Source organism: Ranitomeya imitator, chromosome 6 (genome assembly GCF_032444005.1).
Source record: "Ranitomeya imitator isolate aRanImi1 chromosome 6, aRanImi1.pri, whole genome shotgun sequence".
Taxonomy (NCBI): Eukaryota; Metazoa; Chordata; class Amphibia; order Anura; family Dendrobatidae; genus Ranitomeya; species Ranitomeya imitator.
In genome coordinates, this window is record NC_091287.1 from 179445161 (window position 1) to 179733518 (window position 288358).

Below are 288358 nucleotides of genomic sequence, written 5' to 3' on the forward strand. Positions count from 1 at the left end.
CCTCCTAGCTTCAGGTGTTTTAATTATAGTAGGTCCAATACCCCTCCACAGTGAGAGAGAATTTTAGTCCAAGAGGAGGTTTCACGTGTACCCATTCAGATGGAGACGTTTATTCTCAGCGAGGTAGGTCAAGCGTAGGACCTCGTATAAGAGAGATGCCGTAAAGTGGCTACGAGGTACACATAAAATTGGCCATTTTTTATGCGCTAAAAGCTCTCATTTTTCATATTTCTAGTGCAGTAATGCAGTTCAAATTTCGTGTTTTCAAGTTTGCATGTTTTGGCCCTGCAGTGTGCTGCCCTGTTTACTTAACTATATACGAGTTGGCGACTCTGGGTTCAGCACCTGTTCACACTCGGTCTGTGTTTGGATGTGCAGGTCAGGTTTTTGAAATGTATTCTCTAGCCTTCTGATCGTGCACTCCCCGCCTCCTAGCTTCAGGTGTTTTATTTATAGTAGGTCCAATACCCCTCCACAGTGAGAGAGAATTTTAGTCCAAGAAGAGGTTTCACATGTACCCATTCAGATGGAGACGTTTATTCTCAGCGAGGTAGGTCAAGCGTAGGACCTCGTATAAGAGAGATGCCGTAAAGTGGCTACGAGGTACACATAAAATTGGCCATTTTTTATGCGCTAAAAGCTCTCATTTTTCATATTTCTAGTGCAGTAATGCAGTTCAAATTTCGTGTTTTCAAGTTTGCATGTTTTGGCCCTGCAGTGTGCTGCCCTGTTTACTTAACTATATACGAGTTGGCGACTCTGGGTTCAGCACCTGTTCACACTCGGTCTGTGTTTGGATGTGCAGGTCAGGTTTTTGAAATGTATTCTCTAGCCTTCTGATCGTGCACTCCCCGCCTCCTAGCTTCAGGTGTTTTAATTATAGTAGGTCCAATACCCCTCCACAGTGAGAGAGAATTTTAGTCCAAGAAGAGGTTTCACATGTACCCATTCAGATGGAGACGTTTATTCTCAGCGAGGTAGGTCAAGCGTAGGACCTCGTATAAGAGAGATGCCGTAAAGTGGCTACGAGGTACACATAAAATTGGCCATTTTTTATGCGCTAAAAGCTCTCATTTTTCATATTTCTAGTGCAGTAATGCAGTTCAAATTTCGTGTTTTCAAGTTTGCATGTTTTGGCCCTGCAGTGTGCTGCCCTGTTTACTTAACTATATACGAGCTGGCGGCTCTGGGTTCAGCACCTGTTCACACTCGGTCTGTGTTTGGATGTGCAGGTCAGGTTTTTGAAATGTATTCTCTAGCCTTCTGATCGTGCACTCCCCGCCTCCTAGCTTCAGGTGTTTTAATTATGGTAGGTCCAATACCCCTCCACAGTGAGAGAGAATTTTAGTCCAAGAAGAGGTTTCACATGTACCCATTCAGATGGAGACGTTTATTCTCAGCGAGGTAGGTCAAGCGTAGGACCTCGTATAAGAGAGATGCCGTAAAGTGGCTACGAGGTACACATAAAATTGGCCATTTTTTATGCGCTAAAAGCTCTCATTTTTCATATTTCTAGTGCAGTAATGCAGTTCAAATTTCGTGTTTTCAAGTTTGCATGTTTTGGCCCTGCAGTGTGCTGCCCTGTTTACTTAACTATATACGAGTTGGCGACTCTGGGTTCAGCACCTGTTCACACTCGGTCTGTGTTTGGATGTGCAGGTCAGGTTTTTGAAATGTCCTAGCAATATGCTATCATTTTCTGTGAGTGGAAAGTGCTTTTAATGTTTATAGGAAAGTCATAAAAATTAGTCATTATTAAATTGGTACTTGGTTACAATAAATTGTCCAGGTTAAATAAAAGCTGCCAACAAGCAGCAATACAGCTAAATTAAGTAAATAAAATATACTCACCAATTTCATCTCTGCCGTTACAGCACTACAGTCCCTACTGTAATTCTCACTGCTGATCTTCTGTTTTCATTGGTTTCAGTTGTCATAGCCCCTTTTGATCCCCGAAGCCAGTCACTGGCCTCAATGTTATATGGCACAATACCGCTGAGTTCAGAGATTGACTGCAGTGCCACATGCTACATAATTGTTTTTCAGAGACCAAAGATTGATATTAACAGAGAAAGCCATGTAATGTCAAAGGGCCATACTTCACAGTTTGCTTACAGTTTTGGATAAGGTACTCAGTTATCCCCAAGATTTTGATCCCTTAATCTAGTCTTGTTTATTTTCCTGGATGTCTAGATTGGGTAAAACCAGAATACAAATGATGGGCGTTAGAGTAAAACAGTTAGGCTAACTGAGGTAAGAAACCTGTAGACAGAACCGGTACGTGGGAGGCTGGTGGGGGCCAATCATAATGATTGTGGCTGGTGGGGTTCAATTATATTGTTTCGTGGTCGGTGGGGGCAGTAATAATGAGTGAGTTGTTGGTGGGGGCCATAATACTGAGTGGTCGACTGGTAGGGGCCATAGTACTAACTGGGTGGCTGCTCTTGGCCAGAATACTGAGTAGGGGGCTGGTGGAGGCCATAACACTGAATGGAGCTGGTGCGCATCATTATGCTGAATGGAAGGATGTTGGGGGCTGTTATACTGAAGAAGGGGCTATGGGGCCATAATACTGTGTGACGGGTTATGGTGGACTGTGAGAGCCATCATATTGTGTTGGAGACTGTGAAGGCCACCATACTTAGTTGGGATCCTAATACTGTGTGTGTTGTGGAGGGCGTGTTGTTTGGGTCCTCATTGTGTGTGTCCTCATTTTTTGTGGTGGCAGTGGCGCCCCCAATACTGTGTGATGTGTTGTGGGGGCCATTATTCTGAGTGGGTGTGTGTGGAGGGTTTCATAAAGGGAGGAACTCCCATACTAAGTTGAAGCCCCCATACTGAGTGTGGTCCTTCATTCTGTTGGGGGACTCTGGGGTCTTTCATTACGTGTAGGGAGCGGTGTCACTTCCCCTGACGAAGCTGTCTTGAACAGCAATACGCGTTGGGATCTCCCTCCATTGCCCTTCACTTGCTGGCTGCCCAGTCCTTGCTATAGTGTCTCTATATTTTGTGAGCCTTCTGTCTGGATCACCTTCTAGCTGCCGCAGCATGTTCCCCTCTTTTGCTCAGGACGGGTGACAGCAGTGCTCCTTTTTCCTATTTGGGGTAATTATTTGGCCGTATTTGCATGTGCCCTACTCATTACATACCAGGAGGACTATTTGCTGTGGGTAAGCTGCAGCCTGACAGGGTTTTGCTATTGCCAGATATATCTTTTGCTGATCAGGACAGGGCGGCTTTGCCAGTAATTATTTATGTGTATACTATTTGATTATCTGCCATATTTGATGCATGTTTTCCACTACTATATGGAAGTATTGTGTATTGGGCAGTGTTGGGCACACGTATATGGAGGGAGTTTTGTGTGTATGGTTTTAATTGTTTTTATATGTTACCAATAAAGCTTGTGTGACTTATTATAACTTTTGGTGGTGTGCATACATTATAGTGGCTTTTCTTTTCTTGTTTATTATCTGCTCTGTGTATTAGCCATTGTTTTGCACCCCCAATATATATTTATTTGATATCATTGTGGTGCGCCAACTAATTTTTCTATGATGAGGGAGCTGTGAGGGCCCTCATTCTGCATCGTGGGTTGGGGTGCCCTCATTCTGTGTGGGGGACTATGCGGCCCTCATTCTGTGTGGGGGTGTGGAGTCATTCATACTGAGTGGGGGCATCATACTGACAGGTACTACACTGTATGTTTGCTGTGAAACTCTGGGGGGAATTCACAGTGGGATACCATACTCAGTGTGCTCATTTTTTTCTCATTAATGTACACTCTGCACCCCATCTTGACTGAAAAAAAACAAATGTAGACATTTTTGCAAATTTATTAAAAAAGAAAAACCGAAAAATAACATGGTCATAAGAATTCAGACCCATAGCTTAGACACTCATATTTAAGTCAAATGCTGTCCATTTCCTTGTGATCCTCCTTGAGATGGTTCTACTCTTTCATTGGAGTCCAGCTGTGTTTAATGAAACTGATAGGACTTGATTTGGAAAGGCACACACCTGTCTATATAAGACCTCACAGCTCACAGTGCATGTCAGACCAAATGAGAATAATGAGGTCAAAGGAACTGGCCAAAAAGCTCAGATACATAATTGTGGCAAGGCACAGATCTGGCCAAGGTTACAAAAGAATTTCTGCAGTACTTAAGGCTCCATAAATGCACAGAGGCCTCCATAATCCTTAAATGGAAGAAGTTTGGGACCACCAGAAGTCTTCCTAGACCTGGCCATCCAGCCAGACTGAGCATTCGTGGGAGAAGAGCCTTGGTGAGAGAGGTAAAGAAGAACCCCAAGATCACCGTGGCTGAGCTCCAGAGATGCAGTAGGGAGATGGGAGAAAGTTCCACAAAGTCAACTATCACTGCAGCCCTCCACCAGTTGGGCCTTTATGGCAGAATGGCACTACAGAAGCCTCTCCTCAGTACAAGACATATGAACATCCGCATAGAGTTTGCTAAAAAACACATGAAGGACTCCCAGACTATGAGAAATAAGATTCTGTGGTCTGATGAGACGAAGATAGACCTTTCTGGTGATAATTCAGGATCCAGGAGTCTGATCCAGACTCTAGTCTGATTCATGTAACTTTTAAATTCCAGCTTTCAAATTACATATTTCTAATTAGTTTGAATTAGACTGAATTCTAGAATGCATTTGGTCACTCATCACTCCTACAGATTTATCATCATCATCATCGTCACCATCTGTACCATCTAATCAAGCTGTTTTCCTCATTCCACAGGTATGCACTAAATGTTCCTACCTTTCCCAGCTCCTGAATGTCTATGTGAACTGCATTTAGTTTTCTCTGGTATGCACTGAATGTTCCTACTTTTCCCGGCTCCTGCATGTTCATGTGAACTGCATTTAGTTTTCTCTGGTGTGCACTGCCACCCTTCACTTTGGATCCATAATGTATTTCACTTCTCTGGTGTTTACCATGCATACCTCTGAGCAGTTAATCTAACCCCTCCCCACCCTTTTGTTTAACTCTGAACATGTGTTCTGGCCACACTCCCCCACATCCACTCACAGCTGAGTCCTCTTAGTAGCAGATATATTCAGATCCAGGAGTCTGACCCAGCCTCTAGTCTGATCCATGTATCTTTTAAATTACATATTTCAAATTACATATTTCTAATTACTTTGAATTAGACTGAATTGGACTGGAATTGACTGGAAGGTAACAGAATATCAAACCACTACAATGTTTCGGTTTCTTTTCTCTTTCACCCCATACTACTTTCCTCCTTACAATCTCATGCAATCCCTCCACCCAGTAAAGAACTACTCATTTCTCCCTCCATACTCCCCATCCATCTCACCTTCTCAGAAATGTTCCTCCACATGCAATCCTTTTTTCCAGACACACACGGCCACAGCATATCCTATCCTGCTCCCACCTTCTAATGCTCTATCTGCTACTCATTGCTGGTGACGTATTCCCAAATCCTGGCCCTCCTCAACACAGCCCCACACTTATTTCTAACCCCCTGCCATGATCCTCTACTCGTTTTCCCAACCATGATAACCTTATACCCATTCATCCAGCCCCCACTCCCCTGATCCCCTTACCTGGAGCACTATGGAACGCATGCTCTATCTGCAACAAACTGCCATTTATCCATGACCTCTTCATCACCAACAAACTCTCCTTCCTTGGCATCACTGAAACCAGGCTCACCCCCTCTGACTTGGCCTCTCCAGCTGCACTTTCCTATGGCGGATTCCACCTTTCACACACCTCACCCCAGCAACAAACGTGGTGGACGAGTTGGCTTGCTCCTGTCCAACACCTGCTTCTTTGATGTGCACTCCGTCCACATCTATTCCCCCTCCAACCTCCAGCTGGCTGTCATCTACCACCCCCCAGAACTAGCCATCTCCACCTTTATTGACCACTTCACCACCTGGCTCCTTCATTTCCTCTCTGCTGAGAGCCCCACTATCATCATGGGTGACTTCAATATCCACATTGATACTTCCACCTCAGCTGCCTCTAAACTTTTATCTGACTGCCTCCTTCGGCCTCACTCAATGGTCCTCTGAGGCCATTCACAAAGATGCCATACGCTGGATCCCATCTTCACCCGCCTCTGCTCCCTTGCTAATCTCACTAACTCACCCCTCCCCCTGTCTGACCACAACCTACTGACATTCTCTTCCCTCTCCTCTCCTAGTGTGCAACCCTGTTATGACCTGGTGGTCAGGACAATAATGAACCTGGTGGTTAAGAGCACACGGAATGACCTGATAGTTACTGATAATAAAGGACGAGCTCTGGGACGTGGGAACTCTGCTGACCGCAATCCCTAATCCTATCACACACACTAGAAATAGCCGTGGATTGCTCCTAACACTCCCTATGCAACTCGGCACAGCCTAAGGAACTAGCTAGCCCTGAAGATAGAAAAATAAAGCCTACCTTGCCTCAGAGAAATTCCCCAAAGGAAAAGGCAGCCCCCCACATATAATGACTGTGAGTAAAGATGAAAATACAAACACAGAGATGAAATAGATTTAGCAAAGTGAAGCCCGACTTACTGAACAGACTGAGGATAGGAAAGGTTGCTTTGCGGTCAGCACAAAAACCTACAAAAAGACCACGCAGAGGGCGCAAAAAGACCCTCCGCACCGACTCACGGTGCGGAGGCGCTCCCTCTGCGTCCCAGAACTTCCATCAAGCAAGACAACAATAAAAATAGCAAGCTGGACAGAAAAATAGCAAACCAAAGAAAAACAAGCAGGAACTTAGCTTCTGCTGGGAAGACAGGTCACAAGAACGATCCAGGAGTGAACTAGACCAATACTGGAACATTGACAGGTGGCATGGAGCAAAGATCTAAGTGGAGTTAAATAGAGCAGCCAGCTAACGAATTAACCTCATCACCTGTGGAAGGAAACTCAGAAACACCCACCAGAGGAAGTCCATGGACAGAACCAGCTGAAGTACCATTCATGACCACAGGAGGGAGCCCGACAACAGAATTCACAACAGTACCCCCCCTTGAGGAGGGGTCACCGAACCCTCACCAGAGCCCCCAGGCCAACCAGGATGAGCCAAATGAAAGGCATGAACCAGATCGGCAGCATGAACATCAGAGGCAAAAACCCAGGAATTATCTTCCTGACCATAACCCTTCCACTTGACCAGGTACTGGAGTTTCCGTCTCGAAATACGAGAATCCAAAATCTTCTCCACCACATACTCCAACTCCCCCTCAACCAACACTGGGGCAGGAGGATCAACGGATGGAACCACAGGCGCCACGTATCTCCGCAATAACGACCTATGGAACACATTATGGATGGCAAAAGAAGCAGGAAGGGCCAAACAAAATGACACAGGATTGATAACCTCAGAAATCTTATACGGACCAATGAAACGAGGCTTAAACTTCGGAGAGGAAACCTTCATAGGAACATAACGAGACGACAACCAAACCAAATCCCCAACACGAAGTCGGGGACCTACACAGCGCCGGCGGTTAGCGAAACGTTGAGCCTTCTCCTGGGACAATGTGAAATTGTCCACCACATGAGTCCAAATCTGCTGCAACCTATCCACCACAGTATCTACACCAGGACAGTCCGAAGACTCAACCTGCCCTGAAGAGAAACGATGATGGAAACCAGAATTGCAGAAAAACGGCGAAACCAAAGTAGCCGAGCTGGCCCGATTATTAAGGGCGAACTCAGCCAACGGCAAAAAGGACACCCAATCATCCTGATCAGCAGAAACAAAGCATCCCAGATATGTTTCCAAAGTTTGATTAGTTCATTCGGTTTGGCCATTTGTCTGAGGATGGAAAGCCGAGGAAAAAGACAAATCAATGCCCATCCTAGCACAAAATGATCGCCAAAACCTCGAAACAAACTGGGGACCTCTGTCAGAAAGGATGTTCTCGGGGATACCATGTAAACGAACCACATGCTGGAAAAATAATGGCACCAAATCAGAGGAGGAAGGCAATTTAGACAAAGGTACCAAATTGACCATCTTAGAAAAGCGATCACAAACCACCCAAATGACCGACATCTTTTGAGAGACGGGGAGATCCGAAATAAAATTCATAGAAATATGCGTCCAGGGCCTCTTCGGGACCGGCAAGGGCAAAAGCAACCCACTGGCACGAGAACAGCAGGGCTTAGCCCGAGCACAAGTCCCACAGGACTGCACAAAAGAACGCACATCCCGTGACAAAGACGGCCACCAAAAGGATCTAGCCACCAAATCTCTGGTACCAAAGATTCCAGGATGCCCAGCCAACACTGAACAATGAATCTCCGAGATAACTCTACTAGTCCATCTATCAGGGACAAACAGTTTCTCCGCTGGGCAACGGTCAGGTCTATCAGCCTGAAATTTTTGCAGCACCCACCGCAAATCAGGGGAGATGGCAGACAAAATTACCCCCTCTTTGAGAATACCCGCCGGCTCAGGAACACCCGGAGAGTCAGGCACAAAACTCCTTGACAGGGCATCAGCCTTCACATTCTTAGAGCCCGGAGGGTACGAAACCACAAAATCAAAACGGGAGAAAAATAACGACCATCGAGCCTGTCTCGGATTCAACCGCTTGGCAGACTCAAGATAAGTCAAATTCTTGTGATCTGTCAAGACCACCACGCGATGCTTGGCTCCTTCAAGCCAATGACGCCACTCCTCGAATGCCCACTTCATGGCCAACAACTCTCGATTACCAACATCATAATTACGCTAAGCAGGCGAAAACTTTCTAGAAAAGAAAGCACATGGCTTCATCACCGAGCCATCAGAACTTCTTTGTGACAAAACAGCCCCTGCTCCAATCTCAAAAGCATCAACCTCAACCTGAAACGGGAGCGAAACATCTGGCTGGCACAACACAGGGGCAGAAGAAAAACGATGCTTCAACTCCTGAAAAGCCTCTACAGCTGCAGAAGACCAATTGACCACATCAGCACCCTTCTTGGTCAAATCAGTCAACGGTTTAGCAACACTAGAAAAATTAGCGATGAAGCGCCGATAAAAATTAGCAAAGCCCAGGAACTTTTGCAGGCTCTTCACAGATGTCGGCTGAGTCCAATCGTAAATGGCCTGAACCTTAACAGGGTCCATCTCGATAGTAGAAGGGGAAAAAATGAACTCCAAAAATGAAACCTTCTGAACTCCAAAGAGACACTTTGACCCCTTCACAAACAAGGAATTCGCACGAAGGACCTGGAACACCATTCTGACCTGCTTCACATGAGACTCCCAATCATCCGAAAAGACCAAAATATCATCCAAATACACAATCAGGAATTTATCCAGGTACTCTCAGAAGATGTCATGCATAAAGGACTGAAATACTGATGGAGCATTGGAAAGCCCAAATGGCATAACCAGGTACTCAAAATGGCCCTCGGGCGTATTAAATGCTGTTTTCCATTCATCGCCTTGTTTAATACGCACAAGATTATACGCCCCTCGAAGATCTATCTTGGTGAACCAACTAGCCCCTTTAATACGAGCAAACAAATCAGACAGCAATGGCAAAGGATACTGAAATTTGACTGTCATTTTATTAAGAAGGCGGTAATCAATACAAGGTCTCAAAGAACCATCCTTCTTGGCCACAAAAAAAGAACCCTGCTCCTAACGGTGATGACGACGGGCGAATATGGCCTTTCTCCAAGGATTCCTTTATATAACTCCGCATAGCAGCGTGTTCTGGCACAGATATATTGAACAATCGGCCCTTAGGAAACTTTCTACCAGGAATCAAATTAATTGCACAATCGCAATCCCTATGAGGAGGTAGGGCACTGGCTTTGGGCTCATCAAATACATCCCGATAATCCGACAAAAACTCTGGAACTTCAGAAGGAGTGGAAGACGAAATAGACAAAAAGGGAACATCACCATGTACCCCCTGGCAACCCCAGCTGGACACAGACATAGATTTCCAGTCCAATACTGGATTATGAACCTGTAGCCATGGCAACCCCAAAACGACCACATCATGCAGATTATGCAACACCAGAAAGCGGATATCCTCCTGATGTGCAGGAGCCATGCACATGGTCAATTGGGTCCAGTACTGAGGCTTATTCTTGGCCAAAGGCGTAGCATCAATTCCTCTCAATGGAATAGGATACTGCAAGGGCTCCAAGAAAAAACCACAGCGCCTAGCATACTCCAAGTCCATCAAATTCAGGGCAGCGCCTGAATCCACAAATGCCATAACAGAATAGGATGACAAAGAGCAAATCAGAGTAACGGACAATAGAAATTTAGACTGTACCGTACCAATGGTGGCAGACCTAGCAAACCGCTTAGTGCGCTTAGGACAATCGGAGATAGCATGAGTGGAATCACCACAGTAAAAACATAGCCCATTCCGACGTCTGTGTTCTTGCCATTCAGCTCTGGTCAAAGTCCTATCACATTGCATAGGCTCAGGCCCATGCTCAGATAGTACTGCCAAATGGTGCACAGCTTTACGCTCACGCAAGCGTCGATCGATCTGAATGGCCAAAGACATAGACTCATTCAGACCAGCAGGCATGGGAAATCCCACCATGACATCCTTAAGGGCTTCAGAGAGACCCTTTCTGAAGATTGCTGCCAGGGCACATTCATTCCACTGAGTGAGCACAGACCACTTTCAAAACTTCTGACAATATATCTCCTCTTCATCCTGACCCTGACACAGAGCCAGCAAGATTTTCTCTGCCTGATCCACTGAATTAGGTTCGTCATAAAGCAATCCAAGCGCCAGGAAAAATGCATCAACATCACGCAATGCCGGATCTCCTGGCGCAAGGGAAAATGCCCAGTCTTGAGGGTCACCACGTAACAAAGAAATAATGATCTTTACTTGTTGAACAGGGTCACCTGAGGAGCAAGGTTTCAAGGCAAGAAACAATTTACAATTATTTTTGAAATTCAAGAACTTGGATCTATCACCAAAAAACAAATCAGGAATTGGAATCCTAGGCTCTGACATCGGATTCTGAACCACAAAATCTTGAATGTTTTGTACCCTTGTAGTGAGATTATCCATCCAAGAGGACAGACTTTGAATGTCCATGTTTACACCTGTGTCCTGAACCACCCAGAGGTAAAGGGGGAAAGAGAGACAAAACACACTGCAAAGAAAAAAAAATGGTCTCAGGACTTCTCTTATCCCTCTATTGAGATGCATTAGTACTTTGGGCCACCTGTACTGTTATGACCTGGTGGTCAGGACAATAATGGACCTGGTGGTTAAGAGCACACGGAATGACCTGATAGTTACTGATAATAAAGGACGAGCTCTGGGACGTGGGAACTCTGCTGACCGCAATCCCTAATCCTATCACACACTAGAAATAGCCGTGGATTGCTCCTAACGCTCCCTATGCAACTCGGCACAGCCTAAGGAACTAGCTAGCCCTGAAGATAGAAAAATAAAGCCTACCTTGCCTCAGAGAAATTCCCCAAAGGAAAAGGCAGCCCCCCACATATAATGACTGTGAGTAAAGATGAAAATACAAACACAGAGATGAAATAGATTTAGCAAAGTGAGGCCCGACTTACTGAACAGACTGAGGATAGGAAAGGTTGCTTTGCGGTCAGCACAAAAACCTACAAAAAGACCACGCAGAGGGCGCAAAAAGACCCTCCGCACCGACTCACGGTGCGGAGGCGCTCCCTCTGCGTCCCAGAGCTTCCAGCAAGCAAGACAACAATAAAAATAGCAAGCTGGACAGAAAAATAGCAAACCAAAGAAAAACAAGCAGGAACTTAGCTTCTGCTGGGAAGACAGGTCACAAGAACGATCCAGGAGTGAACTAGACCAATACTGGAACATTGACAGGTGGCATGGAGCAAAGATCTAAGTGGAGTTAAATAGAGCAGCCAGCTAACGAATTAACCTCGTCACCTGTGGAAGGAAACTCAGAAACACCCACCAGAGGAAGTCCATGGACAGAACCAGCTGAAGTACCATTCATGACCACAGGAGGGAGCCCGACAACAGAATTCACAACACAACCCCCACTTCACAAACTCACTCACCCTCGCAGAAATCTCAAACACCTCAATTTACACTCTCTGAGTCTCTTCTCCCTATTACAGCTTCCCTTAATGACACAGATGCTGCTGCCACTTTTTATAACAACACAATAACAGCAAAACTCGATTTGGCCGCCCCGCTCATGCATAGCAAAACTCGGACAATCAACAGGCAGCCCTGGCTGACCAGCCTGATCAAAGAACGGAAACGGGCTTCCAGGGTCACTGAGCAGAGATGGAAGCGATTCCGCTCTGCCCACCACTTCACTGCATACAAGCAGTCCCTCGCCAGCTTCAAGTCCATGCTCACTGCCGCAAAACAAACTTACTTCTCAGCTCTCATATCCTCCTTGTCTCACAACCCTAAACAGCTTTTCAAAACTTTCAATTCGCTACTCCATCCCCCTGCACCTCCTCCCTCCCCTCTCATTTCTGCTGAAGACTTTGCCTCTTTCTTTAAACAAAAGATCAATACGATCAGAGGAAGCTTTGGCCCAGAGCGCCCAATGCCCCTTTTAGCTGCTCAACCCTGTTCCTCCAAAACCAGCTTCTCCACCATGACAGATCAGCTCTCCACCTTCCTGTCAAGATCACACCTCACCACTTGCCCGCTTGACCCGCTCCCGTCCCACCTCATTCCTAACCTTGCCACGGTCTTCATCCCAACCCCAACACACCTCTTCAACCTCTCACAGCAGGCATCTTCCCCTCATCCTTCAAACATGCCAAGATCACACCCATCCTCTGTGTCTAGCTATCGCCCAATATCTCTTCTACCTTATGCCTCAAAACTACTGGAACTACTACTGTCCATCTTGAACTGTCCTCCCACCTCTCCTCCTGCTCCCTCTGACCGGTTACAATCTGGCTTCCGACCCCATCACTCAACTGAAACTGCTATAACTAAAGTCACCAATGACCTACTAACTGCCAAGAGCAAGTGACACTACTCTTGTCCTCCTTCTTCTGAACCTGTCTTCTGCCTTTCACACTGTAGAACACTCCCTTCTGCTACAGATCCTCTCATCTCTTTGCATCACAGTCTTGGCCCTATCTTAGATCTCGTCATATCTAACAGACCGAACATTCAGTGTCTCCTTCTCCCACACTACCTCCTCACTTTGCCCCTTGTCTGTTGGTGTTCCTCAAGGCTCTGTTCTAGGACCCCTACTCTTCTCCATCTACACCTTCGGCCTGGGACAGCTCATAGAATCCCACGGTATGCAGTATCATCTCTACACCAATGACACGCAGATCTACCTATCTGGACCTGACCTCACCTCCTTACTCACCAAAATCCCACACTGCTATCTCGGCCTTCTTTTCTGCTCGCTTTCTAAAACTGAACATGGGCAAAACAGAATTCATCATCTTTCCCCCATCTCACTCTACCCCTCCACCAGACCTATCCTTCAATGTCAATGGCTGCTCACTTTCCCCAGTCCTGCATGCTAGGTGCCTCGGGGTGATCCTCAACTCTGCCCTCTCTTTCAAGCCACATATCCAAGCCCTTGCCTCCTCCTGCTGTCTCAAATTTAAAAATATTTCCCAGATCCATGCATTCCTTGACCACGAAACCACAAAAACTCTAGTGCCCGCCCTTATCTTCTCCCACCTTGAATACTGCAACCTCCTACTCTCTGGCCTCCCCACTAGCAGTTTGGCACCACTCCAATCCATCCTACAATCTGCTGCCCGACTAATATACCTGTCTCCTCGCTATTCCCCATCCTCTCCTCTATGCCAATACCTTCACTGGCTTCTTATCATCCAGAGACTCCAGTTCAAAACCCTTACTATGATATACAAAGCCATCCACACCAATGTCTCCTCCATACATCTGTGACATGGTCTCCCGGTACTTACCCACATGCAACCTTTGATCCTCTCAACATCTCCTTCTCTACTCCCTTCTCATCTGTTCTTCCCACAACCGCATCCAAGACTTCTCCCGTGCTTCTCCCATACTCTGGAACTCTCTACCCAACACATCAGACTCTCCCCTACCATAGAAAGCTTCAAAAAGAACCTGAACACTCACCTCTTCCGACAAGCCTACAGCCTGCAGTGATCCTCAACCTACTGAACCACAGCACAACCAGCTCTACCCTCTCCTAGTGTATCTTCACCCATCCCCTGCAGACTGTGGGCAGGGTCCTCCATCCTTCTGTACCTGTTAGTGCCTTGTTTTTTGCTCATGTTTATTGTATTTGCCTATATTTGCCCCCTTTTTGCATGTAAAGCACCATGGAATAAATGGCGCTATAAAAAAAATGTATAATAATAATAATAATAAATAATTCTAAGCGGTATGTGTGGAGAAAACCAGGCACTGCTCATCACCTGCCCAATACAATCCCAACAGTGAAACATGGTGGTGGCAGCATCATGCTATGGGGGTGTTTTTCAGCTGCAGGGACAGGACAACTGGTTGTAATTGAAAGAAACATGAATGCGGCCAAGTACAGAGATATCCTGGATGAAAACCTCTTCCAGAGTTCTCTGAACCTCAGACTTGGCCGAAGGTTCACCTTCCAACAAGACAATGACCCTAAGCACACAGCTAAAATAACAAAGTAGTGGCTATAGAACAACTCTGTGACCATTCTTGACTGGCCCAGCCAGAGCCCTGACCTAAATCCAATTGAGCATCTCTGGAGAGACCTGATAATGGCTGTCCACCATCCAACCTGACGGAACTGGAGAGGCTCTGCAAGGAAGAAGGGCAGAGCATCCCCAAATCCATGTTTGGAAAACTTGTTGCATCATTCCCAAGAAGACTCATGGCTGTACTAGCTCAAAAGGGTGCTTCTACTCAGTACCTCATGAGCAAAGGGTCTGAATACTTATGACCATGTGATATTCCAGTTATTCATTTTTAATAATTTTACAAAAATGTCTACATTTGTTTTTTTTCAGTCAAGATGGGGTGCATAATGTACATTAATGAGAAAAAAATGAACTTTTTTGAATTTACTAAATGGCTGCAATGAAACAAAGAGTGAAAAATTTAAAGTGGTTAGCACTGCAGCCATGCAGCGCTGTAGTCCTGGGTTCAAATTCCACCAAGGACAACATCTGCAAGGAGTACTCCGGTTTCTTCCCACATTCCAAAAACATACAGATAGGGAATTTAGATTGTGAGCCCCATCGGGGACAGCGATGATAATGTCTGTAAAGCGCTGTGGAATGTTAGCGCTATATAAAAATAAAGATTAGTAATAAAGGGGTCTGAATACTTTTCGTACCCACTGTATATAGTTTTAGCAGCAAAATGGAAAAATCTAGCATCCGCAGGAAATGAGGTAAGTATATTAAAACATTGCTTTATTACCAACATAGTTAAAAAATGGGAGCTATGCAGATGAGAGAGCCTGACAGACTACGGCCATTTCGCGCTTGCTTAGCACTTCTACGGGCCCCCTGCTACCTGTACTCCGCACTTTAATATGCTTTGATATCACATTTTACCATGGAATAAAATTGCACATCAAGAAGGATCTGGTTGAGTGCTCCAATTATTTCAATTTTTATGATTTACCATCATGTTAGAATCGCATTGCACACGGATTGCATTCGCATGTCATTCGGATGTCAATTGGATGCTAGGTTCTAAAAATCAGATTGTACTCACATGAAAATCGCATGACACGTGCATAATACTCATCAGACTTCTCAGGAACAATTGGACTGATTTTTTTATGGTAATGGTTATGAACCCTAAAAAGGTATATCTCATATACTGATTCTCACAACTAGACAGGGATGGGAAGATATGCTATAAACTAACACAGCAGATACAATGTAAATACAGTATACACTTGGAAATACATCAGCTGAACTCATGAACAGACAGCTGATCAGGAGGCAAGTTTAAAATGTCACATGTGACACAATGGGGAAATGCTTAAAACTCACACGATTTCTTTAAATTACTGTACAAGTCTATTTAGTCTGTATGGAAGTCTTGCCTGTATTGAGCCTGAAGGTTAAAAGTAGAGGAAAGAAGAAGTGAAAATGTCATATCCATTCAGAACTCACAGGTTTTAAAATTATCCCTTGCTATGCAAATTTCCTAACCAAGTGGCTGGTTCCCAGTTATGCTTGGGGAGAAGCTGCAGTCACATCTGCTTCCCGTTTTGCCATCTGTTTGGCCTCATCCAAAGCAGCTTGCTTTTTACTGATTAAGCTGTCTTACTCAGCCATTAAGACGTACACCCACTCTGCTGGTCGGCTGATTGGGGACACATTCATAACTGCTAAGCCTATACTCATTTCACTCCCAAGAGAAAAGGCGTTGGCTACAGTGCACCCACCGCATAGTACTTTTGACTCAAATAGTGTCTCTCTTGATTAGCATCACAGTTCAATATATATGTAACACATTATATGTTCCACTTAAGGTGACATTTCATCATGAATGTTACAAAAACAAGATATTGGGCTTCTATGGCCTTTTTATCCAATATTATTATTATCTGACTTTTTAAACTTTTGCTAGGATTTCCAATAATGCCATTAATCATAACCATTTCTGTTGTACTTTTGCATTGTTAATTACGTTAAAAAACACTGAAAATGTCTGTCTTTATTAGGCTTCCTGACATCAAAGTGCTCCCATCACACAGTTTCCTGCTGTATATTGATCAGTGGTAAACTGTTGGACTGCCCAAAGCAGCTTTATAGCTGTGGTTTGGTTGTTACATGTGTGAACAGGAACTGGCAGTTTTGGATTCTATTTAAAATTCCACTTGGACTGAGCCATATAATGCATTAGAGTTAAAACTAGCAAAAACTTACATACCCACATTTCATATCCATTCCCTGGCTAAAGGTTCTGTGATCCCAAGCCATTGATCATTTACTAGGCCACAATAGTTACTTGTCGTACTCATAATTCCACTTAATTGCATCAGTCTTTGTTGTCGACTATTTAAAATTTTGAGTATGTGTTTATTTGTCAATCTTACCTTTGCAAAGTTTGGAAAAAGGTGAAACAAACTTTTAAAGCCACTGACCCTTATAAACTTGATTTCATTTATTTAAAATACTAAAACTGTAATGTACAAACATCTATTTAATGTTCATAGTTACTTATTTATCAAGAATGTTAATGCAATGTATGCAAAAGTAATAGTGGCTCATGAAACGGAAGCAATTTCTGGGACAAATAATCAATTTATTTAGATATTTTAAAGGTATAAAATAGAAAGGTGATCACATACATTAAAAAAAAGTCGACACTGTTTGTACACTTTGATGTAGCAACGAGTTCTAAATACAACCCAGCAGTGAAAGTGTTAATTCCAAACTGCACGTTAAAGTGAATCTGTCAGCAGAATTTCTCCATCAAAACGATTTCTACATGCAAGCAGCTATTTCAAAGACAAGTCCATGCAATAACTTTACATGGCCAGTCCATTTCTCTGTTATTCAGATATCAGCATCTTAAATGATATACAAATGAAACCTAAAGGCTATGGTAGATCTGAAGCCTCCGTTACTCCCGCTTTATTCATTGCCCAGCGCTGAATCCTCCTGCTTGACTGACAGTGAACAGTTGTGTAACTTCATGCAAAGGAGCCAATAGTCAGACATGACAAGGAGGCACTGGATGGGGAATAGAGCTGGAGTGACAGAGGCATCTTATATACAGTCTCATTTGTGTATCAATTAAAATGCTGATTTCTCAGTAACAGAGGAATGGACTGGCCATGTAAAGGTATTGCTGGACTTGTCTTTGAAACCTCTACATGCTCATTTATGTAGTTTGGGGGAGGGGGTAGTCCTGTTGACAGATTCCTTTGTAGGGGCTATGAGGATTAGGAAAGGAGAGTATTTTTTTTTCTAGAAACAACTTAATTCTTGCTCAAGAGGTATGTCTGGAACTGCAGTGGAGCTGTGGCAGTCCTTGGACTAAAGTTCTGCTGTTTTTAGAAAAAAAAGAACATACTCTGTTCTAATCACAGATATCCCTTGTAAACAATTTAGTCACCAATAGTGACTCATTTTGTATATATACATAAAGAATGTCTATAAAAGTGGTACAAATATCTGATCTGCAGCAAATAAATAACCTTTTAGAAACAGCTTCCTTTCCAGCATTTTCAGAAGTGAAGATTGTAACATCTTACAACCTACAGTATGTTATAGGTCTGATTTCATTCTTAGAAATGTGTGCATGACTATAGGAGGTCACAATACATGAAAACAGCTAACATCACTGATATATTAGTCTTGGCTTCCATAACTCTGAATTTTTCAGTCAGATAATTTATGGTAAGAGACATGCACGTTGAAATAGAAAGTGGTGAAATATAACATGAAAAATGTGGACTGAATGTAGAACAGCTTTGAAAGCAATTTATGTTATGATCACGTTTACTTGAGCAAGAAAACAACGACATACACAGGTAAGATACGTGGTCACAAAGGAAATGCAGAGCACATGTGCTCCTGTACAAATGTCAGACAGTTGCCCTTTTGAGACATTGCTACAGGTGCTGCTGATGCATGTCTACTAGCGATGAGCGAGAGTACTCGTTGCTAGGGTGTTCCCGAGCACGCTCGGGTGGTCTCCGAGTATTTGTGAATGCTCGCAGATTTAGTTTTCATCGCCACAGCTGAATGATCTACAGCTGACAGACAGCTTGATTACATGTGAGGATTCCCTAGAAACCAGGCAACCCCCACATGTATTCAGCCTGGCTAATAGCTGTAAATCATTCATCTGAGGCAATGAAAACTTAATCTCCGAACACTAACAAATACTTGGAGACCACCCGAGCAACGAGTACACTCGCTCATCACTAATGTCTACCTCTACCATACACTGCATGGAGTCATGGAAACACCTGCATTTACAGTCAGGAGTCATTTTGTCTAATATTGTGATATGGGTCACAACTGAGTGCACAAAGATGCATATATACAAATGTTCAACTCCAAATTATCGGCTTATGGCTGCCGTCACACTAGCAGTATTTGGTCAGTATTTTACATCAGTATTTGTAGCCAAAACCAGGAGTGGGTGATAGAAACATATGCACCACTTCTGTATATATTATACTTTTCCTCTTAATTGTTCCACTCCTGGTTTTGGCTACAAATACTGATGTAAAATACTGAACAAATACTGCTAGTGTGACGGCAGCCTATGGGTGTAGTAGGAGAGTTGGAGCAGATATAAGTTCATGTAGATTTCTTGTCTGCAATTGAGAAGTTTAGGGAATTCTAAAATTCTGCTTTACAAAGTTTGTGTCACAAGTGGACATAAGTCATATTATTTATTGAAAAAAACAAAGAATTCGATGCGAGTAACAACTTGGGAATTCATAATTCATAATTTTTGTTGATTTGGGCAATTTTTTGCTTTGAGTTATTGACATTTTGAAAAGTCATGAATGATTCTCCTGCTATGCCAACTGGATCTCCTAAAAATGGTAGCACACACTGTACTGCAAGCCAACTTATCTTGTGGGGAGACAGGAGTACAGGGGAGAGTGACCGCATATAGTTCCACTGTCACTGCCTGCTCTCCCAGCATTATGCCTCAAGGCCTTCATTAAGGTACCGTCACACTTAGCGACGCTGCAGCGATACCGACAACGATCCGGATCGCTGCAGCGTCGCTGTTTGGTCGCTGGAGAGCTGTCACACAGACAGCTCTCCAGCGACCAACGATCCCGAGGTCCCCGGTAACCAGGGTAAACATCGGGTAACTAAGCGCAGGGCCGCGCTTAGTAACCCGATATTTACCCTGGTTACCAGCGTAAAAAAACAAACAGTACATACTTACATTCAGCTGTCTGTCCCTTGCCGTCTGGTTCCTGCACTGACTGCTGGCCGTAAAGTGAAAGTGAAAGCACAGCACAGCGGTGAGTCACACAGCGGTGACTCACCGCTGTGGCTGTGCTCTGCTTTCACTTTACGGCCAGCAGTCAGTGCAGGAACCAGACGGCAAGGGACAGACAGCTGAATGTAAGTATGTACTGTTTGTTTTTTTACGCTGGTAACCAGGGTAAACATCGGGTTACTAAGCGCGGCCCTGCGCTTAGTTACCCGATGTTTACCCTGGTTACCAGTGAAGACATCGCTGAATCGGTGTCACACACGCCGATTCAGCGATGTCTACGGGGAGTCCAGCGACGAAATAAAGTTCTGGACTTTCTTCCCCGACCAGCGATCTCCCAGCAGGGGCCTGATCGCTGCTGCCTGTCACACTGGACGATATCGCTAGCGAGGACGCTGCAACGTCACGGATCGCTAGCGATATCGTCTAGTGTGACAGTACCTTAAGTGTACAGTCTAATCTGTATTGTCAATTTAAAGGGATCTTATCACCATGAAATGCCATCTCATCTGCAGCCACCACGCTATAGAGCAGGAGGAGCTGAACAGAATGGTATGTAATTCTGTGAGAAAAAATGTCAGCATAACCCAGGTTTTAATCATTTAGTGGCCGGTCCTATCAGTGACTGACAGCCTTGCATGTATAAGTGTGCATACAGAGATAGCTGTCAGTCACAGAACGGACCGCCCACTGGGCCAAAAATTACAAAAACAGCAGAGGTTTAAATGATTAAAACCCAGGTTATACTGAAACTTTTCTCACAAATGTACATATTAATCTAATCGGCTCCTCCTGCTCGATAACAGTCTACACATGTCTCCATGCTCTAATTTCATGGTGAGTTTCTCTTTAATAATGTAGTATTAAATCATAGTCCACATTTTAACTTTTAGCAATCTAGTAAAATCTAAATTATTCTTACCTTCTGCGACATAGTGCTTAACACAAATCTGTAATAAATAGCTCTGGCACACGGAAAACCAATTTTAAAATAATGACAAACACTTTGGCTTTTAAATAAAGTAAAACACTAGCGCCTATACATTTGCATACTTCAGTTATTCAGTTATATATATATAACAAACAGAAAACTTTAGTTACATTAAAAAGCTTAGCTGACTCTTCAACAAGTTGGGGCATGTGAATACTGACATATACCAAACATACTGTATGTCAAAACGTCATCCTTTTTTAATACATTTGTTCTTAAAGGCTTCTCTTTATGAGTGCAAGACTCCCCAGCCTCCTGATTTTCTTGTTGCTGGGGAGCAGGCGCACCCCAAGTGACAGTTCTGATTGAACAGTATGGTCTTTCTGAACTCAATGTGCTAATGTGACTGTGACTGGCAGTGCTTGTTCTAAAGTCTGCACTGTTATGTGTACATTTACATGTAGAAATAACAGTGTCTGTAAACAAGCACAGGGCTCAGCTGCTCATGGAGAAAGTGAGCAATGAAGCAACCCATGGTTTGGCCACAGGCTTGTGATTTTGAAGGACTGATAACAACAGCTCTAGATCAGGATCTGACTAGGAGGGGGAGGTGAGCAGCACTGTCAAATTGTCCTGTAAACATTGGAGAGAGAGAGGTGACTGGGATCTCAGGAGTTAACTGTCAGATCCCAGCCTTAAATGTATTGTAGCTACTGCACTTGTTCCCCTATCCCCTGATGTTTGGTCTGCTTAGTAATGAGCTCTAGACAATGTAAGACAAAACCTGTTATAGCAGGAGAATGAAAGCACGTAGACAAAGCATTTCAAGGGCAAACTTGCTTATTTTCATGCTTGCTATCTATATCAATTTAATATAATGGGAATAATCCTTTAGTACAGCACAGATGTGTGTCTGGTCTGTAAGGGATGTTTGTGTTTTTTATTTTTAACTAGTCTTCTAATTCCTTGCCTGATGCAGGGTTCCTCCATCTTAGGTTCTTCCAAAGCATGTTGAAGAAGACAATACATCAAAACACAGTGTCAGGCAAGGAACTTGACTTGCTCCATTATGTTAGTATGATATGCAGAAAATATTTTAACACTTGAAAATGTATGTATATAAACTGCTTTATTGTATATACAAACCTAATTCTTGCACAAATTCAGATGGAAAAAAATGTTGAAATGAATTAATGTATAAAAGTCATCAGCTGAGTGTGGTGATGCAGGATGCTTTATCTGATTAAAAATAACATTTATTTCAAGACTGCAAAAGGTCTTAATTCGGCATTTAGAAAAAGGAAAGCATAATGACTGCAATGACAACACTGCTAGAGGGTTAAAACCCATATTTTTGATCAAACAAATGCTCCAACACCATTCATCTGCTCTAGATTTCTTCAGCTATTTTGGGGTTACCATTTTTCCCATTGTTTTGAACATTATTATAAGAGGCAAATTTGGAACTGCCTGGACTGGCTATGGCTGCTGGCAACTTCATTTGATACGCCCTCACTGAACAGATCATCCATGCAGTGCATTCTAGTTATGCCTAGTGTTGCACCAAGCCTCAGGTGAGAACACCGCCCATTACTACTGGTATGGTCCTGCCCTCACATACTCAATCTAAACAAACTGCATGTTATACAGCGCTCTGCTCCCCTCTTCTTTTCCCCCCACAAATTATAGATCCAGTTTTCTTCAGATTGCAATGTTATGTGATATATGCTTCTGTTATTTTCGAGTGTAAATTAATGTGAATACTTTTATGCCCAATGACGACAAAAGTATTCTCGGAGTGATACCTTTATAGTGCAAATTAGAATACGATATCACAATTGCTGCAATGACAATGAAAACACTTCATTTTGCATTTGCTTTCATAGACGACTCAGTATGGGTTTATGAGGGATTGGTCCTGGCTAGTGATGAGCGAGTATACTCGTTGCTCGGGTTTTCATGAGCACACTCAGGTCTCCAAGTATTTGTGACTGCTTGGAGATTTAGATTTCTTCGCTGCAGCTGCATGATTTACGGCCGTTAGATAGCTTGATTACATGTGGGGATTCCCCAACAACCAGGCAACCCCCACATGTACTCAGGCTGGCTAGCAGCCGTTAATCATGCAGCTGAGTCAACAAAAACTAAATCTCCGAGCAGTCACAAATACTCGGAGACCACCCGAGCAATGAGTACTCTCGCTCATCACGAGTCCTGGCAAACTAATCAGATACGTTTGTATGCGGAGATAAGTTCCAGAATGGAGCAGGTAGGTTGTATATCTGGAACGGTTGGTATATTAAATGAGAAAGATGAGATATTGGGAAAATATGTGTCATTGGGTTAACAACTGGCTGCATGATAGGAAACAGTGTATTAATTAATGGAACATGCTGTTATTGGGTCACAGTTAAAAGTGGAGTCCCACAGCAGTCATTATTAGGCCCTTTTTCTTTTTAACCTATTTATTAATGACCTTGTAGTGGGCATACAAAGTAAAAATATCAATATTTGCTAATTTTACAAAACTCTGCAAGGTAATTAACATGGGGATACTTTAATATTACAGAGGGATTTATGTAGGCTGGAGGTTTGTGATGAGAAATAGCAATTTAATTTTAATTTAGATAACTGTAAAGTCATGCACTTGGGCAGAGAAAATAAAATGAACAATTATGCACTAAATGCTAAAACACTGGGTAAAATGTTCTCTGAAGAAGACTTGAAGACTTAGGTATAGGGTGGACAGCAAAGAGTGGACCAGTGCGAGGCAACTGTTGCCAAGGCAAATAAAATCATGAAAATCATTTGCTGTCCTTGTGCACCACAAAATAATCTAATAACAGTCCAAACAACTGGCACTCACATCTTCAAAAAAGTGCTTTATTAATCCTCTTTATGACCTATGACGTATAGGTATGTCATAGATCATGTTCCTGCATTCCATGCAGGCTCCGGCACTGAGCCAGCATGTTTTCCTGCACATAGCAGCTAGTCTCATCAGCTGTCACGTGTCTCTAACAGCCGTGGGTAAAATTGCGACCACCTGTGACTGTTAACATGTTTAATGCCGCTGTCAATCTCCAACAGCGGCATTAAACATGGCTGCATCGGAAGCACGTTACTAATCCCGCCCATGGGTTGGAATGACAACTCGGAGTCTGCAGGAGATTCCTGTGGTTGTCATTTCTGGAATGCTATGAGCGCTGCCCGGTTGCCAACGCTCATAGCAGGTGATCATTTTAGCTACACCCGGCAGGGCTGCAGCCCTGCTCTGTGTAGCACAGGTGATCGGATGATCGCAGCTTCTAGTCTGCCATGAAGACTATTGAAGCATGTTAAAAGTAAAAAAAAGTTAAAAAAAAAAATAATATATATATATATATATATATATATATATATATATATATAAAGTTTAAATCACAATCTAATACACATATTTGGCATCACCACATTCAGAAACATCCGATCTATCAATATATAAAAAGTTAATCCGATTGGTAAACGGTCTAACGAAAAAAAAAAATCAAAACTCCAGAATTACGTTTTTTGGTCGCCACAACATTGCAATAATGTGCAATAACAGGCGATAAAAACATCGTATCTATCCCAAATTAGTATAGATAAAAACATCAGCTTGTCATGCAAAAAATAAGCCCTCATCCGGCCCAGATCCCAAAAAATTGAGACGTTACGGGTCTCTGAGATTGGCAAATTTTTTTGTGTGCAAACTTTGGATTTTTTTCACCACTTAAATAAAAAAAACCTGCACATGTTTGGTATCTGCAAACTCAGAATGACCTAGGAAATTATAATAACATGTCAGTTTTAGCATTTAGTGAACATGGTAAAAAAAAATAATCGTGGAATTGCAGTTTTTTTGCAATTTTACTGCACTTTGAATTTATTTCACGTTTTCCAGTATACAATATGGTAGAACCAATGGAGTCGTTCAAAAGTACAACTCGTCCTGCAAAAAACAAGCCATCACATGGAAAAATAAAAACGTTATGGCTCTGCGAAGAAGGAGAGCAAAAATCGCAACTGCAAAAACCCAAGGCCGTGAATTGTTACTGCGGTTTTGAATTTGGATTTAACAAACAACTTTTTGATGAAAAGAATATCCCGGGATGCATTATCAGAAGCATAAATGCTCAACACAAGAACATAGTTTTGTTTCTATACAGTCACTAGTGCGGCCACATTTAGAATACTGTGTATTATTTTGGGCTCCTGTGTATAAAACATACAGAGAACTATGAAAGGCATAGGGACAATGTTATTACACTGTACAAATATATGAATGGATAGTACCAAGATCTTTCCAACTATGACAAAAGGTCATATTATATCTAGAAGAAAGAAGGTTTATCCATCACAGATCGTGATTCCTTACAATAACAGCAGTGAGATTATGGAACTACTTGCCACTAATACACTAATAAAAAGTTCAAGGAGGGTCTGGCTGCCTTTCTTGATAAATATACTATTAGAGGTTAAGAATACTATACTCTGTATGGAACATTCATCCAGGGAACTAGTCTGATTGTCATATACGGAGTTGGGAAGGATTTATTCCCTTAATATGGGGCAAACAGCATCTACTTCATGGAGTTTTTGGCTTCCACTGGATCTTCATTTTAGGTTATAGATTGAATCTTAAACATATGACCAACAGTGGATATAAAAAGTCTACATACCTGTTAAAATACAAGGTTTTTGCCAAGTAACATACCATGCCATGAAGAATCATTTCTGTACTTCTGACCTTTAATGTCACCCATAATGTGCACAGATTGATTGAGAAACAAATAATTTTGCGGGGGGGGGGGGGGTTAAAAATAATACATTTAAAATAATGAGGTTGCATAAGTGTGAACACTCTCTGATTGGGGATGTGGTTGTGTTCAGAATTAGCTATTCACACTTAAACTCATGTTAAATAGTAGTGAATACACACGCCAAGAGGCCTACAGCAATATTAAAGGAGTTAAGTGAATCTATAGCAAGTACTGGTTGGGTACCACATGTGACAACAATATCCCATATATAGAGATATAAAAGACAGCACCTCACATGTTGGTGAAATAGATCACAATTTATTCTGCCTTCTGTGGCGACGTTTCGATCCCAAATTTCTTTTTCAAGCACTTTTTTGGATCGTTTTGGGATCGAAACTTCGCCACAAAAGGCAGAATAAATTGTGATCTATTTCACCAACATGTGAGGCTCTGTCTTTTATATCTCTATACATTGGACTACATACCAAGAAGGACTCCTTGGCTGAGACGTGTGCTCTTTATATGGGTAATGTTGACCCTGCTTTTCCCATGAGGTGCTGTTTTCCACTGATTAAACAATATCCCATAGTCTTCGTATTGGCAGACATGTTCTTCATGTGTCTGTAATGTAGGGTAGCCTGGCAAGACAGGAGTCTTTTTTTTTTTTACAAAGAAAAACATCCAAGGCCAACCATGTTTTGCCAAAACCTACATCAAGGCTTCCTAAAAGCATGTTGAAAAACATGCCAGATGAGGCAAAGGTTGAAATTTTTGGTCATAAAAACTCTTTGTCAGGCAACTGCTGCCAAGGCAAATAAAATAATTGTATTTATGAAAAAGCGCACAGATGCTCATGGCAAGAACATAGTTTTGCCTCTATTCAATCAATAGTGCGACTACATTTAGAATACTGTGTACAATTTTGGGCTTCAGTGTATAAGTAAGATATAGCTGAACTTCAGTGGGTGCAGAGTACAGTGACCAAGGTTATTAAGGGAATGGGTAACTGCAATACCAATACAGGCTTACTGAACCAGGGGTTATTCAGTTTGCAAAAACAAAGGCTTATGAGAAATCTTATTACAATGTACAAATGTTTGAAGGGACAGTTCAGAGATCTTTCTAATGATCTTTTTACATTTATGCCTGTGATGGTGATAAGGGAGCATCCTCTACATCTAGAGGCTAGAAGGTTTATTCATAATCAAAGGTGATGTTTCTTTACTGTAAGAGCAGTGAGATTATGGAACTCTCTACCACATGATGTTGTAATGGTTGAAGTACTACAAAAGTTAAAGGTGGCCCCGGATGCCTGCCTTTATAAACATAGTATTACAGGTTAAAAAGTACTAGATTTTGTGATGGGATGTTGATCTAAGGAACTATTCTGATCGCTGTATGTGGAGTCAGAAAGGAATTTTTCCTCTAATATGGAGGATATTAGCATCTGCCTCATGAGGTTTTTGCCTTCCTCTGGATCAACATGTTAGGCTAAAGGTTGAAATTGATGGAATGGATTTAAGTTTACCTTCAACCTTAAAAACTATGAATCTATAATTCTAAAATTTCATAGTTCCAAAAATTATGTTATGTGCAAAGCCAACACAGTGCATCACCAAAAGAACACCATACCTACAGTGAAGCATGGTGGAGGCAGCATTATGCTTTGGGGCTGTTTCTCAGCAGCTAGAACTGCTGGAATTCCCTCCATCATAATTAAAGGTGGAGGGGATTATGAACAGTTGGGAATAGCAATCAATTCTGCAACAAAACCTTCAGATCTCTGCTAAAACTCTAAAGATGAAGAGGAATTTCACCTTCCAGCAAAACAGAGTGACTAAGCATACCTCCAAATCAACAAAAGAATGGCAAAAAATAGCAAAGTTTTGGAATGGCACAACCAGATCCCAGTCCTGAGTATCAATTGAAAATCTGTGGGTGACCTGAATGAAGCTGTAAACAAGACATGTCATCACAGTATAACAGATTTGGATGGCTACTGCAAGGAAGAGTGGGCAACAATTGACAATTCTAGATATATTTGTCTAAGGGTATGCTTATTTATGCAATCACATTAATTTAGCTTTTTATTTTTGTAATTCCACCTAAAAAGATTTCAGTTTATTTTTCAATTGAATTGTGCAGATAATGGCTGACATTAACAGTGGAAAAATTTCTGAAATTATTCTAATTAGTATGATTTTTTAAAATGACAACAACCTGCCATTTTATTAGGGGTGTGTAGACTATAGCAATAATATATTCATGATATAGTTGCATTAGGAAAATGTATCAAATACTGACAAGGAAAAAGTGGAACAGCTGTACATAGCAAACAATCATGCTACAGTTTGTTTTGAAAGGTCAAAATACAATGTTTGGTTGTGATATAACATTTTCACTTTTCCTTGCATCAATATTAGTTAAACTTCTTCACAGAGTTTAGGATAAGTTCATAATTTTCATGACTACAAATTTTTTTTTGACAAATTCAGCAATGTGTCTTGGTTTCACATGCAAATGTGAACAGAGCCTCAGAATAACTCAGAATTACTCAGAAGTAATTGTAACGTTTATTATTTAGATGGAAGTGTAATTTTCATATCCCATATGTTGTATTATTAATCTTGGTAAAATAATTACCGTATTTAAATTTGTTAAGTGTTGAAATATATCCAAGACATACCCTAATGGATGTCCAAGCTCCTCATGCTCAAAAATGATGTAAGGATTTTTTGTGAATATGTACAAGACTGTAGTTATAAAACTCCACTGTTGGTCGGCAGAATTTTAGAAGCAAAAGAAATGGCAATAAAACCCCTCAAAAATAATGTTGACACCAGAAGCTATAAATAAGCCAATATTTTACAATTATGTAGTATGATACTGTCAGTTTTATAAAGAAATGCATTCATCAATAACCCTATAGATAATGTAATATATTGTATTTCACTTTAAATGTATATTAACATGGGAACTATTGTCATGAACAATATCCATGCCGCTATGCTATAGCATAAAGCTTAGCATTAATCATATACTTCCAGAATTTGTTTGAAGACTAACATTTGCAAAAATATCAATAAGGACTCTTTATGCTGCTTACAAATGGCCAGTAACTCTGAAGTTCCATATATATATTATTATAGAAGCGTACAACGGACAGATGGTAGCAATACACATGTATGCAGGTTCTAGGCTTCTTAATACAAACACTTTTCAAAAGATTTCCAAAATCATGATGCTTAAAAATGAGGCATCATGTCACTGTAACAATAAAAATCTTATAAAAAGCATGCTGTCTTAATGAAAAGTAGTCATATTGTTAACTGTAGTTAGTGGGAGCTCTTGGTACGCATCGTTGGGTTCATAGATGCGTCTTCAAAATTTTCACCTTGAAAAATGTTTGTGCTTTTTTTCTGAGGAACATTAAATATACGGCAGAGAGGAGGTTAGATCAACCCATATTGAAACGGTGTTCACCTCGGGTAATATGTGATGAAAACTCATATCTATCTTGGCTCTGGTATCCACACATGTTGCACTCAAATGGATCACGAAAACCATGACAGCCCATGTGGATTGTGTACATCACGTGATCCAAGAAGAGAACTCGACAGTGCTCGCACTTGTGGACTTTTATTGACTCTCCGTTACCACTGAGGACTTTGAAAGCATCTTGAGAATTGTCATTGGCAGCTCTATACACATCAAATTGCTTGTTTTCTTTTATAGACATCCCATTTCTAGTATGGGGCGGTATGTGACTGGTCAGATATATAAGTCCTCCCCTTTCCTCATTGTTGCTCTCGGTATCAGTGGAATCTTGACAGCTGTTACTTGGAGAAACTTCTTTCTCTGAAGCAATGGATTTAACTTGGGAGAGTAACAGCAGGTTCTCCACTGCACTTTCATGTGCTGCCTGGTTGGTGTGAGACACAACATCTGCGTGAGGTTTATGTAGGGCATACATTGGGTTAATAACGGGCACCACGTCAGGGCCACCTGGTGGTGTCTGAACCAATGGGCGCAAGGATTCAGCACCTAAATATGTAATTGCATTATTGATGGCCTGATCCATAACGTGTGTCTGCATAATTTCATTCTCCTTCTCAAAATGGCTGTTGGGATCATATGGCAGGTCTGACAGGTGTTTCTCACCTAAAGAAAAGAGCATAGAACTCGTTATGTATATATATTATATTTAATGTGATTTTGCAAAACTTAGGAATACAGCGCCTTCAAGTTTTTTTTCATAATGCTCACAAAATTTCTAATACATAATTGAAGAGCAACTGTACTTGTGTCATGTGGTTTAATATGAGCATGTTATACAGTTAGGGCCAGAAATATTTGGACAGTGACACAAGTTTTGTTATTTTAGCTGTTTACAAAAACATGTTCAGAAATACAATTATATATATAATATGGGCTGAAAGTGCACACTCCCAGCTGCAATATGATAGTTTCCACATCCAAATCGGAGAAAGGGTTTAGGAATCATAGCTCTGTAATGCATAGCGTCCTCTTTTTCAAGGGACCAAAAGTAATTGGACAATGGACTCTAAGGGCTGCAATTAACTCTGAAGGCGTCTCCCTCGTTAACCTGTAATCAATGAAGTAGTTAAAAGGTCAGGGGTGGATTCCAGGTGTGTGGTTTTGCATTTGGAAGCTGTTGCTGTGAGCAGACAACATGCGGTCAAAGGAACTCTCAATTGAGGTGAAGCAGAACATCCTGAGGCTGAAAAAAATAAAAAATCAATCAGAGAGATAGCAGACATGCTTGGAGTAGCAAAATCAACAGTTGGGTACATTCTGAGAAAAAAGGAATTGACTGGTGAGCTTGGGAACTCAAAAAGGCCTGGGCGTCCACGGATGACAACAGTGGTGGATGAACGCCGCATACTTAATTTGGTGAAGAAGAACCCGTTCACAACATCAACTGAAGTCCAGAACACTCTCAGTGAAGTAGGTGTATCTGTCTCTAAGTCAACAGTAAAGAGAAGACTCCATGACAGTAAATACAAAGGGTTCACATCTAGATGCAAACCATTCATCAATACCAAAAATAGACAGGCCAGAGTTAAATTTGCAGAAAAACACCTCAAGAAGCCAGCTCAGTTCTGGAAAAGTATTCTATGGACAGATGAGACAAAGATCAACCTGTACCAGAATGATGGGAAGAAAAAAGTTTGGAGAAGAAAGGGAACGGCACATGATCCAAGGCATACCACATCCTCTGTAAAACATGGTGGAGGCAACGTGATGGCATGGGCATGCATGGCTTTCAATGGCACTGGGTCACTTGTGTTTATTGATGACATAAGAGCAGACAAGAGTAGCCGGATGAATTCTGAAGTGTACCGGGATATACTTTCAGCCCAGATTCAGCCAAATGCTGCAAAGTTGATTGGACGGCGCTTCATAGTACAGATGGACAATGACCCCAAGCATACATCCAAAGCTACCCAGGAGTTCATGAGTGCCAAAAAGTGGAACATTCTGCAATGGCCAAGTCAATCTCCAGATCTAAACCCAATTGAGCATGCATTTCACTTGCTCAAATCCAGACTTAAGACGGAAAGACCCACAAACAAGCAAGACCTGAATGCTGCGGCTGTAAAGGCCTGGCAAAGCATTAAGAAGGAGGAAACCCAGCGTTTGGTGATGTCCATGGGTTCCAGACTTAAGGCAGTGATTGCCTCCAAAGGATTTGCAACAAAATATTGAAAATAAAAATATTTTGTTTGGGTTATGTTTATTTGTCCAATTACTTTTGACCTCCTAAAATGTGGAGTGTTTGTAAAGAAATGTGTACAATTCCTACATTTTCTATCAGATATTTTTGTTCAACCCTTCAAATTAAACGTTACAATCTGCACTTGAATTCTGTTGTAGAGGTTTCATTTCAAATCCAATGTGGTGGCATGCAGAGCCCAACTCGCGAAAATTGTGTCACTGTCCAAATATTTCTGGCCCTAACTGTATATATATATATACATATATATATATATATATATATATACACACACACAGGGTGGTCCAAAAGAAGATGGACAGTATGTGTGATAGGGTTATGAAGGGGGAGATTTATCAAACATGGTGTAAAGTGAAACTGACTCAGTTGCCCTTAGCAACCAATCAGACTCCACTTTTCATTTTTCAAAGAGTCTGTGAAGAATGAGAAGTGGAATCTGATTGGTTGCTAAGGGCAACTGAGTCAGTTTCACTTTACACCATGTTTGATAAATCTCCCCCTTCATAACCCTATTACACATACTGTCTATTACCCACTTTTGGACCACCCTGTATAAATATATACCGTATACACAAAAAACAAATTCTTCATAAGACCTATCATATATCTTTCTTAAATAAATGAAAAAAACAGCATGATGTAGGGGCAAATACCCTGATTCTAGCAATGTATTGCTCACTGTAATATATAAGTTACATCATTAATATAAAACATATATCACTTACTATATTGCTTACTATATCCTCACCCCCACCACTGATTGGCAGCTTTCTAAATATACTTTGCATAGGCAGAAAGATACCAATCATTGGTGGGGATGGGGTTATTCAGAGCCCATGAATATGGAGGACTAAATTGCAACATGTCTACTAGTCATCTTGTGATAATCTTCTGCTCATAAAACAAAGAAGTTATCAAAACTACAGCAAGCAGTTTAGTAAGTGACACATCACTAGAATCAGGGTGTCTGTTTCTACATTATGCTGCTCTTTGTTTAGGTACAAGTTTCCCTTTAATATTGATGACCTATCAGGTTTGATAGGTGGAGGTCCAACTTCCTGAGATCAGCAAAGTGAAGAAGTCATTGCTCAATGTCCTCTGTATTGTTTACACAGGCACAGCAGCTTGTCTCTACAGGTGATTGTGCCTGGTCCTGCTCCTCATCCCTGTGAGCCCCATTGAAGTGAATAGGATAAGCTGTAATGTCAAGTAGAGCTATGCTAGCCGATCCTGATATTATGCTCTCCAATATCAGAGGCTCCAAACAAAGAGAGGCCATTAATGTTTAACTCAAGCATCACCTCTTTGACCATAAATAGTTCAAAAAACAAAAAACTTAATCTGGAATGACACATTCTGATATTGATTCAGGTTGAGTGGCCGATTTCCAAGCTGTTTTTCTAAGTCAAAGCCAGAAGTGGATTGAAAAGGAATGGGAAATACAATGAGGGAGTTATACTTTTCTTTCAGCTGGATTCTCTTCTGGCTCTAAAAATAGCAATAAAAGCCATGCCTCAAACAGTATCAATACCAGCAGGTCTGTGTCCATGTTTAGCCATTCTTTACACTTCTCCCCCATTCAAGATTCTGCTACAAATACAAAAAGAGTGCACCAAAAGCTGCACCCACAACAGTCCTCTGTCCAGTTGCGTTACTATGTGACTAATACTGTTATAGTAGTAACATCTTTTTAAAACAACATACAATATCGTTTTTCCAGTTTGCTTTAAGGCAATGTGTTAGAAGGGAGAATATGACACATTTAAGTGTTTAAATTCATTGCACTTCATTACTTGTGTAGCTTCCTAAACTGTGCTTGTTCGGCAGAGGGGCTGTACTACACATAACCAGACCAGTAAAATTAGACAAGACAGGAAACACTTGGGCTCGTGTGTTCTGGAAAATACTGGGCTGGTTATGTGGTTACTAAGGCTGAGTGTAAACCGCTAACTGAGCACAGCTAGAAAGGCTAGGGAGTTGCTTTACGTATATCTAGGTATAATCTTTACATCTCTGCTCTTGGATCTTTTTTCTTTCAAAAGTTCACGCATGTGACAAAAGATATTTTCGAGAAAGTTTCCTTTGTTTTTAGGCTTTGTGTTCATTCTACTTCAAAACTATTATATCATGTAAACCTACAAGCAGCAATTATTAGAATTATATGTTGACATGGAGCTTCATATAAGGGTAAGTTCACACAAGTGTTTAGAGTTTCATCCAGAACGTGGGGTGACTTTTCTCAATTATCATCAATATAAAATCCGTTTTTTTACAGTGGCAGCGATTAATCATTTACAGGAACATTTACAATTTCCCATGTTACAGACTTGTAACGTATCCGTGAAAATCCGCTGTTATACTGTAGTCCATATGGCAGATATTTCATACACCCATAGACTTGAAAGGGTGAGCCTCATCTGACTACAGATGACACTAGTGCATGCTGCGATGAATTTTTTTCACACACAGATTTGGTCAATGAAAAAAAAAAACTCATTGCTCTGAGTGTTTTTTTTTCACGGACAGCAAAAATACAGTCTTGTAAACAAGCTTTTTTGAAAAGAGCCGAACAGACCGAATCTTGTTCTGTAGGTTAGGAAGGCTTTACAATGGCTATGCACAGGGCATGAGGCTGCGTTTGTTCATACGTTGCAGCTGCAACTTTTTTTTTTGCCAGTGATAAAATCACAGTAGTTATGCCTTCATGTTAGAAAATCAGTGAAAAAAACCCATATGTGAATGCAGAATTAGGCTACTTATACATGACACGTGTCAATTTTTGTATCTATTTAAAGGGCTGGTTTTGTCTTAAAAATTCTCAGGCAAAATGCAGACCTAAAAATTGCAGTAAAAATGGCCTAAGGGTATGTGTCCACGTTCAGGCTTGCTTCAGGATTTGGTCAGGATTTTATGCAGGTAAAATCCTGACCAAATCTGCACCTGAGGTCACTGGCAGGTCACCTGCGGTGTTCTTGCGTGTTTTGCTCATTGTAAACAGACATGCTTCGTTCTGAAAAGACGCGCCGCATGTGCATTTTCTCGGCTATGCCGCATGCGTTTTTTTACTGCATAGTGGAGACGGGATTTCATTAAATCCCCTCCACTATGCTGTAACATCTGGACACTGCGTTTTTGACGCTGCGGCTCAACGCAGCGTCAAAAACACAGCGTTTCCTGAACGTGGAAACAAACCCTAACTCCTAGGTTAGGCTGGGTATTAGGGCAGTCCCACACGTCCAGATAATTCCGGTACCGGAAAAATTCGGTACCGGAATTATCCGTGTCCGTGTGCCCCTCCGTTTCTGTGGCACATCAGTGTGGCACACGTGCGGCACACGTGTGCCACCCGTGTGCCCACTGGGTACCACACGGAGCGTGCAGGAGCCCCTCTGCCCCCCCCCGCTGTTCTGAAAATACTCACCGAGCTCCCTCGTTGGCTGTCGCTGCTTCCTGTCCTGGCCGCACCTTCTACTGTATGCGGTCACGTGGGGCCACCGATTACAGTCATGAATATGCGGCTCCACCTCCCATAGGGGTGGAGCCGCATATTCATGACTGTAAATGAGCGGCCCCACGTGACCGCATACAGTAGAAGGTGTATAAGCCGAATCTTTCAGCACATTTTTTGTGCTGAAAATGCCCTCTTGGCTTATACAGGAGTCATTGTCCCAGATGACGGCGGGGGAGGGGGAGCAGCTGAGCAGGGGGTGACAAGAAGCAGAAGACGGCTGCTGCGGCTACAGCCTGTGCCCTCTGCTAAAAAGAAATAACTATTCACTGCGCTGGCAATGAACATTCATTTCTCTTATAGCGCGCACCTATAGGTGTGGAGAGAGGTGACTGTCCATTACCTTAATGAGCAGTGACATGTGATCGCTCGGACGCAGGAGCTGCTGGCACCGGAAACAGATGCTGCCAGGGCATGCAGGGAAGGTAAGTAGGTTGTAGGAGCCATGCATACAAGGATGGGAATAAGGAGCCATGCATACAAGGATGGGGATGAAAAGCCATGCATACAAGGATGGGGATGAAGAGCCATGCATACAAGGATGGGGATGAAGAGGCATGCATACAAGGATGGGGATGAGGAACCATGCATACAAGGATGAGGATAAGGAGCCATACATACCAGGATAGAGGATGCATACATGGCTTATACTTCAGTCAATAATTTTCCCAGTTTTTCGAGGCAAAATTAGGTGCCTCGGCATATACTCGGGTTGGCTATACACGAGTATATACGGTAATTGGTTTCATTTTAGGGTACATACTACATTTGAATCAATGAATCAATTTTTGTATGAGTGACGTGGAGACCAAAATATCATTTTTTTTTATCTGAGAAAAACTGATGAAACTTTGATGGTGAAAACTGACACACTGAGCAGACTCTGATGGCACTGTTCAAAAACACTGATGAAACTCGGGACGTTTTTAGCGTACAAGAAAAATTATTGACGTCTGAAGCCATAAGGTTGTGGTCACAGGACTGCGCTTTTGCATCACGTTGAAAGTTGCAGATTTTTTCAAGATTAGAAAGAACAGCACATTTAGCACAGGATGCAACAGGACTGCTCACAGCACAGGATCTGATCTTGTCTTTTACATTGAAAATACTAGTCTGACTTTAATTTTGTCTTTGAACAAGAAGTTAAAGTAATATATTTTTGTTATATGTCGCAAATATAAAACTTAGCTATGATCTTGTTAAAATAAAGCTTACATAGAAGTTGCTTTTTTATCTCATCTACGTTCTGCATGCAAAAACTGCACTTTGAAAGGAAGGTGTCAGTTGACAGAATACAGAAAAGTGGAGCAAGCAAACATTAGCGGAGACTATGGTCAGAATTTGTAGTTGTGATGTCACTGGAGCCATGTCAAGGAGGGCCAGGGCCATTAGAAGCAGCATGGCAAGGGGTAACTGCAGCTGATTTTGTTATTTTTCCCCCCTTTAGCCATGCCATTTTCCTAATGAGATCTGAAGTGGTATGTACCATGGTGGATTTTGCGGCAACACTTCCAGTGTAAAAAAATCACTGTCATTTAAATAGCCTAAAAACAAGACAAAGTCTTTTGAAATGCCATCCTCTGTTCTTCTGTGCATGTCAGGCATTAATGTGAGACTTGATCAAACAATCTATAGATCTATCAGATCACCTTAATGTAGACAAGAACCAGAGAGGATTGACAATCTGTCCACTTGTTTTTTTTCATCTATTTATTTAAGTGACTAAAAAATTATAAACATGTAAAGAAAACTGTTTGTGTTGCTATCTTCTGAGATCTGTAATCTTTCTATTTTTCTATTGCAGGACTTGTTTTTTTCTGTTACAAGCTAACATTTCTATTCACACAATTTTGGGGTACATTACATATCACGTTATGATTACTTTTTGTTGCATTCTGTTAAGGAGGTGTAACAACTAAAAAAACCAGCATTTGTTTTGATTTGTTTTTCCTTATTTTTAAAGTGTTTACTGTATGTGTAAATTACTTAGATCTTTTAATGGATCAAACTTGTATGAGTGCGGCATTTTAAAATGTCTATTTTTAATCTTGGAAAACAGACACGATTCAAGCTTTTATGCATATGTATATTTTGTTTGTACATTTTTAAAACCTTTTTTTGAATCTTAAACTTTTTTTTAGTACTTTGAAGGAACGTGAACCTACAATCATTTCATTGCTTGATCCATCTGTATTGTGGTAGCTAGGCAAAATGACATTCTCCTATGAAGCCTCACCACAATCAGTGCTAAGATGGCAGCCATGGTGTGGTGGGGAGTCGAAAGTAGCCAGAAATAGCTTATTTTAAAATTGCTATTCATTGTATATTCATACTGTTATTATGCTTCAAATATCATGTGCAAGGTTGCTGACAAAGTTTAGTGATTTAATATAGAAAGAAAAGATAAACCTAAAAAAATAACAGATTAAAGGGTCATGCCAAAAACACCTTGAACATTTTTGATAATTTAATCAATTTTTTAATATTTAAAAAAAAAAAGGTTTTAACTTCTGATTCATTTTCATCTAAACTAACAAATCAAATAATTAGGTGTGTGGTTTGGGTATTACATTAAAACAAATGGAGGCTACGAACTCTTACCAACAAATTTCTGAGGCATACAGCTCTTACGTTTGGCAACATTACTTGCAAGTCTGTCCAAAACAAGAGATCTTTCAGACCCAAGCTTAGATAGGTCTTCTGCCAGTTCAGCATGATTGCTCTCTTCTTTTATTGCTACAATAAAAGGAAATACAGGATGTCAAAAAATATAACTCTTAAAGTGGTTTTCCTTTTTGAACTTTTTTTTTTTCTTTACCAATGTGTCGTGGCCAACTTAAACATAATCAAATCAACGGTTACGTATTCTCTCCAGGTTCACTCCATTGCCACTGTGATTGTGTGCAGGCTGCAGAGGTGACATGAAATCAATAGTGCTGCAGCCAATGCCTGGGCTCTGTCGATGCAGATCGCATGAACCGCTGAGTCCAGTGAATGGCTGTAGTGTTGAAACATAATGTTACCACTGCAGCCTGTACACAATCACTAGAATAGAACGGAGTCCAGTCCTAGACACAGAGAGAGTAAGTAACAGATGATTTGAATCCATTTAGAATGGCAGTGACAGTTTAGTGATAAAGAGTTGAAAGGGGAAAACCACTTTAAGTAAAGCACAAGTCAGTGACATGAAATATTTAAGGAGCTGCAAATAAACGATCGAGATGGGTGAGAATTATTAATCTGGGATACTTCATCATTGTGGATGTTAAGGGTTGCAACTAGGATCAGAAATTTCCCATTAAAAATACTGATTGGAGATCACAAAAGCAAAAATAGAGGCACAACAGGTAAACTTTACTGTGTGTTTGTTATAAACAGACGTTAGGATAAAATGTCATAGTGTTTTCATCTACTCATGCAAACCGTAGAGAGAGTAACACTAAAACAAAGAAAGCCTACTTGACAAAGTACAGATTCTGATACTTTTAGACATGCATCTGCCAAGTTTCAGTGGTATTCATCAGTTCTACATAGAGAATGGAAAAGAAACTGTTTCATGAGATCACACACTCTTATATTCATCCTGAGGAAATGTAACTTGCGGAAATGTATTTATTTGAATATATCAGCCTTTGCAGATAGTAGCAGAAGTATAAATTCTAGGACACTGCTACTAAAAGCTGCCTACAAATGGTGATATCTAATACACGTAAATATTCCAATTCTATGTTGCAGGATACTGCTATGTTTGGTGACAACACATGAGCTGGATTATACGCATGGCATAGAGGCATTGGGATTCAAGAAAACCTGAAAAGAAAGCAGCCAAAGCAGAGGTAGCAGAGATCTTGCACGGATTAGTTATTCCCCCAGAGATCACCCTAAATTGAATACAATACAGTGGAAGATGTAATGCTATTGCATAATGTCTAAAGGTAAACCAAAAGGACAATATTTTGACATATGTTGGGGTCATTAGACCCTTTGGACATATTTAGAATAGATGATGCATTTCTAGACTGATACCCTGAACGTGCAGAAACACAAGGTGTGAACATAGTCTCGCAGTTTTACAGTTGTGACATATTGATTGTTTCATTTACAACATTATTGATGAAATGTCAATGCATCGCTTTTATTCCCTGAGATCATACTTGGTGTTATTTCTAGTCTATCCGTAATGACACAGTTTGCAAAGTAAATTACCTGAGTAAATGTTATTCTGCAGGCCCATGCTTTGCAAATAGTTATGGCATCTCTCTTTATGTTCTTCCAAAGAGCTGCGCTGTTTGTAACTGCGGCCACAATAGCCACATTTATGTGGTTTACCCACTGCAAATAAATAATAAGTAAAATACTGCGTTCAGTGCTGTTATATACCACATAACCCATGTAAAAACAGAAAATATGGATACTTACTTATGCGAGGAACACTCACATGATCAAAAATTAAATACCATAATACTTTTCTGATTAAAAAAAGATAAATAAAAATATTTTAGGCTAGAATTATTTTTTATTTTAAGCAGACCGTTAATATTCCTGAAGATATTTCTCCAAGGTCTTCTGAATGTTTTGAATGTCTCGTACACTTCAGATCTGGATAATGCTTTATTCAAAGAGTTTAACTTTACTGAATTAATTATGTTGAAAGCCATAACTGTTCATATAGGATGACTCTTGTTCCTCTTTTCATGTTCATCATGTTACAGTAGTCTCTTTGGGGCTGATGACTTCTTTTGCATTTAGCAGGGTATATTACTAAAATAAGACTTCATGCAGCTTTTCCTTTCCATATCTATTAAGTCTCTACCCAAACAATACAACTTTTCTTGTACAGATGAATTGTCCTTTTAAAAATGAGTGGATCAAGCAAAAGTCTAATTCACCTGTTTGCCTGATTTTCCCACGAAATTTAATTCACTAACAATTCTCTGCAAATGTAATATTCTTTATTATGTGCTAGGGTCTCTGTCCAGACCCCAAAGCATATCAAACGCAATGTGTGAAAAATAAGAAAAATCCTTATACTCCCCTTACCACTCACCACTCCTGCAGCTTCCGCTGCTCACGATCACCAGTTTGGTATTGCCACATCTTCAGATTGCCGCCACTGCTCTACATATATGTGAGCAATGTAATGGTGCATGCCTTAACATAATGATGATGTAACATTTCGCATGCTCCAGAAGTCTAAGCCCAGCGTGAGAGGCCCAGGGATTTCAGCATGAATGATGGCAATCTGAAGATGCTGCAAGGAGCGGATGGATGACACTGAAGGGTCGAAGAGGTGAACAGTTAAGGTGAGAACAAGGATTTTATTTTTTAACATTCTGATGACCGTTTACAGTTTGGTAAAATAGCAACCAACAGTCGCCATTTTGTTGAATTAGCACAGAAGCAAATTACAAAAAAATACACAGTTTGGAGAGCGTGGATTTTTGTAAAATTCAAGTAGCATTCTAGCCCACTCAAAGTTTATTGCTCATCTCTACTTCCTTTCCTTTTAATATGAACAGTAAGAGCAGCCATTTGTACTTTGGAGGTGTTCTTCCTACTATATTTATGGACAAAATACTGCAACCATACTAAGTTAATCATTTAATTTTTGTGGAACGGAGTCCTCTGCTTTTCGGCAATTGACCTTCATATAACTATACAAATGCTGTTACCTGCTGTCTCATCCCTCCTTTAACTATCGGGCTCACTTACCAGAATGCGTCCTGAGATGACCAGTGAGTGCATCTCTGCGTCTGCATGCATAGTTACACAAGTGACACTTAAAGGGCTTTTCACCAGAGTGTAATTTGATGTGGCGGAGGAGATTGCCTTTCTGGGTAAATGAGGCACCACATTGGTTGCACTGAAAAGGCCGTTCTCCTGGGATAAGAAAAACAATTAAAAAAAAAAATTATATACAGGACAATTAGCTATAATAGTGTAAAATAATAAAGATCTACAATATATGGCACAATTGATCTATCTATCATCTACTTATTATCTATAGTTATCATGTACTGTATGTACTTATGTGAGAACAAAAATGTTACACAGTTACAAGAGGAAAATTTCAACAAGAAAGTTGTTTTCTCACTAGCACTGTATGACTTCCGTCGTCTGCAGGTTTGATAGAACATGAGGCTTTTAGACTAGACCTGCCAGTTCCTTAACGCTTCACTGGCTGGGTCAATTTGATCTGAAAATCTAATTTTTTTTTCTAAATCAGAATGGCACATCACAATGCAAATTCAACCTCATTTAAATAAAGTGACTGCAACATTTTTGTGTTGAAGAGCCACTCTTCCTGATCAGCAGTTTTGGAATAAACCAATATCCAATTTTGTATGTTGTGGCATTTGGTGTTTTTTTTTTTTTTAATGTAGCTTTTTTTTTTTTCAAAGGGTCTTTAAAATATGCTACTGAAGCAGCAAAAATAAAAAGGGAACTCATTAAAAATGCATTTCAGGATCACAAGTTCATTTCAGCGTTACATTCTTATATTTAAATGAAAGGCACTTCATTATAGCAGTTATAATAACTTCTTTTCATTTACATTTTCCCATGTATTTTCCCTTTCAATTTCTTCTCCATTACCTGTCTGTCCCTTAAGCGGCCAAATCAGGGAGGAGATTGAGAGGGTGAAATAAAAATGAACAGGCAACACTGCGCTGAGGGACATTATCCATTATCCTTGCAGGATATTATCATGGGGTTTTGAATTAATAGTCTCAAGAGCTCACAAAACTCATAGCCCATGACTGTATGTTTAGAAAAGTAAAAGCCTTCCCAAGGAGTATCAGCAGTGAATTAGCACTACTACAGTCTTCCTCTTACAAGTTTCATCAGTTAGAGCTACACATTCTATACCTACAGTATTCTGGAATTGCATGTATTCTACGGGCAAAAAGTTTTTAATGTGCCACCTTCCAAAAAAAGGTTTGAAGTCACTCTATTATGTAATTCGTTTAATTTTTCTTTCGAGTTAATGATCATGGTACAATAATTGATGTGGAAATAGATAGCATGGAAAAATAAGAAGCGCTTCCAAACTTCTAGAACTGTCATTGAAGTGTGTGTGTCTAGGAGGATTTATATGTTCTTGGTGCTTACAGGGTCCAAATATGTGCTGAGAGGGGGGTGGCTTTATTACTGAAATAGTCCTGTCACCCAGCTCCCTTGGCAAGCAGCACTGATCACATGCTGTCAAAGCAAAAGTAAAGTTTCCGGTACTCGATGATAACTGAGATAGGGAAATCGTTTTTAGTTCAGTTCTAAAAGTAAATTTTATATATTTTTATTTTAGACTAAGCTACACAGATTTTTCAAATTAAGACAATCCCTTTTGGATGCATAATATAACTCGATAAACTACAGTGTTCAAAAAAATAAAGGGAACACTGAAATCCCACATCCTAGATATCACTGAATGAAATATTCCAGTTGTAAATCTTTATTCATTACATAGTGGAATGTGTTGGAACAATAAAATCTAAAAATGCTCAATCTAAATGACAACTAATATCCCATGGATTTCTGGAGTTGGAATGATGCTCAAAATCAAAGTGGAAAATGAAGTTACAGGCTGATCCAACTTCAGTGGAAATACCTCAAGACAAGGAAATATTGCTCAGCAGTGTGTGTGGCCTCCATGTGCCTGTATGACCTTCCTGCAACGCCTGGGCATGCTCCTGATGAGGCGGCGGATGGTCTCCTGAGGGATCTCCTCCCAGACCTGGACTGAAGCATCGAACTCCTCAACAGTCTGTGGTGCATCGTGACGTTGTTGGATGGTGCGAGACAGGATGTCCCAGATGTGTTCAAACAGAGTCAGGTCTGGGGAATGGGCGGGCCAGTCCATAGCTTCAATGCCTTCATCACACTCCAGCCACATGAGGTCTGGCATTGTCATGCATTAGGAGGAACCCAGGGCCAACCGCACCAGCATATGGTTCCACAAGATGTCTGGGTCTGAGGATCTCCACTGGGTCTGAGAAATGCCTCCCCACACCATTACTGACCCACTGCCAAACCGGTCATGCTGAAGGATGTTGCAGGCAGCAGATCGCTCTCCACAACATCTACAGACTCTGTCACATGTGCTCAGTGTGAACCTGCTTTCATTTGTGAAGAGCACAGGGCGCCAGTGGCGAATTTGCCAGTCCTGGTGTTCTGTGGCAAGTGCCAAGAGTCCTGCATGTTGTTGGGCTGTGAGCACAACCCCCATCTGTGAACGTCGGGCACCCAGACTATCCTCATGGAGTCGGTTTCTAACCGTTTGTGCAGACACATGCACATTTGTGGCCTGCTGGAGGTCATTTTGCAGGCTCTGGCAGTGCTCCTCCTGTTCCTCCTTGCACAAAGGCTGAGGTAGCGGTCCTGCTGCTGGGTTGTTGCCCTCCTACGGCCCCCTCCACATCTCCTGGTGTACTGGCCTGTCTCCTTGTAGCACATCCAGCCTCTGGACACTATGCTGACAGACACAGCAAACCTTGCCACAGCTCGCACTGATGTGACATCCTGGATGAGCTCTACTGTGTGTGGGTTGTACAGTATGTCTCATGCTACCACGAGTGTGAAAGCACAACCAACATTCAAAAGTGACCAAAACATCAGCCAGGAAGCATTGGCACTGAGATGTGGTCTGTGGTCTCCACCCGCAGAACCACTCCTTTATTGAGTGTGTCTTAATAATTGCCAATAATTTCCATCTGTTGTCTATTCCATTTGCACAACAGCATGTGAAATTGATTGTCAAACAGTGTTGCTTCCTAAGTGGACAGTTTGATTTCACAGAAGTTTGATTTACTTGGGAGTTATATTCTGTTGTTTAAGTGTTCCCTTTATTTTTTGAGCAGTGTATATTGTACCAAGCTTTTTCCATATAAAATCTCTGGAAATTACAAAAAAATTGCAGAAAATCAGCTGATTAGCCACTTCAGGAACTAGTTTTAGCAGGAACAGTTGGTGACTTACCCCCTTGATGACCAGAGGTATTTTTGGTTTTGCATTTTCATTTTTTGCTCTTCTCTCCTTGGTCAAAATGGCCATGTGAGGGCTTATTTTTTGCGGGTACTTTTGAATGACACCATTGGTTTACCATGCTGTGAACTAGAAAATGGGAAAAAAATTCCAAGTGCGGCAAAATAGGAAAAAAAGTGCAATCCCACACTTGTTTTTTGCTTGACTTTTTTTTACTAGGTTCGCTAAATGCTAACACTGACCTGCCGATATGATTCTCCAGATCATTATGAGTTTATAGACACCAAACATGTCTAGGTTCTTTTTTATCTAAGTGGTGAAAAAAAAATCTAAACTTTATTCTAAAAAAATTTGCACCATTTTCCAGTACATGTAGCGTCTCCAATTTTCGTTATCTCGGGTTGGGTGAGGGCTTATTTTTTGCCTGCCGAGCTGATGATTTTAACGATACCATTTTGATGGAGATCCGATCTTTTGAGTACCCGTTATTGCATTTTAATGCAATGTCGCGGCAACCAAAAAAAGGTAATTCTGGCATGTTGACTTTTTTTCTTGCTTAGCAATTCTGAACACACTGCTACCAAATATGTGTATGTTTGATTTTTTTTATTGTTTTATTTTGAATAACGTGAAAGGGGGGTGATTTGAACTTTTATATATTTTTTATATTTTTAATTTTTTTTTTAACTTTTGGCATGCTTCAATAGTCTCCATGGGAGACTAGAAGCTCCCACAACCTGATCGGATGTGCTACATAGAGGCAATGATCAGATCGCCTCTATGTAGTAAAATTACTCACTTGGTATTAGCGCCGGCCACAGGCGGCGCTCACAGCAAGCCTGCAGTGACAACCATAGAGGTCTCCAGGAGACCTCTGGTTGTCATGCCAACGAACCGGTGACCTGGGATAACGTGACGGGGTCACCGGTGGGCGGATTTACGGTTCGATGACCGGAAGCGCGAGTTACATATTCCGCTGTCAGCATTTGACAGCGGCATTTAATAGTCGTGGGTGGATCGAGATTCCATTTGCGGCTGTTCTGGGCACATGTCAGCTGTTCAAAACAGATGAAATGTATCGGGACAGATGTGAGCCCATGTCATAAGGAGGGAATCTGACATCGGCGTAAATGTATGCCCAATGTCGGAAATGGGTTAAAGAAAAAGTCTTAGACTAAGTTTACACTAGGCATTTTTGCTGAATTTTTTTTTTTGCACTCTTACAGAAAAGAAGCAGCATCAAAAATTTCACGTTTGGGTGCGTTTGTGGTGCGGTTTTTGGTGCATTTTTCAGGATCCCAAAATTCAGCTTTGCTTCCACTACAGAACCATGAACACAGGTCACCAAAACAAGACATATGTTCTGAGGGAGGTGAATTGATATGGAATAATTTACCCAAGACACTGGCAGTGCATTGAGTTTATAGGACACTAGTTAACTTTCGCACTTTGGACTGCCATTGATTTGCTCACGTATTGTGCAATCTCACACCTCGGTCAGCCACAGGCATTGTTCAATCTCACACTGTAAACTGTACTAATCCAAATGGCCATCATAGGTGACCTAAACAAGATGGTAAACCTGGAAAAATCCCCCAAATAAATGGATTTCATATATTGTCGTTCTTCCTTTTTTTTATCACCCTTTCATTGCAATGAGTGAAAAACACTGAAAGAAGTAACATGCTCTATGTCCAAAAAACCATGCAAAGCACAAAATACCGTCAACAAAAAATCAATGTGTGGGCATGAGATTTCTGAAGTCTCATAGGTTTTGCTGGTACTGAAAAATGCAGCTGAAAATCAGCATAAAAAAGTATAAAAAACACGCAGCAAAAAGCCTAGAGTGAACTTAGCCTTAGATAAGTTTTTGTTAATTCATTCTGAATGTCACCTTCGATCAGAAAGGAAATTTTAACTTTGATTTCCACTGGATAAAATGGAGAACACTTAGGCCCAATTCATCATTTGCAAAATTTTTTGGTCTTTCTTTTTTGTCTTCAGGTATTCGTTGTCATTTTTTCACTAAATTATTCAAAATTGTGCACACAGATCATGAATATTGCACCAACAAAAAAATGTATTTTTCCTATCTTTAACTGTTTTTGCGACTTTTTAGAGAAGTCACATATTTTGCAAAATTACAAATTTTAGTATGTATTTCAGTGGTCCTTTGTGGTCTTAAAAATGTGAAAATTAGACACTTTTCCCACCGATATTGCCTGACATCAGCAAAAAATAACAGTGAGTATGAAAATAACATAAAAATTAAGCTCCATCTATAATAAGATACTAATTTTTTTTAATAAATATCTAAACAAGAAAAAATGTGCCTGGTCAGGAATGGGTTTAAATGGTCTGGTCCTGAACTAGTTAATGAATCTGCTATAAAAGGGTACTGTCTACGCCACACCAAAATAGAGTTGAGGAACAATTGGAGATGATCCTCCAGGATTTGGACTCCCTTTGGCATATCTATCATGGTCAACAATAGAATCGATCAAAGCATTAATACCCAGCTGTCAAGCAAAGCTTGGAAAGTAGAATTTAAAAAGAAAAAACTTTTTTTGTAATTTTCCATAGAGCTTCATTTAGGCCTCAAATTCTACTAGAGTACAGAATCTCCTTAAAGGGAACCTGTCACCCCCAAAATCGACAATGAGCTAAACCCACCAGCATCAGGAGCTTACCGTATTTTTCAGACTATAAGACGACACCGGACCATAAGACACACCCACAAATTTGGTGAAGAAAAAGAGAAAAAAATATTTTTTTTATGTTAAATGGGGGTCTGTCTTATAATACCAGTGTCCGTCTTACAAATCATATGTCCCTCACCCTAGTATCTATATAACCCCCATCCTTGTGCTGGCACATGCCCCCCTGTGCTGCTGTCAGGCACATGCCCCCTGTGCTGCTGGCAGAAACATGCCCTCCCCCGGGTCACTATATGCCCCCTTGTGCTGTTGGCAGGTACATGCCCCCGGGTCACTATATGCTCCCCCTGTGATGGCAGGCACATGCCCCCCTGGTCACAATATGTCCCCATGTGCTGCTGGCAGGGACATGCCCCCCGGTTACAATATGTCCCCCAGTGCTGCTGGCAGGTACAGGCCCCCAGGTCACTATATGCCCCCCTGTGCTGCTGGAAGACACATGCCCCCAGTGCTGCTGGCAGACACATGCCCCCGCTGAGCTGCTGGAAGACACATGCCCCCCCCTGTGCTGCTGGAAGACACATCTCCACCCTGTGCTGCTGGAAGACACATACCCCCCCTGTACTGCTGGCAGACACATGCCCCCCCGTGCTGCTGGCAGACACATGCCCCCCCTGTGCTGCTGGCAGACACATGCCCCCCCTGTGCTGCTGGCAGACACATACCCCAATTGTGCTGCTGGAAGACACATGCCCCCCTGTGCTGCTGGAAGACACATGCCCCCCTGTGCTGCTGGAAGACACATGCCCCCCCTGTGATGCTGGAAGACACATACCCCAATTGTGCTGCTGGAAGACACATGCCCCCCTGTGCTGCTGGAAGACACATGCCCCCCTGTGATGCTGGAAGACATGCCCCCTCCTGTGCTGCTGGAAGACACATGCCCCTTCCTGTGCTGCTGGAAGACATGCCCCCTCCTGTGCTGCTGGAAGACAGATGCCCCTTCCTGTGCTGCTGGAAGACATGCCCCCCCTGTGCTGCTGGAAGACACATGCCCCCCTGTGCTGCTGGAAGACACATGCCCCCCCTGTGCTGCTGGAAGACACATGCCCCCCTCCGTGCTGCTGGAAGACACATGCCCCCCTGTGCTGCTGGAAGACACATGCCCCCTCCTGTGCTGCTGGAAGACACATGCCCCCTCCTGTGCTGCTGGAAGACACATGCCCCCCTGCCCCCCGTGCTGCTAGAAGACACATGCCCCCCTGTGCTGCTGGAAGACACATGCCCCCTCCTGTGCTGCTGGAAGACACATGCCCCCCTGTGCTGCTGGAAGACACATGCCCCCCCTGTGATGCTGGAAGACACATACCCCAATTGTGCTGCTGGAAGACACATGCCCCCCTGTGCTGCTGGAAGACACATGCCCCCCCTGTGATGCTGGAAGACATGCCCCCTCCTGTGCTGCTGGAAGACACATGCCCCTTCCTGTGCTGCTGGAAGACATGCCCCCTCCTGTGCTGCTGGAAGACAGATGCCCCTTCCTGTGCTGCTGGAAGACATGCCCCCCCTGTGCTGCTGGAAGACACATGCGCCCCCCCTGTGCTGCTGGAAGACACATGCCCCCCTGTGCTGCTGGAAGACACATGCCCCCCTCCGTGCTGCTGGAAGACACATGCCCCCCTGTGCTGCTGGAAGACACATGCCCCCTCCTGTTCTGCTGGAAGACACATGCCCCCTCCTGTGCTGCTGGAAGACACATGCCCCCCTGCCCCCCGTGCTGCTAGAAGACACATGCCCCCCTGTGCTGCTGGAAGACACATGCCCCCTGTGCTGCTGGAAGACACATGTCCCCCCTGTGCTGCTGGCAGACACATGATAAAATAACAAACACTTAACTCACCTTCAGATGATGGCTCCGTGCTCACAGCTCCTCGGTTGTGTTTCCTGTTTCCCAGGCATCGGATCATGTGACCTGGGCACACAGTGATGTCATCAATGTGCTGTGCCGATCACATGATCAGATGTCCGCACAGACACAGGAAGCACAACCAAGGAGGTGAGTTAAGTGTTACTTTATCATGTGCCTGCCAGCAGCACAGGGGGGGTCATGTGCCTGCCAGCAGCACAGGGGGGGCATATAAGAGTGACGGGGCCATATCCATGATGGGAGGGGGGAGATGCAGGCACATGTAATATTCGCTGCTTCCCTGTGAATCAACTTGGGCAGCTTCAGCACCGAGGTGATGGACAGCAGGTGCAGTGAATATTACATGAGGCTAATGAGCGGGAGCACAGGATCTTCTGCTGTCTCGGCAGCCAGCCCACTCCAGCCCCCTGACACCACTCCAGAGCTGCTCCCCCTCCTCTACAGCACAGCACACAGATTCGGATTATAAGACGCAACCCCCCACTTTCCCACAAAATTTGGGGGAACAAAAATGCGTCTTAAAGACAGAAAAATAGGGTATCTACAGCATTCTGGAATGTTGTAGATAAGCCCCAAATGTATCATGAAAGATAAGATAAAGAGGTTAGATTATACTCACCCAGGGTCGGTCCCGCTGCGGTCCAGTCCGATAGGCGTCGCGATCCGGTCCGGGGCCTCCCATCTTCTTACAGTGACGTCCTCTTCTTGTCTTGAGGCTGCAGCTCTGGCGCAGGCGTACTTTGTCTGCCCTGTTGAGGGCGGAGCAAAGTACTGCAGTGCTCAGGCGCGGGAAAAGGTCAGAGAGGCCGGCACCTGCGCACTGCAGTACTTTGCTCTGCCCTCAACAGGGTAGACAGAGTATGCCTGCGCCGGAGGGTGAAGACAAGAAGAGGACGCCATCGTAAGAAGATGGGAGGCTCCAGACCGGACCGCGAAGCTCACCGCAGCGGGAACGCCCCTGGGTGAGTATAATCTAACCTCTTTTTCTTATCTTTCATGATACATCGGGGGCTTATCTACAGCATTCCAGAATGGAGTAGATAAGCCCCTGATGCTGGTGGGCTTGATTTTGGGGGTGACAGGTTTCCTTTAATTTGGCAATTTTAGTGAAGCATGCCCCAATTTATTTTATCTCAAACACCAAATGGATTTTAATGCTTCTTTATAAACTTGAGGCACACAGTGGCACACTAGGGCCCTATCAGCACCTTACTATGGTAACGGTAGAGAATTAGCTCTTTGGCAGTCTGCAGCATTCACACAGGCACACAATTTCTTGGCTCAAAAAGTAAAGTTTATTAAAACTTCATAAACTTCAAGCCCAAAATGAAAAAAAAAACTTTTCCTTTAGCATAAAGACAAACCGAACAAAACAGGAGAAAAGAGTCAGTTCATGAAATAACAGTTGGGGTTCACCCACTTAACAGTACAGTCCAATCTCAGTCTCTCAGGTGCTGTCGGAGAGACCACATCTCACAAATACAATTCCCAAAGTTGTTTCCACCTCTACACCCAGACATTTGTGAGCAGCTCAGCTGCCTTTTTAAAGTCATCTGCAAATGTCAGAATGCACTAACTGTTATGGAGCCGTCTTTCCAGGTTTCAAATCTGAGGCCAGGCACCTCAATGACACATACACTACATGCAGAATAAACATGGTATTTTATGGAATATACCAAAGAAGGAAACACTACATGTAGAACTCGTCCAGATGCAACCTTCCATATGCCTCCGCCTAAAGCTGGGGGCTGGGCACATTCTGCAAACCAACAAAGGCATCCACATTCCCTGGATGGTGAACTCTATAGTAGCCCTCACTGACCCTTTCCACCCCTTTATAGGGCCCATGCCACTTAGCGATGAACTTACCCTCCACTCTGGGTACCAACTCTCGCACCTGATTCCCAGGTTCAAACTGGTTCACTTGAGTGAACCGACTATCGCCCCTGAATTATGCCTCTTGTGCACTTAGAAGGTGCTCTTCCCAGCCCCTCACCTTTATACCCCGACACAGCCAAGCCTTATGCTTACCATGATTATCAGCACCCACCTCCTGAAGAACACCATTTAGCATTAAGTCCCTGTGTTGGGCAGTTTCAACATTTCCTTTGAACAACTCTAGCACAGGGACATTGCTTACAGGGCATGCTTCCTCATCCCCATTGCCAATGAGCCCAGAAAATGGAAACTTGCAGGCCGTGGACTCTGATGAGGTTTCTATAAACGGGACCTGGTTGCCAGCGGAATCACCCAATAATACCACTTCAAACAAATGTCTCAAAATAAAGGAAAGTCTCCTCCGGTAATCACTAGTTGTACTAAGTCCTTGACCACTCCCACTTCATAGGACATGGATCCAAAGTCTGTGTCTATATCGAACCAGGCCACAGAAAAGTTCTTGGTGTCTCCATGGATATACCTGATGCCCACCACCTTCCGGTGACTGTCAGATGTAGAAGCATGGCCCTTACCAGGATTACCAAACTCTCAGCATCCAGGAATCCAGTCACTTGTACCCCATTTACCAACACTTGGCATGCTTGAGGCCCTTTGCCAGGATGAACTGCAGCACTACATGCAGGGTAGGCAAAATGGGAGCAGCACCAACCTAGCCTGGAGTACATGGGCTTGGAGGTCATGGGACAACGGGCAGCTATATGACCAGGGGCATGACACCTCCAACAGATAACATCCCGAGATGTACCCCTTGAACCCGGCTCTGAACCCTGCTGGAACTTTGGAGGCCCCTAAGGTGAATTTTTAGTCTCATTCTTTTGGGCGTCAACCTCCTTTGGAAACCCCAATAAGGTGACCTTAAACCCCCTTGATTCCCCAGGGAATTTTTGACCGCCAGATACCTGTCCACCAGTCCATTACAACTTGCTCCATTATCTGTACTAGGGAACAAGTCTCAGGCTGCAGTCATTTTTGCACCAAGTGCAGGAGGTGTCCTATAGGGTCAAATCATAATATGCCTTCTGTGGTTCCTCAGAAAGAACCTCCACCTATTGCACCAGAGGCTATTTCTCCTGGTCTGCCACCCTCTTGAACAACATCATCATCTTTGCAATGCCCCTCTTATCATTTTCCGTAGTTGTAGCTGCAGCTAAAATTGCTGCACCAAGAGTTTGTTGGTCTCCAACTGGGTCTGTTGTCGCTGCTGCTGGATATTGGCTTGGACCAGCTGTTTAACACGTGCCTCCATTTTGTCCAACAATGCTTGCAGCACTGCAGCTGCCTTCTTCCAGGACATACAGTCTTTGAATCCTTGGGATTCACTTCTCACAATCCAAGCACCAATTGTAGAGAATCAGCTCTTTGACAGTTGGTAGCGATCACACAGGCACGCGGTTTCTTGGCTCAAAAAGAAAAATTTATTAAAACTTCATAAACTTTCAGCCCAAAATGAAAAAAACAAAGAAGCTTTTCCTTCAGCATAAAGGTAAACAGAACCAAATAGAAGAAAATAGGCAGTTCATGTAATATCAGTACGGTTTCACCTGTTTAACAGTACAGTGAAGTCTCAGTCTCTCAGGTCCTGTCAGAGAGACCAACATCAAAAGATTTTACCACTTTTCACTCACAGATACAATTCTTAGAGGTGTTTCCACCTCTACACAAAAATACTTGTGAGCATCTCACCTGCCTTTTTAAAAGAGCTGCACCTGTTAGATTGGGGCATAGGAATGACTGGTCCAACCTATCTGTACCAGCCATTCCTGAAACCTGGACCCATGCTGTACCATTAAACAAATGTTAAGATTGTCTAGCAACTCACTTGGGAAAATGGGTAACACACTACAAACTGCAACTGACCCTGCCGGTTCCTGTGCAGATGAAAGATCTTGACCCCGAAGTCCATAGTGATTAATACGTGAGCTGAAATAGCCCTAACCACAGACTACATGATGGCAACTCAGACCTTTGCTGCCTGAAAAGTCGTAAAATGTGGCACCCCTAGGGGTATTTGCCACAAAAATAGTTACTGACAGTAAGTACAAATACTAAAATAGCAAGACTGCACTACCACCTCCGGCCAGAAGGGGGAGCTCCAGAGACTCCCCTTGATCCATTCTGGTCTGAGAGAAGAAATGGCAGTTGGGCCAAGGAGCTGATAGTGAGAGGTCATACAGTTGAATCTCTAACAGCCCTGTGACTGTTACCAGGCCTAAATCACCGGCCTGAGGAGAAGAGGGATAGAGAAAAAGGACATTGTGAGAACCGGGTAGCATTAATCACTACCCAGAACAGGCGCAAAGACGGATACCGGATCCGTGGCTGTATTCATTATATATAATACAGCAACCGGAAAAACGTGAGGTGATATCAGCTTCACTAGGGTCGGATGCAGCAACAGACACAGAGTTCAGCGGTACTCCCAGAGGGGGTAAACCGATAAAAGGACTCGGGTTGCCCGTCGAACCAGGACCCAGAGGGGACAGATTGGGCCGGCAGTCAGTTCACATACAGCAGCAGGGCCACACAGAAATTGCGCACAATAAGAGGCGAAGACCCCGGCAGGGTCAAAGTAACTCAGAGTTCCCATACAGACTCCGGTGACAGGACTGGTTGTAAATCCTTTTATGTTAAAGTAAACTGGTTAAACGTTTCAGTGCCTCAGTCTTTCATTTGGACAATAGCCATCTATCCAGGATCGAGATCGTCACCGCTGGGAGAACCTGCTGCTGATCAAGTAAGTGCCTGTCCCCTCATGATACCCCTACACTGTGCATTGCCTGAGGCCACAGCACCGGGTCAAGCCACCCGTGACATCCCCCTCAAGAGACAGACTCCATTGGTCCGGTGCTGGGTATCCCGGTCTCCTGGGCGTCACAATTGGCGTCACGAACAGGATCTAGCCAGCCCGTATACCGGGTATTGTGTGCCGTGATTGGAGCCCAAAACTGTGAAAACTGGGATGAAAAATCTTGAAAATTGACTTTATTAAAGAAAAATCCATTCCCCATTGAAAACTATTGAAAGTGACTTTTCCCCATTGGTTATAATGGAGTAAAGATGGCCGCCATCCCCTGAGGTAATCACTTCATAACCGTTAGGCACGAGACTGTTAATTGAGCTACGCCATCACCTGAGCCCCAGTCTAACTGAAAAACTTCAGAATCCGCCATTACAGAGCGCGGTGGGTGGGAGCAGCAGGGGGCGTGTCATTGTGGGCGGCACCAAGCTGAGCGCTCTGACATCAGAGCAAGGGGAAAATCGATCCTGCTGCACAGCGGAACGAATCTACACTATCCCGACGGAAGCGGAGGACCGGAAGGGTCCGGATTAACTAAGGGGGCACAGTATGTCGCAGCACGGAGACGCCGCAGCACTCGGCAACGCTAATGCAGCTGAAAGACAGAGTGTCAATAGAGAGTCCGGCAGCGCAGCGGTGCAAGGAGTGGCGCCCATCATGCCGGTGCTGATGCCATATACCCCGGGTGGCCCATGGCTTCCAATGTATGAAGGTGAGCCTAATACCCTTGACGATTTCAGAGAAAAGATGCTGGCCCATTTTGACATGTTCCCTGTGGGTGAAGTTCAGCGTGTTAGTCTCCTGATGATGCAGTTAAGTGGCCATGCTAAGCGAGAAGTCACAGCATGGGCAGCTGATCTAAAAGGCACTGTTGAACGCATATTTGCTGGATTAAAAGCTACATTTGAAACCACGGCCAGCAGCAAAGCTAAAATACGATTCTTTAGTTGCAAACAAAAAGCTAATGAGGGCGTGAGAGACTTTGCCTTAAACCTGCAGGAAGCCCTTAAATCACTTACACTGGCTGAACCCATTTTTAACACCGGAGCAGATAAACTGCTAAGAGATCAATTTATTGAGGGACTCTACACCCCTTCTCACCGGGGGCATGTGAGCATGCTTGTTTTTAAGAACCCTGAATTGACATTTGCCCAATTAAAGGAGAGCGCTATACGTCTCCAGCTGGCAGAGGCACCTCGGGATCAGGATCCTGCGCAACCCATGGCAGAGGCACCTCAACAACAGGGAGTGCCAGTGACATCAGCTATGTCTGGGGCCATTGCTAAGCCCCTGGGGCCCAGTACTAATGAGGCTCTTCAACAAAAGCTTGACTCTTTAGCTGATGTTGTTGCTTCAATGGCTAAAACCATGCAGGAGATGAGAGGACACAAGATGGAGTTGGCAAACTGTAGAGAGGATGTTCCATGGATGAGACCCCGGAGATACCCGACATGGAGAGGACGACCCCGCGACCGCTACCAACCGGATGGACAGCCCATTTGCCGCCATTGCCAGCAGCCGGGCCACTTTGCACGAGATTGTGATTTAAACGGGAATCCCCTGGGAATGCGGGCCGCTTCGCAGGAATGAACTTTCAAGGCCCAACACCCTGGCACGACAGGTACATCGGAGGACGACCCATTATCCCTATCGTGCTGGACGGAATTCCCCTCAACGCTTTGCTGGACACAGGTTCCCAGATTTCATCTATACCGTATATCCTTTATAAGAGGTACTGGGCTGATACAGATATTGATAAAGGGCCCTCTGATGTTGAACTAGATATATGGGCCAGTAATGGTAAGTTGGTACCGAAACTAGGATTCAGGGAGATGACCATAAAGATTGGTAAAGTAGAACTGAAGAAACAAGGTATAATTGTTGTTGATGTTGACCGGCGGAACTGTGAACCAACTGTATTGATAGGAATGAATGTGTTAGAGAACTGCTTTTCCGAAGTCATTTCTGTCTTACAGCAAATTGCTGAAACTGCCCAATCCTGCCAGCAGAGAGTTCTCCGGAGGGAAATAAAAGTATTGATGTTAAGGCAACAGGTAGAAGTTGCAGGTGGAGAAATCGGCAGTGTGAGGGTAAGTGATCCAACGTCTATTGTAATCCCACCAAAAACAGAAATGCTGGTATGGTGTAGAGCAGCCATTGGTACTAAGGGAAGAGATTATCAAGCCTTAATAGAACCAGTGTACACCGACAGCAGGCCCACTATACTCACAGCACGAGGGATAGTCGAGGTACACCGGGGACGAGTGCCGGTACGACTTTTGAACTGTGGAGAGGAAGAGGTCACTTTGCCAAGGTATGCTACAATGGCAAAGCTATATACTGTTGACAACAATGCCATCACAACCATTGAGCCCTTAGAACCAACCTGTCAGGTGGAAGGCAATGGCTCAGATGGAGAAATGGAGGATTGGTGCCAACAGCTACACGTGGGCATAAATTCAACACCTACCCATCAAAAACAAGGGGTGTATAGGCTAGTGATGGAATATGAACAAGTCTTCAGTAAACACCCATTGGACTTCGGACGGATAGAAGGGGTAGAACACACAATCCCCACAGGTGACCATCCCCCAATAAAAGAAAGATATAGACCCATACCGCCCGCTCACTATCAATGTGCAAAAGATATGCTGAGGGAAATGAAACAGGCCGGGGTAATAAGAGACAGCTGTAGCCCCTGGGCGGCCCCTCTAGTGATTGTCAAAAAAAAGGACGGAACCATGAGAATGTGCGTAGACTACCGGAAGATTAATAACATCACCCATAAAGATGCCTACCCCTTGCCTAGGATAGAAGAGTCCTTAACTGCTTTGAAATCTGCTAATTATTTTTCCACCTTAGACTTAACAAGCGGGTATTGGCAAGTCCCTGTGGCTGAGAGAGATAAGGAAAAGACGGCATTCACCACACCAATGGGTCTATGTGAATTTAATCGCATGCCGTTCGGACTCTGCAACGCATCCGGTACCTTCCAGCGGCTGATGGAATGCTGCCTCGGACACAAGAACTTCGAGACCGTCCTCCTGTACCTAGATGATGTGATCGTCTACTCAAAGACTTACGAACAACACTTAATAGACCTGGCAGAAGTGTTCGAAGCCTTATCCAGGTATGGCATGAAAGTCAAGCCATCCAAATGTCACCTTCTCAAGCCAAAGGTACAGTACCTGGGACACATCGTGAGTTCGGAGGGAGTAGCACCAGATCCCGAGAAAATAAGCGCCATAAGGGATTGGCCAAGACCTACCAGCGCAAAAGAAGTGAGACAATTCCTGGGATTGGTGGGTTACTATCGCAGATTTATAAAAGGATTTACCAAGTTGGCAGCACCCTTGCAAGACACCTTGGTAGGGCAGACGAAGAAACCTTCAAACAGAAACCCTCCTTTTCAGTGGAACGACGAAAGGGAAGACTCCTTTGAACAACTAAAGAAGGCACTAACCGGAGAAGAGGTTCTGGCATACCCAGATTACCATAAACCTTTCATCCTCTACACCGATGCCAGTAATGTGGGACTAGGAGCGGTGCTGTCACAAAAGCAAGAAGGTTGGGAGAAAGTCATCGCCTTTGCAAGTAGAAAGCTCCGGCCTACTGAAAGAAATTCAGAAAATTACAGCTCCTTCAAATTGGAACTACTGGCAGTAGTTTGGGCTGTGACGGAGCGTTTCAAACACTATCTGGCCGCCGCAGAATTTATTGTCTATGCTGACAACAATCCGTTGACCCACCTGGACACAGCCAAATTAGGTGCGTTAGAACAGCGATGGATAGCCCGGTTATCTAATTACAACTTCATAATCAAGTATCGAGCAGGTCGCAAGAATGGAAATGCCGATGCCCTATCCCGGATGCCACACTTGAAAGATGTAGAAGAAGAAACGGGGAAGCTTGAAGAAATTGAACTACCAGCCTTCCATCGTCCCAAGGCAAAACATCATCAGTCAAGTACCTATCAGAAACAACAAGAGGTGAATTTTAATCCGTTAGCACACCATAGATGGGCTGACACCCAAGACAGCAATCCGGCTGTGAAGTTGGTGAAGGAACTGTTGACTGAGCAAAGTGCATATCCCTATGAGGATGCCCCAGAAGAGACGCATCAACTCTGGAAAGAGAGAGGCAAAATGTTCCTGTATCAAGGGAAGCTCTGTAGAAGATACACCAATCCGAAAACACATGAATTGGTTTGGCAGATTATTGTGCCTAAACAAGATGTGAAGATGGTCCTCGAAGCTTACCATAATGGTGCTGGTCACTTCGGTTGGAAAAAGTTAGAAGTACTTCTAAGAGAAAGATTTTATTGGGTCGGGATGAGAAAATCAATCGAACAGTGGTGCAGAAATTGTGGCCCGTGCAACCTCAGAAGAAACGATCAAAAGAACCAAAGAGCACCACTGCAGCCCATAATCACCAAACAACCACTTGAACTTGTAGCCATGGACCACGTGAAGTTGACACCAAGCCGGTCCGGCTATGTCTATGCCTTGACCATCGTGGACCATTATTCACGTTTCTTGGTAGTAGTACCCGTAAAAGATCTGACAGCAAAAACAGCAGCCAAAGCGTTCCAAACGTACTTTTGTAGACCCCATGGATATCCGGAACAGGTTCTCACCGACCAAGGTACAGCCTTTGAATCAGAGATCTTCAGAGAATTCTGTAATATGTATGGTTGCAAAAAGATCCGGACGACGGCCTATCATCCACAAACAAACGGCTTATGCGAGAAGATGAACCATATTGTAATAGACCTACTAAAGACTTTACCTGAGACAGAAAGGAATCAATGGCCAGAGAAATTGCCTGACTTGGTGGATCTGTATAATCATGTCCCGGTGAGCTCCACCAACTGCACCCCAGCTTACCTTATGCGTGCAAGACCCGGCCAATTACCAATCGATCTAGAAATGGGAATTCTGAAACCAGACGCAGAAGTTCAAGACTCCAATTGGGATATCATACGGCAAAAGCAGTATCGCCAAGTGCAAGAGAGTGTGGAAAGAAGCCTTCAGCAAACTAGAGAAAGACAAGAGCGAACTTTCAACCAGAATGCTCTAGCGACCCCATTAAGACCGGGTGACCAAGTGCTCAAGAGAAATCGTCGAACCAATAAACTGGACAATCAGTGGGAAGCCGTACCCTACACAGTTTTACCAACAAGAGTGGATAATCCTAAAATGTGTCTCATTAGCAAAAACGGAGGCTTAACATCTGTACTAGTGTCAAGAGACAATCTTAAATTATGTCCGGAAGCATTGAAAGAGCCAGACGTTGTCCAGCCAGAACCAGAAGTTATTCAACCCATACAGGTTCAACCAGTAAAGGAAAAAGAAGAGGAAGTGTATCACACCTGTATAGGAGACTTTCCCAAAACCCTACTAACATACCATGGTGCAGTAGTGGTTCCCATGGTGGCCTTTTACCCAACACCGAACCCAATACCAGAAGTCCCAAGACAGGAAGAGGCTGACCCCGTACTACAGGAGGTTCCAGGCCAGGAAGAACAGATTCCTGGTCAGAGTAATCCCATTCACGGTGGACTTGCCAACTCCATAGTCGTGGAATTATCTTTAGCAGAGCGGGCAGATACTACATCCGCAGTAGACAGTAGTACACCACATGAAGAGACACCGCTATTACGTAGATCACAGCGTAGTACCCAGGGTCAATTACCGGCCAGGTATGCAGATTACCAACTATAAAGCTCATAATGTGAATTGTATATATGTTATGCCGTATATAGTTAAACAGAAAATGTAGTATAGTCATTGCTATCAGTCTGCAACGTTTAAGCCCAGTGCCTACAGAGACTTGTCTGTATGAACTTATTGCATATTCTTGAACTTTTTATCAGCCCGGAGGCACTAAATCAAAGCTCCGGAAAGACTGCTTTTTGAACGTTGCTTTTTGCTCTTTTTGAACTTTCTTTAGACTTTATATTGATAACTCCGTTGGAAAAATGGAACTAAATTCCTGGACACTAAGTACAGTGCCGTTCCTAATACCTTCAAGGATAGAACTGTATTAATGGACGCTATTTGAAGTGACTTTTTACAGAACTCTATTTTTGTTTCCTTGAGTGGTTTTTGTAACTTTTCATTTTTAAGACTCTGTACATATTAATTGTTATTTCAAAATGTTATTGTCCCACAGTCCCGGAGTACTGTTCTTAACTAAGGGGGAATGTGGCACCCCTAGGGGTATTTGCCACAAAAATAGTTACTGACAGTAAGTACAAATACTAAAATAGCAAGACTGCACTACCACCTCCGGCCAGAAGGGGGAGCTCCAGAGACTCCCCTTGATCCATTCTGGTCTGAGAGAAGAAATGGCAGTTGGGCCAAGGAGCTGATAGTGAGAGGTCATACAGTTGAATCTCTAACAGCCCTGTGACTGTTACCAGGCCTAAATCACCGGCCTGAGGAGAAGAGGGATAGAGAAAAAGGACATTGTGAGAACCGGGTAGCATTAATCACTACCCAGAACAGGCGCAAAGACGGATACCGGATCCGTGGCTGTATTCATTATATATAATACAGCAACCGGAAAAACGTGAGGTGATATCAGCTTCACTAGGGTCGGATGCAGCAACAGACACAGAGTTCAGCGGTACTCCCAGAGGGGGTAAACCGATAAAAGGACTCGGGTTGCCCGTCGAACCAGGACCCGGAGGGGACAGATTGGGCCGGCAGTCAGTTCACATACAGAGCAGGGCCACACAGAAATTGCGCACAATAAGAGGCGAAGACCCCGGCAGGGTCAAAGTAACTCAGAGTTCCCATACAGACTCCAGTGACAGGACTGGTTGTAAATCCTTTTATGTTAAAGTAAACTGGTTAAACGTTTCAGTGCCTCAGTCTTTCATTTGGACAATAGCCATCTATCCAGGATCGAGATCGTCACCGCTGGGAGAACCTGCTGCTGATCAAGTAAGTGCCTGTCCCCTCATGATACCCCTTACACTGTGCATTGCCTGAGGCCACAGCACCGGGTCAAGCCACCCGTGACATCCCCCTCAAGAGACAGACTCCATTGGTCCGGTGCTGGGTATCCCGGTCTCCTGGGCGTCACATAAAGCATTTTACATTTCTCCTAAAGAACCGGAGGGCAAAGCAAAGTGTAAATTACCTACAAAAGGGAAAGTGTGCTGAAATAGAAAGAGATCCCAGAGTGAGTAAAACAAACAATGAAATACAAAATAAAGGATTAAGTACAAAATGTTAGAAAATATGTTGCCTACTTCCTAAAAAGAAACAGAAGATAGAAACAGGGAAAAGAACAAAAACTGCAAAGAGATAAACCCTAGCTTGTCTTTCGCTGACTGGCTTAAACTACAGCACTATGGCTGGACATCCAATTGAGACTATCATCAGCAGGAAATACCAGCAGGGGGAGTATAGAAGCAGAATTTGAAAGGTGAGATGGCAGACAAATGAGTTAATGAAAGCATATGTTACCTGTTGTGAATTCTGCTCTTGGGCTCCCTCCGGTGGTTTTAAGTGGAATGGCTGCTCCTTGGATTTAGCAGTCTGCAGCTTCTTCCACTGATTGTCTTTCTGCTCGGCTATTTATGCCTGGCTTTCCCTTCAGCCAGTGCCACTTGTCAATGGTTCCTGGTTGGATTCACATCTCTCTTGGATTTCCCTGATATCCTGACCAGTTCAGCAAAGTTAAGTCCTTGCTTGCTCTTTTCTGCCCACATGTTGTGGACTTATTCGTTCTGTGCATTCTATGTTTTGTCCAGCTTGTCAGTATGGATTAATTCAGTTAAGCTGGAAGCTCTGGGAAGCAGATTTACCCTCCACACCTGACTAAAGATTTTTGTAAACTCTGTGTGGATTTTTGTAGTTTTTATACTGACCGCACAGTATTCTATCCTGTCCTATCTATTTAGCTAGACTGGCCTCCTGTGCTACATCCTGGTTTCATTCTGTGTATGTCTTATCCCTCTCCACTCACTGTCATTACTTGTGGGGGGCTATCTATCCTTTGGGGATTTTCTCTGAGGCAAGATAGTTTTCCTGTTTCTATCTTTAGGGGTAGTTAGCTCTCAGGCTGTGACGAGGTGCCTAGGGAGTGACAGGAGCATCCCACGGCTACTTCTAGTGTTATGTTGAGCTTAGGGACTACGGTCAGTAGAGGTACCACCTCCTTCAGAGCTCGTCCCATGTTGCTCCTAAACCACCAGTTCATAACAGTACAAGTGGCCAAAAATGAATTAAATGCATCTCAAAAGAAGGAAAAAAAATTCTGAGCCTTTTTTTTCTGTGCTCTGTTTTGTCTTTTTTTTCCTCTTGATCTCTGGGTGGTTCAGGATTTATGCTCTGGCATGGATGTTCAGGGTTTGTTTTCTCGTGTGGATCAACTTGCTGCAAGAGTACATAGTATCCAAGATTATGTTGTCCAGACTCCGGCTTTGGAGCCTAAAATTCCTACTTCTGAACTTTAAAAATGACTGCAAATTGTTTTTTGCTTTGAAACCCCGTTCTTCTGGTGATCCCATTCAGCAACTTAAAAATCATCATATCCTTGCTGCGTGGTGACCCTCAGGACTGGGCATTCTCCATTGAATTGCCGGGGATCCGGCATTGCTGAATGTAGACGCATTTTTTCAAGCGCTTGGATTATTGTATGACAAACCTAATTCTGTGGATCATGCAGAAAAAACCCTGTTGGCCCTGTGTCAAGGTCAGGAAGCGGCAGAATTATACTGCCAGAAATTTAGGAAATGGTCTGTGCTCACTAAATGGAATGAGGATGCTCTGGCTGCTATTTTCAGAAAAGGTCTTTCTGAAGCCCTTAAAGATGATATGGTCGGCTTCCCTACGCCTGCTGGTTTGAGCGAATCTATGTCTCTAGCCATTCAGATTGATCGGCGTCTGCGCGAGCGCAAAGCTGTGCACCATATGGCAGTGTCCTCTGAGCAGAGTCCTGAGCCTATGCAATGTCCTCCACATAGGGACTGTGATTGTGCTATTAACTTGATTCCAGGTTGTAAGTTCCCTAAGGGCTGACTTTTCAATCTGTCTGTGCCTGAACATGCCGCCATGCGGAGTTATGTTAAGGAATCTTTGGAGAAGGGGCATATTTGGCCGTCTTCGTCACCATTGGGAGCGGGTTTCTTTTTTGTTGCTAAGAAGGATGGCTCCTTGAGACCCTGTATAGATTATCGTCTTCTTAATAAGATCACGGTCAAATTCCAATACCCCTTGCCTTTGCTTTCTGATTTGTTTGCTCAGATTAAGGGGGCTAGTTGATTTACTAAGATTGACCTTCGAGGGGCATATAATCTTGTTCGTATTAAACAGGGTGACGAATGGAAGACTGCATTTAATACGCCCGAAGGCCATTTTGAATACCTCGTGATGCCATTCGGGCTCTCTAATGCTCCATCTGTGTTCCAATCTTTCATGCATGATATTTTCCGCAATTATCTTGATAAATTCATGGTTGTATATTTGGATGATATTTTGATTTTTTCCGATGATTGGGAGTCTCGTGTGAAGCAGGTCAGGATGGTATTCCAGATCCTTCATGATAATGCTTTATTTGTGAAGGGGTCTCAGTGCCTATTCGGAGTTCAGAAGGTCTCTTTTTTGGGTTTTAATTTTTCTCCCTCGTCTATGGAAATGGATCCTGTTAAGGTCCAAGCTATTCATGACTGGATTCAACCCACATCTGTGAAGAGCCTTCAAAAATTTTTGGGCTTTGCTAATTTCTATCGCCGTTTCATTGCCAACTTTTCCAGTGTGGTTAAGCCCCTTACTGATTTGACAAAGAAAGGCGCTGATGTGACGAATTGGTCCTCTGCTGCTGTTGAGGCCTATCGGGAGCTTAAACGCCGATTTACTTCTGCCCCTGTGTTGCGTCAGCTGGATGTTTCTCTTCCTTTTCAGGTTGAGGTTGACGCTTCTGAGATTGGGGCAGGGGCCGTTTTGTCTCAGAGGGATTCTGATGGCTCTTTGATGAAACCGTGTGCTTTTTTTTCCAGAAAGTTTTCGCCTGCGGAACGCAATTATGATGTCGGCAATCGGGAGTTGTTGGCTATGAAGTGGGCGTTTGAGGAGTGGCGACATTGGCTTGAGGGAGCTAAGCACCGCGTTGTGGTCTTGACTGATCATAAGAATCTGATTTACCTCGAGTCGGCCAAGCGGCTGAATCCTAGACAGGCTCGATGGTCCCTGTTTTTCTCCCGTTTTGATTTTGTGGTCTCGTATCTTCCGGGATCTAAGAATGTTAAGGCTGATGCCCTCTCTAGGAGTTTTTTGCCTGATTCTCCTGGAGTCCTTGAGCCGGTTGGCATTCTTAAGGAAGGGGTGATTCTTTCTGCCATCTCCCCTGATTTGCGGCGGGTGCTTTGGGAATTTCAGGCTGATAAGCCTGACCGCTGTCCAGTGGGGAAGCTGTTTGTTCCTGATAGATGGACAAGTAAGGTAATTTCTGAGGTTCATTGTTCAGTGTTGGCTGGTCATCCTGGGATTTTTGGTACCAGAGATCTGGTTGCTAGGTCCTTTAGGTGGCCTTCCTTGTCGCGCGATGTGTGTGCTTTTGTGCAGTCCTGTGGGACTTGCGCCCGGGCCAAGCCTTGCTGTTCCCGCGCTAGTGGGTTGCTTTTGCCTTTGCCGGTCCCTGAGAGGCCCTGGACGCATATTTCCATGGATTTTATTTCGGATCTTCCTGTTTCCCAGAAGATGTCTGTTATCTGGGTTGTTTGTGACCGGTTCTCTAAAATGGTCCATCTGGTACCTTTGCCTAAGTTGCCTTCCTCCTCAGATTTGGTTCCATTGTTTTTTCAGCATGTGGTTCGTTTGCATGGCATTCCGGAGAACATTGTGTCTGACAGAGGTTCTCAGTTTGTCTCTAGGTTTTGGCGGGCCTTTTGTGCTAGGATGGGCATTGATTTGTCTTTTTCTTCGGCGTTTCATCCTCAGACTAATGGCCAAACTGAGCGAACTAATCAGACCTTGGAAACCTATTTGAGATGCTTTGTGTCTGCTGATCAGGATGATTGGGTGGCTTTCTTGCCGTTGGCCGAGTTTGCCCTTAATAATAGGGTTAGTTCGGCTACTTTGGTTTCACCTTTCTTTTGTAATTTTGGTTTTCATCCTCGTTTTTCTTCGGGGCAGGTTGAGCCTTCTGATTGTCCTGGTGTGGATTCTGTGGTGGACAGGCTGCAGCAGATTTTGACTCATGTGGTGGACAATTTGACGTTGTCTCAGGAAAAGACTCAACGTTTTGCTAACCGCCGTCGTTGTGTTGGTCCCCGGCTTCGTGTGGGGGATTTGCTTTGGTTGTCTTCTCGTCATGTTCCTATGAAGGTTTCTTCCCCTAAGTTTAAGCCTCGGTTTATTGGTCCTTATAAGATTTCTGAAATTATCAATCCGGTGTCTTTTCGTTTGGCTCTTCCAGCCTCTTTTGCCATTCATAATGTTTTCCATAGATCTTTGTTGCGGAGATATGTGGTGCCCGTTGTTCCCTCGGTTGATCCTCCTGCTCCGGTGTTGGTTGAGGGAGAGTTGGAATATGAGGTTGAGAAAATTTTGGATTCTCGTTTTTCGAGGCGGAGGCTTCAGTATCTTGTCAAGTGGAAGGGTTATGGCCAGGAGGATAATTCTTGGGTTGTTGCCTCCGATGTCCATGCCGCCAATTTGGTTCGTGCTTTTCACTTGGCTCGTCCTGATCGGCCTGGGGGCTCTGGTGAGGGTTCGGTGACCCCTCCTCAAGGGGGGGTACTGTTGTGAATTCCGCTCTTGGGCTCCCTCCGGTGGTTGTAAGTGGCACTTTTGTGAGTTCTGCTCTTGGGCTCCCTCCGGTGGTTTTAAGTGGAATGGCTGCTCCTTGGGTTTAGCAGTCTGCAGCTGCTTCCACTGATTGTCTTTTTGCTCGGCTATTTATGCCTGGCTTTCCCTTCAGCCAGTGCCACTTGTCAATGGTTCCTGGTTGGATTCACATCTCTCTTGGATTTCCCTGATATCCTGACCAGTTCAGCAAAGTTAAGTCCTTGCTTGCTCTTTTCTGTCCACATGTTGTGGACTTATTCGTTCTGTGCATTTTATGTTTTGTCCAGCTTGTCAGTATGGATTAATTCAGTTAAGCTGGAAGCTCTGGGAAGCAGATTTACCCTCCACACCTTTAGTCAGGTGTGGAGATTTTTGTAAACTGTGTGGATTTTTGTAGTTTTTATACTGACCGCACAGTATTCTATCCTGTCCTATCTATTTAGCTAGACTGGCCTCCTGTGCTACATCCTGGTTTCATTCTGTGTATGTCTTTTCCCTCTCCACTCACCATCATTACTTGTGGGGGGCTATCTATCCTTTGGGGATTTTCTCTGAGGCAAGATAGTTTTCCTGTTTCTATCTTTAGGGGTAGTTAGTTCTCAGGCTGTGACGAGGTGCCTAGGGAGTGACAGGAGCATCCCACGGCTACTTCTAGTGTTGTGTTGAGCTTAGGGACTGCGGTCAGTACAGGTACCACCTCCTTCAGAGCTCGTCCCATGTTGCTCCTAAACCACCAGTTCATAACAGTTACCCTAAAAAGACTGAAACAAATATAACAGAAACTAAACACCCAGAAAAAGGTGTATCTGGTGTGGCTCGGCGGACAGAGAAGCAGACCACAAGGCACAGGCTCAAGGGTTCGAAAACAGGCGCATTACAGCAAACCTTTCAGCACTATCTGTGCTGGAGTCGGCTTTTCAGTTTTCATATCACAAGGCCAGCACCTTGGTGACACACACTCCATGTAGGACTCATCCAGATGCAACCTTACACACTATATAACTAAGAGCCTTAACTAGCATGAGCCAAAATACAGCTAATTGCATGAGACCTTGGGGGTCTAAAAAGTCTGGGCAGTAATCATCTTTTTCTATACATGTTCAACAAGGGTTAACTTCTCTATATGTTGGGCAAGTTTACACCAAACTTATATTGATTAGTAATCTGTAAAGCTGCCAGGCTCTCAATCTCCACCCCAAAAAATTTCTTGGATCAGGCCATAAGGTCCATGAGACTAATAACTTTACCTAACATAACATGATATAAAACATAACAAAAACATACTTCTAACTAGATACTAATTAGCTAGATGTCTTATTTAATTATAAAGGTATTAATGTTTAAATTTGGTTTTGTTTTTAGTAATACAATACTACTACTAATGCCACTGTCATACAACATTGTTATTGGAATGACAATAAAAGCAGATTTCTTTGAACATACAGTTATGTGTGGCATAGTGAAAGGCTGGCAGAAATGACTATCCATTGATCTTATAAGAAGTAAAATAAAAATTTCCTGTAACATTACACATATTTTCTTTGCCTACCAAAACTTTTGAAAAAATGTATATATGTAATATAAAAGCCTTGTCTAGTCCTGTTGTCTACGGTTAGATGATTATGTTGATAATCTACTTGGGAAACATTTGCATCCAGTCTCCTTTTTATTCATATTTATCAGATCTGAAGAATTAATCAATATTAATGAGATCAAAAAGAAGTCTAACATGAAGGCCCTAGAAGGAAACTTGTGATTTTACAAGTGGTTAGCAGTACATAAAACTTCATTTTTTATCCTTATCATGCTTCCAATAACATTTTTAATCCAGAATTATTTTATAACTTAGATACTAAAACAAATTGAGAAACATGTCCATCTGTTGTCAATGATGGACTTGATCATGATAAGAATTCATTGCATTACTCTTCTGTAATTTTATTATTTATAAAATACATACATATTAATTAATCTTGTTGACTGGCCTTTGTTTGCTTATGTACTTTACTTGAAAACTAATGCATTTTGCAATATAACAGAGGTAAGAAATAAAATAATTAAAGAGCCAGATAATAAATCCCCTTCTAGGGGGCTACTATTTATGGGGGGCTACTAATTATAACGGGCTACTATTTATACAAAAGTAGTATCACTGCAAGCAATACTTGTTTTTTTGCAAGCTTTGTCCCCAATGTTTGAAGGGCAATTTAAAGATTATTCCCATTGTCATAGATGGATATTGTCAGGTAGTGCTTGTAAAAACAAGCACTTGTGCAATTAAGGCTATGTTCACATTTGCGGCTTTGGACGCAGCGTCGTGGACGCAACGCACGACGCACGAAAGACGCAAGTAGAACGCATGCATTTTTGACGCATGCGTTCAACCCTTTTTTACTATATAGGGTCTTTTCATTATTTATTTTTTTTAAAGTAAAGAACGCATGCATCCTACAACGCACAACAACGCAAGTACTTGCGTCTTCTGCGTTGCCAATACACTTCAATTTGCTTCGACGACGCAAATACAACGCAAGTGCGACGCAAGCGTTTTTTAAAAATTTTGGACACAGAAAAAATGCAACATGTTGCGTTTGCAACGCACTGCCAGGTGCGTCGAAAGGACGCATGCATCGCAAAACGCACCGAAACGCATGAAAACGAACGCACATGCGTCCCCAATGTTAAAGATAGGGAAGCATGATGCGTGCGTTGTTTTGCGGCGACGCCGCTGTGTCCAAAGCCGCAAATGTGAACGTAGCCTTACTGCTTCTTAAATCTTAAAGTTCTTGAGATATTAACCCTTTACCTTAGTTTAAAGCTCGTTGGCTAGAAGACTGATGACCGCTACAGTCTAGCTAGTGAGCATTCCTCTGAAGCGGATTAGGAGGCAACAACGCAATGTCCATGTTTAGGAGGTAACAACGCAATGTCCGGGATTAGGAGGTAACGACGCAATGTCCGGGATTAGGAGGTAACAACACAATGCGCTCCAGCGATCCCGGCATGTTTTAAAACAATGCTTACAAGCTCAGCAGATAAGAGCATGTAAGAATTGCGTAAGTTCTATTGTAAAGCAGAGGTGGTCGGTCTTCAAGTCAATAAACTGGGAGAAAAGAAAAGTGTTAATATCAGAAGAACGGCTAAAAATTGTAATAATCCGTAAACTGCAAAATTACTTGTAGTTACAAGCACTATCTGACAATACCCATATATTAACCCATTATCTACCAATGTCCTTTTTTGGGACGCCTAATCTTTTGCTTCTAGCAACTAAGATTTTATAATTTTTATAATTAGGTCCAATTTTTTGTGTTGTGTTTGTAAAATGAATGTTTTCAAAATAGGAAAACTGCAGTTGGAGCACAAACGATGCAGTTACACAATTTCAAATTTAGATACCACTGAACTCAGATACATGACAACCAACCCTGTTGTATGTCGTAGAAATCATCATCTTAAATGAACGCCAGCTACGGGACGGTGTTCATAGCAGACCAGCAATGACAAGCACGGGATTCTTTTGCAGAAACCCGGTTGGTATGACAATCCATTTGTCAAGTATGGATCTTTTGCTGATAAAGACCCTTGGTGATGGTCAAAGTCTCACATCTTTTGTTCTATGGAGGTCTAAAGTCAGTACTGTTTTTGGACTGCTCTTCCACATAATACACCCATTCTCAGTGCAGCCACCAATAATTGTACCATGAGAAAGTTCCTAGAAAGTATGATAACAAGAAAGCATACATTTCATAATAGGTCAGACAACTGAAAAGAACACAATATACTGAATAGTTATTCAGAAAACTTTGTATGCAACCATGCAAAAACAAATACACGCAATGATGGCTACCACACTACAAATAATAGCATGCAACAGAGATGCAGATGGGTTTGTGTTTCAACGTACATGATTCTCCAGTGTTTAAAGGGACACTGTCACCTGAATTTGGAGGGAACAATCTTCAGCCATGGAGGCGGGGTTTTGGGGTTTTTGATTCACCCTTTCCTTACTCGCTGGCTGCATGCTGGCTGCAATATTGGATTGAAGTTCATTCTCTGTCCTCCGTAGTACATGCCTGCACAAGACAGAGGACAGAGAATGAACTTCAATCCAATATTGCAGCCAGCATGCAGCCAGCGTGTAAGGAAAGGGTGAATCAAAAACCCCAAAACCCCGCCTCCATGGCTGAAGATTGTTCCCTCCAAATTCAGGTGACAGTGTCCCTTTAAACATGTATGAATTACTAGTGTTTAGGCATAGATGATTCTCTTGAGTGGAATTCCCAACACCTTCCATATAGATATTTTAGGAATCCTGATAATACACTGTACTGCACAGCCGTATGACCTTTCTTTCTTATTTGTGTGGCCATTTATCTAATCAAAGTATTTTGAAAGAAAATATGGTAGCAACTTTGTCAAAACAGTGGTAAAATAGTGTAGTGAAGTAGTTCTGTGCCTTTTTGAAAGACCACCCCTTAAAATGTGAATTTGGTCTATAAATGTTCTCTGTAGCTGCAATTACTAGTGTTAAAATATTAGTTATGGCTTTCCCTCAGTTGTTAGCTGATCTGTGGTGGTGTCGGTGTAGTAATGTCAACTTGCGTTTATGGTCCTCTCCTCATAGTGGTTTATTGGATATTCATGTTAGAAACCCGCTCACCCTATTGTCTTAATTTAAGACAAGATTTCATCTTACAATACTGAGTATGTCTATTTCTGATTTATTTTTGTCATTTTGCTGTTTTTATTCCTGGTACATTCTTTTATTTTAACCTTCACACTAATGACACCTTCTGACTAATTATATTGTGTAGGGAAACGCCCTTAAATCACTCTTAAATATATAAGAGACTGATTGCCAACCAGAAAGTCAGCACATGAATAAGACGCAAGTTGAAACACGTAGGTCCTGCGATTAATATCTTATCTGCAGTACGGACAATGCTATATTTGAAGCTTCTTTTAAATGACCTATTAAATGATATGCTTTATATGTGAAATTGATAACCTCGTCTTTGCTGGATCGTACCCTCCATGTATTGCTTTAGCTACAGCTGCTCTAACTTGATCAATGGAAACTGCAAATTCTCTACATCCAGTTTGGTGAGCTAACTACTCTTTTTTTTATTTCTGGTGATATCCTCATTCCAATCCAGCTTGATCCTGACATTTTTCTCATCTGTTATCCCTTCAGACTTTGACCCCGACCTGTGGGCACAACTGTTGTTTGAGAGCATAAAAGATGTGGCACTCACCCCAAGATTGCTAAAAAAACAATGTCCTTTATTTCGCTTTATGCGGCTTTAGACATCTGTGGAGAGGCGGCAGGTAAAAGTGAGGGATGCGGGGACAGGAGAACGGACGATGGCCGTTTCACACAAATGTGCTTCCACGGGTCCAGGTCAACAACTGTTGTTTCTCTGGGACTGCTAGATGCAGTGGCTATTCCCTAGTAAGTCGGAGATAGTTTTTTGATGTGTAGGACTCTTCCAGACTTCACAATATGTAATTAAATTGATGTTTTTTTTGTTCAGTTATTTAATGCTAAGTGCACATTGCATTTTCATGCACTTAGCCTAAAGTATATGTCAGAAGTATACTTTAATGTTCCTATAAGCTGTCACTTACTTCTGTATGGCTGGTATGCACCTGAAATGGCACCTCCTACATTCAAAACATCAGGCACAGATGACAACTGTTGTAGATGCTGCGAACACGTTGTCTACAGCACTGCTCCAGGTGTGCTCAATATGGCTGAACATCCATGTAGAAAATCACTTTTGGCAGAAGACTTTTTCCATTAACTGCTTATGCTCAAAACAGCTAAATTTGCCATTTATCTGGCCAAACAAGCCTACTTAATCACTCTCTTCACCTCACTAAGGCTATGTGCACATGTCAGGATTTCTTGCAGAAATTTCCTGACAAAAACCGGACATTTCTGCCAGAAATCCGCATGCGTGTTTTTGCAGTTTTTATGCGTTTTTTGCGTGTTTTTTTTGTGCGTTTTTTCCCAATGCATAGAATAGCGCGAAAAACCGCGAAAAATCTGCAAAATTAATGAACATGCTGTTTTTTTTTTACCACGATGCGTTTTTTTCGCAGAAAAAACGCATCATGTGCACAAAAATTGCAGAATGCATTCTAAATGAAAGGATGTATATGTATGGGTTTTTATCGCGAAAAAACCTGAACGGGTGCACATACCCTCACAGTCAAAAACTATTCTTTGAAAAATGTACTTTTTCCTGAAGGAGCATATCACCACCATCAGCACTGACAATAAGGCCACAGAAATTTTTTTCCCATTCTGAAAAGTATGGATCCTCATCTCTACTGCACTACATCAATTTCTCATCCTGTCTTTAAACTGGTCACGGCAGAAGAAGTTACCAGTCTCCTTGCTCAATCTATTCCATCACACCTTCTTTATCCCCTCTCTCTGGCTGTCACTACCCACTTAACTAAAATGTTAACTTCTCACTTTCATCTGGGATCATTCACTTCTCCTTTAAAGGGAATCTGTCACCCCAAAAAAGGCCTATAAACTAAGGCCACCGGCATCAGAGGCTTATCTACAACATTCTGTAATGCTGTAGATAAGCCCCCGATGTATCCTGAAAGATAAGAAAAACAGGTTATATTATACTTACCCAGGGGTGGTCCCCTGCGGTCTGGGTCCGACGGGCGTCGCGGTCCGGGTCCGACGCCTCCCATCTTCATAAGATCATGTCCTCTTCTTGTCTTCTTGCCACAGCTCCTGCGCAGGCGTACTTTGTCTGCGCAAAGTACTGCAGTGCGCAGGCGCCAGACCTCTCTGACGCCTGTGCAATGCAGTACTTTGCTCTGCCCTCAACAGGGCAGACAAAGTACACCTGCGCAGGAGCCATGGCAAGCAGACAAGAAGAGGATGACATTGTATGAAGATGGGAGGCGCCGGACCCGGACCGCGACGCCCATCGGACCGCAGCGGGACTGCCCCTAGGTGAGTATAATATAACCTGTTTTTCTTATCTTTCGGGATACATAGGGGGCTTATCTACAGCATTACAGAATGCTGTAGATAAGCCCATGATGCCGGTGGCCTTAGTTTATAGGCCATTTTTAGGGTGACAGATTCCCTTTAAATAAGCCATCATAACCCCTTTCCAAAAAAAAACATGTCTTGACTAGAACTGCTCTGCTAACTAAAGACCCTTCTCTGATCTCGCCTTCATCTCTAAACTCTTGATAACTCTCTTCTTGATGCTTTAAAATCTGGATACCACTTTTTACATTCTACAGAAACTGACGTTACGTACTTATGTCTTTAATGATCTACTATCAGCTAAATGTAATGATCATTACTCCCTTCTGATTCTCCAGGTTCTTTCTGCAGCATTTGTCACTATGGATCAACAACTCCTCTTCACTATGCTCAGCTCCATTGGTCTCAAGCATACTGCCAGCACCCCGTGCCGGTCATTACATTATTTGCCCTTCCATTAGAGTACAATTTAAACGCATTACTCTCACGCAGAGCTCTCCACAGTTCTGCACTGGCCACAATCGCCCTTATTTATATATACCACCCTATCCATGATCTCTGTGCTGCTAATGATCAAAGACTAAAGGTACCGTCACATTAAGCGACGCTGCAGCGATCCAGACAACGATCCCAATCGCTGCAGCGTCGCTGTTTGGTCGCTGGAGAGCTGTCACACAGACAGCTCTCCAGCGACCAATGATGCCGCTTCCCTGGTAACCAGGGTAAACATCGGGTTACTAAGCGCAGGGCCACGCTTAGTAACCCGATGTTTACCCTGGTTACCAGCGTAAATGTAAAAAAAACAACATCTAAATCTCCCATCTACTAGACATCTACTGTGCTGCACAGTTCTTTGGAATGCACTACCCCAGACAATCTGATAATTCCTCAACTCACTAACTAAATTATTCCCTATTCTCCTTTTCTAATTTGTAATTAGAATCTTGTCTTTTCTATCATCTGTTTCACCCTCCATGCACTCAACAGAACTTTGTATCTGGACATATACACATAATGGCTGATGATTGGTTAATGCAGCTTTACTTTAACATCCTTTTTTATCATAATGATTACTGAACCTTACACTACAAGCACTTTTTACCTTTTGTGTCATTCCTTATATATTGTAAGCTTGTGAGCAGGGCCCTCACTCCTCTTCGCAATTATTGAGTTATGTATTACTCTGAAATGTTTTTTTTTTCTGTATACTGTATATCCTCTTTTATTTGAAAAGTGCTCAGAATATGTTGGTGCTATAGAAATAAAGATTATTTTTATTTAACTGTATAGGAAAGCACAGCAGACTGTACGCTCTTAGAGAAGACTTTGCAGAACATTGTTTTCTTTTGCAAAGGTTCTCTATGTATAAGCATCCGTGCAGACTAACCCACTTTGATGTGTATACCTTTTGAGTTTATGAACACGAGCAGATCCAATCGCAGTCAGCACCTAGCTTAATTCTATTTATTCTAACATATTTTCTATACAAGTCTTTATCCTGGATTATAGGCACACCCCAGAGCATCTTTTTTATTTTAAATATGTGAATACATGTATATTTATGAAGTTATACAAAGCAGAATTTTGTTTATTACACATGAAAGTGATTTTGGTAAGTGCTGAAATATATGTAAGGCCCACAATGGTTACACAGTGTATACTCGGCTCCAAAACAGAAGTGGCATGAACAATGTTGTAAAACAATGCTACAAGGAGATCAATGTGCATTTCTTATACTATGCTATTTAGTTTAAATGCAATTACGGTATTATTATTATTTTTTTAAGCAATTATATTTAACATAATGAGGTATTACTTGGATATAGAAAAATTAAGTGGTGAAAAAGTTTTACCAATTGCCTATTAATCAGTATCAAGCTGTTGATATGATCACATGATCACAAGTTTGCGATTTGAATACATGCATTCACATGATAACTAGATGTACAAGGCCTTGCTCAATACAAGTGTATTGAGCGAGGTCGGACACATCTATTTGGAATGATGCTTTACGAATGCAAATTGCAAACTTACGGTTACATGACTGTCTGCTCCCAGCGACGACGAGTATCCTCACAGCACGCAGTATGCTCAATGGGAGGATTAACAAGTCTGCAGTCACATACAGTGACTGCAAACCTGTAGTCTATGGACAGACAACCGCTTTAAGATTAGACCACAGGAATGATCCTAATTATGACAGTAAGCCTGTTGGTTAATTAAGCCTGACTCCGGGCAGTAGCTGATGTGTTAGCTTTTTCCCCTATTAACTTTTAAATGTATGTTAATAGTCTATCAGGCTATTCAAATCTCCAATACTTTTGACTATCCCTTTCACAACCACAAACTTTGGAGGTAGCTTTGGGATGCAACACAATAAATAAACTATTGTTAAATAGACTGAAAGCGCTTCAGGGGAGAATATCACAGAGCAAACTAAGTGGGTCCAATAAACAAAGAATATATAGAGACTGGTAGCCGTCCAGTAAGACAGATACTAGCCCCAGATGGCACTCCAAGAGAGAATAAAAAAAAAAAAAAAAGCTAAGTAGATTTGATGAACAAAAAATGTATATAGTAATCTAGTAGCTGTCCAGTAAACAAATAAATAAATAAATAGATAACTAGCCCCAGATGGTGACAACACTATTAGCACACACTATTAGCTCCTCAGGGACCCTGAGGAAGAAGGCAGCTCTGCCTCTGAAACATGTTGGTCAGTTTCCTGGCTCTTGTGCTGCCCCATAGTTAGTGTGACCTCACATGCTCAGGGAGCTTGCTGGTTTTACTTTCACTTTCACAGACATCCAGGGAAAAGCTGCTGGCTGGAGCTTAAAGGGACACTGTCACCTGAATTTGGAGGGAACAATCTTCAGCCATGGAGGCGGGGTTTTGGGGTTTTTGATTCACCCTTTCCTTACCCGCTGGCTGCATGCTGGCTGCAATATTGGATTGAAGTTCATTCTCTGTCCTCCATAGTACACGCCTGCGCAAGGCAAGATTGCCTACCTGTCTTATTATAAAGGGGATTTGTGTGCTAATAGTGTTGTCACCATCTGGGGCTAGTTATCTATTTATTTATTTGTTTACTGGACGGCTACTAGATTACTATATACATTTTTTTGTTTATCGAATCTACTTAACTTTTTTTTTTCTATTCTCTTGGAGTGCCATCTGGGGCTAGTATTTAACTTATTGGACGGTTACCAGTCTCTATATATCCTTTGTTTATTGGACCCACTTAGTTTGCTCTATGATATTCTCCCCTGAAGGGCGGTCAGTCTATTTAACAATTGTCTATTTTTCTATTAGGATGACACCTACCCCTTATTGACCTTAGCAGCTGAGGGGATTCTAGTGGTGGCTTTCTGCTGCATGGTCAGGTAGCACTTGTGTGTTTTTGTATTTTCACAATAAATAAACTGTTTTTAGTTTTTTTGGGGGGGCTTTAGTTTTAAAGTGTGATTTATATGAAGGATGTAGGTATAACTATTGTATAAAATACAAAACTGCAGTGAATACTATGAAGAAGCACTGCTGTTATGATACTTCACATACACTATGTAATGAATAAGAAAAGAAGCTATGCCACTCTGATGCTTCACAGACAATATGAGTGTTTTCAGAAGGTACACTAGCTGAATAATGTATTGTCAATGTTGATGTCACAGCTAGTTTGGAACCGTAAAGTTTACATTGTGTTAGAGGCCAATTATCTTTTATGAAGCCACATGATCACTACACTTGTAGCATGCCATGACGCATTACTTTTTTCGGCCTTTAATGAAAGAACTATGCCAGGCCTTACCAGTGTGGCTTCTTTTGTGTACCATGAGCACATTTGGGCCGATGCATATTATCCCACAGATATCACATTTTAGTTTTCCGTTAGGAAGTCGAATACCTCCAACTCCGGTTAAGGCTTTGGTGCCTTGTCCGTTCAGTGAGCCATTCATTTTCTCCCCAGCAACATCAATCATTCGTAAATCTTCTGCACAGTCTTCTCCAATCATTTCACAGGTACGTCCGTTCTCCTCATCACTATGGGTCTCTACTTTTATATTGCCAGCTAAATGAGACAAAAACAGGTACAAAAAATCTCACTACCGCTTAGAAGCATTTTCAAAGTCAACATTTACATGTATTATTTTTCAATATAATAATTACATTGATAAAATGAAACAGCTTTTCATATAAAATAACTTATATGAAACATATTATGCAACATTAATTTAATTTCAAATGACTGCACAACACAAATGATGATTTGTTTCAATACAAATATGACAAGGGAGTTTAAGGGAAACTGTCAACAGATTCATTCTGTCCAAACCACTTCTATCATGGGAGAGACCTTTCAATCAACTGGAATGGGGTGGGGAGAAAACAGATATGGACCTCATTAGAGAAGCCAAGTCTCCCCTACACTCCCCGGCTGGCTATTCTATGTATGTTTACTCTGAGACTCCGCAGCATTTAACACGGTTTGGGCAGAATAAATTTGAGGACAGGTTCACTTTAAATATTATATAAAAGAAGTAATTTTATTAGTGCGTGATTGGCCATTGGGGTTGGTTCACACTTTATTTTCAGTCTGAGTGCGGTCCATAAAAAAACATACAGCACTTTGACCAATATTATTAATTCAATGAGGCAATGCAGATGAACAATTTATTTATTTTTTTCACTGACCGAATCTAATCGCAGCATGCACTAGTTGATGAGACTCACCCATTCATTTCTATGGTTGCGCAAAAAAGGATGGAATGCCATACTGAACCACAGTATTCCTTAACCTAGTAAACTGTAAATGGTCTTGTAAATTATTATGCTGGAAAAAAATGGATTGTATACCGATGACAAATAAGAATACAAAATTGTCCAAGTTTTCTAGATGAAACGGACGATTTATTATACAGTTTTGTGAACCTAGCTTTTTAGACCATTCTCGAGAAGAGACCAGGAAGTAGGATTGGGATTGGAGTTGCAGAGGATTGGTGAGGGTGAATTTTACTTCTTTTATTGTTTAGTCTGAGCTTTTCTTAAAAAAAACGTTTCCCCATAGATAACTCCTTTAAAGAGTAACTGTCATTTTAATTTTTATTTCATATATCAACAGTGCTCATCAAGATAAGAAATATTATAATATATCACATGAAAGTAATCTGCTTCATTCTTCGCCAGGACTATTCATTCATTTTCAAAATTCCCAATTCACTGGTAAAATCTGTATTCAGTGAAGACAGACTGTTACAATACTGAGATGGCAGCAGGTGCTAATAAGATTCTAAGTAGAAAAAGGGGTAGGAGAAGGTAGGAGCTCTGCCCTCTCCTGTATATAAAATCTTAGTAGTAACCGCCATCTCCTCTCTCCGTAATGTAACAATCTGTCTTCACTGAATACTGATTTTACCTGTGAATTGGGAATTTTGAAAATGATTATTCAGTCCTGGCGGTGAAAAGAGCAGATTTCTCTAATAAGATATATTACACAGTTTCTTATTTTCAAGTGTACTATTGATTTCTGGAACAAAAATTAGAACAATAGCCTCTCTTTAATGGTTTTCTATTGAGATACAGTACAACAATGCTTCACATTAACAGTTTTTGTTTGTTTGCTTCACAGACATGTTTTTATTATACATGCAAAAGGAGTAAACAGTTAAAAGCAGCATGATGATGACGCCTATCCATACATAACAAAAATCAATACCAAGCTAAATTCAGAAGAAATAAATATATATACGGCAGCGCATGCAAAACCTTACCGCAAAGTGCACACACACTCACTGTGCAGGAAATACTGCATGCTTACAGAATGTTAACCACGCCATGGTACGATGAAAATATACTTACGGGAAAATGATTTGAAAATGATAGCGTGTAAATCCCTAAACCGCTCAGCCTCACGTACAGCTGCAATAAAGAAGGCAAACAGGATGCTGGGTTGAACACGCCACAGTCAATACTTCATTGAAGTGGTGATACTGTTTGTCACAGTTAAAATGCCCTTAAAATATCGAGGTTGGGAAGACACAAATCGCTTATTCTAATATATTATGATATTTGTCTTATGTATATTATCACAAGATAAATGAGAAATCATAGTTCTTTCTAATCGGGACAAAGCTCGGCTAGGTAACCAGGGAAACACATATCATCAGTCTTTTGTCACAACATAGAAAAAATGCATCTCACCTTTTAGATTTCACTTAAAATACAAGGAAGTTTGTTCAAGCCTACGATTACTACACAAATATATTTTTACATAATTTTAAGGATATTCTTACTTTTTTGGTATGTAATTTCAATGTAGATTCATGATAAAGAAGGATAAGTAATACCTTAAAACTAAGAAGTTTTATATTATACAAGGGTAATAACACGGATAGCAATTACAAATAAGATAATGCTGGACCCTTGTATAGAGAATGTGGTTGTGCATGTAGCAATTCACACTATTCATACAGTATGTCAGCCTGTCGGACGCTCACCCCATTCACTCATGACGTCTTTTAGTAACGACTTGTACGCCACATAAAATAACAGTTTTGGATCATCAGTTTTTTGTAACACGGCACTGTGCTTCTGTTCCTGTCTGTTATTCCTCCAAGCTGATATGAAGAAATAGACAACTAGGTGTTACCATTCGTCTTGCTAAAGAGGTATATGCCTAGGCCATCTAACAGTATCAGCACCGCTTGAACGCTGTAAGGGGACACAGTCCCAACTAGTAGCTCTTTTTTGTCAATTTATTCGATGATTAGGAGGAAACAATGGAAGAACTGAACAAATAAGTAATAAGTAATAAGAAAAACATGATATCAAAAATACAATTATTTACTAAAACAAACATATCAGATGTGCTATCATTTCCTCTCCTTGCTGGAAGCTCCCCATAAATCTTTCAAAAGTGTTCCATCTCTCCCCCTCCCTTGATTTAAATGGCATGAATAACTCCAGGTCAAAAAAGATCAGTGTTTGCTCTTACTTTATTCCTAATGCTCCCCTAATGTTCTTTTTTTCTTTTTTTAACTCTGACATATGGTTCCAGAGATATAGGCATTTTATGGTCTTTAACAAGAGGGCTTTGCTCCCAGGGTAATAGTGCATAGCAGCCTGAAGACGCGCCCCCAGAGTATCCTGTGAGCCCCCTTGGCAGAGACCATAAAGTTCAACAGTAAATAAAAATTCACATATCTCTGGAACCGTATGCCGGATTAAAGAAAAAAAAAGCAGGAAACTCAGGAACAGCGGAATTAAAATAAGAGCAAATACAGGCTATTTTTGTCCTAGTTACAGATCCTCTTTAACCCCTTTACCCCCAAGGGTGGTTTGCACGTCAATGACCAGGCCAATTTTTACAATTCTGACCACTGTCCCTTTATGAGGTTATAACTCCGAAACGCTTCAACGGATCCTGGTGATTCTGACATTGTTTTCTCATGACATATTGTACTTCATGATAGTGGTAAAATTTCTTTGATAGTACCTGCGTTTATTTGTGAAAAAAACGGAAATTTGGCGAAAATTTTGAAAATTTCGCAATTTTCAAACTTTGAATTTTTATGCAATTAAATCACAGAGATATGTCACACAAAATACTTAATAAGTAACATTTCCCACATGTCTCCTTTACATCAGCATAATTTTGGAACCAATTTTTTTTTTTGTTAGGGAGTTATAAGGGTTAAAAGTTGACCAGCAATTTCTCATTTTTACAACACCATTTTTTTTTTAGGGACCACGTCTCATTTGAAGTCATTTTGAGGGGTCTATATGATAGAAAATGCCCAAGTGTGACACCATTCTAAAAACTGCACCACTCAAGGTGTTCAAAACCACATTCAAGAAGTTTATTAACCCTTCAGGTGTTTAATAGGAATTTTTGGAATGTTTAAATAAAAATGAACATTTAACTTTTTTACACAAAAAATTTACTTCAGCTCCAATTTGTTTTATTTTACCAAGGGTAACAGGAGAAATTGGACCCAAAAAGTTGTTGTCCAATTTGTCCTGAGTACGCTGATACCCCATATGTGGCAGTAAACCACTGTTTGGGCGCATGGGAGAGCTCGGAAGGGAAGGAGCGCTATTTGACTTTTCAATGCAAAATTGACAGGAATTGAGATGGGACGCCATGTTGCGTTTGGAGAGCCACTGATGTGCCTAAACATTGAAACCCCCCACAAGTGACACCATTTTGGAAAGTAGACCCCCTAAGGAACTTATCTGGATGTGTGGTGAGCACTTTGACCCACCAAGTGCTTCACAGAAGTTTATAATGCAGAACCGTAAAAATAAAAAATCATATTTTTTCACAAAAATTATATTTTTGCCCCCAATTTTTTATTTTTCCAAGGGTAAGAGAAGAAATTGGACCTCAAAAGTTGTTGTCCAATTTGTCCTGAGTACGCTGATACCCCATATGTGGCAGTAAACCACTGTTTGGGCGCATGGGAGAGCTCGGAAGGGAAGGAGCGCAGTTTGACTTTTCAATGCAAAATTGACAGAAATTGAGATGGGACGCCATGTTGCGTTTGGAGAGCCACTGATGTGCCTAAACATTGAAACCCCCCACAAGTGACACCATTTTGGAAAGTAGACCCCCTAAGGAACTTATCTAGAGGTATGGTGAGCACTTTGACCCACCAAGTGCTTCACAGAAGTTTATAATGCAGAACCGTAAAAATAAAAAATCATATTTTTTCACAAAAATTATATTTTTGCCCCCAATTTTTTATTTTTCCAAGGGTAAGAGAAGAAATTGGACCTCAAAAGTTGTTGTCCAATTTGTCCTGAGTACGCTGATACCCCATATGTGGCAGTAAACCACTGTTTGGGCGCATGGGAGAGCTCGGAAGGGAAGGAGCGCAGTTTGACTTTTCAATGCAAAATTGACAGAAATTGAGATGGGACGCCATGTTGCGTTTGGAGAGCCACTGATGTGCCTAAACATTGAAACCCCCCACAAGTGACACCATTTTGGAAAGTAGACCCCCTAAGGAACTTATCTAGAGGTATGGTGAGCACTTTGACCCACCAAGGGCTTCACAGAAGTTTATAATGCAAAGCCATAAAAATAAAACAAAATTTTTTTCCCACAAAAATTATTTTTTAGCCCCCAGTTTTGTATTTTCCCTAGGGTAACAGGAGAAATTGGACCCCAAAAGTTGTTGTCCAATTTGTCCTGAGTACGCTGATACCCCATATGTGGGGGGGAAGCACCGTTTGGGCGCATGGGAGGGTTCGGAAGGGAAGGAGCGCCATTTGGAATGCAGACTTAGATGGAATGGTCTGCAGGTGTCACATTGCGTTTGCAGAGCCCCTAATGTACCTAAACAGTAGAAACCCCCCACAAGTGACACCATTTTGGAAAGTAGACCCCCTAAGGAACTCATCTTGATGTGTTGTGAGAGCTTTGAACCCCCAAGTATTTCACTACAGTTTATAACGCAGAGCCATGCAAATAAAAAATATTTTTTTTTCCACAAAAATTATATTTTAGCTCCCAGTTTTGTATTTTTCCAAGGTTAGCAGGAGAAATTGGACCCTAAATGTGGTTGTCCAATTTGTCCTGAGTACGCTGATACCCCATATGTGGGGGGGAAGCACCGTTTGGGCGCATGGGAGGGTTCGGAAGGGAAGGAGCGCCATTTGGAATGCAGACTTAGATGGAATGGTCTGCAGGTGTCACATTGCGTTTGCAGAGCCCCTAATGTACCTAAACAGTAGAAACCCCCCACAAGTGACCCCATATTGGAAACTAGACCCCTCAATGAACTTATCTAGATGTGTTGTGAGAACTTTGAACCCCCAAGTGTTTCACTACAGTTTATAACGCAGAGCCGTGAAAATAAAAAATCTTTTTGTTTTCCCACAAAAATTATTTTTTAGCCCCCAGTTTTGTATTTTCCCAAGGGTAACAGGAGAAATTGGTCCACAAAAGTTGTTGTCCAATTTGTCCTGAGTACGCTGATACCCCATATGTTGGGGTAAACCCCTGTTTGGGCACACAGGAGAGCTCGGAAGGGAAGGAGCACTGTTTTACTTTTTCAACGCAGAATTGGCTGGAATTGAGATCGGACGCCATGTCGTGTTTGGAGAGCCCCTGATGTGCCGAAACAGTGGAAACCCCCCAATTATAACTGAAACCCTAATCTAAACACACCCCTAACCCTAATTCCAACGGTAACCCTAACCACACCTCTAACCCTGACACACCCCTAACCCTAATCCCAACCCTATTCCCAACTGTAAATGTAATCAAACCCTAACCCTAACTTTAGCCCCAACCCTAACTGTAGCCCCAACCCTAACCCTAACCCTAGCCCTAACCCTAGCCCTAACCCTAGCCCTAACCCTAACCCTAGCCCTAACCCTAGCCCTAACCCTAGCCCTAACCCTAGCCCTAGCCCTAGCCCTAACCCTAGCCCTAACCCTAGCCCTAGCCCTAGCCCTAACCCTAACCCTAGCCCTAGCCCTAACCCTAGCCCTAACCCTAGCCCTAACCCTAGCCCTAGCCCTAACCCTAGCCCTAACCCTAGCCCTAATGGGAAAATGGAAATAAATACATTTTTTTTTATTTTTCCCTAACTAAGGGGGTGATGAAGGGGGGTTTGATTTACTTTTATAGCGAGTTTTTTAGCGGATTTTTATGATTGGCAGCCGTCACACACTGAAAGACCCTTTTTATTGCAAAAAATATTTTTTGCAATACCACATTTTGAGAGCTATAATTTTTCCATATTTTGGTCCACAGAGTCATGTGAGGTCTTGTTTTTTGCGGGACGAGTTGACGTTTTTATTGAAAACATTTTTGGTCACGTGACATTTTTTGATCGCTTTTTATTCCGATTTTTGTGAGGAAGAATGACCAAAAGCCAGCTATTCATGAATTTCTATTGGGGGAGGCGTTTATACCGTTCCGCGTTTGGTAAAATTGATAAATCAGTTTTATTCTTCGGGTCAGTACGATTACAGCGATACCTCATTTATATCATTTTTTTATGGTTTGGCGCTTTTATACGATAAAAACTATTTTACAGAAAAAATAATTATTTTTGCATCGCTTTATTCTCAGGACTATAACTTTTTTATTTTTTTGCTGATGATGCTGTATGGCGGCTCTTTTTTTGCGGGACAATATGACGCTTTCAGCGGTACCATGGTTATTTATATCTGTCCTTTTGATCGCGTGTTATTCCACTTTTTGTTCGGCGGTATGATAATAAAGCGTTGTTTTTTGCCTCGTTTTTTTTTTTTTTTCTTACGGTGTTTACTGAAGGGGTTAACTAGTGGGACAGTTTTATAGGTCGGGTCGTTACGGACGCGGCGATACTAAATATGTGTACTTTTATTGGTTTTTTTTTATTTAGATGAAGAAATGTATTTATGGGAATAATATTTTTTTTTTTTTTTACATTATTTTGGAATATTTTTTTTTATTTTTTTTACACATTTGGAAAATTTTTTTTTTACTTTTTTACTTTGTCCCAGGGGGGGACATCACAGATCAGTGATCTGACAGTTTGCACAGCACTCTGTCAGATCACTGATCTGACTAGCAGCGCTGCAGGCTTCACAGTGCCTGCTCTGAGCAGGCTCTGTGAAGCCACCTCCCTCCCTGCAGGACCCGGATCCACGGCCATCTTGGATCCGGGGCTGGAGGGAGCAGGGAGGGAGGTGAGACCCTCGCAGCAACGCGATCACATCGCGTTGCTCCGGGGGTCTCAGGGAAGCCCGCAGGGAGCCCCCTCCCTGCGCGGTGCTTCCCTGCACCGCCGGCACATCGCGATCATCTTTGATCGCGGTGTGCCAGGGGTTAATGTGCCGGGGGCGGTCCGTGACCGCTCCTGGCACATAGTGCCGGATGTCAGCTGCGATAAGCAGCTGACACCCGGCCGCGATCGGCCGCGCTCCCCCCGTGAGCGCGGCCGATCGGCTATGACGTACTATCCCGTCCAGGGTCAGATAAGCCCAGGGCACCTCGACGGGATAGTACGTCTAAGGTCACAGAGGGGTTAAAAGTTAGTGTTTTTAACCCTTACTTGACTGATCGATTTTCAATTTTTGCGCTGTAAATACTTCTTCCCCTTTTTTCAAGAGGCATAACTTTTTTTGTTGAAATAGCAATATGATTGCTTGTTTTTTTACAGTTGTACTTTTGAATGACTGCATACGTTTTATTATATGATAAGCTGGAAAGTGCAAAAAACCCATAATTTTGCAATTGTTTTTCAAAGGTTTGCTTTTATTGCATTTATTATAAGGTACAATTGAATTGGATGTCGGATTCTCCAGGTCAGTACAATTATAGTGATATCAAACATGCATACTATCTTTTTTAATGAAGGGTCAAAAAAAAAATTGGAAGTTCATAAAAAAAAAAATTAACTTGCGTTGTCATTTTCCTAGACAACACCTTCAATTTTCAATTAATGGAGCTGTGGGAGCTTATTTTAACACCCTGAGTTGAAGTTTTTATTGATATCATTTTGGAGTAGATATGACGCTTTATTTGGTTCTTATTGCCTTTTTTGTGCTGATGCATTCCAACGCTAATAGATTGGGTCAATTTGAGTCCTCAACTTACGTACGAACGCTAGTTATAAATGTCACATGTGCAAAAAAAAGAAAAAAATTAACATACAGTTGGTACGGAAAAGTTTCAGACCCCTTTAAACTTTTCACTCTTTGTTTCATTGCAGCCATTTGGTAAATTCAAAAAAGTTCTTTTTTCTTCTCATTAATGTACCCTCTGCACCCCATCTTGACTGGAAAAAAAACGGAAATGTAGAAATTTTTGCAAATTTATTAAAAAATAAAAACTGAAATATCGCATGGTCATAAGTATTCAGACCCTTTGCTCAATATTGAGTAGAATATTGAGTAGAAGCACTCTTTTGAGTTAGTACGACCATGAGTATTCTTGGGAATGATGCAGCGAGTTTTTCACACTTGGATTTCTGCCATTCTTCCTTGCACATCCTCTCTAGTTCCGTCAGGTTGGATGGTGAACATTAGTGGACAGCCATTTTCAGGTCTCTCCAGAGATGCTCAATTGGGTTTAGGTCTGGGCTCTGGCTGGGCCAGTCAAGAATGGTCACAGCGTTGTTCTGAAGCCATTGTCTTGTTGGAAGGTGAACATTCGGCCAAGGTTGAGGTCCAGAGCACTCTTTAAGAGGTTTTTATCCAGGATATCTCTGTACTTGGCGCATTCATGTTTCCTTCAATGGCAACCAGTCATCCTGTCCCTGCAGCTGAAAAACACCCCCATAGCATGACGCTGCCACCACGTTTCATTGTTGGGATTGTATTGGGCAGCTGATGAGCAGTGCCTGGTTTTCTCCACACAAACCGCTTAGAATTATCACCAAAAAGGTCTATCTTCGTCTCATCAGACCAGAGAATCCTATTTCTCATAGTCATGTGTTGTTTTTTTAGCAAATTCTATGAGGGCTTTCATATGGTTTGCACTGAGGAGACGCCTCCGTCGGGTCATTGCCATAAAGGCCCGACTGGTGGAGGGCTGCAGTGATAGTTGACTTTGTGGAACTTTCTCCCATCTCCCTACTGCATCTCTGGAGCTCAGCCACAGTGATCTTGGGGTTCTTTTTTACCTCTCTCACCAAGGCTCTACTCCCATGATTGCTCAGATTGGCTGGTAGGCCAGGTCTAGGAAGACTTCTGGAGGTCCCAAACTTCTTCCATTAAAGGATTATGGAGGCCACTGTGTTTTTAAGAACCTTGAGTACTGCAGAAATTCTGTTGTAACCTTGGCCAGATCTATGCCTTGCCAGAATTCTGTCTCTGAGCTCCTTGTCCAGTTCCTTTTGATCTCATGATTCTCATTTGGTCTGACATGCACTGTGAGCTGTGAGGTCTTATATAGACAGGTGTGTGCCTTTCCAAATCAAGTCCTATCAGTTTAATTAAACACAGCTGGACTTCAATGAAGAAGTAGAACCATCTCAAGGAGGATTACAAGGGAATGGACAGCATGTGACTTAAATATGAGTGTCTGAGCAAAGGGTCTGAATACTTATGACCATGTGATATTTCAACTTTTCTTTTGGACTAAATTTGCAAACATTTCTGTTTTTTTCAGTTAAGATAAGGTGCAGAGTGTACATTAATGAGAAAAAAATGAACTTTTTTTGAATTCACCAAATGGCTGCAATGAAACAAAGAGTGAAAAATTGAAAGGGGTCTGAATACTTTCCATACCCACTGTCCCTCACCACTGAACTCTCTGTCCAGTATTCTTTCCGCCATCGCGCACCGCGTTTATGGCCTATTTAATATATACCAGGCTCTGGCCGCATCCAGGCTGGAGTTCATTGTGTATCATAAGGTTGTGTCATCATCACAACCTTATGATGCAAAGTAAGCTCCGGCATGGGCACAGCTAGAAGTCCTGGCTTATAGTGAAGAGGCTGGTGATGAGTCTTGCAATGGCGAAAGAAGAGGATCAGGATGGCGAGGTGAGTATTCTTTAGAAAGAAAATGAATACCTCTCCGACCTTTGTCTTTCCCCTATTGAATCATGACTTCTGGCTACATGTAAGATCCAGAGGTCACTGCATGTCATAAACACCTCTTATGATGCACAGTAATCTCAGAGGCCTCAATGTGGCTGTAAGTCCTGGCCTAGTGAAAGGCAGGAGGTGCAGCGTGCCCAATGACAGAAAGAAGAGAACCCGATGGCAAGCTGGTCACCATCTGGTCATGGTCATGGTCGGCATCTAGCATTTCCTGGCCCTGAGGTCACTTTGTGTCATAAGGCCGCAAAACTGACACCGCAATCTTATAATGCGCTGTAACCTCTGAGGCCTTGAATGCAGCTGCAAGTCCTGGTCAAAAAGGCCAGGAGACGCAGTGAGCCCAATGACAGAAAGAAAGAGGACCATATTGCGGGCAGCTAGCAGCCAGAGCTGTCATTGGTGAGATATTTTTTTATCCTGACCCTGTTCGATCTTGCATACGTATCCAAACAAACCTATAGCATGTATTTAGTTCTTAACCCGGGTACTGTCTGTAATTAATTTTATATTTTGACAGATTGGACGTTTACAGATGCAGCGATACCACAAATGTGTATTTTTTTATTATTTATTTTTTATTCATACCACCTTGGACTACATAACATTTTTTTGTGCCTTGAAAACTATTCATACCCTGTGAACTTTTCCACATTTTTTCAAATTACTCCCACAAATTTAAATGTACTTTATTGGGATTTTATGTACCGTAATATACCAACAGAAAGTAACAAGTAGTTGTGAAGTGTAAAGGAAATTATACATGGTTTTATAAACATTAAAAAAGTATAAATATGAAAATTGTAACGTTCATTTGTTTTCAGCCCCCAAATTAATCATTTGTAGCACCACCATTCACTGCAATTACTGGTGCAAGTCTTTTGAGGTATGTCTCTACCAGCTTTGCACTTTTAAAGACTGAAATATTTGCCCATTCTTCTTCGCACACTAGCTGAGTGAGATTGCATGGAGCGTCTGTGAGTAATTTTCAAGTACTGCCACAGATTCTCAATTGGATTTAGGTCTGGACTGCAACTGGGCCATGTAAACACATGAGTATGCTTTGATCTAAACCATCCATTGTAGCTCTGGCAGTATGATTAAGGTCGTTGTCTTGCTGCAAGGTGAACCTATGTCCCAGTAGACTGAGGACGCCATGTCGCATTTAAAGAGCCCCCAAAACAGCAGAAACCACCCACAAATTACCCTATTTTGTTAACTATACCCCTCAAGGAAATTACGTTTTCCCCCCTAAAATGTTAATTTAGCACCCAAATTTTTACCAGGAGAAAATGGACTACCCAATTTGTTGTGCAATTTCTCTTTAGCTTTCCGATGTCCATATGTGGGGGAAAAACACTGTTCACGCATACTGTTGAGAACAAAAAAAAAGAAGTGCTGTTTTACAAGGCAGACTTTGCTCGTATGGTTTTTGGGCACAATGCCGCATTTGTAGAGGCTTTGTATTGCCAGAAAACTAGTAACCCCCACCAATGACTCCATTTTGGAAACCATGCCTCTCAAGGAATTCATCTAGGGATGTGATGAGCATATCGAACCAGCTGGTGCTTCACATAATTTTTTTTAACATTGGTACGTGAAAATGGAAAATTACATTTTTAGCAGTATACGTATAGCCTAAGTGATGTACGAGCTACATACAGCAACACTGTACATTGTTTGGTGGCCGCTAAGTGAATACTGCAGAACATTCACTTCAATAGGATATAAAGCTCCAAATTCATCCACTAAAAAATGTATGAGGTTGCTGTGTTCCACTCATACATCACTTAGGTCCAGCCACTGCTGGAGCAGTTTTCAGTTGATAGGTGGGTGTACTGGTATTGAAACGCCAAAGGTCTCATATTGAAGAAGTATTCAGAAGATAATCAATGATTAGACCTGGAGAACGCCGTAGTGCATACTCCCGTCAGTAGCAGTGCCATACATGTTGACATTAGGTGTGGTTTAGGCACACTGAGGGGTTCAGAATTGGGGGTCATTTGGCTTTCTGAGCCTGAATTTTTTTGGAATTTATTATATATACTACTGGGAACATGGACAACTAATATTTTTCTGTTGACAAATGAAAAAATTACAGCAGGGCCCACCGTAGATTTTTGGCAGGATGATATGAAGTTTTTAGTGGTGCCATTTCAGAGTACATAACATTTTTTATTTGCTTTGTATTCCAAATTTAGAGAAACACAATGAACAAATAAAAAGCAATTCAGGATTTTTTTCTTTTTGTCTTTACCACATGAAAACAATTTTTATGGTAAAATACTGATGTACAGAAAAATTATTTTATTCCATCACCATATTCTGATAGATATAACTTTTTATTTTTCTGCTGAAAAAGCTGCCTCTGGGCTTGTTTTGTGCAAGATTTGTTGAAGATTTTGTTAGTACCATTTTGGACTACATAACATTTTTGGTTCGCTTTTTTCAATTTTTGGGTGGCAGATTGACCAAAAGCAGCAATGCATAAATGGGTTTATTTTATTTTGCGGTAAAAGTGCCATTATGATCACAGCAATCTTTACTTGCAATACATTTTCTTTGCGCTTTCTCTTTTATGTTTTAGATTTTTACAAACTTTGACTTATTTTTTACTTAGTCCCGACATGGGACATCAACTTTTTCTGCTCTGAACGCTGTACTAATATATAGCATTGCGTTTGCTTTGCAGGTTATTAGATCTGTCAATCACACACAGACAGGAGGTGTGTCAGGTCCTGCTCAAGGCAGGACATTACAGACCACCGTATTTGGATGACCCCGAGGCCACTATTTGGCCTGGGGTCATCATGAAGACTATGGGCACAATGTGATCGATATGTGATGATCGGAGGAAAGAGGGAGCCACCTTCCTCTGCTAAAGAAGATCAAAGCCGCTGTCACTATTCACAGTGCCATCAGACAGGTTAACAGGAGCTAGCACCACAGTTGTTATTGCAGGGTGTCAGCAACGATATATAGCTGGCACCCGCTGATGATATGTCTGACTGTATATTGTGCCTTTTGTCGATTGCATATTTTCATGTGCAGAAAAACACAGTTTATTTCACTTCCAGCAAAATGGATGAGATTTACGTACATCTCATAACAACTGTGATTTTTTAACACTGAGGAAATTGAACTGCCATACATTTTTTTAAAGCTGCAACATGTCAAGTTCTCTTTCAAATATGATGCACTTAATTTGCTGATTTTTTTGTTTTTTAGATTTTTTCTCATAGACGTGAATTGGATGCAGAAAATTTGAATATAAAAAAATCTGCAACATCAAAATCTCACCAAATACTCATTGCGGGAATGTAGCTTTAGAGAAAGACATCAATGAAATTGTAAGCTAACGAGTCTCATGTGCAGCAGGGTGGGAAATTGCACTTGCAACTCTGCTGCTTCTCTCCGTATTAGCTATCCGCTGCCTGCCTTCTGTGCCTGACTGACAGGTCTCAACTAGTGAAGAGTGAACGTGCATGGATAAGGTGTTATTGGAGCATGCTTGTGTGTTAACCGAGTGACTTCCGCATGCTCGAATAATAAGTTCAGGTCCCCACACCTACATTTCTCGAGGCTGTTCGACAGCCGCAACACATGCAGGGATTGCCTAACAAACAGATAATCCCTGCATGTCTTGCGGCTGTCGATCAGCTGTGAGACATGCAGCCATGGAGACTCAAACAAATTTTTCAAACACATCGAAGTCACTCGGTTAGCACATGAGCATGCTCGGATAACACCTTATCCATGCATGTTCGCTCATCACTAGAGATGAGCGAATATGTTTGGATAACGATCGCCAAACATAAATTCGGCACAAATATGGTACATTCGAATTCGTGATCAGTAACACAAGCATTTTTCTTAAAATCGGAAAAAGTAAGTAACATTCAGTAAAAGTGCAGGAAAATAATTGTGTTGCCACTAAAGTAAATAAAGAAATTAAAGTATTTTAAAGTAGATGATAGATAGATAGATAGATAGATAGATAGATAGATAGATAGATAGATAGATAGATAGATAGATAGATAGATAGACAGAAGCTGGCAATTGATGTGCTGCTTACAGTATAATCACAGCCCGACAGGTTAGAATTGGATTAGATTGGATAGATATATACACATAGGATACATACATATATAGATGTCAGTGATAAACACACACACATATATATACAGTACAGACCAAAAGTTTGGACACACCTCATTTAAAGATTTTTATGTATTTTCATGACTATGAAAATTGTACATTCACACTGAAGGCATCAAAACTATGAATTAACACATGTGGAATTTTATACTTAACAAAAAAGTGTGAAACTACTGAAATTATGTCTTATATTCTAGGTTCTTCAAAGTAGCCGCCTTTTGCTTTGATGACTGCTTTGCACACTCTTGGCATTCTCTTGATGAGCTTCAAGAGGTAGTCACCGGGAATGGTCTTCCAACAATCTTGAAGGAGTTCCCAGAGATGCTTAGCACTTGTTGGCCCTTTTGCCTTCACTCTGCAGTCCAGCTCACCCCAAACCATCTCAATTGGGTTCAGGTCTGGTGACTGTGGAGGCCAGGTCATTTGGCGTAGCACCCCATCACTCTTCTTTTTGGTCAAATAGCCCTTACACAGCCTGGAGGTGTGTTTGGGGACATTGTCCTGTTGAAAAATAAATAATGGTCCAACTAAACGCAAACTAGATGGAATAGCATGCCGCTGCAAGATGCTGTAGTAGCCATGCTGGTTCAGTATGCCTTCAATTTTGAATAAATCCCCAACAGTATCACCAGCAAAGCACCCCCACACCATCACACCTCCTCCTCCATGCTTCACGGTGGGAACCAGGCATGTAGAGTCCATCCGTTTACCTTTTCTGCATTGCACAAAGACACGGTGGTTGGAACAAAAGATCTCAAATTTGGACTCATCAGACCAAAGCACAGATTTCCACTGGTCTAAAGTCCATTCCTTGTGTTCTTTAGCCCAAACAAGTCTCTTCTGCTTGTTGCCTGTCCTTAGCAGTGGTTTCCTATCAGCTATTTTACCATGAAGGCCTGCTGCACAAAGTCTCCTCTTAACAGTTGTTGTAGAGATGTGTCTGCTGCTAGAACTCTGTGTGGCATTGACCTGGTCTCTAATCGGAGCTGCTGTTAACCTGCGATTTCTGAGGCTGGTGACTGGGATACACTTATCCTCAGAAGCAGAGGTGACTCTTAGTCTTCCTTTCCTGTGGAGGTCCTCATGTGAGCCAGATTTTTTGCAGCTCTTGATGGTTTTTGCCACTGCACTTGGGGACACTCTCAAAGTTTTCCCAATTTTTAGGACTGACTGACCTTTATTTCTTAAAGTAATGATGGCCACTCGTTTTTCTTTACTTAGAATTTGTATTATGGCAATAAAAAAGCAGCTAACAGTCTATTCAGTAGGACTATCAGAGGTATCCACCAGACTTCTGCACAACACAACTGATTGTTCCAACACCATCTATAAGGCAAGAAATCCTACTTATTAAACTTGACAGGGCACACCTGTGAAGTGAAAACCATTCCCGGTGACTACCTCTTGAAGCTCATTAAGAGAATGCCAAGAGTGTGCAAAGCAGTCATCAAAACAAAAGTTGGCTACTTTGAAGAACCTAGAATATAAGACATAATTTCAGTTGTTTCACACTTTTTTGTTAAGTATATAATTCCACATGTGTTAATTCATAGTTTTGATGCCATTACTGTAAAAGTACAATTTACATAGTCATGAAAATACAGAAAAATCTTGAAATGAGGTGTGTCCAAACTTTTGGTCTGTACTTTATGCCATTTAAAAAAAATCCTTTTTTACAGTGTTATTCTCTTCCTTTTTAGAAGTTATATATATACCGTATTTTCCGGCGTATAAGACGACTGGGCGTATAAGACGATCCCCAACTTTTCCAGTTAAAATATAAAATCTTCTCAAAAGTCGGGGGTTGTCTTATATGCCGGGTGTCGTCTTATAGGGTGGGTGCGGAGCAATCTGCGGTCGAAGTATATAGTGGGGGGGAGTGGTCCCGATGACGAGGTGAGGGAGCGCCTCACCAGGAAGGTGTAAGTGAAGCAAAATGTCAGCGTCTGGGATGCCAGGGGCATGCAAAAAAAGAGAGAGAGTGGTGCTGTGCCTAGAAAAACACTCCTCTTTCACTCATCTGGCTCGCCCTTGTATCCTATTATCTCCTTCTCTGCCTCTGCTTCACTTACACCTTCCCGGTGAGGCGCCCCCTCACCTCGTCATTGGGACCGCTCCCCCCACAATATGCGGCGACCGCAGATTACTCCGCATCTGCCCTATAAGACGACACCTGGCGTATAAGACGACACCCGACCTTTGAGAGAATTTTCAGGGGTTAAAAAGTAGTCTTCTACTCCAGAAAATACAGTATATATTGTTTTTGAATGTTACATTTTTTGGGGGGCACCTATTTGTTGTTTATAGTTCTCTTTTATACTTGCACATATTATTGTCACTTTTTTTACACTGTTGATTCTAAAGGGTTCTTAACACAGCAAAAAACAGGCTATTTATATATGATTTACTGTGCTTTTATTGGGATACATATGTATTCTCCTGGACATGCGTCCCTATTTTTGACCTGGTCTCTAATATGAGCTGCTGTTAACCTGCGATTTCTGAGGCTGGTGACTCGGATAAACTTATCCTCAGAAGCAGAGGTGACTCTTGGTCTTCCTTTCCTGGGGAGGTCCTCATGTGGGCCAGTTTCTTTGTAGCGCTTGATGGTTTTTGCCACTGCACTTGGGGACACTTTCAAAGTTTTCTCAATTTTTCGGACTGACTGAAATTTCTTAACCCCTTCATGACCGTGGGATTTTTCGTCTTTCCGTGTTCGTTTTTCACTCCCCTCCTTCCCAGAGCCACAACTTTTTTATTTTTCCGTCAATTTGGCCATGTGAGGGCTTATTTTTTGCGGGACGAGTTGTACTTTTGAACGACATCATTGGTTTTAGCATGTCGTGTACTAGAAAACGGGGAAAAAATTCCAAGTGCGGTGAAATTGCAAAAAAAGTGCAGTCCCACACTTGTTTTTTGTTTGGCTTTTTTGCTAGGTTCACTAAATGCTAAAACTGACTTGACACTATGATTCTCCAGGTCAGTACGAGTTCGTAGACACCTAACATGACTAGGTTATTTTTTATCTAAGTGGTGAAAAAAAATTCCAAACTTTGCTAAAAAAAAAAAAAAATTGCGCCATTTTCCGATACTCGTAGCGTCTCCATTTTTCGTGATCTGGGGTCGGTTGAGGGCTTATTTTTTTGCGTGCCGAGATGACGTTTTTAATGATAGCATTTCGGTGCAGATACGTTCTTTTGATCGCCCATTATTGTATTTTAATGCAATCCCAGCATTTGGCACGTGATGAGGGTACTTTTTTAAAAGTCCAAGTGGGTGTTATCAGTCAATTGTCAATTTTATAGGGGCTTGTACTTCTGCTCCATTTATGATGCTGACTAGTGATGAGCGAGTATACTCGTTGTTCGGGTGTCCTCAGAGTATTTTGGCATGCTCAAAGATTTAGTTTTCGTCGCCTCAGCTGCATGATTTGCGACTGCTAGACAGGCTGAATTTGGTAGGGAATTCCCACATGTATTCAACCTGTCTAGCAGTCGAAAATCATACAGCTGAGGCGAGGAAAACTAAATCTCCGAGGATGCCAAAATACTCGGAGACCACCCGAGCAACGAGTATACTCGCTCATCACTAATGCTGACCAATCATATCCAGAGAGCAACAACAGAAATAAAACACTCAAATACCGAGATTGCTAATATCTCCAGAACAGAGTGCCAAAATAAAGAAAAACAAAACATTTTATTCTGCTCTGAAATCACTAGGACATCCGCAGTGGATTGACAGCTGCAAATTTGCACCAGTTTTCCCTGAGTTTACAGTTCCATGTAAACTTATGGAAAAGAAAATCCGCAGTGCACATGCTGCGGAAAAAAATGCGCAGAAACGTAGCGTTGTTTATTCCGCAGCATGTCAATTCTTTGTGCGGATTCGGCAGCGGTTTACACCTGCTCCATAATAGGAATACGCAGGTGTAGAACCGCAGGTGGGATCCGCACAAAATCCGCAAAAAAATTGTGCTAAATCCGCGGCAATTCTGTAGCAAATCCACAGTGCGGTTTACTTGCGGATTTACCAAAACCAGTCTGGAAAAATCTGCAGAGTAATCCGCGGCGTGTGTACATACCCTAAGGCTTCAGTCAGCTGTCAGTATTTTTCACGTATGAGAAAAAAAACAATGATTTTGATCAGAGTTTGATCACAGTATGCGCCAAGTGTATCCTGCTTTTTTCGTACGAGGAAACAAATAAAAAAATGTGTTTACTTTCTCCATTCTGACAGTCCGTGATGTTATCTGAGGGTGGTCTGATTTCTTCATAGACCCACATTGCTGATTATGATTCAACACTGGGATCAAAATTGAACAAATCTCTGATTTTGCGCGGACTGCTGGATCCACAAAAAATGGACATATGAATGGCCCCATAGACTATCATAAGTCCAAGTGCTATCTGTAAAAACCACGGACAGCACTCGTTCAAGAACAGCGGATGTCTGAATGAAGCCTAAACAGGCTGTGTTCGTCTACATCAGTATTTCCCAAACTCCAGTCCTGACGGACCCCAACAGATCATGTTTTCAGGATTTCCACACTGCTGCACAAGTGAGAGAACTCCTGATACTTCCATCACCTGTGCAATACTAAGGAAATCCTGAAAACATGACCTGTTGGGCAGGGCTGTGGAGTCGGAGTTAGTTTTGGTTGGAGTCGGAGTCGGTAGAAATGTACCGACTCCAGCTTTAAAAAAAAATGTATTAATATTTCATAATTGAACTTTCATATGAATTTTATAAATGTTACTCAAATATATATGTTCTATCAAACAATGAACAGCAGTGATAAGCAGTTCTGCTGGAGATAGAGACATTTCTTACTTCTTGTGTGTCACTGTTCTCCACTGCCCTTATCTAATCTTATACTTGGTTAACCTCATACTGCCCCAACCCCCTACTTACAATGTATGAAACTGAAAGTGAAAATGTGTTGCAAATTCTTAGTAGTAAAGCTCCTCCTCTAGACTAGATGTTTGGTGTGCGTCTTCCAAGCATCTCACAGCTGCTACTCAGAAGAGGAAGACTATAAGAAGTATTATCCTTTCAACAAACTTTGCATCAGTTAACTGTGAGTACATGAGGAATAACAGTATTACTGACCACTACATCAGTTGTATGACCTGGCAATAATTTTGTACAATTGTTTTTAGGAAAAACAATTGTCATTTGGATTGTGAATGCAGAATTAAAAACCTGAGAATGTCAAAGAAGCGTCACATTAAATCAGCTGTATTTGAACATTTCACCATCACTCAAGATAGAAAACAAATGATCCAGACAAAAACAAATGCTGTGAAGCCAAGATCAGTGCATATTCAGGCAAAGATAAAAATGCTCCTACCAGAACTTCTAATCTAAAGAGACATTTACAGCGCTTTCATCCAGAAGTACTGAAAGCAGTGGTGAGAAAGACTGCATCCAAACCAATGAACCAGTGCCCAGCTCTTCCAGCCAAACAAAGGAGCAGAGAACTTTGCAACCATCAGTTGCAAGATATTTTGTCAGTGACAAAGTTACTATGACAATGACAGTAGATACATTTAAAAAAACAGATCACAGAGCTTGTTGTAAAGGATAGTGTGCCTATTTAATTATTTTCACGACCAGCTTTTATGTGTCTGAATGGAGAAATAGCCTGCAAGCTTGGTGTTTCTCTGGAGAAAGAGAGTATTAGAAAATTAGAAATCGAAGAAGCTTTTAAACAAAAGGAAGAACTTAAAAAAAATCTCAAGGGACACTTTCTGTTTCTTAAAATGGATGCTTGCACACGTCCAGAGTGAACTATTTTGCCATCAATGTCCGATTTGTTTGTGACAAAAATGAAATAGTTACCAAGACATTGGCAGTAAAAGACACTAAAGCTCATCACACCAGTGAGTTTCTCCAGGTCTTGGTGGAAAAGGTTCTGTTTTAAAAAAGAGCAAGTTCTTTCTGTCGTAACTGACAATGCTTAAAATATGATAAGTACTATTAGGCTAATGAATGAGAGCAATGATGGTGACCAGCAGCTAGAAGAACATTCTGGGTCCACAGACACAGAAGTGTTTGAAATAGAGGAACACAGTATTGTAACTGAGGAGCAAACTGAAGTTGCTTCAGATGAACAGCAACATGATAGTTTAGATGATCTTGTTGAAACTGTGTCAATACATTCTTTCATTCACCACATGCGTTGTGTTGTGCATACGCTACAGCTGGCTATAAGAGACAGTCTGCAAGAAGGACATGCTGCTGTACTGATTGGCAAAGTGAGAAAATTGACTACTGTTGCCAGAACCCCTAAAGTTGACTCAATTTTGAAGAGACGTGCTGGAAAAGGGGCAATTATTGATCAAGCCACATGATGGGGCAGTACTTACTTAATGAGTCAGCGCTTAGTTGAACTGAAAACCTTTCTTGTAGACATGGCTAACCCTCAACTGACGCTAAATGAAAGTCCGTGGAATCAGGTGACTGAGCTGGAAAAATTGCTAGAGCACCCATTTACAGTGACTAAAACATTACAAGCAGAGTACTTAACTCCAGGTATTTTCTTAAAGGAGTGGAAGAACCTGATGTTTCGCCTGTCCCAAAGAGGAGGGTTAATTGCAAGTGGCATTGCTACATCAATGAAATGGAGAGAGGAGCTACTATTACAAAATAACATTATTTTGGCAGCTGTTTATGTAGACCCAATGCATCAGATTCTTCTAGATGATCAACAGCTAACTAAAGGAAAAGAAGCTCTGTTTGAAATAGCAGTAAGGATGAAAGAGTTGCAGAACAGTCAGGAGGAACAAGAAGAATTTGGTCGTCCTGCCACATCATCACCCTCATCAACTGATGAAGAATTTAATTTTGAAAAATATTTGGATCACAAGCACTGTGCAAAGTGTTCCCACATAGAAGAGTCATCCCCATCAAAGAACACAGCCAGTACATTTCAGCAGAATTTTTCATGTGCACTAAAAGAAATTGAGACATTTGACCATTCATCAAAAATAACAGTGCAACAAGCGATTCCTCTGTATCCTGACATTGTCAGAGATGTTGCCCGAGTGGTTACTGCTTTGCCACCAACCCAAGTTAGTGTAGAGAGGTTGTGCTCTGCTCTCAAAATAATTAGATCAAATTTGAGGGCATCCATGAAGGAGGATCTGACAGAGGCAATACTTTTTCTGAGGACAAATTTATAGATTTCTTCTTATTAACTGCATAACAGTGTTTATTGCATATTTACTTACAAGAGTTTAGAAAAGTTTAGAAAAGTTATTTGTTATATTCTAATTGTATTCTAATAAATATAGTTTTCGCTCTAAGTGGTCTGATTACTTATATGATGGTGAGAAACTGAATAAGCACGATGCTAATATTTGACAACAGTAAATTTATTGTTACAAATTGGCCATTTATGAAGGCGTCGGAGCCGGAGTCGTAGTCGGAGCCGGAGTCTGATAAAATCCAGGAGTCGGAGTCGCAACTGTGGCTTACCGACTCCACAGCCCTGCTGTTGGGGTCTGTGAGGACTGGAGTTTGGGAAACACTGGTCTACATTCTCAATGGAGAGCAGCTCTTGGCAGAGCGCTTCTTCTACAGTACATCCGTTTTGGCAATTGGTGGAGTTCTTATCAAAACTTCTAATATGTCTCTATGTTTTCTGAAAGTGCAGTTACACTTAAATTGTGTAAATAATAATCTATAATGATCTCTATATACAGCCAACACCAGGAGGCCTTTTGCAGTCATCTGGAAAACTGTGAAATTTAATGCATTATTGTTTTGAAATATAATGTATTACATTAGCTTTTGATTACATATGCTGCAGATTTTATTCATTTATATTCAATCTATCCTGTGTTATGGGACAGTAAAATGGAAATACTTTCACGTTGGTGTTTTCTAAACACTACCCTGACAGAAAATTGATGATTCTTCCAGACATTTATCCTGCAAGATCCTAGCTGGGCAGGCAACCTCAGTGAGGTGATGATAAGCTATCTCCCATGGGACAAACATTCACCATGACCACACCCAGAGGGCTGATGAACCAAGATTTCCTCGAAAAACACGATACTTTTGCAGTAGATATCTCTTAATTAATCCTGAATTTACAAACTAATTTACAAACTAAATGTGGAGTACTGTATGTGCAGAATGATTTCACATTGCCACACAAAGTTACAGAATGGAAAAGTATAGAACTGTCACAGTAAATCTTCTCTACTTAATAGCCAATAGACATAGGACAGAGTCTGGATGAACACATACAAGTATGGATGCAAAATTATTTAGTTTACAGCCATATTATCCAAGTAAAAAGTAATCTTCTTACAGTTGGCACTGCTCCTTAAAATATACATTCTGATTACTATTGTGCATAAGGTGCAATAAAAGATACATTTGTCCAATGCTTTTTTATAGATCTGTATCTAAAATGGAAAAATACAAACTATTTTAAATAATCATTATTTACACTTGACACATTTTACTGCAATATTAAAGGGATTCCAATCCCTGAGGGCTGCACTGTTAAAGGAGTTGTCTGCTATTTGGAAAACCACTTCTCAAATGTTGTATTCCCTCTTTTAGGGCTCTTTTCCATTTGCGAGAAACACGTCCGTGTCTCGCATGTGAAAACGCGAAAGAAGAAGGCACATGCGGCCGAAACGCACGTAGGGGCTCTGGCTCCATCAGACCTGAGGTAATGTAGTGCGTGACTTACTGTGTATGTCTTTTTATGCCACATTTGTGATAGTGAACTATGGGATATAAGGTTATCTTGCCTTGCGCAGGCGTGTACTACGGAGGACAGAGAATGAACTTCAATCCAATACTGCGGCCGGCATGCAGCCAGCGGGTAAGGAAAGGGTGAATCAAACACCCGAAAACTCCGCCCATATGACCAAAAACCAGTCCCGCCAAATTCAGGTGACAGGTTCCCTTTAAGGGTTTGTCCAAGCAGTGGACGGACGCTTTAAGTTCTGTTTCAGAAATTCAGGTTGAAGCTGCTGCAAACTCTTACACAGCTCCATTGACTCATAGACAGATAGTTAGATATATTATGCACAGAATTTGGGTACCATTTGTCAAAATTTGACTAATATCAACACATCCTGAAAGACAATTAAAAAAAATCCCAAAGAACTGAAAATATGCCAGATATTGCAAGAAAACAATTTGAAACACACTTCGGCCTCATTCAGACATCCGTGTTTCACGTACATGTTTGATTTGGGATTTTCACAGACAGAACACTTACCCATTATAGGCTATAGGGCTGTCCACACATCTGTGCTTTTTCTATGTTTCCATGCAGAAATCACATAGACATGTCTGTTTTTTTCCATGATCATGGATGATAAGAAGCACTACAAGTTTACCCTTGAAATAATAGACAGCACACAGGTGGCATTAGTATGCAGTCCTTGTGCTATTTGTGATTAACATTGCACTGGACATAGGGGGAGCTTTGTAATTTATCCAATCATGTGAAAAACACTGATGCTAAAAACTGACATACTGATCAAAAACTGCTGAAACGCAGATACAAATGTGAACAAGCATGGACATTTGAATTGAGGCCTTAACCCCCTCTTGACATTGGACACGTGGATACATCGTATCTTTAACATAGCACCGTGACTGCAGTTGTGGTGATCGTATTAAGCTGTCTGCTGATTCTCACAGCAAGGTACCTGGAGACGTTCCTGATCTTTCCTAATCCACCACTCCCCCCCTTTCACCACCTTACGCACCCTCCACACTTCCTCCTTCTGCCACCATGTGCTGATCAGTACTTTGTCACTCGTTTCTTTTGTGCGTCCTGCAGCTGCTGAGCACTGATCAGAGATGCAAATCACTGATCTGCGCAAATGCTCACTGTTTTCCACAACTTTTCTCCATCTATTTTTACTCCCCCCTTTGCAGCACCTCCGTGCGTCTGTCCTGCAGGATCATTGACAGAAAATCACTGTTCCACACTTGTGCTCACTGTTTTCCATGATTTTTTTGTCTGTCTACTTTTTCTTCCCTCCTCCTTTGCACCACTCTATGTGTGAGTCCTACAGCCGATGAGCGCTAATCATTAATAATAATAATAATAATAATTTTATTTATATAGCGCCAACATATTCCGCAGCGCTTTACAAATTATAAACATTGAAACAAATCACTGATCAGCACTTGTGCTCGCTGTTTTCCAGGACTTTTTTTGTCCCTGTCTATTTTTCTCCCCTCCTCCTTTGCACCATCTCCGTGTGTGATTTCCACCAGTCACAGATCAGCACTCATGCTCACTGTTTTCCAGGACTTTTTTTGTACCTGTCTATTAGCACCTCCCTTCATGTGTGCGCTCTACAGCCACCGAGCTGCTGATCAGACAGATGCACATCACTGATTAATGTCCGTGCTTTTGGTACAGACTTTTTTTTCTGGTCTTTTTTTTAATCTCCTTTTTTAACCACATTCGATCAGGCATCCTACAGCCCTCAAGCACTGATCACTGATGCACATCTCTGATCGGCCTCCGTTTTTTGGGGGGACTTTGTAAGGGCATGTAACAGTGTGCCAATAGATGCCAATTGGACAGATTAAAGTATATAGGATTATAAAGTAAGGTTTGTAATTGGATAGAAAACAAGCTGAAAGATCCCGGAGAGTTGTGTTAAATGGCTGCTACTCTCAATGTTCTATAGTTATAAGTTGTGTACCCAAGGTTCAGTGCTAGGTTCAGTATTATTCGGCTATGTGCACACGTTGCGGATTAGGCTTAGGAATTTCTGGTGCAGATTCTGCCTCTCCTGGCAGAAAACGCACCTGCGGATTTGAAACATTTTTTTTGTGCGGTTCCGCAGCGTTTGTGTGTTTTTGCTGCGGCTTTCTTGCAGATTTGCTGCGTTTTTTACCCCTGCGGTTTTCTATAATGGAATGGGTAGAAAAACGCTGCAGATTCACAAAAAAGAAGTGACATGCTACTTCTTTTAAACCGTAGCGTTTCCGCAGCGGATTTTCCGCAAAGTGTGCACAGCATTTTTTTTCTCATTGATTTACATTGTACTGTAAATCAATTGTGGATCTGCAGCGTTTCTGCACCGCAAAAAACGCTGCGGATCCGCAGAGAATCCGCAACGTGTGCCCATACCCTTTAACTAATTTTACACTGTGTGCATAGTTATTACGCAACTTGTATTTTTCATGATAAATTTTATTATTGAACAACTATAGTGCTGCTAATCAATTCAAAAGATTAATAAACATTAATAATGTAAAAGTAAGGTTTTGTCTTTATTAGAATAGCTCTTTATGCAGTATTATTGGGCAACTATTATTGTGCAGAATTATAATTTAACTACTTGAACACGTAAATTTTCCCATCTCAATTGTTTATTTTTATCTGTTATTATTATTATTATTTATTTATATAGCACCATTGATTCCATGGTGCTGTACATGTGTACGTGAGAAGGGGTTACATACAAATTGCAAATATCACTTACAGTAAGCAAGCTAACAATTACAGACTGATACAGAGGGGCGCAGACCCTGCCCTTGCGGCCTTACATTCTACAGGATTGTGGGGATGAGACAATAGGTTGAGGGTTGCAGGAGCTCCGGTGTTGGTGAGGCGGTAGCTTCGGTAGTTCGGTAGTGGTGAAGAGGCAGCAGAGTCAGTGCAGGCTGTAAGCTTTCCTGAAGAGGTGGATTTGCAGGTTCCGTCTGAAGGATCCGAATGTGGTTGATAGTCGGATGTGTTGTGGGAATAATATCCAACAACTCATAATGTACAAATATTTAGAATTGAGAGTCCTCAATTTTAAATATTTTTCTATCTACTGGCTAACACGGTACAAAGATCTTATATATACTAATGTATATATGTATATATGTATATATATATATATATATATATATATATATATATATATATATATATATATATATATACACACATACACATATATATCTTTCCTGTATCAAAATGTACAAATATACATTTCTGACATGAAAAAAATATATATCAGTCACTAATATAGCCACCCTTCTTTTTAATAACACTCATAAGCCTTTCATTCATGGAGTACGTCAGTTTCCTAATTTGTTGATGATCAACTTTTTGGCAGCACAAACCACAGCCTCCCAAACACAGGTCAGAGAGGTATGATGTGTGCTGTTTTCCTTCATTGTAAATCTCCCACTTAAGAAGGGCCAACAAGTTGCCAATAGGGCTTAGTTCAGGTGGAGATTTTGGCCAGATCATTATTATTTCACCTTTAAGTCCTTTACTAGCTAGCCAAGTCCTACTGCTTAGAGAAAATGTCTTCTATAAACTGTTTTGGAGTTGATTTTCAGTCCATATTCAACCTGAAAAGGTTCAACTAGCTCATCTTTAATAATACCAGCCCATAGCAGTACACAACCTCCACCTTGCTGGCATCTGCGTCGAAATGGATGTCTGCGGATGTTACTGATCCAGCCATGAGACCATCCATCTGTTCCATCACTCTTATCTCATCAGTCGATAAAACCTTTGAAAAATCTGTCTTCTTCAGATATTTCTTGACACAGTCATGATGTTTTACATTGTGAGTCTTGTTCAGTGGTAGTCAGGATTCAGCCAACCTGACCTTGGCCACGTCTCTGAGCACTGAACATTTTGTACTACTGCTCACTGCTGGAAGGTTGCAGTTCTGGAAAATAACTGCATTTGATTCTTCTCAAATCTTTGGCAGTTAATGTCTCTTTTCTTCTTAACATGTTTTTTGTGACCCTGTTGACTATTTGCAACAAAACTTTTGGTGATTCTGTGATCTCACCCCAATATCTTAGAAACTTAAAGACTGACGCAGACTTTTAACAATTTTTGACTTTTCAGAGTCAGTTAAATCTTTTTTTAGCTCATCTTGCCTTAGCTGCCTAATAATTCTGCACACCTTCATAAAGGGTCTTGATATCCTTAGGCCACACCTTCCCTTCACTACACAAATACACATTACCTGATCTGCTGTTTCTAATAAGCATTCAAGTTTATACATCTAAGGCTACTTTCACACTTCTGTTTTGTGGGGTCCATCGTTGGGCAGCAAAAATGACGTATCGATGGACGTCATGAAAATAGGTAAAAATGTGTGACGGATGTGAGAGAAAGAGAAAGAGAGAGAGAGACTTTTTCCCAGACTACAAAATCCTTCTGGGCATGCTCAGCAGGGAAAAACTGGATCCGTCGCTGGATTCCAGTGTGTGACGGTCAGCGACGGATCCTGCGTCCATAGGCTTCCATTGTAGGCGACGACGGGCAGCGCAGGATGCGTTGCTGAGAGAGAGAAACATTACAATGAATGTTTTCTCTGCACGACGGAACGCTATTTTACGACGGATCTAGTGCACGATGGATGAAACGGATGGCCAGCCATCATAATCCGTCGCTAATACAAGTCTATGGGAAAATGCAGGATCCTGCAAATTTTTTCTGCATTCTCAAAAATCGACGGATTTTGACGGATCTGAAAAGACGGAAGTGTGAAAGCAGCCTTAGAGTTGCAAAATTTTTAAAAATTATGATATGATCAAAATATTCACTTGCTTAATAACTGTGCACACTGTTTATTTTTAATACAGAAGATAGGATTTAGGCTGGTTTCACATTTGCGTTTTTTTTTTGCGTTTTTGCGCTAAAAAACGCAAAAAAGCATGCGTTTTTCCCCTATACTTAACATTAAAAACGCATGCGTTTTTTTCATGCGTTTTGACGCGTTTTTTCTCTGCATGCGTTTTTTCTCTGCATGCGTTGTAATGCAGAAATGCAACATGTAGTAATTTTAGCTGCGTTTTTTTGCCGCAAAAAAACACATGCGTTTTTTTGCGGCAAAAAAAGTATTGATGCGTTTTTAATCACATGCGTTTGCATGCGTTTTTATAGAAAAACACAAGAATGCACACTGATAAGCCACCCCCAAACCCTAACCCTAAGGGATCCTAACCCTAAGGGTTAGGGTTAGGGTCCCTAGGGTTAGAGTTTGGGTTAGGGTTACAGTTTGTGTTACGGCTAGGGTTAGAATTTGTGTTTTAGGGTTAGAGTTTGTGTTAGAGTTTGTTAGAGTTAGGGTTAGAGTTTGTGTTTTAGGGTTTGTGTTAGAGTTTGTGTTAGGGTTAGAGTTTGTGTATTAGGGTTAGGGTTAGGATCCCTAGGGTTACTAGGGATCCTAACCCTAACCCTAGGTATTTCTCTTTATAGTGGGTTTTCTAGTTGATTTTGATGATTGGCAGCTGTCACACACTTCTCATCATGCGTTTCAAAAACGCAAACGCAGGAAAAAACGCTTGTAAACGCGTCAAAACGCCGTGTTTGCGTTAAAACATGCAAAAATGCATGCGCCTAAAAAACGCAGTGTTTAAACGCGTTTTTGCACCAAATGCGTTTGCGTTTAAAACGCTGCAGATCAAAACACAAGTGTGAAACCAGCCTAATATTGTTGTCTCTATTTTTGCAGATTACACCATGCTATGTTGTATAGTGGGGGAAATAAGTATTTGATTCCTTGCCGATTTTATAAGTTTTCCAACTGACAAAAGACATGAACAGTCTATAATTTTAAGGGTAGGTTAATTTTAACATTGAGAGATAAAATATCAAAAATAAAATCTAGAAAATCAGATTGCATGAATTATATACATTTATTTGCATTTCTTAGTAAGAAATATTTGATCCCTCTGGCAAACAAGACTTATTACTTGGTGGCAAAACCCTTGTTGGCAAGCACAGCAGTCAGACATTTTTTGTAGTTGATGATGAGGTTTGCGCACATGTCAGGAGAAATTTTGGTCCACTCCTCATTGAGGATCATATTTAAATCATTAAGATTTTGAGGCTGTCGCTTGGCAATTCGGAGCTTCAACTCCCTCCATACGTTTTCTATGGGCTTAAGGTCTGGAGACTAGCTAGGCCACTCCATGACTTAATGTGCTTCTTTTTGAGCCACTCCTTTGTTGCCTTGGCTGTAAGTTCTGGGTCATTGTCTTGCTGGAAGACTAAGCCATGACTTATTTCTAATGTCCTGGAAGGAGGTTGTCACTCAGGATTTTATGGTACATGACTCCATCCATTCTCCCACTGATGCGGTGAAGTAGTCCTGTACCCTTAGCAGAGAAACATCCCCCAAAACATAATGTTTCCACCTCCATGCTTGACAGTTGGGACAGTGTTCTTTGGGTTATAGGCAGCATTTCTCTTCCAGGGTGAGTTGAGTTAATGCCAAAGACCTCAATTTTTGTCTCATCTGACCACAGCACCTTCTCCCAATCACTCACAGAATCATCCAGGTGTTCATTGGAAAAACTTCAGACGGGTCTGAACATGTGCCTTCTTGAGCAAGGGGACCTTGCGGGCACTACAGGATTTTAAACCTTTACGGCGTAATGTGTTACCAATGGTTTTCTTGGTGACTGTGGTCCCAGCTGCCTTGAGATTATTAACAAGTTCCCCCCGTGTAGTTTTAGGCTGATCTCTCACTTTCCTCATGATCAAGGATACCCCACGAGGTGAGATTTTGCGTAGTGCCCCAGATCGATGTCGATTGACAGTCATTTTGTATTTCTTCCATTTTCTTACTATTGCACCAATAGTTGTCTCTTTCTAACCCAGTGTTTTGCTTATGGTTTTGTAGCCCATTCCAGCTTTGTGCAGGTCTATGATTTTGTCCCTGACATCCTTATAAAGCTCTTTGGTCTTGCCCATGTTGTAGAGGTTAGATTATGACTGATTAATTGAGTCTGTGGACAGGAGTCTTTTATAAAGGTGACTGTAAGACAGCCATCTTTAATGCAGGTAATGAGTTGATTAGGAGCGTCAAACTGGTCTGTAGGAGCCAGAACTCTTAATGGTTGGTAGAGGATCAAATACTTATTTCTCACTGCAAAATGCAAATAAATTTATATAATTTATACAATGTGATTTTCTGGAATTTATTTTTGATATTCTATCTCTTAATGTTAAAATTAATCTACCCTTAAGATTATAGAACTGTTCATGTCTTTGCCAGTGGGCAAACTTACAAAATCAGAAAGGGATTAAATACTTATTTCACCCACTTTATATTGTTGAAGATACCTGGGTGCTAATAATACGTGTGCATCATTTTCTAGGGGGAGTAAAACTAGGAGAGTCATTGATACATGCATTATGGTCCTACATATACCTCTTCCCTACATCTTCTCCCATCCCTCAGCTGAATATGATTGACATGTATGTTTTTCAAACTCTACTTTGTAACTATGTATTTTACTACGTTACCATTGTATTATATATTTATAGCTTTTCAACATAGTATTCATTACTAGCAATCCAATAGAAGTATGCACAGAAAATAAGCAGCAGTTAAGGCCACTTGCATGATGAACACAGTTTCTCAATTCTTGCAAAAGCCAGCACTCTCCTTGTTTGTATAGTTTCCACTTCCTCACTCTGTCCTAATATATTCCTATTTTCACAATAGTTACGTCAGAACAAGAACCATGAAAGAGAAGTATATATTTCTGGTTAAATGCAGGGAATAGGGGAAAATTGTTTTCGGTTGCTGCTTAATCCTTCTCATGCCTCTGCATGTGAGACAAACGTTTGCTCCCTGCCATATGCAGTGAAAGATAAGCGGCTTCTACTTTTACTCAATACTATTTATCCTTAGTCTGCAATAGTTAATGTGTTTTTCCAAAATCATTTAGCTTGATTTCAATGAGATAGCATAGAAGTAAAATAAAGAAACTAACATTATGGGATCCTCACAGTGCAAACATGGACCTGATGCCAACTGGGTTACTTACTTTAAAAAGCATAGTGGCTGCATAGGTACAGAGTTAAATGTCACACTGGATATGTACACATGCTACCTACATAAAAATACATTTCCTGGGCTTAATAGTTCCTAGATGGAGCTCCGTGAAGATCGGATCTTCTGTCATACATTTGAAACCACTTATAGAGGTTGCTAGGGATAAATTTCTATTTGGGCATATGCTTAAAAACATAGAAAGCAACAAAAACACCAATATTCGCCTTTTTCAGGTCCATTGCTGCCTCTCCACAGTGACCTGCTCCAGCAGCAATGTCATGATTACAACGCACAACACCGCTGCAGCAAATCATCGGGCTCAGCGGCTCTGCTGGTGTATAAATGGCATGAAATGGCATAGCTTCATATAATCTGTCAGGAGGCCTAAAAGTGTCTAGGTTCCAAATTCCCAAGCTGTGGTACATGTGTTTCAACAGAATAGTAGCAGGTCCTCAAATTGTAGTTGTACTCTGCTGCACACTGTACAATTAGATCTTTCGGGGAACTTTAAGAGACCCATCTGCCTGAATGATAGCCAAACAGGCAAATATTCATTCTAATTCAGTTAAACAAATTATGGAGTAAAAAAAACACACAAATGGGAATAAGAAATGAAGAGCCCTATATTTCATAGCATGCCTTGCTTCCCTTCCCCTGCCAAGAAAAAAGAAACTATGAAACACTGTGGTTTGCATGTTGTCCTGTAACTGGGTTTCTACATCACTGGCCTATTGTATAAACAGATGAAGAGGAACAAGCACAAATAATGAAATATAGGATATGGGAAAAAGAGGAAGCTGAAGTCGCTTAGACTGCCCAACTGAAATGCAGAGTTATGGAGAAGTGACAGAACAGGAAGCACACACAAGGAATAGCTCTGGTGGCTTTCTATAGGATGTCTGCTTTCAGTTCTTTGCTTTTTCTTATTCCGAAATCAACTTATCTGGCTCCTCTGTATCCATTTAGCTGGGCAAAAGTAAGAACAGGAGGAATATAATAATCATATTCACATATTTCAATGCTGAGGAGTGAGTGCAGATAAAATAATATTCAGTATCACCATATCCATAAAGTCCAATCTTTCAAAATGTAAAGTGATTTAACCTAGTTAAATAATTATTTATACAGTAAACTTTGTAAAGTAAAATAGAGATGCCAGAATTACCAGTTAGGCAAAGTGCACACATTGAATACTCGGTGAGTTTTTTACATCAGTATTTGTAAGCCAAAACCAGGAGTGGGCGATAAATACAGAAAAGGTGACGTGTTTCTATTATAAGTTTACTCTGATTGTTCAACTCCTGGTTTTGGCCTATAAATACGAAGGTAAAAATTTCATCAAATACTGAACGTGTGCACATGGTTTTAAGGGTCTCAGAAAATAGCAACAAAAAACAATAATTTTAAAACACAGATTTCAAGATTTTTGTCATCCAGTAGCATAATAAAAAAGATTGTTTTGACATAATACAACCAATCTGAAGATGTACGGCATATAGGTAGGTCATTTTTATGGAACAATGAATGCTGCAAAAAACAAAAACCCCCCAAAATAATAAAAGTTATGACTTTGTCAATTTTAGGTTTGTGTTTTAATTTTTTGCAACGGCGAGAACGGGTTCACAGTAAAAAAATCAGAGGATAAGAGAATAAGAGGATTAAAAGTGATAGTGTTAACCCCTTCAAAAATTAGCTGGGGATTTGCTAATTCTATAATATGTATGGCCTCTAACCTGGGTAATTAGTGGAAAAGGATGAGGGTTAAAGACTTTCAATACAAAGGTAAAATAACAAGACGATCTTATCCATTTTATGTGGAACTACCCAAAGTTAAAGCCAACGGAGGACAAAGTAATTGATTTCTTAAATGGAATTGATAAAAACGATAATTATAATGAGGCAATTCACTTAATCCCAGCCTCCCATGTGATGTCAGGTAAATTGGAAAATGGGAAGTGATCATAAAACCTCGCTGGCCCTTACTTACTTTATTACTAGGAAAATTATTCTGAGACACTGGATGAGGAATATAAATTATTAATCCAGATATGAACAGCATGAACAGTAAATACAAATACTGTATACTGTTTATGTTTTTTTTCCTTACTATTTAGTTTATTTTTTTGTATTTTTTTTCTCTTCTACACATCCTTTATAAGGCTGGAGTCACACACAACGTATAAAAATACGGTCCGTTTTTGATGGCCGAGATACGCAGAAAATTTCCTGAACAGTGATCCGCATTCAATGCGAGGATGCGATTTTTTCTCAAAAAATTATCCGTGTGTCATCCGCCGGCTTGCAAGATGGATATAGAATGGATCCATGGCCTCAAATATTCGTAAAAACATATATATATATATATATATATATATATATATATATATATATATATATATATATATCTGTGACACACATGCATATACATATATTTATATTTCATATAGCGCTAGATAGCAGAAAAGCCGGAAATTCAATCGCCGGCTTTTGCTATCTCCTTCCGAAACCCGCCATGATATGAAACATGGTTTACATACAGTAAACAATTTCATATCCCTTATTTTTTTACATATTCCTCACTAGTAATGTTAGAAGTGTATGTGTGCAAAATTCGGGGGATCTAGCTATTAAAATAAAGAGTTAAATCACGGAAAAAACTGTCGTGGGCTCCCGCACAATTTTCTCCACCAGGGTGGGAAAGCCAGTGACTGAGGGCAGATATTAATAGCCTGGAGAGGGTCCATGGTTATTGGTTTCCCCCTGGCTAAAAACATCTGCCCCCAGCGACCCCAGAAAAGGCACATCTGCAAGATGCGCCTATTCTGGCACTTGGCCACTCTCTTCCCACTCCCCTGTAGCGGTGGGATATGGGGTAATAAAGGGTTAATGTCACCTTGCTATTGTAAGGTGACATTAAGCCAGGTTAATAATGGAGAGGTGTCAATATTCTGAAAAATTCCCATGCTCGAGTTCAGATGAGTTTATACCAGCAGGGGGCGCAGTACCGCAAGTCTAGGTAGCTACAGTCCCCTGCATTCTATTAATTCCCCACTTTTTACAGGCAGGTGCACAGCTGCATTAGCAGGCTTCTACTTGTAAAATTATTTAACCCCTTCAGATGGATTTACAGCGTGGGACTTGACTGTAACGCCGGATAGGTATGGGATATTGTTGTTTTTTTATTTTAACTTTGTTTCAGGTGACAAGGGTCTTCAATTGGATTGAGCGTTTAATAAACTATTACAACACCCTGTGTCTTTATTTTATTAAAATACTTTTTTCCTAAAGTGTGTGCGTTTTTTAACCCTTTATAAACATAGGATTAATAATGGAGAGGTGTCTTATTGACACCTCTCCATTATTAACCTGGCTTAATATCACCTTACAATAGCAAGGTGGCATTAACTCTTTATTACCCCATATCCCACCACTAGTCGGGAGTGGGAAGAGAGTGGCCAAGTGCCAGAATAGGCGCATATTACAGATGTGCCTTTTCTGGGGTGGCTGGGGGCAGATCTCTAAGCTATTAATATCTGCCCTCAGTCACTGGCTTTCCCACTCTGGCGGAGCAAATTGTGCGGGAGCCCACGCCAGTTTTTTCCGTGATTTAACCTTTTATTTTAACAGCTTGAGCCCCCAAATTTTGCACACATACACTTCTAACATTACTAGTCAGGAATATGTAAAAAAAAAATAAGGAATATGAAATGGTTTACTGTATGTAAACCATGTCTCATATCCTGTCAGGAAGGAGATAGCAAAAGGCGGCAATTGAATTATCGGCTTTTATGCTATCTAGCGCTGTATGAAATATAAATATATGTTTGTCACTGACATATATATATATATATATATATATATATATATATATATATATATATATATACCTATACTACGTGTAGACATTAATTTTATCTGTTCTATTCTAACCTGTCAGTGTGATTTTACTGTACACTGCACTGAACTGCCGGCTTTTCTATAGAACACCGATGCGTATTTCTCACATGTCACACTGATGGTCCTTGTGTAATCCGTTTTTTTCTCGTACCCATATACTTGCATTGGCGATTCTCAGCCGAGATACGCTGACAATCGCAGCATGCTGCGATTTTACTCGGATCCTGAATACGCCCGAGAAAACAACGGATAATAGAAGCTGAACCATAGATTAACATTGGGCCGAGTGCTATGCGATTTTTTATCGCATTGCACTCGTCCGTATTACGGTCTAGTGTGACTCCGGCCTAAGCGATGGTTACTGGGGTAGGGATGCTTGGGAACATGCAGTGGATATAAAAAGTCAACACACCCCTATATGTCAGGTTAAAACAGCAGGTTTTTATAAAATAAAAAAATACCTATATGCCATACAAATCCATTGAGAAGCAAACTGAAATCATTTTGTGGGGAAATATAAAAATAACATAACTTAAATATTTTGACTATAATTGGTTAATTCTGAACAGAACTACATACCCAATCATGTTTAACCCCTTAATCCCATATGACGTACTATCCCATCGTGGTGACCTGGGACTTAATTCCCAGTGACAGGATAGTACATCATATGCGATCGGAAGCGCTCACGTGGGGAGCGCGGCTGATCGCCGCCGGGTGTCTGCTGACTATCGCAGCTGACATCCGGCACTATGTGCCAGGAGCAGTCACACAGCTCCCTGCGTGCTTCCCTGAGACCCTCCGAGCAACGCGATGTGATCGCATTGCTCGGAGGGTCTCCCACCTTCTTCTCCCTGCAGGCCCCGCACCCAAAATGGCTGTGGGGCTGCATCCGGGTCCTGAAGGGAGGTGGCTTACCAGCGCCTGCTCAGAGCAAGCGCTGGTAAGCCTGCAGCCCTGCATGTCAGATCGCTGATCTGACACAGAGCTCTGCAAAGTATAACATGATGCCCCTGCTCCCCCCCCTGGGGCAATGTTGTAAAGTAAAAAAAAAAAATTACTAAAGACAAAAAAATATTGTTCCCATAAATAAATTTCTTTATCTAAATAATAAAAAAACAATAAAAGTGCACATATTTAGTATCACCACGTCCGTAACGACCCCACCTATAAAACTGTACTGCTAGTTAACCCCTTCAGTGAACGCGGTAAAAAAAAAAAACGAGGGAAAAAACAACGCTTTATTATCATACCGCCGAACAAAAAGTGGAATAACACGCGATCAAAAAGACGGATATAAATAACCATGGTACCACTGAAAATGTCATCTTGTGGTACCATACAGCATCATCAGCGAAAAAATAAAAAAGTTATAGTCCTCAGAATAAAGAGATGCAAAAATAATTTTTCTTCTATAAAAGTTTTTATCGTATAAAAGCGCCAAAACATAAAAAAAGTGAGTATACATAGCATAAGTGAGGTATCGCTATAATCGTACTGACCCGAACAATGGTATAAATGCCCCACCCAAAAGTAATTCATGAATAGCTGGTTTTTGGTCATTCTGCCTCACAAAAATCAGAATAAAAAGCAATACAAAAAGTCACATGCCCGAAAATGTTACCAATAAAAAATGTCAACTTGTCCCGCAAAAAACAAGACCTCACATGACTCTGTGGACCAAAATATGGAAAAATTATAGCTCTCAAAATGTGGAGACGCAAAAACTATTTTTTGCAATAAAAAGCGTCTTTTAGTCGGTGACGGCTGTCAATCATAAAAATCCGCTAAAAAAGCGCTATAAAAGTAAATCAAACCCCCCTTTATCACCCCCTTAGTTAGGGAAAAAATAATAAAATTAGAAAAATGTATTTATGTCCATTTTCCCATTAGGGTTAGGGCTAGGGTTAGGATTAGGGCTAGGGTTAGGAGTTAAGACTAGGGTTAGGGCTGGGGCTAGGGTTTCAGTTAAAATTGGGGGTTTCCACTGTTTAGGCACATCAGGGGGTTCTCCAAACACGACACGGCGTCCGATCTCAATTGCAGCCAATTCTGCGTTGAAAAAGTAAAACAGTGCTCCTTCCCTTCCGAGCTCTCCCGTGCACCCAAACAGGGGTTTACTCCAACATATGGGGTATCAGCGTACTCAGGACATATTGGACAACAACTTTTGAGGTCCAATTTCTCCTGTTACCCTTGGGAAAATACAAAACTGGGGGCTAAAAAATAATTTTTGTGGAAAAAAAAAGATTTTTTATTTTCACAGCTCTGCGTTATAAATTGTAGTTAAGCACTTGGGGGTTCAAGTTTCACAACACATCTAGATAAGTTCCCTGGGAAAGTCCAGTTTCAAATATGGGGTCACTTGGGGGGGGTTACTAATGTTTAGGTACATTAGGGGCTCTGCAAACGCAATGTGACGCCTGCAGCCCATTCCATCTAAGTCTGCATTCCAAATGGCGCTCCTTCCCTTCCGAGCTCTGCCATGCGCCCAAACGGTGGTTCCCCCCCACATATGGGGCACCAGCGTACTCAGGACAAATTGGACAACTTTTGAAGTCCAATTTCTCCTGTTACCCTTGGGAAAATATAAAACTGGGGGCAAAAAATAATTTTGTGGGGAAAATTTTTTTTTATTTTCAGGGCTCTGCGTTATAAACTGAAGTGAAACACTTGGTGGGGGTTCAAAGATCTCACAACACATCTAGATAAGTTCCTTAGGGGGTCTAGTTTCCAAAATGGTGTCACTTTTGGGGGGTTTCAATGTTTAGGCACATCAGTGGCTCTCCAAACGCAACATGGCGTCCCATCTCAATTCCAGTCAATTTTGCATTGAAAAGTCAAATGGCGCTCCTTCCCTTCCATGCTCTGCCATACGTCCAAACAGTGGCTTACCCCCACATTTGGGATATCAGCGTACTCAGGACAAATTGCACAAACAACTTTTGGGGTCCAATTTCTTCTCTTACCCTTGGGAAAATAAAAAATTGGGGGCGAAAAGATCATTTTTGTGAAAAAATATGATTTTTTATTTTTAGGGCTCTGCATTATAAACTTCTGTGAAGCACTTGGTGGGTCAAAGTGCTCACCACACATCTAGATAAGTTTCTTAGGGGGTCTACTTTGCAAAATGGTGTCACTTGTGGGGGGTTTCAATGTATAGGCACATCAGGGGCTCTCCAAACGCAACATGGCTTCCCATCTCAATTCCAGTCAATTTTGCATTGAAAAGTCAAATAGCGCTCCTTGCCTTCCAAGCTCTGCCATGCTCCCCACATATGGGGTATCGGCATACTCAGAACAAATTGTACAACAACTTTTGGGGTCCATTTTCTCTTGTTACGCTTGGTAAAATAAATGAAATTGGGGCTGAAGTAAATTTTGTGTGAAAAAAAGTTAAATGTTCATTGTTATTTAAACATTCCAAAAATTCCTGTGAAACACCGGAAGGGTTATTAAACTTCTTGAATGTGGTTTTGAGCACCTTGAGGGGTGCAGTTTTTAGAATGGTGTCACGCTTGGTTATTTTCTATCATATAGACCCCTCAAAATGACTTCAAATGAGATGTGGTCCCTAAAAAAAAATGGTGTTGTAAAAGTGAGAAATTCCTGGTCAACTTTTCACCCTTATGACTCCCTAACAAAAAAAAAAATTTTGGTTCCAAAATTGTGCTGATGTAAAGTAGACATGTGGGAAATGTTACTTATTAAGTATTTTGTGTGACATATCTCTGTGATTTTAAGGGCATAAAAATTCAAAGTTGGAAAAGTGCAAATTTTTCGCCAAATTTCCATTTTTTTCACAAATAAACGCAAGTCTTATCGAAGAAATTTTACCACTATCATGAAGTAAAATATGTCATGAGAAAACATTGTCAGAATCATCAGGATCCATTGAAGCATTTCAGAGTTATAACCTCATACAGGGACAGTGGTCAGAATTGTAAAAATTGGCCTAGTCATTAACGTGCAAACCACCCTTGGGGCTTAAGGGGTTAAATTCATATTAAATAGTATTCAGTACACAGTTGCTCTCTTTTTAAAGTGATTCCGATAAAACGCATATAAAGTTTCTCTGTTCTAGTAGGGGTTTCCTGACATTTTCTTTGTTGCATTTTACAGCAAAAGCCATGGTTCGTAATCAGCTTATGACACAGCAAAGGGATCTTATTATTGAAAGCCATCAGTCAGGAGAAGGGTGCAACAAAAAATGTCCAATGCATTGGGTATAGAACTGGACATTCTGAAGACGGTCATCAAGAAGTATCTTAAATTTGGCACAACACTGATATTACCTAGAACTGAATATCCCTTCAGGGTATGTGCACACGTCAGGTTTTTTTCCTGACAAAATCCGGAGAATTCTGGCAGAAAATCGCGTTTTTTTCCGCGCGGATTTGTCGCGGTTTTTGCGCGTTTTTTTTGCTGATTTTTTTTTTCCTGAAAGTCATTTTGGCTTAGAAATCCGCAAAAAATCCGCAAAAAGAATGAGCATGTCCTTTTTTTTTGCGGAATGCGTTTTTTTTGCGGTAAAAAACGCATCCATCTGAACAAAAAATCCGGAATGCATTCTAAATGACAGGATGCATATTTTTAGCGTTTTTGATGCGGAATTATAGCGTTTTTATAGCGAAATTCCGCAAAAAAAACGCTAAAAATCCGGACGTGTGCACATACCCTAAAAATTGACGGAAAGACAAGAAGAACATTTGTCCAGGAGGTTTCCAAGAGACCTATACCAACATTAACCCCTTCACGACCTTGGACGTATAAGTATGTCCTAGATCGTGTCCCTGCCTGTGATGAGGGCTCCGACCCTGAGCCAGCATCTTTCCTCGCACATCTGATCAGCTGTCATGTGCCTCTAAAAGTTAGATGTAGTTATTAATCACGGACAGTACCATTAAACACCATTTAACATGCACCGTCCGGAAGCGCGTCACAAGTCCTACCCATCAGCGCCCCTGTCACATGATCTTCGATGGGCTATCATGACAGTCAGGGGTCTGCAGAAGACCCCAAACCTGTCACTGTGAATCTTCTATGAACAACAGCTAGTGGCCAGCATTCATTGGACATCGTGATTTTTCCTATTGCGATCAGATGAGTGCAGCTGCAGGTCTCCTAAGTAAACAAATGTTTGTAATTGCACGTTTTTGCAATTTCACTACACTTGGAATTTTTTTTCCCGTTTTCCAGTACACTATATGGTAAAATCAATGGTGTTATTCAAAAGTACAACTCGACCCGCAAAAAAAAAAAAAAGCCATCATACGGCATTATTGACAGAAAAATAAAAAAGCTTTGGGAAGAAGGGGAGCAAAAAATAAAAGTGCAAAAATAGAAAATCGCTAGGTAGTGAAGGGGTTAAGGGAGCTGTAGGAATTTCTGACAAGTACTGCATGTGACAACAATCTCCTGCAAAACCAATACTGCACATCACAAAAAGAACACTATGCTCACAGTCAATCATGGTGGAGGCAACATTGTGCTTTTTGCCTGTTTTTTTGGCAACTGGGACTTTTACTCAAAGTGGAGAGAATTACAAACAGTTCCATATTTCAGTCAATTTTGCAACAGAACCTTCAGGCCTCTGTTAAAAAGCTGAAGATTAACTTAATCTTTCAGGAGGACATTAACCCTAAGTATAACTCCAAATAAACAAAAGAATGGCTTCATCAGGAAATCAGTTTTGGAATGATGGCCTAGCCAGAGCCCAGACCTGAATCCAATTGAAAATCTGTGGGCAACCTGAAGAAGCCTGTACACAGGAGATGCACTTGCAATCTGACATATTTGTAATGCTACTGCAAGGAAGAGTGGGCAATGAATGACAATTCTAGATGTGCCAGGCTGATAGATTCCTACTGAAATGACTGAATGTTGTCTTAAATTCAAAAGATATTTTTAAAAAAATATTAGGTCGAATGGGCTGACAGATTCCCTTTAAACTATCTTAACTATTAATATAGGCATACAGGCTATTCACTGTTGAAAAAGTAATCTCTCTACTGTATGTCTCAGATTAGATGCCTTATTGCTGATAATCTTTTGTCACTTTATGTAAATTACCTCTTCTAGGCTCTGGGGAGGACACTGCCTGGAAGATAACACTGCCTCCAGAACTTATTATACAGGTCCTTCTCAAAAAATTAGCATATAGTGTAAAATTTCATTCTTTACCATAATGTAATGATTACAATTAAACTTTCATATATTATAGAATCATTATCCACCAACTGAAATTTGTCAGGTCTTTTATTGTTTTAATACTGATGATTTTGGCATACAACTCCTGATAACCCAAAAAACCTGTCTCAATAAATTAGCATATCAAGAAAAGGTTCTCTAAACGACCTATTACCCTAATCTTCTGAATCAACTAATTAACTCTAAACACATGCAAAAGATACCTGAGGCTTTTATAAACTCCCTGCCTGGTTCATTACTCAAAACCCCCATCATGGGTAAGACTAGCGACCTGACAGATGTCAAGAAGGCCATCATTGACACCCTCAAGCAAGAGGGTAAGACCCAGAAAGAAATTTCTCAACAAATAGGCTGTTCCCAGAGTGCTGTATCAAGGCACCTCAATGGTAAGTCTGTTGGAAGGAAACAATGTGGCAGAAAACGCTGTACAACGAGAAGAGGAGACCGGACCCTGAGGAAGATTGTGGAGAAGGACCGATTCCAGACCTTGGGGAACCTGAGGAAGCAGTGGACTGAGTCTGGTGTGGAAACATCCATAGCCACCGTGCACAGGCGTGTGCAGGAAATGGGCTACAGGTGCCGCATTCCCCAAGTAAAGCCACTTTTGAACCATAAACAGCGGCAGAGGCGCCTGACCTGGGCTACAGAGAAGCAGCACTGGACTGTTGCTAAGTGGTCCCAAGTACTTTTTTCTGATGAAAGCAAATTTTGCATGTCATTCGGAAATCAAGGTGCCAGAGTCTGGAGGAAGACTGGGGAGAAGGAAATGCCAAAATGCCTGAAGTCCAGTGTCAAGTACCCACAATTAGTGATGGTGTTGGTCCACTGTGTTTCATCAAAGGCAGGGTCAATGCAGCTAGCTATCAGGAGATTTTGGAGCACTTCATGCTTCCATCGGCTGAAATGCTTTATGGAGATGAAGATTTCATTTTTCAGCACGACCTGGCACCTGCTCACAGTGCCAAAACCACTGGTAAATGGTTTACTGACCATGGTATTACTGTGCTCAATTGGCCTGCCAACTCTCCTGACCTGAACCCCATAGAGAATCTGTGGGATATTGTGAAGAGAAAGTTGAGAGACGCAAGACCCAACACTCTGGATGAGCTTAAGGCCGCTATTGAAGCATCCTGGGCCTCCATAACATCTCAGCAGTGTCACAGGCTGATTGCCTCCATGCCACGCCGCATTGAAGCAGTCATTTCTGCCAAAGGATTCCCGACCAAGTATTGAGTGCATAACTGAACATTATTATTTGATGGTTTTTTTGTTTGTTATTAAAAAACACTTTTATTTGATTGGATGGGTGAAATATGCTAATTTATTGAGACAGGTTTTTTGGGTTATCAGGAGTTGTATGCCAAAATCATCAGTATTAAAACAATAAAAGACCTGACAAATTTCAGTTGGTGGATAATGAATCTATAATATATGAAAGTTTAATTGTAATCATTACATTATGGTAAATAATGAAATTTTACACTATATGCTAATTTTTTGAGAAGGACCTGTACATGAAGGGGCTGCTACCAGTGTGCTGTGTGAAGGCTGCCCTCTCCTCTCCTGATCTCACTGCAGAGCTGGGTGTGATTATAACTGACATATCTGCAGTTTTCTCTCAGCCTCAGCTTCCAGCTCACAGCAGATGGGGCTGTAATATTGTTACAATACAGCGGAGCTCAGAGAGAAACAGAAAATGTGTTTTCCAGGAGACAAATTTAATTGCTCCTGTTCTGTGTTAGTTACTTGTCTCACACTGGTAACTCTACCTTTTATTTAATATACGCTCTGGTGGCAGAGTTATCTGCCAAGCAGAGTCCTCCCCATAACTTGGAAAAAGTAATTTACATAAAGTGATAAAAAATGATTTCCCAACAGCAAAACATCTGATAGGAGGCATACAGGTATGACATTTTTCAGCATTGTACGGCCTGTATGCCGATATTAATAGTTTAGATTGGTCAAATGTTGTGACAGATTCCCTATTTGCATATTAATGCACTCACATTATTTTAGTTCATTATTTTTCTTTTTTCCACCCAAAAATATTTCAGTTTATTTTTCACCTTAATTGCACAGATCATTGGTGACATTAGAAGTAGAAACAGTTCTGAAAATATTATTCTTGGTATGATTTTTTTAACTGTAGATCTTATTTGGATAAAGAAATTTTACTAAAAAATGTCTTTAGATTATTTACACAGGAAACATGCCATTTTTAGGCATACCATAAACCTCTTTAACCCTTGTCAGGCTGCATAATTTTACAACCTTAACAGGCTGCATAGGTACAATTGTACCTTCACATATACCTCCACTGTGGGAAGACTTTACTTGGTTTCAGAAACTAAAGTTCATTCAGCTACAAATGTTATGCTGATATCTATTGTTCAGTGTTGTTACTGGTCACTTATGTTGCTGTCAATTAAGTTAATTCAAACTGGGAGTGGCTTCTACTTGTCTTCCTGCCTCCCTCCTCTCATTAGCCATTTTGCTGTTCATCTCATTGCTGTGAGCACACATTTCTAGGCTTGTGAAGTCTTCAATTTCTTGGAAACGAAGGTAGGAAAGTCTCACAGCATCTAACAGCCAGTTATACCTTTATTCTCATTATGTGGGGACAGAACAGTCAAATTGTCTTTCAGCCTGGACTTGGCTTACATATATTTTGTATGAAACTTATCACTATAGGTATAATTTTTATACGAAAAATGGATAATAATTAGTATCTACATATTGTTTTACGATGTTTTATTTATATTCAGCACAAAATACGAAGCCAAAATTCATCTAGCAAGTCATCATGAGTGATAGTAATGCTGGATCTAGTTTCCGCCATAATCCAAGAAAACGTGTTTGCAGGTTAGTATAATTTTGTGAAAAGCCAATAATGTAGTATTTCGGAAAATTATTTATTTTACATTTTTTCATATTTACAGATTTACGTCTGACGAAATAATGCGAATGCTAGAAGAATCTGATTCTGAGCATGAGGATGAACCATATGTTCCATCTGATGATGAAAACTATGTACCACAAGTGGATGTTACTGAAGAAGATTCAGACATTGAACAAGAAATGGTCATAGAGCATGAAAATGAATACGAATCAGACGAAAGTGTTGAGGATGATTCTGTGCCTCAAAGTGCAGGCGACATTTGGACTGCTAAGGATGAAACTCAATGGTGCAGTAATCCACTGCCAAATGCACAAACAAAATCTCGTAATGTCCTACGACAAAGAGGTGGCCCTGCAGCAATCAGCAACCTATATACAGCAAAAGAGCTATTCAAGTCCATCATGACTCCCGAGATGTGTGACATCATATTACGGGAAACGAATCGAAAGGCCAAGAGAGTTTGTGATGCTTACAACAACGAACTGGTACAACGTTTTCCTGATTCTTCCAAACGGCCACCACAAAAAACATTCAAGCAATTTACTGAAACTGAACTTCATGCATTTTTGGGCATACTGATTGCTGCTGGTGTGCACAGAGCCAACAAAGAGAATCTGGAGGAAATGTGGAATGTTGCTGCTCTGCCTCTTATACGTGCAGCCATGTCTCGTGACCGCTTCAAGATGATACTCAGATTTATCAGGTTTGACAACGAAAATACACGTGCAGAACGTGTGCAAACAGATAAAGCTGCACCAATACGGGACATCTGGACAATGCTGAACAGTAATCTGGAGAGAGCCTACAAGCCATATCATTGTATCACCGTCGACGAGCAATTATTTCCATTTAGAGGTCATACTAAATTTACCCAGTATATACCTTCAAAACCAGCTAAATATGGCATAAAGATTTTCTGGGCTTGTGACTCATCAAATGCCTACCCTTTACAAGGTCAGCTCTACACTGGGAAACCAACTGATGGTCCTCGACAAGTAAACATTGGAGAACGAACAGTATTGGACCTAGTGAGCTCGTATAAAGGCTCTGGAAGAAATGTCACCACCGATAACTTCTTTACAACCATGGAACTAGCTAAGGTATTGAACTCCTGGAACATGACACTAGTTGGTACAGTGAGAAAAAACAAAAGGTTCCTACCTAACAACATGCAGCCTGCCAAAGAAAGGCCTGTATACTCGACAAATTTTGCCTACAATCATGATGCAACAGTCTGTTCATATGTACCAAAGAAGAACAAATCAGTCGTGCTTCTATCATCTATGCACATGACGGGAGAAGTTGAAGAGACACTAGCAGCCAAGCCAGAGATAATAAAATACTACAACATAACAAAAGGTGGCGTTGATGTTATGGATAAAATGTTGGGAGAGTACACTGTGAAACGACGAACATCACGTTGGACTTTGGCATTTTTCTACAATATGATTGATGTCAGTGGGTTAGCATCCTACATCATCTACAGAGAACACAATCCAAGCTTCAGGGCAAAGGATCAACGAAGAAAGTTCCTGAAAGATCTCGCAAATCAGCGGTGTATGATTGCAATTGAAGATCGTAGTACAAACAAAATGATAATGAGAAACCATTTTCTTCGAGGTGCAGTAGAAATGGTGCTTGGACGATGCATTGTGGTAGCATCGCAGCCAGCAGCTGGCCCCAAAATACCTCATGGTAGTCGTGGACCCTCCCCTGTTGTTGGTAGTTGCTATGTCTGCAGAGACCTGAGGCGAAAACAACGCAAGACTAGAAAGTCTTGTGTGGTTTGTGTGAAACCCATTTGCGATGAACACTCTGTAGCAAAGCCAACATGCATTACTTGCAAAGAAAATCAATAAAAAAAAGTTTCTTACATTTTCTTTTATAATGTAAATGAACAGTTTTTTACTTGTTTATAATAGTTAAATAGCATTATCATTAAAAAAAAAATTATGCTTTTTCCCTTGCATTATCTTCATTCAAAATATATGAGGTACATTTGTACCTATGCAGCTTGTTATGGATGCAAAAAGATCTCGACCCCTTATCTCGGAAGCGGGTGGAGATATTTTATTGAAATTTGGCCAATATATTCTGGACCAAAAATGTAGAGATGTCACGAAATTTCAGCCCTCTACGTCTTTTCAAAAAAAAGTTATTGCAATTTTAAAACGGAATAGTTACAATTGTACCTATTCAGCCGGATAAGGGTTAACTCCCAAGGTGGTTTGCACATTAATGACCAGGCCAATTTTTACAATTCTGACCAGTGTCACTTTATGAGGTCATAAGTCTGGAACACTTCAATGGATCCCACTGATTCTGAGACTGTTTTTTGGTAAAATACTGTATTCATAATAATGGTAAAAATTCTTCTATATGAATCGCGTTTATTTGTGAAAAAAAACGAAAATTGTCAAACTTTGACTTCTTATGCTCTTAACAAATAACATATCCCACATGGCTACTTTACATCAGCACTATATTTGAAACAAAAAATTATTTTGTTAGTAAGTTAAAAGGGATAAAATTAGGATAGAGATTTCTCATTTTTCCAACAAAATTTACAAAACCATTTTTTTAGCGACCACATAACATTTGAAGTGACTTTGAGGGGTCTGTATGATAGAAAATACCCCAAAGTGACACCATTCTAAAAACTTCACCCCTCAAGGTGCTCAAAACTAGAGTTGAGTTAATATGTTCGGATTCGGTCATCGAATATGAATTTGCCATATTCGTGCCATATTGCTACCCCATTCGTGCTGAATTTATGTTTCATGATCGGTTCCGAATATATTCGGCATTTCTACTCCCATGAACTCAAATGACGTTTGGCTGTGAAACTGTCCCACTAATTAAACCCTTTAGTGAACACCACAAAAAATTTTAAATAAGGCAAAACACAATGCTTTATCATCATACTGCCAAACAAAAAGTGGAATAAAACGTGTAAAAGCGCCAAAAAATGAAAAGACGATATGGCTAGGTTCACATTGCGTTAATGGGACTGCGCTAACGAACAGCGTTGCACGGCGAAATTAACGCCGTGCAACGCGTCCATTAGCGCACGCATTGGCAGCAATGGGAACGCGCATCGCTAGCGCGTGCCATTTTCGGCACGCGCTAGCGATGTGCCGGTGTTTCGTGACGCGCCTCGGACGCTGCTTGCAGCGTCCGCGGCGCGCCCGAGGTCCGTTCCCCGCTCTCGCAGATCGGGGATCTGCGAGAGCGGGGACGTTAAACGCGACCCCGAAAAAGACATTGCGTTAGCGCAATCTGCTAGCACTTAGCGCTAAACGGATTGCCCTAACGCAATCTGAACCTAGAGCGATGCAAAATAATTATTTTATCTATAAAAGTTTTTATTGTGTAAAAGCGTCAAAAAATGAAGACGATGTAACTGTGGTATCGCTGCAATCATACTGGCCCAAATAATAAAGCTACCTTATCAATTTTACCACCCGTGAAAAGACAACCCCTGGTTTTTGCTCATTCTGTTTCGCAAAAATCAGAATATAAAGCGATCAAAAAATGTCATGTGTCTGAAAATGGTACCAATAAAAACGCCAACTCGTCCCGCAAACAACAAGCCCTCACATGACTCTGCCAATTACAACTGTCAAAATATCATGATGCAAAAACTATTTTTTGCAATAAAGAGCGTCTTTTAGTGCCAAACACAAAAAAAACTTTATAAATTTGATATCACTGTATTCGCACCGACCTGAAAAATAAAGTCGCCATATCACTTACACCTCATGAGGAACGGCGTAAAAAATAAATAAAACCAATTCTTCACCTGCTGTTTTGTTCCTTCTGCCACCCAAAGATCGTGGTAAAGATCGGTGCACATTTATACCGCGCTCTGCGCTGAGCGCTAACACCAGAGTTCCGTGTAAATCTCTGAAATAAACAATTCAGAGGGAACCTCCAGTGGAAGATTCCCTATAATGAAGCAGATGGAGAAACTGTGGACACCATAGGACCCGTGATCGGTGGTGTCCGTCTTTTTAGGATTGCATAAAAATGCCATCAGCCATAATTTTCTGCACCTTTGAAAAAAAGGACACCGCTGAACAGAGGCCAGATGGTGTCCAGAGTAACTCTGCTGCCTCACTATAGTGAATGGATCCCTCTGGGGTTTCCTCTGAATCACGTCACTCTGAGATTTAGATGGAAACCTCAAAGTAAGTGCTCAGTGTAGAGCACCGGATGAATGATACTAAATGCAATGTAAAATGTTCCTAACAAAAGCTTCAACTCAATCCACAAAAAAAGCAAGTCCCCATTCAGGATCATCATCTGTCAATGGAAATATAGGGGGCTCCACATTCCTGGTAGCACAAAGCCTCTGGAAAACCAAAATGGCTCCTTGCCCCTCATAATAAATTCAGCAAATTCTGCACTCCTAAATCCAAATACCATTGTCACAACCCACAAGGGTCGGTCCAGCGGCAGCACAACAAACACCAACAATGGGGATGGAAAAAGGGAGAGGAAGGCCCTAACATTAGGGAACGAGGGATGGAGCACCTCCTAACACAGCTTGTGCCTATCTCTAAGCTCCCCTAACGCCCTATGTTGGTCCTTCCCTCCACTGCCGTCACGTGCCTAGTCCCTGGCTGTCACCTCACTATACCCTGGCTAGTGCACTGGCTGGCAAGGATGCTTGCCTCACCACTGCAGATGGTGTAAACACAGCGGGCAGTAACAAGCAAGGAGAGAGACAAAGACAGAGAATAAGAAAACTTAGCTTTCAAGCTTCTGCGCAAGCAACACACAGAGGAAGATATAGAACCAGGTCCTCAAGCAGCTGATACATGATGGCACCAGAGAGCTCCCAACTCCTGGTCTCTAGAGAAAAACTCTATCACCAACAGTTAGCTGATGCATCAGGTGATTATTTAAAGGATGGTGGAAGTGGTCACCACCCACATCAGCTTACCAGCAACACAGCAGCTGCCAGCAAGGAAACTGACATTAACCCTTGCTGGCCTGAAAGGAAAAAAAAACTACATTTAAACTATAGCGGAACCAGAGCTGCCACAAATCAAAACATGAATCATGGCAGCCACATATAGCATTTACGTTTGGCATTTCTGTAGTGATGAGAGCCACCCAACTTACGCGTGCATGTCTCCAGAAGCATGAGCTGGGCATAACGTACTAGACACTACAATGTACTGATCACTAAAATGGCAGTGTGCAATTTTCACTCGGCAGCATCCACTGCTGCTTGTTTCTGGAAAACACCCATGGAGTCAAAATTATCACTACACCTGTAGATAAATTCCCAAAGGAGTATAATTTCCGAAATGGAGTCACTTGAGGGGGGATTTTGCTCGTCTGGCAATTAGGGGCACTGTATATGGAGTACCAAACTATTGTAGTAAAATCTGCGCTTCAGGAGGCAAATGGCGCTCTGTCCATCCTGAGGCAGTACTGTACAGCCACATGTGGAGTATTGTCACATTCAGTAGAAATTATGGGACAAATTATGGAGCCATTTTTACCCACTTCTTGTGTGAAAATGTAAAATCTGGGGCTAAAACAAAATTTTAATGGTAAAAATAGTTATTTTTTGCTTCTTCACAGCCCAAAGGTATAAAATTCTGTGACACACCTGTGGTGTCAATATGATCACTGCACCCCTAAATTAATTCGTTGAGAGGTGTAGTTTGTAAAATGGCGTAAATTATGGGGATTCTGCTCTCTGGCAGCTCAGGAACTCTGCCAGTGTGTCATGGCACCCGCAAACCTTAACAGTAAAATCTGCACTATAGTATGTTGCTACTTTCATTCTGAGCTTTTCACTGTGCCTGAAAAATATTTCCAGATTACATGCAGGGTATTGGCGCACTCAGGAAAAAATTGGACTTCAGTTTGTTGTACAAAAAATGTCCTATTAGACCTTAGAAAAATAAAAAATTTGGGGCTAAGACAACATTTTAGTGGTAAAAATGTAATTTATTCTTTCTTCACCGCTCAATGGTATAACATTCTGTGAGGCACATGTGTTGTCAATATGATCACTGCACCCCTAGATTAATTCATTGGGGAGTGTAGTTTGCAAAATGAGTTCACATATGGGGATTTCTGTTGTTTTGGCACTGCAGGGGCTCTGCCAATGTGACATGGCACCATCAAACCACTCCCGCAAAATCTGAACTCCAATGTGGCGCCTCTTCCCTTCTGAGTTTTGCACTGTGCCTCAAAAGTAGTATTCCCCCACATAACGAGGTATCGACGTACTCAGGAGAAATTTCACAACAAATTGTATGGAGCAATTTCTCTTGCTACCCTTATGAAAATGCAAAATTTGGAATTACAATAACATTTTTGTGGGGAAAATGTGATTTTTTCTATTTTCACCGCTCAAATTTGTAAACTTCTGATCAGTTCCCTGAGGGGTCTAGTTTCCAAAATAATGTCACTTGTGGGGAATTTTCGCTGTTTAGGCACATCTGGGGCTCTCCAAATGCAACATGGCATCTGCTAATTGTTCCAGCAAATTGTGCATTCAAGAAGTCAAATGGAGCTCATTCCCTCCCGAACTTTGCCGTTCGCTCAAACAGTGGTTTTCCCACACTTATGGGGTATCTGCATGCTCAAGAGAAATTGCGCAACACATTTTGGGATACATTTTTTCCTGCTACCCTTGTGAAAATAAAAAAATTTGATCTAAAGTAAGGTTTTTTTGTGAAAAAAAGTTAAATGTTCATTTTTTTTTCCACATTCCAAAAATTCCTGCGAAGCACCAGAAGGGTTAATAAACTTTTTGAATGTGGTTTTGAGCAGCTTGAGGGGTGCAGTTTTTCAGAATGGTGTCACTTTTGGGTGTTTTCTATTATACAGACTCCTCAAAGTCACTTCAAATGTTAGGTGGTCCTTAAAAAAATGGTTTTGTAAATTTTGTTGGAAAAAGGAGAAATCTCTGGTTGACTTTTAACCCTTATAACTTCCTAGAAAAAAAAGTTTCAAAAATTGTACTGATGTGAAGTACACATGTGGGAAATTTTATTTATTACCGTATTTTTCGGACTATAAGATGCACCGGACCATCAGATACACATAGGTTTTAGAGGAGAAATTTAGGGAAAACAAATTGAAGCAAAAAATTAATTTGTACTTAATATCCCCATCTTGGTATATATGGTCTCCTCAACCCTATCCTGATAGACAAGGCCCCCTCATTCCTACCCTGGTATGCATGGCCCCTTCAACCCTATCCTGGTATGTAGGGCCCTCATTTCATCCCAGTATGCATAGCCCATCCCTAACCGGGTATGCAGAACCCCCATCTCGTCCTAGTATGCATGGCTCCATCCCTATGCTTGTATGCAGGGCCCCTATCTCATCCTAGTATGCATGGCCCCATCCCTAATCTGGTATGATTGGCCCCCATCCCGGTCCTGGTATGCATGGCACCATCCTTATCATTGGCCCCATCCCCATCGCGGTATGTATGGCCCAATTAGAAAACATAAAAAAACAAAAAAAAAAACATTACACTTACATTCCCGGCGCTCCCTCGCAGCATCTTGTTCCGACACCAGCAGTTGCTTTATGCTTGTAAGCAGCGCATGGCAGGGACATCATGCTCTGCTTGCAAACCAAAGGGCAGCTGCTGGAAAACTCACTGCTCTGCACGCCAGGACTGTGTGCGCAGAGAGCAGTGAGTATTCATTGCTCTTCAGTAGAACGCACAGTGTCAGCCGTAGCCTTCCTGCAGTTGCCGGGTGGTCATGTGTGCCACTACTTAAGAGAAATGAATATTCAACTCTCTCCATGCCCAGAAAGTGAATATTCATTTCTCTTAAGTAGCGGCACTAGTGATGAGCGAGTATACTTGTTGCTCGGATTTTCCCGAGCGCGCTCGAGTGACCTCCGAGTATTTGTTATTGCTTGGAGATATAGTTTTCATCACCTCAGTTGCATGATTTACGGCTTCCAGATACGCTGAATACATGTGGAAATTCCCTAACAAACAGGCATTCCTCACATGTATTCAGCGTATCTGGAAGCCATAAATCATGGAACTGAGGCGATGAAAACTATATCTCCGAGCAATATCAATTACTCGGAGTTCACCCAAGTGTGCTCGGGAAAACCCGAGCAACGAGTACCATCGCTCATCACTAAGGGGCACACGTGACCGCCCAGCAGCTGCAGGAAGCCTCCGGCTGACACTGTACGCGCTACTGAAGAGCAATGAATACTCACTGCTCTCTGCGCACAGTTCCGGTGTGCAGAGCAGTGAGTATTCCAGCAGCTGTCCTATGGCTTGCAAGCAGCGCATGACGTCACTGTCATGTGCTGCTTACAAGCATAAAGCAGCTGCTAGCATCGGTACAAGTTGCTGTGAGGGAGCGCCGGTAATGTAGTGAATATTAATTTCTCTTTAGCAGAGGGCACAGGAGTTAGCCGCAGCAGCTGTGACCCGCCGATGCCGCTCCCCCAGCTCCCCACCACTGCCAGAGCCAGTACATCTGGACTATAAGACGCATCCCCCATGTTCCTCCACATTTTTGGAGGAAAAAGTGTGTCTTATAGTCCAAAAAATACAGTAACTATTTTGTGTGACACATCTCTCTTAAGAGCATACGAATTTAAAGTTTAAAAATTGCAACATTTTTCACCAAATTTCGATTTTTTATAAATTAAGGCAAGTTATATTGAAGAAATGTTAACCCTATCATGAAGTACAATATGTAAAAAAAAAACAGTCTCAGAATCAGTGGGATACGTTGAAGCTTTGTAGAGTTATAACCTCATAAATTGACAGTGGTCAGAATTGTAAAAAATGGCCCCATCTCGAAGGCGAAAACAGGCTGTGATGCAAAATGGTGAAAAGCCAAAAAAATTGACCTGGTCGTTAACATGCAAAACACCTTGGGGGGAAGGGGTAAAGGGGTTAAAATACTAACTTCACTAATAATTTTGCACACAGTGTAAATGGAGTCAGGGAAGAGAGTTTTCAACCTAATATGGGGCAATTTGCATCTTCTTTATTGTGTTTTTGCCTTTTTTGGGATCAACACAGGTCTGGACTATAGAGCTCTGGCAAAAATTAAGAGACCATTGCACAGTTTTATAAAAATCAGCTTCTCTACATGTCTGACAGCCATTCCATTCCAGTGTCAGTTGAATTCTAACCAGAGTACACCTCAGTCTACTTAATGTGCTTCTGATTACGTGATCACCTGAACCAAATCTTATTTAATGAAGGAAAGTAAAAAAAAAACAACACTGCTGTGGTGTTCACAATCCTCTTGCAATAGGACAAGCTGGACGGCAAAACAAGTGCTAGTAATATCCCAAAAGTAATAGGAATGACAAAACAACTTTTAACCATGCCAAAGGAGTTGAAAAGAAAAGTCTTGAGTGAGTAAAAGAAGGGCTCAATTCTGGCTTTACTAGACGAGGGACACAGTGAGTGTCATGTTGCCTCCATCCTTAAAATTTCTAAGATGGCAGTCCATTACAACAGAGTCAAGCAGCAGACATTGGGGACAACATAGCTACAGACCAGCAGAGGGCGAAAACGATTCTCCACTGACCGGGATGACCGTCATCTTATTCAAATGTCACTCAGCAACCGCAGGATGACATCAAGTGACCTACAAAAGGAATGGCAAATGACAGCTGGGGTGAAGTGCACAGCAAGAACAGTTCATAACAGGTTCCTAGAGGCAGGACTCAAGTCATGTAAAGCTAGAAAAAAGCCTTTAATCAATGAGAGCCAGGCTGAAGTTTGCCAAAGACCATGAGGATTGGACCATAGAGGATTGGAATAAGGTAATCTTCTAAGTTGAGTCTAATTTTCAGCTTTGCCCAACACCTGGTTGTCTAATGGTTGGATGGAGACCTGGGGAGGCGTACAAGCCACAGTGTCTTGAACCCACTTTGAAATTTGGTGGAGGATCGGTGATGATCTGGGGATGCTTCAGCAAGGCTGGAATTGGGCAGGTTAATCTTTGCAAAGGACATATGAATCAAGCCGCATACAAGGTTATCCTGGGAAAAAAAGTTCATTTCTTCTTCTTAGGCAATGTTCCCCAACTCTGAGAACTGTTTTTTTCCTGCAGGACAATGTGCTATGCCACACAACTAGGTCAATGAAGGTGTGGATGAAGGACCACCACATCAAATCCCTATCATGGCCAGCCCAATCTCCAGACCTGAACCCCACTGAAAACCTCTGGGATGTAATCAAGAGGAAGATGGATAATCACAAGCCATCAAACAAAGAGGAACTGCTTACATTTTTGTACCAGGAGTGGCATAAGGTCCCCCAAAAGCAGCATGAAAGACTGGTGGAAAGCATGCCAAGACAAATGAAAGCTTAAAAATCATGGTTATTCCATAAAATATTGATTTCTGAACTCTTCCTGAGTTAAAACATTAGTGTTGTTTTTTCTAAATGATTATGAACTTTTTTTTGCATTATTTGAGGTGTATAAGCAATGCATTTTTTGTTGTTTTGACCATTTCTCATTTTCAGAAAATGAATACAAAATTTATTGCTTGGACTTAGGAAACATGATTCCAGTAGTTTATAGAACAAAAGAACAATCTACCGAATATATTCGAGTATAAGCAAGGGACCGCGCCGGGAGCAGGTGAGTATAATTGGGAGGGTGAGCAGCATTGCACAATATTCACCTATCCCCGTTCCACCACTGGGCGCCGCTGTGTCTTCCGCGTCCTCTGCTGTGACGCTCAGGTCAGAGGGCACGATGACGTGGTTAATGCGCGCCGCCCTCTGCCTGAACGTCAGAGGACACGGAAGACACAGCGGCGCCCGACGGTGGAACGAGGACAGGTGAATATTTCAAGTGCCGGGGGCCTGAGCGACGAGAGGTGAGTATGTCTTTTTTTTTTTTAATCGCAGCAACAGCATATGGGGCAAATATCTCTATGTAGCATCTTCTGGGGCCATAATCAGCATTTGCGCAGCATTATATGGGGCAAATGTTTCTATGGCGCATCTTACGGGGCCCTTATTAACCTTTATGCAGCACTGTATGGGGCAAATGTGTCTATGATCTTATGGGGCCATTATTAATCTTTGTGCAGCATTATATGGGGCATATTTTAATATGGAGCATCTTATTGGGCCTATCATAAACTTTATGGAGCATTATATGGGGCTCCTGATTCAATATGGATATTCAAAAACACTTAACCTACTGATATCTCAATTAATTTTACTTTTATTGGTAACTATTTTTATTTTTGAAATTTACCGGTAGCTGCTGTATTTTCCACCCTAGGCTTATACTCGAGTCATTAAGTTTTCCCAGTTTTTTGTGGCAAAGTTAGGGGTCTCGGCTTATACTCGGGTCGGCTTATACTCGAGCATATATGGTACATTTTACTCAAAAATATACCTATAAAGAGAATAATTAGACAAACCGAAAATTTTGCAGTGGTCTCGTAATTTTTGCCAGAGCGGTAGGTTGAAATCGATGAACCAATGTCTTTTTTCAAATTACAAAACACTGTAAACGCTAGGCGATTTTTTTTTTTTTTTTTTTTTTAATTTTACTGTTCAAGGAGGAAAACAGTTACATTTATATTTGAATGTGGTTCTCTATCTATACTCATCTCTAACTCACCTTGTACAACAACATACAGTATACTGGGCATTTAGAAACCAGAAAGTGGAGATCAATTTACACTAAAAATTTATGAAGTTAGGAGCTTTATACATACAACAGTTCTAAGGACTACTAGAGGACAGTAATAAATAACACTGTTAGAAATGGACTATAACTTGTAAATGTCTGGCCTGCTCTGTATTTTATGACATTTATGTTTGCAAAAACTTGGGTCACATATCTCATGATCTTTACACTTGGATCTTTACCAAAAAGGAAGCCATAGAGTTTAAAATGGGAAACAGAGAACATGGACACATTTCATGAAGTGACATTTTTCAGTTCTTCCTAGTCTTCCTATTCTTTAAATTAGTTGAAAAGGTTTAGGACACCAGTAGTGAAAAAAAAAATCAGGGACAAATAGCTTTATGTTAACCAGATTCAGCTGAAACCAGTAAAAAGTCCCAGAAGTGACTAGAAGATAGGAGCTACAACTGTTTATTAACTTTGCTTACCTCTTCAACATCCCAAACTTGCAATTTCCCCATGCTTACCTATGCCCTTACTGTTTTTGCTCCACTAATCCTTAGGGCTCCTTCTCGGTTGTGAGAAATATGTCCGAGTCTCGCAGGTTAAAAGCCTGCTCTGGCGCCGGCACCCCAGAGCGGAGCGTTCAGCTCCATGTATTGCTATACGGCTGCACGCTCCGCTCTGGAGTTCCGGCGCCAGAGCAGGGTTTTAACCTGCGAGACTCGGACGTATTTCTCGCAAGTGAAAAGGAGCCTTACCCTACTTTTCTATGTCCAAACCCTAGCACTTTAAAAACAAATGTTTATCTCACCTTCTCAACCCTTCTACTAAAACACAAAACAAGTTGGGCACTCTCCTTTTCTCAACTTCCGTTTCCTTGTCTCTACTTCTCACTGCTGGGCACATATCCCCCAATCCAGGACCTCCACAGCTCTTAACCACCATTAATTCTCCTTCCTATCACTCCCCCAATCTCTGCAACATCAAACCCATTACTTTGACCCCCACTCTGCTGAGCCCTTTCTCTGGAAGTGCTTTGTAACGCCGGTTCCATCTGTAATAAGCTCCACGTCATTCATGATTTCTTTACATCTCATAACCTATCCTTCCTGGGCCTCACTGAAACATGGTTAACACTGTCACAGCCTCACCCACTGCGCTGTTACGGTGGCCTTCACTTCATCCACACTCCTCGTCCTGGCAATTGATATGGTGGAGTAGATTGTCTTCTAGCAACTGCACCTTCAACCCAATCCCAACTGTACCTGCCTTCATCCACCCTTCTTTTGAAGCGCATTCTATCTGTATCTACGCTCACTCCAACTTTCAAGTGGCCATCATATACCTATCCTTATGCCTGGCCATTACTTTTATTGACCAGTTCTCCACCTGACTTCTACACTTTCTCTCTGCTGACATTTCCACCATCATCATGGGTAACTTCAACATTCCCACTGACACCCGCCATCTTGCAGCTTCCAAACTCCTATCCCTTGCTTCATCCTTTGGTCTTACTCAGCGGTCCTCCACAACCACCCACACAGACAAAAATACATTAGACCTTATCTTAACCATCCTCTGCTCCCTATGCCTCACAACCTCACCTCTCCCCCTATCTGACCACCAACTACACACTTTCTTATCCCTGTCCTCGCCACCTGCCCCCCACATTCAGAATCTAGCATGCCACCACAGAAACAACTAGACATTCACAGGCTCTCCGACTCTATTCTACCATTTGTCATGTCTGTGGATACTCACCTGTCCGTCACCTGCCCTCGGCGCATCTCCAATGGGTTTCCTCGCCGCTCTCCGTCTCTCTTCCTGGGGTCACGGCACGTCAGCGATTCGCGGATGCGCCGTCGCGCTTCTCCCATCGCTAAGCCTCCTGGGAGGTCGTGACCTGCTGGCTCCGCCCCATAATGGCGGCACCCATCCTCTATTTCTTCTCGGCGTCTGCACCAGTAAGACGCCTGGTTATCTATTGTGCTTACGCTAGCCTCTGCTGGTGTATCCTTTGGTCCCTGGCTCCGTTCTTCTATTAGTCCTATCATTCCCTTGTGTCTTCCTGGTCCCTCAGCTTAGTCCTTCCCGTGGTCTGTCCTGTCTGCCCAGTGCCCCTGCTTTACCTGCTCCATGGTTCTTTCGTATGTGTCCTGTGTTTAGTCGTGTCTCCTCTTTGTCTCCGCCGATTCTGCTCTGTGTCTTCTGAGTCTCTGTTGTTCTTGTATCAGTCCTACGTTCGCTCATACTTACCTGTTCTGTTTATCCCAGTCTCTTTATTTACCCATAGCCGCCCCTTTCGTTCCAGCAGTTATGGTTCCATCCCCCTTGGGCCTGCGCCTAACACTCCCTGTATAGGGGGTGGTTACATCGGGTTCGCTCGCCCTTGGCGGCTCTAGAACTATAACCCAGAGGGTCCACTTTCGGGTCTTTTCTGCAAGTCCTAACACCATTGTCCTCCATATTTACACTCCACGACACAGACATTGCCACCGTTTTCTACAACGCCACACTGGAATCAGCTATTGACTCAATCACCCCTCTCATGCATGACGGAGTGTGATAAATCAATAGAAAACCCTGGCACAATAACCTCACTTAAAAGATTTGGAGAGTGGTCGGGGTTGCAGAGTGGTGCTGGAAGAAAACACATTAGCAAGAAGCCTGCATTCAATACAGCAACTTTCACATTCAAATCGACCCTCACTTCTTCTAAACAGAAACCTTGTATCTTCTTTATCCCACAACTCTAAACAGTTATTCAATACTTTTAATTATTTCCTCCACCCTCCACAGCCTCCTGTGACCTCCCTTATCTCTGCAGAAGAGTGTGCAACAAATTTCAAAACTAAGGTTGACCAAAGAAGGCAAGTCTTTACTGCCCATCCACAACAACCCCTATGTATAAAAGACCACTGTCCCTCCCCCATAACTTACCTCCCCACGATCATAGAAGGTGAGCTCACTCATCTCCCCTCCAAATAACATGTTCAGAGTGCCATAATGTGATTTATCTTTGGCTCCACTGTCCGCTTTTGGGGGTTTTTATGGGGTGTTTTTTTTTCATTTTTCTTGTTCTTGCAATTAAAATGATAAACCTTATTTTTCGGACTATAAGTTTTTCCGCCATAGCTTTGAAGGTAAGTGGTGGGTGCGTCTAAGGGTATGTGCACATGTAGATGGAATCTCTGCAGATTTTTCTGCATCTGTTTTGAGAAATCTGAAGGTAAAAAGCACTGTGTTTTACCTGCGGATTTTATGTGGTTTTTGTGCGGATTCCACCTGCGGTTTTACACCTGCGGATTCCTATTATGGAGCAGGTGTAAACCGCTGAGGAATACGCACAAAGATTTGACATGCTGCGGAAAAAATAACGCTACATTTCCACGCGCTTTTTTTCCGCAGCATGTGCACTGCGGATTTTGTTTTCCATAGGTACATGGTACTGTAAACTCAGAGAAAACAGCTGCGATTCCGCGGCGTCAAAACTGCTGCGGATCCGCAGCAAAATCCGCAACGTGTGCACATACCCTTATAGTCCGGATGTACATTATCTTATAGTCTGGCTGTGGATGGCGGCATTGGTGGAGAAGCGGGTCACAGGAGGCAGGAGATGGCGGCAGCAGCTAACATTGTGCCCCTGCTAAAAAAAATGAATATTCACTGCTCCCCAAGCCTATAATCCCTCCTTCCTCTATGCAGATGGCGCCGAGACATGGGAGTGACTATGAACGTGGGGAGCAGTGAATATTAATTTCTCTTTAATAGCAGGCACACTGTTAGCCGAAGTCGCCGGCTTCCTGCAGGGGCTGGGCGATCATGTGTGTCCTCTATTAAAGAGAATATTAACTGCCCTCCACACCCACGGGAGTGGAGAGCAGTGAATATTCATTCTCTTTAATAGGTGGCACATGTGATCGGACAGACATTGCAGGAAACTGGTAGCTGCAACTAACAGTGTGTCCACTGTTAAACAGAATGAATTTTCAATACTCCCTATGCCCATAGTCATAGGGGAGGAGTGAATAATCCGGCAGCTGACCTCGGTATGTGGGCATGCATCGCAGTGACGTCATGCGCTGTTACATGCTGAAATCAGCTGCTGACATCACCACAGGATGCAGCTCTGTGAGGTAGATGAAAGATAGTGAGTAGAATAAATTTTTTGTATGTGTGCACCATGATGAGGCCCTTGTTTACTAGGATGAGGATGGGTGATATATTTATCAGGATGGGGATGAAGGGGCCATGTATACCAGGAAGGGGATGGTGGCCATGAATACCAGGATGGGGATGGTGGCCATGAATACCAGGATGGCGATGATAGCCATGGATACTAGGATGGGGATGGTGCTATGTATACCAGAATGGGGATGGCGGCCATAGATACCAGGAAGGGGATGGTGGCCATGAATACCAGGATGGGGATGGTGGCCATGTATACCAGGATTGGGATGGGGCCCATGGATACCAAGATGGCGATGATGGCCATGGATACCAGGATGGGGCCATGCATACCTGGATTAGGATCATATATACCAGAATGTGGACATATATATACCAGAATGATAGATATTAGTACAGAATTGGGGGACATTACCCCTATAACAGTGTCAGCAGCAGATCCACCCCTCCCCATAACAGTGCGTTGTGACCACATTTTTTGCTTCAATTTTTTTTTCCTCCTCCAAAACCTAGGTGAGTCTTATGGTCCGGTGTGCATCTTATAGTCTGAAAAATATAGTATATTTTTGATAAAAAATATTTTTTTTTGTTATATTTATTGACTTTGATTAGTTTATAAGTTTATACTTGTCTTTGGGAACTTTATCAAAGTAATTATTTTTTGATTATGCAGTATAGGTTTATTAATCCAGTTTTGGTTTATAGATGGGTATATTAAATAGACAGACATTTAGGATTAAAATCAAAGATAGTTTTGGACCACCCTTTTAAAATGCCCCCCTGGGTGTCACTTTATTCTTCTACATTAACAGTTTTGTTTTTTTGTAGTTTTTTTTTTTTTTTGTTTTGTTTTTACAAAAAAATCTAGCTTATTTTTTTTACTAAATCGCCCTTATGGCCTTATGGTGTTACCACTATGCAAGATTCTCTTTACTTACAGTTAACACTAGTATAGGAATATACAAACTATGAAAATTATTAAAGATTACATTAATAAGACGAAAAATAAGACAAGAATTACACAACATTTCAAAGATATTACAGTTATTATGTAAAGACTGGTTATTGTTTCAATACACAGATGTATATTTTCTAAGCCAAATGTATTTGGCCTATCGTCCATGCTTAAAGGGAATTTGTGAGCAGGCTTCAGTGATGTGTCACTTATTAGGCTGCGTGCTGTTGTTTCAATACAATGAGTGTTTTATCAGCTGGAGATTACCAGTACTAGACTAGCTCCCGCGTGCACCCTGGTCCAAGCATACCCCCATCACTTATTAGTAACTTATTGTCAATATACAATGTACATAGAATGCTGCTAATCACGGCTGTGGGCAGGGTTAGCTTTCGAGCTCTGCTGCATGCTACATCTAAAAACTCTGATTTTATCACAAATTCTGCACCTAGTTAACTAAGTGATACATCTCTGGAATCAGGGTCTTTTTCTCCACATTATGCTACTCTCAGATGAGGTAGCCAAAACCTGGTGACAGACTCCCTTTAGTATTAATAATTACTGTAATTATACCAATGCAATTTTGGACAATTACGACACAACTATTTCTATGACTTTCTTCACTATTTCACTATTTCTTTAAATATCCAAAAATAGTGCTTCCTTAACATTAGATCCTGTTCAGCAAACATGCTACTTCTTCATAGTTAAAATTAATGCAATCCAGACCATAAAATAAGGAAGAGAACTTAGAGTAATTATCACTAGTATGTAGGTGTCTTTTTTTTTTCTTTTTAAGAAACGCCATATACTAAACACTGTCCTAAATATCTCTCTATAAAAATAAAGAAAACTGTTTCTAAACTACCTCTAGCAAATGTCAGGTTCAATCTTTTGGGCATGCTGTATAGATTCGAATAACCCCCAACAACTGCATTTGCATTCAGACTGTGAGATCTTGTCGTGTTTTGGCGGACTGTCGTCACAAAAAAAGTTCAATGTAACGTTCTGTTGTCCGTCGCGTCCGCCATTTTCGACCGCACATGCGCGGCCAAAACTCCACCCCCCCTCCCTGGACTGCATAATGGGCAGCGGATGCGTCGAAAAACTGCATCCGCTGCCGTCGTGCAAAACTTTCACAACGTACGTCGGCCCAACGCATTTGCGACGGACCTGTACCGACGGAAGTGTGAAAGAGGCCTAAGACAACAGTTACTGATTGGTAAGAGTATTGTAGCAAGTACCAATCACTAACTGTTTTAAAGCACAAACATCGACTGCTTAAGGTACCGTCACACTCAGCAACTTTGCAACGAGAACGACAACAAACTGTGACGTTGCAGCGTCCTGGATAGCGATCTCGTTGTGTTTGACACGCAGCAGCGATCTGGATCCCGCTGTTATATCGCTGGTCGGAGCTAGAAGTCCAGAACTTTATTTGGTCGCTAGATCGGCGTGTATCGTCATGTTTGACATCAAAAGCAACGATGCCAGCAACGTTTTTACATGGGCGAGAACGATAAGTGAGTCGCCGTTACGTCACTGGATTGCTCCTGCATCGTTCTGGAGTTGCTGTGTTTGACGTCTCTACAGCGACCTAAACAGCGACGCTCCTGCAATCTAGTTTAGGTCGGATCGTTGTCTATATCGCTGCAGCGTCGCTGAGTGTGACGGTACCTTTAGTCCAGTGTCTTATTGTTGGCTACAATGCATGGTTCAAGGCAAAAGTACTTTGCTTCCCCTGAGCAGTCAACTGAAAGACATTAAAAACATTTAAATTATAGCTGTATACATTGTTATTACTTTGTATTTTTTATATTTTTGTGTTTTTTATGGAACTATTGTATTAACCTAGTTCTAAATCTAACCGTATCCCTAATCCTAGCACTATTCATAATCCTACTCCTAACCCTAACCTTTGTCCAAACTCTAGCCCTAACCCTAGTTTGAAAAGTATACAAAAACTTAGTTTATTATAACATTGGTGTATTTTTTTTTTTACTAGGGAGTCGACACTTCTTACATTTTGGACAGGTCTTTCAGTAGGTCTCTCTCACTCTCCTCTCACAAAATTACAAGTAAATGAGATGCTGGGAGCTGTGGAAGATAATTGTGCAGCCTTTGTTATCTCAGTTGCTACAGTGCAGCATTCAAGATGAGTTTGTCATTGGCAGCGGCACTCTGCATAGGCAACACCTGAGATGACAAAGATTACATCTTCATACTGAAAGCTTTAATGCACAGTAGAGCATACAAAATGAGTCTGTAGTTGGCTGCTGTCCTCTGGCAAAGCTCATTTTACCATACTGAGAGCTCTGTTATCTCAGTTGATGTCTATGCAGAGCGCACGAGACAATGGTAAATTCGTCTCGAATGTTGGACTCTGTTATGGACCACTGCAAAGACCTAGATATTAAAGCAGTCCCTAACTGCTTTATTTCTATAGATTGCCCTTGTGTGGCTCCCAGGGAAGTTGGGACAAACCTTTTACTAGAAAGCAGGATGCATTAGAGACAGTTTACCGTATATACTCGAGTATAAGCCGAGATTTTCAGCCCAAATTTTTGGGCTGAAAGTGCCCCTCTCGGCTTATACTCGAGTCACGGTAGCGGTGGGGTCGGCGGGTGAGGGCGCTGAGGTATACTTACCTAGTCCCTGCCGTCCCACGGGCTTCTGTGCTGCAGCTTCTTCCCCTCTTCAGCGGTCACGTGGGACCGCTCATTAGAAAAATGAATAGGCGGCTCCACCTCCTATAGGGGCGGAGCCGCCTATTCATTTCTCTAATCAGCGGTGTCGGTGACCGCTGATAGAGAAAGAATCTGCGGCACCGAAGACAGCTGTGACAGGCAGGGGGAGCCGGACGTCGGGACCAGGTAAGTATGTAATATTCACCTGTCCGCATTCCAGCCGCCGGGCGCCGCTCCATCTTCCCTGCATCGCTGCGCTCTGAATGTTCAGGTCAGAGGGCGCGATGACTCATATAGTGTGCGCGGCGCCCTCTGCCTGATCAGTCAGAGCGGGGAGACGCCGGGACCGGACGCTGGGAGCTGCAATCAAGAGAGGTGAGTATGGCTTTTTTTTTTTTTATTGCAGCAGCAGCGGCCATGGCACAGATTTATGTGGAGCATCTATGGGGAATATGAACGGTGCAGAGCACTGTATGGGGCACAGCCAAGGGGGAATATGGACAGTGCAGAGCACTGTATGGGGCACAGCCAAGGGGGAATATGGACAGTGCAGAGCACTGTATGGGGCACAGCCAAGGGGGAATATGGACAGTGCAGAGCACTGTATGGGGCACAGCCAAGGGGGAATATGGACAGTGCAGAGCACTGTATGGGGCACAGCCAAGGGGGAATATGAACAGTGCAGAGCACTATATGGCACAGCTATGGGGCAATATGAACAGTGCAGAGCACTATATGGCACAGCTATGGGGAAATAATGATCTATTTTTGTTTTTGAAATTTACCGGTAAATGCTGCATTTCCATCAAAATCTCTGAAAAACATCAATCAGACAAAATTCCTTTACTGTAATGGGGCAGACCAAGTCACTTTGGACTATATCTAGACACATTTTTTTAATACTTGCAAAAAAGAAAGTGAAGTTGACCAAAGTTGTGTGCACCTTTAGAAAAAAACAGAAGCCATACAGAGTTAAATGATTCTCAATCTGCCTAATTACAGTGAACGGTTCTGTCAGTGATTCTGTCTGGGTCACGTATTATTAAGATTTTATTAGAAAACCTACTGTCAGTGCTCGGCAAAGAGTATAAGTATATACAGTATACTCTGTTTACAGTATAAATGTGAACCTAGCCTTAAAAGTGATCCAAAATGTTATACAACCCACAATACTGCCAGTAAAAGCTTCAAATCAAACCAGAAAAAAAAAATCGCAGCTGCCAATGAAAATAAAGTGTTTTTCCATGTTACTGGTAGAATAATGGCTCTGGAAAAGCGACATAACTTAATCTAAAAAAATCCACCTAAGTCTGCACTCCCACATTCAAATGTCCCCCTCCCTTCTGAGTCCCTTAGTGTGCCTAAACCACAGTTAGTGACCACATGTTTGGCATTATTATATCCAGTTTAATGCAGCGGCTTTCACAACAGTGCCATAGAGAGGCAGTGACCCAGGTTAGTCCAACCTAAATGTCTTTATTTTGGCAATTTACAAAGATAACTCAAATTTTATCCTTTGGTTTGCAGCTGGATCATCCATATCAAATCTGTTACCGTGGGTGACTGCATCACTCGTGGGTGCCTTCTGTGGCCTGTGTTCAGTCTCACACAGACCTGTCCTGCATGCAGCCTCTTGATCTGATGGTTGCAAACAAAACACTGACACACCCAAGCCTAAACTGAAAGTTTAAGTGGGAATCATGGACATGGGCCACTCCCAAGACCCGAAGTGGAGGGAAAGATCTGCCCCACTACCATCCTGACCAAATCCACACTATTTAGCATTGTAACCACAGCTGTGGCTGTAATTCATCTAATTACAATGCACTCCAGTGGGTTTAGAATACTTCTATGTGCATCCTGGGGGGACACATAACGACCCTCGCATATGATTGCTCTCACTACCTCACACCAGTTAACACTTTACGGGGTGCATGTATCCAGAAGTGCAAGCTGGGTACAATGCATTTGAGCACTAAGCTGGCATATTTTCAATTTTCGCTCTGCAACACCAATTCAAGCTTATTTCTGGAGTAATCCATCTGTTGAGTATAAACAGTCTTTACATCCATATATGAATTCCTAGAGGGGTGTAATTTTCAAAATGGGGTCACTTGAGGAGGGCTTCTTTTTTTCTGGCACCTTGATCCAAAAGTCAAATAGTGCTCCTTCTCTTCTGAGCATTTCTGTAGTTTCGAGAGAAATGTGATATTGTTGCAATTGGGCAAAACTACTTAATAAACTGTGGGGTCCATTTTCATCTATTGTCTCCCATGAAAATGAAAAATCTGGAGCTAAAACAATTTCAGGGGTGAAATTGTAATTATTTTATCTTCACGGCCCAATGGGAAAAATTATCTGAAACACCTGTGATAACCACATGCTCTCTATACTACCAATTGAATTCTTGTGTTTTGGCACCTTAGAGGCATTGCCAATGTGACATGCCACTCGCAAATCATTTCAGCACACTTAGCACACTAAAATAGCATGCCATCCCTTCTGAGCTTTGGAGTTTTCCCAAACAGTAGTTTCTGACCATACTCAAGAGAAATTGTGGGGTCCACATTCTAATATTACCCCATATGACAATTGAAATTTGGGACTAAAGCAACGTTTTAGTGGAAAAATATGATTTTTAATTTTCACTAACAAAAGGTCTACATTTCTGTAAATCACCTGCGTGTTCAAAATGCTCACTGCACCCCCTAGATGAATTCTTTGAGAAGTGCAGTTTCCAAAATGGGGTCACATGTGGGGATATCTGAGACTATTCAAATGTGACATGATGTCCACAATCTATTCCAGTCAACATTGAGCACACTCAGGAGTAATTGCACTGTAAGTTATGTGGTCGGTTTTCTCCTGTTACCTTAGTGAAAATGAAAAATGTAATCTTGAAGTTCCAATGTTATAAACTTTTATGAAGCGCCTGTAGGTTCAAAATGGTCACTAGATAGAGGCCTAGATAAATTCCTTATGAGGTGTAATTTCCAAAATAGGATCACTTCTGGGGGGTTATGCTGTTTTGGAATGTCAGCGGCAACACAAATGTAACATTGTGTCTCCAATTTATTCCAGCCAAAATTGTCCTCCAAAAGTCAAATAGTTCCTTGCCATTTGAGCCCTACTGTGGCCCAATCAGTATGGTGTTGTTCAAAAGTACAACTCATTCCACAAAAAATAAGCCCTCACTCGGCCATTTTGACAGATAAACAAAAAGTTATGGCTCTGGGAAGAAGAGGAGGGAAAAATGAAAAAAAAAAAGGGAAAATGGTCCAGGGGTGAACAGAAGTGAATGGGGCATTTATTGATTCATTCAAACAGTAGTCACATGTTGATAGTTGATAAATGTATTTATTGAAAAAACCCTTTAGGTTAAATTAAAACATGGTGGAAAATGTTCATGTATTGTGTGTGCAATGCGAGAGAATTGCACAAGTCTCTCGCATCAATACCCGGCACTGCCGCCGGCGCTAGGGACCGGAGTGTGCGGCTGCATAGAAATACATGCAGCTGAACACTCCGCTTCATAGTGCCGGCGGCAGTGCCGGCGGCAGTGCCGGGTATTGATGCGAGAGACTCGTGCGAGTTTCTCGCATTGCACACGCAAGTGTAACCCCGGCCAAAGGGTATGTGCACACATAGATGGAACCTCTGCAGATTTTTCTGCACCTGTTTTGAGAAATCCGCAGGTAAAATGCACTGCGTTTTACCTGCAGATTTATTGTGGTTTTTATGCGGTTTTTGTGCGGATTCCACCTGCGGTTTACACCTGCGGATTCCTATTATGGAGCAGGTGTAAACTGCTGCGGAATCCGCACAAAGAATTGACATGCTGCGGAATAAACAACGCTACGTTTCCACGTGGTTTTTTCCGCAGCATGTGCACTGCGGATTTTGTTTTCCATAGGTTTACATGGTTCTGTAAACTCATGGAAAACTGCTGCGAATCTGCAGCGGATCCGCAGCAAAATCCGAAATGTGTGCACATACCCTAAGGGAAAATGAAAAAATGTCGATTTTTTTTTCTTTTTTTAGAAAAAAAGAAGATATCTCCTAATGTGCGTGTATACCCTAAATAGGGTAACATTTTCATGAATGTTATGGCAATAACAGCTAATACACTTTACATGATGTCTTCCACGGTGCTTGGAATGTTCAACACTTTTTAATTGCACAAGAATTATGCTTGGTCTTGTACTCTTTAGCTGGAATGGCATCCTAGAAATCCATTACTGTAAGTAGGCTGAGAGTATGATACTGATATTTTGTGGTCTTCATAAAACTTAGTTCCTTTTAAAACCTTGAGAAACGAGCCTTATCTCCTGCTTTATGGGGGCCAGAAGAAGTCAGCTGCCACAAAGGCACTGGAGCAACTTCCTCTATGTCCGTTCCAGTTCAAATTGCACAAAGTGTAGCCAGTTCATGTGAACATTGGGTTTCTAAAAATACCAGTCACTGCACAAGCAGAGACACGTAAGATTAATAAATATTAACGTAAATGTGTATTATCAGAAAACAAGAAGCAGTGCTAAACACTCTTTAGCGATCAATGTTTATTCCCCTTAAATTAGCTTATTATTAATAACCAGGCATAGTCATTAGTTCTGGAGACTGAAATGCATGAACAAGTCAGGAGCACTTTTATGTGAAGACTACACAACAACAACAACCATGAGTTCAGCACAAAACGTGGTTAGATGACAACATTGTTTAGATGCGTGTTGTAGTAAAATCTCCACTGGGAACCTTAAAATCTCGGAGGTATCTTGTACAGTTGAAAAAAATATGTCTTTTTCTGCAAAGGTTGCAAGATCACTCACAACTGTGCTTCTTATAAACACTGATATTGCATGTTGGATGTGATTATCCTCTAATCTTAATGCACAACCAAATGTTACTGATTAGCTTTGCTTAAAGTTCAAATCGGTTGAAATATGGTGCTGTCGGCAGGCAACTGTTCTATCTCTAAAGTTGGGTAAAAGGGTTAAAAGGTAAGACTATTTGGTAACACCAGCTAAACTTTACTATAGTCACAACAAGTATTTGACAAGTCAGTACAGTACTACTAAGTACTGTAAGGGGCACAATAAGTGACAAAAAGAAAGCATTTAGAGAATAAAAGGAAGTAGGTAGTGAGGAGGCATTAAATAAATACAAAAAATTAAATTAATTCTGTAAAAAGCAAATCAAGGCAGCAAAGATTGAGACAGAGAGACTCATTGCCAGAGAGAGTAAAAATAATCCTAAAATATTCTTTAACTACGTAAATAGTAAGAAACTAAAAAATGATAGTGTTGGCCCCCTTAAAAATAGTCTGGGTGAAATGGTGGATGAGGATGAAGAAAAAGCCAATATGCTAAATGACTTTTTTTCATCAGTATTTACACAAGAAAATCCCATGGCAGACAAAATGACTAGTGATGAAAATTCCCAATTAAATGTCACCTGCTTAACCCCGCAGGAAGTACGGAGACGTCTAAAAATCACTAAAATTGACAATTCTCCGGGACCGGATGGGATACACCCTCGAATACTGCAGGAATTAAGTACAGTCATTGATAGACCATTATTTTTAATCTTTAAAGACTCCATAATAACAGGGTCAGTACCACAGGACTGGCGTATAGCAAATGTGGTGCCAATATTCAAAAAGGGGACAAAAACTGAACTCGGAAATTATCGGCCAGTAAGCTTAACCTCTACTGTGGGTAAAATCTTGGAGGGCATTCTAAGGGATGCTATACTGGAGTTTCTGAAGAGGAACAACCTCATGACCCAGTATCAGCACGGGTTTACTAGGGACCGTTCATGTCAGACTAATTTGAAAAAAAAACCATTCATTTTATTTCAGTTATTTTTTAGAGTCGCTTTATTTAAAGGGAACTTGTTAGTAAAAATTTCCTTCAGAAACTAGGGGTAGTACATGATAGGGTAAGGTGAAATATGTCCAACAATGTGTATTTCATAAACCTCTAGTGCTTCGTTGTTCTGAAATATTCACATGCACACTAGACTCTCCAGTGCACTGTTGGGCATATTACTGCACATGCAGTCCTTGGCTCCTCTTCGCTTCTCCCCAACAGCAGTTCCCCCAGTTTCTTTATTGACAGTGGAGACAGAGGTTCTGCTACATGACAACACCTCTGATCTCCACTGTCAATCAAAAAGCATGGCTAGCACCAGTGGGAAGAAATGACGAGGAGAAATAGGTTACAAATGCACTGACATGCCACCAGTACTCTTGCAAGCCTCTGCTCCTATTTTCTTTACCCCTCTTGTCTTCTCTTGACTGACAGTAGAATGTAGAGGTGACAATGCAGCAGAGCCTCTGTCTCTACTTTCAAGAAGCTGGGGTGACACTACAATTTTTTTTCTTTTGAACCCCTTTAATTTTTCTCTCGACTGCTGACCTGGCGGTGATTGTTTACAGACTGCAGCAGTAAGCCACGACTCTGGTCCATGGATAGCTGTGGATCTGTGGGTTAAATTCCATGTCCTCAATAGACCCTCCATCCCAGGCTGCTGCTAGCAAATCCACCAGTACTTCCCTCTCGCCTTTGTCGGGAAGGCTACACACAGGAAGGATGCAAGCCTCCCTGTCATGATGAGCTTTCATCCTGTTGACATGGAAGACCTTCTATTTCTTACTGGTGTAGTCAGTGGTGATCACATAAGTAATTGAGGCACTGATGCACAAGGTTTGAACCTTCCCAGGCTGGCCAAAACTTGTTCTGGGTCATTGGGACTACCAGACCTTGTAACCCACTTCGTACACCAGCTCACGGGCGTTCCGTTCATACACCAGCCGCTTCATTGACTGCATTTGGTCAGGGAGACGCATGACATACTTGATGATGGACACTTCAGGGGTGTTTAGTTACGCTTCCCAGGATTCTCTTACCAGAACAAGGGATCTCTGGACTCTTCTGCCATACAGGTGCTTGAAGGGGGAAAACCCAATTGAGGCCTGAGGTACCTCTCTGTAAGCAAAGTTTTTGGCAAAAAAAGGAACAATAACGTGACATGTGACCATTGTGACATGTGACCATTCCCTAAGATCTCATTCATACATCTGCGTTTGTTGACAAATGCAAAATATGGTAAGCGTGTCATCAGCGTTTTGGATTCAAGTTTCATCAGTGTTTGGTACTTGTCAGTTTTTGCCATCAGTGTTTTTCACATCTGGATAAATAAATTACAAAGCTTCTCCTATCCTTATAATGGTAATCGTGAACAGATCACGGACTGACACTAATTCCATCTGTGTGGCATACATAATTTTCATGGAACTATAGTCTTGTATTGGTAGTTTTCATACGTGAAGTCAGTAAAAAAAGGACATGTCTCCGCAATGGTCTGCAAAAAAATATGGACATGTGAACAGCCCAATAGGCAATAATAGATATGTGTTCTAACCATGAAAATCACAGACACACCACGTATGTCAAAAATGGATGTCTGAATGAGCCATTACAGGTGAGCTGCGTCTATAAGTTTATACAATGCCACTTATTTGCCCAATGATCCTTTTTGCGACTTGTACCCTATATTTGCTTTACAAAATCAAGTATGCTTATCTCATAAAGGAAGATAAATCTTCTATCCTCCAAAAAATGATTCTCCTTAGCACGTTTCTTGTTTTGCCACAGCAAAAATACTTAGATAACTCTGGAGTTTGTCATAAAATACCGTAGATGTAGCCAGGAGATAAAGATGACTTCCTCTAGTTACCATCCATATCAAAAACAGCATGAGTCTACTTCTGCTAGTAACTTACTAGTTCGTGATAAAAGAAAAAAAAAATCTTTCTACTCTGAAAGTATACTTATATTTTATATATGTGTAGTTTTTTTTATTCTGTTAGCAGATTAAACGCAGTTAAATGCTTAAATACTCGTGTTACCCCATTTTCTCCAGTTGTATGTAAAATTTTATCTAATAGCGTCTTATTCTGTGTTGTAATTCAAAATATCTAAAATCAAGAAAAATAAAAGTTTGTTATTGTATCTCTCCATCATTAAAACACATGTATTACACATAACAATAAAGTAGAAGCTCAATTCCAGCTACACAGCCAATACATCTACTCAAGAGATGAAGCATGAAGTTGGCATACTATACAGGTCCTTCTCAAAAAATTAGCATATAGTGTTAAATTTCATTATTTACCATAATGTAATGATTACAATTAAACTTTCATATATTATAGATTCATTATCCACCAACTGAAATTTGTCAGGTCTTTTATTGTTTAAATACTGATGATTTTGGCATACAACTCCTGATAACCCAAAAAACCTGTCTCAATAAATTAGCATATCAAGAAAAGGTTCTCTAAACGACCTATTACCCTAATCTTCTGAATCAACTAATTAACTCTAAACACATGCAAAAGATACCTGAGGCTTTTATAAACTCCCTGCCTGGTTCATTACTCAAAACCCCCATCATGGGTAAGACTAGCGACCTGACAGATGTCAAGAAGGCCATCATTGACACCCTCAAGCAAGAGGGTAAGACCCAGAAAGAAATTTCTCAACAAATAGGCTGTTCCCAGAGTGCTGTATCAAGGCACCTCAATGGTAAGTCTGTTGGAAGGAAACAATGTGGCAGAAAACGCTGTACAACGAGAAGAGGAGACCGGACCCTGAGGAAGATTGTGGAGAAGGACCGATTCCAGACCTTGGGGAACCTGAGGAAGCAGTGGACTGAGTCTGGTGTGGAAACATCCAGAGCCACCGTGCACAGGCGTGTGCAGGAAATGGGCTACAGGTGCCGCATTCCCCAGGTAAAGCCACTTTTGAACCATAAACAGCGGCAGAGGTGCCTGACCTGGGCTACAGAGAAGCAGCACTGGACTGTTGCTAAGTGGTCCCAAGTACTTTTTTCTGATGAAAGCAAATTTTGCATGTCATTCGGAAATCAAGGTGCCAGAGTCTGGAGGAAGACTGGGGAGAAGGAAATGCCAAAATGCCTGAAGTCCAGTGTCAAGTACCCACAGTCAGTGATGGTGTGGGGTGCCATGTCAGCTGCTGGTGTTGGTCCACTGTGTTTCATCAAGGGCAGGGTCAATGCAGCTAGCTATCAGGAGATTTTGGAGCACTTCATGCTTCCATCGGCTGAAATGCTTTATGGAGATGAAGATTTCATTTTTCAGCACGACCTGGCACCTGCTCACAGTGCCAAAACCACTGGTAAATGGTTTACTGACCATGGTATTACTGTGCTCAATTGGCCTGCCAACTCTCCTGACCTGAACCCCATAGAGAATCTGTGGGATATTGTGAAGAAAAAGTTGAGAGACGCAAGACCCAACACTCTGGATGAGCTTAAGGCCGCTATTGAAGCATCCTGGGCCTCCATAACATCTCAGCAGTGTCACAGGCTGATTGCCTCCATGCCACGCCGCATTGAAGCAGTCATTTCTGCCAAAGGATTCCCGACCAAGTATTGAGTGCATAACTGAACATTATTATTTGATGGTTTTTTTGTTTGTTATTAAAAAACACTTTTATTTGATTGGATGGGTGAAATATGCTAATTTATTGAGACAGGTTTTTTGGGTTATCAGGAGTTGTATGCCAAAATCATCAGTATTTAAACAATAAAAGACCTGACAAATTTCAGTTGGTGGATAATGAATCTATAATATATGAAAGTTTAATTGTAATCATTACATTATGGTAAATAATGAAATTTTACACTATATGCTAATTTTTTGAGAAGGACCTGTACAGCCAATCATTCCTCAAATGGAATCAGGTCTAGCATGGTAGCTATGTTACTGGAAGAACTGAATGAAAATCTAACAATCACTACAATCCTGTGTTTGGAATACCATGACTGCACAATTCAATATGCTTAGTTGTAGGAGAAACCCCAAACTGGATCACAAACAAATTTCATGCTTTGTAGGAGACAAAAGCTTTATCTCTTGCTCACATTCCAGATATCAACTACGATAGATACAGAAAATATTGCCATAAAAATGTATGCAATAGATGTATGCTAGACGTTGCTTGCAGTGATTGTGTCATCATGATCATCATCATCTTCAATGAATATGAGACACAAGTATAGGCGTTTAAGAAAAAGGACTGACATGTGTCCCATTTGTCACTATTAGAGTTACACTTCATAACAGAAGCAGTTGTTTTGCATTTTGTGCTTTCTAATCATTCATATGTTCTCTTTGTTTATCTTATAATCCCTGTTCTTTTTCTAATTTGCCATTTACCCCTCCCCCTCCCCCCCCCTAAAAATAGACCTCTAAAGTTATGTTAATCTCATTACTTTTGAGTGTGTTCAAAACTCGGGCCAAGATTATTCGGGTTGACCCTTGGCAAAAAAGAAAGAATCTCCTGCGTTTTTAGACAGCTCTCTGTATGATTCGGGTGAAGGCATTGTGCCACAGTGAGGTGAGAATTACAAGACACCCTGTTGCCAGAGCCATGCACAAAAGGGTATTACATAATATTTCCATAATACATCAACGTAGGTAGAAAAGAAATTCACTGCAGATCACCGTGAGAAATTCTCATGGTAATCTGCTGTGAACTCAATAAGCTGAACTGCAGTGACTTCATCACTGACTTTTTCCCACGGTGCTGAGGTCTCTGCAGTTCAGCCCTGCTGGGGATGCAGCCCCACTGACCGGCAGTAACCACAGTTGTTTCAGCGCTGGTTAATTATGCTGCTCTCGCAGCAGCTCATGCACGAGTGGTTCTCAGCCTGGACGGTCACATCTTGGCACCATCCAGGTTGAAAACTATTAATCCCCAGACATGGATTATGGCATGGGACAGAATGACAGACAGGAGAGGGATATTATTTTATTTTTATTTTAGTTTTATTACAGGAAACGATGTATTCAGTGGAATTAGGCATTAGGTGAATATAAATGTGTCTGCTTTTTTAAATAAAAATGGAAAACTGTGTTTTGCTTAATTTCTAATAAAATACTTTATTTTGGCTGTGTCTGTATTTACCAGATAACTATAGGATTAGTAATGGAAATGTGTCTTATAGACAGATGCCTCTCCATTACTAACCCGTGGGCTTGATGTCACTTGACAATTCATAGGTGACATCAACTCCACAAATATGAACCCCACTTGTCACCACTACAGGGCAAGTGGGAAGAGCCAGGCAAAGCACCAGAATTGGAGCATCTAACAGATGTGGCTTTTCTGAGCAGCTGTTGGCTGCTATTTTTTTCTTGGGGGCAACATCCATGGCCCTTTACCAGCCTGAGAATTCTAGCCCCCAGGTGTCAGCTTTAGCAAGGCTGGTTGTCAAAAATGGGGGGACCCCAGTCGTTTTTTTAAATGATTTATTTAAATAATTAAAAAAAACAGTGAGGGGACCCCTCTATTCTTGATAACCAGCCTTGCTGCAGCTGAGGGCTGCAGTCCCCCGTTGTGACTTTTGCCTGACTGGTTATAGAAAATACAGGGGAACTCACACCAGATTATTTATTTATTTATTTATAGCGCAGGCGGCAGGTGATGAATACTCTCATCAGCGGCTCCTGCTGTAGCTGTTATTAGCGCCAGTAAGTGTAGGCTGATGGGAGTAATAGTCCCATCAGTCTCAGCGTGCAGCAATTGTTCTCACTTTAATACAACTCTCATCATTCTCCCCTGTTGTCGCTGATCACTGGCAAAGCAAGGGAGAACAGCGCTTACTGTATCACTTCTTCCCTGGAGCCGATGAGTGTCACACGGATGACATCCATGTGTCATCCGTGTGCACATGTGTGGGACATTTTGCAGCCCACATGGACAGTAAAAACGGAAATGTGCACAGACTCATTCACTTGAATGGGTCTACGTGTGTAAAAGTCTCAGGTATGTGTGAAAACTGTGATCAAATGTTCTGGAGACATGGACGTGTGAAAGAGGCCTAAGGAAGTAAGGAGATTACAAGAGATTAAGCTGCACAAATTGATATAATATACACCAATCAACCATAATAATAAGCCACAGGAGGATAAGTTAATAAAATGCTTATTTTGTTACAAAGGCATATGTGGTGGTACACATTAGACAGCATGTGCAGAGTAAGTTCTCTGAAGTTGATGTGCTGGAAGCAGGAACAATTGTCAAGCATAAAGATTTGCGCTACTTTAGCAAAGGCCAAATAGTGATGAAAAAATGAAAATTTCAGGGCATCTTTAAAGCGGAAAGTATGAAGTTGATTGTTTCCATCATAGAATAGTTAAGGGAAAACAACTGAAGAACCAATGCCAGGAATAATGTTGCCCAAAGAACAAGGATGAAAAAGGGAGGGAATGCTAGCCAAGGTGATTGAAGACCCCACTCCTGTTGTAATGCTAATGACGGCATCCCTACTTGATCCCTCTCCCATCTCCCGGCAGGGACGCAGACATACTCAACATTCCCTGCACAGCTTTCTGATCCCTTGGGCCTGCGCACGTCGTGCAAGGCTCCCAGTGGCACGACTAGTGCATGTGCGCACTCCTCGATTCTTAAAGGGGCAGCACCCACACTCTGAATCTGCCCCTAGCCAATAGCTGGGAGGTGTCTAGTCTTTAAGGCATGCTCCCCTGTAAAGAGGTGCCTGTACAATGTCCTCTGTAGTGTTAGTTTGAGTTTGTCTCGGTCAGTTAGTCATCAGGTTCCTGAACCTATCACTGAACCTTTTCTGTTAGAACCTGTTGCTGAACCCGACTAGTCTGAGCCTGAACCTATTCTGTTAGAACCTGTACCTGTTGCTGAACTCGCTTAGTCTGAAACTGAAACCTGTACCTGTTACCTGAACTCGCTCCGGCGGTACCTGAGCCTGAAACCACTCCAGTGGTATGTGAGTTTGAAGCAGCCCCGCCGGTACCTGAGTCTGAAACCACTCTGGCAGCACCTGAGCCTAAAACTACTCAGGTGGTACCTGAGCCTGCAGCCACTGAGGCGGAACCTAAACTAGTACCAGTGCCGTCCTGTTAAATGTTCCAGGATCCGCATTATCTGATCCAGCACCAGTGTCTGTCCTGTCAAGTGTCCCAGGATCTGCACTGTCTGAACCTACATCAGTATACTGTCCAGCCTTGGACTCTGAGTCAGTGTTTGTCATCCTAACCCATGGGGTCAGCTGCCACAGTCCCGGAGCTGTCCTTGGAGTACTACCTGCTGTCTACCTGCAGTTTATGCCTAACTCCACCATCAGGAGATGTAGCGAAAACCAGTTGGCCGCTTAGCCATGCCCCTCCAGCGGTAAGTCTGGACCATGGCGCAGTGCGTGACAACTGTGTACAAACTGTAGCACAAGATGCTGGCTATAAGAGAAAGGTATTAGAATACAAAGTGGTTTACAGTTTGCTGTGTATGAGGATGATTATGAACATCTCAGAAAGAATCTAAAATGGGCAGGTGAGCATTCAAACTTAAAGGGGTTGATCAGTTTAATTTGATTTTAACATATATATGTTGAGGACATGGTTTTGTGGCACTAACTAATATATAAGTATAAGGGTATGTGCACACATAGATGGAACCCCTGCGGATTTTTCCGCACCTGTTTTGAGAAATCAGCAGGTAAAAAGCACTGCGTTTTACCTGCAGATTTACCGTGGATTTTATGCGTTTTTGGTGCGGATTCCACCTGCGGTTTTACACCTGCGGATTTCTATTATGGAGCAGGTGTAAACCGCTGTTGAATCTGCACAAAGAATGAACATGCTGCAGAATAAACATCGCAGCGTTTCCGTGCGTTTTCTTCCGTAGCATGTGCACTGCAGATTTTGTTTTCCATAGGTTTACATGGTACTGTAAATTTTGTTTTCAATAGGTTTACATGGTACTCTAAACTCATGGAAAACAGCTGTAAATCCGCAGCATCAAAACCGCTGCGGATCCGCAGCAAAATCTGCAACATGTGCACATACCCTTACAGGTTCTTTGCCTCCTTAAATAGACAAACTTATTCTAAAATAGGCATACTGATTGAGGAACATGTGACTAGACCTGTCCATGAGCATCCTCAAAGTGAAAAATACCTTTGCCATGCTGTGTTTATGCTATTATAAGAGAATGATGGATAGATCTGGTCACATACTTCTCTATCAACTGCCATTTTGAGAAATTTAGAGCTGTGCGGTCTGTAAGGAGGAGAACCTGTAATATTTATATATTGGTAATTGACACAAAATCATACACTCAACACATGATAAAATAAAGATAAAATGGACAACTCCATTAACCATGGATAAAGTACACATCATGTAAACTTTAATCAATATAATGTTTTTTTGCCACTGTGCATAAATTGTTTGAGATTGGTTGATATACAATCAACTCCATTTGTACATGAATAATATTTTAAACGGTTTAAGTTGTGTTTTACCTTAAGACATATTTAACTTATGACCACATCATTATTGTTTTGTATAAATAACTATTTTATTATTTTGTAAATCACAAAATAAATATCTCACCAATAGATTTCTCAGTCTTAGCAGTCTGTTGAGACGCTGCATTGGTGGAAAGATCCTCAGGCATCGGCATTGGTTCATCATTGTCTTCTAAGCCATCACTTACTTCAGGGCTTTGATTTCCTGTATGAAAATCAAAAGGTAAAGCATGACAATGAATTAAAATCAGACTTAGGCTGCCATCACACTAGCAGTATTTGGTCAGTATTTTACATCAGTATTTGTAAGCCAAAACCAGGAGTGGAACAAATAGAGGAAAAGTATAATATAAACATATTCACCACTTCTGCATTTATCACCCACTCCTGGTTTTGGCTTACAAATACTGATGTAAAATTCTGACCAAATACTGCTAGTGTACAATCAGATCCAGTGCTGTTAGATTTAAAAAGACTTTGGACGTTAGGAAATGATTCTCTGATCTCACACTGTTAACATCTGTTAACATCTCCGGCCCTAAATATACAGTCAAGGCCAAAAGTTTTCAGACTGACAGAAATTTAAGTTTTCACAAAGCTTGCTTCTTCAGTTTTTATACTACCAATTTACATTAACTCTAAATTGTTATGAATAGTGATCAGATGAATTGCATAAAAATTGCAACGCCGTTGCTTGCCATGAGAGTTAACTTAAACGGAACCAGTCACATGAAAAAAACAGTATTAACCTGCAGATATGGGGTTAACCTGCAGGTTAATAGCGCTCTGACCCTGCTTGACCCTGACACTTAGACCCCCTTACCAGCCCCCCCATCTTCCCCCACCAGCCCGCTGTCGGGAGGAAATTAACTTTTTTCCTCCTGGTAGCACTCCGTGCGGGGGGGTGGGGAGTGATTGACCCCATATCTGCAGGTTAATAGCATTTTTTCATGTAACGCATTCCCTTTCATGCAACAAAATTATCAGCTTACATCATTTTAGACATGTTCTCATTAGTTAGCTCAGGAGAAAGTGTTGACAAGGACAAGGCTGCTAATATCACTCAGTCATGCTGATTGAATACTACCAAGTTGCATCAACTCCTTCTCAACATCTGCTGTGTACAGTGCCTTAAAAAGTATTCAAACCCCTGAGAACGTTTTCACAGTACACTTACAAACCTAAATATATTTTACTGGGATTATATGTATTAAATCAATGCAAAGTACCAGGTATTTGTGAAGTATAAAGGTAATGATAGATAGTTTTCTAATTATTTTAAAAATATAAATCTGAAAATTGTAACATATATTCATTGTACTCAGTCCCCTGTTATCTGATATTCCTAAATAAAATATTCAGTGAGCAATTGACTCCAGAAGTCACATAATTAGTAAACTGACTCCACCTCTGTGTAATTTTCAGTATAACTACAGCTGTTAGGTGTAGGCATCAGAGATTCTTTTGAGAACAGTAAGGATCAAACAGCCTCATGAAAATCAAGGAACACACCAGACAGGTCAGGGATAAAGTTGAGAAGTGTTACGCAGGATTAGGTTATAAAAAATAGCCCAAGCTTTGGACATCATATGGAGCACTGCTCAATTCATCATCCGAAAATGAAAGGTGTATGGCACAACTGCAAACCTACCAAGACATGGCCGTCGACTTAAACTCATATTACAAGCAAGAAAAGCACTAATAGAAGAAGAAGCCACAAAGCTCATGGTCATTTTGGAGGAGCTCTATAGATCCATAGCTCAGTTGAAAAAATGTGTCTACATGACATCTACAAGTCATGTACCCCACAAATCTGGCCTTTATGGAAGTGTGGTAAGAAAGCCATTTTTGAAATCAAGCCATAAGAAGTCCTGTTTGCGGTTTGCAAAAATCCATGTAGTTGACACAGCATGTGGAAGAAGGTGCTCTCTTTAGATGATAACAAAGTAGAGCTTTCTGGGCTAAATACAAAATGCTCACGTGGCATGAATACTTTTCCAAGGCACTATACAGTATATACAACGCGGCAGACAATGCATTCCTGTTAACCACAGTACATGTGATGAGATTAATATTCACAAGCAGATCTGGAAAAATCATTAGTGAATGGCAGCTGTATATAATAGCTGACACCATCCTGCAATTGTCGCTAGTCCCATTCGCAGCAGTTTGACCTCTCACCTGCCACTGTCCATAGTGACAGCAGCATATAGAAGCTTACTTGAGAGAGGGAAAGCTCTTTTTATTCTCATCCACACCACATTGCCATGATGACCTTAGGCTGAGTAATGGCCTCTGGGCCTCCCAAATATGGTGGTCTGTTAGGTTGTTACATAAGCAGAATCTAACACACACCCTAACATTGTAAAGGTATGTGCACAAGACGGTCTTTTAGATATTTGTGAACCTGGTAAGTTTTTCAGAAAGAAAGCAATTAAGAAATGCTGGAGTTTTTTGTCCTGAAGTGTAATTTTTGGCATCTTTTCGGTAATTTTTTTGCTATGTCCTTGGAGGCTCTTTTATTTTTTATTTTTTTAATGGTAATACACAAATATGAGTGGCCTCCAAGTGTAAGCCTTCTGAAGAATGGTCAGGTCACTTCTTTTAAAAGTTTCACATCTTTAGAACCCTAAACTGGTTAAAGGAATCTCAAAAAAGTGAACATATGCACATCAAATTGTTTTACATAGCAAAGTATATGTTCATTTTGTTTAGTGTTTATTTAAACCCTTACTGACATTTGAAGAATACTTACATCATGGTTGGGAAGTACTTCCTAACTCATGAGGTTTATACACGTCATAGCGATTGCCCATGCACAAGAGTTGTGTGCGCGAGATTGGCGCTGGGTGTTCAGCTAACATCACAGCTAACACCCAGATCTTACTGCCAGGAGTGGTGCCTGCACCGCTCCCAGCAATTTAACCCCTAAATGCTGTGATCGCTATCAATCGCAGCATTCAGAAGGCAGGGATAGAGAGCTTCCTCTCCCCTCCGATCGGCACCCCCATGACGTGAGGGCCCGGTGGTTGCGATGGTGACCTGAGGTGGTAAAGATGACATTCGGATCACCAGGCTATATCAAGCCCCTTAGACCATGCACAGAGCATGGTCGAAGGGGCTTGTCTCAAGGCAGCAGTTACATGTATAAAGCATTGCAATGCAGGTGCATTGCAATGCATTATTCCAGCGATCAGACTGCTGAAAGTGAAAGTCCCATAAGGGGAAATAAGAAAAAATAAATTGTAAAAATAAATAATAAAAAAAAAATAATCACATAATAAAAAATAAAACTATATTGTACCCATCCTTCTATATTATTTAAAAACACTCTTTTTCGGTGATTACTTTGTATCTCCGTTCATACTGCACCCACACACACAAATGATACATGATTTCAAAGGTAAACTTGCCCCCTTCAGCAAGAAAATACCCAAACAAACCACACGATGTTATCACAAAATACAGTACATTTTAATTTTCATAAAACTGCAATAAGGAAAAATGACCTGCAGGTGGCACCACACTACCCCAAAGCACAATACCACAAAGCTGAAACAAATCCTAAGATTTGCCTTGCCCAGCCGATTTCAGGCAGGTACATATAAAATATTTGCTACATATGTGGAAGTAGAATAAAAGTTAAACTTTACCTGTTTAAGACTTCAGCTTTAAAATTGACGATATAAATGAATGCAGCCTAAAAGGGACTGGACAGGTTCTGAACCATCAGATTTTCCGTATTATTGGACAGTCATTGAAAAGTCTATCTTCCTTCTCAGGTTGCAGCTTATTGGTGACCTGGAGTCACCTCTGGTTCCAAGTAAAAAAACTGCAGCGTTGACATAACTCAGACTGTACATTGTTTCCCAATGGGAGAGATTGGTTTAAACAACCTTGCAAAAATTGAAAAAAATCCAACCATAGGGAAAAAAAAGGGAAAATATTCTGCAGCTATTACTTTTTTTTTTAAAGGGATATTCCCAATTATTATACAATGGTGTAAATACGCTTGTTTATGGGGTCAATTCTCTATCATTTTTACTGTCAAAGCGGCACTGCTATACAGGGAGCTGCTCCGTTCACATACATAGAGCTGTGTTGCACTTCCCTACACTGCAGATAGATGGCAGTGCTGCTGTGGAGGGGAAAAAAATGCTGCTGCCCCGTTCTTTTGCAAGGTCCTGACAATCAGACCCCTTCTGATCAGTAAGTAAAATACCATTATGTTTAATGTCGGGGGATCTCCTTTTGGCTGGAGTCACACACAGCATATTTAAAAAAAAAAAAAAAAAAAGGTCCATTTTACACGACAATCACAGAAATGTTGCCTGAACAGTGATCCGTATGTCATCCATCCGTGTGCAGTGCGAAGATGCGATTTTCTCGAATGTAAGCCTCTGTGTGACATCCGTATGGTGAGATTTTCTCACCGGCTTGCAAAATGGACATATAATGGATGCATGTGCTCAAATATTCGTGAAAACATACCGAATATAGAGTATAAGCCGACCCGAGTATAAGCCGACCCCCCCTAATTTTGCCACAAAAAACTGGGAAAACTTATTGACTCGAGTATAAGCCTAGGGTGGAAAATGCAGCAGCTACCGGTGAATTTCAAAATTAAAAATAGATGCTCCATATCGTTCATTATTGCCCCATAGATGCTCCATATAAAGCTGTGCCACATATAATGCTCTACACCGTTCATTATGGCCCCATAGATGCTCCACATAAAGCTGTGACATATATAATGCTCTGCACCGTTCATTATGACCCCATAGATGCTCCATATAAAGCTGTGCCATATATAATGCTCTGCACTGTTCATTATGGCCCCATAGATGCTCCACATAAAGCTGTGCCACATATAATATGCTCTGCACCGTTCATTATTGCCCCATAGATGCTCCATATAAAGCTGTGCCATATATAATGCTCTGCACCATTCATTATGGCCCCATAGATGCTCCATATAAACCTGTGCCACATATAATGCTCTGCACTGTTCATTATGGCCCCATAGATGCTCCATAGAAACCTGTGCCAGATATAATGCTCTGCACCATTCATTATTGCCCCATAGATGCTCCACATAAAGCTGTGCCATATAGAATGCTCTGCACCGTTCATTATGGCCCCATAGATGCTCCATATAAAGCTGTGCCATATATAATGCTGCTGCACCATTCATTATGGCCCCATAGATGCTCCACATAAAGCTGTGCCACATATAATGCTCTGCACCATTCATTATGGCCCCATAGATGCTCCACATAAAGCTGTGCCACATATAATGCTCTGCACCATTCATTATGGCCCAATAGATGCTCCACATAAAGCTGTGCCACATATAATGCTCTGCACCTTTCATTATGGCCCCATAGATGCTCCATATAAAGCTGTGCCATATATAATGCTGCTGCTGCTGTTGCAATAAAAAAAAATCACATACTCACCTCTCTTCGCTCAGGACGCCGGCGCTTTCAATATTTACCTGCTCCTCATGTGGCTCCGTCTCCAGCACTGACGCTCAGCAGACGCGCGCACTGACTACGTCACCGCGCCCTCTAACCTGAGCGTCACAGCCAGGAGACGCTGGCGACGGAGCCGCACCGGAACGATGAGCAGGTAAATATCGCGCAGTGTTCCCCTCCCCGTATACTTACCTGTTCCTGGCGCGGTCCCTGCTTCTCCCGGCGCTGCATCTTCTTCCTGTATTGAGCGGTCACAGTTACCGCTCATTTAGAGCAATGAATATGCGGCTCCTCCCCTATGGGAGGTGGAGCTGCATATTCATTGCTGTAATGAGCGGTACCATGTGACCGCTCAATACAGGAAGAATCTGCAGCGCTGGAAGAAGCAGGGACTGCAGGGACCGTGCCGGGAGCAGGTAAGTATAATTAGACAGCCCCCGCTCCCCCTCCCCTGCCGACCCCTGGGTATGACTCGAGTATAAGCCGAGAGGGGGACTTTCAGCCCAAAAAAATGGGCTGAAAATCTCGGCTTATACTCGAGTATATACGGTACATATATGTCAGTGAGACACATACCTCTCTGTGTTCATCATCTCATTAAATACATTTACATTTGACCAGCTTGATTTTCCTGAAATTGCCTGTCACCCAACAACCAACGTGCGAAAATTTGGACAACTAGTCAATAGGTATTTTTATGCAAAAAAGAAATAAAAAAGTACACATATTTGGTATCACCACATCTGTAAAGACCTGGCCTATAAAGTTGTCAAAATAACAATGCTTTTTCATCAAACTGCTGGAAAAAAAAAAAAAAAAAAATGAATAAATCGGGATAAAAAAGGTGAATGTAAATAAAAATGGTAACCCTGAAAATGACATCTTGCCCCGCAAAAAGCATGCTTCATCCGCAGAAAAATAAAAAAGTTATAGCTCTCAGAATTAAGCAATGCAAAAAATAATTACTTTTTCTATAAAATAGTTTATTGTGTAAAAGCACCAAAACCTCCAAAAATGATATATTATTATTATTTATTATTATTATTTATTTATTTATATAGCACCATTAATTCCATGATGCTGTACATGAGAAGGGGTTACATACAAGTTACAGATATCACTTACAGTAAAGAAACTAACAATTACAGACTGATACAGAGGGGCGAGGACCCTGCCCTTGCGGGCTTACATTCTACAGGTAATATCGCTGTAATCATGACCCAAAGAATAATAATAATTATCAATTTAATGGTGGGCAGAACAGCATAAAGAAAATTCCTGAATTGCTGGTTTTGTTCAATCTGCCTCACAAAAATCGGAACAGAAAGCGATCAAAAATTTAACCGAAAAGGGTATCAATAAAAACATAAACTCGTCCGGCAAAAAATAAGCCCTCATGTGACCCTTTGTCGGCAGAAATATGGAAAAATTATAGCTCTCAAATACAGCGATGCAAAATCTTGTATTTGCAAAAAAAGTGTCTTTTAGTGTGTGACAGCAGCCAAACATAAAACAATGCTATTAATCTGGTATCGCTGTAATCGCACCGACCCAAAGAATAAAGTCGTTTAGTTACTTATACCACACAAGGTACCTCTCCTGCGTTACAGTCAAGTCCCACGATGTAAATCCATCTGAAGGGGTTAAATAATTTTACAGCCAGGAGCCTGCTAATGCAGCTGTGCTCATGCCTGTAAAAAGTGGGGAATGAATGGAAAGCAGGGGATCGTAGCTACTTGCGGTGCTGCGCCCCCTGCTGGCATAACATCATATGAACTCGAGCGTGAGAAAATATTCCGAAAAATTCCCACGCTCTAGTTCATATGAGGTTAGGCCAGCAGCGGGTGCAGCACCGCAAGTCTAGGTAGCTACGATCCCCTGCTTTCCATTCATTCCCCACTTTTTACAGGCAGGAGCACAGCTGCATTAGCAGGCTCCTGGCTGTAAAATTATTTAACCCCTTCAGATGGATTTACATCGTGGGACTTGACTGTAACGCCGGAGAGGTATGGGATATTGTTGTTTTTTATTTTTCCTTTTTTACAGAATGAGGGTCGTCATTTGGATTAAGAGTATAATAAACTTTTACAACACTATGTGTCTTTATTTCATTAAAATACCTTTTCCTAATGTGTGTGTTTTATTAACCCTTTATTAATATAGGATTAATAATGGATAGGTGACTTATTTGACGCCACTCCATTATTAACCTAGCTTAATGTCACCTTACAATAGCAAGGTGTCATTAACCCTTTATTACCCCATATCCCACCACTACAGGGGAGTGGGAAGAGAGAGGCTAAGTGCCAGAATAGGTGAATCTTACAGATGTGCCTTTTCTGGGGTGGCTGGGGGCAGATGTTTTTAGCCAGGGGGGGGCAAATGTCCATGGTCCCTCTCTAGGCTATTAATATCTACCCTCAGTCACTGGCTTTCCCACTCTGGCAGAGAAAATTGCGTGGGAGCCCACGCCAGTTTTTTCCTCGAATTAACCCTTTATTTTAACAGCTAGAGCCCACAAATTTTGCACACACACACACACACACACACACTACTAACATTAGTAGAGAGGAATATGCAAAAAAAAGGGATATGAAAAGGTTTACTGTATGTAAACCATGTCTCATATCATGTCGGGTTTGGGAAGGAGATAGCAAAAGCCGGCAATTGAATTACCGGCTGTTCTGCTATCTAGCACTATATGAAATATAAATATATGTATATATATGTGTCTCACTGACTCCGGCCTAACTCTGCTGCCTCATTACAGTGAATGGACTGGTCAGGCATGTCATCTGGAGATTTATATGGAAACTGCTATGTAAGTTCTCAGCATTGAGCGCAGAATACATTTGATTCAAAATGTTTTGTCAAATGCTCCCCATAAAAGCTCAATACAAAAAAAAGAGCCCATCATCTGTTAACAGAGAAATCCCCCTAAATTTCAATTAACAGATGATGGACCTGAGTGGGGACTTACTTTCATGTTACTGGTAGCACAAAGGCTCTGGAAAAGCGCTATGGCTCCTGTTCCTCCAAAAGAAATTCAGCAAATTCTGCACTCTCAAATCTAAATGCCCTCTCCCTTCTGAGCCCCACAGTGTGCTTAAACTACATTTATCGCCCACATTTTTGGCATTTCTATAGCGATGAGAGATTGCCTAATTTATGGGTGCAACAACAACAACAACGTACTACAACGTACAGAGCACTACAACATACTACAGGGCACTACAATAGCAGATTTGCAATTTTCATTCAGCAACACTCACTGCTGCTTGCTTCTGGAAAACACCTATGAACTTAAATCATATAATAATAATCTTTATTTATATAGTGCCAACATATTCCACAGCGCATTACTATTCAACAGTTCATATACAAGTCATAAGTAACAACGTTAAAGTTAATACAATAATTAAAGAAAAGATAAAGACGACCCTGCCCGTCAGAGCTTGCAATCTACAAATCATCACTACACCTGTAGATAGATTATCAAAGGGGTATACAAGGTCCTACATGAAGTCACTTGAGGTAGTATTCTGCTCTTCAAGCACTTAAAGGCTCTTTATAGGGAGTCTACAAACTATTCTCGTCCCTCCCGAGTCTTGCCAAGTGGCTAAGCAGTACTGTACAGCCACAAATGGAGTATTTCTATATTCAGCAGAAATTGTGTGACAATTTATGTATGCCATTTTTACAAATTTCCTAGTGTAAAAATGTAAATTTGGGGGCTAAAACAAATGTTTTGTGGTAAAAATGTAATTATTTTTTATTCACTGCCCAATGGTATAAAGTTCTGTGTCAATTTAATAACTGTGCCCCAGATGAATTCATTCAGAGGTGTAGTTTGTAAAATGGGGTCACGTATGGGGACTTCTGCTATTCTGACAACTCAGGGGCTCTGCAATGTGACATGGCAATCTCAAACCATCCCAGCAAAATTTGAACTCCAAATGGCACTTCTTCCCTTTAGAGCTTTGCACTGTGCCTCAAAAGTTTTCGACCACATATGGGGTATTGGTGTACTCAGGATAAATTGCACAACACATTTTGGATTCCATTTTCTCCTGCTATCTTTGTGAAAATGAAAAAACTGTTTCCACTGTTCAGGCACATCAGGGGCTCTCAAAATGGGATATGGCGTCCGCTCTCGATTCCAGACATTTTTGTGTTCAAAAAGTCAAATGGTGCTCCTTTCCTTCCTGAGCCTTGCCAAGCGCTCAAACAATAGTTTTTCCCTGCATACAGTGGCATGCAAAAGTTTGGGCACCTCTGGTCAAAATTACTGTTATTGTGAACATTTAAGCAAGTTGAAGAGTAACTGATCTCTAAAAGGCCTAAAGTTAAAGATGACACATTAACTTTGCATTTTTTACATTTTAAAAATTACATAAGGAAGATGGGCTAATGAAAAAGTTTGGGCACCCGTGGGGACTTGTGTGCTCAGATAACTTTGACCAAGGATTAAGACCTTAATTAGCCTTCTAGGTTTATGGCTTGTTCACTGTCATTATTAGGAAAGGCCAGGTGATGCAAATTTCCCAGCTTATAAAAACCCAGCCTCCTCTAATCTTGTGCCAAAAAACAGCAGCCATGGGTTGATCTAATCAGCTGCATAGAACTCTGAAAATGAAAATGGGGGAGGCCCACAACGCAAGAGGAGTCTATAAGATAGCATAGTGTTTTCAAGTTGCCCTTTCCTCGGTTCGAAATGTAATGAAGAAATAGCATTCAACAGGAACAGTGGAGGTCAAGATAAGGCCTGGAAGGCCAAGCAAAACTTCAGTGAGAGATGCTCGTTGGATTGTAAGAGAGGCAAATCAGAACCCACGCTTGACTGCAAAAAACCTTCAGAAAGATTTAGCAGACTCTGGAGTTGTGGTACATTATTCTATCACTCATAGACACTTGCACAAATATAGCCTTCATGGAAGAGTCATCAGAAAAAACCTCTACTGCGTCCTCACCATAAAATTCAGCATCAGAAGTATGGAAGAGAATACCTACACAAGCCTGATGCATTTTGGAAACAGGTCCAGATAGATGAGGTTTAAATAGAACTCTTTGGCCACAATAATCAAAGGTTTGTGTGGAGAAAAAAGGGCACAGCATTTCAAGAAAGGAATATCTCGCCAACAATTAAGCATGGGGGTGGATCAATCATGCTTTCGGATAGTGTTGCAGCCAATGGCAGGGAGTGTTTCACAGGTAAAGAATGGATTTAATGAAAGTTCAACAAATTCATGCAAACATAACACCATCTGTAACAAAGCAGAAGTTGAAAAAAGGATAATTACTACAAATGGATAATGATCCTAAACACATCAAAATCCACAAAAGACTACCTAAAAATGCATAAGATGACGGTTTTACAATGGCCCTCACAGTCATCTGATCTGAATATCATTGAAAATCTGTGGCTAGACCTCAATACAGCAGTGCATGCAAGATGACTCAGGAATCTCACAGAACTGGAAGAATTTTTGAAGGAAGAATGGATGAAACAAGAATTGAAGGACTCTAATCTGGCTACAAAAAGTGTTTACAAGCTGTGATACCTTCAAAAGGGGGTGCTCTTAGTTACTAACCATGCATGGTGCCAAAAATTTTGTATTGTTCCATTTTCCTTTTTGTAAAAGATGAAAATGTTTTTTTGCTTAATTTACAATGGAAATGTGTCATCATTAATTTTAGGCCTTTTAGAGATGATGTTATCTTCTTTCAACTTGCTTAACTGTTCACCATAACAATGATTTTGACCAGGGGTGCCTAAACTTTTACATGCCACTGTATGGGGTATCAGCCTATTCAGGAAAAATTGCACAATAAGTTTTGGGGTCCATTTTCTCCTGTTACCCTTGTTAAAAATGTGGGGCTATAAAACATTTTTTGTGGGAAAAATGTGATGCAGATAAATGTAGATAAATTCGTTCAAGAGTCTAGTTTCCAAAATGGGGAAAGTTGTGGGGGCTTCAAATGTTTAGGCACATCAGAATCTCTCCAAACTTGACATAGTATCAGCTCCTGATTCCAGCCATTTTTGTGCTTATAAAGTCAAGCCCTGCCGTGCGCTCAGACAGTAGTTTTCCCCCACATATGAGGGTTGCTCAGTTTGGTGGGGGGCTGCAGCAGATACCGTAGTTGTTGTACAAAACTGCTACAAGAAATAAAACAATATAGCGCAAGAACAAGCGTCTCTGTTACTACTTAATTATGTACACAGATAAGGCATGAAAAACAGGCTGACAAACTACCTATAAAAATAAAAGCTAATCACTGGATTAATATGATCATACTTACCACAGAAATACAAACTAACAATGCACAAAACGCAAACATGGACAAAAAAGCTATAGTAGTATTTTCAAAGATACAGATTCAAAGATACATTTACTTCTTGGCATTGATGACTTTACGGCTATGTGCACACATTGCAGATTTGGGTGCAGAATTTTCTACACAAAATCTGCATATCCTGCCAGAAAACGCAGGATTTTGTGCATTTTTTGTTGAGGATTTTATGTGTTTTTTACCTCTGCGGATTTCTATAATGGAAGGGTGCAGAAAAGCTGCAGATCCGCACAAAAGAAGTGACATGCTCCTTCTTTCAATCCACTTAGTTTTCCATGCAGAATTTTCCGCACCATTAGCACAGCATTTTTGTACATTGTACTGTAAATCACTTTGTGCATCTGCAGCGTTTCTGCGCGAAAAAAAACACTGTGGATCCACAGTAAATCCGCAACGTGTGCACATAGCCTACACATATATGTATGCTCGTCAGATACAAATGCCTGCTGACAACACCTACAAGCTATTGCTCAGGCAAAAGTCTACCAGCTACTGCAGATAACATCTTTGCCACTGGTTCCCTGGAAGTGCCGGATATTGTTCCATTAAATATATCTCACTTTGTTCTTTTCATTTCACAACTTCAACAGTTACCATGAGATATCAGTTTCATAAGAAGCTAAGATATGAGAGCTAAATGAGGTTAATGTGGCCTGTGCTGGATTATTGTCACTTGTAAGAGTCTTCTCTAAGTGGTAACACTATATGCATAAGCCTTTCGTATTTTTCGGACTATAAGACGCACCAGACTATAAGACGCACCCAGATTTTAGAGGTAGAAAATAGTGAAAAAATATTTGAAGCAAAAAAATGTGGTAAAATGTTTAGTAACATTAATAACATACTATTATATGTGTTGTTATTATATATAATAGTATGTTATTATGTTGGAAGCTGCGGGTAGAAGATGGAGCTGCGAGACCAGTGTGGCGTTTGTAAAGTACTATATGTAGACGCTGGAGGGTGAGTATAAGAATGGAGGCACAGGGCTTATATTTTCCAGCACTGAAAACTAATACTGGAGTGCTGCTTTAAGATCCCATTGGAGAACTATAACTCCCAGCATGTCCTGCAGATGCTATGGCATGCTGGGAGTTATAGTTCACCACAGGAGTGGCAGAGTGCTTTACTGTGTGTTATAGTGACTAACTTTTTATTTGTGGCAGCCAGCCAGTCACTGTGATGAGGTAAAAAGCTGGAGCATCCCATGACTGCACACACAGAGCCCTCTCTCTTGTTGCCTCTCCACAGCACAGGTCATAACAGGAAGCTTGCAGATTCTAGTGCGGTGTCTGAAGGACCTGTGATGACCTCAGAAGAGGGAGGGCTCTGTGCTGCCATGTGATGCTCCAGCCCGCCCACTTCTTGACATCACACAGATCCTTACGCCTCAGCATCCAGCACAGCCCGGCAGGTATGCAGTGATCTTGTCTCCCCTGGCCCCTGCTGCTGCCTCCACCGGACACACAGATCTCCCCATCTGCTGCAGGAATCCAGCGCTGAGGAAACTATGTGTGTTGCTGCTTAAGTGAAGGACTATTCAATGGCTGCTCCCAGCCCAGCTGACAGGTGGGCGGGGAAGCGGCTAATGAATATTCACTGCACTTTAATCATGGGGACCATGTGGTTTCCCCAGCTGGATTGCAGGCAGCTGGAACATTTTTTTCTGCCTCCTGTGAGTGGAATCAAAGTGGAACCCACTCATGCTGCCCCCTCCCCACATGGTACATCCGGGGGGTGAGGGGGTGACCTCCAGTATTAGGGGTGGTAGGATAACGGACGAGCTGCTGAGAAAGGAATCCCGTCTAATTTTTGAACTAAAGAGCCTGGCACCGGGCGGGCTGAATGAAGAGCTATAGTACACGGGTTTCTACAAAAGGATCTAGACCCTGTGACCTATGACCGCCTTGTGGTTTTCCGTGTACTTTGGTCTGTTAGTGCGGGTTGGTTGTGGGCACTACTATATGTTTAACTGATCCCTGGTTTCATTTTAGGTGATATAGGTGGCCCAGTTGGCAATCGGTAGTTTGACCGGATGTTACGGATCTGTAGCCCCAATTTGAACTTGGACCCTCTGGAGAAGAAACCCTTTAGGCGGAGAAGAATTATGGATGGATGAAAGATCTTAATCGTTGGATTTGAGGGACATTTATGTGTGGTTTCCGCACTGGTCCACCTCCTTATCTTTTGTCCTTCCTCGCCTATCAACCTGTATAGCATTAACGGTCTTTTGAACTGTGATCAATGAAAGCAGCCACTAGTTCTTTTGTAATAGATACCTCTTAACCACTATGGTTGACTGTGGACTGATTTACTGGTGTTGGATGTGTGGTTCTTGTTCTGTCCCTTTCTAAGGAAATGAGGGGGGATGGTCTGTCCCTCGTCCACGTATGCCCTCCTTCTCCCCCAAAAAGAATTTCAACCCCCCCCCCCCCCCGAGTGTCATTATTATAGTAGTATATTATGGGAGGATCTGAGATATTAGAGTTATTGATGTTTTTTAACACAATCTGAAACCATACTAGCCAAAATATTTCTGCCCAATGGATGCGTTGTATATATCTTCCCCCTTTTTGGGGTTTATTATAATGTCAGTATAGATATTACTTGGTCTGACTGCGTTCGATGTATTGGGCGAATATCGCTTGACCCCCTTATACACCCTGCATGAGAGGTTTTGGCATATCTTTAGTTGTGGGTGAGTAAGGTTTTCTGTACGATACTACTGCTACATGGCAGGACATTTCTGTGGGGACACCTACGCTTCAGCCCCCTGTCCATGAATTAGGTGGTTGTAGTGGGTGTATTTAATATCCCAATGCGTCAAGTGTATTCCAATAGTGTGAACGTGTATGTGTTAGAGCATGTACCCTGGCCAGGGTTGTTTGACGGATGCCTGCATATGTTATCTTGCTCTTGTATTTTGCATCCCCCCTGCTGCCGATGTGTGTGACAGCTGGAAACATTCTGGGTCACAAAATGCAACTATGGGCGAAGCATGAGTGTACCCTGTGAATGGGGGAAGATGTCTCTATATCGGGCGCATGCGCGGTTCGCCGCGACAAAGAATATGCAAAAATCCCCCTATGTCTGCGGGGTCAAGCCGCCATCACGTCTGAGTGCTGCACCGGCGCTGCCGGATCTCTGCGCACCTGGTCAGTGTGATACTAAACACGTTGTTCCCAAGTATTTATAATCACAGACAATCTCAAAAGCACCTACCGTGTGTGTAGGGGCATGGCGGTGCCGGTGATTCATCCCGGCGTGGTGGTGGATTTACTTTGCAGGCACTGGGAAATATCCCAAGGGGCTGTTCGCGGTAATCTGCGCACAGTCGCTCGGCGCATGCGCAGATTACCGCGAACAGCCCCTTGGGATATTTCCCAGTGCCTGCACAGTAAATCCACCACCACGCCGGGATGAATCACCGGCACCGCCATGCCCCTACACACACGGTAGGTGCTTTTGAGATTGTCTGTGATTATAAATACTTGGGAACAACGTGTTTAGTATCACACTGACCTTGAGAAAGACGCCTCGAGCGTCGATACGCGTGGGTCTTGGCACCCACACAGCTTTGCTGATCTGATGTGCCTGCCAGTCTAGGACCTTCTTTATAGGTGTATGCGCTAGGTTGGGTAAGAGTCACCCTAGGATTGAGGGGGGTGAATTGGTGGTAACCATTGGGTACGGGTGCTTATTTTGCTATACACCCACCTGGTGATCGTATGTATGTGGGACCACGGTATTCAGTGGCTCACATGCACCAACCTGACTGCCCGGTTTTTGGGAGCAGTGATTTATACAGTGCGCACATTTGTATTGTGTGGGCTATCACGATCGGGTTCTGTTTATGTTTAATAGTGATATAGTATTGGAATTAGCTGTGTGATGTGCATATTTTTGTCAGCATTTATCTGATATTGTGGTGGACCCATTATCCCTATGCATGCTTTTAGATGTTTTTAAATGTTTTTGTGTATGTTGTTCCCTGAATAAAGACTTTTGTTACTTTTAGAACTATTGTGGTGATCCCTATTTTTACGCATACGCTTGTTCTTGTCTATCGTTACATCCGGACCATAAGACGCAACCACACTTTCCTCCCAAATTTGGAGGAAAAAAAGTGTGTCTTATGGTCCGAAAAATACGGTACTTGTTGAGCAGGCAATCTCTTCCTCGTGAAGTAAAAACGGGATTGAGAGTATCAACTGCCTGCCTTTTCTGCTTCCCTTCCTGCAGTGAGAATGTGAGTCATTTCAGCCTACATGGTTCTTCCAATGGTCTCTAAATATTTTCTGAAAGTTTGCAGTCTGGGAAAGGGAAACAATAAGCGTCTAATGGCAAGAAGCCACTGTCAACTAATAATATATATCTAAAAAATTAATGCATTACTAACTTAAATAATAATGCAAACAGATACAAAACAAAGCCAAAACCTGCAACTTGGACAACCACTCCATTCCAGGCACTAATAACTGTGTCTTTAAAGGGAACCTGTCACCCCGAAAATCGCGGGTGAGGTAAGCCCACCGGCATCAGGGGCTTATCTACAGCATTCTCTAATGCTGTAGATAAGCCCCCGATGTTACCTGAAAGAGGAGAAAAAGACGTTAGATTATACTCACCCAGGGGCGGTCCCGCTACTGGTCCGGTCGGATGGGTGTCTCTGGTCCGCTGCGGCGCCTCCCATCTTCATTCCAAGGCGTCCTCTTCTGATCTTCAGCCACGGCTCCGGCGCAGGCTTACTTTGTCTGCCCTGTTGAGGGCAGAACAAAGTACTGCAGTGCGCAGGCGCCGGAAAGGTCAGAGAGGCCCGGCTGTTGTGAATTCTGTGGCCAAGCTCCCTCCTGTGGTCGTGAGTGGTACTTCGGCTGGTTCTGTCTATGAGCTTCCTTTGGTGGATGAGAGTGGTACTGCGGCTTCTGAGTTTCCTTCCTCAGGTGAGGAGGTTAAGTCGTTAGGTGCTGCTCTATTTAACTCCACCTGGTGCTTTGATCCTGGCCTCCAGTCAATGTTCTAGTATTGGTCTTGCTTCCTCCTGGATCGTCTTGTGGCCTGTCTATCCTGCATAAGCTAAGTTCTGTTTGTGTTACTTTTGCTTGCTATATTTTCTGTCCAGCTTGTTATATTGGTTTTTCTTGCTTGCTGGAAGCTCTGAGACGCAGAGGGAGCACCTCCGTACCGTTAGTCGGTGCGGAGGGTCTTTTTGCCCCGCTGCGTGTTTGTTTGTAGGTTTTTGTGTTGACCGCAAAGCTATCTTTCCTATCCTCGGTCTATTCAGTAAGTCGGGCCTCACTTTGCTAAATCTATTTCATCTCTGTGTTTGTATTTTCATCTTTACTCACAGTCATTATATGTGGGGGGCTGCCTTTTCCTTTGGGGAATTTCTCTGAGGCAAGGTAGGCTTATTTTTCTATCTTCAGGGCTAGTTAGTTTCTCAGGCTGTGCCGAGTTGCATAGGGAGCGTTAGGCGCAATCCACGGCTACCTCTAGTGTGGTGTGATAGGATTAGGGATTGCGGTCAGCAGAGTTCCCACGTCTCAGAGCTCGTCCTATGTTTTTGGTAATTGTCAGGTCACTTTGTGTGCTCTGAACATCAAGGTCCATTGTGGTTCTGAATTACCTGTTCATAACATCCGGCGCCTGCGCACTGCAGTACTTTGCTCTGCCCTCAACAGGGCAGACAAAGTACTCCTGCGCCGGAGCCGTGGCTGAAGATCAGAAGAGGACATCTTGGAATGAAGATGGGAGGCGCCGCAGCGGACCAGAGACACCCATCCGACCGGACCAGCAGCGGGACTGCCCCTGGGTGAGTATAATCTAATGTCTTTTTCTCCTCTTTCAGGTAACATCGGGGGCTTATCTACAGCATTACAGAATGCTGTAGATAAGCCCCTGATGCCGGTGGGCTTACCTCACCCGCGATTTTCGGGGTGACAGGTTCCCTTTAATCTCTCAAATTATAAACCCAACAAAGTGGAGCTGGCCATGCTTTCCAGAGGACTCTCATTTTGTCCTACTAAGGCCCTGGATAAAACTGAACTCTGCAGTGATATGGAACATTTTTTCAGGAGACTGTGTCTGGGGGAATATTTCAATGATACAGAAGATTCAGAACCCACCTGGACTGAAGGAAAAGTGATCCTAACAACAAAGAAGAGGTCAGACTGGACACCTCCACCTGGACGCAACCCTCATTTGGATAACTATATAGACTCCTTCAGACTTTTGATAAAATCCACCATCATAGATACTAACAAGAGGCAAGCATCCAACATCAGTGCCCAGGAGAGAAAGGCCATACAGTCTCTGAAAACCAACAAAGAAATCATCATCAAACCTGCTGACAAGGGTGGTGCAATAGTCATGATGAACACATCAGACTATATGAGGGAAGCAAACAGACAACTTATGGACACACACTACTACAAAAAATTGGAGTCGGATCCTACACAGGATTATTACAAGGAACTAAAGAAGTTAGTATCTTGTCTGCCCGACGAATCCATAAGAACCAATGACCTGATACCAGAAAGTCCAAGAACAGGGACATTCTACATGCTTCCCAAAATCCACAAATCTGGAAACCCAGGAAGACCAATTATTTCATGTGTGGGCACCCTTACTGTGCAGGTATCTGGATCGGTAGAGGGTATTCTTAAACCCCTGGTAAAAGATACACCCAGCTTCATTCAGGACACAACTGACCTATTGGATAAACTATCAGCAATAGGTCCTCTACCAGAAGGAACCATCCTGGCCACCATGGATGTGGAATCTTTGTACTCCAATATCCCACACCAGTTTGGATTAAATGCCTGCAAATTCTTCCTGGAAAACGCAGCGACTGATGCAAATTCTGTGGTGAAACTTATAAAATTCATCCTCACCCACAATTACTTTGAGTTTGACAAGAAGATCTATCTACAGGAGACTGGCACAGCAATGGGAAGTAAAATGGCCCCACAGTAAGCAAATCTTTTCATGGCCAAGCTTGAAAATGACTTTTTGTCCTCATGTCCCATCAGGCCTCTGGCCTACTACCGCTACATTGATAACATTTTAATCATCTGGACGGAGTCTGAGCCACAGCTAATGACGTTCCATGAACAGTTTAATCAATTTCATCCTACCATCAACTTGACACTCAACTACTCCTGCACTGAAATTAACTTTTTGGACACCATCATTAAGCTGCAGAACAATAAAATAGACACATCCCTGTATCAGAAGCCAATCGACCGTCCAACATACCTTAAATGGGACAGTTTCCATCCAAAACACATAAAAATCTCTATTGTCTACAGCCAAGCCATCAGATACAATCGTATATGTTCCAACCCAATGGATAGGGATGAACACCTTGGTCGCCTCAGAAAGACCTTTTGGAATCAGGGCTACCATCCAAAAACAATTGAAAATCATATCACAAGAGCCACCAGAATATCAAGGAATCACCTGCTACATTACAAAGCTAAAGAAGAAAATAACCGGGTACCTCTAGTGGTTACTTACAATCCAAATCTGGAGGTGCTAAGGGGAGCTGCACGGAAATTACAACCTTTACTGCAAAAAGATGCCCGCTTACAATCCAGACCCCCACTACTGTGTTTTAGGCAGCCCCCAAATCTAAGAAGCATCATTGTCAAGAGCTCCCTGTCCTCTCCAACAGCTGCAGGTACCTTTCCTTGCAACCAGAAAAAATGTAAAACCTGTCCATTTATAATGACCACGGACAAGATAAAGATCCCCAATTCACATCAGGACTACAAGATACCAGGTACTTTCAGCAGCGTCACTTCTAATGTGGTGTACCTAATTATTGGTACTAAATGTCCAACTGGGGGTCTGTATGTGGGGGAGACAGGGCAGAAACTGAGAACAAGGATGAACTCTCATCGCCATACAATAAGAGAAAAAGAATGGATATACCTGTGGCAATACATTTCTGTCTCCCAAATCATAACATTATGGACATGAAATTACTTGTGCTAAAAGGTAGCTTCAAATCGGAGAGAGACAAAGGGGTCTGGGAATATAAACTGATGACGACCTTTGACACTCTAACTGCAGGAATGAATGTGTCACACGGATTTATGTCTTTTTACATCAACTAAGGAACTTGCCCCTCAGACCATGTGGGGTCATCACAACAGAGACCCTAATCACAGGACAATAAAACAATCCTTATCTAAGAATTGGCCCAATATTTATGGACGTAACTGTTTATCACCCATGGTAATTCTGCTTCAAGTCACCTGGCTTATCCAAGGTTTTACCCCTTTTTTTTTTTTTTCTATACTATGTTGTGCATAAATATGTGATTCTTCAGAATTTGTTTTAGTCTTCGCCTGATGAAGAGACGTATGTAGTCTCGAAAGCTTGCAATTTGTTACCATCTTTTCAGTTAGCCATTAAAAGGTATCAACCACTGAGGACTCTTAATTCTAAATATTTTTCTATCTACTGGCTAACACGGTATTAAATATATATTTATTTCCTGTATCAAAATGGAGGATACCAGAATGTACCGCATCTTTATGGAACTAAAACCACTTCTGAAGAAACGTGCACAAATGGACAGCGACATTTTTTTCCTATCTAAATGCAAAAAGGAGAATCTAATTCCCAAAGGACTCTGGATTACAAACCCAATTCTTCATACCTACAATACCCATTATGCACAGAACCTGTGTCACAGGACTTCTGAGAGATTAAGGAATCATCTTTTGCATGTCTCCTATAGCATAAAGAGTAAAGTCCAAGGGCAATTTGAAACCCTGAGGAAGACACTTACAGAAGACACAGAGCAAAAATTATAACAATACTACAACAAACTACGGGCCCATTTGATTCATAACAAGGAAAAGAAACTGCACAGATTGCGCCTCAATTCAGGACTCTATGCAAACAGATACAAAACAAAGCCAAAACCTGACAACTTGGACAACCACTCCATTCCAGGCACAAATAACTGTGTCATTAATCTCTCAGATTATAAACCCAACAAAGTGGAGCTGGCCATGCTTTCCAGAAAACTCTCATTTTGTCCTACTAAGGCCCTGGATAAAACTGAACTCTGCAGTGATATGGAACATTTTTTCAGGAGACTGCGTCTGAGGGAATATTTCAATGATACAGAAGATTCAGAACCCACCTGGACTGACGGAAAAGGGATCCTAACAACAAAGAAGAGGTCAGACTGGACACCTCCACCTGGACGCAACCCTCATTTGGATAACTATATAGACTCCTTCAGACATTTGATAAAATCCACCATCATAGATACTAACAAGAGACAAGCATCCAACATCAGTGCCCATGAGAGGAAGGCCATACAGTCTCTGAAAACCAACAAAGAAATCATCATCAAATCTGCTGACAAGGGTGGTGCAATAGTCATGATGAACACATCAGACTATATGAGTGAAGCAAACAGACAACTTAAGGACTCACACTACTACACAAAATTGGAGTCGGATCCTACACAGGATTATTACAAGGAACTAAACAAGTTAGTATCTTGTCTGCCCGACGAATCCATAAGAACCAATGACCTGATACCAGAAAGTCCAAGAACAGGGACATTCTACATGCTTCCCAAAATCCACAAATCTGGAAACCCAGGAAGACCAATTATTTCATGTGTGGGCACCCTTACTGAGCAGGTATCTGGATGGGTAGAGGGTATTCTTAAACCCCTGGTAAAAGATACAGCCAGCTTAATTCAGGACACAACTGACCTATTGGATAAACTATCAGCAATAGGTCCTCTACCAGAAGGAACCATCCTGGCCACCATGGATGTGGAATCTTTGTTCTCCAATATCCCACACCAGGATGGATTAAATGCCTGCAAATTATTCCTGGAAAACGCAGGGACTGATGCAAATTCTGTGGTGAAACTTATAAAATTCATCCTCGCCCACAATTACTTTGAGTTTGAGAAGAAGATCTATCTACAGGAGACTGGCACAGCAATGGGAAGTAAAATGGCCCCACAGTATGCAAATCTTTTCATGGCCAAGCTTGAAAGCGACTTTTTGTCCTCATGTCCCATTAGGCCTCTGGCCTACTACCGCTACATTGATGACATTTTAATCATCTGGACAGAGTCTGAGCCACAGCTAAAGACGTTTCATGAACAGTTTAGTCAATTTCATCCTACCATCAACTTGACACTCAACTACTCCTGCACTGAAATTAACTTTTTGGACACCATCATTAAGCTGCAGAACAATAAAATAGACACATCCCTGTATCAGAAGCCAATCGACCGTCCAACATACCTTAAATGGGACAGTTTCCATCCAAAACACATAAAAAACTCTATTGTCTACAGCCAAGCCATCAGATACAATCATATGTTCCAACCCAATGGATAGGAATGAACACCTTGGTCGCCTCAGAAAGACCTTTTGGAATCAGGGCTACCATCCAAGAACAATTGAAAATCAGATCACAAGAGCTACCAGAATATCAAGGAATCACCTGCTACATTACAAAGCTAAAGAAGAAAATAACCGGGTACCTCTAGTGGTTACCTACAATCCAAATCTGGAGGTGCTAAGGGGAGCTGCACGGAAATTACAACCTTCACTGCAAAAAGATGCCTGCTTACAATCCATTTTTCCAGACCTCCCCCCCCACTACTGTGTTTTAGGCAGCCCCCAAATCTAAGAAGCATCATTGTCAAGAGCTCCCTGTCCTCTCCAACAGCTGCAGGTACCTTTCCTTACAACCAGAAAAAATGTAAAACCTGTCCATTTATAATGACCACGGACAAGATAAAGATCCCCAATTCACATCAGGACTACAAGATACCAGGTACTTTCAGCAGCGTCACTTCTAATGTGGTGTACCTAATTATTGATACTAAATGTCCAACTGGGGGTCTGTATGTGGGGGAGACAGGGCAGAAACTGAGAACAAGAATGAACTCTCATCGCCATACAATAAGAGAAAAAAGAATGGATATACCTGTGGCAATACATTTCTGTCTCCCAAATCATAACATTATGGACATGAAATTACTTGTGCTAAAAGGTAGCTTCAAATCGCAGAGAGACAGAAGAGTCTGGGAATATAAACTGATGACGACCTTTGAAACTCTACCTGCAGGAATGAATGTGTCGCACGGATTTATGTCTTTTTACATCAACTAAGGAACTTGCCCCTCAGACCATGTGGGGTCATCACAACAGAGACCCTAATCACAGGACAATAAAACAATCCTTATCTAAGAATTGGCCCAATATTTATGGACGTAACTGTTTATCACCCATGGTAATTCTGCTTCTTGTCACATGGCTTATCCATGGTTTTTCCCTTTTTTTTTTTTTCTATACTATGTTGTGCATAAATATGTGATTCTTCAGAATTTGTTTTAGTCTTTGCCTGATGAAGAGACGTATGTAGTCTCGAAAGCTTGCAATTTGCTACCATCTTTTCAGTTAGCCATTAAAAGGTATCAACCACTGAGGACTCTCAATTCTAAATATTTTTCTATCTACTGGCTAACACGGTACCAAAATATATTTCTTTCCTGCATGTAAACACTAAAAGACTTTTCATGGAGTGAAAAGCTAAAATACATATTGCCAAGATCACTGTGGATTACAAGGTTACAATTCTATATTGGTCAACCGATGGATTTATAAGGGACAGTTGCTTTGTTTGATAAACTCAGCCAATTATGATTGCACCAACAAAAATCTTATACTATTCAAGTTGATTAGCTTGAAAGTATCCTCATAATTTTAAATTGACCTCACCTGACATTTGGGTCATATCCTGTGTCTCATCTGTTTCCATGTTTCTCTGATTATCTGCAAATTAAATTTTAAAGACTGTTAATATTTATTTAAATGGATTGTAAACTAAAATCTATAATTATTAAACTATTCTTCCTTTACTCTTGTTTCCTTCTGTACCTGCCCGGGAATCAGACAGGAACAGTCCTTGAGCCTTTTTTTAAAAAAACAGAATTACTAAGATGTATAAAAAAAATATCATTAGTAGCACAGGAGGACCAAATTTGTTATTTATTGTTAATTTCCTACTGCATAATAACCCAAAATGCAAACTGACTGCAACAAAATTAAGCAGAAAATTAAATGGCCTTGGGTCATTGTAGGCACAGAATTCATTCTCTCGGCTGATCCATACTTATGTTCCTTTTAATTTACTGAGCATGCATCGATGAACCTTGAGTCAGCTTGGTGACACGCGTACAATCAGCAATCAAAAACGAAAGCAATTTGCTGAAGAATGTCTCATTTGCCCAAGCAAGGCTGCATATCTGAGCAGGAACCGTCGCTGGCTCTATTAATAATGAATACACCTCAAACAGTAGCAGATGGGTAAAACAGAAGCTCTTGTCTTAAACATATAAGGAGTCCCATAATCAGACCATACTGTCCTTCTTCTACTTAGGGAGAAGTGAATCTCCCAAAATAGCAAAAAAAGCCCGGGAGAGAGAGACAAACCAGACCTTCCTGTTTAACTTAACAGATGGCTCCACAGCTTTGGAACAAATAGTAGGAAACACTTGCCCCTCTGTTGCAACACGTAATGTTCTGAAGACTGAGTTGCAAGTACAAGGAAACACGAGGGAAATACAGACTTGAGGGTAGCTAGGTATAAAGCAAGCAAAAAGTTTGGCTTGCGCTGAAGACCTTGGTGGTGCTATTCTCATGTGTCTCGAGTGCACATCTGGTGGCTACACAGTCAAGTGTCTGGAGCCAGATCCCCAAACAACTTATTCAAACATTTAAAACATTTTTGAACAAAATAGCAAGTTTCATCTCTGTTGCTTTTTGTAATAGTCTCTACATTTTTTTTCTACTTTTACACATTTTTGTACCTTTACATGTTTTGCTACATAGACATAATAATAATGAGCACTTTTAGTAAAATGCTGTCTCAATTCAACACCACTGCACATTTGGACAGGTAACTGTAAGTGTTAGCATATCTTTAAGATATGTTACAGATACACTCAGTGGTAGCAATTTTTAAATCTATTGGGAAATAAGTATAAGCATTTACATTTTTAAATGTAAGAAAAAATGTTTGCAATACAGTACTACTTTCTCACTGCCACAGGTTCCCTGAATAAAAGGTTTATATCAAAATGGTTGCCTTATCATGACAATCCTTTTTTTGTACTAAAACCACCCTATTAGCATTATGTTACAGGTCAAGAAAGCCTGAGAGAAGACTTTCTAACTGGCTATACATTTTTCCCTACTGCTTTAAACTGCAGTGAAAATGCCTTTTAACAAGGTCCTCCTATGTCAACTAAGACACGAAATCTAAATCATTAAATTGCTGGGATTGGTGGTCTCACCCATTCATGACATGGGCCATGTATTTATGGTACTATAGCTGTGTAGTGAGAGTCATATATATTTGGGGATGGCAAAGGCTGAAAGTTGAGCATGCACTGGTAAAGTGGGTGTTTTCTGTACATTGCATAACTCCAATCCTAGCCATTGACTCCCTTAGATGCTAGTAAACAGAAAAACACATATAACTATGGGACTGCAACATATTCAATATCACTATCAGTAGTACACATATATCCCATAGTAAGTAGTAGGACTAGTACAGACACACTGAAATCCAGATAGGAAACACCACAGACGATATTCAGTGCAAAAAAGTCCAATACAATAAGAAATGTATTGCAAAATATTTATTAAATATACAAAAGATCAGAGAACACAGCTAAAACAACCCAAAACAATAATGCACAGGCGTGACGCCCCCTAAGGAAGGAAGTCTCACTTCCGAAACGCGTGTCGGGGAGGGCGGGAGATCGAATGTGCCCCTGCTGTGTACCACTAGGTATGTGATTGTATACGGCGCCACTGTGCATTATTGTTTTGGCAGTTACACACTTAGAATTATGGATTTGTCCAGGGGTATCATGCTTCCTATCACCGCCGCCATGTATGTGGTATAGTCTGTCACTTTTTTAGCTGTGTTCTCTGTCATCTGATTTTTTGTATATTTAATAAATATTTTGCAATACATTTCTTATTGTATTGGACTTTTTTGCACTGAATATCGTCTGTGGTGTTCCCTTAGCTGCTGCAGTGACCTAGTGTCCAGAGCAAAAAAGCAGCTGAACACATGGAGGTGGGTGCAACTGTGACGGGATCGCAAGGTGCTGCTAATGCGTTTTAGTAGATGGAACACAGCAGTCATTGTGGGGCTAGGGGGATACAATAGAGCTGATTCTGATTATAAACACTTCAAAGTTTAATCGAATGGCAGTCAGATCCACTTCCACCCACACTGACCGCCATGAGAAGATGGAGGTTTGTAATTACACTCAGCTTTGCTATAGTCTATACAATAGCTTCAAAGATCAGGGCTTAAATGAGAGCTGTCTGTCACTATATGCCACACAAAAAAAGAGAGCCTGCTTTAAGCTTATCTAGAGGCATGTTTTTTTCCCTCTGCATCACGTTTAGTGCTTATGATTGGTCAACCTCATCAGGGGAAAAAGTACACACCCTTAGAGACACAAATATCTGGTAACATGCAACTGACAGAGTGAAGGTTGATTCAGCTCACATGATGCCAAGTTTTGATAAAACTTCAAGTTTCTTTAATCAGGGTTGCGTTATAAACAGTTAAGTGTCCACAAATGTGATAATGGAACTGTGTCCATAATGGAAATGTGGGAGGAACACCGGGAAATTGGATATTATAACCAGACACTTTTTGAACGTCACACACATTCTTAAACATACCAAGTCTAACATTTTTGGACACGAACCTGTTTTTAAAGCAACTATGAAGAAAGAAAATTGATGTTTTACTGAAATTTGGCATCCTGTGAGCTGGATCAACCTTTACTTTTGCATTGCTGTGCACTCACAGTAGCGCTGATCACATACTGCGGGATAGATTGAAGCTGCAGGAAGGTGAGCCGGTTCCTTTCCTTTTTTCAACAATGGTGCCAATTAAAATTAAACTCTCATCCTCCATTTCAGGATTGGGTCACTGATGCTCCCTGCTGATATACAGTTTACACTGGCTTCAAACAACGGAGCCAATATACCACATGTGACTGCAGCAGCCAGTCACTATTCTCAGAAGTAAATCACCTGTGACCACGGAAGCGATTAATTAGCAGCTGATATAACCAATTCAATTTGGATCACTTACTAAATATAGAAAGTATCCTTTGATATCTTACAAGCATAAATTTTCTCATCTACGTAGCAGTTAGTGCTTTAAAAAAACAAACATCATGTACTATTAGTTGCGGTTTTTATGTAAACTGTGCTAATTGCACCACATGTTCAACGCACAAACAGTGACATAATGAATTCAGTTTTCCATAGAAACTATGACAATAAATTGAGCTCTGACAATGATTGCTGTAAAAAAACATGTATTAACATTTTTGACAATACATTTTATCCAGTAGTTTGGGGATGTTGGTCTATGGCCGGGATCACACATGCGAGAAATACGGCCGAGTTTCGCATGTTAATACCCGGCATTGCTGCCGTCACTCAGGAGAGGAGCGTGCGGCTGCATGTATTGCTATGCGGCCGCACGTTCCGCTCCTGAGTGACGGCGGCAATGCCGGGTATTAACATACGAGACTCGGACGTATTTCTCGCATGTGTGATCCCGGCCTTAGTGTTAACATTGCCCAGGAAATTCTGGCTGAAAACAAGAACCCTGTGAGTTATATCAGTATATTGCTATATCAGAAGATTCATTTGCAGAAGCATGCAGTGAAGCAGATGCTTATGATCCATCTTGCATATCCAGTTTGGAGGCAGGCAGGAAAGTATCCCGATCCAGGGAAACAACAAAATTCCAAGTAAAAGAAAAAAATGCAGGACTGCAGCTTCACCAAGGGGTTTATTTACCAGACATGCACAATTTCAACCTCAATAAACCTGCAGTGCTGCAGTCTTCTCTTTGACTTAGAATCCATCTTGGCTACAATAGATGTGTTCATGGCCCTATTCCCCTCCCAGTGCTGCCTTCCTGTGCTTGATTGACAGCTCCTCTGCTGTGTGACTTCAAGCAAAGCACCTGCCAGTCAAACAAGCAGAGGCAGCACTGGGAGGGGAAAAAGGATGGTGTGACAGAGGCATGGGAAGAGATTTCACTTGCCAAAAGCACCTCATTCTTATTTACACTTCAAATGCTGATTTATTGGCAACAGAGGTACAAACTGTCTGAGCAAAGGTATAACTGGACTTGTCTTAGAAATAGTTACATGTGAATATAAATAGTTTGGAGGGGAAATCCTGCTAATTACCGTTAAAACTCCCAAAATAATTATACAGCTATTCTGACATACATATTCAAAGTAAGTACACCTTATTTAAAAATGTCTGTATTGTGAAATCAGCAAACAGATCCTCTGTAAGTACGGTAATAATTACACTAAGGTGACTACTAAGTTATCCAGTAACTGCAAGGAAAACAGCATTATTTGATGGCTATCCACATAATACATAGATGGACCATGTCTGCCTCAAAACTGTTCACATGTGCATTCCCTTTAAAGAGACTGTCAGCACAAGATGACTGTTCATACCAAGTCACGCCGCTCGGTGCTTTATGGTGGCCAATCATTTATATACATCTTCCCACCTGCTTGGTTTCCTTTTATTTCTTACCTTCTCTGGCTTTGTGAAACCAGAAATGTCAATCAAAGAAGATGATGGGGATATGGAAATTGAGGAAAAACAAGCAAGTGGAAAGGTGTATATATAACTAGCTCCGCCATGAAGCACTGAGCGCCGGGACATAGTTTGAACAGTCATTATGAGCTGACAGAATCCCTTAAAATTCTCTACTATAGTTATTTCACTGTTTGTTAGTCAGACCAAACCTTTTCAGAACCTTTACCAACAGCTGTCAAGGACTGGATGAAGATGTTGGGATCCTAAGATTAATTAGAAACATATACATGGAAGGGGTAGAAGGAATGAGTATAAGGGCAATTCTATTCCTCTGTTAACGTTCTTTAATTATTTCTTTTACACTAAGTTTCACACCTAGCTGTATTTAAAATAAACAGGAAAACACCATTTCCTGTGCTCATTTGCCTCCTCTGCTTTTTATCCTGTGTGTGGTGTTGCAAAATGATCTTTACCAGTACTTGAAAGATTAAAAATGTTTCTTGTGCTAAATGTTATTTATATATTTTTTTAAGTAATACATGATTACTTATGATTATAGATAGACTAGATGGTGGCCCGATTCTAACGCATCGGGTATTCTAGAATATGTATTTGTGTATGTATATAGCAGCCACATAGTATATAGCACAGGCCACGTAGTATATAGGAGCCATGTAGTATATAGCAGACAAATACGTGGCCTGTGCTATATACTATGTGGCTGCTATATACATACATATTGTAGAATACCTGATGCGTTAATACAGGCCACGCAGTATATAACACAGCCACGTACTATATAACACAGCCCACGCAGTATATAGCAGCCACGCAGTTTATAACACAGGCGACCTAGTATATAACACAGGCCACGCAGTATATAACACTGGCCACATAATATATAGCACAGCCCACGTGTGTGAGGACAGAGAATGAACTTCAATCCAATATTGCGGCCAGCATGCAGCCAGTGGGTAAGGAAAGGGTGATTCAAACACCGGAAAACTCCGTCCATATGACCGAAAACCAGTTCCGTCAAATTCAGGTGACAGGTTCCCTTTAAAAAATTTTTGCAATGCATCGCCGGGAATGGAAGATGGCGGCAGGCGCATGCGGCTCGTCGGACTACGGAATGTGAGCATAGCAGGTTTTTTGTTTTTTTATTATTTTTAACATTACATTTTTTTACTATTGATGCTGCATAGGCAGCATCAATAGTAAAAAGTTGGGGACACACAGGGTTAATAGCAGCGGTTACGGAGTGCGTTACCCGCGGCATAACGCTGTCCGTTACTGCTGGCATTAACCCTGTGTTAGCAGTGACCGGAGGGGAGTATGCGGGCGTCGGGCACTGACTGAGGGGAGTAAGGAGCGGCCATTTTATTCTGGACTGTGCCCGTCGCTGATTGGTCGTGGCTGTTTTGCCGCGACCAATCAGCGACTTGGATTTCCATGACAGACAGAGGCCACGACCAATGAATATCTGTGACAGACAGAAAGACAGACAGACGGAAGTGACCCTTAGACAATTATATAGTAGATAGATAGATATGTTCAAAAGATGAAGGCAGCACTCCAAAGTCCAATATTCAGTGGTTTATTGACCCATAATAACAATTCGATGTTTCGTTCCAAGCATTTGGAACGAAACGTCCCCTTTTTATCATGGGTCAATAAACCACTCAATATTGGACTTTGGCATGTTGCCTTCATCTTTTGGACACAAATTGAGGTTTGGTTTTGCCTGGGAGGCTTTGCACCCACTTATATTTTTTGCCTCTACTAGTACTGTAGCTACTGTATATTTTTTAATATAGATAGATAGATAGATAGATAGATAGATAGATAGATAGATAGATAGATAGATAGATAGATAGATAGGATTTAAAATGTTCCATTAGGACCGAAATGTTGCCACATGGGCTAATATAAGTCCACTGTTTTGCATAACTATTTTGATTGAGTGCTGCCTTTTTTTCTTTATTATATTCAAAACTTGGAGAGTGGATGTCTTGAAGTCCTTCTACTGTTATTAACTTTTGTGCTGCTTAAAATTTCAATTTGCATCTAGATAGATAGATTGGTAGATAGATAGCCAGACAGCAGTGGGGCACCGACAATGGTTGTACACAACGTGGCGGCATTGTATGTACAACTGTTTCAGCATGCTGGATGCCAAAACAGTTGAAAACAATGATGGGAGAGGGAACTGTCAGCTGGCGCTACCTCTCCCATCGTTCCCCCTCTGTGTCTGAGCTCTATGTCATCTCAGTGCAGAGGGCGCAGTGACAATACTACAGCGCTCCCTCTGGCGAGCAGTGCAATGTGTCAGAAAACGATGAGGAAGCCAGAGCAGCGGTGAGCAGTGGATGTTTTTTTTTATGTATGGATCATTATATGAGGCCCATTATACTGTAATGGGCACTGTGTTGGGCCCATTACACTAAATATATGGGGGCCCATTTTACTCTATGGAGCACTAAGTGGGGCTAATTATACACTATGGAGTACTACGTAGGTCCATTACACTGTATAGAGCATTACATGGAGCCTATTATGCTGTATGAAGCACTATATTTGGCCATTATACTGTATGTAGGACTATGTGGTTCAAAAAATACTGTATGGAAACTACAGTACAGACCAAAAGTTTGGACACACCTTCTCATTTAAAGATTTTTCTGTATTTTCATGACTATGAAAATTATACATTCACACTGAAGGCATCAAAACTATGAATTAACACATGTGGAATTATATACTTAACAAAAAAGTGTGAAACAACTGAAATTATGTCTTATATTCTAGGTTCCAAACTTTTGGTCTGTACTGTATATAGGAGGAAATTGACTTTGTTAATGCTGCAAAGTTGTGAGATATGCTCTTTTGTGACCCCGCTGAATATTAAGGTTTTCTTCTTTTGTTTTTCATTTTTTTTGGGGGGGCAAACAGAACTTCTTTTATGGAGCCCCATGATTTCTATGTGCGACCCTGACAGATGAATATTTTAGCATCATGTTGTCATGTGAATTTTGATAAATTAACAGAGGTCACGCAGTGGAATTCACAATGATTTCAAATAACGAGCTACATCCGTCAATAGAGAAGGTAACAACACAAGCGCACTGGCATTAGCATAAAAAGTCTTAGGCTGCGTGTCCACGTTCAGGATGGCCGGCGGCATCGTCGGAGCGGCTTAGCCGCTCTGCGGTAAGCCCCGCCCCCTTTCTGGGACGCGATGATGCCGGATGTGTTCACAGCACACATCCGGCATCATCGCTCCCCACCATAGGGCCCTGTGCTATATCTTGCGGCGACGCAGCGTCGCCGCAAGATATACGGACATGCTGCGATCTGAAAAGACGCGCAGCATGTCCGGAGTCGCAGGGCCGCCGCGTGCGTGTTACCACGCATAGTGGAGACGGGATTTCATTAAATCCCCTCCACTATGCTGTAACATCTGGACGCTGCGTGTTTGACGCTGCGTCCCTATGCAGCGTCAAACATGCAGCGTTTACTGCACGTGGACACATACCCTAAGTGGAGAACTTTTAACAATCCTTTACAAGCAAATTAAGGTGAAATCCCATGGAAAAAATACAATTTTGTTTGACAGATTGCACAAAACATAACAATTTTTCAATTTAAATTAAAGTGGTTTTCAGTTGTACAATGAGAAAGTATGGCTGTGTTCTCCCCAAAACAGCACTACACCTGTCCACAGGTTGTGTCTGGTACTCTGAGGGTACATGCCCACAATCATGAATTGATGCGGGTTTGATGCTGCGTATTTATGCAACATCAAACCCTCAGCGGCCAGTTGTAGCAGCATAGTGGATGGGATTTCTGGAAATCCCATGCCCACTGAGTGCATCTGCACCGGTGGATCACCCGTGGAGACTGACATGCGGCGTTTCTGTCAAAAACTGCAGCATGTCAATTTCTCATAAAATAAGAAATAAAATCAATAGAATGCATGGAATGCGGTAAATCCGCATTGTTCAGTGAACACATGTGGACTGACCTGCGTTCAATAGATGGCAGCGTTTTGGACCCAGCGAAAATACTCTGCGTCCAAAGCGCGGCTACTTTTGGATCATGGGCAAATAGCCTAACTTCAAAGGAGCAGAGGATCAAGATCACACTGAATCATTGGACAGGTTTGACGGTTTCTAAAAAACAAAACCAGCCAAGTTTTTCTAATCCTGGACAAACCTTTTTAATAGAAAAAAAATAATTCTGTATGTGTTATAGCATCACATTATAGATCTTATTTTTATTCCATTTCAGAAAGTCCACCTCAAGCCTCTTTCACACATCAGTGTCTCCGGTACGTGTGCTGATAAGTTTTCACACGTACCGGAGACACTGACACACGTAGACCCATTCAAATGAATGGGTCTGTGCACATACAGTGGGGCAAAAAAGTATTTAGTCAGTCAGCAATAGTGCAAGTTCCACCACTTAAAAAGATGAGAGGCGTCTGTAATTTACATCATAGGTAGACCTCAACTATGGGAGACAAACTGAGAAAAAAAAATCCAGAAAATCACATTGTCTGTTTTTTTAACATTTTATTTGCATATTATGGTGGAAAATAAGTATTTGGTCAGAAACAAACAATCAAGATTTCTGGCTCTCACAGACCTGTAACTTCTTCTTTAAGAGTCTCCTCTTTCCTCCACTCATTACCTGTAGTAATGGCACCTGTTTAAACTTGTTATCAGTATAAAAAGACACCTGTGCACACCCTCAAACAGTCTGACTCCAAACTCCACTATGGTGAAGACCAAAGAGCTGTCAAAGGACACCAGAAACAAAATTGTAGCCCTGCACCAGGCTGGGAAGACTGAATCTGCAATAGCCAACCAGCTTGGAGTGAAGAAATCAACAGTGGGAGCAATAATTAGAAAATGGAAGACATACAAGACCACTAATAATCTCCCTCGATCTGGGGCTCCACGCAAAATCCCACCCCGTGGGGTCAGAATGATCACAAGAACGGTGAGCAAAAATCCCAGAACCACGCGGGGGGACCTAGTGAATGAACTGCAGAGAGCTGGGAGCAATGTAACAAGGCCTACCATAAGTAACACACTACGCCACCATGGACTCAGATCCTGCAGTACTAGACGTGTCCCATTGCTTAAGCCAGTACATGTCCGGGCCCGTCTGAAGTTTGCTAGAGAGCATTTGGATGATCCAGAGGAGTTTTGGGAGAATGTCCTATGGTCTGATGAAACCAAACTGGAACTGTTTTTTAGAAACACAACTTGTCGTGTTTGGAGGAAAAAGAATACTGAGTTGCATCCATCAAACACCATACCTACTGTAAAGCATGGTGGTGGAAACATCATGCTTTGGGGCTGTTTCTCTGCAAAGGGGCCAGGACGACTGATCCGGGTACATGAAAGAAAGAATGGGGCCATGTATCGTGAGATTTTGAGTGCAAACCTCCTTCCATCAGCAAGGGCATTGAAGATGAAACGTGGCTGGGTCTTTCAACATGACAATGATCCAAAGCACACCGCCAGGGCAACGAAGGAGTGGCTTCGTAAGAAGCATTTCAAGGTCCTGGAGTGGCCTAGCCAGTCTCCAGATCTCAACCCTATAGAAAACCTTTGGAGGGAGTTGAAAGTCCGTGTTGCCAAGCGAAAAGCCAAAAACATCACTGCTCTAGAGGAGATCTGCATGGAGGAATGGGCCAACATACCAACAACAGTGTGTGGCAACCTTGTGAAGACTTACAGAAAACGTTTGACCGCTGTCATTGCCAACAAAGGATATATTACAAAGTATTGAGATGAAATTTTGTTTCTGACCAAATACTTATTCTCCACCATAATATGCAAATAAAATGTTAAAAAAACAGACAATGTGATTTTCTGGATTTTTTTTTCTCAGTTTGTCTCCCATAGTTGAGGTCTACCTATGATGTAAATTACAGACGCCTCTCATCTTTTTAAGTGGTGGAACTTGCACTATTGCTGACTGACTAAATACTTTTTTGCCCCACTGTATCTGTTTTCTCACGGACCATGTGTCCGTGTGCTCCACACGTCGACATGTCCGTTTTTGTGCATCTGCACGGATCACACGGACCCATACAAGTCAATGGGTCCATGTAAACACGTACTGCGCACGGATAGCGTCCGTGTGCTGTCCATGTGTGTATTTAAAGTCATAGGGTTAAAATTGAAACAAATTTTTTCTAGACACGGACACACGGACAGCACACAGATGCCACACGGATGTTACACATGGACACATGGATGTGACAAATGGACACACTGACACAGATCTCTCCGGTACCTGTTTTTCCGGTACCGGAAACATCAGAACGTGTGAAACCAGCCTCATCTATACTATGTCAGTAGGACATAAAATCAGGAGCTTAGTCAGACTGTTTCTTTCCTCTTGTATGGGCAGTGTAGCAATTCCTTCTATTGTGCAGGTCTGCCAATCTGAATCAGCCCAATCCAAGAGTCATTTTCTCCCCATCATTAGGTAAGACATTCTGAAAAAGAAATAAAAAGAACACCGGGGAGCCCTGTATTTGTCAGAACACAGGAGTATGATTCAATTAAAAACGTTGCTCAACAGGGAAAAAATATTTAAACCCTTAGTTAGCTAATTTTGACCTTGATGACCAGGCCTAATTTTAGAAATCTGATCGGTGTCAATTTATGAGGTAATAACTCTGGAACGCTTCAACAGATTCCAGTAATTATAAGATTGTTTTTTTTCATGATATATTGTTCTTCAATATAGTGGTAAATTTGTTTGATATGACAATTTGTGAAAATATTGCAATTTTGGCAAATGTTTTGAAAAACAAAATTCACAATTTTCAAACTTTCAATCTTTATATCCTTACACCAGTTAGTCATGCTGTACAAAAAAAATTAATAAACATTTTCCATATGTACCGTATATACTCGAGTATAAGCTGACCCCCCCTAATTTTGCCACAAAAAACTGGGAAAACTTAATGACTCGAGTATAAGCCTAGGGTGGGAAATGCAGCAGCTACTGGTAAATGTCAAAAGTAAAAATAGATACCAATAAAAGTAAAATTAATTGAGACATCAGTAGGTTAAGTGAATCAGGAGCCCCATACAATGCTCCATAAAGTTTATGATGACCCCATAAGATGCTCCATATTAAAATATGCCCCATATAATCTTGCATAAAGGTTAATAATGGCCCCATAAGATGCTCCATAGACACATTTGCCCGATATAATGCTGCACAAATGTTGATTATAGCCCCATAAGATGCTCCATAAAGATATTTGCCCCATATAGTGCTGCACAAACGTTATGGCCCCATAAGATATTCCATACAGACATTTGCCCCATACAATGCTTCACAAACGTTAATTATGGTCCCATAAGATGCTCCATAAAGATATTTGCCCCATATAGTGCTGCACAAATGTTGATTATGGCACCATAAGATGCTCCATACAGACACTTTCCCCATATAATGCTGCACAAATGCTGATTATGGCCCCATACAGACACTTGCCCCATATAGTGCTCCACAAACGTTGATTATGGCCCCATACAGACACTTGCCCCATATAGTGCTGCACAAACGTTGATTATGGCCCCATACAGACACTTGCCCCACATAATGCTGCACAAATGCTGATTATGGCCCTATACAGACAATTTCCCCATATAGTGCTGCACAAATGTTGATTTACAAAACCTGTTTCTTTAGGAACCTATTCAGGTTTCAATGGACGTTGAGTGGCCCATAAATTGGAAACTACCCAAAAGTGATACCATTTTAAAAACCGCACCCATCAAATACATCAAAACTGTTGTCAGGAAATTTTTCAACCCCTCACATGCTACACAGGAATTAATGCAAAATGTAATGAAAAAAAAAATTAGTTTTACCTCTAAAATGTTGCTGTAACCCCAATTTTTTCACTTTGCAAGAGGTAACACCAAAAAGTGGACCCCAGTTTGTTAACCACTTTCTTTCGAGAGCATTGAGACTCCACATGTAGTCAAAAAGTTCTGTTTGGACAAAAGGCAGGACTCGGAACGGAAGGAGCAATATTTGAATTTTGGAACACAAATTGGTTGAAATACATTGCGGGCAACATGCCACATTTGCAGGGTCCCTATTGTGTCTAAACAACAGACCTCCCCACAACTGACCCCAGTTTGGAAAGGACACCTCTCAGGGATTTTATCCAGGGGTACAGTGAGAATTTTGAACTCAAAAGGTACTATATAGAATTTGATAACATTATTTCATTAGATTGAATATGTCGCCATCAGTGTTGAGAGCAAGTGCTCGCTACTCGAGTTTGCATCGGGTGCTTGGTTATGCACCGAGTATTGTAGGTGCTCGTGTGACATGCTCGAATCCCCGCCATTCATGTTTCGCAGCTGTTAGCCAAAAAACATGTGGGGATAGCCAGTGTTTGGTGGGCAATCCTCACATTTTTTTCTGGTTGTCTAATAGACGCAAAACATGCGAGGTGGGGACTCGAGCATGTCACACGAGCACCTACTATACTCAGTGCATACCCGAGTACTCGATGCCATCCCCAATCCTAACAGCAAAGAATGAAAGAAAGAAGAATTCTAAAATAAAAAAATAATAATCTGACTAAAGGAATGACACAAGGGGAGATGATTTATTAATTATTGGCTTTTGATCACTGTGAAAGGGTCTATCAGAATCATCAAGTCAGAACCCGATAGGAAAATTCCCTGCTGTTGCCGGGTGCCAGCCGGTAGATCTTGGCGGGCGCATTATGCATGCGCTCGTCATCTCTTTGGAGGGACGCGGAGGGCCAGGGGACGTAATTTTTCTCTCCTCTGATATGTATATAAGTAGGGGATACTTTTTTTTTCATGTGATCGGGGACTGGAACAAACCAGCCCTAATCGTGTTCTCCAGAGTCTCAGCTTCCCTAATAGCTGAACCCCTGGAGATTATTATTATTCCCAATGGCCGTTTTAAAACTAATAATATATGTATCTGTGGTCGTTAAGATGGTAAACATGGGAGAGCCCATTTAAGTACATATACTTTGACAAGAATACAGAAAAGTAGTACACACACTGAAGCTAAAAGATAAGATCACTTTCTAGGCCTTCTATTTGTTCTATAAGTTAGTGATAACTTATAAGTTAGTGATTTTGTTGAGCCAAAATTTTACCTTATGTTTTTTAATGTAACAGAGACCATTTAGACGTTTTCAATACGGATCAATTAACTATGACCCATTCTAACAAAAATGGAAGCACAATTTCATTTTAGCATGCATTACCTTTTATCCTCTTAGCCAATTTTTGAACTTTTGTATTTTGTTCTCTCCTTCTTTCAAGAACCATAACTTTTTTATTAATTCGTCCATATAGCTGTATGACGACTTGTTTTTTTTGCAGGACAAGTTATAGTTTTGAATGACAGCATTCATTTTACTATTCAATGTTCTGAAAAAATGTGGTGAAATTTTGAAAAAAAAAAATGCAATTCTGTCATGTTTTATAAGGATCTGTTTTTATGGCATACATTCTGTGGTAAAAGTTACAGTACTATACATTATGGTTCTGCAGGTCAGTACGAGTATAGCAACAACAAACTTGCACAGATTTTTTTTTCTTTTCATTTAAGTAAAAAAAAAAATTCTGAAAGTTTGAAAAAAAAATTGGAGGGGTTATTGTTGCCATATTCCAATACCAGTAATATTTAATTTTGTCTACTGACCTGAGTGAAGGCTGGATTTTTTTGTAACAAATGGACAACTTTACTGATACCACTTTTTGTTGTAAACGACATTTTGATCTGTTTTTAATGCATTTTTGGCTGGAGTCGTGACCATAAAAAAAGCATTTCCGGAGTTTTGATTTTTTTTGTGTTACAAAGTTTACCAATGAGGTTAATTAATTTTATATTTTAATAGATCGCACCTTTATGAACGTGATGATACTTAACGCTTTTTTTTTCATAATTTTACATTTCTTTCTTTTGAATGGAGAAAGAGGTGATATATATATATATATTAGGAGTCTGCACTCGCTCGGCTGCGGTTGAGGTAGGCACAGGAAACAGCACTGTTGAAATGTCCAGGCAAGATTATTAAAACTGCATAAACCTCTCTGTGTAGCCAGAACAAGCGAACAGCCTTTTCCGGCACAAGGTGAAAAGCAAACAAAAAAATATTCCCTCCATATAGTACTGCGGGTCCGCCCGCTCAGGTCAGTGTCTTTAACACACACACTGAAGTTCTCCCCATCTCCAGCCACAGACACTGAATGAGACGTTTGGCTTCCATTTTATCTGCCTTTTTATCCACCTCTTGTGTCTCTCCTTTTCCTCATAGTTTGTAAGCTTGCGAGCAGGGCCCTCACTCCTCTTGGTACCTATTTTGAACTGTGATTTCTGTTATGCTGTAATGTCTATTGTCTGTACAAGTCCCCTCTATAATTTGTAAAGCGCTGCGGAATATGTTGGCGCTATATAAATAAAATAATTATTATTATTATTATTATCTGCCAAACCACGCCCCTGGGGATGGGATATGTGAGCGGTCATTCCCACCCATCTCTTATGACCGCTCATAAAATCCGGGCCTGGAGTGGCCCAAATAACTCTCTCAGTATTAGTAAGTAACTTGATATTTACAGTGGTCTGTCGGTGTCATATATAAACGTAACTGTACTATCATTTGGAGCAGCTAAACTTTAATCTTTTTTTATTTCATGCACTATGTGATTACTGCATGGTATATTGTTAATATAGAAATGCTTCTTATTGTACTAGCATTAAGAAACATACATAGCCACTGCTTAAAACTGCTATTGTACTATTTCTGCATTACTATTCATCCCTTCCTTGAGTTACCTTGTACTTTGATATACACTCCTCTGTATTTTAATTAATTTTCAATAAAATATGTGTTTACTCATATAGGTATCAGTTGTTCACTCTCTATTGCTTAAGTTATCACCCAGATTTGTGATTTTCATTTTATGTCTTGGAGTGTGATCCGAGTCACTTCAATGTGGATTTGTACTTAGGATTTTTTTTTTATATACCAAATATTTATAAATATCTATAATATAACGCTGGGAGCGTCACTCTGTCCGAAGCCTTTATAGACTGCGCAAGCGCAAGCGCCGGCGCAGTCTGGGCCTCACAGAGATCTCCCAGGAGATCGCGGTATGCGTAAACACTGAACGCACACAGCGATCTCCACCGGAGAGTCAGGGACCGCCAGGAGGGCGAGTATATTCACCTGTCCCCCGTTCCAGCGCTGCGTGCGGCTCCGTCTCCCGGGTCCTCTGCTGTGACGTTCCCAGTTCAGAGGGCGCGATGACGCGCCTAATGAGCGCCGGCACCGCCCTATGACTGAACAGTCACAGCAGAGGACCCGGAAGATGGCGGCGCGCAGCGCTGGAACGGGACAGACAGGTGAGTATAGCAAGTGCTGGGGGCCTGAGCTAGCGGCGACTCCGGCACCTGACCCCCACAGCGCGCCGGTGTCCCCACCTGCTCAGGCCCCCAGCACTCGGCGCCCAGCGACGATAGGTGAGTATGGTTTGGTTTTGTTTTTTTAATATATATGGCAGCAGCATACGGGATATATATAATGGAGCATCTTATGGGGGGCATATAATACAATGGTGGCGCAGATGGCAGCAGCACATGACAGAACGGGTGCAGGATGGCAGCAGCACATGACAGAACGGGCGCAGGATGGCAGCAGCACATGACAGAACGGGCGCAGGATGGCAGCAGCATATGACAGAACAGGCGCAGGATGGGAGCAGCACATGACAGAACGGGCGCAGGATGGCAGCAGCACATGACAGAACGGGCGCAGGATGGCAGCAGCACATGACAGAACGGGCGCAGGATGGCAGCAGCACATGACAGAACGGGCGCAGGATGGCAGCAGCACATGACAGAACGGGCACAGGATGGCAGCAGCACATGACAGAACGGGCGCAGGATGGGAGCAGCACATGACAGAATGCGGGCACAGGATGGGAGCAGCAAATGACAGAATGGAGGCGCAGGATGGGTGCAGAACATGTCAGAATGGGGGCGCAGGATGGGAGCAGCACATGACAGAATGGGGGCGCAGGATGGGTGCAACACATGACAGAATGGGGGCGCAAGATGGGTGCAGAACATGTCAGAATGGAGGCGCAGGATGGGTGCAGAACATGTCAGAATCGGGGTGCAGGATGGGAGCAGCACATGTCAGAATGGGGGTGCAGGATGGGTGCAGCACATGTCAGGATGGGGACGCAGGATGGAGCAGCACATACCAGGATGGAGACCATATACCAATATAGATGCTAGCCACCCGGGTGTAGAACGGGTTCAATAGCTAGTATATATAAATATATTAGCTGAAGAGCGCGGCGTTGCCCAGGTATGGTGACTAACTGTGGTTAGTTATAACAAATTATAATAATTATCCTCCATCCCATAGTCCCATGCCCATATACCCATCATACATATCCTCCATCCCATAGTTCTGTGCCCATATACCCATCATACATAACCTTCATTCCATAGTCCCGTCCCCATATACCCATCATACACATCCTCCATCCTATAGTCTCGTGCCAATATGCCCATCATACACATCCTCTATCCCATAGTCCCATGCCCATATACCCATCATACACATCCTCCATCCTAAAGTCCCGTCCCCAAATACCCATCATACATATCCTCCATCCCATATTCTCGTGCCCATATACCCATCATACACATCCTTTATCCCATAGTCCCCTCATAGTCCCATGCCCATCATACATATCCTCCATCCCATAGACCCGTGACCATATACCCATCATACATATCCTCCATCCCATAGAACCATGCCCATATACCCACCACACATCCTCCATCCCATAGTCCCGTGCCCATATACCCATCATACATATCCTCCATCCCATACTCCCGTGCCCATATACCCATCACACATCCTCCATCCTTTAGTTCCGTGCCCATATACCCATTATGACTTCATCTTCGCCATGACAACCATTCTGACATAATCGTCGCCATGGCAACTTATTATGACATCATCATCACCATGGCAACCATTATGACACAACCGTCGCCATTGTAACCTATTATGACATCATCGCCATGGCAACCATTATGACATCATCTTCGCCATGGCAACCTTTGTGATATCATCATCACCATGGCAACCATTATGACATCATTGTCGATACACACACACACACATACACTCGTTTATACAGTATATATATATATATCTAATATATAAAGCTGAATGTGTGTATGTATGTGTGTGTGTGTGTCCGGGATTGGCATCTGCACTGTCGCAGCTACAGCCACAAAATTTTGCACAGTCACACGTCTGGACCCTGAGAGCATCATAGGCTATGTTGTGAGGTGAAATTTTAACCCCGCGCTTTCCAATTCACCAAACAATTTTGCCCCTATCTACATAATGGGGAAAAAGTGAAAGGAAAAGTGTTGGAGGCGTCGCAGCTACAGACACAAAATTTTGCACAGTCACACGTCTGGACCCTGAGAGTGTCATAGGCTATGTTGTGAGGTGAAATTTTAACCCCGCACTTTCCAATTCACCAAACAATTTTGCCCCTATCTACATAATGGGGAAAAAGTGAAAGGAAAAGTGTTGGAGGCGTCGCAGCTACAGCCACAAAATTTTGCACAGTCACACGTCTGGACCCTGAGAGTGTCATAGGCTATGTTGTGAGGTGAAATTTTAACCCCGAGCTTTCCAATTCACCAAACAATTTTGCCCCTATCTACATAATGGGGAAAAGTGAAAGGAAAAGTGTTGGAGGCAAGTTGACAGCTGCCAGATGTGAACAAGGGGGACTTAAAGAATGAGAGCGATGGCGCCAAAGAGTATATACTGTACAGTTGCTAAGGTGGGGCCCCGACATGGGATACTCACCACACACGGGGATATGAACACACACACAAAATGCGCCACACACTACCACGTGCTTGAACACATATTACCCTCAGCACACATTTCACCACACATACACCAACCTCGCCACATAAAAGTCGAAACACAAAAGTCGCCGCTCAAAACTCGCCACGCGCAAAACTCACCACATGCAAAAACTAGGCTCACGCAAAACTCGCCACAAGTGCAAAACTCACCTCATGGAAAACTCGCCACACGCAAAACTTGCATGAAAAATTGCCACATGCACAAAAGTTGCAACACATGCAAAAGTTGCCTCACACAAAACTTGCACATACTCAAAAGGCACCACACATAAAACTCGCCATGCGCAAAACTTGCTGCACACAACTTGCTACACTAACCTGTCACATGCAACTCGACACACAAAAAGTTGCTACACGCATGTTGCCACACAAAACTCATCTCACAAAAGTCGCTACATGCATGTCGCCACACGCAACTCAACACACACAACTTGACAAACGAAACTCGCCCTAAAACACACACAAGTCTGGTATTATCCTTCAAAAATAAAAATCTGATTAATAAGCAGACAAACTACAAGAGCAACAAATGTACCATATAGGAAAAACGGCAGCTGTCAGTCACATGACCTGTCTATTATGTGAATATGTGAGCAAATATATACTGCCAGGGGGAGGGCTTCCTGTTGGCTGGGGATTTATCAGGCTGCCAATTTAGCTTACAAATACTGAGGTAAAAATACTGAGCAAATAACGTGTGAACGAGGTCTAATACAGGAGGAGATGACACACAGGTATATAATATATATACAGGGGAGGTGACACACAGGTATATACACTATATACAGGAGGAGATGACACACAGGTATATACTATATACAGGGGAGATGACATACAGGTACATACTATATACAGGGGAGATGACACACAGGTATATGCTATATACACGGGAGATGACACACAGGTATATACACTATATACAGGAGATGACACACAGGTATACCCTATATACAGGAGGAGATGGCACACACATATATACTATATACAGGTGAGATGACACACAGGTATATACTATATACAGGAGGAGATGGCACACACATATATACTATATACAGGAGAGATGACACACAGGTATATACTATATACAGGGGAGATGACACACAGGTATATACTATACACAGGAGGAGATGACATGCAGGTACATACTATATACAGGAGGAGATGATACACAGATATATACAGGAGGAGATGACACAGGTATATACTATATACAGGGGAGATGACACACAGGTATATACTATATACAGGGGAGATGACACACGTATATATTATATACAGGAGGAGATGACACACAGATATATACTATGTACAGGAGCAGATGACACACAGGTATATACTATATACAGGAGGAGATGACACACAGGTATATACTATATACAGGAGGAGATGACACACAGGTATATACTATATACAGGAGTAGATGACACACAGGTATATACTATATACAGGAGATGACTTACAGGTATATACTATATACAGGAGGAAATGACACACGTATATACTATATACAGGAGGAGAAATTGACAAATCTCCGGGCCCAGATGGGATACACCCTCGAGTACTGCAGGAATTAAGTACAGTCATTGATAGACCATTATTTTTAATCTTTAAAGACTCCATAATAACAGGGTCTGTACCACAGGACTGGCGTATAGCAAATGTGGTGCCAATATTCAAAAAGGGGACAAAAACTGAACTCAGAAATTATAGGCCAGTAAGCTTAACCTCTACTGTGGGTAAAATCCTGGAGGGCATTCTAAGGGATGCTATACTGGAGTATCTGAAGAGGAATAACCTCATGACCCAGTATCAGCACGGGTTTACTAGGGACCATTTATGTCAGACTAATTTGATCAGTTTCTATGAAGAGGTAAGTTCCGAACCCAGTGGATGTAGCGTATATGGACTTTTCAAAAGCTTTTGATACGGTGCCACACAAAAGGGTGATACATAAAATGAGAATAATGGGGATAGGGGAAAATATGTGCAAGTGGGTTGAGACCTGGCTCAGGGATAGGAAACAAAGGGTGGTTATTAATGGAGCACACTCAGACTGGGTAGCGGTTAGCAGTGGGGTGAAATGAGGGGTGTGAGGTGAAAATGAAAAGGTGTGAGTGCAAAATGAGAGGAGTGAGGGAAAATAGTGTGCAATGATCAGAAAATGACAGATGTGAGGTCGAAATGACAAGTGTTAGGGGGAATGAGAGGAGTGAGGTGAAAATAAGAGGAGTGAGGGGGAAAATGAGAGGTGTAAGGGAGAAAATGAGAGATGTGAGAAGGAAAATGAGAGGCGTGATGGGAAAATAAGAGAAGTGAGGTGCTATAACTAACCACAGATATTTACTATGCCCAGGCAACGCCGGGCTCTTCAGCTAGTATATATATATATATATATATATATATATATAATTACATTTTTTTAATGCCGAATGCTATTTACTTAACAACCAGTACTAAGCTCCAGCGATGGTTGTTAGAGACAGATGGCTGTTTAACATATGGTGACAACTCGGCTCCTGAGCCCACTTCATATGCAATCACCCCCAAAATCATGCACACGTAGGGTTGAGCGACCTTTACTTTTATAGGATCGGGTCGGGTTTCACGAAACCCGACTTTTTCAAAAGTCGGGTCGAGTGAAATCGGCCGATCCTATAAAAAAGTCGGGGTCGGGGTCGGCCGAAACTCGAAACCCAATGCAGTGCATTGGGTTTCCAATGGTTCCCAGGGTCTGAAGGAGCGAAAACTCTCCTTCAGGCCTTGGGATCCATATTTAAGTGTAAAATAAAGAATTAAATTAAAAAATATCGCAATACTTAACCTCTGACGCGCCCTGGTACTAACCGGGAACCTTCCTTCCTAAGAATCAGCCCTTCCAGGACCTTCGGTGACGTCGCGGTGACGTCGCGGCTTGTGATTGGTCGCGCGAGCGGTCACATGGGCGGCCGCGCGACCAATCACAAGCCGCGACGTCACCGCGACGCCACCGCAAGGTCCTGGAAGGCTGATTCTAAGGAAGGAAGGTTCCCGGTTAGTACCAGGGCGCGTCAGAGGGTAAGTATGGCGATATTTTTTATTTTAATTCTTTATTTAACACTTAAATCTGAATTCCGATACCAATTCCCGATATCAACATATCGGGAATCGGTATCGGAATTCCGATTCCAGATTCAGAAGATCGCCGACTTCATGGCCGACCCCACACAGGGGTTGGGTCGGGTTTCATGAAACTCGACTTTGCCAAAAGTCGGCGACTTCTGAAAATTGCCGACCCGTTTCGCTCAACCCTATGCACACGTACATGGTATTGCATTAAGTGACTAAAGGGAATCTGTCAGCAAGATTTCACTTGCCAAACTATTCATACATTGGGGAAAATAAGTATTTGATACAATGATGATTTTGCAAGTTTTCCCACCTAAAAAGAATGGAGAGGCCTGTAATTTTTATCATAGGTACATTTAATAATAATAATCATTTTATTTTTATAGCGCCAACATATTCTGCAGCACTTTACATTTTAAAGGGGACTTGTACAGACAATAGACATTACAGCATAACAATAAAAGCATAGATCAAAACAGATACCAAGAGGAATGAGGGCCCTACTCACAAGCTTACAGTCTATGAGGAAAAAGGGGAGACACGAAAAGTGGATGGTAACAATTGCTTTCGTTGTTCGGACCAGCCATAATGTAAGAATCAGGTGTTCATGTAAAGCTGCATGAACCGGCTATCAGCCTAAGTATGTAACAGTACAGACACAGAGGGCTATTAAATGCACAAAGCATGTGAGAACATGATACGAGGAACCTGGTTATGGTAAAAATTTTGAATGGGCAACACAAGGATAGTTAGGTTAATGCATTGAGGCGGTAGGCCAGTCTGAAGAAATGCGTTTTTAGGGCTTGCTTAAAACTGTGGGGATTGGGGATTAAACGTTTTAACCTGGGTAGTGATTCCAAAGAATTGGTGCAGCACACGAAAAGTCTTGGAGACGGGAATGGGAGGTTCTGATTATTGAGGATGTTAACCTCAGGTCATTAGCAGAACGGAGGGCATGGGTAGGGTGGTAGACTGAGACGAGGGAGGAGATGTAGGGTGGTGCTGAGCCATGGAGTGCTTTGTGGAAGACAGAATCTTCCAGAAAATCACACTGTATGATTTTTACATAATACATTTGCATTTTATTGCATGAAATAAGTATTTGATACTGTAGAACAACAGAACTTAATATTTGGTGCAAAAACCTCTATTTGCAATTAAAGAGGTCAGAAGTTTCCTGTAGTTCTTGACCATGTTTGCTTACATTGCAGCAGGGATTTAGGCCCACTCCTCCATACAGATCTTCTCTATATCTTTCAGGTTTCGGGGCTGTCGCTGGGCAACATTGAGTTTCAGCTCACTCTAAAGATTTTCTATTGCGTTGAGGTATGGAGACTCGCTAGGCCATTCCAGGACATTGAAATGCTTCTTACAGAGCCACTCCTCAGTCGCTCTGCCTGTGTGTTTCGGGTCATTGTCATGCTGAAAAGACCCAGTCACAACACATCTTCAGTGATCTTGGACAAAATCTCACGATACATGACCCCATTCATCCTCCATTCAATATTCAGTATAGTGCAGCCGTCCTGTTCCCTTTGCAGAAAAGCACCCCCAAAGTATGTGGTTTCCCCCACCATGCTTCACAGTTGGGACGGTGTTCTGGGGTTGTACTCATCCTTCTTCTTTCTCCAAACATGGAGAGTGGCATTGATACCAAAAAGTACTATTTTGGTCTCATCTGACCACATCACCTTCTCATGCCTCTTCGGATCATCCAGATGGCCATTGGTGACCTTTAAATGGGCATGGACATGTGCTGGTGTGAGCAGGGAGACCTTGCGTACCCTGCAGGATTTCAATCCATGACAGCGTAGTGTGTTACTAACGGTAATGTTTGAGACTGTGGTCCCAGCTCTCTTCAGGTCATTGACCAGGTTCTGCTGTGTAGTTCTAGGCTGATTCCTCACCTTTCTCAGAATCATTATTACCCCATAAGGCGAGATCTTGCATGGAGCCAGAGACTGAGGAAGATTGACAGTCATCTTGTGTTTTTCCATTTTCTAATAATTGTGCCAACAGTTGTTGCCTTTTCTCCAAGCTGCTTATTTATTTTCCTGTAGCACATCCCAGCCTTGTGCAGGTCTACAATTTTGTTGCTCGTGTTCCTAGACAGCTCTTTGGGTTGGAGTGTAATTGATAGAGTGTGTGGACAGGTGTCTTTTATATAGGTAACAAGTTCAAACAGGTGCAATTAATTAAGAGTTGGAGAGCTTCTTAAAGAAAAACGAACAGATCGGTGGGAGCCAGAATTCTTGCTGGTTGGTAGTTGATCAAATAGTTATTTCATGCAATAAAATGCAACTTAATTATTTTAAAAAATCATACAATGTGATTTTCTGTTTTTTATTTTTAGATTCTGTCTTTCACAGTTGAAGTGTATCTATGATAAAAATTACAGACCTCTGCATCCTATGTGGGAAAACTTGCAAAATGGGCAGTGTATGAAATACTAATTTTCCCCACTGTATTTGTGTATAGTTCTTTCAAAGACAAGTCCAGCAATACCTTTACCTAAACAGTCTAGTCCTCAATTGTAGAGAAATCACATTTGCATTGTTATGCAAAGGAGGCTGTAGATCTGAAGACTCTGTCACTACAGCTCTATTCCCCAACCACTACTGCCACCTGCTTGACGGACAGCTTCTATGCCACATAACTTCAAGCAAAGGAGCCAAGTGTCAAGCAGGAAGAGGCGGTGTTGGGCGGGAAAAGAACTGAAGTGACAGAAACTCATTTACATATCAATTCAAATGCTGATTTCTCGGTAATGGAGGAATGCAATGGCCATGTAAAAGGAATTGCTGAACCTGTCTTTCAAATAGCTCACAAAATTCACTAGATCAATGCCAACAAAGCAGAAAACTTATTGATTACTCTTAAGATAGCCTGAAGAACAGAAACTACAGTACCTCTCTGTATTTCAATATAATGAAGACATTTTTCACTAGCGTTAAATGCATTTAGTAGCCCAAACAACATATGGTAAATTTCTCCAAATCTTGTACAATATCACATATGGCATCATATATTTGTGGCAACTACAGAATAGGAACTTTTCTTTGAGCCGCCCCATGGCTGGAACAGATTTAAAACCAACATTCTGCACCAAAAGAAGGTGCATTTTATGACTCTAGACTTACTTGTCAAAACTGTGAACATAGGTCTAAATAGAGACATTTGGTGAACACTGAACACTATACAAATGCCTTTAAAAAAAAAGGCACAAAGGACGAAAAATAAAAGTATAAAGGAAAATTATGGTATAATTTACTTTATTCCTTATAAAGAAGGAATCCTGACATACAGTACATTATCAAGGATATTAATGAGAATCAGGTTTTTGCTGCCTTATCTGAGAACAGTATAATGTAGAGAAAGAGATGCTGAATCCAACAATGTATCACTTAACTTACTGGGTCCAGCAGTTGTAATAAAGTCAGAGTTTTTAGACTTGGCGTGTAGCAGAACTGAGAAAGCTAGTCCTGCCCACACCAGGCTCTCCATTAACATGGTCTATTGAAAGTGAGCTGCTTATCAGAGGAGGGGGCGCTGTCAGGCTAGCAGTCGACTGAGCATCAGACCTGGCTGTGATAATGTCCTGGTGATAAAACTTCACTGTAAGTTAACAGCACACAGCCTAATAATTGACACATCGCTGAATTCTCTGTTTTAACCCCCACCTCATGCTGTCTTCTGATTACATAGCATAAACCTTCTGATAGATTTTCTTTAACAGCTCCAGAAACTAATACTATTCGTGGAATAACATTTGCATATTACTTCTATAAAACTAGTTGGTTGTCGGGGGCGCAGGCAATTTCAGGAAAATCAAGCTGGTCAAATGTAAATGTATTTAATGAGACGATGAACACAGAGAGGTATGTGTCTCACTGACATATATATATATTAAGACTGTATTATTATTGTTATTATTATTATTATTTATTGTTACAGTGCCATTTATCCCATGGCGCTTTACATATGAGAAGGGGTATACATAATAAAAACAAGTACAATAATCTTAAACAATACAAGTCATAACTGGTACAGGAGGAGTGAGGACCCTGCCCGCGGAGGCTCACAATCTACAAGGGATGGGTGAGTATACAGTAGGTGAGGATAGAGCTGGTCATACAGCGGTTTGGTCGATCGGTGGTTACTGCAGGTTGTAGGCTTGTCGGAAGAGGTGGGTCTTCAGGTTCTTTTTGAAGGTTTCGATGGTAGGCGAGAGTCTGATGTGTTGTAGTAGAGGGTTCCAGAGTAGGGGTGATACATGAGAGAAATCTTGTATATGATTGTGGGAAGAGGAGATAAGAGGGGAGTAGAGAAGGAGATCTTGTGAGGATCGGAGGTTGCGTGTAAGTAAGTACCGGGAGACAAGGTCACAGATGTATGGAGGAGACAGGTTGTGGATGGCTTTGTACGTCATGGTTAGAGTTTTGTACTGAAGTCTCTGGGTAATGGGGAACTGTATATAAGTTTTCACAAATATTTGAGCCCATGGATCTATTTTATGTCCATTTTGAAAGCCGGCGAGAGAATCTCGCCATATGGATGTCATACAGATGTCACACAGATGCTTACATGCGAGAAAATCGCATCCTCGCACTGCACACGGATGACATACGGATCACTGTTCAGGGAACATTTCTGCGATTCTCGTCCATGTAAAACGGACCGATTTTTTTATACGCTGTGTGTGTCTCCAGCCTAAAGGAGATCCCCTCCATTAAACATAATGTTATTTTACTTACTGATCAGAAGGGGTCTGATTGTCAGGACCTTGCAAAAGAACAGAGGCAGCAACATTTTTTTCCCCTCCACAGCAGCACTGCCATCTATCTGCAGTGTAGGGAAGTGCAACACATCCCTATGTATGTGAACGGAGCAGCTCCTTGTACAGCAGTGCCACTTTGACAGTAAAATTGATGAAGGAGAATTGACCCCATAACTGAGCGTATTTACACCATTGTATAATAATTGGGAATATCCCAATAAAAAAAACTAATATCTGCAGATTATTTTACCTTTTTTTTCCCTACAGTTGGATTTTTTTTTTTTTTCAATTTTTGCAAGGTTGTTTCCAGCAATCTCTCCCATCGGGAAACAATGTACAGTCTGAGTTATGTCAACGCTGCAGTTTTTTACTTGGAACCAGAGGTGACTCCAGGTCACCAATAAGCTGCAACCTTAGAAGGAAGATAGACTTTTCAATGACTGTCCAATAATTCGGAAAATCTGATGGTTCAGAGCTTGCCCGGTACCTTTTAGGCTGAATTAATTTATATCTTCAGCTTTAAAGCTGAAGTCTTAAACAGGTAAAATGTAACTTTTATTCTTCGTCCACATATGTAGCAAATAGTTTATATGTACCTGCCTGAAATTGGCTGGGCAAGGAGTTCGGCAAGCTGGAAAACCCCAAGGCAAATGTTATGATTTGTTTCAGCCTTGTGGTATTGTGCTTTGGGGTAGTTTGGGGCCACCTGCAGGTCATTTTTCCTTACTGCAGTTTTATGAAAATGAATGTTTAAAATGTATTTTGTGATAACATCGTGGATGTGTGGTTTGTTTGGGTATTTTCTTGCTGAAGGGGGCAAGTTTACCTTTTAAATTGTGTATCATTTGTGTGTGTGGGTGCAGTATGAACGGAGATACAAAGTAATCACTGAAAAAGAGTGTTTTGAAATAATATAGAAGGATAAATTTGATAATGACAAATAGATGCAGGGGTAAACCATCATGATTGTTTATAAGATCCGATATTATTTGTGCTCCTATAGACTTAAATAAGCGGGTCCCACCTTAAATACAGAAGAGAATAGTAAATGCTGTGTTTTGTTTTCACACGGACACTCGTTCCATGCAAAAAAAACTGTTATCTGAAAAGCCTGATAGAATGATATTGGTCAGTGTTGTAAGCGTACTATCCGACTTTAAAGCAGACAGCACATGTCCATACAATACGCTTGTCTGAACGAGCCATAAAATGCAGACTTAACATATTGGCCAATGCGTTACGAGCTAACTGTTCATGTTCATCGCTTAACAAGCCAGGAATAAGAATTATTAGTTCAAAATGCGTTGATCGGTATGTGGAATCAGCATTATAAAGGTATGTGCTTTTTAATACAATCGTAAAAGTTAGGAATAGATGTAGTCAATATTCGTTTCCCATACTATTTCCCGAAATTATATATTCCTACATATTAGGAAACAGCAAAACCGAGTTGTGGCAGCTGTCATTTTTTTATGTAATGTCGGTCTTCTACAGTTACCTTATGATGTTATGAGGGTTCACACATGGCATATCTGTTACAGAACACTCTGCAACTGAAATCTGTTCTCTTATCTAATGAGACTGTTTCTATACTATGAGTATGGATTTTTACAGACCCCATAAAGTTATACAGAACACTCGCAGGAATTTCTGTAACAAATCTGCCATTTTGAAACATTCATTTAGAACAATATACCGTATATACTCGAGTACAAACCGAGATTTTCAGCCCATTTTTTTGGGCTGAAAGTCCTCCTCTCGGCTTATACTCAAGTCATACCCAGGGGTTGGTAGGGGAGGGGGAGCGGGGGCTGTCTAATTATACTCACCTACTTCTGGCACGGTCCCTGCAGGTCCCCAGCTCCCTGGCGCCCCAGATTCTTCCTGTACTGAGCGGTCACATGGTACTGCTCATTACAGTAATTAATATGCGGCTCCACCTCTATGGGAGGTGGAGCCGCATATTAATTACTGTAATGAGCAGTAACGGTGACCGCTTAGTACAGGATGAAGATGCGGCAGCGGGGAAGCAGGGACTGCACAGCGCCAGGAGCAGGTGAGTATAACGGGGAGGGGAGCGCTGCGCGATATTCACCTGCTCCCCGTTCCAGGCGCCGCTCCGTCTTCAGCGTCTTCTGCAGTGACGCTCAGGTTAGAGGGCGCAGTGATGTGGTTAGTGCGCGCCCTCTGCATGAACGTCAGTGCAGAAGACGCTGGAGATGGAGCGGCGCCGGAACGAGGAGCAGGTGAATATTGAAACTGCCGGGGGCCTGAGCGACGGAGAGGTATGTGATTTTTTTTATCGCAGCAACAGCAAATGGGGCAATTGTTTGTATGGAGCATCTTGTGGGGCCATAACGTTTGTGCAGCACTATATGGGGCAAGTGTCTATATGGGGCCATAATTAACGTTTGTGGAGCACTATATAGGGCAAGTGTCTGTATGGGGCCACAACGTTTGTGCAGCACTATATGGGGCAAGTGTCTGTATGGGGCCATAACGTTTGTGCAGCACTACATGGGCAAGTGTCTGTATGGGGCCATAGCATTTGTACAGCACTATATGGGACAAGTGTCTGTCTGGGGCCATAATTAACGTTTGTGGAGCATTACGGTATATGGGGCAAGTGTCTGTATGGACCATCTTATGGGGCCATAATCAAGGTTTGTGCAGCCCTATATGGGGCAAATATCTTTATGGAGCATCTTGTGGGGCCATAATCAGCATTTGTGCAGCATTATATTGGGCAAATGTGTCTATGGGGCATCTTATGGGGCCATTATTAACCTTTATGCAGGATTATATGGGGCATATTTTAATATCGAGAATCTTATGGGGCCATCATAAACTTTATGGAGCATTATATGGGGCTCCTGATTCAATATGGATATTCAAAAACACTTAACCTACTGATGTCTCAATTAATTTTACTTTTATTGGTATCTATTTTTACTTTTGACATTTACCGGTAGCTACTGCATTTCCCACCCTAGGCTTATACTCGAGTCATTAAGTTTTCCCAGTTTTTTTGTGGCAAAATTAGGGGGGTCGGCTTATACTCGGGTCAGCTTATACTCGAGTATATACGGGTAGTCAATGGATATCATGAAGCGCTATTAAAGGGAATCTGTCACCCCATTTTTCGACTATAAGCTAAGGCACCCCCAACAGGGGCTTATCTACAGCATTCTGTAATGCTGTAGATGAGCCCCGATGTAACCTGAAAGATAAGAAAAAGAGGTTAGATTATACTCACCCAGCGGCGGTCCCGATGCGGTCCGGTCCGATGGGCGTTGCGGTCCGATGGGCGTTGCGGTCCGGCGCCTCCCATGTACATGTGATGACGTCCTCTTCTTTGCTTCCTGTCTCGGCTTCTGCGCAGGCATAATTTATCTGCCCTGTTGAGGGCAGAGCAAAGTACTGCAGTGCGCAGGCGCCGGGAAAGGTCAGAGAGGCCCGATGCCTGCGTACTGCAGTACTTTACTCTGCCCTCAACAGGGCAGATAAAGTAAGTCTGCGCAGGAGCCGCGACAGGAAGCAAAGAAGAGGACGTCATCGCATGAAGATGTGAGGCGCTGGACCCGGACCGCAACGCCGATCGGACTGGACCGCACAGGACTGCCCATGGGTGAGTATAATCTTACTTGTTTTTATTATCTTTCAGGTGACATTGTGGGCTTATCTACAACATTACCGAATGCTGTACATAAGCCCCTGATGATGGTGGCCGCAGCTTATAGGCGAAAAATGAGGTGTCAGATTCCCTTTAAGCATGTTTTACCTTGTTCACATCAGAATCAGAAGCACCTTTAGAGGTCTGCATTACTGGCTCTGTAATATTTGGCAGAAAAACTAATGCAGCCTCCCGTTAAAATGATGGATACCACTAGGAAACCAAGAGATCCGATACAATTTAGTAGGGTATGTTGGACACTGTTGGTGTTCATCGTTTGGTAGGCAAATCTTACAGAGTTTTAGTACAACACTTTGTCCCACCTTCCCTGTGACATAATGTAACTCAACCCACAGGAGCACAGCCATATTAATAACGATGAAGCATACAAAGAGAAGGATTCTTGTACTCATTACTCCATGAATGCATACATAGTTGTATTATATACAAGAAAATATGATAATATGAAGTATTTGGACAGTATGAAATGGTACATAGCTGAGTGCATAGCCTGCATATAAAACATTTCCAGTAAAATACCATCATTCAGAACAGATGTATCTTCGTTCATATGGAAATATTCCTGGATGATTTCAGGATCTCACAGGTTGCTTTATTACTAATCTTATTTGCTATCCTGTGCATGATCTACTTAAGTCATATTAATGGGTGATTGATTACAAACATATAAGTTATCACCTACCCAAAGGATGGAGGATAGCCTGTTGGTCTTTTAGTGTACTACTGCTGGGACCATTAGAGATCCCAAAATCGTGGTTTTAGTCCCGGCGGTCATCCTGTGGATAGTGCATAACTTTTTTTTAAATAACTCGTTAAGGCTATGTTTACACTGGAATCGGAGATTCTGTTTGAAGCCTTTATTGACAGTCCTAGAAGATATGGCAGGAGTAATATTGTAGCATGCAGCATTATTCTTCCTGCCAAAACAAAGGGAAGAACCATAGAAGTCCATACTGATTCCACAGTAATTCTATAGGGTTCATCGGGTGCTAGGGGTATCCATCATGCAAGTGATCTCACAATGCTTTGAAGTTTCTTTTATAGACATAAATCACGACACAAATGTAAAGGGAAATATAAGTGTTTAAAATGACTACCTTTTGTTGAGACACTACTACTTCTTTGACTCGTCTTCTGCATAGCTGTACATCTTACAATGCTACACAAAAATCATGTTTGTGACTCTTTTGGAGAGATTTGCAATAGTATTGCATGATGTATAGATTTTCAACTTAGTAAAAATGGCGATAAATGCCTCCAAACTTACTGCATGAATTCGGTATATGGCATAACAAATTTGGCATAACTCATTTGACATTTTATATATGTTTTGACTTATGGCACCTAATGTCAATATTTTACACCAACAACCTCTTTTATTTACTTTCAGTCGTACACCTGTTTTCCTTTTGTTTAAAAAAAACAAGCAAAAAAAACTTTTGGGGCAAGTGTAAAATTGCATGAAACGTTAACATTTTAGCATATTTCCATTGTAATTTTGGTACACTTCATCTACTTAATCTCTGGCTATGATTCATAGTTTAAAATATACAATATAGCTACCTGCTTTATTTAAAATTCTCTTTAAGCAGGCATCAATTACCGTATACATCATGTCTTGTTTTTAGCAGAGCTCCATACTACCAATTACCATCATAATGTAACTTTAGTCTCTAACACAGTATTTCCCAAACTTCATCCTCACAGCCCCCCAACAGATCACATCTTCAGGATTTCCTTAGTATTGCCCAGGTGAGAGAACATGAGGCAATTTCTGAGGACTTGATAAGAATTCCATCACCTGTGCAATACTACGGAAATCCTGAAAACATGATGTGTTGAGGGCTGTGAGGACTGGAGTTTGGGAAACACTGCTCTAACATAATAGTACTGAAAACAACATCAAAATATATTCTAATTTTTGTTACCATAGATACTTATATATTTTATGAGAGCATAATTAATATAAACAAATCTATACTAAATTCCATACTAGATTCAAATTAAAATTTACTGAAATAAAACACTTTTGGACAACTTTACTATCTTTGCAATCAAGACAAGATAGTCCGGTATTTCTGCAGATATGGGATTTAATATTCCGATGGGGCACCACACCCTCTGACACACATTGTTTTTCATCTTTTTTTAACAGCATGCCAATGTTAATAAATTGCTTTATTTCTGTTTATTTCAATCATAAAGGAGTGGTCGCTTATTTTACAATACACCACATGGTTTTGTAGCTTGTTTAATGTGATAGTATTGAAATTTATGGTCAGTAACTTTATACCTAGAAAATTCATAAAAACTACAAAAGAAAACACATTTCATTTTATAAACTACACTTCAACAGGCAAAAATTAATCAAAAATAAGAAAAAAATCAGAGGTTACGATGCTGACCCCAGAATATGTCAAAGCTTGAATATACCCTCCAGTGACCTACTGAACGACTGCCAGCTGCAAACACCCAAACATGACTGTATTCCTCTTTCTGAAATTATCCAGCACTTTAGGCACTCTCTTTACAAGCAGGTTTCCTTACTGATGTCCCAAACATGACCAACAACTTCCAAAATAATATTCTATGAGAACTGATCCACAACATTCCTTATTCCTAGGTTTAGCAGTAAACATAGCAATTATATTATGTATTACCACAGGAGTACTTTGTTTCTGTGTAGTTCATTTCATTCCACTTTCTTATCGGTCCTGTGTCGTTTCACAACTTCCTTAAACTACCCTGTGCATTTTGTTCCCCATTTCTCCATTAGTAATCATATTAATGTGTTTTGCATTCAGAACATAGTACAGTAATATAGATAATATAAACTGGATTATAACAAATTACATGAAAAGGAATTCAGGGTTATGATCTATCCATTCTCATGCAAAATGCTAAACCACTTGTTATGGGTTAGAACTGCCCACAAGTTTTAGCTGCATAGTAAGCAAATAAATGTTGCAAGATTATAAATGTTATTTTATATTATATTTATGTGGTTGAAAATAATTGTAACTAACATACTCCTAAAATATATCAACAATTACCTATCTTGGAAAAAGCTTTAATTGGAGAAAAGTTCCCATTTTGTATATTCTCCTGTTCACACATTTATCAGAAGATTAGTAAAAACAAGAGAAACTTTTACCGGCATCGCTCGATAGATCAATGCTTGAAATCATTAGATTATTGTTAGGTTTTACTGGGAAAAAAAACACTAACTACATTTACTTACGGTGTAATGTAATAATTTATGGCGAGAGAAACAATATGCAAATCAAATTGACAATACAACCCTAGGACTCATCTCATTATTTCCATCAACACAGAAACTTCATTCACGTGAACTGAACATTCATTCAATCAAACTCAGAATTCTAAGTTTAAATACAAAGTTTTAAGACACATTTACTACCCCATCCTTCTGTAATGTCAGCTTGTAATAATGTGTTGCTTGTTTGAATGGTAGGTAAAATAACATGTGTACATGAAGTGTATAAAATAATTCCTCTAAGGTTAATTGACCTAATATGTATATAAGCAAATGACATACCAGGTGCCTATGTGCAAAATACCAGAACTGATCTGTGTGACAATGAATGTTTTATTCGGGATTTTGTTTGATTTTACTGTAAACGTAAAATGTTAGTATTTGTGTACACTATGCTCATGAGCTGAACTAATATGAGAATAAATTGACTGACAAATAGGGCCGAATAATAGGATAAAATGAAAAAAAGAGAAGTATAAAACTTAACTTTCTTTAAATAATACACACAGTGCATATCCTATATAGTATCAGTACACAGTGTCCCATATGCAAGTTAGTGTACTAAGTTACACTGTGATCTCACCAATGTAATATGTTCTGTAAAAACTATATATGTTCTCCCCATGTTTGTGTGGGTTTCCTCCCGATACTCCGGTTTCCTCCTGCATTCCAAAGACATACTGATAGGGAATTTAGATTGTGAGCCCCATTGGGGACAGCGATGATAATGTCTGTAAAGGGCTGCGGAATATGTTGGCGGTGTAAAAATAGATATTATATATATATATATATATATATATATATGTATATATATATACACAGAGCCATGTATATAATATATATATATATATATATATATATATATGTGTGTGATATATTCTCTATGTTGTCTATGTGGTTACTTAGACATACTTGTACCAAACTCCCAGGCTGTCTGACTCTGTTCCGCAGTACACGGTGCACACTTGCTCATCCTACTTGTTGAATAGAAGAGTAAACTGTATTGGAAAAAAATTGTTTGTGTCAATATTTTAATATATCCGGTACTATATTTTTAATTTACACACTATGTATAGAGTATATGTATATTGTGTCATTGTGTGTGAGTATAGAAGGAGGGATAGATTTCAGCAATAGACAGGCAGCTACAGAGCAGTGAAGTTGCTGTACAGCAATCATTGTGGTTCATGATGAAGTGCTGAGTGTATATATATATATATATATATATATATATATATATATAGTCTTCCACACATACCCATAGATCTATATATATATACATATGTATATAATTTTGCATTTCAATGGCGCCAGCATATTCTGTAGCACTGTCCAATGCTACACACCGTGTCTGCACCCGGGAACACGTCCCTGCACTTCTCGCCTCCGCACCACATGAACTTGGCAGTGAGTTGGGCACTTTCCGCACAGTCCAGGGCAGGTGTATGCCCGTGCACCACACATACCGTGACTCCCGGCTGCGCAGTAGACAAGGCGCGGGCACTGTGGCTGGCACCTGGCGCGGACGCCGCATTACCTGCTCTGCCGTGGGTTGGCTGTAGACAGCTCTCCCAGTCCCCTGCAGCTGCTCCATGTGCTGCTCGGAGCGGCCCCGCAGGATGAAGCTCGGGTCTCAGTCCCACCCCTCTCCACTCCACTTCCTCATTCCAGTGTAACATGACAGCAGCCTGGTGTGTCGCCTGGCATGTCCTGCACTGATGTGCCGGTGGCCGCCACTTCCATTTAATAGGCGAGCTGCCAGGCTTAGCGGAGACTGATGCTGCGCTCGTCAGCAGAGAACACACCTCCCCGCGGAGAGCGCTGGACACTGGGGACCTCGGGCAGTGGCATCACCTCGGGCAGTTACCTCACCTCGGGCAGTTACCTCAGCTCGGGCAGTTTCCTCACCTCGGGCTGTTGCCTCATCTCGGGCAGTTACCTCAACTCGGGCAGCTACATCACCTCGGGCAGTTACCTCAGCTCGGGCAGTTACCTCAGCTCGGGCAGTTGCCTCACCTCGGGCTGTTGCCTCATCTCGGGCAGTTACCTCAACTCGGGCAGCTACATCACCTCGGGCAGTTACCTCAGCTCGGGCAGTTACCTCAGCTCGGGCAGTTCCCTCACCTCGGGCTGTTGCCTCATCTCGGGCAGTTACCTCAACTCGGGCAGCTACATCACCTCGGGCAGTTACCTCAGCTCGGGCAGTTACCTCACCTTGGGCAGTTGCCTCCCCTCGGGCAGTTACCTCCCCTCGGGCAGTTACCTCCGCTCGGGCAGTTACCTCAGCTCGGGCACTTACCTCACCTCGGGCACTTACCTCAGCCTCAGCTCGGGCAGTTACCTCAGCTCGGGCAGTTACCTCACCTCGGGCACTTACCTCAGCCTCAGCTCGGGCAGTTACCTCACCTCGGGCAGTTACCGGTCCGATGGGCACATCCAGAGTTCCCTTTGCAGGTGGAAATCGTTGCCTACCACTAGCACCTGTGTGTTGTAGTGCTACCCTGCTGAGCATTCGGAATAGTCCTCACAACTTCTGTTCTAGTTCGTTCGTTCTTTCTAATTCTTTCTCTCTCTCTTGTTCCAGATGTTACTAGTTTCTCGTCCCCCAGATATGTTATGGCTAGGACGCACCCGTATGACGGGAAGGCTCGGAGCTCTTCCGGGACCCTAGAGACGCCCCTCTCCACGCGTTGCCCCCTATGTCTTCGTAGGAAATTTAAGGTAGACAGCCAACCTATAATTAACTGTCCTGCGGAGTTCGAAGTAAGGCCTAGAGTCAGTTACTTCCGCGGTGTTCCGGCCACCGGCTACGCGCCTCAGTAGGATGTTGCCTCGGTCTCACGGCACGACTCCTACTGGCTCTCCTTTGTGCTTGATCTCGTTTCTCACTGTTCCACAATACCCTTTGCTTCGTGTCTCTTTCTTAGGATACCGCCGCAAGGTAGTGCAGGCGCGGCTCCGTAACGTTCTGCTCTGTTCGCTAGGTACCTGCCAGGTTCCCATGTCCGACAGGGACCCCCCTGTGTCTTCTCCCTGCAACACCCCCTGCCACGGGATGTTGCCTGAATCCAACCCAGTCAGCTTCTGCCTAACTTCCTACCCAACCCCTAGTTTTACCAGTGTGAGGAGTGGCCCAATAAATAAAGCCTTTTTCTCCCCCTAGTGGCCAGAGTGTGAAGTGTAATGTGTGCTGGTGATACCTGGTCAGTAGAATTCCTTCAGTGCCATCAGACGTACCATCACTCCCCTTAGCGGCAGAGTGTCATACTGCAACGACCAGATCTCTGGGGCGCTGCATGTTGCACACCTCCCAACCGTCTTGGATCCAGCGGGACAGTTCCGATTTTTACAGTCTGCCCTGCGGTCGCGGCCGGAAGTTTACTTTTCCTGCACTGTACTGATAAGCCGCCACGCCCCCCATGCACTGACCCCATCCATTCCTCACCCTCCTAGAGGGACCCACTGCAGCCCCTCACAACTAATAAATCCCAGCAATGACGTTGCTAGGCTGTTTTGTGTGCACAGGACCTGTGATGAAATCACAGGAGGGGAGGAGTCAGGAGTCACACGATCAGGCGCATCAGTGTATGCAGGACTCTGCTGCGCTGGTTGTCATGGTGCTGGATGAGGGGAGGTTTATGTGTGGGGTCAGGAGGGGTTTACAGGGTGGATGTAGCCGAGCCGTGTGTGTACGAGGGGTACGGAGGGGAGCTGTATGTGTACGAGGTATGGAGCGGAGGCACGTGTGTATTGAGTGTGCAGAGCGGAGCCGCATGTGTACAAGGTGTACAGAGCGGAGCTGTGTGTGTAGACGGTGTACGGAGCGGAGCTGTGTGTGTACGAGGTGTACGGAACGGAGCTCTGTGTGCATGAAGTGTATGGAGCCATGTGTGTGTACGGGGTGTAAGGAGCGGAGGAGCGTGTGTATGGGGTGTACAAAATGGAGTCCTGTGTATGAAGTGTACAGAAATGAGCCGTATGTGTACGGAGCAGAGCCGTGTGTGTACGAGGTTTACGGAGTGGAGCCATGTGTGTACTGAGTGGAGCCATGTATGTGCGAGGTGTGCGGAGCTATGTGTGTATGAGATGTGTGGAGCCGTGCGTGTACGAGGTGTATGGTGGGGAGTATTCATACCTCCCAACCATCCCGGATCCAGCGGGACAGTCCCGATTTTGAGAGCTTACTTTTCCCGCGGACACAGGAGTACACGGAGGAGCCCCGAGGAGCACTTTAACCCCTTAGTCACAGAGCCAATTTGGTACTTAATGACCGAGCCAATTTTTGCAATTCTGACCACTGTCACTTTATGAGGTTATAACTCTGGAACGCTTCAACGGATCCCGCTAATTCTGAGACTGTTTTTTGTGACATATTGTACTTCATGTTAGTGGTAACATTTCTTCAATATTACTTGCGATTATTTATGAAAAAAATGGAATTATGGCGAAAATTTTTAAAATTTTGCAATTTTCAAACTTTGTATTTTTATGCCCTAAATCAGAGAGATATGTCACGAAAAATAGTTAATAAATAACATTTCCCACATGTCTACTTTACATCAGCACAATTTTGGAAACAAAATTTTTTTTTGTTAGGGAGTTATAAGGGTTAAAAGTTGACCAGCAATTTCTCATTTTTCAAACACCTTTTTTTTTTAGGGAACACATCACATTTGAAGTCATTTTGAGGGGTCTATATGATAGAAAATAACCAAGTGTGACACCATTCTAAAAACTACACCCCTCAAGGTTCTCAAAATCACATTCAAGAAGTTTATTAATCCTTTACGTGCTTCACAGGAACTGAAACAATGTGGAAGGAAAAAATGAACATTTAACTTTTTTTTGCAAACATTTTAATTCAGAACCATTTTTTTTATTTTCACAAGTGTAAAAACAGAAATGTAACCATAAATTTTGTTATGCAATTTCTCCTGAATACGCCAATACCCCATATGTGGGGGTAAACCACTGTTTGGGCGCACCACAGAACTTGGAAGTGAAGGAGCGCCGTTTTACTTTTTCAATGTAGAATTGGCACGAATTGAGATTGGACGCCATGTCGCGTTTGGAGAGCCCCTGATGTGCCTAAACAGTGGAAACCCCCCACAAGTGACACCATTTTGGAAACTAGACCCCTTAAGGAACTTATCTAGATGTGTGGTGAGCACTTTGAATCCCCATGTGCTTCACAGAAGTTTATAACGTTTAGCCGTGAAAATAAAAAATCAAATTTTTTCTACAAAAATGATATTTTTGCCCCCAAATTTTTATTTTCACAAGGATAACAGGAGAAATTAGACCACAAAAGTTGTAGGGCAATTTCTCCTGAGTACATCGATACCCAATATGTGGGGGTAAACCACTGTTTGGGCGCACCGCAGAGCTTGGAAGAGAAGGAGTGCCGTTTTACTTTTTCAATGTAGAATTGTCTGGAATTGAGATCGGACGCCATGTCGCGTTTGGAGAGCCCCTGATGTGCCTAAACAGTGGAAACCCCCACAAGTGACCCCATTTTGGAAGCTAAACCCCCCAAGGAACTTATCTAGATGTGTTGTGAGAACTTTGAATGCCCAAGTGCTTCACAGAAGTTTAGAATGCAGAGTCGTGAAAATAAAAAATATTTTTTTTTTCCACAAAAAAGATATTGTAGCCCCCAAGTTTTTATTTTCTCAAGGCTAACAGGAGAAATTGGACTGCAATAGTTGTTGTCCAATTTATCCCGAGTACACTGATGTGCCATATGTGGGAGTAAACCACTGTTTGGACGCACGGCAGAGCTCGGAAGGGAAGGAGCGCCGTTTTGGAATGCAGACTTTGATATAATGGTCTGTGGGCGTAATGTTGCGATTGCAGAGCCCCTGATGTACCTAAACAGTAGTAACTCCCCACACGTGACCCCATTTTGGAAACTAGACCCCCCAAGGAACTTATCTAGATGTGTGGTGAGAACTTTGAATGCCCAAGTGCTTCACAGAAGTTTAGAATGCAGAGTCGTGAAAATAAAAAAATATTTTTTTTCCACAAAAAAGATTTTGAAGCCCCCAAGTTTTTATTTTCACAAGGGTAACAGGAGAAATTGGACCACTAAAGTTGTCCAATTTATCACGAGTATGCTGATGCCCCATATGTGGGGGTAAACTACTGTTTGGGCGCACGGCAGAGTTCGGAAGGGAAGGAGCGCTGTTTTGGAATGCAGACTTAGATAGAATGGTCTGTGGGCGTTATGTTGCATTTGCAGAGCCCCTGATGTACCTAAACAGTAGTAACCCCCCACAAGTGACCCTGTTTTGGAAACTAGACCCCCCAAGGAACTTATCTAGATGTGTGGTGAGAACTTTGAATGCCCAAGTGCTTCACAGAAATTTAGAATGCAGAGTCGTGAAAATAAAAAAAATATTTTTTTTTCCATAAAAAAGATTTTGTAGCCCAAGTTTTTATTTTCACAAGGGTAACAGGAGAAATTGGACCCCAAAAGTTGTTGTCCAATTTATCCCGAGTACGCTGATGCCCCATATGTGGAGGTAACCCACTGTTTGGGCGCACGGCAGAGCTCAGAAGGGAGGGAGCACCATTTGACTTTTTGAGCGCAAAATTGGCTGTCGTGTTTGGAGACCCCCTGATGTACCTAAACAGTGGAAACCCCCCAATTCTAGCTCCAACCCTAACCCCAACACACCCCTAATCCCAACCCGATCCATAATCCTAATTACTAACCCTAACGATAATCACAACCCTTACCCCAAAACAACCCTAATGTCAACCCTAACCATAACCCTAATCAAAACCCTAAATCCAACACACCCCTAATCCTAATCTCAACCCTAACCTCAAACCTAACCCTAATCCCAATACACCCCTAATCACAGCCCTAACCTTAACCCTAATCCCAAACCTAACCCTAATCCCAAGCGTAACCCTAATGCCAACCCTAACCCTAATACCAACCCTAATCCAAACCCTAACCCTAATCCCAACTCTAACCCTAACTTTAGCCCCAACCCTAGCCCTAACTTTAGCCCCAACCCTAACCCTAGCCCTAAGGCTACTTTCACACTTGCGTCGTTTGGCATCCGTCGCAATCCATCGTTTTGGACAAAAAACGGATCCTGTAAATGTGACCACAGGATGCGTTTTTTGCCCATAGACTTGTATTGCCGACGGATCGTGACGGATGGCCACACGTCGCGTCCGTCGTGCACTGGATCAGTTGTGTTTTGGCGGACCATCGGCACAAAAAACGTTCAATGTAACTTTTTTTGTACGTCGTGTCCGCCATTTCTGACCGCGCATGCGTGGCCGTAACTCCGCCCCCTCCTCCCCAGGACATAGATTGGGCAGCGGATGCGTTAAAAAACTACATCCGCTGCCCACGTTGTGCACAATTTTCACAACGTGCGTCGGTATGTCGGGTCGACGCATTGCGCCGGCCCCGTACCAACGTAAGTGTGAAAGAAGCCTAACCCTAAATTTAGCCCCAACCCTAACCCAAAATTTAGCCCCAAATCTAACCCTAAATTTAGCCCCAACCCTAACCCTGAATTTAGCCCCAACCCTAACCCTAAATTTAGCCCGAACCCTAACCCTAACCCTAGCCCTAACCCTAGCCCTAACCCTAGCTCTAACCCTAGCCCTAACCCTAGCCCTAACCCTAATTTTAGCCCCAACTGCTCTTCTCCTGCCGGCCGGCAGATGGCGATAGATGGCGGGCGCACTGCCATTTTCTTTTCCCCGGCAGCCAGGAGGAGCAGCAGGAGGACCCACGGACACCGGTGAGTATGATAGGGTCCCCGAATCCCCCTATTTCTCTGTCCTCTGATGTGCGATCACATCAGAGGACAGAGAATTACACTTTGCTTTTTTTTTTTTTTTTTTTGCGGTCGCCGGTAAACTGTTAATTACCGGTAAACTGTTAATTACCGGCGATATCAAAACAGGGGTCGGTAAAACCGACCCCGATCATGTTCTTTGGGGTCTCGGCTACCCCCGGCAGCCGAGACCCCAAAGATTCTCCCGGTGCCGGCCGGCGGGCGCACTGCGCATGCGCCCGCCATTTTGAAGATGGCGCCCACCGGGAGCCACGAGGAGCACCGGGGGAGACAGGTGAGTATCGGGGGGCTACCCGGGACCCCATTTCTCTGTCCTCCGATGTGCGATCACATCGGAGGACAGAGAAATTAAAAAGAAATCGCGTTTTTGTTTTTTTTGCGATCGCCGGTAAACGGTTAATTACCGGCGATCGCAAATGCGGGGTCGGCAAAAAAACCCCGAATCATGTTCTCTGGGGTCTCGGCTACCCCCGGCAGCCGAGACCCCGGAGAAAATCCGACTCTGGGGGGCGCTATTTACTTTTTCCACAGCGCCATTAATTAACGGCACTGTGGTTTAAGTACCCTTAGCGGCCGCCGTTAAAAGGCGTATCGGCGGTCGCTAAGGGGTTAAAACTCACACGTTATGTTCCACTGGGAGTGATGTGCTGGAAGCTGACTGGAAATGTGGTAATTTCGGGAAGAGATTGTGATGGAACCACGGAGGCACTTCAGGGAATGCTTCAGATTTATCACCGTGTCCTTCTCCGACAGCGTGGACAGCGGGATTGCCTTGGAATCAGGGATGCTGACAATGTGAGCGGATCATGATATGTCCTGCACCGGGAGGCTCAGGTGGGCATTAAAATGGGAGCCGGGCTGCTATAGTATCTTTATAGAATCTATCTCTTTTTATTTATTTCTCTGTTCTTTTTTTCTCTCACTCTCTGTTCTTTCTTTCCCTCTCTAATCTTTCTTTCTTTCTCTCGCTCTGTTCTTTCTCTCTAATCTTTCTTTTTTATTTCTCTCTCTGTTCTTTCTGTCTCTCTGTACTTTCTTTCTCTCTCTCTGTTCTTTCTTCCCCTCTCTCTGTTCTTTCTTCCCCTCTTTCTTTCTTTCTTTCTTTTTCTTTCTTTCTTTCTTTCTTTCTCTTTCTTTCTCTCTTTCTTTCTCTCTCTGTTCTCTTTCGTTCCCCTCTTTCTCTCTCTGTTCTTCCTTTCTCTCTCTGTTCTTTCTTTCGTGCTCTATTCGTTCTCTCCCTCTGTTCTTTCTTTCTTTCTCTCTGTTCTTTCTTTCTCTCTGTTCTTTCTTTCCCCTCTTTCTTTCTCTCTCTGTTCTTTCTTTGTTTGTTTCTTTCTCTCTCTCTGTTCTTTCTTTCTTTCTTTCTTTCTTTCTCTCTCTGTTCTCTTTCGTTCCCCTCTTTCTTTCTCTCTCTGTTCTTCCTTTCTCTCTGTTCTTTCTTTCGTGCTCTATTCATTCTCTCCCTCTGTTCTTTCTTTCTTTCTCTCTGTTCTTTCTTTCTCTCTGTTCTTTCTTTCTTTTCCCTTTTTCTTTCTCTCTTTCTGTTCTTTCTTTGTTTGTTTCTTTCTCTCTCTCTCTCTCTGTTCTTTCTTTCTTTCTTTCTCTCTCTTTCTTTCTTTCCCCACTTTCTTTCTCTCTCTGTTCTTTCTTTCTTTCTTTCTTTCTTTCTTTCTTTCTTTCTTTCTTTCTTTCTTTCTTTCTTTCTTTCTTTCTCTGTTCTTTCTTTCTCTCTCGTTCTCTATTCTTTCTTTTCCTCAGTGCCAGTCAGTGTGCCCACAGTACCAGCCACTGTACCCATAATTCCAGCCACTGTGCCATCAGTACCAGTCAGTGTGATCAGCAGTGCTAAATGGGTGCGGTTGGGGCCTGGACATGGGTGTGACTAGTTGTGAAATGGGTGTGGTCGGGGTAGTGGCCTAAAATTTGCCGAAGCGCTCTGCACGTGCAACAGCCTTTGTCCCTCTTTCCCTTCTTCAAAAGTTGGGAGGTATGATGTTGTGTGTCTATGTATGTTGTGTGTGTGTATGTATGTATGTTGTGTGTGTATGTATGTTGTGTGTTGAGGTGAGTGTGTGTATGTATGTTGTGTGTTGAGGTGAGTGTGTTTGTGTGTATATGTGTGTGAGTGTTCATGTATGTATTAAAGGTAACCTGTCACTTCATTTCAGCCCGCTAATCTCCCACCACCTTGGTGGTGACTTCGTTCCAGTTCCCTTAAAGGGGTTATTTGGGACTTGGATTGATGACCTATCTGTAAGATAGATCGTCATCAGTATGAGATCGGAGGGGTCCAACACTTGGCACCCCCCACGATCAGCTGAATTCTGCTGCGGCAGTTGCAAATACATGATAAGCATACATGATCGGCCGCTACCTCTGGTCTACAAGACGCACACAATATTTACAAGATTTTTGTTGTTAAAAAGTGTGTCATATAGTCTAGAAAACACAGTTAGTGACAGTCACGCTTTAAGAAATGATTCTCAACCCCTAACATCTTATGCTGGACTATGTCCGTCATAAGTCGGCTCCCCACCTTTCATGCAGGCTTGCACGCTGAACCCCATCATTATTGGCAGATGATGGCTGTGTTATTCAGCCATCATATGCCTCTAACAGCAGCGGGTGAAGCGAAGATCCACCCATTGCTGTTAACCTATTAAATGCCACAGTCAATCTGTGACAGTTGTATTTAATGCTCGCCGGCAGGGGGCACACCATTCTATCTTCTCATCGGTGCACCTGTGACGTGATCGCTGAGGATCCCTGTGAGTGTCACTACTGCACTCCAGTGAAAGTCAGACTGTGGCTGCTGTTTATAGCAGATTGTGATTTCGGCTATATATAGTAATGCTGTATGCAGCACAAGCAATCAGATGATCACAGGTTCAAGTCCCTAAGGGGACTAACAAATACATGGTCAGGAGGTAGTGCAGGTGGAGAGTTACAAATATTTGGGGGTCCATTTGGATAGCAAACTGGACTGGAGATGCCACTCAGAGTTTGTCTACAAGAAGGGGATGAGCAGATTGTATTTCCTAAGGAAACTGAGGTCTTTTAATGTGTGCAGCAAAATGTTAGAAATGTTCTACCAGTCTGTGGTGGCAAGTGCCATCTTTTTTGCAATCACATGCTGGGGTAGTAGTGTGCGGGCCTCTGATGCTAATAAGCTGAATAAGATTATTAAGAAGGCAAGTTCTGCTGTGGGCTGCAGTCTGGACTCTTTTGGGGAGGTAGTGGAGAAAAGAACTCTGAGAAAGTGTATGGAAATTATGAACAATAATGCACATCCACTATATGAGCTATTCATGAGACAGAAGAGCACCTTCAGTAACCGGCTAATACTTCTGAGGTGTAAGAAGGAAAAATATAGGAAATCGTTTGTGCCAACTGCCATGGGAATGTACAACAATAACATTAGGGTTAAACCACCAAGGTGAATGTCTACTTATTTCTCTACATTTCAGTTCACTCGTTGTGTATGTCCTATTATAATGTATAATGTTCTTCTGTCAACTCCACTGTCATGTCAACTATGTAATTATTTTATGATTTTTATGATTTGATTTAATTTGTGCTGCTGTGATACCATAATTTCCCATGGGATCAATAAAGTGTATCGTATCGTATCGTATCGTAAATACAGTAAAAAGTAAAAAAAAAATAAGTTTTAAAAAAGTAACAAAAATAAAACTTCATTAAAAATGTAGAAATATAAAAAAATACACATGTGATATTGCTGCTTTTGTAAAAGTCAGATCTATCAAAATATACAATAAATTAGTCTGATCGGTAAATGGCCTACCTAGAAAACAAAATAAAATGTCAGAACTACAGTCTTTTGCCATTGCAACAAGAGAAAAAATGTATTCACAGGTGATTAAAACATCGTATATATCCCAAAATGCTTTCAATATAAACATTGGTTCAGGTGCAAAAAAAAATATCTAAGGCTAAGTTCACAATAGCATTCCGGGGCTTTGCAGAGGGCTGCGTACACCCTCCGCTAAGCCCCGCCTACCTTTGCATACTTCTGCATGTGTCCTGCACACATATCTTTAACATTGGGTATGCAGGACATGCAGATGTATGCGGATCCGTTGTTTTGACGCGCCCTCAGACCGCACGGTAACGCAACAAGTTGCATTTTGTGCAGACGGCGAGCGTGTCAAAACAACGTATCTGCATACATCCGCATGTCCTGCGTACCCAATGTTAAAGATAGGTATACAGGACGCATGCAGAAGTATGAGGAAGTAGGCAGGACTTAGAGGAGGGCAAACGCAGCCCTCCGCAATGCCCCAGAACGCTAATGTGAACCCGGCGTTACACAGCCCCATTCCTGAAAATGTAAATCGTTGTGGCTCTTGGGAAGGAAAAAACAGATGCGCAAAAACAAAACATTGCCCAGGCCTTAACCCCTTCGCGCCATGCGCCGTACTAGTACGGCGCTGTGGCAACTGCAGTTGTGGCAGCCACAGTACTAGTACGGTGCACCGGTCACCGCGGTCTTGCGCTGAGCGCCGCGGTGATCAGGTGCGGGTGTTAGCTGTATATGACAGCTGACACCCCACAGCAATGCCCCAAGATCGGCGCTAGCGCCGATCGCAGGCAATTAACCCCTCTGATGCTGCTGTCAGTAGTGACAGCGGCATAGAGGGGGATCGCGCAGGGATGTGGGCTCCCTGCGCTCTCCCACCGGAGCAATGCGATGCGACCGCGTTGCTCCGGTGATCCGGAAGGAGTCCCCGGATCCAAGATTGCCGCGGGACTACTTCCGGGTCACGAAGTGAGGTGGCTAGCCGGTGCATGCTCAAAGCAAGCGCCGGAAAGCCTCCTGCAGTGCCTGTCAGATCGCCGATCTGACACAGTGCTATGCAAAGTGTCAGATCAGCGATCTGATGAAATATAGTGATGTCCCACCCTGGCACAATGCTAGAAAGGTAAAAAAAATAGAATGTATATAAAACAATTTTAAAAAATCCCCAAATAAAGATTAAAAAAAAATTCCCAATAAATCCATTTATTTATGTAAATAAAAGAAAACAATAAAAGTACGCATATTTGGTATCGCCGCGTCCGTAACGACCCACTCTATAAAACTATCCCACTAGTTAACCCCTTCAGTGAACAGCGCAAAAAAAAAAACGACGCAAAAAACAACGCTTTATTATCATACCGGCAAACAAAAAGTGGAATAACACGCGATAAAAAAAAATGGATATAAATAAACATGGTACCGCTGAAAACATCATCTTGTCCTGCAAAAAAAAAGCTACCATACAGCATCATCAGCAGAAAAATAAAAAACTTATAGCTCTCAGAATAAAGCGATGCAAAAACAATTATTTTTTATATAAAATAGTTTTTATTGTGTAAAAGCACCAAAACATTAAAAAATGACACAAATGAGGTATCGCTGTAATCATACTGACCTGCAGAATAAAGATGCTTTATCAATATTACCACACGTGGAACGGTATAAATGCCCTCCCCCCCCCCTAAAAGAAATTCAGGAATTGCTGATTTTTGTTCATTCTGCCTCCCAAAAATCAGAATAAAATGCGATCAAAAAATGTCATGTGCCCGAAAATGGTACCAATGAAAACGTCAACTCGTCCTGCAAAAAACTAGACCTCACTTGACTCTGTGGGCCAAAATATGGATAAATTATAGCTCTCAAAATGTGGTGTTGCATAAACTATTTTTTGCAATAAAAAGTGTCTTTTAGTGTGTGACGGCTGCCAATCATAAAAATCCGCCAAAAAATTATATAAAAGTAAATCAAACCCCCCTTCATCACCCCCTTAGTTAGGGAAAAATAATAAAATTTTAAAAAATGTATTTATTTCCATTTTCCCATTAGGGCTAGGGTTAGGGCTGGTGTTAGGGCTAGGGTTAGGGCTTGTGTTAGGGCTAGGGTTAGCGTTGGGGTTAGTGCTAGGGTTAGGGTTGGGGATAGGGCTAGGGCTAGGGTTGGGGATAGGGTTAGGGTTGGGGCTAAAGTTATGGTTAGGGTTAGGGTTGTGTCTAAAGTTAGGGTTGGGGCTAAAGTTAAGGTTTGGATTACATTTACGGTTGGGATTAGGGTTGGGATTAGGGTTAGGAGTGTGGTTAGGGTTATGGTTGGGATTAGGGTTAGGGGTGTGTTTGGGTTAGGGTTTCAGTTAGAATTGGGGGGTTTCCACTATTTAGGCACATCAGGGGCTCTCCAAACGCGACATGGCGTCCGATCTCCATTCCAGCCAATTCTGTGTTGAAAAACTAAAATAGTGCTCCTTCCCTTCTGAGCTCTCCCGTGCGCCCAAACAGGGGTTTACCCCCACATATGGAGTATCAGCGTACTCAGGACAAATTCGTCAACAAATTTCGAGGTCCAATTTCTCCTGTTACCCTTGGGAAAATAAAAAACTGGGGGCTAAAAAATAATTTTTGTGAAAAAAAAAGATTTTTTATTTTCACGGCTCTGCATTATAAACTGTAGTGAAACACTTGGGGGTTCAAAGTTCTCACAACACATCAAGATACGTTCCTTGGGGGGTCTAGTTTCCAATATAGGGTCACTTGTGAGGGGTTTCTACTGTTTAGGTACATCAGGGGCTCTGCAAATGCAATGTGATGCCTGCAGACCAATCCATCTAAGTCCGCATTCCAAACGGCGCTCCTACCCTTCCGAGCTCTGCCATGTGCCCAAACAGTGGTTCCCCCCCACATATTGGGTATCAGCGTACTCAGGACAAATTGGACAACAACTTTTGGGGTCCAATTTGTCCTGTTACCCTTGGAAAAATAAAAATTTGGGGGCTAAAATATCATTTTCGTGGAAAAAAATATATTTTTAATTTTCACAGCTCTGCGTTATAGACTGTAGTGAAACACTTGGGGGTTCAAAGTTCTCACAACACATCTAGATAAGTTCCTTGGGGGGTCTAGTTTCCAATATGGGGTCACTTGTGGGGGGTTTCCACTGTTTAGGCACATCAGAAGCTCTCCAAACGCGACATGGGTTCTGATCTCAATTGCAGCAAATTTTGCATTGAAAAGTCAAACGGCGCTCCTTCCCTTCCAAGCTCTGCCATGGGCCCAAACAGTGGTTTACCCCCACACACGGGGTATCAGCGTACTCAGGACAAATTGCACAACAACTTTTGTGGTCCAATTTGTCCTGTTACCCTAGGAAAAATAAAAAATTTGGGGCGAAAAGATAATTTTTTGTGAATAAAATATGATTTTCTTTTACGGCTCTACATTATAAACTTCTGTGAAGCACTTGGAGGTTCAAAGTGCTCACCACACATCTAGATTAGTTCCTTAGGGGGTCTACTTTCCAAAATGGTGTCACTTGTGGGGGGTTTCCACTGTTTAGGCACATCAGGGGCTCTCCAAACGCAACATGGTGTCCGATCTCAAGTCCAGCAAATTTTGCATTGAAAAGTCAAATGGCGCTCCTTCCCTTCCGAGCTCTGCCATGCGCCCAAACAGTGGTTTACCCCCACACACAGGGTATCAGCGTACTCAGGACAAATTGCACAACAACTTTTGTGGTCCAATTTGTCCTGTTACCCTTGGAAAAATAAAAAATTTGGGGAGAAAAGATCATTTTTTGCAAAAAAAATATGATTTTCTTTCATGGCTCTACATTATAAACTTCTGTGAAGCACTTGGAGGTTTAAAGTGCTCACCACACATCTAGATTAGTTCCTTAGGGGGTCTACTTTCCAAAATGGTGTCACTTGTGGGGGTTTTTCACTGTTTAGGCACATCAGGGGCTCTCCAAATGCGACATGGTGTCCGATCTCAATTCCAGCAAATTTTGCATTGAAAAGTCAAATAGCGCTCCTTCCCTTCCAAGCTCTGCCATGTGCCCAAACAATGGTTTACCCCAACATATGGGGTATCGGCGTACTCAGGACAAATTGTACAATGACTTTTGTTGTCCAATTTCTCTTGTTACCCTTGCTAAAATAAAACAAATTGGATCTAAAGTAAAAATTTTGTGAAAAAAAGTTAAATGTTCATTTTTTTTTAACCCCTCTGTGACCTTAGACGTACTATCCCGTCGAGGTGCCCTGGGCTTATCTGACCCTGGACGGGATAGTACGTCATAGCCGATCGGCCGCGCTCACGGGGGGAGCGCGGCCGATCGCGGCCGGGTGTCAGCTGCTTATCGCAGCTGACATCCGGCACTATGTGCCAGGAGCGGTCACGGACCGCCCCGGCACATTAACCCCTGACACACCGCGATCAAAGATGATCGCGATGTGCCGGCGGTGCAGGGAAGCACCGCGCAGGGAGGGGGCTCCCTGCGGGCTTCCCTGAGACCCCCGGAGCAACGCGATGTGATCCAAGATGGCCGCGGATCCGTGTCCTGCAGGGAGGGAGGTGGCTTCACAGAGCCTGCTCAGAGCAGGCACTGTGAAGGCTGCAGCGCTGCATGTCAGATCAGTGATCTGACAGAGTGATGTGCAAACTGTCAGATCACTGATCTGTGATGTCCCCCCCTGGGGCAAAGTAAAAAAGTAAAAAAAAAAATTTCAAATGTGTAAAAAAAATTTAAAAAAAATATTCCAAAATAATGAAAAAAAAAAAAAATTTTATTCCCATAAATACATTTCTTCATCTAAATAAAAAAAAACCCAATAAAAGTACACATATTTAGTATCGCTGCGTCCGTAACGACCCGACCTATAAAACTGTCCCACTAGTTAACCCCTTCAGTAAACACCGTAAGAAAAAAAAAAAAAAAGAGGCAAAAAACAACGCTTTATTATCATACCGCCGAACAAAAAGTGGAATAACACGCGATCAAAAGGACAGATATAAATAACCATGGTACCACTGAAAGCGTCATATTGTCCTGCAAAAAACGAGCCGCCATACAGCATCATCAGCAAAAAAATAAAAAAGTTATAGTCCTGAGAATAAAGCGATGCAAAAATAATTATTTTCTCTGTAAAATAGTTTTTATCGTATAAAAGCGCCAAACCATAAAAAAATGATATAAATGAGGTATCGCTGTAATCGTACTGACCCGAAGAATAAAACTGATTTATCAATTTTACCAAACGCGGAACGGTATAAACGCCTCCCCCAATAGAAATTCATGAATAGCTGGTTTTTGGTCATTCTTCCTCACAAAAATCGGAATAAAAAGCGATAAAAAAATGTCACGTGCCCGAAAATAGTTTCAATAAAAACGTCAACTCGTCCCGCAAAAAACAAGACCTCACATGACTCTGTGGACCAAAATATGGAAAAATTATAGCTCTCAAAATGTGGTATTGCAAAAAATATTTTTTGCAATAAAAAGGGTCTTTCAGTGTGTGACGGCTGCCAATCATAAAAATCCGCTAAAAAACTCGCTATAAAAGTAAATCAAACCCCCCTTCATCACCCCCTTAGTTAGGGAAAAAAAAATGTATTTATTTCCATTTTCCCATTAGGGCTAGGGTTAGGGCTAGGGTTAGGGCTAGGGCTAGGGTTAGGGCTAGGGTTAGGGTTAGGGCTAGGGCTAGGGTTAGGGCTAGGATTAGGGCTAGGGTTAGGGCTAGGGCTAGGTTTAGGGCTAGGGTTAGGGCTAGGGTTAGGGTTAGGGCTAGGGTTAGGGTTAGGGCTAGGGTTAGGGCTAGGGTTAGGGCTAGGGCTAGGGTTAGGGCTAGGGTTAGGGCTAGGGTTAGGGTTGGGGCTACAGTTAGGGTTGGGGCTAAAGTTAGGGTTAGGGTTTAGATTACATTTACAGTTGGGAATAGGGTTGGGATTAGGGTTAGGGGTGTGTCAGGGTTAGAGGTGTGGTTAGGGTTACCGTTGGAATTAGGGTTAGGGGTGTGTTTAGATTAGGGTTTCAGTTATAATTGGGGGGTTTCCACTGTTTCGGCACATCAGGGGCTCTCCAAACACGACATGGCTTCCGATCTCAATTCCAGCCAATTCTGCGTTGAAAAAGTAAAACAGTGCTCCTTCCCTTCCGAGCTCTCCTGTGTGCCCAAACAGGGGTTTACCCTCACATATGGGGTATCAGCGTAGTCAGGACAAATTGGACAACAACTTTTGTGGACCAATTTCTCCTGTTACCCTTGGGAAAATACAAAACTGGGGGCTAAAAAATAATTTTTGTGGGAAAACAAAAAGATTTTTTATTTTCACGGCTCTGCGTTATAAACTGTAGTGAAATACTTGGGGGTTCAAAGCTCTCACAACACATCAAGATGAGTTCCTTAGGGGGTCTACTTTCCAAAATGGTGTCACTTGTGGGGGGTTTCTACTGTTTAGGTACATTAGGGGCTCTGCAAACGCAATGTGACGCCTGCAGACCATTCCATCCAAGTCTGCATTCCAAATGGCGCTCCTTCCCTTCCGAGCCCTCCCATGCGCCCAAACGGTGGTTCCCCCCCACATATGGGGTATCAGCGTACTCAGGACAAATTGGACAACAACTTTTGGGGTCCAATTTCTCCTGTTACCCTAGGGAAAATACAAAACTGGGGGCTAAAAAATAATTTTTGTGGGAAAAAAATTTTGTTTTATTTTTATGGCTCTGCATTATAAACTTCTGTGAAGCCCTTGGTGGGTCAAAGTGCTCACCACACATCCAGATAAGTTCCTTAGGGGGTCTACTTTCCAAAATGGTATCACTTGTGGGGGGTTTCAATGTTTAGGCACATCAGTGGCTCTCCAAACGCAACATGGCGTCCCATCTCAATTCCTGTCAATTTTGCATTGAAAAGTCAAACGGCGCTCCTTCCCTTCCGAGCTCTCCCATGCGCCCAAACAGTGGTTTACTGCCACATATGGGGTATCAGCGTACTCAGGACAAATTGGACAACAACTTTTGAGGTCCAATTTCTTCTCTTACCCTTGGAAAAATAAAAAATTGGGGGCAAAAATATAATTTTTGTGAAAAAATATGATTTTTTATTTTTACGGTTCTGCATTATAAACTTCTGTGAAGCACTTGGTGGGTCAAAGTGCTCACCACACATCCAGATAAGTTCCTTAGGGGGTCTACTTTCCAAAATGGTGTCACTTGTGGGGGGTTTCAATGTTTAGGCACATCAGTGGCTCTCCAAACGCAACATGGCGTCCCATCTCAATTCCTGTCAATTTTGCATTGAAAAGTCAAACGGCGCTCCTTCCCTTCCGAGCTCTCCCATGCGCCCAAACAGTGGTTTACTGCCACATATGGGGTATCAGCGTACTCAGGACAAATTGGACAACAACTTTTGGGGTCCATTTTCTCCTGTTACCCTTGGTAAAATAAAACAAATTGGAGCTGAAGTAAATTTTTTGTGTAAAAAAGTTAAATGTTCATTTTTATTTAAACATTCCAAAAATTCCTATTAAACACCTGAAGGGTTAATAAACTTCTTGAATGTGGTTTTGAGCACCTTGAGGGGTGCAGTTTTTAGAATGGTGTCACACTTGGGCATTTTCTATCATATAGACCCCTCAAAATGACTTCAAATGAGACGTGGTCCCTAAAAAAAATGGTGTTGTAAAAATGAGAAATTGCTGGTCAACTTTTAACCCTTATAACTCCCTAAAAAAAAAAAAAATTGGTTCCAAATTTATGCTGATGTAAAGGAGACATGTGGGAAATGTTACTTATTAAGTATTTTGTGTGACATATCTTTGTGATTTAATTGAATAAAAATTCAAAGTTTGAAAATTGCGAAATTTTCAAAATTTTCGCCAAATTTCCGTTTTTTTCACAAATAAACGCAGGTACTATCAAAGAAATTTTACCACTATCATGAAGTACAATATGTCACGAGAAAACAATGTCAGAATCACCAGGATCCGTTGAAGCGTTTCGGAGTTATAACCTCATAAAGGGACAGTGGTCAGAATTGTAAAAATTGGCCTGGTCATTGACGTGCAAACCACCCTTGGGGGTAAAGGGGTTAAACATTCCAAAAATTCCTATGAAGCACCTGAAGGGTTAATAAACTTTTTGAATGCGGTTTTGAGTACCTTGAGGGGTGCAGTTTTTAGAATGGTGTCAGTTATGGGCATTTCTGTCATATAGACCCCTCAAAGTCACTTCAAGTGTGAGGTGGTCCCTAAAAAAAATGGTTTTGAAATTTTGTTGTAAAAATGAGAAATCGCTGGTCAACTTTTAACCCTTATAACTCCCTAACAAAAAAAATTATGTTTCCAAAATTGTGCTGATGTAAAGCAGACATGTGGGAAATGTTGTTTATTAACTATATTATGTGATATAACTCTCTAATTTAAGAGCATGAAAACTAAAAGTTTGAAAATTGCTAAATTTTCTCAATTTTCTCAAAATTTACATTTTTTTTCACAAATAAATGCAAGTCATATCGAAGAAGTTTTACCACTATCATAACGTACACTATGTCACGAGAAAACAGTCTTAGAATCACCAAGATCCGTTGAAGCGTTTCAGATTTATGACCTATAAAGTGACAGTGGTCAGAATTGTAAAAATTGGCCCTGTCACTTAGGTGAAAACAGGCTTCGGGGTGAAGGGGTTAAGGCGTTTTACTGTAATGTGTGATAATAACACATGAAGCTTTACTACCTCCTGCGGCTCCAGTTCTAGGTCTTCACTTCTGACTCTGATCTTTAGTCACTGGCTTCAGGGGTGATGTTATGACTGCAGTGCTGCAGCCAATCACTTGGCTCAGTGGCCCATGCCGGCAGAGCTTCTAAGCTCAGTGATTGGCTTCAGCCGTGATTTGTGCTGTAGTTGAGCCCACACCGTTGCAGCCTGGTAAAATACACCCCAGGAAGTGCTGAAGATCCAGAGCTGGAGCAGCAGGGAGAAAGTGAAGCTTTGTGTTTTTTCATCTCACCAATGGTAACCTATATAGTTAAACAAAACCTTCCTGTAAAGACAGGTAATGATTTATTACCTACCAGCCATTGTCTCCTTTGTCACTTGCTAGCTGTTATAAACATTTGGCTAATTTCTCGTCTGCTAGCTGTTATACACATTTGCCTAATTTTACATCTTCGTTGGAAGCCTTCTTAGGAGCCTCCACCGCAGATTTTATTATATAGGACGAGTGCTCAGCCAACAGCTATTTGTTCACATGACATAACCCAATGCTATATACAGCAATATGCAGCAGGACACAAGATCCAGGGAAATATCCGATCACCAGCAATGGGGTCAGGAAGGAATTTTATTTACCCCCTGAAGCAGAACACTTTGGTCGGGTTTTATTTGCCTTCCTCTGGATCTTTGGGTCCCAGTGGCTCTCAGATGGTCCCCAATGACCGCAGCTCGTTCTGTAGTCTTCATCGGGGCCAATATGATAGTCACTGTGATCCTAGTTTAATTTCTTAAAGGGCCAGTAATATTTTCATTGCAATTTTGCTTATTGCTATTCCAATAAAAAAAAAGTATAAATATATTGTGTTGTGTGTTTTTCCCTGGGTTCCACCTTACACTGTGACAATGATGGGAGTGATCGGTACTACCCTGAATATTCCACAACTAGACCAGGAAGTATACGGCGCTTCATATACAGAGAGCAGATATCATAATGTCAGCTCCGGTACCAAAATACATTACAATTGTTATAGGGCTCAGTCTGTGATGGAGTCACTAACACTGTATACAGTATGTCCTACACAGCACACTACAGAGAGAAGACTGAAGACCGGGACACAGAGCCGCAGAATACAGAAGACATAGGGTCTTGTCTAAAAGTAAAAACTAGAGGAAAGATGTTCAACAAGTAGCCGGGGGGCTCCAGGACCAAACCAGGAGGGAGGCCTCAGTCATAAGTGGCCACTGTTCCCATGGAATGGCCCACATTTACCAACGGTTCTGCAGCCACTTTATTTTTACTTCTTCGTCGGTCCTTGCAGTTATTAGGTCACTACTGAAATTCTTTCCTGACTATACACAGACACGTAGGTACAAACCATGTGTGCCACCTTCACCATTCACAACCAGAGTCCTGTTCCAGAGCAGCGGCCTTTACAATTTAAGTCTAAGTGGGCTTAAACAAGGGTCTGTCTCTGTAACAGAAACATGTGCTTGCAACTTGGAACAGCGGTAATACAGTCAGTAACATCAGATTAATATTCTTCGGGCACAAAGGTGCACATGCAGTGAACCTTCTCAGAAAGGAGAACGGGACTCTGACATTCCATAATCAATAAGTACTCACACAATTGGAGGGACGAATTGGCGGTCCTTGCTTTACCATGTTGTGTGTCCAGTGGTGGCCACTATTAGGCCGGTTTCACACTTCCTGATATTTCCGGTACCGTAAAAACCTGTACCGGAGATGTCGGTGTCCATGTGTGTAATACCAGATTAATATTCTTCAGGCACAGAGATGACATGTGGCAAACCCTCTCAGAAAGGAGAAATGGCCTTTGACATTCTCTAAGCAGGGCCGGCATTAGGGGCAGGCAGACTAGGCAAATTCCTAGGGCCCCTACTCCCTCAAGGGCCCCCATCCAGTGGCGTACTGCCAGGTGCATCGCTAGGCACTTTAATTCGGGCCGAGGCCCAGATCAAAGTGCTCTGCTCCGTTTCTCCCTCCACGGTCCATATGTGCACACGTCCCTGTCTGCTTAGCTCCTCCTCCCAACCAGGACAACTTCCTGCTTTCTAGTTCTAGGTCAGCACACACTGTAGCCTGAGTTCCACCATCTGTCAGGCTCCCGCAGCTTCTCACTGACTCTGCACTCCCAAGAGCAGATGAGGCCCGGCCAGAAATTGTTTTATTTCCCAGAGCAGCAATAACAGGTCAGAGTGCAGTGATTTCCTTAGGCTACTTTCACACATCAGGTTTTTTGTTTCAGGCTAAATCCAGCTCTCAAGAGAAAAACCGGAACGGGAAAAAATAAAAACCGGATCCGTTTTTTCCCCCATTGACTTGTATTAGCGCCGGATGGCCCAGCGTTCCTTCCGGTATGATGCCGGATCCAGCATACACTCGATTCCGGCATCTGGAAAAAACGTCTACTGTAACGTTTTTTGTCTGCGGCGAAAAAGCCTGAAGGGCCAGATCCATCCTTTCCGGCTTTTCGCTACAATGCATATCTATGAACGCCGGATTGCGGAAAAAGGCTGATCCAGCTTTTTACACTGAGCATGCTCAGAAACTATGTGCCTGCCCCCAGGACACATATAAAGCAATGCCATTGAGGCCTTCACTCATTTCCAGCCATACTGCCAGCCAGAGAGACTACACCCTGCCAAGACTGAAGAACAAAGGAGCCAGAGAGCGGAGCCAGCTATAGCCTGCCACAGGGGCCAGCCAGCTATAACCTGCCACCAAGCCCAGCCAGCTCTCCTGCTACAGAGCCCAGGCAGCCACGGGCCTGCCACAGAGGCCAGCCAGCCAGCTATAACCTGCCACAGAGGCCAGCCAGCTATAACCTGCCACAGAGCCCAGCCAGCTCTCCTGCCACAGAGGCCAGCCAGCCACGGGTCTGTCACAGAGGCCAGACAGCTATAACCTGCCACAGAGGCCAGCCAGCTATAAACTGCACAGAGGCCAGCCAGCTATAACCTGCCACAGAGGCCAGCCAGCTATAACCTGCAACAGAGCCCCGCCAGCTCTCCTGCCACAGAGCCCAGCCAGCCACGGGCCTGCCACAGAGGCCAACAAGCTATAACCTGCCACAGAGGCCAGCCAGCTATAACCTGCCACAGAAGCCAGCCAGCTATAACATGCCACAGAGGCCAGCCAGCTATAACCTGCCACAGAGCCCAGCCAGCTCTCCTGCCACAGAGCCCAGCCAGCTCTCCTGCCACAGAGCCCAGCCAGCTCTCCTGCCACAGAGCCCAGCCAGCCACGGGCCTGCCACAGAGGCCAGCCAGCCAGCTATAACCTGCCACAGAGGCCAGCCAGCTATAACCTGCCACAGAGGCCAGCCAGCTATAACCTGCCACAGAGGTCAGCCAGCTATAACCTGCCACAGAGCCCAGCCAGCTTTCCTGCCACAGAGCCCAGCAAGCTCTCCTGCTACAGAGCCCAGCCAGCCAAGCCGTACCAGAGAAGGCATGTCTTCTTCTTGGAGCTCTCCCTCCCATCGGCAGCGCACTGAGGTAAATATGTTTTAAACATAATTTTGCTCTCTTGCTCCCTTTCCCTTGCTATCTTTTGTGTATGTGTGTGTGTATTTGTGTGTATGTGTGTGTGTATATGTGTGTGTATTTGTGTATGTATGTGTATATATTAATGTATTTTGCCATTTTTCTTCTTTGTAGGAAGCTGATAAAGCTGCTGCCACAGTCCAAGAGGTGCTCACCAAAGAAGAGGGAAGTGGTGGAGAAAGACCTTAAGTGGGATCACAATTGGTATGTTTCTTTCATGTATCGTGGAACCACAACCTCACACTACACACAACACATAGCAACACAAGATAGTTACAGATAGAACACAACACATACAAACTGATAAATGCAGACATCACACAACACATAAACCAATGAATAAGTGGAGGACACAGAGTGGTAAAGTCTTTACCTGGTTTACTGGTGGAAGTAGTCCACAGTCCAGGGTACCAGGTACAGATGTCCTGTGGTCCGGGTGGCTCAGAGGCAATAGGAGAATCTCTTCCCAGTTGAGGTCCATGAGCCTTTCCTCCTTGTGCTGTTTTGTGAGGTCCCTGCTGCCTGAAGCTCAGGGTGTCCCCTCTGAGCCCTTTATCACTCCTCTGCTCCGTTCCTCTGTAGTTCCACCACATACAACCCTTCAGTTTCTCTCCCTCCTTCCAGAGGCTGCAGCTCACTTGTGGCCTCTCGGCCTCTCTGTCTGCTCTCAGTTCCAGACTTCCTTCTTCAGTGTCTCTATCAGACTGTCCTCACTACTCCTCCAGGTCAGGATACATTAAGCTCAGGGAAGCTCCCCTGAATCCGGGTCCTGAGCTCCCCTCTTGGCCTGGATTTTGAATCTGTTGTGTGTGGGTGCCTTACCTGGGAAAGAGAACTTCAATGCCTCCAAGCATATTTCCCTCCCCGAAGGAAAGGCAACATCACTGTAGCCACCAACCGGTTACCTGGGGTGCTACATATATGGGGGGCCAAGATGAATTTATGGGGGGTGGGCAGGACAAGGGACCAGGATGCATGTATAGGAGAGAGGATGGATATATAGGGAGGGGCCAGGATGGATACATATGGGGGGCCAGGTTGCATATATGTGGGGCCAGGATGGATATATAGGGTCGGCAGGACAAGAGACCAGGAAGCATATATATGGGGGGCCAGGATGGATATATGGGGGAGCCAGGACAAGGGACCAGGAAGGATATATGGGGGGTCCTGGAGAGATATATGGTGGGGCAGGACAAGGGACATATGAGGGCAAGTATGTATAGCTGTGGAAGCGGGATGGATATCTGGGGCCAGGCTGGACAAGGGACATAGGGGGGCCAGGCTGGGGCATATTATAAAACAAAGAGGGCCAGGCTGGGGCATATTATAAAATATAGGGGGCCAGGCTGGGCGAGAGTTTTAAATAAAAGGGGGCCAGGATGAAGGACTTAATTACTGTTCGAGGGCCAGAATGAGCAACATGTTATATTAGTTTATGGTGACAAGTGGGGAACATAATTTATTTAGGGTCCAATTAGGGACATTATTACTACAGTAATATAATTTACTTTTTAGAAAACTGTTTTCCATGGAGGGAACAAAAGGGAGGTCCTGTTACTGTGCAGGGCAGCTGTTATGAAAGGCAATTCAGTACCACAATGGACATAGCGGTCAGAGCACATACAGTGGTCTGACAATAACCCAAAATCATAGAACGAGCTCTGAGACGTGGGAACTCTGCAGACCGCAATCCCTAATCCTCTCCAAACAACACTAGAGGCAGCCGTGGATTGCGCCTAACTCTGCCTATGCAACTCGGCACAGCCTGAGAAACTAACTAGCCTGAAGATAGAAAATAAGCCTACCTTGCCTCAGAGAAATACCCCAAAGGAAAAGGCAGCCCCCCACATATAATGACTGTGAGTTAAGATGAAAAGACAAACGTAGAGATGAAATAGATTCAGCAAAGTGAGGCCCGACTTTCTTAACAGAGCGAGGATAGAAAAGATAACTTTGCGGTCTACACAAAACCCTAAAGAAAACCACGCAAAGGGGGCAAAAAGACCCTCCGTACCGAACTAACGGCACGGAGGTACACCCTTTGCGTCCCAGAGCTTCCAGCAACAATTTCGACAAGCTGGACAGAAAAAATAGCAAACAAATAGCAAAGAAGAACTTAGCTATGCAGAGCAGCAGGCCACAGGAATGATCCAGGGAAAAGCAAGTCCAACACTGGAACATTGACAGGAAGCCAGGATCAAAGCATTAGGTGGAGTTAAGTAGAGAAGCACCTAACGACCTCACCAGATCACCTGAGGGAGGAAACTCAGAAGCCGCAGTACCACTTCCCTCCACCAACAGAAGCTCACAGAGAGAATCAGCCGAAGTACCACTTGTGACCACAGGAGGGAGCTCTGCCACAGAATTCACAACAGGCAGCACTACGATGCTTTTTTTCTTCATCTGATGTAGTGTAGAAGTTAGGGAAAAGTGGGGAAAGTGCTCTGGAAGCAATCAGCTGTTGATGACTGTGTGTTATTTTTTGCAGAGACGAGTCCTGGCAGGAAGAAGTGATGGCGGTCGATGCTGGTTGAAGAAAAAAAGCGAAGATGAAGGACTTCAACTACAGATGTCACTGGTGAGTCAGTGTATTACATGTACACGCACACTATACACTATATACTGTGTACAGAGTTCCTGTGTATAATGTCACTGGTGATCACTGTATTACCTATACACTATATGCTATATACAGAGGTCCTGTGTATAATGTCACTGGTGATCACTGTATTACCTGTACACTGACACTATATACAGATCTCCCGTGTATAATTTCACTGGTGATCACTGTATTACCTATACACTGACACCATTTACGGAGCTCCTGTGTATAATGTCACTGGTGGTAATAATAGTGTTGTTAGTATTGTGGTTTGTATTCATAATCAGTATTGTAGTATTCAGTCACTATGTGTTGGTAATTTGTGGTCTGGTCACGGTGTGGCGGTATTTGTCCATTGCATGTGGTATTATTTGGTCCCTATAAGCTAGTAATATGTCATATTATTCAGTCACTATGTGGTGGTAACATGTGGTCTGGTCATGGTGTGGCGGTATTTGTCCCTTGTATGTAGTATTATTCAGTCACTATGTGGTCTGGTCATGGTGTGGTGGTATTTCTTCCTGTATGTGGTGGTATTGGTCTTGGTATAGGGGATTGTGTTGTGTATGGCGGTCACTTGTTCTCTTTAATATTAATTAGGAGAAAATTCTTTATTTCCATTAGAAATTGAATACTTGGAACACAGCAGCATAGATGCACTTACAGGGGTTTCCTATGAAAAAAGTAATCACATATCCACAGGAAAAGTGATAATGTATTGATTGGTGGGGGTCTGACTACTTGTACCTATTCAGCAAAATGTGGAACTTTTTATCCTCATTAGACTGGAGTGGCATGTCCCACTTGACCACTGATCCATTCATTCCCTCAGTGGCTGCACTTCTTTTTTTCTTGAAGCCCCAAAGAGAATGAATGGAGCTCCGGTCAGACATCCCACCTGCCACTCCATTTTAAAATGGGGATAAGTGTCCTATCCATGATAAAACTTCCTCTTCCGATCGGTGCAGTTTCTAATGGTCAGACCTAAGCGATCGTCTATCCTGTGGAGCCCATGGGTAGGTGATAAGTTGTTTCAACCAAAGAACTCTGGTACGCCCGCCAGGAACGTGGTACACTCGGTACAGGTTCCGGACTTAAAGGGGATGTCACGGTGGCTGCGACCCAGTCCGTGGCCCTGGGCGCCAATTAAAGGGGAAAGGTCTTTAAAGGGATATTGTAAAAGTCTATTGTTCATGACACCACCTGTGGTGTTCGGTCAGTGGGGACCGACGCTGCTTTAAAGGGGTCTTCTGGGGGATGTTGTTGCAGCAGTGATGGTACTGCTTCCCACAGGTGAAGCAGGGTCCCAAGGGCTCCCAAGTTGTGGGGCAAGGTGGTGAATGCCGATGAATAAGTGGAGGACACAAGTTGTAAAGTCTTTACCTGGTTTACTGAAGATGTAGTAATCCACAGTCCAGGGTACCAGGCACAGGTCTTCTATGGTCTGGCCGGCTCAGAGGCAGTGGAAGAATTTCCTTCTCAGTTGAGGTCCGTGAGCCTTTCCTTCTTGCACTGTTATATCCCTGCTGCCTGAAGCTTTCTAACAAGGTCCTCGTAATTTTCCCTTGTCCTGGGACAGGTACCTGCATGACAGGCAGCTTGAGCCATTTTACAGGGACTCTATCATTCCCCGGGCTCTTCAGGTGCTGCTGGGTCTCAGGTGTGGTGTGGGCCAATTACATACAGTTCTTGGCCCTCCGGTTCTGCCCTGTGTCTTAGAGTCCCACAAAAGCCTCAAGCTCCCGGTACCCGGCTGCTGCGCTCTGGCTCTGAGGGTGTCCAATCGCAGTTCCCCTCTGAGCCCCTTTTCTCTCCTTTGCTCCTTCCCTCTGTAGCTCCACCACATACAACCCTTCGGGTTCTCTCACTCCTTCCAGAGGCTGCAGCTCCCTCGTGGCTGCTCGGCCTCTTTGACTTCTCTCAGTTCCAGACTTCCTTCTTCTTCAGTGTCTCTATCAGACTGTCCTTCTCCTATCTCTCCCTCCTGGAGACTGTCCTAACTCCTCCTCCAAGTCAGGATACATATAGCTCAGGAAGCTCCCCTGAATCTGGGTCCTGAGCTCCCCCTCCCGGCCTGGGTCTGGAATGTGTTGTGTGTAGGTGCCTTACCTGGTGAAGAGAGCCAGACTCAGATTTTAGATTTTTGAATGCATAACAAGAGCAAAAGTTTATTCAAGTCACCACAATATTAAGGCAATTTATAGAAGGTCTCCGTAGTAAGTTTAAAGTAGGTAGTAGGTAACGTTTCTACCCCGTGGTGGGTCTTTATCAAACCTCACTTTAGAGGAGATAAGAGTAGAAAAACGTCACCAGAAGGCACCGCTACAGTCTTCTCAGCATTCTCAGGGACATACCCCCTCCGTGTCATACCGGACCTCTACGTGTATTCATTATAGCCCGTACTGGGAAACCTTTCTTCTCCGCTGCGGCTACGATTTTCTACTCTCATCTTCTCTAAAGTGAGGTTTGATAAAGACCCATCAGGGAGTCGAATCGTTACCTACTACCTACAGTCATGGCCAAAAGTATTAACACCCCTGCAATTCTGTCAGATAGTACTCAGTTTCTGCCTGAAAATGATTGCAATCACAAATTCTTTGGTATTATTATCTTCATTTAATTTGTCTTAAATGAAAAAACACAAAAGAGAATGGAGCAAAAAGCAAAACATTGATCATTTCACACAAAACTCCAAAAATGGGCCAGACAAAAGTATTGGCACCCTCAGCCTCATACTTGGTTGCACAACCTTTAGCCAAAATAACTGCGACCAACCGCTTCTGGTAACCATCAATGAGTTTCTTATAATGCTCTGCTGGAATTTTAGACCATTCTTCTTTGGCAAACTGCTCCAGGTCCCTGATATTTGAAGGGTGCCTTCTCCAAACTGCCATTTTTAGATCTCTCCACAGGTGTTCTATGGAATTCAGGTCTGGACTCATTGCTGGCCACCTTAGAAGTCTCCAGTGCTTTCTCTCAAACCATTTTCTAGTGCTTTTTGAAGGGTGTTTTGGGTCATTGTCCTGCTGGAAGACCCATGACCTTTGAGGGAGACCCAGCTTTCTCACACTGGGCCCTACATTATGCTGCAAAATTTGTTGGTAGTCTTCAGACTTCATAATGCCATGCACACGGTCAAGCAGTCCAGTGCCAGAGGCAGCAAAGGAACCCAAAAACATCAGGGAACCTCCACCATGTTTGACTGTAGGGACCGTGTTCTTTTCTTTGAATGCCTCTTTTTTTCTCCTGTAAACTCTATGTTGATGCCTTTGCCCAAAAAGCTCTACTTTTGTGTCATCTGACCAGAGAACATTCTTCCAAAACGTTTTAGGCTTTTTCAGGTAAGTTTTGGCAAACTCCAGCCTAGCTTTTTTGTGTCTCGGGATAAGAAGTGGGGTCTTCCTGGGTCTCCTACCATACAGTCCCTTTTCATTCAGACGCCGACAGATAGTACGGGTTGACACTGTTGTACCCTCGGACTGCAGGGCAGTTTGAACTTGTTTGGATGTTAGTCGAGGTTCTTTATCCAACATACGCACAATCTTGCGTTGAAATCTCTTGTCAATTATTCTTTTCCGTTAACATTTAGGGAGGTTAGCCACAGTGCCATGGGCTTTAAAGTTCTTTGACACTGCGCACGGTAGACACAGGAACATTCAGGTCTTTGGAGATGGACTTGTAGCCTTGAGATTGCTCATGCTTCCTCACAATTTGGTTTCCCAAGTCCTCAGACAGTTCTTTGGTCTTCTTTCTTTTCTCCATGCTCAAGGTGGTACACACAAGGACACAGGACAGAGGTTGAGTCAACTTTAATCCATGTCAACTGGCTGCAAGTGTGATTTAGTTATTGCCAACACCTGTTAGGTGCCACAGGTAAGTTACAGGTGCTGTTAATTACACAAATTAGAGAAGCATCACATGATTTTTCGAACGGTGCTAATACTTTTGTCCACCCCCTTTTTATGTTTGGTGTGGAATTAAATCCAATTTGGCTTTAGGACAATTCTTTTTGTGTTTTTTTCTTTTAAGACAAATTAAATGAAGATAATAACACCAAAGAATTTGTGTTTGCAATCATTTTCAGGAAGAAACTGAGTATCATCTGACAGAATTGCAGGGGTGTTAATACTTTTGGCCATGACTGTACTTTAAACTACTACGGAGACCTTCTCTAAATTGCCTTAATATTGTTGTGACTTTAATAAACTTTTGCTCTTGTTATGCATTCAAAAATCCAAAATCTGAATGCGGCTGTTTTCTCAAATATATGACTTTGACTGGATCACCTCCACGTTCAGCCAGCACGTACCTAACCATTCACTGAGTGCACGCCATTTCTCTATAACTTACCTGGTAAAGAGAACTCCATTGCCTCTAAGCATGATATTTCCCTCCCCGAAGGAAAGGCAACATCACTGTAGCCACGAACCGGTTACCTGGGGTGCTACAATTCCATTAATGTTAACTACCGTAATTATACATCCCAGTTATGGGGGCGCACAGTAGATGGGCAGGAGCCGCCTGTGTTCTGCAGCTGAGGCTACACTATAATGGGGATAACGACTGACAAATATTTGCATATAGCTGTAGGGTGGGTCCCTAGCGTCCATTCCCTGTTGGGTCCCAGACACTCCAGTCCGACCCTGTACTTACTGATCACTGGGACCTCCAATTCCAATGATTCCAAGAACAGGGCTTTGCATCCTGGAAACTCTGTCCTTCAGAGCCCAGTCTTGAATTAAGGAGTGGTGTGTATGCTGGACCTATGCTCCATTCATGGACTATGGGACTGCTCTAGTGTATCCAGCTGTTCTATAAACAATGAAAAATGCTCAAACCAGAGACTTGACATCTAATGTGCTCTACAGTACAGTGCCCCATGAATAGTGTTCCCAAATATAGTTCATTCATGAAAGTTTTCCCCCTTATACACTGCCACAGTCATAGCAGCCCTATCAGTAGTATCCTAGAGTTATCTAATTCTATTAATTGTGGGGCACACTGGAGGACCACATGAGACTGTCTTTAGGCGTAGCCAGACTGCACAAGACACATAATCTACATATGAGACAATTGCACCTCTATCAAGCAAAACAATGTTGCCATGTGTCACTGCCACTGCACATGGTGTCCATAGTGTTACATAGGACTGCAGGTGACATCTGCTACATTATCTGTACTCCGAAAGTTATCAGTGTGTTATCTCTGCTGTTATATAGGACTGCAGGTGACATCTACTACATTATCTGTACTCGGTTATCATGTTGTTATTTGCAGTGCTAAAATTTTTTTTAGGAAGGGTTTGGGGGCATTTTTTGGGGGGCCTGGAACCCCAATCTCTTCTGACCCTAGCAACACCCCTGCGTACTGCTAATAGCCGCAGACCACTTGGCCAATATGAGGCACTTGAATATGGGGACCACTGTGCCAGCACTGGCTCCAGGCCCCTCCACCAACTGTATCTGCATCCTTCTCATGTAATGTAATCTAAATGTTTCTGTGTGATGGTGCAATATGATCGCATTTGGGGCCCCACTTTAAACTTTTGCCCAGGCACCCACTTTGTCTGAAACCAGAATGGTCGGTCAGGAGTGGTTAATGGTAAAAGAGCCCCAGACGGATGAATATGCAGAGTCTTATAATGTGAACACTCACAAAACATGACACAAATTCAAGTACATCTCTACGCAAACTTGGCCACCAGAAACAATGAAAAAGGAGGTCCAAGGTCGCCTACTACCTGGGTGACCAACCAGAGCCAAGTTATGATGTGCCTCTAAAATTTTGAGACACAGATGTATAGGTACAATTTCCCTGGAGGACCCGCAGGGGCATCCCACTGGGCCTTCAATACTTCACCCTCAAGTTCAGAGCGCACTGTGGAGATGACTACCACTTTTTGTAAAAAAAGGACAGCATAATCAGTACTCCCACCCCCAGGGAAACTCCAAGACAAAGCATCCACTTAGACGATCTTAATCCCAGGACATTTAGTGACCACAAAAATAATCCTGGTGAAAAACAAAGACCATCTAGCTTGCCTGGGATTCATATGTTTAGCAGATTCTAGGTACATCAAGTTTTTATGATCAGTTATGACTGCCCCCTCAAAAAAATGATGTTATTCCTCGAATGCCAACTTAATATCCAAAAGTTCCTTATTGCCTACATCATAGTTTCTCTTGGCCGATGACAAATTTTTAGAGAAGAAGGCACATGGACGCAATTTACTAGGTGTTGACCCTGGAGACAATACAACCCCGACCCCTACCTCCAAAGCATCAATCTCGACAATAAATGGTTGAGAAGCATCGAGATGGATGAGTACTGGCACAGTGGAAAAACATCTCTTCAAAGAAGAAAATGCCTGCTGAGTGCAGTCGGACCACCTCGAAAAGTCCGTACCTTTCGTAGTCATGTCAGTAAGGGGTTTGACAATACATGAAAAGTTTCGGATAAATTTCCAATAACAGTTTGAAAACCCCAAAAAAGAGTTGTGATGCTTTCAGATTTTCTGGTAGGTTCGATTCCAGGATCGCTTGGACCTTATCAGGATCCATGCGAAAACCTTCAGCTGACACTGGGAAACTTAAGAACTAGTGATGAGTGAGTATACTCGTTACTCGAGATTTCCCGAGCACGCTCGGGTGTCCTCCAAGTATTTTTTACTGCTCGGAGATTTCGTTTTCATCGCCACAGCTGAATGATTTACATCTGTTAGCCAGTTTGATTACATGTGGGGATTCCCTAGCAACCAGGCAACCCCCACATGTACTTATGCTGGCTAGCAGCTGTAAATCATGCAGCTGCATCAACAAAAATTAAATCTCCAAGCACTTACAAATACTCGGAGACCACCCGAGCATGCTCGGGAGATCTCGAGCAACGAGTATTCTCGCTCATCACTATTAAAGGGAACCTGTCACCCCGTTTTTTCAGATTGAGATATAAATACTGTTAAATAGGGCCTGCGCTGTGCGTTACTATAGTGTATGTAGTGTACCCTGATTCCCCACGTGGGGGCTGAGAAATACATTACCAAAGTCGCCGTTTTCGCCTGTCAATCAGGCTGGTCAGGTCGGGTGGGCGTGGTGACATCGCTCTTTTCTTCCCCAGCTTTCCGTTGGTGGCGTAGTGGTGTGCGCATGTCCAAGTTCCGAATTCCCTGCGCGCACGTGAAGAAACAGCGCGCGATCTGCGCTGTTATCCCTTTCATCGGTGGGGGCGGCCATCTTCCTGGCGCCGCGCGTGCGCAGATGGAGTGCTCTGCTGCACGGGGCTTCAGGAAAATGGCCGCGGGATGCCGCGCGTGCGCAGAAGAGATCGCGGCAGCCATTTTCCCAAAGCCGAGTTTGCATCTCGGCTTTGGGAAAATTTTACCAAGGGTAACAAGAGAAATTGGACCCCAAAAGTTGTTGTGCAATTTGTCCTGAGTATGCTGATACCTCACATGTTGGGGTAAACCACTGTTTGGGCGCATGGCAGAGCTCGGAAGGGAAGGAGAGCCATTTGACTTTTCAATGCAAAATTGACTGGAATTGAGATAGGACGCCATGTCGCGTTTGGAGAGCCCCTGATGTGCCTAAACATTGAAACCCCCCACAAGTGACACCATTTTGGAAAGTAGACCCCCTAAGGAACTTATCTAGATGTGTGGTGAGCACTTTGACCCACCAAGTGCTTCACAGAAGTTTATAATGTAGAGCTGTAAAAATTAAAAAAAATTATATTTTTTCACAAAAAATATCTTTTCGCCCCCAATTTTTTATTTTCCCAATAGTAACAGAAGAAATGAGACCCCAATAGTTGTTGTGCAATTTGTCCTGAGTATGCTGATACCCCATATGTGGGGGACGCTGCGTTTGATTGCAGTGTTCTGGGGGTTAATGTACCAGGAGCGGTCCATGACCGCTCCTGGCACATAGTGTCGGATGTCAGCTGTAATAGTCAGCTGACACCCGGCCCCAATCGGCCACGCTCCCCCGTGAGCGCGGCTGATTGGTGATGACGTACTATCCCATCGGTGGTCATACAGGCCCATACCACCTCGACGGGATGTATGTCAGAAACTGTACGACAATGGCATCCCTGCTGGCCCTATCTGCCCTGAAGTGCCCTATAGATAAATGGTGGCTAATATACACTCATACCATCAGGTGTGGGTAGACAGTACTGTATTAGGACAGCCAGAGAAAAAAAGGGGATGATAAATGGGAAAACTGTTGTTTTTAGAAAGTCAATGGGAAGATGATTCACCATGATAGTCTACAGCTCTGGCAAAAAATAAGAGACCACTGCAAAATGTTCAGTTTGTCTGATTTTTCTCTTTATAGGTATATTTTTGAGTAAAATGTACCATATATACTTGAGTATAAGCCGACCTGAGTATAAACCGACCCCCTAATTTTGCCATAAAAAACTGGGAAAACTTATTGACTCGAGTATAAGCCTAGGATGGAAAATGCAGCAGCTACCGGTAAATTTCAAAAATAAAAATAGATGCTCCAAACCGTTCATTATGGCCCCATAGCTGTGCCATATAGTGCTCTGCACCGTTCATTATTGCCCCATAGATGTACCATAGAAAGGTGTGCCATATAGTGCTCTGCACCGTTCATTCTTGCCCCATAGCTGTGCCATATAGTGCTCTGCACAGTTCATTCTTGCCCCATAGCTGTGCCATATAGTGCTCTGCACCGTTCATTTTTGCCCCATAGATGCTCCGTACAAAGCTGTGCCATTGCTGCTGCTGCAATAATTAAAAAAAAATGCCATACTCATCTCTCTTACTTGCAGCTCCCGGCGTCTCTCCGCACTGACTGTTCAGGCAGAGGGCGCCGCGCACACTATAAGCGTCATCGCGCCCTCTGACCTGAACAGTCAGTGCAAGAGGATGCGAAGACAGAGCGGCGCCCGGCGGGTGGAACGCGGACAGGTGAATATAAAATACTCACCTAGTTCCGGCGCTCCTGATGCTGCCCCTGCCCGTCCCACGGTCTCCGGGTGTCGCAGCTCTTCCTGTCAGCGGTCACTGGCACCGCTCAGAGGAATGAATATGTGGCTCCATGGGAGTGGAGTCCATATTTATTTCTCTAATGAGCGGTCCCACGTGACCGCTGAACAGGGGAAGACCTGCGGCACCCGGAGTGTTATGGACCTGGTGGTTAGGAGCACCCGGAACCACCTGATGGTTAAACTAACACAAGACAAGCTCTGGGAAGTGGAAGCTCTGCTGACCGCAACCCCTAATCCTATCACACAACTAGAAATAGCCGTGGAGCGTACCTAACACGGCCTAGACGCCTCTTCACAGCCTAAGAGCTAACTAGCCCTAGAAATAGAAAATAAAGCCTACCTTGCCTCAGAGAAATTCCCCAAAGGAAAAGGCAGCCCCCCACATATATTGACTGTGAGTAAAGATGAAAGTCACAAACACACAAATGAAACAGGTTTCAGCAAAGAGAGGCCCGACTTACTAAACAGACTGAGGATAGGAAAGGTATCTTTGCGGTCAGCACAAAAACTACAAAAAGACCACGCAGAGTGTGCAAAAAGACCTCCGCACCGACTCACGGTGCGGAGGTGCCACTCTGCATCCCAGAGCTTCCAGGTAGCAAAACAAAATCATGATAGCAAGCTGGACCAGAAAACAATGAACAAATAATAACTAGCCGGACTTAGCTTCTGCTGGAGTAGACAGGTCACCAGAAAGATCCAAGAGCGAACTGAACCATTACAAGAACATTGACAGCTGGCATGGAGTAACGATCTGAGTGGAGTTAAATAGAGCAGCCAGCCAACGAATAAACTCCGTCACCTGTGGAAGGAACCTCAGAAGCAGCAGCACCACTAACAGCCACCAGAGGGAGTCCATGGACAGAACTCGCCGAAGTACCATCCATGACCACAGGAGGGAGTTTGAGAACAGAATTCACAACCGTACCCCCCCCTTGAGGAGGGGTCACCGAACCCTCACCAGAGCCCCCAGGCCGATCAGGACGAGCCAAATGAAAGGCACGAACTAGATCGGCAGCATGAACATCAGAGGCAAAAACCCAGGAATTATCTTCCTGACCATAACCCTTCCACTTGACCAGGTACTGGAGCTTCCGTCTCGAAATACGAGAATCCAAAATCTTCTCCACCACATACTCCAACTCCCCCTCGACCAACACCGGGGCAGGAGGATCAACGGAGGGAACCATAGGCACCACGTATCTCCGCAATAACGACCTATGGAACACATTATGGATGGCAAAAGAAGCTGGAAGGGCCAAACGAAATGACACAGGATTGAGAACTTCAGAAATCGTATACGGACCAATGAAACGAGGCTTAAACTTAGGAGAGGAAACCTTCATAGGAACATGACGAGACGACAACCAAACCAAATCCCCAACACGAAGTCGGGGACCAACACAGCGCCAGCGGTTCGCGAAACGTTGAACCTTCTCCTGGGACAATGTCAAATTGTCCACCACATGAGTCCAAATCTGCTGCAACCTGTCCACCACAGTATCCACACCAGGACAGTCCGAAGACTCAACCTGCCCTGAAGAGAAACGAGGATGGAAACCAGAATTACAGAAAAAGGGCGAAACCAAAGTAGCCGAGCTGGCCCGATTATTAATGGTGAACTCAGCCAAAGGCAAGAAGGACACCCAATCATCCTGATCAGCAGAAACAAAGCATCTCAGATATGTTTCCAAAGTCTGATTAGTTCGTTTGGTTTGGCCATTTGCCTGAGGATGGAAAGCCGAAGAAAAAGACAAATCAATGCCCATCTTAGCACAAAAGGACCGCCAAAACCTCGAAACAAACTGGGAATGCCATGCAAACGAACCACATGCTGGAAAAACAATGGCACCAAATCAGAGGAGGAAGGCAATTTAGACAAGGGTACCAAATGGACCATCTTAGAGAAGTGATCACAACCACCCAAATGACCGACATCCTTTTAGAGACAGGGAGATCTGAAATAAAATCCATGGAAATATGCGTCCAGGGCCTCTTCGGGACCGGCAAGGGCAAAAGCAACCCACTGGCACGAGAACAGCAGGGCTTAGCCCGAGCACAAGTCCCACAGGACTGCACAAAAGAACGCACATCCCGTGACAAAGAAGGCCACCAAAAAGATCTAGCCACCAAATCTCTGGTACCAAAGATTCCCAGATGACCCGCTAACACCGAACAATGAACCTCAGAGATAACTCTACTAGTCCATCTATCAGGGACAAACAGTTTCTCCGCTGGACAACGGTCAGGTCTATCAGCCTGAAATTTCTGCAGCACACGCCGCAGATCAGGGGAGATGGCAGACAAAATTACCCCCTCTTTGAGAATACCCGCCGGCTCAGGAACATCCGGAGAGTCAGGCACAAACTCCTTGACAAGGCATCAGCCTTCACATTCTTAGAGCCCGGAAGGTACGAAACCACAAAATCGAAACAGTGACCATCGAGCCTGTCTAGGATTCAACCGTTTGGCAGACTCGAGATAAGTCAAATTCTTGTGATCCGTCAAGACCACCACGCGATGCTTGGCTCCTTCAAGCCAATGTCGCCACTCCTCGAATGCCCACTTCATGGCCAACAACTCTCGATTGCCAACATCATAATTGCGCTCAGCAGGCAAAAATTTTCTAGAAAAGAAGGCACATGGTTTCATCACCGAGCAATCAGAACTTCCTTGCGACAAAACAGCCCCTGCTCCAATCTCAGAAGCATCAACCTCGACCTGAAACGGAAGTGAAACATCTGGCTGGCACAACACAGGGACAGAAGAAAAACGACGCTTCAACTCCTGAAAAGCCTCTACAGCCGCAGAGGACCAATTGACCACATCAGCACCTTTCTTGGTCAAATCAGTCAACGGTTTAGCAACACTAGAAAAATTAGCGATGAAGCGATGATAAAAATTAGCAAAGCCCAGGAACTTCTGCAGGCTCTTCACAGATGTCGGCTGAGTCCAATCATAAATGGCCTGAACTTTAACAGGGTCCATCTCGATAGTAGAAGGTGAAAAAATGAAACCCAAAAATGAAACCTTCTGAACTCCAAAGAGACATTTCGACCCCTTCACAAACAAGGAATTCGCACGAAGGACCTGGAACACCATTCTGACCTGCTTCACATGAGACTCCCAATCATCCGAAAAGACCAAAATATCATCCAAATATACAATCATGAATCTATCCAGGCACTCACGGAAGATGTCATGCATAAAGGACTGAAACACCGATGGAGCATTAGAAAGCCCGAATGGCATAACCAGGTACTCAAAATGGCCCTCGGGCGTATTAAATGCTGTTTTCCATTCATCGCCCTGTTTAATTTGCACAAGATTATACGCCCCTCGAAGATCTATCTTGGTGAACCAACTAGCCCCCTTAATCCGAGCAAACAAATCAGACAGCAGCGGCAAAGGGTACTGAAATTTGACTGTGATCTTATTAAGAAGGCGGTAATCAATACAGGGTCTCAAAGAGCCATCCTTCTTGGCCACAAAAAAGAACCCTGCTCCCAACGGTGATGACGACGGGCGAATATGACCTTTCTCCAAGGATTCCTTTATATAACTCCGCATAGCGGCATGCTCTGGCACAGATAAATTAAACAGTCGGCCCTTAGGAAACTTACTACCAGGAATCAAATTAATAGCACAATCGCAATCCCTATGAGGAGGTAGGGCACCGGATTTGGGCTCTTCAAATACATCCCGGTAATCTGACAAAAACTCAGGGACTTCAGAAGGAGTGGAAGACGAAATTGACAGCAATGGAACATCACCATGTACCCCCTGACAACCCCAGCCAGACACAGACATAGATTTCCAATCCAAAACAGGATTATGGACCTGTAGCCATGGCAACCCCAAAACGACCACATCATGCAGATTATGCAACACCAAAAAGCGAATATCCTCCTGATGTGCAGGAGCCATGCACATGGTCAATTGAGTCCAGTACTGAGGCTTATTCTTGGCCAAAGGCGTAGCATCAATTCCTCTCAATGGAATAGGATGCTGCAAGGGCTCCAAGAAAAAACCACAGCGCCTGGCAAACTCCAAGTCCATCAAATTCAGGGCAGCGCCTGAATCCACAAATGCCATAACAGAATAGGACGACAGAGAGCAAATCAGAGTAACGGACAAAAGAAATTTAGACTGTACTGTACCAATGGTGGCAGACCTAGCGAACCGCTTAGTGCGCTTAGGACAATCGGAGATAGCATGAGTGGAATCACCACAGTAAAAACACAGCCCATTCCGACGTCTGTGTTCTTGCCGTTCAACTCTGCTCAAAGTCCTATCACACTGCATAGGCTCAGGCCTATGCTCAGAGAATACCGCCAAATGGTGCACAGCTTTGCGCTCACGCAAGCGCCGATCGATCTGAATGGCAAAGGACATAGACTCATTCAGACCAGCAGGTGTGGGAAATCCCACCATGACATTCTTAAGGGCTTCAGAAAGACCCTTTCTGAAAATTGTCGCCAGGGCACACTCATTCCACTGAGTAAGCACAGACCACTTTCTAAACTTCTGACAGTACACCTCCGCTTCATCCTGACCCTGACACAAAGCCAGCAAGATTTTCTCTGCCTGATCCACTGAATTAGGTTCATCATAAAGCAATCCAAGCGCCAGAAAAAACGCATCTACATCACGCAATGCAGGATCTCCTGGCGCAAGGGAAAATGCCCAGTCTTGACGGTCACCACGCAACAAAGAAATAATGATTTTTACTTGTTGAACGGGGTCACCAGAGGAGCGGGGTTTCAAAGCTAGAAACAATTTACAATTATTTTTGAAATTCAGGAACTTAGATCTATCCCCAGAAAACAAATCAGGAATTGGAATTCTAGGCTCTAACATCGGATTCTGAACCACAAAATCTTGAATGTTTTGTACCCTTGCAGTGAGATGATCTACACAAGAGGACAGACCTTGAATGTCCATATCTACACCTGTGTCCTGAACCACCCAAAGGTTAAGGGGAAAATTAAGACAAAACACACTGCAAAGAAAAATGGTCTCAGAACTTCTCTTATCCCTCTATTGAGATGCATTAATACTTTGGGCCAGGTGTACTGTTATGGACCTGGTGGTTAGGAGCACCCGGAACGACCTGATGGTTAAACTAACACAGGACAAGCTCTGGGAAGTGGAAGCTCTGCTGACCGCAACCCCTAATCCTATCACACAACTAGAAATAGCCGTGGAGCGTGCCTAACACGGCCTAGACGCCTCTTCACAGCCTAAGAGCTAACTAGCCCTAGAAATAGAAAATAAAGCCTACCTTGCCTCAGAGAAATTCCCCAAAGGAAAAGGCAGCCCCCCACATATATTGACTGTGAGTAAAGATGAAAGTCACAAACACACAAATGAAACAGGTTTCAGCAAAGAGAGGCCCGACTTACTAAACAGACTGAGGATAGGAAAGGTATCTTTGCGGTCAGCACAAAAACTACAAAAAGACCACGCAGAGTGTGCAAAAAGACCTCCGCACCGACTCACGGTGCGGAGGTGCCACTCTGCATCCCAGAGCTTCCAGCTAGCAAAACATAATCATGATAGCAAGCTGGACCAGAAAACAATGAACAAATAATAACTAGCAGGACTTAGCTTCTGCTGGAGTGAGTAGACAGGTCACCAGAAAGATCCAAGAGCGAACTGAACCAGTACAAGAACATTGACAGCTGGCATGGAGTAACGATCTGAGTGGAGTTAAATAGAGCAGCCAGTCAACGAATAAACTCCGTCACCTGTGGAAGGAACCTCAGAAGCAGCAGCACCACTCACAGCCACCAGAGGGAGTCCATGGACAGAACTCGCCGAAGTACCATCCATGACCACAGGAGGGAGTTCGATAACAGAATTCACAACACCGGAGACAATGTCACAGGCAAGGGCAGCGTCAGGAGCGCCGGGACTAGGTGAGTATGCCTCAGCGCCCTCTCCCCCTCACCAGCCGACCCTGCCGCCCACCATGACTCGAGTATAAGCCGAGAGGGGCACTTTCAGCCCAAAAATTTGAGCTGAAAATCTCGGCTTATACTCGAGTATATACGGTAAATTGTTCTTTTATTCTATAAACTTCTGACAACATGTCTCCAAATTTCCAAGCAATAAATTTAAATGGCCAAAATTAAAAACAATCAGTGCTTTTGCAGCGCCCCAGAGTCCTGGTCGTTGCAGTAATGTCATTCTTCCACCAGGGGGAGTGATGTTACGTCTGAAGGCAGTAAAGGAGATCACCTTACTAGGTATCACAAACCACACAACACACTTCACACTCCAGTCCACCAGGGGGAGCTATGCTCCTATCTATTAGGGCACTCCTCACAATTAGGTAAAACTGGTGGCTTGGATAGGAAGTTAGGCAGAAGCTGAGTGGAGATTGACCGAGTCAGAAGCTGACTGGGATTCACCCAGGCAGCACCTGTCAGGCAGACAGGGGAAAGGAGGAACATCAAACAGTTGCAGACAGAGAGGTCCCTGACAGGGGTGGGATCCTGTCAGAGGCCTAGATAGAAGGCCACGGAGCTGCGCCTGCCCCACATGTGGCAGCATCCTAAGAAAGGACACGAAGGGAATTGCGTTGCTGAGAGTGAGAAACTAAGTCATAGCACAAGGAGAGGAATCCAGAGGGAGTTCTGCCCTGCAATAGGCTGCCTCCCTCTGAGGCGCAGAAGCCGGAGCCAGAACACAGAGGGAGTAAGGATCTCTATGCTTTACTTCAAAGACTGGCAGGACAGTTAATTCCAAGTTGGCTGCCCGACCTTATACCCAGGAGGCACGGTGGCAACTTGTGGGGGCAGGGGCGTCATAGGGTCCCTGTAAAAAGCATCAGGCCATCAGTCTTACGGGTTTGTCCTATCCATACCATCTGGGGGACAGAGAGAAAGAGACATAACATCTAGAACACCAACATCAGTTGTGAGGACCTCACCGAGAAGCTCAACAGGGAGGGACTACAACACTCAGACGCTAGAGGAAGGCTACTGATTTCCACCTGGATAAGGGGGACTCTGGATTTGCCTTCAGACTGGCCAGACTTTGCCTGCCCTGTGATCCGGTGCTCTGGACTGTGGACGCTAAAGCCTTCAGTAAAGGTAAAGAGACTGCAACGTTGTGTCCTCGTTCTTCACTGCGCCTCACACCATCCACCATCTACGCTCTGGGAAACCTTGGGGACATACTTCACCTGTGGGAAGGTATACCATCTAGCTGCCATAACATCACCCCAGTGGACCCCTAAGCAGCGTCGGTCACCCTGACCGAATACCACAGGTGGCGTCACGAACACTATCCCTTTAAAGACCTTTCTCCCAATTTACAACGGACGTCCCTCAGCCACAGTGAGATCCCTGACGAGAACCGAAGGGCCCGGCTCCGAGTACACCATTGCCCTTCTGGGGGGCGATCCACTTTCAGACCTCAAATAATACAAAGAAAACAAGTTCATAATCATTTAGAAACAACAATACTAATGTTTTAACTCAGGAAGGGTTCAGAAATCAATATTTTGCAGAATAACCATGATTTTTAATCACAGCTTTCATGCGTCTTTGCATGCTTTCCATCAGTCTTTCACACAGCTTCTGGTGCAAAAATGTAAGCAGTTCTGCTTTATTTGATAGCTTGTGATTATCCATCATCCTCTTGATAACATTCCAGAGGTTTTCAATGTGGTTCAGGTCTGGAGACTTGGCTGTCTATGTCAGGATTTTGATGTGGTGGTCTCTTAATTTTTGCCAGAGTTGTATATACAATAAAGAATGTGATAAGTGACCCCTCTGAACTGTACCTGAGCTGAAATCCTGCCTGCACAGCAGAGGTTGACGCTCTACTTGTCAGTGGATATGGCACCCCCACTCCATGAAGACTGTTCCTGGGAAACCCTGATTAACACCAATCCCAGGGGCCAATAATGATGAGTGGAAGCAGAAAGTGGCTACATGCCAGCAACAGCTCAATTCAGACGGTGGTGCAGTGTGGATCAAACCCTGTCTTTTTAAGATAAAATATCTTCTTGGCAGATACAATAACACAGAAACAGCCAGAGGGGGTGCTTATCAATCTGCATGCAGTATCAACTTATCTTACCTCCTGATGAGCGTAGAGATCTACATTAGGGTTGAGCAAAACGGATCCGACAAATTCAAAAATCGCTGACTTTCCGCAAAGTCCGATTCTAGTGTGGGATCAGCCATGAGGTTGGCGATCTTCTCGCCAAAGTTGCATTTCGAATGACGCTTTCAGCGCCATTTTTCAGCCAATGAAGGAGGATGCAGAGTGTGGGCAGCGTGATGACATAGGTCTCGGTCCCCACCATGTTAGAGAAGGGCATGACAGTGATTGGCTTGCTTTCTGCGGCGTCACAGGGGCTATAAAGGGGCGTGCACGCCGACCGCCATCTTCTGCCAATCGTAGCATAGGGAGATGCAGCAGCTTCATCAGAAGAAGGGATATAGTTAGGGAGGGAAGATTAAGCCCCGAAACTGCTTGTGCTGTAGCGATTTCCACTGTCCAACACCACCATTTGTTTGCAGGGACAGTGGAGGCTATATTTTTGTGCATCAGCTCTGTAGCTTATTAGGCTGCCTTATAAGGCTCCCTGATAGCTGCATTGCTGTTTGCATGCCGCTGTGCAAACCAACTGCTTTTTTAAAATAAAAAATCCTGTTGCTCCTTTCTGCACAGTTATCTTGTTTATTTGTCCACACCTTTGTGTGCAGCAGTCCTTTTTATTGCTGCCATACTTTTCCTGAGATCATTGTAGGGAGATTGAAATTGTACTACAGTCCTTGTATTTTTTCATATATCTTCCAGCCACTTTCTGCCACTTACATTGTGTTGTTTTATACAATGGGCCTGAGTTTTGGTTCAGTCTCCCCAAAAAAGTGAGATTCAAGTTCTCACAAAGTGGATATACTTCTGTCCTGTTAGTTTGTCTTCTATCAGCCAGCCACTTTCTGCCACTTAGATTGCGTTGTTATATACACTGGCCCTAAGTTGTGGTTCAGTATCCCAAAAAAAGGGGAGATTCAAATTGTCACAAAGTGGATATACTTCTGTCCTGTTAGTTTGTCGTATATCAGCCAGCCACTTTCTGCCACTTAGATAGCGTTGTTATATACACTGGGCCTAAGTTGTGGTTCAGTCTCCCCCCAAAAAAGGGAGATTCAAATTCTCAAAAGTGGATTTACTTCTGTCCTGTTAGTTTGTCGTATATCAGCCAGCCACATTCTGCCACTTAGATTGCGTTGTTATATACACTGGGCCTAAGTTGTGGTTCAGTCTTCCAAAAAAAAAGGGAGATTCAAATTCTCACAAAGTGGATATACTTCTGTCCTATTAGTTTGTCGTATATCAGCCAGCCACTTTCTGCCACTTAGATTGCGTTGTTATATACACTGGACCTAAGTTGTGGTTCAGTCTCCCCCCAAAAAAGGGGAGATTCAAATTCTCACAAAGTGGATATACTTCTGTCCTGTTAGTTTGTCATATATCAGCCAGCCACTTTTAGCCACTTACATTGTGTTGTTTTTTGAACAGGGCCTGATTTTTTGTTCAGTCTCCCCCCCAAAAAAGGGAGATTTAAAATCTCACACGTTTATACACACCTTCTACCTTGTTTTACAGTACCATATAACGGTTGTTATTTTGGTTAGATTTTCCAAAAAATGAGGAAGTCAGGTGGAAGAGACCGTGGGCGGTGTGTTATGGCTGGCAATCAGGCAACACAGCGTGCAGTAATCAGCGCACATACAGAGATCTGGCAATAACCCAAAACAATAGGACGAGCTCTGAGACGTGGAATCTCTGTAGACTGCAGTACCTGATCTATCCTCACACAACTGGAAGCAGCAGTGGATTGCGCCTATCAACTACCTATGCAACTCGGCACTGCCTGAGGAGCTGACTAGCCTGAAGATAGAAATACAAGCCTGACTTACCTCAGAGAAATACCCCAAAGGAATAGGCAGCCCCCACATATAATGACTGTTAGCAAGATGAAAAGACAAACGTAGGAATGAAATAGATTCAGCAAAGTGAGGCCCGATATTCTAGACAGAGCGAGGATAGCAAAGAGAACTATGCAGTCTACAAAAAACCCTAAAACGAAAACCACGCAAAGGGGCAAAAACACCCACCGTGCCGAACTAACAGCACGGCGGTGCACCCCTTTGCTTCTCAGAGCTTCCAGCAAAAGATAATAACAAGCTGGACAGAAAAAACAGAAAACAAACTAGAAGCACTTATCTAGCAGAGCAGCAGGCCCAAGGAAAGATGCAGTAGCTCAGATCCAACACTGGAACATTGACAAGGAGCAAGGAAGACAGACTCAGGTGGAGCTAAATAGCAAGGCAGCCAACGAGCTCACCAAAACACCTGAGGGAGGAAGCCCAGAGACTGCAATACCACTTGTGACCACAGAAGTGAACTCAGCCACAGAATTCACAACAGTACCCCCCCCTTGAGGAGGGGTCACCGAACCCTCACCAGAACCCCCAGGCCGACCAGGATAAGCCACATGAAAGGCACGAACAAGATCTGGGGCATGGACATCAGAAGCAAAAACCCAGGAATTATCTTCCTGAGCATAACCCTTCCATTTGACCAGATACTGGAGTTTCCGTCTAGAGACACGAGAATCCAAAATCTTCTCCACAATATACTCCAATTCCCCCTCCACCAAAACAGGGGCACGAGGCTCCACAGATGGAACCATAGGTGCCACGTATCTCCTCAACAACGACCTATGGAATACATTATGTATGGAAAAGGAGTCTGGGAGGGTCAGACGAAAAGACACCGGATTGAGAATCTCAGAAATCCTATACGGACCAATAAAACGAGGTTTAAATTTAGGAGAGGAAACCTTCATAGGTATATGACGAGAAGATAACCAAACCAGATCCCCAACACGAAGTCGGGGTCCCACACGGCGTCTGCGATTAGCGAAAAGCTGAGCCTTCTCCTGGGACAAGGTCAAATTGTCCACTACCTGAGTCCAGATCTGCTGCAACCTGTCCACCACATAATCCACACCAGGACAGTCCGAAGACTCAACCTGTCCTGAAGAGAAACGAGGATGGAACCCAGAATTGCAGAAAAATGGAGAGACCAAGGTAGCCGAGCTGGCCCGATTATTAAGGGCGAACTCAGCCAACGGCAAAAATGACACCCAATCATCCTGGTCAGCGGAAACAAAACATCTCAGATATGTTTCCAAGGTCTGATTGGTTCGTTCGGTCTGGCCATTAGTCTGAGGATGGAAGGCCGAGGAAAAAGATAGGTCAATGCCCATCCTACCACAAAAGGCTCGCCAGAACCTCGAGACAAACTGGGAACCTCTGTCAGAAACAATATTCTCAGGAATGCCATGTAAACGAACCACATGCTGGAAGAACAAAGGCACCAAATCAGAGGAGGAAGGCAATTTAACCAAGGGCACCAGATGGACCATTTTAGAAAAGCGATCACAGACCACCCAAATGACAGACATCTTTTGAGAAACGGGAAGGTCAGAAATGAAATCCATCGAAATATGTGTCCAAGGCCTCTTCGGGACCGGCAAGGGCAAAAGCAACCCACTGGCACGTGAACAGCAGGGCTTAGCCCTAGCACAAATTCCACAGGACTGCACAAAAGCACGCACATCCCGTGACAGAGATGGCCACCAGAAGGATCTAGCAACCAACTCCCTGGTACCAAAGATTCCTGGATGACCGGCCAGCACCGAACAATGAAGTTCAGAGATAACTTTACTAGTCCACCTATCAGGGACGAACAGTTTCTCGGCCGGACAACGATCAGGTTTATTAGCCTGAAATTTCTGCAACACTCTCCGCAAATCAGGGGAGATGGCAGACACAATGACTCCTTCCTTGAGGATACTCGCCGGCTCAGATAACCCCGGAGAGTCGGGCACAAAACTCCTAGACAGAGCATCCGCCTTCACATTTTTAGAGCCCGGAAGGTACGAAATCACAAAATCAAAACGAGCAAAAAATAACGACCAACGGGCCTGTCTAGGATTCAAGCGCTTGGCAGACTCAAGATAAGTAAGGTTCTTATGATCAGTCAAAACCACCACGCGATGCTTAGCACCCTCAAGCCAATGACGCCACTCCTCGAATGCCCACTTCATGGCCAGCAACTCTCGGTTGCCCACATCATAATTACGCTCAGCAGCAGAAAATTTCCTGGAAAAGAAAGCACATGGTTTGAACACTGAGCAACCAGAACCTCTCTGTGACAAAACCGCCCCTGCACCAATCTCAGAAGCATCAACCTCGACCTGGAACGGAAGAGAAACATCAGGTTGACACAACACAGGGGCACAGCAAAAACGACGCTTCAACTCCTGAAAAGCTTCCACGGCAGCAGAAGACCAATTAACCAAATCAGCACCCTTCTTGGTCAAATCGGTCAATGGTCTGGCAATGCTAGAAAAATTACAGATGAAGCGACGATAAAAATTAGCAAAGCCCAGGAATTTCTGCAAACTTTTTAGAGATGTCGGCTGAGTCCAATCCTGGATGGCCTGAACCTTAACCGGATCCATCTCGATAGTAGAAGGGGAAAAGATGAACCCCAAAAATGAAACTTTCTGCACACCGAAGAGACACTTTGATCCCTTCACGAACAAGGAATTAGCACGCAGTACCTGGAAAACCATTCTGACTTGCTTCACATGAGACTCCCAATCATCTGAGAAGATCAAAATGTCATCCAAGTAAACAATCAAGAATTTATCCAGATACTCACGGAAAATGTCATGCATAAAAGACTGAAAAACAGATGGAGCATTGGCAAGTCCGAACGGCATCACCAGATACTCAAAATGACCCTCGGGCGTATTAAATGCCGTTTTCCATTCATCTCCCTGCCTGATTCTCACCAGATTATACGCACCACGAAGATCAATCTTAGTAAACCAACTAGCCCCCTTAATCCGAGCAAACAAGTCAGAAATCAATGGCAAGGGATACTGAAACTTAACAGTGATCTTATTAAGAAGGCGGTAATCAATACACGGTCTTAGCGAACCATCCTTCTTGGCTACAAAAAAGAACCCTGCTCCCAATGGTGACGACGATGGGCGAATATGTCCCTTCTCCAGGGACTCCTTCACATAACTGCGCATAGCGGTGTGTTCAGGTACGGACAAATTAAATAAACGACCCTTAGGGAATTTACTACCAGGAATCAAATCGATAGCACAATCACAATTCCTATGCGGAGGAAGGGCATCAGACTTGGACTCTTCAAATACATCCTGAAAGTCCGACAAGAACTCTGGGATGTCAGAAGGAATGGATGACGAAATAGACAAAAATGGAACATCACCATGTACTCCCTGACAACCCCATCTGGTTACCGACATAGAGTTCCAATCCAATACTGGATTATGGGTTTGTAGCCATGGCAACCCCAACACGACCACATCATGCAAATTATGCAGTACCAAAAAGCGAATAACTTCCTGATGTGCAGGAGCCATGCACATGGTCAGCTGGGCCCAGTACTGAGGCTTATTCTTGGCCAGAGGTGTAGCATCAATTCCTCTCAACGGAATAGGACACCGCAAAGGCTCCAAGAAAAATCCACAACGTTTAGCATAATCCAAATCCATCAGATTCAGGGCAGCGCCTGAATCCACAAACGCCATGACAGAATATGATGACAAAGAGCACATTAAGGTAATGGACAAAAGGAATTTGGACTGTACAGTACCAATAACGGCAGAGCTATCGAACCGCCTAGTGCGTTTAGGACAATTAGAAATAGCATGAGTAGAATCACCACAATAGAAACACAGTCTGTTCAGACGTCTGTGTTCGTGCCGTTCTACTTTAGTCATAGTCCTGTCGCACTGCATAGGCTCAGGCTTACTCTCAGACAATACCGCCAGATGGTGCACAGATTTACGCTCGCGCAAGCGACGACCGATCTGAATGGCCAAGGAAATAGACTCATTCAAACCAGCAGGCATAGGAAATCCCACCATTACATCCTTAAGAGCTTCAGAGAGACCCTTTCTGAACAAAGCCGCTAGTGCAGATTCATTCCACAGAGTGAGTACTGACCATTTTCTAAATTTCTGACAATATACTTCTACATCATCCTGACCCTGGCATAAAGCCAGCAGATTTTTCTCAGCTTGATCCACTGAATTAGGCTCATCGTAAAGCAATCCCAGCGCCTGGAAAAATGCATCAACATTACTCAATGCAGAATCTCCTGGTGCAAGAGAAAACGCCCAGTCCTGTGGGTCGCCGCGCAAAAAAGAAATAATAATCAAAACCTGTTGAATAGGATTACCAGAAGAATGAGGTTTCAAGGCCAAAAATAGCTTACAATTATTTCTGAAGCTCAGGAACTTAGTTCTGTCACCAAAAAACAAATCAGGAATCGGAATTCTTGGTTCTAGCATCGATTTCTGATCAATAGTATCTTGAATCTTTTGTACATTTACAACGAGATTATCCATTGAGGAGCACAGAGCCTGAATATCCATGTCCACAGCTGTGTCCTGAAGCACTCTAATGTCTAGGGGAAAAAAAAGACTGAAGACAGAGCTAAGAAAAAAAAATGATGTCAGGATTTCTTTTTTCCCTCTATTGGAAATCATTGAATGGCTCCTTGTACTGTTATGGCTGGCAATCAGGCAACACAGCGTGCAGTAATCAGCGCACATACAGAGATCTGGCAATAACCCAAAACAATAGGACGAGCTCTGAGACGTGGAATCTCTGTAGACTGCAGTACCTGATCTATCCTCACACAACTGGAAGCAGCAGTGGATTGCGCCTATCAACTACCTATGCAACTCGGCACTGCCTGAGGAGCTGACTAGCCTGAAGATAGAAATACAAGCCTGACTTACCTCAGAGAAATACCCCAAAGGAATAGGCAGCCCCCACATATAATGACTGTTAGCAAGATGAAAAGACAAACGTAGGAATGAAATAGATTCAGCAAAGTGAGGCCCGATATTCTAGACAGAGCGAGGATAGCAAAGAGAACTATGCAGTCTACAAAAAACCCTAAAACGAAAACCACGCAAAGGGGCAAAAAGACCCACCGTGCCGAACTAACAGCACGGCGGTGCACCCCTTTGCTTCTCAGAGCTTCCAGCAAAAGATAATAACAAGCTGGACAGAAAAAACAGAAAACAAACTAGAAGCACTTATCTAGCAGAGCAGCAGGCCCAAGGAAAGATGCAGTAGCTCAGATCCAACACTGGAACATTGACAAGGAGCAAGGAAGACAGACTCAGGTGGAGCTAAATAGCAAGGCAGCCAACGAGCTCACCAAAACACCTGAGGGAGGAAGCCCAGAGACTGCAATACCACTTGTGACCACAGAAGTGAACTCAGCCACAGAATTCACAACAGCGGTGGTTGCGAGCTGGTACTGAAGGTGGTGATGGTGCATCTGGTGGTAGTGGCAAAAGCACAATAGCACCTAAGGCTGGAAGTGTTGAGCCAGCGTCATCGTCTGGCTACACAAGGCCTCGAAGGCTCCCTTATCTGGGAGTAGGAAAACGGCTTTTAAAGCCGGAGCAGCAGGAAAAAGTTTTGGCTTTCCTTGCTGACTCAGCCTCTAGCTTTCGCCTCCTCTTCAGAAAGTTACAAATATAAAAGCAGCGAGTCGTCAGTGGATGCTCCCGGTCAGGAACAAAACGTTTCCTTGTGTCCTTCACCCAAACCAAAACTGAAGGATGCGTCAGGCGACACTACAGGTTACTCCATGGAGCTCTTTACACATACCGTGCCTGGGTTAGAACGGGAAATTGTTAACTGCCCATTGCAAGATGAATCGGACATGGAGTGCACTGATGCACAGCCACAGCTAGATTATAATGCTGTTCCATTGACTCAGATCACTACATTGCCCTCGCAGTGTACTGAGCCAGAATCTGACCCTGATGAGACTATGGTGCCCCGTCCCGAACGCTACATTACATGGTGACACAGAGGAAGGTGCACATGACATTGAAGAGGAGGTGATAGATGACCCAGTTGTTGACCCAGATTGGCAGCCATTGGGGGAAGAGGGTGCCGCTGCCAGTAGCTCAGAAGCGGAGGAGGATGATCTGCAGCAGCCATCTACATCACAACAGCTGTCATCAGGCAGGCCAAAAACATTTGTCAAAAACAAAAACAGTTTTAGGACAGCGTGGCCATCCGGTGAAAGTAGCACAGCGTGCAATGCCTGAAAATGTAGTGCATAGTAGGAAGAGTGCAGTGTGGCAAGTTTTTAACCAAGATCCGAATGATCAGTCAAAAGTTATCTGTAAGAAATGCTCAAAGACCTTTAGCAGAGGGAAGAATCTTCAAAATTTAAATACAACGTGCATGCTTTGACATTTAACCAGCATGCACTTGCAAGCCTGGACTAACTACCAAACGTCCCGTACCGTTGGTGCACCTGCTCAGAATGAAGGTAGTCAGCAATGCTACATTGCTTCCCTTACTGTAAACCCACCGGTTAAGACACCACCAGCAGCAAATGTGGAGGTATCATCGCAATCCCAAAGCAGTCAGGGAATCACAAGGTTATTGGTAGGAAACACTGTATGTAGGCCAACATCAAGAATACCATCACCAACCCTCTCTCAATCCGCCATGTCCACCACCACCGCTAGTTCCACCATATGCACCTCTCCAGTCCAGCTCACCCTACAAGAGACTCTCGTTAGGAAAAGAAAGTACTCATCTTCTCATCCGCGTACACAGGGTTTGGACGCCCACATTGCTAGACTAACCTCGTTAGAGATGATGCCCTACCGGTCGGTTGAAAGTGAAGCTTTCAAAGCCCTGATGGCCTACGCAGTACCACGCTATGACCTACCCAGTCGACACTTCTTTGTGAGAAAAGCCATCCCAGCCCTCCACCAGCATGTCAGAGACCACATTGTCCATGCACTGAGGCAATCAGTCAGTAGAAAGGTGCACCACACAACAGATGCATGGACCAGTAGGCATGGCCAGGGACGTTATGTGTCCATCACGGCACACTGGGTTAATGTGGTGGATGCAGGGTCCACAGGGCACAGACATAATGGGACAGTTCTGCCTAGCCCATGGTCTAGGAAACAGTTGGCTGTAGGCGTTCGCCACCCCTCCTCCTCCTCCTCCTCCAGAAGCGAAAGCTCGCACGACCACTTCATCCGCAGCTGCCAGTGTTGCACACGAGGTGTCCCATTATCAAACAGCTAGTGGTAAGCGTCAGCAGGCTGTGTTAGAAATGAAGGGTTTGGGCGACAATAGACACACCGCGAAAGTACTGGCCGAGTACTTGCAGCAACAAACTCAGTCATGGCTGGGCAGTGTACATCTTGAGGCAGGCAAGGTAGTCAGTGATAACAGAAGGAATTTTATGGCTGCCATAGCCCTTTCAGAACTTAAACACATACATTGCCTGGCTCACAACTTGAACCTGGTGGTGCAGTGCTTCCTGAAAAATTATCCGGAGTCACCAGCCCTGCTCCTGAAGGTGCGAAGACTTTGCTCGCACATCTGCCGGTCGCCCGTACACTCCAGCCGTATGCTGAACCATCAGCGATCGCTGAATCTTCCCCAGTACAGCCTAATAATCGACGTTGCAACAAGGTGGAACTCCACGCTGCACATGGTTCAGAGGCTGTGCGAACAGTGGTGTGCTGTAATTAATTTGTGGGAGGATACACATACACGGGCAGGCACTTGGATGGCAGACATGGAGTTGTCTGGTGTGCAGTGGTCAAAGCTCCAAGACCTCTGTCAAGTCCATCAGTGTTTTGAGGAATGCACATGGCTGGTAAGTGCAGACGACGCCATCATAAGCATGAGCATCCCACTAATGAGTCTGCTGATGCAAAGATTGATGCACATTAAGGAGCTGGAGTCTGCAGCCGAGGAGGAGGGAAGCATTGATGACAGTCAGCCATTGTCTTCTCAGGGAACTCTCCTGGACAAGGTGGCGGACAAAGAGGAGGAGGAGGCGGATGATGGGGATGAATATTTATGGGAGGAGGATGCTTCACATGGGGCAATAGAAACTGGTGGCGTTGCAAGGTCAGGTACAGGGTTTTTGCGGGACACAAGTGATGTTGATTTGCAAGAAAGTGCTCCTCAACCCAGCTCAAGCAGTGAATTGACACCTGGAACATTGGCCCACATGGCTGAGTATGCCTTGTGTATCCTAAAAAGGGACCCCCGCATTTTCAAAATGATGAAAATTACAAAATATCATGCCACATGAGAACCTTGAGCAAATATTGGCTACCAAACAAGCAACTCTTGTAGAACGCTTGGTTCAGGCATTCCCAGCACACAGCGGCGGTGATGGTTCTCACACAAGCCGTAGGGGGCAACATGGCAGATTTGTTAGAGGTGCACAAATCCGAAGTGGCATTGGACAGAGGGGTTTATGACCAGGTTGTGGAGTGATTTCGCAATGACTGCTGACACGACAGGTAGTGCTGCATCGATTCAAAGTGACAGGAGACAGCATTTGTCCAGTATGGTTACGAACTACTTTTCCTCCCTTATCAATGTTCTCCCTCACAGGTCATTCCCCTTTGATTACTGGGCATCTAAAATAGACACCTGGCCTGAATTGGCAGAATATGCATTACAGGAGCTCGCTTGCCCTGCTTCTAGTGTGCTATCAGAAAGAGTCTTCAATGCTGCTGAATCAATACTGACCGAAAAAATGACACGTCTGGCTACCCAGAATGTTGATGATCTAACCTTCATTAAAATGAACCAATCATGGATTTCAAATTATTTTGCCCCACCATCTCCTGCTGACACGTAGCTTGCCTGAAAAATGTCTTGGTTTTGGCCTCCTCTTACTGACTTCTCCAATTCCGCTATTTGCAGCTGCTGAATGTCCACCATAGGCCATTTTTATACCTCCCTAAATGGGCTGACTCCCCCCACAGGGCCGTGGTCACCACCTGGCGCAAGCACCCGTGCGAGTGCCGTTTGCCTGGACAGGTGGGTGCGCCCACTCTTGGGCGACGGCACTGGCACAGGGTCCCACATAGTACAATGAAGTATCTCTGACGGTGGTGGTGCACAACAATTGTCAGACACACCGTCGTAATATGAGGGGCTCTGTGCCAGTACCATCGCCCACGAGAGAGTGTTCCCCCCCAGCTCGAACAGTGCTCTACCTCTTGTAATTCTTACCTCTCCCTGCTCCACCACTGTGTAGTCGGTGCTGTTAAATCCTTCAATGGCACTGCCATTACAAATTTGATGAAAAGGATGATAGTTAAAATATACAGGGGCCCTGGCCTCTATTTTGACCAGTCAATGCGCCTACTGCCACTGTCTGCTACTCAGCAGAGGAGCCCACCCAAGTACCTAGCTATGCTGCCTGTTTAGTCCTGTTACCAATTTTAAACTGCTTTTAATCTACTTTTGTATTTGGGCCTACTAACCGTGTCTGCACCACTCATTACAGTTGTCCTCCACTAAACAAAGCTAGGCTGTCTGTTTACTCCTGTTACCAATTTTGAACTGCATTAAGCCAACTTTTTTATTTTGGGCTTACTAACTGTGTCTGCGCCACTCATTACAGTTGTCCTCTACTGAACAAAGCTAGGCCACCTGTTTAGTCCTGTTACCAATTTTGAACTGCATTTAGCCAACTTTTTTATTTTGGGCCTACTAACTGTGTCTGTGCCACTCATTACAGATGTCCTCCACTGAACAAAGCTATGCTGCCTGTGTAGTCCTGTTACCAATTTTGAACTGCTTTTAGCCTACTTTTGTATTGTGGGCCTACAATCTGTGTCTGCGCCACTCATTACAGTTGTCCTCCACTGAACAAAGCAATGCCACCTGTTTAGTCCTGTTACCAATTTTGAACTGCATTTAGTCTACTTTTTTATTTTGGGCCTACTAACTGTGTCTGCGCCACTCATTACAGTTGTCCTCCACTGAACAAAGCAATGCCACCTGTTTAGTCCTGTTACCAATTTTGAACTGCATTTAGCCTACTTTTTTATTGTGGGCCTACAAACTGTGTCTGCGCCACTCACTACAGTTGTCTTCCACTGAACAAAGCAATGCCGCCTGTTTAGTCCCGTTACCAATTTTGAACTGCATTTAGCCTATTTTTTTATTTTGGGCCTACTAACTGTATCTGCGCCACTCATTACAGTTGTCCCTCACTGAAAAAAGCAATGCCGCCTGTTTAGTCCTGTTACCAATTTTGAACTGCATTTAGCCTACTTTTTTACTGTGGGCCTACAAACTGTGTCTACGCCACTCATTACAGTTGTCCTCCACTGAACAAAGCACAATGCATAACACAGTGCGGGGCGGGAATTCCAAAGGTGGCTGGCCGCAATGCCTGCGCAGGCGCAGTCTGCAAGCCTGACTGGGACGTCAGACGGCCAGAACTTACTGCGTCTGCGCAGCACAGCAGTACACTGCGCAGGCGCCGGTTTTGAAACGTACACAGCGCTGAGGGGGCGGCGCCGTAAGCACAGCAAAATTGGAGTGACAGCAGAGGAGCGGTTAGAGCTGGGGAGTGAGGACCCGCCTCCCTGGCTAGAGACAGGAATTGTGGCTAAGTATAAAAATGCTTTATTTGGGGTATACTTGAACCTAAAACTAAAAGAGCCACCTTGTTAGAATGCAGCATTACTGCTGCACAAGGTGGCTCTTTTAGTTTATAACGGCTGGAGGTGGGTGACAGTGGCCCTTTAAGATATTCACCAAAATTTTTTAGCAATGTGTCTGAATCAGTGGTTGCCTTATATGATCCACAAAGATCAAGTGGGATTTGTCCCTTATAGACAAGATGGTGACACCAGAAGTGCAGTTGATCTTATAGAAATGGTTTAAAAATCTGGAGAACCTACTCTTCTCCTGAGGTTAGATGCTGAGAAGGCGTTTGATCGCCTCAGTTGGCCTTTAGTGCCTAAGGCCCTTGGAATATATGGCATAGAAGGCCCTTTTTAAAAGCTGTAAAGGGATTATACTCAAATTCAAATTCAAATGAGCTTTATTGGCAGGACTAAGTACACGTTAGCATTGCCAAAGCATATGGTAAAAATACGGGGGTGGGGTGGAGGAGGGAGGCATATAGAGGTCCAGGATATATCAGACTCCTTTTAGAGAATAGGGGATGTTTCCAGGGTGGGGTAAAGGAGTCCATGACATATAATATAATCTAGTCCCTCAGCTACAATATATCTTCCTCATAGCTTCTCTAAGGCAATTAAGATAATAAATGGCACCAGACAGGGATGTTCACTTTCCCCTCTACTTTGTCCTTTGCATTGAGCATTTGGCTGCTGCCATTAGAGCATCACCAGACATTAGAATAGCTTAGTTTAAAGGTGAAGAATTTACATTACCGTATATACTCAAGTATAAGCCGACCCAAGAATAAGGCGACCCCCTTAATTTTGCCACAAAAAACAGGGAAAACTTAATGACTCGAGTATAAGCCTAGGGTGGGAAATGCAGCAGCTACCGGTAAATGTCAAAAGTAAAAATAGATACCAATAAAAGTAAAATGAATTGAGACATCAGTAGGTTAAGTGTTTTTGAATATTCATATTGAATTAGGAGCCCCATATAATGCTCCATAAAGTTTTGATGGCCCCATAAGATGCTCCATATTAAACTATGCCCCATATAATCCTGCATAAAGGTTAATAATGGCCCCATAAAATACTCCATAGACACATTTGCCCAATATAATGCTGCACAAATGTTGATTATGGCCCCATAAGATGCTCCATAAAGATATTTGCCCCATTTGCTGTTGCTGCGATAAAAAAAAACACATACTCACCTCTCCGTCGCTCAGGCCCCCGGCACTTTCAATATTTACCTGACTTCGTTCCGGGCACCACTCCATCTTCAGTGTCTTTTGCACTGACGTTCAGGCAGAGGGCGTGCACTAACCACGTCACCACGCCCTCTCACCTGAGCTACATGGTACCGCTCATTACAGTAATGAATATGCGGCTCCACCCCTATGGGAGGTGGGGCAGCATATTCATTACTGTAATGAGCGGTACCATGTGACCGCTCAGTACAGGAAGAAGCTGGGGCTCCGGGGAGCCAGGGACCTGCAGGGACCGCGCCAGGAGCAGGTGAGTATAATTAGACTGCCCTCGCTTCCCCTCCCCTGCCGACCTCTGGGTATGACTCGAGTATAAGCAGAGAGGGAGACTTTCAGCCCCAAAAAATGGGCTGAAAATCTTCTCGGCTTATACTCAAGTATATACGGTATCCCTTTTTGCTGATGATATCCTCCTTACACTCACGTAGCCTCATACATCGCTCCCTAGCGCCAATTCATTCCTTTTAAAATTTGGCCAATTATCAGGGTATAAAACAAATACAGCTAAAACTGAAGCCCTTCCACTTAACATAAATGACTCCCAAATAGATCACCTCCAGAGTGACTTTAACCCCTTCATGACCTTGGGATTTTTTGTTTTTCCGTGTTCGTTTTTCGCTCCCCTCCTTCCCAGAGCCATAACTTTTTTCGATCAATTTGGCCATGTGAGGGCTTATTTTTTGCGGGACGTGTTGTACTTTTGAACGCCATCATTGGTTATAGCATGTCGTGTACTAGAAAACGGGAAAAAAATTCCAAGTGCGGTGAAATTGCAAAAGAAGTGCAGTCCCACACTTGTTTTTTGTTTGGCTTTTTTGCTAGGTTCACTAAATGCTAAAACTGACCTGACATTATGATTCTCCAGGTCATTACGAGTTCATAGACACCAAACATGTCTAGGTTATTTTTTATCTAAGTGGTGAAAAAAATTCCAAACTTTGCTAAAAAAAAAAAAAATTGTGCCATTTTCCGATACTCGCAGCGTCTCCATTTTTCATGATCTGGGGTCAGTTGAGGGCTTATTTTTTGCGTGCCAAGATGACGTTTTTAAAGATAGCATTTCGGTGCAGATACGTTCTTTTGATCGCCCGTTATTGCATTTTAATGCAATGTCGCAGCGACCAAAAAAACGTAATTCTGGCATTTCGAATTTTTTTCCCGCTACGCTGTTTAGCGATCAGGTTAATGCTCTTTTTTATCTATAGATCGGGCGATTCTGAGTGCGGCGATACCAAATATGTGTAGATTTGATATTTTTTTTATGGATTTATTTTGATTGGGGCAAAAGGGGGGTGATTTAAACTTTTATATATTTTTTATTTTTTTAAAAAATTTTTCAACTTTTGTTTTTTACTTTTGCCATGCTTCAATAGCCTCCATGGGAGGCTAGAAGCAGGCACAACTTGATCGCCTCTGCTACATAGCAGCGATCTGCTGATCGCTGCTATGTAGCAGAAATGCAGGTGTGCTGTGTGCGGCGACCACAGGGTGGCGCTCACAGCCACCGGCGATCAGTAAACATAGAGGTCTCAAGGACCTCTATGGTTACAATGGAGACGCATCGCCGACCCCCGATCTTGGGGGGTCGGCGATGACGCCATTTCCGGCCGCCCGGCCGGAAGTGGTAGTTAAATGCCGCTGTCTGCGTTTGACAGCGGCATTTAACTAGTTAATAGGTGCGGGTAGATCGCGATTCTGCCCGCGCCTATTACGGGCACATGTCAGCTCTTCAAAACAGCTGACATGTCCCGGCTTTGGTGCGGGCTCACCGCGGAGCCCTGCATCAAAGCGGGGCTTCTGACCTCGGACGTACTATCCCGTCCGAGGTCAGAAAGGGGTTAAATACCACTGACGCACCACCTCTCTCAAATATCTAGGAATTAATCTCACAACTTCGTATCCTACTTTATACTAGAACAATTTCCCTCCATTATATACAGGAATGCGATCCTTATTGACGAAATGGAAATAACTCCCTCTCTCAATATTTGGACGCATTTCAGAAATAAAAATGACTATCCTTCCAAAAATGCTCCATTTTTTTTAAACTTTACCCATATCAGTCTCACTCGGAGATTTACGTGCTTTTCAAGCAGTCACTTTAAATTTGTTATGGGCAGGAAGACGTCATAGAATTCCCAAGTCGGTAATGTTGGCTGACAAAAAGATGGGAGGTCTAGCAGCACCTAACTCGGTTCATTATTATTGGGCATTGCACCTCTTCACAGTCCCGTCGTGGTCTCCTTAACCTGCCTATACGAAATGGATGGAGATTGAAAAATTATGGTTAGCCCTAGCTAACCCCGATTCCCTGGAATGGAATGGGGACAATCCCCCATCAATAGACCTATTGGGTCCAATGATGCACACCAGAAATATATGGAGGGTCTGCTCTAAAAAGTTCAATCTGACATCAACAAATTCTGCCATTACTTCCTTCCTTTTCCATCAGAATTTCCCTGAAAGTTTAACTCACTCATTTACAGGGGTATGGACTCAATCTGGCCTGTTTAACTTCGCTGACATAGTTACCTATAAAAAAATAAAAAATTCTACATTCCTGTGATGAGCTGAAAACAAATTTCTCCCTCCGTTTTCTTGCATTTTGCCTCATCATTATTCCACGGTCTTTAGACCTCCATTCCTACCTCCACTGAGAGACTGTGCAAAAATATTTAAACAACAAGAGGTTTAATATCTAGTATTTACAATATTCTACAAGCTCCAGACACAGATTTCCTAACTAGACACTCTTATATGCTCAAATGGGAGGAATATCTGGGTAAAACACTGACCGTAGTAGAATGGAGAAATGTTTGGATCAGAGAAGCCAAGACTCCATCTTGTATTTCATACAAAGAAAATCAGTACAAAATCCTTCATCTCTGGTACCATATGCCTGAATTTTTGCATAAAATTGACCCATCTATTCCTTCCCTTTGCTGGCATTGCGTCCTGTTTAGAGTATCTATATTTCACATTTTTTGGGACTATCCACTGCTTAAACTGTTCTGGGTGACAGTCCAACTCCTCATTAAAGGGAACCTGTCACCCCGGTTTTTCAGTACGAGATAAAAATACTGTTAAATAGGGCCTGAGCTGTGCGTTACTATAGTGTATTTTGTGTACCCTGATTCCACCCTTAAGCTGCCAAAATAACTTACCAAAGTCGCCGTTTTCGCCTGTCAATCAGGCTGGTCAGGTCAGATGGGCGTGGCGACATCGCTGTATCTTCCCCCAGATCTTGCATATCTTTCCGTTGGTGGCGTAGTGGTTTGGGCATGCCCATCTTCTGAATCCACTGAGCAGGAGAAGAAAAAACGCGTGATCGGCGCTATTTCCCTGGTGATCTGTGGGGGCGGCCATCTTCCTGAGGCCGCGCGTGCGCATATGGAGTCCTCTGCTGCCCGCGGCTTCAGGAAAATGGCCGCAGGATGCCGCGCGTGCACACATGGAGATCACGGCAGCCATTTTCCTGAAGTTGAGATGCGAACTCGGCTTCAGGAAAATGGCCGCCACGATCTCCATCTGCGCACGCGCGGTATCCCGCAGCCATTTTCCTGAAGTCCCGGGCAGCAGAGGACTCCATATGTGCACGCGCGGCCTCAGGAAGATGGCCGCCCCCACAGATCACCAGGGAAATAGCGCCGATCACGCATTTTTTCTTTTCCTGCCCAGTGGATTCAGAATATGGGCATGCGCAAACCACTACGCCACCAACGGAAATATATGCAAGATCTGGGGGAAGATACAGCGATGTCGCCACGCCCATCTGACCTGACCAGCCTGATTGACAGGCGAAAACGGCGACTTTGGTAAGTTATTTCGGCAGCTTAGGGGTGGAATCAGGGTACACAAAATACACTATAGTAACGCACAGCTCAGGCCCTATTTAACAGTATTTTTATCTCGTACTGAAAAACCGGGGTGACAGATTCCCTTTAAGGCCGGGTTCACATTTGCGTCTGTGTGCGCAGCATACGATCCGCATCGATCCGCATGCATCATGCGTACATATCTTTAACATTATGTATGCAGTGACATGTTTTTGCTTGCGCTTGCATGCGGATACGTACGCATGCATCATTTGGAGGTGGGCGGCGGTGTTCGGCTAACGCAACATGTTGAATTTTTTGAGGCGACAAATATTACTCAATCATGCGCATGCATACGATTGCGGATGATTGCATCAAAAAATGCATTACTGTCTATGAGAACGCATTGTTACGCAAGGAAATGCATACACTTACATTCAATACGTATGCGTACTTTTAATTTTGCCTTGGAAATGATGTAACCACCTGAAAATTGCCAGCTGTATAAAAGGGGGCCTGGATACAGGAAGTCCATTACTCTCAAGACTCTTGATGCGGCCATAGAACATTCAAAGAAGGCAGAAGACTCTGGATGAGGGCACAGGTCATTGGATGAAGGCAGAAGACTCTGGATGTAAGTATAGAAGCTTTGAAAAGGTCAGTCTGTCTCTCCCTGCATTCTGTACTCTGTACTTATTTTCTTTCTGTTGCTTCTAGACAGGTTTGTTGCTGCCATCCCAGTGTCGCCATCTTGGTCCCAGTGCTGCCGTCTATATGTAAGTATAGAAGATGTGAAAATGTCTTTCTGTCTTTGCACTCTGTACTCCGTACAGATTTTTTTCCATTCTTTGTAGATTAGGTCCTGCTGTCTTGGTCCCAGTGCTGCCGTATTGGTCCCAGTACCGCCTTCTTGGTCCCAGTACAGCCCTCTTGGTCCCAGTACAGCCCTCTTGGTCCCAGTGCATCCGTCTTGGTCCCAGTGCCTCCGTCTTGTCCCAGTGCCTCTGTCTTGGTCCCATTGCCACTGTCTTGGTCCCAGTGCTGCCGTCTATATGTAAGTATAGAAGATGTGAAAATGTCTTTCTGTCTTTGCACTCTGTACTCTGTACAGATTTTTTTCCATTCCTTATAGATTAGGTACTGCTGTCTTGGACCCAGTGCTGCTGTCTTTGTCCCAGTACTGCCTTCTTGGTCCCAGTACAGTCGTCTTGGTCGCAGTACAGCCATCTTGGTCCCAGTGCCTCCGTCTTGGTCCCAGTGCCTCTCTCTTGATCCCAGTGCCTCCATCTTGGTCCCAGTGCCTCCGTCTTGGTCCCAGTGCCCCCTGTCCTGGTCCTGGTGCTGCCGTCCTGTTCCTGGTGCTGCTGTCTTAGTCCCGGTGCTGCCATTTATGTAAGTGTAGAAGCTTTAAAAATGTCTTTCTGTCTTTGCACTCTGTACCCTGTACAGAATTTTTTCCCCATTCCTTGTAGATTGGGTGCTGCTGTCTTGGTGGTGGTGCTGCTCTCTTGGTCCCAGTGCTGCTTTCTTGGTCCTGGTACTGCTGTTCTGGTGCTGTGCTGCGGTTCCTGTTGTCTGGTGCCTGCCTGCTGTGTGCTTGGACTACTGCCTGTAATGTAAGTATTGTTGTCCAAATTTTTATGTTTTTTCTACATTGTGTTTTGCTTTCACCAAGTTACATTTTTTTTCCCCCTAGTGTATCACTTGCCTGCTGCCTGCTCTTCCAACATGTCCGCCACTGAAGGATCCGAAAGTGGCCATGACACAGATTATGTTATCACATTTGATTTACTGATCGGTATGCATTTACTGTCAATACTATACATGTGTTAAATCATGTATTTTCTTTACAAGGTACCTGACACTGCAGAAGAGCAGGATCAGTCAAGTGGAAATAATTCTTCCCAGGGTCGTTGGCCTCAAGTTGCTGAGGAGTAAAGACGGGGTATAAGTATCCTTTATCAGAGTTTTTATTGAATTTGTTGTCATTTTTACTAACAAATTATTTTTTTGTATTTCATCTATCTTTTCCACAATGTGACATAGAAAATGACCTACTGATTCAACCTGTGCAAGAGCGAGCAGCATTGTGGGACCCTCGTGATCGGAATCATTCCGACTCAGTTTTGATCCGACGACTCTGGGAAGAAGTGGCCAGATTGCGACTCTGGGAAGAAGTGGCCAGATTGCGACTCTGGGAAGAAGTGGCCAGATTGATTTGATGATTGGGACCATGCAACGCCACAACTCAGGGTGGTTTCACACTTGCGTTTTTGTCTGCAGCGTTTTTTTTCAAAAAAAGCATGCGTTTTTTTTCCTATATTTAACATTGAAAATGCATGCGTTTTTTTGTGTACGCGTTTGGTCGCGTTTTGTGACGCATGCGTTTTCATGCGTTTTTTTTGGGTCAAAAAATACATTGGAGTCAATGGGGACGCATGCGTTTTTTGCGGTAAAAAACACATGCGTTTTTTTATTAAAAAAACCAGAAAACACACTGATATGCCACCCCCCAACATAAAGGTGATAAAGGGAACCTAACCCTACCCCTAACCCTACCACTAACCCTAAGGGATCTTAACCCTAACCCTACCCCTAACCCTAACCCTACCCCTAACCCTAACCCTAAGGGATCCTAACCCTAACCCTACCCCTAACCCTACCCCTAACCCTAAGGGATCCTAACCCTAACCCTAATCCCTTTATGGTTAGGGTTAGGGGTAGGGTTAGGGTTAGGATCCCTTAGGGTTAGGGTTAGGGGTAGGGTCAGGGTTAGGGGTAGGGGTAGGGTTAGGATCCCTTAGGGTTAGGGGTAGGGTTAGGGGTAGGGTTAGGGTTAGGATCCCTTTAGGGTTAGGGTTAGGGTTATGATCCCTACCCCTAACCCTACCCCTACCCCTAACCCTAACTATTTCTGTTTCTAGTGGGTTTTTTACTTTATTTTGATGATTGGCAGCTGTCACACATTTCTCAGCATGCGTTTAACAAATTTAAACGCATGTAAAAACGCATGTAAACGCGTCAAAACGCCGCGTTTTTTTCACCACATGCGTAAAAAAAACCGCAGCGTTTACACGCGTTTACATGCGTTTTTTCACCATGCGTTTTTTTGCGTTTTTTACCGCAAAAACGCACCCCAAAAAACGCCAATGTGAAACCAGCCTCAGAAAGGATTTTGGTAAGTATTGCTATTTTGGCTGCCTCTGTTTTTCTGTAAATTTTACTGTCTTTTAACAATTTTATTACTCTTCCACCTTCACAGAGAAGAGAGTAAAAGTTTGTTGGCGTTCGATGAAGGATTGCTTCAATAAGGACATGAGAGATTTGGGTTCGAAGTGGTGCAGCTCGAAAAATCAGAAAATACAAGTATTATAACCAGCTTTCTTTTCTGAAGGCTGTACTGTGTGACCATCCTGCATCTGCCATATGGGTAAGGAACCGCACCTGGGACATCTCATTAATTGTTCGCTGATTTATTGAGGAGATACCCTATATTTATGAACATATGATATAAAATACATATGAGTACTTGGTCCTTGGGGTTTTTGGTTCCCATAATATTAAGACATAGGCACAGAGCACTTTATTTTGTATATATAGCAGTATGTGGTAGGTCACACAGGTCTGGTACCGTTTGTTTCCCTTGCTGAGCATGTTTAACCCCTTAGTGACAGAGCCAATTTGATACTTAATGACCGAACCAATTTTTGCAATTCTGACCACTGTCATTTTATGAGGTTATAACTCTGGAAACCTTCAACGGATCCCGCTGATTCTGAGATTGTTTTTTCGTGACATATTGTACTTCATGTTAGTGGTAACATTTCTTCGATATTACTTGCGATTATTTATGAAAAAAACGGAAATATGGCAAAAAAATTTAAAATTTTGCAATTTTCAAACTTTGTATTTTTATGCCCTTAAATCAGAGAGATATGTCACAAAAATAGTTAATAAATAACATTTCCCACATGTCTACTTTACATCAGCACAATTTTGGAAACAACATTTTTTTTTGTTAGGGAGTTATAAGGGTTAAAAGTTGACCAGCAATTTCTCATTTTTACAACACCTTTTTTTTTTAGGGACCACATCACATTTGAAGTCATTTTGAGGGGTCTATATGATAGAAAATAACAAAGTGTGACACCATTCTAAAAACTAACTCCCCTCATGGTTCTCAAAACCACATTCAAGAAGTTTATTAACCCTTTACGTGCTTCACAGGAACTGAAACGATGTGGAAGGAAAAAATGAACATTTAACTTTTTTTTGCAAACATTTTAATTCACATATTTTCACAAGTGTAAAAACAGAAATGTAACCATAAATTTTGTTATGCAATTTCTCCGGAATACGCCAATACCCCATATGTGGAGGTAAACCCCTGTTTGGGCGCACCGCAGAACTTGGAAGTGAAGGAGCGCCGTTTGACTTTTTCAATGCAGAATTGGCTGGAATTGAGATCGGATGCCATGTCACGTTTAGAGAGCCCCTGATGTGCCTAAACAGTGGAAACCCCCCACAAGTGACACCATTTTGTAAACTAGACCTCTTAAGGAACTTATCTAGATGTGTGGTGAGCACTTTGAACCCCCAAGAGCTTCACAGAAGTTTAGAATGCAGAGTCGTGAAAATAAAAAATATTTTTTTTTCCACAAAAAAGATTTTGTAGCCCCCAAGTTTTTATTTTCACAAGGGTAACAAGAGAAATCGGACCCCAAAAGTTGTTGTCCAATTTGTCCTGAGTATGCTGGTACCCTATATGTGGGGATAAACCACTGTTTGGGCGCACGCCAGAGCTCGGAAGGAAGGAGCGCCGTTTTGGAATACAGACTTTGATAGAATGGTCTGCGGGCGTTATGTTGCGTTTGCAGAGCCCCTGATGTACCTAAACAGTAGAAACCCTCCACAAGTGACCCCATTTTGGAAACTAGACCCCCGAAGGAACTTATCTAGATGTATGGTGAGAACTTTGAATGCCCAAGTGCTTCACAGAAGTTTAGAATGCAGAGTTGTGAAAATAAAAAAAATAATTTTTTCCACAAAAAAGATATTGTAGCCCCCAAGTTTTTATTTTCACAAGGGTAACAGGAGAAATTGGACTGCAATAGTTGTTATCCAATTTATTCCGAGTACACTGATGTGCCATATGTGGGGGTAAACCACTGTTTGGGAGCACAGCAGAGCTCGGAAGGGAAGGAGCGCTGTTTTGGAATGCAGACTTTGATAGAATGGTCTGTGGGCATTATGTTGCGATTGCAGAGCTCCTGATGTACCTAAACAGTAGTAACCCCCCACAAGTGACCCCATTTTGGAAACTAGACCCCCCAAGGAACTTATCTAGATGTGTGGTGAGAACTTTGAATGCCCAAGTGCTTCACAGAAGTTTAGAATGCAGAGTCGTGAAAAAAAAAAAATATTTTTTTTTCCACAAAAAAGATTTTGTAGCCCCCAAGTTTTTATTTTAACAAGGGTAACAGGAGAAATTGGACCCCAAAAGTTGTTGTCCAATTTATCCCGAGTACACTGATGCCCCATATGTGGGGGTAACCCACTGTTTGGGCGCACGGCAGAGCTCAGAAGGGAGGGAGCACCATTTGACATTTTGAGCGCAAAATTGGCTGTCGTGTTTGGAGACCCCCTGATGTAACTAAACAGTGGAAACCCCCCAATTCTAGCTCCAACCCTAACCCCAACACACCCCTAACCCTAATCCCAACCCGATCAATAATCCTAATCACTAACCCTAACGATAATCACAACCCTTACCCCAATACAACCCTAATGTCAACCCTAACCATAACCCTAATCAAAACCCTAAATCCAACACACCCCTAATCCTAATCTCAACCCTAACCTCAAACCTAACCCTAATCCCAATACACCTCTAATCACAACCCTAACCTTAACCCTAATCCCAAACCTAACCCTAATCCCAAGCGTAACCCTAATGCCAACCCTAACCCTCAGGGGCTGACTGGCAAATTTTAGCCTGGGGGGCAAGCACAAGCAGTGGCCCATGAGTAGCGGCCCATCCTTAAAGGGGTTGTCGGATCTTAAGCTACATGTCTACAGTCACTATGTGTGAATCCTCATATCGTGTGCACTGTGCGCTGTGAGGATTCTCTGGTGCCATCGCCGCGAACAGGTGGTCTGGTGACCGCAAGCATGTGATAGATAGAGATATTATATATATATATATATATATATATATATATATATATATATTTAGACACACACATTCCCACTATATAATGACAGGCACAGCCCCACTGTATAATGACACGCACAACGCTACTGTATCATGACACACACACACACACACAGCCCCACTGTATAATTAATGACACACACAGCCCCACTGCATAGTGACAGACACACAGCCCCACTCTATAATGAGGAGTGGTACTGTGCAGTGTATAGATACAGAATAAGGCCACATTCAGTATTTGACCTCAGTATTTGTAGCCAAAACCAGGAGTGGGTGATAAATACAGAAGTGGTGCATATGTTTCTACTATACATTTCCTCTGGATTGTCCCACTCCTGGTTTTGGCTTACAAATACTGATGAAAACACTGAACAAATACTGACCGTGTGAACGTGGGCTTAATACAGGTGCTCATTAGGGTGGAATAACACTAGCATATGGCATCAGATGTGATATGTCAATGATACTCGGCTCTTGCTCTGCTGTGAGCGTGATCAGAGTGTCCGTGCTCCAATGCTCTCGCAGCACAGGTGTGGAGGAGACGGAGAAATTAATTTCTCCATCTCCTCAATGGTCTGACTCGCCGTGTATCAGACTGCAACATCTGCTGAGAAAAAAAAAAAAAAAACACGACTGCACACGGACAGCAAGAGAGAAGAAGATTGTACCACTTTTGTGGAAGAAAATGGAACCGATTTTTTTTTTTAATACTCTTTATTAGTCAATGTGGCAACATTTCACTTCCATATCAGAGAAATGTTCAGTTATGGATCCAAAACGTTGCCACATGGGCCAATAAAGAGTACGCTACTTTTCTCATAATTAATCGTTGTGCTAGATAGACAGATACACACATACAATAGAAAAGATACTGAGAATTACACCATTTATGCAGGACATTAGAAGTATACACAGCTCCACAATATACTGTATATACTTGAGTATAAGTCAACCCAAGTATATGCCGAGGCACCTAATTTTGCCACAAAAAACTGTGAAAACGTATTGAGTCGAGTATAAGCCAGGTATGCATTGTCCCCACATCCCCGTCCTTGTATGCATGGCTCCCCTGTCCCTGTATGCATGGTTCCTCATCCCCGTCCTTGTCTGCATGGCTCCTTATCCCCGTGTCTGTGTGCATGGTTTCTTATCCCTGTTCATGTATGCATGGTTCCAAACAAAAAACAAAAAAAAAAAAAACATCCTGCTTACCTTCACTGCATGCCCTCGCAGCATCTCGTTCCGGTGCCAGCAGCTCCTGTGGTCGGGCGATCACGTGTCCCCCGCTCATTAGGGTAATGAATATTTACCCACACCTATGGGAGTAGAGAGGGGTGAATACTCATTACCTTAATGAGCAGAAGACACGTGATCGGTCGCCCTGAAGAGCTGCTAGCGCCAAAACGAGATGCAGCGAGGGAGCGCAGGGAAGGTAAGTATGATGTGTGCTGGAAGCCGGCGGCTGTGGCTGTCAACGCTCTAAGAGAAATGAATATTCACTGCCATTGCAGTGAATATTCATTTCTCTTTAGCAGTGGCACAGGCTTTAGCCACAGCCGCCGGTTCCTGCTTCTGTCACCCGCTGCTCCTTCTCCATCTTTCTGGGACAATGATTTGTGAATAAAGGTACCGTTACACTAAACGATTTACCAATGATCATGACCAGCGATACGACCTGGCCGTGATCGTTGGTAAGTTGTTGTGTGGTCGCTGGGGAGCTGTCACATAGACCAACGATCAGAGGAAAGACTTCGGCATCGTTGAAACTGTCTTCAACGATGCCGAAGTCCCCGGGTAACCAGGGTAAACATCGGGTTAGTAAGTGCAAGGCCGCTCTTAGTAACCCGATATTTACCCTGGTTACCATTGTAAAAGTTAAAAAAAAAAAAAAAACAGTACATACTCACCTTCCTGTCACGTCCTCCAGCATCAGCTTCCCTGCACTGTGTAAGCGCCGGCCGTAAAGCAGAGCGGTGACATCACCGCTGTGCTCTGCTTTACGGCCGGCCGGCGCTGACACAGTCAGTGAGGAAAGCTGACGCTGAGGGACGTGACATGTGAGTATGTAATGTTTTTGTTTTTTTTAACTTTTACAATGGTAACCAGGGTAAATATCGGGTTACTAAGCGCGGCCCTGCGCTTAGTAACCCGATATTTACCCTGGTTACCAGTGAACACATCGCTGGATCAGCGTCACACACGCCGATTCAGCGATGACAGTGGGTGATCAGGGACCAAAAAAAAAAAGGTCCATTCCCAGCGACCAACGATCTCCCAGCAGGGGCCTGATCGTTGGTCGCTGTCACGCATAACGATTTCATTAACGATATCGTTGCTACGTCACAAAAAGCAACGATATCGTTAACGAAATTGTTATGTGTGAAGGTACCTTAAGCCGAGGGGAGTGTTTTCAGCACAAAAAAATATGCTGAAAAACTCGGCTTATACACGAGTATATATGGTATACTACAATCTATTATATACAGAGAGGCATATTATATACCATGTTAAGGAATATAGAGCGGTGCATATATTATATAGTGTAGAGATGTGGCAGCAGTGTATATAGTGTGAATTCCACACTATATGCATAGCGCCATACTATATAAACATCTCTACAATATATGGTAATTAAGACAGCATTATACTATATTATGATGCATACATCACATAGGAGACACTGCGACTGCTGAACATATATCACATTGAAACTACTGTATATACAATACATATTAGATGGTGGCCCGATTCTAACGCATCGGGTATTCTAGAATATGTATGTCCACATAGTATATTGCCCAGTCACGTAGTATATTGCCCAGTCACGTAGTATATTGCCCAGCCACGTAGTATATTGCTTAGCCATGTAGTACATTGCCCAGCCATGTAGTACATTGCCCAGCCACGTAGTATTCAGCACACAGCCACGTAGTATATTGCCCAGCCACGTAGTATATTGCCCAGTCACGTAGTATATTGCCCAGCCATGTAGTACATTGCCCAGTCACGTAGTATATTGCCCAGCCATGTAGTACATTGCCCAGCCACGTAGTATTCAGCACACAGCCACGTAGTATATTGCCCAGTCACGTAGTATATTGCCCAGCCACGTAGTATATTGCCCAGACAGGTAGGTATATAACACTGCCCACGCAGTATTTAGCAGTGTGTGCACCATATCCCTGTTAAAAAAAAATTAATTAAAATAAAAAAGTTATATACTCACCCCTGGGATCGAGCGAAGCTGTGTGATGCGGCCGCCATCTTCTGTTCCCAGGATGCATTGCAAAATTACCCAGATGACTTAGCGGTCTCGTGAGACCGCTAAGTCTTATGGGTAAGTACGCAATGCATCTTTGGGAACGGAAGATGGCGGCCGGCTGGAGCGCATCGTCCGACGACGGAAGGTGAGAATAGCAGGTTTTTGTTTTTTTAACATTACATCTTTTTTACTATTGATGTTGCATAGGCAGAATCAATAGTAAAAACTTGGTCACAAAGGGTTAATAGCGGCGGTAACGGAGTGCGCTAACCGCGCCATAACGCGGTCTGTTACCGCTGGCATTAACCCTGTGTGAGCGATGACTGGAAGGGATTATGGAGCGGTCACTGACTGCGGGGAGTATGGAGCGGGCGCCGGGCACACGGACTGCGGGGAGTATGGAGCGGGCGCCGGGCACACTGATTGCGGGGAGTATGGAGCGGGCGCCGGGGACACTGACTGCGGCGAGTATGGAGCGGGCGGTGGGCACTGTGACTGCAGGGGTGTAGGGGAGGGACTAATCGGACTGTGCCCATCATTGATTGGTCGCGGCAGCCATGACAGGCAGCTGGCGAGACCAATCAGCGACGCGGGATTTCGTTACGGAAATTGCCGACAGAAAGACGGAAGTACCCCTTAGGCAATTATATATATATATATATAGATTAGACACAGTAGTAGAAAAAACAGAACAGCACAACGCTTTACCTATCTTCTGGGTGCAAAGCCTCCAGGCAGCCCGTCCACCGGCTCTCCTTAGTCCATAGATTCAAGCAAAAAAACAGGCAGCACTCCATTATATCTCAAGGCTTGAGAAAGGCTCATTTGGAGCCGAAACGTCGTGGTAAAGACATGTGGGTCTAATTAAACTCTGCACAGTTGACAAAGATATAATGGAGTGCTGCCTGTTTTTTGCTTGAATCTATAGATTAGACACAGATAGATAGTGCGACTATACACAGCAGTGTCGCCTATATAACGCATATACATTAGTCGGTACATTATACAGGTGATACTGCAAATGTTGGATACACGTTATATAGGCGATAGTGCTGTATATAATGATAGTATCACCTATATATCATATATACGGCAGTCTACATTCATTATATAGGCAATACTGCTTCTGATGTATATATGTTATATATAGGTGTTACTGCTGTGTATATATGTACGTGTGTGTGTGTGTATATATACATACACACACACACACCAGTATCACCTACATAACGACATATATACACAGAAGTATCACCTATATGCACATCAGTAGCAGTATTGCCTATATAATGTGTATAGACTGCTATATATATACATTATATAGGCGATACTGCTGTATATAATCACTATACCACAATATAATGTATGTATAGCAGTCTATATCCTATATAGGTGACACTGCTACTGATGTGTATATACCTTATATAGGTGATACTGCTGTGTATACATGTACATATATGTGTGTATATATATATATACATACATACACACACCGCAGTGTCACCTATATAAGGTATATACGCATCAGTAGCAGTGTCACCTATTAAGATATAGACTGCTATACATGCATCATAGTGGTATAGTGATCATATACAGCAGTATCACCTATATAATGTATATATAGCAGTCTATACACATTATATAGGCAATACTGCTGTATATACATTAAAAAATCATCTTGGGACTCACCCAGGTCCCTGAGATGGGGGGAGGTCGGGAGGATGAAGAGCTGAGGTGGGTCGGGTGACGGGTCCTGGCCAGCGTTGGCAGTGAAGTGGAGAGGAAGGATCATCCCAGGCATTGGTGAGCAGTCTGTCTGACGCTGGTGCAGGCCGGCCAGCGTCAGACACAGTCAGGCTATGCGCGCCGGCTTTTTCAAATATGTGCGCGCAGCCGCGCATGGTCTCCTCTCTCCTGCTTGCCCGCTCTGACATGGCCAGCGAGCACGCGCAGGAACTAGGACCGCGGTCGTGCTCGCACACTAGTGCGGGCCGCCGCGGCACTTCAGTGCAGGCAACGCGCGCGCACAGGACCTGACTAAAGGGCCGGCTGGAGGGACGCGGCGCGCTATGTATTAAAATCGCTGCCGATCCTCCAGCGGCCCTGTGCACCTGCTCAGGCACCGGCCCGGGGGGCAGATGCATTCCTGCCACCCGGCCCAGTCCGCCCCTGCTAACCCTAATACCAACTCTAATCCAAACCCTAACCCCAAATCTAACCCTAACTTTAGCCCCAACCTTAGCCCTAACTTTAGCCCCAACCCTAACCCTAGCCCTAAGGCTACTTTCACACTTGCGTCGTTTGACATCCGTCGCAATCCGTCGTTTTGGACAAAAAACGGATCCTCCAAATGTGCCCGCAGGATGCTTTTTTTTGCCCATAGATTTGTATTGCCGACGGATTGTGACGGATGGCCACACGTCGCGTCCGTCGTGCACTGGATCAGTTGTGTTTTGGCGGACCGTCGGCACAAAAAACGTTCAATGTAACGTTTTTTTGTACGTCGCGTCCGCCATTTCTGACCGCGCATGCGTGGCCGTAACTCCGCCCCCTCCTCCCTAGGACATAGATTGGGCAGCGGATGCGTTGAGAAACTACATCCGCTGCCCACGTTGTGCACAATTTTCACAACGTGCGTCGGTATGTCGGGCCGATGCATTGCGACGGCCCCGTACCGACGTAAGTGTGAAAGAACCCTAACCCTGAATTTAGCCCCAACCCTAACCCTAAATTTAGCCCCAACCCTAACCCTAGCCCTAACCCTAGCCCTAACCCTAACACTAACCCTAGCCCTAACCCTAGCCCTAACCCTAGCCCCAACCCTAACCCTAGCCCTAACCCTAACCCTAGCCCTAACCCTAGCCCTAACCCTAGCCCTAAACCTAACCCTAGCCCTAACCCTAGCCCTAACCCTAGCTCTAACCCTAGCCCTAACCCTAGCCCTAACCCTAACCCTAGCCCTAACCCTAGCTCTAACCGTAGCCCTAACCCTAACTCTAACCCTAATTTTAGCCCCAACTGCTCTTCTCCTGTCGGCCGGCAGATGGCGATAGATGGCGGGCGCACTGCGCATGCGCCCACCATTTTCTTTTCCGCGGCAGCCAGGAGGAGCAGCAGGAGGATCCAGGGACACCGGTGAGTATGATAGGGTCCCCGAATCCCCCTATTTCTCTGTCCTCTGATGTGCGATCACATCAGAGGACAGAGAATTACACTTTGATTTATTTTTTTTTAGCGGTCACCGGTAAACAGTTAATTACCGGCGATCGCAAAACAGGGGTCGGTAAGACCGACCCCGATCATGTTCTTTGGGGTCTCGGCTACCCCCGGCAGCCGAGACCCCAAAGATTCTCCTGGTGCCGGCCGGCCGGAGCACTGCGCATGCGCCCGCCATTTTGAAGATGGCGGCGCCCACCAGGAGCCACGAAGAGCAATGGGGGAGATAGGTGAGTATCGGGGGGCTCTCTGGGACCCCTTTTCTCTGTCCTCTGATGTGCGATCACATCGGAGGACAGAGAAATTAAAAAGAGATCGCGTTTTTTTGTTTTTTTTTGCGATCGCCGGTAAACGGTTAATTACCAGCGATCGCAAATGCGGGGTCGGTAAAAAAAACCCCGAATCATGTTCTCTGGGGTCTCGGCTACCCCCGGCAGCCGAGATCCCGGAGAAAATCCGACTCTGGGGGGCGCTATTTACTTTTTAAGTACCCTTAGCGGCCGCCGTTAAAAGGCGTATCGGCGGTCGCTAAGGGGTTAAATATTGTAATCTGTTTGAGATTTTATGATAAAAATTGATTAGTGTTTCAAATAAAATTGACTTTTTTTATATGATTTTGGCCTCAAACTCCCTTTTTCTATGGGTATAATTCTTTTCTGAAGCCAGCGGTTGCTCACCAAACGTGAGTATCTTTTGTGTTGTCTTTCATTATTATTTATTTTTTTCTTTTTTATAATAATCTTTTTTTATTTAATTTCTACACAAAACCTGGAGCAGCACTGTAGAACCTGGATCTTCCTCTGTTAGAACAGCCCCTCATTGACCAGCCAATGAACCGGCACCATCCCAATCATCCACCAGTGATGCAGCAGCCAGGCAGGTTTCACAGGCTGGGGAACAGGATGCCGGTTCTTCTGGTTTTCCCCTCTCCCAGCCCTCTGCCACTACTTTACTTGGGTCTGCTCATCAGTGGCAGAGGGCTTGGGAGAGGTCAGTCATGCCTGAGTTTATTCACTTAAGCTCGGTCTTCCAGGATGGGATGAAGGTGATTGTGGATAGGATGGAGAGTGGGTTCACTCATGTGAACACACTCTTCCAGAAAATCCACAAACGCCTTGACTGCCTGAAAGGCGACCTTAATAGACGGGACAACATTATTTTTCTACTATAGAATGGGGCGTGATGGAAAACCTTAGTCCTGATCTCCAGCTGTTTGTGATGAAGGCCTGTCAGGGTGCTTTTACCGAGGCCATGCAGCGGTCCAGATATCAGCAGCAGGCAAAAAATTATTTCCCTACAGCGCAACAAGCTCCAGGACAGCAGCTGTGGCAGAATCCGCCTGCATCGACTCACCAAGGGACTTATCTACCACCACCACCACCGCTGGACATTTCACTTCCAAGAATCCCAAGCTTCACCAAGCAGCCGAGTGCAGAAGACCAGCCATCCATATCCACCACCACGCAGCCTAGTGCAGCAGCCCAGCCATTCTGTTCCCCCATCAAGCCGAGTGCAGCAGCCCACACTTCTCCTACACCAAAGCAGCACAAGGGAAAAAAAAGCAATAAAAAACAAGTCCCGAAGGAAAAAAAACGAGAAAAAAATATTACATGCACCCCCTCAACCCTCATCTACTAACGTGTTTGTGTTTTCTAGTCTGTCCACACCTTTGCTTCCTTCTTTCCCTTCCAATGTGTCAATCCCTTCCAACTTTTTTTTTTGTTTTCCCCTCCTAATGTGTCCTCTTCTGCCAATGTGCCTTCCCCCAATGTGTCTGACCCAATCCTCCAATTGTCTTACACTTCCCCTGTAACCACTTCCCCAACCACTCCTAACCTACCATCACAGCCCGACACCCCCCTGGTCCACCATGTTACTCCCTCCCACAGACCCCAAAAGTAACTAATCACTTTTCTTTAAAAAAAAAAAAAAACTTTTATTTTTTTATTTATGTTAGTAAAAATTGTTTTGATTCACAATACCGGTCTCATTGTGTTTCCTTTATCTCTTTATTTAACCATGTGTGTATTATTGAGTGAAGTATGAATGGTTGTAACAGTTAAGGTGTTTATTATACAAGTTAGATTCAAGGTGCTAATATTAGAGTCAGAAAACAATACAGGTACATAACATTAAAACTACATAACATTACATGTGCATTTTATTTACAGGTTAATCCATTTCATCTTGTCATGACACACATCCACTATCAGAAACAAAATAGGCTGCAAATGTATTCCTCATTTGGGCAACTTTGACTGTATTCCTCAAGAGGGTGATGTTGGTAATCCTGCAATGTGGTATTAACAGTTTCCTCAAGTTCAAAGTTGGGTTGCTATTTTGATAGCATGTAGTTATGCAGAACAACACATGCTTTCACAACCCCATCAACTGTCTTTATTTTTAGATTTACGGCTGAGCCCAAAATGCGCCATTTAGATGCCAGCAAACCAAAGCACAATCCACAGTTCTTCGTGGCCTTGTCAGTCAGTAGTTGAAAATCCTTTTTATGTGACTCAAGTCCCGACTTGAGTATGGTTTTAGGAGGTTGCCAGACAATTGAAAGGCCTCATCACCAACAATAACAAACGGCATTGCCGGTCCTTCAGTGTTAGGAAGAGGTTGTGGCAGGGGAAAATTAAAATCATTCCCATACAATCGTTGTCCCATGTCAGAGTTTTTGAAAGTCTGTGAG

General features: G+C 42.7%; 1 protein-coding gene across 5 annotated transcripts; it reads right to left on the reverse strand.

The window, feature by feature from the left end:
- Positions 1-28168: 28168 nt before the first annotated feature.
- Positions 28169-213464, reverse strand: IKZF1 (IKAROS family zinc finger 1). 5 transcript variants are annotated; one of them, XM_069730352.1, is made up of 9 exons: positions 213291-213442; positions 177986-178039; positions 154463-154582; positions 77880-77939; positions 75928-76092; positions 40586-40753; positions 39080-39205; positions 37475-37609; positions 28169-29768 (listed from the first exon to the last, which is right to left on the reverse strand). In XM_069730352.1, exons 1-9 carry the CDS (start codon positions 213430-213432, stop codon positions 29065-29067), a joined length of 1674 nt encoding a protein of 557 aa, XP_069586453.1. In that variant the 5' UTR covers positions 213433-213442; the 3' UTR covers positions 28169-29064. The 5 variants fall into 5 exon arrangements, with proteins under 5 accessions (XP_069586453.1, XP_069586449.1, XP_069586450.1 ...); XM_069730348.1 differs by lacking the exon at positions 77880-77939 and having other exon boundaries at positions 213291-213464; XM_069730349.1 differs by lacking the exons at positions 77880-77939; positions 213291-213442 and adding an exon at positions 212666-212724.
- Between the last annotated feature and the right edge of the window lie 74894 nt (positions 213465-288358).

Bases quoted from the DNA above. Each gene is read 5' to 3' on its own strand.
- IKZF1 (XM_069730352.1), bottom strand. From the start codon at position 213,432: ATGTTACACTGGAATGAGGAAGTGGAGTGGAGAGGGGTGGGACTGAGA. The intron at 40,754-75,927 runs GTATTCGACTTC...TTCTTATCCCAG, and splicing joins AGCCTTAACCGGAGTTGGAG to GAGAACGGCCTTTTCAGTGC. The intron at 29,769-37,474 runs GTAAGAGTTCGT...TCTTTTCTTTAG, and splicing joins TATGCCTCAGAAATTTGTTG to GTGAGAAACACCTGTCAGAC.